This window comes from Camelus ferus, chromosome 9 (genome assembly GCF_009834535.1).
Source record: "Camelus ferus isolate YT-003-E chromosome 9, BCGSAC_Cfer_1.0, whole genome shotgun sequence".
NCBI lineage: Eukaryota > Metazoa > Chordata > Mammalia > Artiodactyla > Camelidae > Camelus > Camelus ferus.
In genome coordinates, this window is record NC_045704.1 from 54,090,092 (window position 1) to 54,302,781 (window position 212,690).

Here is a 212,690-nt window from a genome sequence, read left to right on the forward strand (position 1 = left end):
GACCTTAAATAAATAATTCAGGAATGCAAAAGACATGGAAAAAGGGCTGGTGATGAGCGTTGAATCTATTTAAAAAGAGAACCAACAGTAAACATGTTTTACTATGGTTACTAAGGGAAATATATTTATATGATTGCATATATAAATATATATATTTATACAACTGAATGTGAATGTTATAAGCTTGGAAAATTAAAAATAATCATAGTATAACTTTTAAAAATCGGGAAACAAAAGAAGGGATAGGACGAAATGCATAAATGTTAATGCTCTCATCTTTCTTGGCAAGGATTAATTATACTAGCTAAAAACTAAAACATTTAGCTTTTACAAATCTCCAACTGCTTAATTTACATTCCTTTTTTCTCTCTTTCCCTCTCTCTCTTTCTTTCCCCCTCCCTCCCTTCTTAAAGGAATATTTTATTATATCTCTTGTGGTTAAAACACATTTATTTAAAATTCAACAATTCTTTCCATTTCACTATAATTTCTTTTCGTGTATTGAACTCAAAAGTTAATTATTAAAGTGAATACTTTTTAATAAAATTAGTATTGTATTTTAATAAAATATTTATATCTATCCTCTATTCTATACACACGCAATACATAAAAATGTGCATATATACATCAAAATCTATCTGGAGCAGTGTTCACCAGGGTTATTTCCGAGTGGTGAGATTTGGCCTTTTTTCACGTGTGAACTTCTCTGCATCTTTGATCTCTTTAAAACAAGCACCTTATCTGTTTGAAAAGACAATAGGTGGGTGGTATTATTAAGTACTGATACCAGAAGTGTTAAAGGAGAGAGGAAGGAGAGGATGTCCGGTGGGGAGAGAGAGAACAGGGGCGAGAAGGGAGGGGGAAGGGGCAGAAAGAGGAGAGGGCAGGAGGGAGGGTTGAGAGACGGGGAACGGCAGGGAGAGGAGACCAGGCAGCAACGCAGAGGGAGGAAGAGCGGAGAGTGCAGAGAAGTCGGGAAAGGAAGGGAGAGCGCGGTGCGAGGGCGCCGGGGACAAGCAGGAAGTGCCGCCTGGCCGCACGCTGACCTACTTTTCTTGGGCCGAGGTGTTTGCAGCCAAAGCTACTGTTGAGACAGCCCGGTGCCTCGATGAGACACACAGACTCAGAGGAAGCCAAGCGGGATGCCTGCCACCCGCCACTGCCTCCTCCTTCGAAGCACAGAGATGTCAGTTTCTTCCACTCCGCTTCCCCAGAAAAGGGGGAATCCCTTCGCAGACCCCAGGGCCGGCCTTCTTGGAGAGGTCAGGGGAACCAGCCGGAGTCCCCTCGTGAGATCTCCAGCCAGAGAGCAGGCTACCTTCTCCCGGGACAAGACTACACCCTTGTGCTCTGGGACCCTCACCTCTCGGGCTGATGTCCCTTCCAAGACCCTCCAGAACGCAGGGACGCCCACGTGGGTCCAGCCAGTCGGGGACTTACAGACTGACAGGCTCTGGCTGTCAGCTCAGCTCTACCACTTTCCACCCCGCATCCTTGGGCAAGTCACTTGACTTTGGAGTCCCATCTTTCTTGTTTTTAACATGGAGAAAATGCCATCTACATCTCAGTGTCAGGGTGAGGATTAAATAAAAACATGTGTGGAAGTGCCCGGAGTGGCAGCCGGCACATGCTCTGTGCTCCTGGCACTTGGTAGGTGCTTAATATAAACGTTCGTTTATTTGAGAGGAGGCTGCCTCTGAGAGGGCAGGGGCTGCTGGCTCCAGCGCTGGGCGACTGGGCTTTATTCCACACCTGGTCAGGAATCATTTATGCCATCAGCGTTACCTAAGCCCTGAGACATGAAGTAACCAAGTGCGTGGGAAAATGCCTCCTTCCTAAAATACTTTGTGTGAAATAGTTTGGCCCCCATGCCCACGACCTACAGAACTATGTTTTGGATTATTGGTATTAAAAAGAAAAAAAAGCAATCGGTATGATGCAGGTGGAGGGTGCCAGAGCTTTAGGTGAAATTCCTCTTATCCTCTCACCAGCAACCACCAGGGGGAAAACTGAAACTTGAAATAAACAGTGGAGCAGTGAGAGGACATTTGTCATTTTGGGGTCACATGTAGGGTCCACGTCCCCTTTTTATGGTTTAATATCATCTTGATTTCTTCTGAGGAAATGACCTAGTCTGCACTGTGCCATTTTGGGTGACTGAAGACCGAAGTCTCCTACTCTCCTCAAGCCAAGGAGTGGGCCCATGACCCCACTGGCCAGCTGGATTCTCCCTCCCTCAGGACTTGGAATCATGAAGGGAACGTGCAAAGGCAGAAGGAAATAATCACACCAATAATAACAATAACAGTAACAGTGGTGGGGCTTTTTTCTTTCCAGTGGTGGCGCCCTATCTAGGTCATCACTGCTTCCATCGTCAGGACCACTTCCAGCCCACCAGCCTCCTATCTGTCCCTCCAGGCCCACCTCTTTCCAGAGCTCCAGACTCAGGAACCCAGCTGACACCTGGACAACCTGGTGTCCCAAAGGCGCTGATATGCTCAGGACTGAACTCCTCGTCCTCCCCTCACCCCTATACCTGCCCCTCTCCATGTTCCCTGTCTCAGAGCAGGTCCCCACTGTTCACCCAGTGGGGGAAACCTGGGAATTATCCTAGGCCCTTCCTTTTTCAGACCCCATCCATCAGGTCCATCAAGTCTGCCTCCTAAAGAGCTTGTAAACCCATACCTCTTTCATGGACCTCAGTTCTGCTGGCCGATGGCAATAGCTTCTCCAGGAAGATGCCTCCTGCCTCCAGGCCTCTCTCCTCGAGCCCAACTTCCACGTTATAGTCAGGGTGATCTTTCTGAAATCTTCCATCTGGTTACGTGATGGGCTTAAAATTCTTCAGTTCTCTGCCCCCTGTTCCTCAATAAAGCCTAGACTCCTTACCATGACAAACAAGGTCTCGTATCTCTTGTCTCTCTGTCCTGTGTCTTCTCACCTCTCAACACACCTACCCAAGCTCTCTTCTCTAGCTGTATGAAATTCATCACAGATTCCTGGACATTCTTTGCTTTGTTGAGCCTGCAAGCCTTTGCATGTGCTATTTCCCTCTGCTTAGAATGCCTTTCATGCTCCTCTCTACCTAGAAAACTCTTCCTTGTGCTTTACAATGAGCCTCAAACACCCGCTATTCAGGGAAGCCTTCTCTGAGTCTCACAGGCAGAATTTATCATTCCTTCTTCTGAATTCCCATTATACCTATTCCCCAATCTTACTATCGCACAGATTTTACTATCTTGCATTTACCCTACAAGTCACATGTCAATCTGTCCCCTCTGACCATCACACCACCTCAGACAGGAGGATGACTGAATGAGTACATTATGGCTAGAGGTGGGGAAAGGAGACAGACCGCCTTAGGTTTGCTTTTTTTCCCAGGGAGATCATAAAAAGCTGGTTTGAAATGGGTTTCTTTACATTTCTGAGAATGAATAAGATGTAAGCTTGAACCTGCTGGCAGCCATTCTGCCACTACAAGGTAAACACTGTCTGGGAATGGAGCCCAAACAAAGAAAGACAGAGTTAGTACATGAAATGAGAACAAGTTCTCATGATGACATCTGAGCCCTTAGATGCAGCTGTGCCTGAAGCAGACATGACTCAATTTTTTCACTTGGGTAAGCCATTCCCTCTGGTTGCCTGAGCCATTTTGAATGTGAATTTTCCTTCTTTTTCAAGTAAAAGAATCTTGATATCATTAAAAGACATTGAAATAAGAATACTCCTTGAGAGAAAACCTTTGAAATCCACAGGTCATGCATCAAAGTAGAAGTAGGGAATCAACTTGAAGAGATAGAATGGCCCTGAGGCTGCAATACTTGAATGCAACCTAACTGAACAAAGAATTATTGAAGGCATACATAATGCCTAGACTCCTAGGTTACCTGACCTAGAAGGGGTCCATGAGGAGGAGGGTTGGTCAGACATGGGTGCCTGGACAAAAGAGGGACACGGAGGAAGAGGTGGCAGTGCCCATCCAAGCACCATCCAGGTTAACAGGTATCAGAGTTTCCTTAGCAAGATTCCCTGTCTAGTGCAGGGGCTCTGAACCTGGGGTCCCATGGCTGGGCTTCCTGGAGTTTTGTGAATCTCCTGAAATTATATGTGCAATTGTGTATCTTTCAGAGAAGAGCATCCATAGCTTCAATCAGTCTCAAAGGGTTCATGACGTCAAGGAAGCAAAGAATTGAACTGCTAATGGAGCAAGCGAAAGTGTTTCAGGCATCCTAGTGGAGAAATTCTTCTGAAAACCACCCAAATTCTTTTGTATATTCCAGTCTCCTTCTCAGGACACTGCTCTCTGAGAATCAGCTTTCCCATGTGGCTTGCCTCCAGGGAGAGAAGGCAGTGAGCAGCTGATGGGGGCGCTTGCCTCCACGTGAGAGCTGTGTTACTCACTGCCAAGTAAGAAACGGGGACATCAGGAAAGGAGGGAGAGCATTATCCCAGGCAGCCCCAGGTGCAAGCAGAACAGAACCCAGGGAATAATAACCAGTGCTGGCTGAGCATGTGTTCCAGGCACTTTCGTACATTATCTTAGTTAATCACAACAAACCACGGAGACAGAAATAATTATCGTCATTTTTATATGAGGAAATCAAGGTTTATAGAGGTTTAAAAATTTCCTCAGGGTCACACAGCTGCCTGACTTCCAAGACCATGTGTTTTCAGTCTGCTGACAACAACCACAAACCACATCCAAGAGATGGTAATCACGTGCTGGTCTTTGTGGTAACTATGGTGATGGTGCTACTGTCTGGATCCCCCTTCCTCAGGTCTGGAGCAGTGGACCCTGCCTCCACCGCTGGCCACAGGTATGTGAGCCCAGGCATGGCTGTCTGGCTACCCTCCGGACAGAGAGTTTGACTGAGGGATGAAAACATGACCCATGTCAGGACCATCAGTTCTTGCCTGGATTGTGTAAACGGGGACAGCGCGGAAAGGCCCTTTGCCTCTCAGGTCTTGGAGAAAACTAATCTTCAAGAGGACAGAATAAAGTCAATCAGAAACCAGAAGAGATGAGAGATGGGCCACCAGACCAGCAGCTCTGGTCCTCCAGTCCCAGTTTGGAAAGTTGCCCCTTGCATTCTGTGAACTTCTCTCCTAATAGCCTGAACAGATGGAGTCAGCCAGTGGCGGAAGCGCAATGACTGTAAACTCCGTTGCTACCTTTCTCTGCGCTTACTCTTCACATCAGAACTCTAAGGTAAGAAGATAAATATCATATAATATCACTTATGTGTGGGATCTTAAAAAATGACACAAATGAACTTATTTACAAAACAGAAGTAGACTCACAGACATGGAAAACAAACTTATGGTTACCAAAGGGGAGGATAAATTAGGAGTTTGGGATTACATATACACACTACTATATATAAAATAGACAACCAACAAGGACCTACTGTCTAGCACAGGGAACTATGTTCAATATCTTGTAATAACCTATAATGGAAAAGAATCTTTAAAAAAAAGTATATGTATATGTTTGTGTGTGTGTATAACTGAATCAATATCCCAAATACCTGAAACTAACACAACATTGTAAATCAACTATACTTCAATTTAAAAAATTTTTCTTTAAACTCTAAGGTAAGTGCTATACTTTTTATCAAAAGGAGAAAAATAAGGAACAAAGTAGTTAAGCAAATTGCCCAGGGTCACACAGAGGTGAGTGGCAGAGCCGAACTCAGGAGTCAGGGCTCCGATTCAATTGCCTTGTTACATTGCTCTCCTTCAACATGATCAAAGTGCGTGCCAAAATCTGAATCCTACCAGTGAAGCAGAGTGATGTTATGCCTCCATTTGGGGAGGGAGCTGGAAGCAGTTTAGATACCTCCAATGAGGAAGGTTTGCCCCAGAAGATAGACTCCTCCTCGCTTACCTAGAGAACCAATGTATTAGTCAGTATTCTGCTGTAACAAACTACTCCAAAAATCTCAATGCCTTAACAACAGCAAGGTATATTTCTTGCACTCAGGTTCGTAGCTCAGCTGCAACTCTGCTCAGCTCTGCTCCATGTCTTCTCACTCCAGGACCCAGGCTGAAGGAGCAGCCAGCATTTGGGATGTGATGATCTGATTGCAGACCAGGGGGAAGGCGAGAGGCCAACCCAAACTATGCAAGACCATTGAAAGCTTCTGCTTGGACATGGTATAGGTCATGGCCTCTCACATGCCACTAGCCATGATGATAATACCTCCTACCTACTGGAATTATTCCTGGAAGAAATATTTTCCACTCTCTAGATTCACTCCTGGAAGTTATGTGGCAAAGGGTGTGGATGTATAACCCTAACCGTCATAGGGAGGAAGAAGATGGTTGCAAACAATAATGCAATCAGTTACACCAAGAAACAAGCATGTGCTGGAACAATAGAATATACGACAAAACTACCTTTCATCACACGGAGCCCTCCAGCAAGGCTGATGGGAAGAGATGCAAAGCTCCCAGGCATTTGACTTGAGCAAAGACAGAGCCTTAGTCACAGACAGGCCAGATTTCAGTAGCAGAAACAGAAATTCCTGAGAGCTAAGCTTTCGACATCTGGAGCCCAAACAGGCACCTCACAGAAGGCCAGAACACAATGGCCCGAGGGATGCCTGATGAGTGTGTCATAAGAATAATCATTGTCTCAAGGTACTGGGTTATGAGTAATTTCCCCTTCTGTTTTCTGTTGCGATGTTGTGCTTTCTTAATTATAAAAATAAGCATTTAAAAAAGACATATACCCTTGTTGACACCGAAAACAGCATGGGCAGGAGAAGAAGCAACTGCTCTTCCATGTTGAGGAAGGTTTGGACATCAGATGATGCACCGGGGGTGTATGATTTCAGTCCTGTGGGACAAATGGTCCTGCTGCCGACCGTGATGACAGGCAGATGGAAAGGTGGTGATCAGCATCATATTTTTCCTTGGGTTCCGTGTGTGTACAAATTAGATTTCACCACCAAAACCTAGACGTTCCAGGAATTTTCCCCTCAGATTCCATCTAAGGCTGAAGAAAGAGAAAGGCCACCTATTCTATAGGAGTTAGAGATCCTGGATTTCTTTCTGGTCCAAGAAGGGAGATGAGGCAACATGGGCTTAAAGATGTATTAGCTAGCACTAGTCAGCCCTGTGGCTGTGTAAGAGTTAAATGTGAGTTTAAACCAGTGTGAGCCCAATTTGATGCAATATGCACAGGAACTTCAGCCATAGGCTTCTGAGTTATAGAGACCTTTAAACCTTGGCCCTGGCCCTTGACAGATCTGTGACTGTGGACAAATAATTTGATTTCTCTGTGCCTTGATTTTCGTCTTGAAAAACAGGATAATAATAGCATCTCCCTCATTGAGATGTGTTTGTAGGATTAAACACACATATCTAAAGCTCCTATTAGCACTATAACTGACATATAGCAAGCAACAAATTTTGGTTATAAATACCAATAGGGACAAAAATGATTGATACATGTGTGTTCATAGCTTTTCCCCTTCTTCTCCTACTGAAGGAGAAAGCTGGTCTTACTTTGTCAGCATTTCCTCCTTCTGCCCCTTCTCTGCACTCTCATCCACTCTTGGGTCTTATTGGGGAAATATGGCTCATCAGTGGGAGAAGAACCAGAGAAATGGGGGTGAGAATTTGTAATGGAAAAAGGCTAAACAGAACAAAAGCAAAATCAAGCAAACAAAGGAGAGAGATGAATGGGAGAATTAGGCCTGAACAGTTAAGAGTATTGGTTAAAATTTTGAGAAGAGTGGAAAATAAGAAACAGGATGAGAGATTTTGGTGCTGTTGTATAGTGGGAGAGAGGTGGTAACTGAGATCCACCAAGGAAAGGGACTGAATTTGTTATCTATTGCTGCATAATTAATTATTCCAAAATTTGGCAGCTCAAGACAATAAAGATTTATCATCTCACTGTTTCTATGGGTCAGGAATTTGGGAGAGGCTTAGCTGGTCTATTCTGGCTCAAGGCCTCTCATGAGTATTAAAAATCTAAGACTGATACTTAATAGGTATCTTAATAGATATCAAACAAGGCTGAAGTCATCTGAAAGCTGGATGGACTGGAAGACCCTCTTTCAAGATGGCTCACTCATGTGGCTGTGGGCAGGAGGCCTCAGTTACTCACAAGGGCTCCCTGGGGGACTGCCTGAGTGTCTTCATAACATGGCAGCTGGCTTCCCCAGAGTGAGCAATCCAGGAGACAGAATAAAGAGGAAGCTGCAAAGCCCTTTTATGACCCAATCTTGGAAATCACTCACCATTACTCCCACCATAATCTATTCATTAGAAGTAAATCACTAAGTCCAGCCCACACTCAAGGGGAAAGGAATTGGCTTCCAATTTTAAAGGGGGTGAGTATCAAAGAATTTGCGGACATATTTTAAAAATCATCTAAAGGATTGAAGGTAGTGTTGCTGTGGATTGTGATATGAATTCCCTTAAGTATTAGTGGGGGACTGTATTTTTTTTTTTTTTTTTTTTTTTTTTTTTTTGCTTTGACTGCACAATTTTTGCTGTTATCGTTGCTTTAATATGACATGGTCCCTAGATTGGTTTATATATTTCAGTATCATTTCCTTTATGCCTGAATAATAAGCTTTAGCATTTCTTGTAATACAGGTCCCCTGGAGGTGAATTCTCTCAGCCTCCTTCTCCTTCTGGGACCCTAATTACACATAGATAAGATTATCTGATATTTTCCCACAAGTCTCTGAGGCTCAGTTCAGTTTTAAAAATCTCTTCACTCTCTGATCTTCAGACCTGAATCATTATTTCTCATCTACCTTCGAGTTTCCTGATCCTGTCTTCTGCTATCTGAAATCTGCTGCTAAATACATTCAGGTATGTTTTATTTCCGTTTTTACTTTCACTTTTAGAATTTCCATTTGTTCTTTTTTATGGTCTATATTTCCTTGCCAAGATTATCTGTTTACCCCTCTAATTTTCTGAATATATTTATAATAGCTGCTTTAAAACTTTCATTTTCTAAGTCTAATATCTGGGCTATCTTGGGTTTAATTTTTATGGCCTGTTTTTGTTTGTTTGCTTGTGTGTTTGTTTGACTAGAGATCACATTTTTTTTTCTGTTTTCTTGTATGTCTAGTGTTTCCTGATTAAAAATTGGACATTGTGATTAATACATAGTAGGGTGCATGTATATGTATATGTATATGTATATGTATATGTATATGTATATGTATATGTATATGTATATATGTGTATTTTGTTATCATCTCCTGAAAGGTATTGATTTCTCTGTTCAGTTACTGGCAAAACATCTTGAACTAGTACAGATTTGGCTTTATGATGTTACTGTGGATCTGTGGAAAGCCCAGTCCCTCCAACTTGGTAGGACTCAACTTCTAAACTCTGCCTCAGCTGCAGATCTTGTCATGACATTATTTTGGGTTTTGTTAGGGAAGGTACAAGTGAGGTATTTCCCTAGGGCAGTGTTCTCAATTAGGGTGATTCTGTCCCTCAGGGACACTTGGCAACGTCTGGAGACATTTTTGGTTGTCACAAGGTGGTGGAGCACTACTGGCATCTAGTGGGTGGAGGCCAGAGATGCACTAAGTTTCCTACAATGCACAGGACAGTCCCCTACAACAAATTACTCTCTTGTACAAAATGTCAATAATACCAAGGTTGAAAAACCCCGCTCTAAGACAGGTTGTACTCCTAAGTTGTGACCTTTCTAGCATCTCAGCTGGATGCCAGGGTATTAACAAGCCATTAATGACATCTCTCCACTCTGACAGGAGCAAAATTCCAACGAGCCCCAGCACTGCTCATCCTCTAGTACCTATATTCTTCTTTCAACCCTGTGGCTGCCACTCTCTGGTGAGCCTCAGGTGGTCTTCTTTGCACGTGTCTCTCAGTCACAGACTCAGAGGGGACCTCCACACACAGCTCCCTGTACAGTGCCCTCCTCTCTGACATCCTGCCCCAGGAATTCCAGCTTCTTCATTTGCCCTGAACTCTGATCTCTGCCTCCTTCAGTCAGTAGGACCATCGTGCTTTGCTCAAATTCCAGTTCTTTATGCCACAGTTAGAATACTGTCCCAAGGCAGGGTGCTGGACAATTATGGGACTCAACACTTGAGTTTCCCATTCTAGGGACCACAGTCTTGCTATACTTGTCCACTGTCTGACAACAGTTGCCCCACGTCATATATCCAGAGAGAACCTTAATTCAAAAAGATACATAACCCCAATGTTCATAGCAGCACTATTTACAATAGCCAAAACATGGAAACAAGCTAAATGTCCATCAGCAGATGACTGGATAAAGAAGTTGTGGTATGTTTATACAATGGAATACTACTTAGCCATAAAAAAGAATAAAATAATACCATTTGTAGCAACATGGGTGGACCTAGAGATTATCATTCTAAGGGAAATAAACCAGAAAAGGAAATATACTATATGATATCACTTATATGTGAAATCTAAAAAAAAAAAAGACAAACTTATTTACAAAACAGAAATAGACTCAACAGACAGAAAACAAACTATGGTTACCAGGGGCGAAGGGAGTGGAAAGGGATAAATTGGGAGTTCAAGATCTGCAGATACTAACTAATACTTACAAAACAGATACACAAGTTCATGCTGTATAGCAGAGGGAACTATATTTAATACCTTGTAGTAACTTATGGTGAAAAAGAATATAAAAATGAATATATATATGTTCATATATGACTGAAGCATTATGATGTACACCAGAAACTGACACTGTAAACTGACTATGCTTCTGTAAAAATAAATATATACCCAAAAAAATTTGCCCCATGTATTTTGTCAGGTTTATAGTTGTTCGTGGTAGGAGGGTTAAATCCATACTCCATCATAGCTAGAAACCGAAACCCCATGTGTTTATCTTGGCCTTTGTATTTCTAGTTGACATCTGGTAGAAATTGATGAATCTGAAGAACTATGATAACAAGCCTACGCTGTAGGTGTTCCCCGCCTGTCACTCATCAAAGACATTTCTAGCTCAGATTCTCATTCAACAGACACGTCCTGAGCCCCCACCACGGGCAAGTTTCTCTCACAGAGGACACATCAGTTTATCCTCATAACAACCCTGAGAAGTATGCGTTATCATCCTCATTTTTTATAAAATGAACTTGTGTCAGGAAGTGCAATTTTCCTAAGATTTAGGGGAGATAAAACAGATCCAGGGAGAGCACAGTACTTCCCCAAGATCATGTGGAAATATGTCAGAAACACGAATTAGGTCTATCTGATTCCAAGTCCAATGTCCTTTCTTTCCTTTCCAACAGCCACAGCTGTCTTTCTGGGATCTACTTACCACCTCTCGGAGGAGATCAAATGGTCTCAAAACGTGACTAGTTTTTCCTTTCTCACACCCATCTGCTCTCTGATAATTTTATTCATACTCTTCCTTTCTGGCTAACCTGTATTTGGTGTTGGGCCTCTTTGTCCACATTTGTCCTAGGATGTGTCTGAGGCTGAACACCATCTGTCTCCCCAGGAGCCAGGCACTTACACTGTCAAGAACACGCTGTCCAACATTTACATCACACAACTTCATTTCCTCTGTTAAAATTTTTAAGAAACTCTCAGACATGAACTTGAGCAGTTATCCAACATGGATGAGAGAAGACTTAATGCCTTCACTGGAGCACCAGTAAATACTGACCTATTTACTTATTCCTATTTTTATGCATTAGGAACCACTTTTTAGTTTGAAAATAGAACTGTGTTATCTGTTTACACTGTAAAATCACAACAAAGAGCAACTCTGTTGTAGTGGGTTGAATAATGGCACCGAAAAAAAAAAAAGTGTTACGTCCTAACTCCCAAAACCTGTGAATGTGACCTTAACTGGGAAATTGGTCTTTTGCAGATGTAATTAAGTTAAAGATCTTGAGATGGGACCATCCTGAATGTCCAGGTGACTCTAAATCCAATGACAAGTGTCCTTATAAGGAAGAGAAGAGGAGAGACACAGAGATAAGAAAGAGACTACGTGAGAGTGGAGGTAGAGACTGGAATGATGCCAACAGCCACCAGATGCTGGAAGGGTCAAGGAACAGAATCCTCCCCAGTGCCTTTAGAGGGAGCGCAGCCCTGCCAACATTTTTATTTCAGGTTTCTGGCCCCTGGATCTGTGAGAAAATACATTTTGCTGTTTTAAGACACCTAGCTTGCAGTAATTTGTTACAGCAGACGTAGGAAAGTAATACACGTGTTTTCAGAAAAAGACAACCACAGTGGACTCTTCAAGATCTTTTCCATTCATATTTGGTTTCCTTCTTGTTCATGGTTCCCTCAATGGCTAACCCTTGCTAGTACTACAAATGTTTATAGTACATATAGGAGAAAAGCTTAAAATTGAGTAAATTAAGAAACACTTAACTTTTCTGATTAGGAAACAATTGCTGTGTGCTTCCATAGCAACGTACGTGGTACAGGTAGAGTGCTTTCAGCTGCAAGACAATGAATGGAGAGACCAGAGCAAAGCAGCTTAAACTTCAACAACAGTTAACTGGCTTACATCCTGGAAGGGCAAGAGAGCCAGGGAGATACAGTCGACAGACTTAATCGTTTCTCCTCTCTGCCATTTACAGTGTTGCTTACTTTTTCAGGCTGTTCCCCTCACTGTTGGAGGAGGGCTGCCATGGCAAGCAGGGATATAAGCTTCCTCTTTTGGGTCCAGGAAAAGAGTCAGAGAGTGGGAGACAGCACAGAGGAGCTTCCTGTAGCTTTCTCCTTAGAGAAGATGCTTCCAAGAAGAGGTCAATAAAACTTGCCAGGTTTAATTGGCTGAAATTAGACCATATGCCCTTCTCTGAACCAACTGCTGCTTAGAATGATGGGTCCTTAATGAATGAATGCATGCACCCGAAACTTAGGGTGGGTCAGCTTCGCCAACGCGCCTATGGGATACATAAAGGGGGCACAGATACCTAAACAAAATAGAGATTCTGTCAGGAAGGACAGAGAGAAGCAGGTGATGGGTAGGCACTGAATATAAATGATAGTGAAACAAAACCCACCTTAAAATATAAAACACAGCCATGGCTGAAAATCCCTGCATAATTACCTCCTTTCTTCCTCCTTAAAGTTACCTGCCAGTTTAAATTTAGGGCTTATCATTCCCATGTATTTCATTCTGTTTTACTATATATGCTTGTATGCCTAGGCAATATGCTGCATTCTATTGTGTATTCTTAAACTTAATATAAATGGGATCACACAGTGCAGACTATTCTGCAATTTGTTTTTATTGTTCATGAACAGATTCATGAGAGCCACGGGCGTAGGTGAAGTTTCAGTTCACACATTTTCATAGACACCTTCCCATATATGAATGTATTCATTCATTCTTCTGTTCAACATTTAGGATGATGCTTTTTTTGTCTTTAACTACTACAGAGAAAGCTGCTGTGAACATTCTCAGCACCTGAGTCTCTGTATTCCTAGGAGAGTTTCTTTTGGACACAGGAATAGGAGTGTTATCTCTGAGTCATCATCTTTAGCTCTCATGTTCTCAGCAGAGGCTGGACTAACCTCGGTCTCCACCAGCTGTGCATGGGGATTCTGCCCCTCCACACTCTTGCCAACATAGGCCGAGTCCAACTTTGAAATTGGTTGGTCTTGTAAATCTTCTTTGAATGGTCTGTCGCTATTGCTGGTCTCCGAACACCACGGAGGCAAAGATTGTATTTACTTCTTTCACTCCCAGACTCCAGACAACACTCAGCACTTGGTAAGTTTCATGAAGGAGAGATGGGTCAGATGCTGAGTTTTTTGAGGGCAAGGTCCCAGCCTCATTCTTCTCTGTGTAAACCATTTGCTACGTTTTTAACAATAAGGAGGGAACAAGGGTACAGTCTGGTTCCTGGGGAAATCTTGCTGCGAGTGGAATCATCATGCACACGGGATCTAGAGGATGGGGAAAAGATGCCTTTACCTTTGCCCTCAAGTTGCAGATTAGTCCTCCTCCCCTTTCCTTCCCCTAAGGTGCCCTGTGTCACCTAGCCCCTCAAGCCCCTCACTACGCCCCTGGCCAGGGTCTCCCTCTGCCTCTGGCTCAGGCTCAGTTGTTTGGTCCATCTGGTTGACCCTTTGACGGAGCTGGGGCATAGGGAAGTGGGTGGGAGAACATAGAGAGGGGGATGGAGGAAGAGGAGGAAGGCAGACTTCCTGGCCCCGTCTCAGCAGGCAGCATCTAACAGACCAACTGCTTAGCACAGGAGGCTGATAAAGGTGTCTGGTTTTCCCTCTGCTTTTTAAATTCCTCCTTCTACTGTCCTAAGCATGGGCCAAGTTCCTAGAAAAAAAGCAAGTGTGCACCACACCCAAGACGGTGGGGACTGCATCCAAACCTTTTCTGTCTGTTCCAAATCCTTCGTCCCTGCAGTGGTTCTCAACCAGGGGCAGCAGCGCCCTCTGGAGGCACGTGGAAATGTGTGGTGGCACTTTCAGCCGGCTCTCTGCTTGGGAATTTAGTGGGTCAGGGCCAGAGATGCTGGACAGACTCACAGAGTGAGGAACTGTCTGGCCTAAAATGCCCACAGTGCACTCACTGAAAGCTCTGTGGACTCTGGGAGGCTGAGACCAAGGCCTGTCATGTTCACAAGTGTGTCCCCAACACCTGGCCTGGGACTGGCACATAGTGGGAGCACTGTAAATGCCTGTTAAGTGAAAGAAGGCATGTGTGAATGCAGTATATTCTAAGGCACCTGCCCACAGAATTCAAGTGCCCACTTATGAGCACCCTTTGAAAACCAGGGTATTAATTCATCAGTCGGAAACAGATAGGAATCTGTAGGAAATCTATCCTCCCTGTCGGGAAATAAATAGGATTTTCTTTAGATGTGGGGAAAAGATTTTGTTCTCTGTCCCTGAGAAGCTCTTGTATCGTGTCTCCTCTCCCATTTAGAAATGTGAGGGGGGCGGGAGTGAAGAGATACAGTCAGAGGGAAAAAAAAAAAAAAAAAAAAACCATAAATGCTCAGACTTAACAAAGCAGCCAAAACCTCACACACAGTAACCCTTCCCCTGAACCCCTCACCATGGCAGTGACCACAAATGAACATTGCAGGGCAGGGTTGCCAGATTTGTTACATGGGCTTTCATGAGAAAGTGAAGGGCATTCCCAAGTGCATCTAATCAGAGGAAAGAGCAAGTGACTAAGAGCTGGGCTGTAGATCAGAGGGTACTGGGCTCAAACCTCAGCTGTGACACCCTGTAGCTGTGAGCTGCCAAACTTCTCCAAGCCTTACTTTCCTCATCTATGAAATGGGGGGATAATGATACTTACCTTATAGGGCAATGTGAGAATTAAATGAGATAATGCAAGTAAAGTGCAGGGCCTGGCACTTAAGTAACACATCATCCTCATCATTACCGTTATTATTTGAAAAGCAACCGCAGATGAAGGGCCAGTAACAAAGTCACTCATCGCCTTGGGGGACAGAACAGACACTTGGCCATTTCTTTAACCCTAGTACTTGAGCAGACCCACAGAAGGTGGTGTTCTTAAGAGACACAAATGAAGTAATTTTATTCTGCCTCTAAGTCATTTTGTTCCTTGTTGAACAACACAATGCTGTGACTCACATTAAATGATAATTGTGTTTCTATATCTCTATGATGATATTTCCCTTTCAGGCCTCATTTGCAAAAATGAAGGTCTTCCAGCCAACTTATTCTTCATGCAAAGTTTGCAAATTTATTTTTATGCCCCTACCCTCCACCTTTCCCCCACCCTAGGCCATTGCTGGCATTTTTCTCTTCCAAGGAATAGATTTGTGTTTTATTCCAATAACTTTGAACATCGATAATAATGAAAATACTTAGCATCTGTTTTCTGTTGAAATGTGAAAGCTTCAGAGCAATATTTACAAAACCCACTTCCCCAACCACTGCTCTCAGATTTGATTAAGTAACAGTAAAACACGACGTTCCAAATCAGTTACAAGCTGTTCTTGGGCTGTGTCAGGGCCAAACCTTTATATTTTCAAATTTATGAGCCAGCCACTAGAGAAACATCACTTACCCAGCTGACTCAACAAATGCTCTCTCCTCTCACTCCCAGGCAATACAGTTTGGGATTCCTGGACTCCAATCCCAGTCAAAGCCCCCTTCCACACACACAGCACTTCTGGAGATGGCTGGTGATACAGGGAATATCCAGTATTGGCAGTATATGAATTGGGGCACATTCATGGGTTAATCAATCTTTTAGTGAAGATGCTCTAGTATAAATAAATCAAGGTAGGAGCAGGGAAGTGTTTTTTTGTTTTGTTTTGTTTTGTTTGTATCAAAGTCAAGTCCCCATTCAGAAAGCTAAGAAAATTCTCCCCAGGAGAGCACACGGGCAGGCAGCAACATTCACACATCCAGTTACACGGCCACAGTATTTGATGTGAAGCAAACCCATCATCAATAAATATTACTATGCATAGTGGGGTGAGTAATGGTCCCCAAAGATATTGAGTCCTAATCCCTGGAGCCCATAAATGTTACCTTATATGGAAAAGGGGTTATTGCAGATGTGATTAAATTAAAGATCTTGAGATAGGGAGATTATGCTGGATTAACTGGTGAGCCCTAAATGCCATCAGAAGTGTCCTAATAAGGAGGCAGAGGGAGATGAAACACAGAAGAGATGGACCTGTGGCCACAGAGGCAGAGACTGGAGTGATGGAGCCACCAGCCAAGAAACCTCCAGGGGAGCTTCCAGCAGGAATACAGTCCTGCCGACACCATGATTTGGGCCCAGTGCAACCGATTTTGGAATTCTGGCCTCTAAAAGTAAGCCACTATGTCCATGGCATTTTGTTACACTCATATACTATGCAAATAAAAGGCAAACCATAAGAGAGTCAAGAATTTAACACTGGGAAGAATGTAACCCAATCCTCTCTCTGATCCTGTTCTACAGATCAGGAAACGAAACAGACAGGCCAAGTGCCCTGACAAATCCACACATAGTGAAAGGCAGAGCTGAACCAGGTCTTCTGAGTTTCACAGCTCGTTCTTAAGAAGGGAGGTCTAGCCTTTGGCCTGCTCAGGTGTCCTTCTGACTTTCTCAAAATGTTTCCAGCACTGCACAATACTGTCCAATTCGTTAGCCACTAGCCACATGTGGCTGTCTAAATTCAAATTAATTAAAAGTAAATAAAATGTTAAGTTCAGTCTCTCAGTTACACAAGCCACATTTCAAAAGTCCTGTGCTCATAGGTGGCCAGTGGCTACTGAGTCGTACAGCACAGATACATAGACATTTCCATCACTACAGGATGTTCTGCTGGACAGTGCTGGACAGTGCTGGACCAGACACATGGCAGGCCCAGTGGACTTCTCAGTGAACTTACAAACTCCAAGTCTGTTTGTTCATGCTATGTTCCCAACACCTTGGAAACTGGCCAGCATGCCCTGGAGATCCCATAAAGACCTGTATGAAGGTGCAGAGTGACACCAGAGGCTGTGACTCCCATGCCTTCTCCTTGATGAGTGGGTATTTCCTGTGTGTTCTGAGGGAGGCTGCCATACAAGCCAAGGACCACATCCTGGAAAGCTTCCTTGTCTGGGCCCAGGAGCAGCACAGGGAGGCCAAGAACAAGACAATGGGGGCCAGACTTCCTTCAGACCCTCCCTAGACCCAACTCAAGCTCCAAGACAGTCTACAGAGCATTCAGGGGCCGCTCCCTGCTTGTTCTGATGCCTGCTGGGATGCCAAGGGATGTCTAACACACTCTCTTTAGGAAATATCAGTGAATACATGGCCCTGTATAGTTCAAAGGCAAAGCCACAGTCTCCTTTGATCCACACAACTGGTGAAGCAGAGAATTCCATTTTATAACAGAAAATTGGGGTTCAAAGACATAAGGAAAGATGATTTGCCAAACACATGCAAGGAAGCCAAGACTCCAATCAAAAATTCTGACCCTGAAATTTGCCTTTGACACCACCACCTCTTCTTCCTTCTTCACTGAAAACACAGAGACATGCTCCAGGCTTCCCTGAGGACACAGACTGGTCCTTCCTTGCTCATCTGTAGCTCAGGTACTGATATCTAGCAGTGCCTTCCTCAATCAATGAAATCAAATGGCCCTTAAGTCTGGTTTTCACATCTCACTCTCTTTCCCAGGGGGAAGTTAAGAAGACAATCAAGTCCAAAGGGAAATGAGACAAATACATGGAACTGCACTTCTGAGTTGTCAACTCCAGAAACAGGAATTTTCTACAAACTCACTTCAGAGGAATGAATTCCTTACGCTAACACAAGAAGTTACGTATTGCAATTGAGATGGGGTTTAAAGGCAGGTAAGAATCTGTCTCCATGTGGCCATGTTCTTAAGCTTCTAGCTTTCTAACACACACATACAAGCTTGGATTCTATGGACACTCACAGTATTTCAAGAATCTGATCATTTAAACCTCACCATGTGTGGAATGTGATCGTTTAATCCTCACCACAGCTCTGTGAAGTAGGTACTACAAATAGTCCCATTTCACAGTTGAGGAAACTGAGGTTCAGAGAGTTTAAGTAAATTTGCCCTCCATCATCACAGATCATAGGTGACAGAGCTGGGATTTAAATATACATTTATCTGATTTCAAACTTCTGACCATGGCACTCTTCTGACTCTCAGCAAAGTCTGAAATAGACATTTTGGATTTATGGGAATTTGTCCTGGAAAGTAAGGCCCTGGGGAGAAAAAAAGCCTTCAAAATAGTTATAAGTAGGTTTTTATGCAGCACATATACATCATATTTTGAACATATTCCTATCCCACTCCTAGCATTTCCATGATCAACATTTGTCTTTTTCGAAAGGCTGCTCTTTGTCTTTAGCAGAAAAATCTGGAAACCTTCAGAGGCAAAAGAAATTCAAAATAAATCTTGAGCATTTAGGAAAATAAGAACCAACAGTATTGAGTCTTTTTGTCAGAAAAGTACATATTTATGACAAGTTATATTCTTAGATGAAATTGCTTCTTGACTCTGACTCTTAAAAAAATTTTTTTTTATTATGGAAATTTTCGAGCATTCTGTAAAGAAGAGAGAAAAGTATAATAAACCCTTATGAATCTATCATTCAGTTTCAACAATTATAGACTCAAGGCCAATCTTTTTTTTTTTTTTTCAGGACTTGAAACTCTACAAAATTTTAATTTTGAAATGTTTTTCTCTGGAATTGTATCACAAAAGCAGGCCCTGACCAAAATTTATGAATCAGTGAGATATGTTCAGAGTCATGGCTCTCAAGGTGACCCTTCCCTGAGGGTCTGTAATTGGAGGGTCCATTTTCTTCCTTCCTTCCTTCCTTCCTTCCTTCCTTCCTTCCTTCCTTCCTTCCTTTCTTCCTTCCTTCCTTCCTTTCTTCCTTCCTTCCTTCCTAGCCACCACCAGGTCTCAGAAATCCCAAGCTGAAAACAAAGGCAGGTATCCCTTTGAATTAGAATAGTTGTCCCAGGTCTACATCACTCTGGGGCAACTAGTAGCTAAACTGAGACCTCTGGAAAGGAAAGAGTGGGTAAGTCCCCCTGGGCTCCCAGGGCTGCTGCCTTAGGTCCAAACCCATAGTACATGAGAGCCATTTGTAACTGCATGGTCTCCTTTTCCCTCCTTTACTCTGGAGCTCAGGACATCGTCATGACTGATGAACAGAAAAAGTACTACAATGCCATGAGACAGTCTTGTTTCATATAATCCCCCTACACTCACTTTGTTTGCTAGTATTTTAAAGTAAATCCCACACATCTATCACTCCCCTTTGAATACTTCCATAATGCATCTTCAACTGACAAGGACACCTTTTTAAACATAATCACATGCCCCTGTCACACTCGACAAAATTACAGTGATCTCCGAACATCATCTGAAACCGATTCGTACCCAAATTTCTCCAACTACCCTCCAAAATGTCCCATTAGACTCCAAACAAGATTCATACTTCACATTTGGTTCTTATGTTTCTTAACTCTTTTAATCTTACATCACTCATAAAAATGAACTCAAATGAATTAAAACCTTAAACATAAAACCTGAAACTGTAAACCTCCTAGAAATGAAAAAGAATAATATAATAAAGAAAAAGGTCCTCACACTGGTCTCAGCAACAATTTTTTTTATATATGGCACTAAAGAACAAGCAACAAAAGCAAAAATAAACAAGTGGGACTACATTGAACTAAAAATCTCTGAGCAGCAAAAGAATCAATCAACAAAATGAAAAGGCAATCAGAATGGGAAAAAATATTTGCAAACCATATATCTAATTAGAGGTTAATATTCAAAATATGTAAGAAACTCCTACAACTCAAGAGCTAAAAAACAACCAATTTAAAAATGGGCGAGGGAACTGAATAGACATTTTTCCAAAGAAGACATACAGATGGCCAACAGGTACATAAAAAGATGCTCAACGTCAGTAATCATCAAAGAAATGCAAAATCAAAAAAAAAAAACCACAATAAGGTATCACTTCATGCCTGTTAGAATGACTATCATCAAAAAGATAGGAGATAATAAGTGTTGAGGAGACTGTGGAGAAAAGGGAACCCTTGTACGCCGTTGGGATATTGGGAAATACGGGTCCTCCATGCTCAGAGCAAACACTCTAGAGAGAAAAGAGCCAGGTCTAAAGCTCTCTACACAGAATGCTCCACTTTCTCAGTTCTCTACCCTGCAGAGTTAAGCAGAAAGCAAATACCCTGACAATTTGATAATGGCTTTGCTCGGGAGTTAAGTAAGATTTTGCTGTGATAGTCAAGGTGACAATATGTCATATTAACACATCCTCGATAAAATATATCACCAATAGGAATGCTCTCAAAACCTCAGTACAAAAGCCGTTTCAGGGAAGTGCTTAAAAAATGCTTAAAAATTAACTGGAGAAAACGGACAAAGCCAGAGAAATAGTCAACAAGACTGGAGGAAGGTTTCTAACCTTAAAGTAGTAGTCACTTTATGGAAGGTAGTTACATCAGAAATAGTCTAAGTCAAATTTTTATGTGCATACAAATCACTTGGGGGGTTTTGTTAAAATGCAGGTTCTCAGTCAGGAGGTCTAGAATGGGGCCTGAGACTCTGCATTTCTAACAGAGCTCCCAGGTGATGCTGAAACTGCTGATCCACAGACCAGTTAAGTAGCGAGAGTCCAAATGTAGATGAAGGCACCAAGGGAGAGAACAGTCCCTTACAACTCCTCTTTGCTATGCCCTTCCCACCTCCCCCACCCTTCCAACCCTTTTCACTTTCCACTCACCCTCTAGGAATGAGGAGTTAGTCCTCTACCTGCTGAAAATACAACCATTCATAGTGAGCAAGTTAAAATTTTATGCATGGGACATGTTTCTGGTAATATGGCTGATTAGATCATCTAAAAACCTTCTTACTAAAAAGCTATTTTAAAATACTGGAGAATATATTTCAAATTAATTTCTTAAGGTATAGTTGAGCTCACAAGGAAAAAAAAAAACCCTCAGAATTTTTTTACCAGAAAGGTAAGAGCATCAGCAGATGCTGTGTATCCTGGACCAGAACCAGTAACCTAGAAATTCAGGTTTTTATTCACATACTGAAAAAAGATGGAAGACATTGGATCTCTATGAGGAGTAATACAGGAACTAAGAATACTACTTAGTGCCAGGACCACCAAAAGTTACCCTAAGAAAAGGTAACTAGAAAACATCCACTCACTAGCACAGGGAGACAGGAATGAATAAAACCTGACTCATCTTGGGCTCTGAGCTAAAAAAAAATTTCACCTAGAATTCATAACCTTGAGTCTTCCCTCATTTTAACTTAAGCAATTTTCATTACTCACGTGGTCCAGGAATTCCTAACCAGCAAAATTAGCATAAAATGTAGCTTTGAGTCAGTAATACCCCCAGGGTGCCTAGTAGAGGCAAATACAGGATCTCTCAGTAGAGATATATCCTCAAGTCACACTGAACAAAGTCCAATTAAATAAACCCTGCTAAAGACACACTAATAAAGAAATTAAAAACACACAAGGAAACAATCAACCATGAGGAAGAGACAGCAAACAAACAAACAGAAGCATTTGATACCAAAAACTCCAAATAGTAGAACTACTGGACAAAAATTATTAAAAAGAAACAATGTAATAATAAAACATAAAATAACTGAAAATATAAGAAACATCTTTATGAAAATAGAATGGGTAAATTTTGAAAAGGTACCAAATATAACTTCTGGAAAGGAAAAATTATAGTCACTGAAATACAAAACTCGATGGATTGTTTAAATAGCAGAAGAGACAAAGCACAAGAGATAATTAATAAACTGGAAAATAGATTTGAGAATACTACCAAGAAGGCAACACAGAGAGGCAAAGTGATAGAAAATTTGAAAAAGCTTAAGAGATACAGAAAAGAGAATAAGAAGGCCCAATATATGTACAACAGGGGCTCTACTAAAAGCAGACAATAGTGAGAATGGAAGAAACAAAAATGGTAGCTGAGAATTTTCAAAGAAAGGCATGAATCTGCATATTCAGAAAGACAAAATCCCAAGCAAGATTTTAAAAATCCACATCAAGACAAACTATAATGAAATTGAAGAGGACTGAATGAAGACAAAGAGATCTTAAAAGCAACAAAGAAAAGATAAAAGAGTTGCCTCGAAGAAGCAACTTAAAGACTGACTACTCAACAATATGCCAAAAGGCAATAAGAAAATTTCTTTAAAATGATGAGAGAAAAAGATAACCTAGAATTCTATAACCAGCCAAAATATCATACAAGGTGAGGACAAAATTAAATTCTTAGACAAACCCCAAAGGAGTTTACTAGTAGTAGACCTTGACTAAAAGAACTTCTAAATTATGTTTTTCAGAAACAAAGTAATTAAACCTAGGAGTGGGATATCAGATGGAATGATGACAACCTATGGCAAACATAACATACTGAACTTAAAACAAAACGATCACTACTCTAAGGGATAAAAATCAGAGACTTGTCTGAACACAAAATAACAATAAGGTGTAAGGAGTTAAAGTGCATTCTTCTCAGGAGGAGAGTGAAGACACTGATTAATTCTAGCCTCTGTTAAGTCATACATGTATGGTGGGTAATGGTGGGAAATTCTGGAAAGATGGTTGTGGCTGTGGAAGCAATTTTTTGGATCTTTCCAAATCCCCACATAAAAACAGAGAAACTAGATAAGAAAACCAAAAGAAACAAGCAAACTAACTAAAAAGCCCGTGGACAACGTTTAGGATGAAACTAGATAAAAAGGTAAGCCACAAAGTACAAGTGAGGACAAATCACTGAGAGCCACAAGAGCTGTAAGCATCTACTACATGAAAAGGACAGAGAAGTGATGGGGCACCTTAAGCACCTAAGTGCTAGAGAACCCAAAAGAGCCAGCAGATAGTCATGGCAAAGCCTGGCAGGCCAATCTGAGGGGGTGCAGCTAACACTGGGAGGGGTTCTGCTCACTTTAGTAGTGGGTGAGTAAGAGGGGTCCATGGAAGGCATGAAAAGGGCTGGGGCAGATCAGACTCTGTGAACTCTAAAAACCCCTCCTACAGGGTTCCCACCCAGGACAAGATCTCACCCTGGGGAGGAAATGCAGTAGGCAGAATAAAGGGTGAGCCAGGCAGGACTACAGAGGCAAGGGAAAGTGGAGGCCCAGATGAAAACAGAAGACGAAAACAAAGCCAAGGAATCTCAGAAAACAAGTTGCTCTATTTTTTTTAAATACTCAGTAAAAGTAATAAAAAACTTCACACTGCAAAGTTAGAAAAATGATCTGAATCAAGACTCCTACAAGTTCAGAAACTGTAAGGGTACAAATTGTTATCGTCATGCAAAAACCCAGGGGATATAGTCCCCATGAGACCTTCCTGAGGGATCTGCTGGGGAGGGCAAGCTTCAGACAACCAAAATGACCACAGAGAGATTAATATGAGTGGTGAGCATTAAATACACACTTGTAACTTATATGATAAAGTACATTAAAGGGGAAAGAATGTCATATGTAATGACAGAAAAGTATTTACTAGAAGGTATTAAATAACCTACTTAACTATTGGTGGGGCTGGGAGGCGATGAAGAAACTCAGGAACGATTCCCAAAGCCACACTGCAGAGCTGGATATATGTTGCTGACACAGTTAGGAAGCTGCCTGGTCAAGAAAACAGCTGCTGGCCCCATGACTGCTCCCTGTGTGCTAGGATCCAACCAGCAAAATGGACCCCTCACGTCCTGCCTCTCCCCTGGCTTCAGACAACTTCAAACTCAAGTGTTACTGGTGAATGGATACTAATTCCTATCTGAATGCCTTACTCTAAAGGAGTCTGAGAAAATGCAATGTTTAGTTTTCCCATTTTGGTAGTTTGCGGAGGCACGTGGAACTGAGGTGGAACAAATCCATCCACAGTATCTACCACAGAAAGACCTTAACAATGGACAGGTGTCTCCCAAAAACCTACTGCAAACATGTTACCAGTGAAATGTTAGTATTTAGTGTCAGTATCAAGAGAAGTCTGATGTTGCTATAAACAGGGTACCAGATGCCCTGAGTGCAATTAAAAATAAAAACAAGTATGAGCATTGGAAAGAAGCAATACTGTTAGCATTCACAAGTGACAGGATGGTTTACATGGAAATATCTAAGATAATCTATAAACTATCAGAATTAATGAGAAAATTCAGCAAGCTTTCTAGATATAAGATCAACATAAAGAAGTCAAGTGCATTCCTATTTACTACTAATAGTAAAATAAAGTGTCATTTTTGAAGTACCACTTAGGAACAAATCTAGCAAAAGATGCATAAGACTGTTATTTTAAAATAAAAAATTTATTTAAAAACAGAAAACACTCGAGTAAATTGAAATACTATATTCATAGATAGAAAAACTTAATGTCATTAGGATGTATTAATTATATGTCTGTAGCCATCTGAGGTGTAACTTAGAAACTTCTTGTAAAGTTGAGGATGCATACCCTACAGCTCAACAATCAAAATCCCAGGTTTATACCCAAGAGACTCTCACAGATGGCACAAGAAGACATGCAAGAATACCAATTAAAGCACTGTTTACAGCAGCAAAAAGTCGGTATGTAAATGATCATTCAGGAAAATGCATAACTGTGGTACAGTCATACAATGGAGTATTATACAGTCATTAAAATGAATAGACTTCATCTATCAGCATGCTTTGTGAAAAAAGCAAGTTACAGAAGGCCACATACATCATGACAACTTAAAATTAAAATGTTTAGACATGCAAAATACTATAGTTTGTGGATACTTAACTATCAATGAGAAGTATAAAGTCATACGTGGGAATGAACATAGCAAAGTCATAGTAGTTCTCTCTGACAAAGGAAGAAAAGGAATGCGATCAAGGTGAGATGCTCACCTAGGCAGCTTCACCCACATTTGTAATGTATTATCTCTTAAAAAAAAAAAAAAACTGGAAAAAACCCCAACCCTGAAACAAATACAGAGAGTATTAAATTTGATAAAGCTAGATAGTGGTACATGGGTGTTCAGTCTCTGTACTTTTCTGTAAATCCGAAGTGTTTTGTTTACAAAAAGAACAGTAACATTTGCAAAACAAAGGCCATTCCAGCAGGGATGCGGCAGCCTCCTCTGGCTCTGGGGTCAGAGGGGTACACAAGGAACTAGTTTCTTCTGTGAATGACAGCAGCTCAGCCAAATCGCTCTCTGGCTCTAACTCTACCATCAGTCTTGTTTTCAGCCTCCTGTCTGCCTATGTGACCAGCTGCCAAGGAGATCAGACTTGAGCTTAGAGTACAGAAACTATCCCAGCAGCCTCCAGCCTAGGCCACCTGCTCCATCTCTAATACCAGAGGAGGCAGGAGACCAGTAACAATGAAGCACCCTTCTGCTCTCCCCTGCACTCTCCACTATGGACACATCTCTTTCAGTGACCTCGCTGGGAGAGGCACGTGACTACAGATGAAGGCAGGATTTGGCCTATGTGAACCCCCAGATATAGTATCATTTAAAGGGAAGGATGGCAGTGGCTTTTTTAAATGTATTTTTTAATGGTGATAGAAGCCTAATAGGCTGGGGGTGGTGGGGGGAGATAGGGGTGGGGAGGAGCAGAGGTCCTATGTCCTCTTGCCTTTTTAAGCAGCTGGCACTGTGCTGGGTGCTGGTGATACAGTGATGAGCAAGCTGTCCTTCCCTTCAGAGCCAGGCCCTTTCAAATGTGCTTGAATGCTCCAGCTCCACCTGGGGTTCTACCCACCTCTCCCCACACAACACACTGCTCTAAGGTCACAGGTGACAGACGAACCAAATCAACTGGCACACAGCCCTTACTCTGACTCAGTGGAACGCCTTCCTCTGTAACTCCCTTGGCAATGTGCAGCACCTTCCACCTCAACACCTGCTCCTTCTCTGTACTCAAGGCTCCTCCTTCTGTCCTGAAATGTCTATGCAAATGCAGGGCAGACCCACCCAACTGTCAATTATAGATTCTTCTGGGGAGCCAAGTAATGCGGGGGTATAAAGGAGGATGCCAAACATCACTCTGTAAAACCTGTAAATCATTTGAATGTTCCATGAAACATACCACTTATGCAACTTTTAAAAAATTAAGTGACCCCAGAATTTCGTTCTGCTCTACAAAACAGCACTCACAGTCCACTCTCCACACTGGCCCACAGGGCAAGAGCTGCCATCTGCACTGCCATCTCCCAATTCCGTTCTGGTCCAGGCAACTCTGATGAGCTCCAGGTCTGAACACGCAGAAGCCTAAAGCCACCTCCACTCAGGCCTTCACACGTACTACAAACTCAGCACCTGCCACCACACCTCTGCTGTACTCCCTCCTGCTCAGGGCAGGGTACCATCAGCATGAAAATACAAGTCAAATGCCTGAGACCTCCTGGACTCTTAAGTCCTACACTTAGTCAGTCATGATGACTCTAGGTTCAAAGTCCCCTTAAAACTACTTACTCCTCTTGATCCCCAAGCCACTTCTTCAATTCAGGCCCTTGTTTCTCACTTACATTATGGCAAAAATCTAACTGGTTTCCCTGGGTGGGATCTCCCATCCCCCAGATCATAGCCAGAAAAATATTATAAAAGTACAAACTGAAAGACATAGTCCTTCCAATGAAGGCCCCTCCACAAATCCATAATCACCATTTTTAAATCCCCAACTGGTCACCACTGCACTGATGATAAAATTCCAACAAAATCCAAAGCCGTTAGTGGTCTTCCTCCACCAAGAGTTCTCACGTTCCAGTCATGCTAAACAACCTTAAGTTCCTGGGAATGTATTCCATTTTCACTCTGTTTGTCAAAGGTCACCTTTGCTACACAGCTTTCCTGGAATGGCTCCTTCTTCCTGAAGGCTGGGCATGGATGCCCTTTCTGTGTTTTCTATGACACCTACCTTATCATGGCACTCACTACACTACTATAATAGCTTGTCAGTTTACACAAGGTTCTAAAGGCAAAGGTCTCACTTCTGTACCTTGTACTACCTGACATTTGGGGGATGGGGGTTAGGGGGAAGGCTGACTGAATAAATATGCATACATCTCAGTCTTGAAAGGGACCTCAGAATTAATTCTGCTTCTTCCTCCACCCCTTCATCGATGTCTGTTATCCTGTGTAACCACCTTGCTAAATGAACGTCCAGCCTCTTGAACACCTCTTGTGCTGGGGAAATCACGTATTAAACACTGACACCCAACAAGGCCTCCTGCCGCCTGTGTACACATAGTTCACTACAAGGAGTTCACAGCCCACGGTCTGCTGACACTTTATCTGACAAGAAGACCAAGCCCCCGCTGTGGCCATGGCAGGAAGCTGACTTCCAGACTGTCACAGGTCTCAGACACACCCAGCAAAAGGAACACCAGCAGGATGGCTGCTGGAGATGAGTCTGGGAAGAGCCTCGCACCCAGCAGAGAGGAGGCAGGCTGGCGGAATGTCGATGCCCAGGAGTTAACTGGCCCTGGGGATGGGCACCTTCAACCAAACAGATAAGCTAAGTGTCCTCAGTCTTAAATCCTAGCCAGATGCAACTTTATCAGTGTTAAACATTGAACCTTTAAGACAATAGCTCTAAAAATAATAAAGTTGGAACATTTTCACAGACTTAACACAGCTGGGATCTCCCCACACTGCATTCCCTGGCTTGTGCCTTAGTGTTTAGGCCCCAGAACTGCCACACTGCCACAGTCAAGAAGTCCAGTAGTACCATTTCACCCTAATTCCAAGAGAGTCAAAGAAAACAGAGAAAATACGATTAGAACCAATTATTTTATTGAAGGAGATAAGTTACTTGAATGTTAAGCAGCCTAAGGCAAAGGGAAGAATCACGTGAGAAGGCACGTGCGCTGGCACAGGAGAGAGAGCGATCGGCTCTGCCATACGAACATGGCACCCCGGTTTCCGCATTTCTCCACTGCTCAGTTTTTCGCGGGTCACGTCCCATTCACAGGATCCTGGAGACCAAATGAGACAGGATTCTTTCGGCTGCCAACCAAGAGTCTTTGGGTCTTCTCTGAGCCGAGGCAGCCCGTGAAAACAGGATCTATTTTTCAGATTCCTCTGGAGGATTAAAAAGTCTCTTCCGCATCACGGTGCCACGCTCCCGGCTCTTGTTCCTCTTCTCCACGTACTGGAAAATAAAAGGGAGGGGGGAGCGGGAAGCGACAGCAGATTACGTCACCGTTTACATAAGTTAAATATTTAGGTATATTTTCAAAGTAAAAATAACATTCTTACTGACAAAATTCTTATTTGGCTCTTATTTCACTGAACCTGAGTTTGGAAACGGTGACCTTGGAGGCCGTCTAGTACGATTTCATTCAATACAGTACAGCACCTACATCTTAATAGGTGTAGAAATACTTGCTGAGTTAATTTCCTCCCAAAATATGAATTCAAGAAACATTGATGATGGATGAGTTTTGTCCCTGTTCTCAAGAAGCTCACTATCTCACGTTTTATCTAATCTCTGCTTGAACACTTGTAAAATTAGGAGGCTCACTGCCCTGAGAAGTAGCCTGTTTAATTGCTGGACACTTCTACCTGTTCCAAAGTTTCTTGTGTTGAACCAGAAAGTGTTTCTCTATAAATTCTCCTACTTCTCTCTATTTCTTCTTGCCTGCTATAACCTTGCAAATATCTTATTACAGATAACTCACTATCTCTTTTGCAGGCTGAATGTCACTGGTTTCTACAACTGCTTCCACAGAACATAGCTTCTGCCTTCTACTGGCTTACCTATTTTAAAGTGCCTTTGATACTATACTTTAATATGAATACCCCTTATTAAAAAATATCACAACCAGAATTAAATACTCTAGTGCTCTAGACACAGGCTGATAGATGTGGACCACAGTGGGCCTTCTAGTTCTTATGACCTAGACACATTATATTGCTATAAATATTATTTTAAGAGTAACTGGCTCTTAGTAACTGTATTATCCTAATGGTTCATATGGAAACTTACAGCCAGCTGAACTTCCCAAGATTTTTTCATCATAAGTATAGTCATCCAACCCAATTCTCCCCAAATCCAATTTCTGTAATCAGTTGGATCTAAAGGTAGTTTTCACCTTGGAATTTTTCAGCCTAGTATTCTGATCTGGCCAGTGGGTTATAAATAACAGGAAACCCAGAGCCTGACACTGAGAAAAAGCACTTGTTTAAAGCAGAGAAATTCAAATATAAGTGGGTTTATATGTGTATATTTACATGCTCATAATATACACCAGTACAGACATATTTTAAAGGTGCAAGAGGGATTCTTAGGCAGAGTGGAAAAAAGTAAAAGGAAACTCAAGTTGAAAAAACTGAGTATATGTGAATACTTGGACATCAAAATCTTTCAGCCACCAGAGATGTCACAGAAACAAAAGACTAATGACAGAACACTAACCAAAGACCTGACTGGCTCCCCTGCCCTGAGCTCTGAGATTCATGTCTTTGAGTTACTTCATCTTCTGGGCCAGTAATCTCAAATATAAGGAGGTGGGCTAAATAATATTTAGTAAGTTTTCTAGGTCTAAAGTTGTGACTGAGGAGTTCTAACATATCTTCTGGAATAGTAGTAGTTTTCACTTTCTTTTTTCCTCATCAAACAGCCACTTCAAATTACAGATGAAACACCAGGTCATTTTAACCAAAACATTCCTTTTATTTGTCATGCATTAATTTTCTTCATAAGATTGTTGCAGGGGGAAGGGAGTTTCATTGCTTTAAAAGGTTTGAAAAAAACAAAACAAAACACTATTCTAGAACATGGAGGGATACCTGCTCTGAAAAAAGTATATGATATCTATCTTAATCATATATACCAGATGGACTCCAGCAATCAGATTGGAAAGTGAGTCTTAAGGGTAAGTCTTCAGAAGACAATACTTCGTAGCAGGCCAATAAAATAAATCATAGAGCAAATTAAAATAGAGTCGATAGTAAAGTATGTTATAATATCTCCAAAGGGAGTCAAGATGGCCCATGAATAAAAGAAGGGGAAAAAAAGGACAAATATTATGTTATTCATAAAATGCCAATAAACAACACAGACAGAATGGATGGTCAATTAACCAAAAGCCAAACCAAACCAAACAAGTAAGAGGGACAAAAGAGGATGCCACAAAGCAGTATGAGTGATTATTTCAATAAAAAGAACAAAAGCAGTGATACAGCAGCAAAGAGAGTGTCAGAAAGAACCGGCCAAACCTTTTTTCTAGTTAAAAGCTTCAAAGAATGAAGTACTTAAATGACACATGAAAGGAATGGTAGGAGGAGAGCATTAGAAGCAATAAATGGTAAACTGGAAAGCATTAAAAGCAGAGAGGAAATAAATGTGCATAGGTTTGGAGAACTGAAGGATGAAAGAACAGGCAGAAAAACATCTATAAATCAGGTAATGAAGCAACATAAAAACCGAATAGAGGATTTAGAAAACAGTCAAGGAGAAAATCTGAAATTTATATGAAAACAAACTCAGACAAAATAAGGAAATATATCTATAACATTCTTCTACCAAATAGTTACTTAACAGCTCAGGACCATCTGGAAAAAAAAATTTCTTATGAAGACCTAAGCACCAAACCAATGGCAAAATCACCGAACTATAAGGACAAAAAAAAAATCTAAACTTAGGAAGAAAGCTATCTTATACTTTCTGAAAAGTATGTGATATACTTATACTTATACAGCTGAAAGCATGTGAGAAATTAACACCTAGAACAAAAAAAAAAACCAAAAAACAACAAAAAAAACCAGTATAGGCTTTATTTTTCCATAATCTTATTAAAATAGGAACACAGCCCTAGGTTTAGTTTCCATATAAACTAGCCTTTACATATGAAGAAAAAACACTTTTCAAAAATCAGTTTAAAATGGATATGTACACATGTACACATCTGTGCACACGAAGAAAATTATCAGAACTCCAGAAAGGTCTTCAAATAGTAAAGACACTGGAAAGAGATTTCAGGAAGGGAAGAAAAAAAAAAAAAGGCCCCAAAGTGGAAAATACAAAAAATAATTAAAGATAGATGCTGGATGCCTTCAAATATTGTATCTAATACCTTTCAATATGAGGTTCACTGGGGAAAAAAATTCAAAAGTACAGAAAATGAAATTGGGAAGGCAGATTTTTTAGTCGTTATGTATTTTTACAGATTCTGGACATAAAATATTTGATGTACAAAACAGAAATGGAATTAAATTTCTTTTCAAAGATTTAAAATGCACTCTGCTTGGCTTCTAGTACCTACAAAAAGACAATGAACTTTGGCTACTTGCCCAAGTCCAAGTCATAGCCTAAAACTGTGTTCAGGAAATGAGCCTTTCCAAACAAGTCAAACGAGATCCTAAGGCTTGTACATACTATAATTATTAAGAAATTCAAATTTTTAAAGCTGGAAAGAGCCTAAGTCTAGCTTCCACATGTTATATAAAGAAATTAAGGCCCAGAGAGTTCTAGTTACCTGCTGTAGCTAAAAGCAGATCGACAAGTCTTTCTGCTGAACACAGATTCAATTTCCCAAACTTTAAAACTCATCCAGAGAGTTATAGTGATTATTGTAACGTAGTTGTTTTCATTTACGTACATGCAAAAAAAAAAAAAAAAAAAACTAGCAATGTTCTAAAACTGTCCCCAGAAGACGCTTTCATTTCTTCTCTTGGTTTTAGGGGAAGACATACATATAAAGTCAATTTTTGGAGTTATACTAAAATTTGCAAAAAAAATTTAACAATGGCAGTAATATATAATATTATTCCAAAATGTTCTTTTCTACTGTTCAACTAGTTCCATCCTTTAACATTTTTCTTACCTCATTCTTCAAGCATTTTCTCATCTCCCGATCAAGATCATTGCAGTGACCAAAAAATTTCAGAATGCTGTGCTAAAAGGAAGAAAAGGAGTAAAATACTTCATCCCATAATATGCTAATGTCTCTGGCATGTAGAATTTAAATACTTATTCCTACAGAGATGGGTTTAATGTGTCACCTTGTCAATAAGCAAACAGTTAAATCACAAGTGTAAAAGACACAAACAGGCTTATCCTGGCATTCCTACAAACAGGAATAAAAGCTCTATGGGTAGAAATGAAGAATAAAAAGACTATTCTTTGATAAAAGAGTAGCCTATTAACCCTGCCAAAACCTCACAATGACCAAGTGTAAAGCATTTTATTATCTAATATCTCTTTTTTTAAGGGCACGTTAAAATCACAGCATAATCCATCCTCTATTGCGGAGAGTGACGTCAAAGCACAGTGTAGCCATACTGACAGACTAGTAACTTCCTTCACCTGCAAACACGCCTGTCCCACAGAAGGGTTACTTAAGGAATACTTGATGCCAGAGCCATTTTCTCATTTGCCTCCAATTGAAATGTCATCAAAATAAATTAGAAACACATAACACTATTATTAGATGGCCTAGATGGGACATATAAACAAGCCACTAATTCACAATATAACGAAATTGACGTCTGAACTTCAAAGTCTGCTTTGTTTGAAAAGCAAAAATAAAAATCTCCTAGTAGTTTTAAGTCCTATGACTACATATCATGGCAAAAAGTATAAATGCTCCAAAGGAGAGAAAGACAAAAGTCAAGGACCTGAATTTCAGCAGGGCCATAGTTAGTGTGTTTGCATGCCATGATTTTTAATGGTAGACTGAAGAGCACAGCGATCTCCTATAATGAGAGGCCATAAACGCTGAACTTGAACTTGTAACAATAATGCCATGACTTTTAATGGTAGACTGAAGAGCACAGCGATCTCCTATAATGAGAGGCCATAAACGCTGAACTTGAACTTGTAACAATAAGCACATCTTTTCCTTTTCTTTCTAATTAAGGCTTTCATGGAAACCAGACAACACATAATTAGTAAGTTATGCCTCATGCTATTTCTTTTTTTCCTGTTTTTTCACCACTTTAAATGTACTTTCTGGTCCACATTGAATAAATGCTCAGTTTTTCTGGCAAGCATTTAAGACAGCCTACTGGTTACCTAATGACCTTTTCAGAATAAATATTTCCTGTGTATAAACTACTTATTTGACAACAAGTAAATAGGGACAATGCATTTTTGCACACCTTCTGGCTAAGTAGAAATAACAGAAAGAATTAAACTTTTAGAATGTTTAAGGCAATACTTCATTGTTCAGTTTACATTTATTCATATTATCCCATTACCTACATCTTTTTAAAAAAATCCAAGACAAAAACTAATTTATATTTTCAGTTTAATCTCAACATTAAGCCCAAATGAGAATTATACTCTTGTGACATTATGTGAAAAACAAACCCAAGATGCCCCAGTGGGATTGGTAAAAGAGAAGCCCTTGGACTGCAATTCTGGTAAAAGAGAAGCCCTTGGACTGCAATTCTACTGCATACACATGGCATCAGCCCCTAGTGATCTCTGTCTATTTCTAGAGAACAAACTGGTGGAGCAACTGATCAAATAAGTGGATCAATCAATCAATCAATATCTGGAAGACAATGCCCCAGGCACTAGGGACACAGCAGGGAGCAAGGTGGACCTGAGGCCTGCGCTCACAGGTCAGAGTCAGAGGGAAGAGATAAATAATCAAGTGATCACTATGAAGCAGTGGTTCTCAAAGTGTAGTCCCAGGACTACCCAAGAGCTTTCCGGGGGTCTTGGAAAAACTGTCTTCCTAATAATTGAAGATGTTATTTGTTTTGTTCACTTTCATTCTCTCACAAGGGTACGGTGGATTTTCCAGCAGCTACATTAAGTACAATAGCACCACAGATTGAGTACAGAGGCAGATATAAGAATCCAGCTGCATTCTATTAACCCAAACATTAAAGAGAATTGCAAAAATGCAAAAACAATGTCACTCTTTTCACCCTCCCCCCTTTTTTTTGCTTTGGAAAATAAGGTCTTTTTCATGAAAAATAAAACTGTGTTAACATGTAATGGGTTTTATTACTGTAATTTTTAAATAAATTAGTATTTTTAGATTTCTCAGTTTTAATTTCTAATTCAGTAAATATTGTTAGATAGAGTGCACATAAACAAAAGTTCTTTGGGGTCCTCAATAACTTTTAAAAATGTAAAGGAGTCCTCAGACCAAAAAGTGTGAGAGTAACTGACATAAAGTAGGAAATGTACTATCTGCGGTGTTACTACAGTTCAGAGTGACCATATCAAGAGAACCCAGGCCAGGAAAGGCAAGAGGACAAGACGAATTAAGCAGGATAAAGCCTGGAGGGCAATAAACTTGAGCAAGCAGTGAGGAGTGGAGATAGTGAGGAAGACACTAAGTTAAGCAAAGGAAAAAGCAAGTACAAAGGCTTAGAAGCAAGAAACAATGCTTCAGTACAACTGCAGAGAGCAGGCAGGAAGGATGGGGAGAAGAGGGGTGTGGGAGAGCAGTGAGGACCAAGAGACAAGCAGGGGCTAGTCTGACGAAGGCCTTGGAACACAGAGAAACTTGGACTCTATTCTATAGGCAAAGGGAGCCATTAAAGGAGAAAATTATTAAACTTACGTTTGCAAGGTGACTCTAGATGCAGTGTGGAAAGTGAATTAGGATAAAAAAGAGGGCAAAACAGCCATGGGACAAGGTGGCCCCAGTAAGATAATGTTGGAATTAACTGGTGTTAAAAATAGACATATAAATCAGTGGAACAGACTAGACAGCCCAGAACTAGACCCACTCACACACGGTCAATTGATTTTTGACAAAGGCACCAAGGTTATTTAGTGGGAAAAGGAGTCTCTTCAACAAATGGCACTGAATTAACTGGCTATCCACAGGAAGAGAAATACACCTTGGCTCATACCTTACACTATACACAAAAATTAACTTGAATTGAAGGCCTCAATGTTAAAAGCAAAAACTCTAAAACTTTCAGAAGGAAAAATAGGAGAAAAATCTTTGTAACCAGGAAAAATACAAAGATCCTTAGAACACATCAAAAAACCAAAAAACAAATCAAAGAAAAAAACTGGTAAATTAGACTTCATCAAACTGTTCTCTGTAACACATCTTTAAGAAAATGAAAAAAAGGATGCCATAGATGGGGAGAAAATACACTTATCAAAGGATTTGTATGCCAAATGTTAAAAAGAATCCCTCCAACTCGATAATACACAACCCGATTTTTAAACATGGGCAAAAGAGTTTATACGAATGGCCAATAAGCACATGAAAAGATGCCTAAAGTCATCAGCCATAAGGGAAACAGAATTTAAAACCAAATAATATCCTATTACACAACCATAGCATGGCTAACGTTAAAAAGACTTACAAAATCAATTCTTGATCTAGACGTATGGTGGAAACAGTTTGCCTAAAGCATATTGTCATCAACAACATTCTTTGAATCAGTATAAATATCTGACTTCACAGGTCATTGGCATTATTTACTATCTTAACTTTAAGTATTAAAATTTTACTCATTTAAATGATATTTACTATTATTAGAATCTGATGTCTCTATTTTACAAATAACATGAGGGAAATGATGCATCATGCAAAGTTAAAGAAAAACACAAATGTTCCTGATAACTGTCTTATACATCAAATATATGAAAAAAGCTAAGTATCTGACATCTGTAAAAATATCAGATTAACTTAGTGCAGTCCAAAAAATGGGCTTATTTTCTATTTTGGTTTGAACCATGGAATTTTACTTCCATTCCACTAACAATTAAGTAATTCTGTCAAATTAGGCCAGTCAGAATTTAAATCCAGTTAACATTTAATTATACAAAGTTCCAACTTTCTTTAAACACAGAATGGTAGACATTGAGACACACGGATTCTATTACCTATCATTTCAGAAGCTCCCTAATAAACTATCCTGCTTGATTTCTACTAATCATAAAAGGAAGTGGCTCCTAAAGAAAATCACAAGCACCAACTGCTAATCTCTGCTAAACTAAGATCCATTACTAAGACATTATCATTCCCTTTCACTAATGGAGATAACATTTTACATCAGTGTGTTGTACCTAAGTTTCATTTTTGCTTTATGGTCATTTTTCTGAACTCTTACATTTTTGTGACATTCCTTAAGCAAGTTAATCAAGGCGTTGCATTCTTCAGTGTGCAAGTGTGGAGATAAGTCAGGATGCATCTTTAGGAGAAGGAGATGGAGCACAGCAGAGCAACCTGTGGATACAAGAGTGTCTTAAATATGTGTGACTGCATTTGTTAATGCGACCTAAAACTATTTTCAGTAAGAATCTGCAGTGATTTTTATCAGAAAAGAAAGCTGACCTTAGGCAAATTATTAAACCTGAGCCTCAGCTTCCTTTCCCAACGACTTAACAGATTTAGCAGGTTATCAAGAGTGAAGAACATGAATGTTCAGAAAAAAGCAGACTCCTCAAGAGACCCAATCCTGGACATAGATGCTCGAGCAGGAACAGCTTGCCTGTGTTAATAAGCTTGACTTCAGTGATTTTCCTCACATTCCTGAAATTGATTACAACTCATTTTGTTCAGATGAAATTCTACCAATTAAGAGAACTGGCTTATTAATCCTTTCTAAATGTATATTCCTCTGACAGGGCCAAAGGGCAACTAGTCAGTCTCACACCTAGTGTGAATTAATGTAGACTGCTTTCTTCCTAACCAATATCTGGCTGAGAAAATCTAACTAAACCAAGACACAGATGAAAATTTTTTTTCTAATTTAGAATATACATTCATAAAATGCAATTATTACAATGAAAACAGGAAACTAAAATCCCTGAAATTAAGTTTAATTGGTTTATTCATGAAGTAGAAAATCAGCAGACAATGTCCAAGAAAAAATATTATTTTGAGATGTTTGCTATAGTTGTGTAGCACTAGTCACCTATTTTTTTTTAAACCTAATCTTTTTAGTTCAGAAAAGATTACCAAAAGAAAGAACCAATTAACTGCCTTAGTCTTTTAAAAGTTCTAAAAAAGAAAATAGAAGAAAATCAAGATCGTAGGTTGGGCAACAATACATCAAAAGCACAATCCATAAAAGAAAAAAATTGGCAAAAACTCATCAAAATTAAAAACTTTCCATCTTCAAAATTAAGAGAATGAAAAGATAAACCACACTTTGGGTGACAGTGACGTGTCAACATAGGTCATCTACTGTAACAAACCTATTACTCTGGTGGAGGGTGTTGATGGCGAGGGAGGTGGTGCACATGTGAGGCTTAGAGGTGCATATGGGATCTCTCTACCTGCCACTCAATCTCCCTGTGAACCTGAAACTGCTCCAAAAACTAAAATCTACTACAAGCTACAGGCTAAAAGAAAACATTTGCAAATCATACATAACAAAGGATTTGTACCTAGAATATAAAAAGAATGCTTACAAACAATCCAATGTTTCAAATATAACCCCAAAATGGGCAAAAGATTTGGATAGATACTTCACCAAAGATGATACAGGAATGGTTAACTAAGCACATGAAAAGATGTTAACCCCATCAGTCATTAGGGAAATGAAAATTAAAACTACAGTGAGACACTACTACACATTCACCAGAACAACTATAATCGAGAAATCATGACACAACATTGTAAAATGACTATAACTCAATAAAAAGAAGTAAAAAAAAAAAAAGAAGTCAGACAATACCAAGCATTGGTTAGGATGTGGAGGAAATGGACCTTACTCAACTGTACAGACACTTCGGAAAACAATCTGGCGGTTTCTTAAGCTAAACACAAACTTACCATATGACTGGGAAATTGAACTCCTATGAAACCACCAAAGGGAAATGAAAACATATATCCCCTCAAGACATAAATGTGAATGTTCACAGCATTATTCATAACAGCCAGTACTGGAAACAATCCAAATGTCTAATAATCAAGTATTGGATAAACACATTGGGGTATCTATACAATGGGATACTATTTAGCAATTAAAAGGAATGAACTCATACATGTGCCAATATGGATGAATCTCAAAAGCACTAAACTAAATTTAAAAAGCCAGATTTAAAAGACTGTATGGATGATTCCATTTATATGCAATGTCTAAATAAGGCAAATCTGCAGAAACAAAAAGCTCATCAATGGTTGCCTACAGCGAAGGTGAGAGTGGGAACTAATTTGCAAACAGCACAAAGAAAACTTTGGGTGATGAAAATGTTCTAAAACAGGAATGTGCTAATGATTGCACAATTGTATAAGCTTACTAAAAATCACTGAATTCACTCAGAATGGGCGAATTTTATGGTATGTAAATTATACCTTAATAAAGCTGTTTAAAAAAAGTTTCAGGAAACCAAACTGCCCATCCACCTCCTACTCTCAGCAAATAAAATCCTTAAAAATGTCTGAACAAATAATTGCAAAGGATTATAATATACCTATCACTTCAGATTTCAATTCATAAAAATATCAGATCACTGTTCAGCTGAGTAACTACTAAACACACACACACACAAACATACCACAGCTAAAGATCACAAGTCAGACAATTACACCAAGCTAAGTATTTGAGTATTTGAAATGGAAACTGGAAATGTAGCCAAGTTCAAGTTTTGTTTGCCTGTCACTGACTACAAAGACTTTTTAATGATATAAACGTTTTGCCTCAGAAAAATGAGGTCTCAGAAAGTCCAATATGTCATCTAATATTGTACCAATATTATACACCTAAATCTATGCATAGCATTAGTCATCTGCCTTCTGTCTTGCTTATTTTTTCTGAAGGAAGATGTACACTGGTTTAGTTACCTAGAAAATGTCACTGACGTTTTATTTTGTAAATACATTTGACAAAATATTTTTGCATATTTTGATCAACCAGTCCTTAAATGTATGCTTTCATAGTTCAGAAACAAGCTTATGATGTACTGAAATGACCTCTCTATTGGCAAAGCAAACTTAGGAAGACACTTGGCTGCTGAGATAAATACACACATGCACAGTGCATATAAGCATAAATGCATATCATGATACATACTTTTCCTCCCTCCACAAAACTTTACTTCAAGTATGTATGCTACTATAGATCCAGCCACGGTGTCAATAAGGCGTCTTCCCTTCTCCCTACTTATCCTAGATGGTTATGTCAAACAAGAAAATGGTTTTATATAGTTTCCTTTTCCTATTCTTTTTGGTCAAAGTTACTACTTAACCTCAAGCTCTAAACACTTAACTTATCCCTTATCTAACAAATTCCTTGCTTGATCAATCCTTCCCTTCTTTCCTCCATCTTACGTTTTTAATTAGATATTCTCTTCTTCCCTTTTCCCTCTATCCACCCTCTACCCAAGTGCCCTTCCATCACCCTGTGCCACGTGGCTTTGCCTAACTGATGTGCACATGCAGCTGTACTGCTGTACTCCTGGGTGTAACATATAAAGCATAACTATAAAACAATGGCATTTCAATGAATGCTGATAACTTCCAGCAGTCATGTGTAAAAGCCTAGTCTAATAACACTATTACAACTGAAAGTAATATTCTATGAACTGAATAAAATCTAAATATATATTCCATATTCTTATTTAAAAATTTCTTCGAAGTCATAAGAATATATCTACATTATTAGAGTAAAAAATAATTTCTCCAACACATACCATGTGTAGGCACAAGTCTTAAAATCCTCCCAATAACCACAGGATCTTTTAAAATTCAGCTGAACTATAAGAAATTGCTTTTTTGTAGGTCAAAATATGCATTACTCATATTTTCACAGCAAAACTAAGCCCCAGGTCACACAGTAAGTGGTAGAGTTACTACTCAAAATCTCTCACCATGACAGATTTTTCCCACGTTCACAATAGGAAAGACATGCATTCCCAGCAGTTTGTGAATCAAATAAATTCAACTAGAAAAAAACTATTTCCCAAAGAACCTCTGGTTAGCTACAAGTTCAACAGGGACTAATTCTAGGCCAAAGCTCAAAGAAGTCAATGTAACATCCTGTATTATTAGAAATAGAGGGTCTGTCCGTATCAAGAAAAAGAACAGTATTGTGTTTGTCTTGATCAGCCATGTCTGGAATATTGACAATTTGAATATTCCTGGGGGGAATGCTCAGGATGGAGATGGCTCTAGGTTTAAAAGGAAGCCATCAGTGAAAATGGGAATATTTACGAAATTACGGAAACCCACAACAGAGGAGATAGACAAAAAGAACAGCCTGGTTAAGTGGGACAAGCAATGGTCTTGAAGGGAGAAGATGTGGGTTTGAAGACAAAAGTTGAGGACTCAGCTATTCACAAGTTGTATCATTGTAGTTACTTACTCTGAGACCCAAGTCTCTTCTTCCAAAAAATGGAATTAGCTCTTGACCTATATTGTGAGGTTTAAAGTAACATGTGAGATTGTCTGAAATAGTGAAGAATGAGTAGGACAGATGTAAAGTATTATCTGTATATCTGAAATGCTCTGTTACATGATGGGAAAGGCTGAACTCGATCAACTCTGAGGTGTTTCCAAGGACAGGACTGTACACCAAAGAGGCAGATGCCATCTTCCTGGAGCTGTCCAACAATGAAATAGGCTGCTGTGTGAAGTTCTCGGTTATCTGTTCTAAAGTGTCCAAAAGAGACTGGCTACGTCACTTAAGGAAACCACAAGGATGTATATTCTTGCACTGCATTAAGTTTCTTCTCAAATCTAAGTTCACAATTAAATTGAAGCCATTTCCAAAAGTAAAATTCACCCTCAGAAGATAAACACTTGTTACTACTAATAATACAGAAAACAATTTCAAAAGATATTGCCAAAGTAATTATGAACATCAGCCGCATCTTGAAATAAAGGTGTAGGGAACATCAGCCGCATCTTGTGATAAGACTTCCTGCATGGGTGTTTGCAGTGAGAACGAGAGGGATAAATTCCATTCGAACTGTTATTAAACACTTCAGTCCCATGTTTACACTAGCATTTAGAAAACATCAGAACGGGTAACTTGTCAAAATTACAAGTCCTCTCTTCCTATGCCAACCCCATCCACCTCCTCAAGTATGAACACATCGATACCAAAACACTCCCCTTAAACTTGTAAAAATGATCATCTATGACAATTTGATGTTTTGATCGCTGGCTGCAAAAAAATACCCAAAAATCCAGTAACATTTACTTAGGGGTAACCTGGGAGAGCTGAAGAAGTAGAGTACTCTCACTAAAAGATATAAAAATTACTGTCTTATTTCATCCACTCCTTTACCAGATTCTACCAAGACTCTGAGGTAAAATTTCCCCAATGAGTATTATATAATAGATAGAAGATTTCAACCACCAGGTGGCACAATTTTAGAAAGAAAAAAAAAGTAAGCAAAACATTAACTCTAGTGAAGAAAAGGAAGTAAGGATTCTAATAACACTGCAGTAGATCTATAATCACAAGGGGGAAACCCTATATTTTAATGCCACTTGGGTTTTCTTTAGAAAGATTATGCTATTGTGTGGCTGCACCAAAAAGAAATTTACACTACATTTACAATTTCTTTAATGTCATTTTAAAACAAGGCCAGAAAAGTCTCTTGTTCAGTCTGAAGAATCCGTTTTCCAGGAAAAACTGTAAAATAATACTTAATCCTTTGTAAAATGTATTTTTTTAAAGCCTACATTTCAGAAAGCACTTGGAATTAGTTAAATTAGTATTTCTCTATATCAAGCACCAGATCCATCAGAGGTAGCAGACATAGCAGGGGGCTACCTACCCTACACATTTATCAAAGCTGCAAAGTGACCAAATCTAAACAGATGCTACTGAGTGAGTGACAAGTGCTCCCAGAGTGCGGACCATGCCTCACTGCTACTGAGAACATCCCACAGAGTTTAAGTCATGGGCCCAGCTGTAGCTTTCCCTGAACTAATATTTATCAGCATTTACTTGGTGCTGAGCACTCTGACAAATCATGTAAAATTTCAGAGGAAAAAAACTAGTCCATACACCTCAATATACAGGCTAGTGAAGGATGGACTATTCTCCTAAATACATATAGTAAATGCCCAATAAACGTTTGCTGAATGTTGAATATAGGGTTAGCAAAAATTTGAGAACTGGTTCATATCTCGACATAGCTTAAAAAAAAAAAAAGCTGGAAATGAGGCTCATTTTAAACCAACCAAACAAGTGCGGAAGCCTCTATGTATAAGAAAGCAGATATAAGAGGTGCCCCATCAGAATTCCTTCACCAGCGCACGCTACTTTTACACATTTAAATCTTCAACTGAAGGTTTCCAAAACTCGGATTTACTTCAGACTCTTCACAAAGCACTTACTGTGACAGGACAAGCACAGTAATCTTTAAACCCAATAAAAGGGATTTGAATGTTACTTTCCTTGAAAAGCGTACGGATGGAGACCTTACTGGATTCTCCAAGATCCGCTCCCATCAAGCAAATTCTAAACGCCTAGATAGTCAATAGCAATAATCATCATACGAGGTACTTAGCGCTCACCGTGTCATACACGGCGTTAACGGCTTCCCTTCTCACAACGGATGCTTTGGGTAGTACCCATTTCACAGGCGAGGAAGCTGAGGCTCAGGGTGGGGAGGAGCCTGCCCAAGGTCACAGGCTCCAGAGCGGTCTACACCAAAGCCTGCTCTCAACTACCAGCGCGTCCTCAGCAACTGCCCGAGAGCGGAGAGCTCGGGACGCCCCTCCGCCGCCCTGACAACACCCCCAGCGCGGTGGTCCCAAAGATGAGGCGGGCGGGAAGTCCTGGCAGCACAGGACACAGCGGGGCGCGCCATGGGAGGACGTGGGGGGGTGACAAGTGGGTGTCCCGCGGCCTCCCCTGGCACGGCGGCCACTGAGAGAGCGCTCCTCGGAACGGCCCGGACCCCCGAGACTCACCCGACTCGCAGCTACACCGGAGGGCGGAGTATTCCTCAGCGAAGACTCTCTACCCAAAGGCCCGAGGCCTGGGCGCGGGAGCCGGGGAAGCTCCGTGTGGCGGAGCCCGCTGCCCTCCACTGCTGACCCAGCTCTGCCAACCCCTGCCGCTCGCGACCCGAGGCGCATGCGCCACCCGGCCTGGACGAGCCCATTTCCGGGGGGGAAGAGCGAGTCCACCGAGTCGCCGCAGAGCCTAAACCGAAGCCAAACCGACAAGCCAGATTTCGTGGCTGAGATTAGCTGCACTCCAACAATATTCTCTACTAAGGAGAGAGAGGCGGGGGCTCGGCGAGTTTCACTTCTGTCGCTCTCCCCATGCGGTCCCCTGTGCCGAGGGTACAGTCCAAAGTTTGAGCTCCGGTGGGCGGGGCTCGAGGGCGGCGGGAACTGCAATTGGTGGCTTTGAAGGTGCTGCCGGCGGGAATAGCTGATGAGAAGAGACCCGGCTGGCAATGTGGGACGGTAAGAGACCCCCGACGGCCTGGGATCGGGCCCCCGAGTGTGGCAGGATCCTCGAAAAAGCCACGTCCCAGGCCTCTGAGGTGACTCTTTCGCGCCGGCCGCACGTCCCAAGCTGCGGGATTGGGCCTTGGTCGCGGGGACGTCTCGGGGGACGACGGTTGGGCTGAGGTGAGGAGCGCGGGGAGGCTCGGTCGTGACGTCACATCCGTCCGTGGTGGGCGGGGCCTTACGTAGGCCAACGTCACACTGGAACCGCCCCCAGCTGTCCTGGGCTCCTGAACTCTCGCGTCCTGAGCTGCTGCTTTCTCTCGATTTTGGTGTTTTGATATTTGGTTAACTTTGGCGTCCGTCCTTTTTAACCTTTGCAACCTCTTGCATTACTCCTTTGGCTCCTTGTAGCAGCTCTTCGGCGGTGTAGACTTACAGGAAAGTTACTTAAAAGGGCCCTTTTTTGTCGCGCGTTCATTCAGCTCTTACATCTCGAGCGCCTGCTGTATGCCAGGCACTGTGCTAAGTGTTAGGAAATAAAAAGAAATTAGATAATCACAGGGAATCAGAAGAGTTTATTCAAGGGTTATCCAACTTTACTGATGACATTGCGTGCACTCTTTCTACCAGAACTCTTTAGAATGGCATTCCCAAACTGTAGCTAGAATTAAGAATCTTACTCAAAAATGCAAAAAATCTCAAGCCCTTCTCGGTCCCCCATACCCCCCGGTTTAAAATCGTTGAGGCCCAGGAATCTGCATTTTAACAACCACTCACCCCCGCACCCACCCCTGGCCACCACCACTAGTGTTTTCGATGGGAGACGTTCATTTGATATTTTCACTTGACTGTTGGACCCTAATCTTTCCCAGGTTGTTTACCTCCAGACACAGCTGCTAAGGGAGAGTAACACTACATTCCACAAGTATTTCCACTAGACAGTTCTTGGGCTGACTAGACTAACTGATGCTGTTCTAGATTCTAGGAATGCAGCTGTGAATAAGACAAACATAGTTCCTGCCCTAGTGGAGCTTAATGAAATATTGTAACGCTATAAGTAATCAATACACAATATAATTTCAGATAATTCTGTAAACCCAAGCAGTCGAAGGTGGGGAGATAACTAGATTGTGTGGTTAGAGTAGGTCTCTCTGCAAAGAAGCTTAGCTGAGACTTGAATTACAGCAAGAGCCAGGAGGGTAGGTGCAGGAAGAACCTTCTAGGGAGGGGTAACCTAGTGGCCCTTAGTTGGTGGGATCATTTTGTAATAGAGAAACTGAAAGGCCAATATAGCTGGAGCTCAGAAAGCCAAGGAGAGAGCAGTAGATGACAGGGAGGCAAGAATCAAACAAAGCAAGATCTAATAGACCATGGTGGGGATTTCAGTCTTGACATTAAGACAGGTTGGTCCTCTCTCTGGACAAGGAAACAAATCGGGCTCAATTTTCATGATCCTGATGCTGCTTCCACTCTTTTTTTTCCTGTGGGAGGAGGTAATTTGGTTTATTTATTTATTTATTCTTAGAGGAGGTACTGGGGATTGAACCCAGGACCTCACGCATGCTAAGCATGTGCTCTACCACTTTAGCTATACCCTCCCCCAATTCCCACATTCTTAATTCAGATATTTTCCTCTCTGTAAACAGCTCCTAATCTTTCCACTTTAACTATTGTTTTTGGTATCTTTAATACATCAACTACCCATATCTTTTCAGAATTGGGCAGTGGTAGTAAATTATATACTGTGTTCAGCAAACACTCAACTGGTAGAAGTAAGTCACAGCCAGGATTCTTTTAGAGGAATCTCCTTTTTCCTTGGAAATCCCATAGTCATGGTGGAAGCCTATGAGACTGACAGGCAGACTTCTGCTTCTTGTTGTAAACACGGAAACCAAGGTCCATGTGCCCTTTCCTAGAAGGTAGTCTTAAGAGAATTTAAAGTTTGCAGATATCCTGCTTAATCTTTGTTTAGAAATCATGCTTCCTTGTTTTTTATGCTCTATTTAAAAGAGAGAGAAAGATGCCTATCAGTGTCCCCAAATGAGGTAGCAGACTTGAGATCAGTTGTCACCCGTGGCCCACAGCCTTTGCCCTGAGGAAGGTAATAAGAGGGCTCAGAGACCCCTTCTCAGTGCCACAACTTTAAGACAGCGACTAGGTTTTGCTCCAGATCACTGCCCTTGTCTGTTGAGGGAGCCACACCACATTTAGGACTCAGGACCTTTTGGATAGTTGGAGAATCTCACCTTCAGCCATGGGGCAGGAAAAGCTAGGTAATAACTGTTAATTGGCAATGCCTTAAAGGAGAAAAAGACTACAGTCCTCTCCACCTCCAGCCTTTGTGTCCTGTAGGTTCATAAATCCGGCTGTTCATTCAGTATCTCCACTGGGAATCTAACAATTGACCTTAAAATTTACATGTTCAAAGTGGATTTCTTGAGCTTTCCTCTGCAGCCACCCTCAGTCTTCCCCACCTCAGGTAATAGCAACTCCCTTCTTTTGGTTACCTGGTAGAAACGTTGGCATCATCTTTGATTTCTCTGTTTTTCTCAAACCCCACATCTAACCCATCAGGAAATCCTGTGGACTCTCTCATGAAAGTATATCCAGAATCTGACCTCTTGTACCACGTCCACCTCAGCCCTCCATCATCTCTCACCTGCATTATTGCAGGAGCTCTACAGCTGGCCTCCGCTTCTGCCCTTCCTCCTAGACTGCATTCTCAGAACAGTAGCCAGGTTGATCCTGGCAGAAAACCTGAGCAAGAGCACATCCCGCCTCTTCTCAAGACCTTCCAGCAGCCACTTTCTGTCAGAGTAAAAGCCATCATCCTTGCATTGCCGCCTGGGCCCTCTGTGATCTCTGACCTCACCTCCTCTGTGCCTTTTCACTCTCCACTCTGGCTCCCTGGAGGCCTCCTCCCTATCCCTTGAAGGCCCCAAGGCTTTTGCACTTGCTGCTCCATCTGCCTGAGAAGCTTTTCACAAGCTAGCCACATGGCTTACTCTACCTCCTCCAAGGATTACCTCAAATGCCACCTTCCCTATGAGGCCTGCTCTCCATCCCCTCATCCCGCTTCCAGACTGCTCCGTTTTCAATACTACTGGCTTCCTAACACTGTTCCACTTTCTGCTCTGCACTTACCACTGCTAACACTCTGTGATTCTCCTGTTGCCTGTCTCTCCCAACTAGAATGGACGCTCCATACTGGCAGGGATTTTTATCTTTTATCCCCAGTGGCTAGAAAAATGCCTGGCACACACAGGGCCTCAGTAATTTGATACATGAATCAGTAAATGAGTGAATGATTCACGTATCATTTGCCATCGAAAGATCAAAATACTGTAACCAAGAAAAGAGAGAGGGCACTAATTTTTAAAAACTTTAAAACATATTTAAATATACACTTGAGGAGAAAATAATTAAATCTTCCTGTTGAAACACTCTTCACAGAGTGCCTGAAAAGTGGTAAATTTGGGTCTTTGACCTACAAATCAAAATTCCAGCTAAAAATATGAAGCTGAAAATTCACTAAGTTATACTTTTGTGTTTGGTTAATACTTTGTTGTGCTGTTTTTGTTTTTATTAAAGTGCCAAAGAGATGGATGAAACTGTTGCTGAGTTTTTCAGGAGGACCATCTTGAAAATCCCAATAACTGAAATGATGGCAGTCCTAAAAGCCTGGGATTTTTTGTCTGAAAATCATCTGCAGACTGTAAACTTCCGGCAGAGGAAGGAATCTCTTGTTCAGGACTTGGTTCTGCTTTGTGAGGTAACAGTGTTCAAAATGATTAACCTTGAACATCATGCTACCCTTTGGTTTTTGTTTTCTTTCCTTTCCTTAGTCCAGAAGAGACTTAAGCTATGAAGTGATGAAGGCTACCTACCTCTATAGTGAAAAAGGAACTAATTTTTAATTGGCTTTTTTGACTTGCAAAGAATACCTACCAGTGAGGAAAAGAAGTTACTACCAAGGGAGAAAAAGCAGACAGTCAATACAAGTTAAAATAATGAGCAGTACCCTTTTTTTAACCTATCAGATTGTCAAATGTAAAAAGTTAACAATACTCAAATAAGCTGGTCAAGTTGTGCAGAAAGAGACTCTCTTTCACATGTATTTATTTATTTGTTTGCTTTTTGTTTCAGAATGATTTCAGATTTTCAGAAAAGTTGCGAGTATAGTACAAAGAATTCCCATATCACAGTATACCCTTCCTGCATTCATCTTTAAATAAATAGACTTTATGACCCAGCAATTCCACTTCTGGAAATTTCCATATATGGAGAAAATAATAAAAAATAAGGAGGTGGAATGGAATATTACAACTGATAAACATTTATATGCCTAGTTATAGATATGTAAATATATATATATAAAGATGTCAACTAGCATTGTTTACACACAAAAAACTGGAAGCAGCGATACCTAGGAGATTAGATAAATAATGATACATCCACATAACAAAATATTGTTCAACCATTAAAAAGAATAGACTAGATCTTTCTGTATAACATTGGAAGAAACTATATGATATGCAAATATATAAATATGTATGTACAGAGCAGTGGTTATCAGCCAGCATGATTTTGTCTCCCAAAGGACACAATGTCTGGAGACATTTTTAGTTGTCAAAACCGTGAGAAGTGGGTAGAGGCCAGGACTGCTCCTTAACATCCTGGGACAGTTTCCAGAACACAGAATGACCTGACTCAAAATGTCACTGGTGCCCAGTTGAGAAACCCTGGTATAGTGGAAGTCTAGAAGGGTACAGTTGATTGAAAAATAAAACAAAAAATTTAAAGTGAGGGAGAGGTGCCAAGAATGGTGGAGTAGAGAGATTCACAGCTTGCCCTCTCCCACAAATATACCAAGAATTACATCTACAAACCCACTGAATCACACTGAACTCTGGCAGAGTGTCTCTCACTTTGAAATACAGGAGGATTGTCACAAAATATGATAAACAAGTTTCTACTGGATAGCACAGGGAACTCTATTCAATATCTTGTAACTTATGGTGAAAAAGAATATGAAAATAAATATATGTATGTTCATGTATGGCTGAAACATTGTGCTGTACACCAGAAATTGATGCAACATTATAAACTGACTATACTGCAATAAAAATATATATACACAAAAAATTTTTTAGAAGAAAGAAATGTACACACAGGAAAAAAAAGTTAAAAGTGATAAGGAGTAGATGGTGGGAGACCAGTTGTAAGAGCCTGTACTGAGACATGAATCAGACGGGGTATTTATTACTTAACAGGAAAGCACAGACTGGAGACAGATTGTCGGTAAGGTAGCAAGAGGGCCCTCATAGTCTGTTCTAAGCAGTCCTAAAATATGCTGTGAATGAGGTAGAACCAAACCTATCGCCATAATTACTAAATATTTTATTTTCTCTTTCAGGAAAAGCGTGCAAGTCTCAATGACGCAGCCCTTTTAGACATCATTTGTAAGTTTTGGAGATTTATATTTACCTTCGACCAGCCCAGTTTCATTTGAGGGCAGTTTGTATCTAACAGCTCAGATTCTAGTGTCAAGCTGACCTGGTTTCATATTTCAGCTCTGTCACTTACCAGTCTGGTGTCCTTTGCCAAGTCACAGCCCCTTTTCTAAGCCTCAGACTTGTCCTGAGTAAAACGGAGACAGTAACAGCGTCTGTGTCACAGGACTGTTGCGCAGGTTAAGTTAAGGTAAAACTTGAAAAGCACTTAGCACAGTAACTGGCACACAGTAAGCACAGAGTAAATGTTTGTTAGGCTTTGTATTATCATTAACAGAATTTGCAAATATATTTCCAAGAATTTGTTCCAATTACAGTGCAGGTTGTAAGGATTAAAACTGACTGGACTTCACGTGGTCAAGGGGGTACTGCGTGGGGGAAGCACGCATGGCTCCAGGGTCCACATGTGCAGCTAGAAGGAGAGCAGGCCCCTGGCTAGGACAGGGGTCACTAGAGGTGCACCAAGCTTGTCACAAAGAGCATGGATTAATTAGTCTAGGACTGTTCTGTTTGAGGAAATGTCTTCATTTGTATTTAAGTCCTTGCCATTTATTATGAACTTCGACATGGTGTTTAAAAGAATCATTAATGACAAAAAATTTTTAATTTCCATTATTCAGAGATCCTTATTCAAAGATCAATTAGCAGGCCATCTCAAATCTGAAATGCAGAACTAAGAAAGAAAGAAAATACCAGAAAGAAGCATAACCCCTTTGGATGCTGTCTGTTGGGCAGGCTTCATGTTATACCTGATTACACCTGTTTTAGACAAAACTAGATAATCATGAATTGTCAGGCCATCACCATAAATGGGATGAAATGGGGAGACAAGGATACCAAGGCACCAAAAAAGGGGGAAAAAAGACACAGGACAAGAAAAGTAATAAGACAAAAGCATAGCAAGTTGGTGTCCTTGAGTGTTCGGGCCAACATCCCCTCTTTATGGGGTACAGAGCACCTTGGTCCTTGATCCAAAGACACCAGGATGCAGACAGGTGAGCACAGAGACAGACTAAAACCAAGATGGGAATGTGGCGGGACTGAACTCACTAACTTCCTGGGTCATTTTTACTCCAAGATACTCTTACGTTCGTAACTCCTGAAGGGTGTCTTCTATATCATACTTTCATCCATTCATTCATCAAATATATGTGTTTACTGCCAACCAGTGGCCAGACACTGAGAATACAGCAGTGACAAAGACTAAGTCCTATATTCCACAGGTACAAGCAGCAGCATACAAACGAACATCTAAATATATGCTGTCATGTCAGGTAGTGGTAAGTGCTATGAGGGCAACTAAAGCAGGGCCAGAGGGGGTCAGCCTGGGCAGGATGTTCGCAGTAGGCCGTTCTGCATGGTGGCATTTTCGTAGAGACCAGAATGAGGAGCAAGAATGAAGCTTACCACAAGCTGGGAGAAGAGTGCTCTAAAGAAAGGAACAGCCAGTGGAAACGCCGGTTCCGGGAGCACAGCATCCCTGGACAGCTGGATAAATGTGCCATTCTGTGGAATAGACCTGTGTGGACAGAATAAGTGGCCTGACTAAGTAGGAATAAATGCTAAATCTCTAGTACACTGAGTAATTTTTTATGACTTGTTTTATTTTAATCCATATAAAATTTATTATTTTGATTAGAAATTTTGTAACCTACTTCGTAAATTACTACTTTCTCCACTTTCACATTATTAAAAAGATGGACTTATAAGCACATCATTAGAAAGTTCTCTGATAGGACAGTGACAAGCTCTTCCTCCCTCTCTCAGATACTCAATTTCATCGGCACCAGAAAGTGTGGGATGTCTTTCAGATGAGCAGAAGACCAGGTAATGCTTTCCATTTTAAACCAAACACTTGTATTTGATATTTTGGCAATTTAAAAATAAACAGCAGTTCCTCTTAAGCCTCTTTTCTTTCCAAATGAGGTGATTATTACTCATTTATAGAAAAGTGAGAAATATATTTGGTGATGCTGTGTCAGAGGTTCCAGTAGCATTTGTGTGATATGATTTTTGCCCTTTGAGGTTATACTAACTGCTTACCTTCAGGGTCTTTGCAAATGTATTGAAGACACTGTAGCTCCCTTGATTATTCTTGATTTTTTTTTTCACTCTGACAGGTGAAGACATTGACCTTTTTGATATGGAGCAATTCAAAAGTTCATTCAAGAAAATTCTTCAGAGAGCGTTAAAAAATGTAAGAATAAACTTTATCTGAATTTCTGTGAAATTCAGTTTCATAGCATCTGTGCATTTAAAATTTGCTGCCTTGTTTGTTGGGGGTTTTTTTTGTTACTGCCTTTTTTTCAGATTTGATTTTTCTTAATTGAAGTTTAGTTGATTTACAATATAACATTAGTTTCAAGTGTAAAGCAAAGTGACTTGGTTATACATATATATGTATATATCTTTTTTTTTATTCTTTTCCATTATAGTTTACTACAAGATATTGAATATAGTTCCCTGTGCTATACAGTAAATTCTTCCTGTTTATCTATTTTATATATAGTAGTGTGTATCTGTTAATCCCATACTCCTAATTTATCCCTCCTCCCCTTCCTCTTGGGTAACTACAAGTTTGTTTTCTATGTCTGTAAGTCTGTTTCTATTTTGTAAATAAGTTCATTTGTACACCTTGTTTCTCTAATTTGTGAGAGCTGCAATTAGTAACATTCCACACTATTCTATTCCATACCAAAGACAAACTCTACTTATTGTAAAAACTTCACTCTCCCCTTGACTCTCAATTCAGGGCAGATGCTCCTTTCTCAAGAGCAGCACTACCCAGCAGAACTCCGCGGTGATGGAAATATTCTAGATCAGTGTGGTCTAAATCAGTACACGAGCTGGCTGCTAAGCACTTGTAGTGGCTCATGTGACTGAGAAACTAAAACGTTAATCTTATTTAACTGTAATGAATGTAGTTAAGTAGCAGCAGTGGCGAGTTGGGGTGCTCGTGGCTCCCCTATTGGTCAGTGCAGCTCGAGAGCTGGGCAGTCTTCAGCTGCATTCCATTCCTACAGGCACACCGGGACACCTGATCACAGGTCGAGGCGATCACTTCCTGACAGCCTCCCCTACCTCATTATCTTTTCACCTTAGTCTGCGTTAGTCCTCCTGGCATATAAAGACATGCCAAAAAAAATCCATCACATTCACTATGCTATGGCCATCCTCTCTAGAATAGCGTTGTGCCCTCTTCCTTGATACTCAAACTTCTTGACCTGTCTTTCCACCTCCTTACCTCATCCTTTGTCTGTAACTTGTCATGCTTTCCACATATCCATTTATCACTGCAGGTTTATAAAACAAAACAAAATCTCCAGCATTTTGAGTGGGAGGTCCATTTAATTTATAAATTAATTCAAAAAAATTGTGAGCCAAAAGAAGGTGTGTGTCTCGTTTTTGTTTTTGTTTTTGTTTTTGTTTTTGTTTTTTAATTTTGTGAATAAGCAAGCACTTTTTTCTACCTTATTCCTAAACTGTTATTTTGGACCGTCTTATTTGAAAACTAGTCTTACCGTGAAATTATGAACTTTGCAAAGGTTAAAGGAGAGTCGTCTGGAAAGTAGGTGTGGTTACATACACGGCACTTTTTTTTTTTTAAACAAAGAGCCTCATTGGCACATCCCTGGCCAGCTCTCCAGTAGTGTTGTGGATATATGGTCTGAATGTTTCTGGAACCAGCCTTCTTTTGAAATTGAATGTGACCAGCTAACTCATTTTGAGAAATATTCACAGCCAACACTCCCACCCTACTTCACCCAAATCAAGAAACCTCGAGACGGTCTCTCAGCTCCAGTTTGGAGTTTATCTGCGTCTTCCTCTCAGCGCCCTTTCCTCACTTGATGGTCTCTCCTGTTAGAGACCAGAAACTTCTCTGAACCCCGTGCCACTACTGCCCCCGTGCGAGGAGAAAGAGTCTGAAACACTCACATTTCCTCCTACTTTAATGCCCACGTATTTCAGTTGTTAGATTTCTTCTCTTATTACTGCCATGTTTTAAAAGCTTTTGCCTCCTGAATGAATTTCAGGCACACTAGTACGGGGCTGAGGGGGTGGGTACAAAGGAGCTTTTTAATTAATCACATCTGTCCTGTTTGAAAGGCCAGTTAGAGAGTGATATGCTGTGTATCCTGCAGGTTTTAGATAATGAGGATGAACAGGTAAAGCCCCTGTGTCTTCTCTGTGTCCCCTGTCCCTCTACTCCGAGCTGGCCCACATGTTCTAACCCCTTTTCTCCATTGACCGAGGACTCCCAGCTTATCTTCACTTTCTTACTGGTAACTTAACTAGTGGCTGGATAACCCTACTTTCCCAAAGGCTGATGATGGTGATGTCATGCCATGTAGTATTTCCTGGTGCCCAGGAGTGAAGAGTGACTCACCTGCTGCTCTAGAACAGGCGCCTTAAGCTTTTTGTGCCAAGGACCCTTTGGCTGTTACTGGAGCTTATGGACTGCTTCTCAGAAAAGTGTTTTTAAATGCTGTAAATAAAATACCCAGAATCACAAGGGAAACCAATTATATTTACATACAGTTATTGTGGTATTAAAATGCCAAATTGTGTACAGTAATGCATGTGCTTCTTTATTAACACAATAAAGAATCTCATGATGAAACTAAAAACAGTTTCAAAATACTAATGAGTATAAATAATATTTTTGAGGAACGTGTAACAATTGTAATGTGATAAGAGTATTTGGGATTTCTATGGACAATAGAGTAACAGGTCCTTAAATTCCACTGTTTTGATGCCTACCTTCACAATTGATGGAGATGCTAAATTTTAGTTAGAAATTAGTTCCCATATAGATGGAATTTTTGCTCCACCAAGTCCATAGACACCTTGAATTCTAACTACGGACTTCAGGTTAACAACTCCTACCCTGAATCAATAGGGTAGAGAAGCTAGTGTGGGAGAACACAGGGAGCCCAACTGGGGAGTGGTGGGTGGAGCCTGTGTGTGTATGTGGGTGGGTGGGTGTGTGTGTGTGAGAGAGAGAGAGAGAGGATTAACTGCACATCTTACCAGGTGAAACTATTCATAGTACACAGTTCTTGGAAAATTTACAGAGAACAAACTAAAAAATGTTTCGCTTGTAAAAAGGTGGCAAATCTACTGTCCCTTTTTATGCCTGTGTATCACGTAGTATAGTAATGACGGTCTGTGTTAAATATGTTAATGTAGTTAAATATTTGGTGAGTCTGCATTGAAGGCTTCATTTGCTTCTCAGACTGAACATTTTCTAGTGTATGTTCAGTAGCTTGTGGGTCTTGGCCAGTTACTTAGAGTTAATAGCTACTGGAGGGTACCCTAGCCAGCAGAATAGTCCCAGGTTAGCCAAACCACTTAGCGCCCTTGCTGCACTAGTTCAAGCTTGAGCGATATTAATCTGAGCTCTCCTACGTGAAAATGCTTTACCCCAGGCATTGCTACATGATATTTATTGAGATAGTTTCTTGGGAAAATAATAAAGGTCTGTATTTGGGCCCTACTTCTTCAGGTATCTGAGCAATCTTATTTCTTTACTACAAGACTGTGAGATGGAACAACTGAAAGTCAGCAGGGCTATGATTATCCTGACTCTGTGGATGTCCTTTTCTCTGGGCCCGCTGATTTTTAACCTTTTTTGAATCATAGGCCCTTAGGAAAATTTTGATGAGTGGTACAACACCTCTCCAGAAAAGCATACATTTAGACTTGTATATACAACAGTGCATTCAATTCAGGAGGTCACAGACCTCTTTAAGTCCCTCCATGAACCCTCACTTAAGTTATCCTCATCCTAGACTAGAGAGACTACCTGACTATGTTGAATGCTACCACTTTTCTCCTAGTGAAAACGTGCCTTCTGTATACTACATTCAATCTTGATTTCACAAGCGTTTTTGCTTTTGTAATGTGATGCAAAGAGGCTATTTGGAATGAGACACTGTCCTCTTCCATCCAAGCTGGCAGAGGTCCACTGAGTGCCTGTTGTGGCCAAGGGCTGTGCTGCTCACCCAGGGGGCCAGACTGCTCTGCATCCTCCACGCCCCAGACTGGGAAGGATTCCTTGTCTGATCCACCAAGGAAATTTGGGGAAGCAGCCAGAGAAAGAGTGGGCAGAGTCAAAAATACAGTCGGTCCTCCATATATCCATGGGTTCTGCGTCTATGGATTCGACTAACCACAAACTGAAAATACTTGGGAAAAATATCCTGGGAAGTTTCAAAACGCAAAACTTGAATTGCTTTGTGCCAACACCTGTATACATAGCATTCACATTGGATTTATGATGATTTACATGGCATTTATATTGCATTAGGTATTATAAGTAATCTAGAAATGATTTGAAGTATGTGGGAGGATCTGTGTAGGTAGGTTATTTGCAGTTACTACACCATTTTACATAAGGGACTTGAGCATCCTCGGATTTTGGTATCGTGGTATCCGAGGGGGATCCTGTAACTGCCTTGTTTGCTACTGTCAGCAGCCATGTACCACCTGCTTTTCCTGGAATAAGATGCAAGAGGGAGGAAATAAAGGGATGTGGGCAAACCAAGTGCGCCTGTCCAAGTGCCTCCTCTCCAGGGTCTGAGGTTCAAGAGGGGCTAATAATCTAGGAGTAGGCTATTAAATTCCAGAGTAACTGGAAATCATTTAAAAGTTGAGAACAGTCTGTGTTTTATCCAGGAAATGGAAACCATGTAGAATTTCCTATATTCTGGCCATGTAACTTTGCTTTAGGGTAATTTTTAGTGTCTGAGCTAAATGGATAAAAGCATTAGGCTTAGTATTTTTTAAGCTCATTGCTACATAGAAATCTTACTATTAAACTTTACAGTGCAAGCTAGGTCTGTGCTTCATGCTAAAAATACTTCCCTATAAGGTATCTCTTTTGTAAGACTGCTTGACATCATAAACTCATGGTTTTTCAAGAGAAGCCCAAGAAATTACTGAAAATTGTGATGTGATACCCTTATTGTAGGATTAAATTTTTTTTATCTTTCCAAGAGACTTTGCAAGGCACCAGTGTGTCTTTACAAAATAACCACAAAATATTTTCCCAAAGATTTCCCAAAACACTGTAATGAAAAGCAGTTTGAGAAAAGACTGCCAGATCTCAGGCTGTGTGCAAGATTATAGTAACATCCTTCACCCCTAAAAAGCACCTGTTATTGGTGCCACAGTGAGATTTTAATTAGGAAACTTACATCCTTTTTTTTTCTAACAAGGTGACAGTCAGCTTCAGAGACACCGAGGAGAATGCAGTATGGATTCGAATTGCCTGGGGAACACAGTATAGAAAGCCAAACCAGTACAAACCTGTTTACGTGGTGTATTATTCCCAAACGCCATATGCCTTCGTTGCTTCCTCTCTGCTGAAGAGCAACCTACCCCTTCTGGGTCAGGTATGGAACCAATTACTGTCGGCTCTAATACTGTATTATCCTTATCCACGGTCTGTGTAGGTTTAAACTGCACCGTATCTATCATTTGATACAAAATACCACAGGTAATTTTTGATCTCCTAAAATAAGGAGCAGAAAGTGTTACTATTATGCTTGGGGGAGCATGGCATAAGCATTAGTTTAGAACTCTTCATTATTCTTGTCATCAAGAAGTAATGCACACTCAGTGTACAAATTCAGCCAACACAGAAGTCGAAAGATGAGGGAGAGGGTACGGCTCGGTGGTAGAGCACGTGTTTAAAACCTGCACAAGGTCCTAGGTTCAATCCCCAGCACCTCCACCAAAAGATAAATAAATAAACCTAATTCCACCCTTCCTTAAAAAAAAAGTAATAAAGTGGGAAAAAAAAAGAAAAAAAAAGTCTCTAAGGATAAACAGTCTTTTAAGACTATACCCTTTTTCCCAACTCCATTCACCCAAAATAACTACTTTAACAGTTTTACTATTTCCTTTCAGATGTTTTATTGCAAAAATCAGGGTGGTACATAGAGTGTGTATTTTGTTTTTTTTAACTTAACAGAACATTTCAGTGAGGTTACTTTTGCATGTACCTCACTGCTTTTTCATGACTGCTTCATTTGCTAGTTAGTGAACTCCACCCCACCCCCCCCATTTTGTAACCATTTTCCCCACATTCTGTACACAAGAAACCTGCTTTCACATAAGATGGTCCTCTGGTCAGAGCCTGCTTCTCTTTATGATTCTGCCTTTGGTATCACAGGCTTCCTAGCATCTTGCCCCCAAACAATTAATCCCTAATTAGCCTGGTGACTGCTGCTGTTTCTACTGTGTGTGAATAGTCGGCACTACGATGACGCCTCAGCTGGTCCCAGAGCTGACTGTAGGCTGCACCACCTCTAGTGCAACATGGAGCGCCAGCCCTCCAGGCGTGTGTCTGTTTCTCTTTTGGCACTTAGCTCTCCTTTACACTTGGAATCTCTACCTCCGTAGTAAATAGTGGTCATTCATCCACTGACAGCCAAGTGAGTCCACCCTGCCACAGCTAGATTAAACATTACCCCAAAAGCTTCTGTTCTTTTCTGTTGATTTCTACTGTCTAGTTTCAGGTAAATACCTTATTCTGTTAATTCTGTCTCATTCTTCTAACTTTTCTCCCTGGGTAATGGGAGGCTTTTATAAATTGCATTTAATATGTACTTTTTCTTCAATATTTGTCCTAAAACATACATACATGTTTGTATTTTTGTGTATTGGTATCATTGTAGTATTAAAGACTAGTAATCAGGAGGAGGGAAATAGCTCAGTGCAGAGCACATGTTTAGCATGCACAAAGTCCTGGGTTCAATCCCCAGCACCTCCGTTAAAAAAGGGGGGAAAAATGACTAGTAATCAAAAATGGTAACATTTGAGTATTCATTATTTATTCTTTTTTTTTTTTGAGTACAGGTAGATTTATTTAGAGAGATACATACTGCAGAGTGTAGGCTGTTTCAAAAGGTGAAAGGCCATGAGGTGTGGGGGTTGGGTGCTCAAGTTAAAGTAAAAATAGATACACATTCCATAGAGTGCAGGCCGTCTCTGAAGACAAGGGAGTGAGAGAGGCAGCCTTCATTGTTTATTCTTAACTCTGAACTGAATGTATTATAATTTCTAACTTTAAACAGGATCACTTTTCTAAAAATGTTACAGAAGACCTTGCATTTGTGAGCACTTTAATGCCATTAACCACTTTTTTTTTCAAGCTGAGTAACAGGCCATGAGATTGAATTTTCGTCGATTTCTTTTCACTTTTAAGTGGAAATTATTAACTGATTACAGCTCCTACATTTTTTTTTAACAAAGATTGTAAATACAGAGAGAAACACAGTAATCCTAATAGTTTTGCTAATTTTCGCTTCAAGGCACTGACAGTTGCTAGCAAACACCATCAGATTGTGAAAATGGACCTCAGAAGCCGATATCTGGACTCTCTTAAGGCTATTGTTTTCAAACAGTATAATCAGGTGAGCCCATCAGTGACTCTATTTAAAGTTAAGTCTCCATTTTCTCTCTCACATAATTTAGACGCTGAGCATGTGGGAAAGCCTGCCTCCACCAAAAGGAGATCATTTCAGATATTCCCAAAGTGGAGAAAGTTTTCAGTTAAACATGAAAGGAAACAAAATTCCTCACTATCATCTTTTTATAATTATATTGTGTTTTTTACTGCTCATTAGTCATTGGAGTCTGTGTGATAGATCCTAGTTTCCAAGTCAGCTTTTCCAATCGGAATTTTCTCTTTAGAGTAACTTGACATTGTATTTTGAAGCTGATTATATTATTCTGTTATGCAAGAGAGAAGCAGAATTTTTTGCCCCATCAGTCAAGTAGGTGATATAGGTTGTCAGAAGCAGAGGAGGAAGCATTGCTTTATTAAGTCCCACAATTTATTTATTTGTCAAAATTATTTGAATGCATTGTTTTGCTTTAATGATAAGAACGGATCTGGCCTTGGTCTCAGGCTCAGAGTTTTTTCCCTCTGTGTGGCATCTGTGTGCGCATATGTTCAGACTCTATTGGGTTGTTAAGGTTCTGTGTATATCTTCGAGCCCTTAAATATGTTATACTTAATGTATTTTCATCTGTTCTCAGTAGAAGGAAGTGATGGCTCTCTGCAAGCTACTCTTTAAGGGAAAAAAATCTAACATCAAGAAGTTAATGATTTTTCTCCCACAGCAGGTCCTCCCTCTTACCCACCACCCTCCTACCAAATTGCTATCAAGTGTCGCTGCTATGACAGTTCCATTTTAAAGAAAATTTATATTGTCCAACACTTAATTATAAAAACATTGGCTTCAGTGGGGGAAAGTGAGCAAAGGGGCTTGAGAGATTCATAGTTACAGAAGGAAAGTTATTTTTCCAAAAGGAACCAGTGAGTTTTTTTTACTGAGGTTGTGCTGTAAAGACATAGCTCTAAAGCTGAAACATCACACTGGAAATGCTGCCTTTGATTCCTCTAGCTTTTGCACTCATACCACCTCTGCTTCTTCCAGATCCATTTTTATGTTAACAAGGGACAAGCTCCTCAAACAGAACAGCCATGTGGCTGGCTCTGGTGGTCTCTGCCAGGGTCTGCTCTAGGAGAAATGCTCAACTCAGTCTGAATAGGGCCTCAAATCTCTTTTTGTTGGGAAGAACAAAAGATAAGATTTGCCACACTTTTATGCACTAAAACCAATTAGTATCTTTACTTTAAGGTGATAAAATTAGGAAAACATTCACTTTTTTCTTTTTTCTTTTTCCTAGACCTTTGAAACTCACAACTCTACCACACCTCTACAAGAAAGAAGCCTTGGGCTAGATATAAATAGTATGTGTGTTTTAAGATGAAAACTGAAATTTGGAAGGACATGCCTTTTCAGATTTCCATCACTCAGTAAAACATTTATATACTAAGATTGTGATTCAAAATTATTTACTGTTTTCAGAAAATTGAAAATTAAATTTCTGTTCAAGGGGGAAAGCTAAGCTACTATAGTTTCCTTTTAGAATTTCCTAGAATGGCATCTAATAATAGTAAAAACAACAAAAACAAAAATTAGCTAATAGTTGTTGAGCATTTCTTCTGTGCTAAGCACTATACTAAGGTGTTTATAGGTATCGTTTCCTGAATCCTCACGGCAGTCCCATGACCAAGCTCTTTTCCTCAGAAAGGTGTAATAACTTCTTAGGCAAAGTCACACAGCTCGGAATTGGCAAAGCCAGGAATGAAGTCCGAATCTGTCTGAGTCTGGAGCCCAGGCTCCTAACTCGTTGGATTAAACTGCTATTCAAGTCCTTTATTGCACTTCGCAGATGTTGCACTTTTTACAAATTGAAGGTCTGTGGCAACCCTGCATTGAGCTAATCTGTCGGCCCCATTTTTACAACAGCATTTACTCACTTTGTGTCTTTCTGTCACATTTTGGTAAATGTCACAATATTTTAAACTTTTTCATTAGTAGTATACTTGTTATGGTGCTCTGTGATCAGTGATCTTTGATGTTACTAATGCAAAAGATTACAACTTGCTGAAGGCTTGTATGATAGCATTTTTTAGCAATAAAGTATTTTTAATTAAGGTATATATGTTGTCTTTTTAGACATAATACTATTGCACACTTAATTGACTACTGTATTAATATAAACACAACTTTTATATGCACTGGGAAACCAAAAAAGTCATGTGACTTGCTTTACTGCAATATTCCCTTTATTGTAATGGTACATAACTAAACCCACTTATCTCTGAGGTCTGCCTGTAATTAGTATTGTAACTGTATCGCTACTCACAGGTAACATGAGTCCCTTCCTAGAGAACCCAAGAGAATAGGTGATGAAACTACCAATGTGAATCAGAAAGTTCAGAGAAGTGGTGGGGTAAAATATAGATTTAGAAAAGTGAAAATTTTCCTGTCTCTTGGCAGTGGTTTAGCAATAAAATGAAATGGTACAGCCATTGTGAACTAAACGTATTTATGAGGTATCCTTTCTTCTTAAACATCTTAAATTTTAATTGAAGAAAGCAGGATATAAAACTATGTATATTTTATAATCCCAGTTTAAAAAATACGTATCTTTTTATTCACTGAAAAAAGGATTAGACAAATAAATTCAAATGTTAACAGTACTTACCTCTATGTGGTAGAATTATGGGTGATTTTCATTTTCTTTTCTATTAGCCTGTACTTTCCAACTTTTCTACAGTAAGAAATTATTATAATCAAGAAGGAAACAGTAAACATTATTTTTAAATTATACAAGCAAGTTGCAAGGTTAAGAATGAAAGGATGATACTTTATGGATGAAATATATTTCTAACAGCTGTTTCTTTTGAAATCTTCCATCAGTAGTGGATTCAAGGATCATTCATGAAAACAGAGTAGAAAAAGAAAGAATCCAGAGAGTGACTCAAGAAATTTTTGGAGACTATCCTCAACCAAGACTAGAATTTGCACAATATAAGGTAGGACATTGCTATAAACTAACTACAGGTTATCAGTAGTTTTTAAAAAGAACAAAAGCTTTAAGTGGAAAATAATTCTAAGAAACTGTCTCTTATTCATTTGTCACTTTAATTTTGTGTAACAAATGTATGAGTTAAAATAGACTTCTTTATCAATTTTAGTAAGTTCCTCTATTGCAGAGGAGACCTCTGGAAATGTTGAATTTGCCTTTTCATTTCACCTTTCATATTAATTCAGTTACTTAGAACTGGCTATGATCTATATTTTTGAGAAAAAAACTTGCAGGTTTGTACCCATCCATACCTAGAACAGTACCTGTACATGGTCAGAGCTTATATACACTTGTTGAATGGAAGAGTGAATTAATAAGTCATTACTTAGCCCAGTTGGCATCGCATGGAGAAAAACCAGTAGCCTGTAAACCAAGCTCATTCCAGAAGTGATCCACTGGCCACTGGGAAGGCCAGGTCAGGGGCAAGCCCACTGCCACCATTACAAAACATCAAGGTTTATATCACCCTAATTTAATACTCATACCCCCAACACATTCCTCCCCCCAAACCTTCCAGTAAAATTCTTTCTGCTTGGCTGCCTACAGCTTTGGGCCACACTTTAAGTCTGCCATTGATCTGCTCACTCAGGCCTATTTGGTTTGATTTGTTTTTTAGTGAGAAAAGTTGACACCTTTCAGGTTGGGTTCCCTGAATGGCAGGTTTTAACCCAGTTCTTTTCAACGACTCATACTCTAAGACAGTTGTTCTCAAAGTGTGGTCCATGGACCAGCAGAATCAGCATCACCTGGGAATGGGTAAGAAATGGAAGTTCTTGGTCCCCCCCAGTCCTACTGCATTAGGAACTCAGGAAGTGGGGCCCAGCCATCTGTTTTTACAAGCCCTTAGCTGATTCTGCACAGAAAATGACTGATCTAGGATACATAAGATTTAATCCACAAAACCTCCTTTTATGTACATCTTAGAATGGCTCTATTCTGTTAAGTCAAGGCACACATTTATTCATACCTGCTACTAATTTTTCCCTACCTTTTCTATTTTGAAAATTGTCAAAAGCTCAGAAAACATGCAAGAATATTACAGTGAACATCCATTTCCCCATTGCTTCACAGTTCACTCATTGTTAACATTTTGCCACGTTTGCTTTCTTTCCTTTGCTTTATTCTGAACCATTTGAATTAGCTGCAGACATTACTCAGCCTCTAAATATTTCAGCATTCTGCCTCTAAATTTTCAGGATCATTTTAAGTAAAAAAAAAAAAAAAAAAAAAGGAATTCAAAGTTAGAATTGAAGAGCCAAGTACCTACTGAAGTAGCAGTACTTGGGTATTTGATGATATGAAGGAATTGTTATTAATTTTTTAGGTGTGGTAATGTTATGGGGTGAAGTTTTTGAAAAGAGTTCTCTTTAGGTCTCTTTTAGATACACATTGAAATATGTGCAGGTAGAATACTATGATGTCTTGCATTTGCTTTAAAATAATCCATAGAGGGTGGGCAGTAGGGATTGGAGGTCAGGTAACAGATGAAACAAGACTGGCCATGAATCGGTAATTATTGCAGCTGGATAATGTGCACATGGGGACTCATTATAATGTGCTCCTTACTTTTGTATATTTTTGAAATCTTCCATAATAAGAAGTTAAACTATGGTAGTGACTCAAAAGACATGACATTTTTACATTGAAAATGACAGATTACGAAAGATAGTGCTCATTTTCCATTAAGAATGCAATCTTTATGCTCAAGTAAAGGGCACCTGCAGGCAGGACTGACATGCAAGTTCTCCTGCATGTCAAGCATTGTGCACACTTGGCGTTTTGTGCGCAATATTGTGTGATAGACTGGTTGCCCTCAATGTCTGCAATTAGCAAATTAAATGGTTCCCACCCCCAATGATCCCTGTATTTCTTGATAACAATTAATGAAATACATGATCCTATTTCTTTCTATTTTGCCATTCCAACTGATATATTTAATAGTCATGTATAAATATATTTTTTGACAGCTTGAAACAAAATTCAAAAGTGACTTAAACGGGGGTATCTTGGCTGAGAGAGAGGAACCGCTCCGTTGCCTGGTAAAGTTCTCTAGCCCGCATCTTCTTGAAGCACTGAAATCCTTAGCACCAGCCGGTAAGTAGTCAGCTTATTTCATCAGCCAGAAGAATTAACAACATACTACATTTGACCCTCTTTGCTAACTAATTACCCCTGAGCTTCCTCATGGCCCTAGTCTGCTGTATTGCCCTGTTTTGCATATTCCATATCACCTAATGGGGGTTCATGATCTACCTTCTAATTTTGATCATTTTTAAACTAACTCAAATCTTTGCCCTTGTGATTATTTTCATTTTTTTTTAATTTCAGGTATTGCAGATGCACCACTTTCTCCATTGCTCACTTGCATACCCAATAAGGGAATGAATTATTTTAAAATCAGAGATAAATAAGATGTATGTGACTTTGCAAACACAGCATCCTTGACTGTATTGCATATGCATTTTAGTTAGCAGCTAGCTGGATAGCTTCTGTCCATAAACTTTGTTTTAGAAATTAATCCCTGATATTGACAATTTAGAAATGTTCAATATAATTCTTGGGATTGAGTCATTCCTCCTCCTGCAAAGCATAGCAGTTGTGGACCTTTAAGATGTGGCAGAATGTCTTTTTTCTCACTCCTGTCTCTCCTCGATCTTGGAGAGGTCTAGTTCCAATTGCTCGCTTCCATGGATTTTCTCTTAAGCCTTGGATCATGGAACAAAGCACCAGAAAACTAAATCCAACTCAGAACTTTCTAGGAGAATTGTAAAATTGGTCCATTCAAAGAATAAAGTTGGGTGCATTAAGTTATTATTGCAGGAGGCAGCATATCGCATCATTCAGCTATATAAAATAATTACTTCATTATAAAAATGACACTTCTCAATCTTTTTTATCATACATATGGCATCCAAACTGACCAATATTATACTGATTTGTGAATAAAGATATTTAAAAACTGGTACATTGATTACTTTTGATGAAAATCCTTCAGTGATCATCACTAAATAGTATAACATTTTAAAATCTAGTCCCTATCTTGTTCCATAAAGGATTTGGGATTATAAGAACACATGTACAATTATGATAAAATTAAAAGGTGAGAAAAATGGAGGTAAATGGGTAAATGGAGGACAGAAAAGGAATAGGAGGACAGAGTAAAACTAGAGGTAAGATTACCATGTAAGAACATACAGGTGGCCTCCTCAGCTGCTAGAGGAAAATGGAAAATTTGGACAAAGCAACCTAAATGTCCATCGAGAGATGACTGAATAAAGAAGTTGTGGTATATATATACAGTGGACTATTACTCAGCCATAAAAAAGAATGGAAATAATGTCATTTGCAGCAACGTGGATGGCCCTAGAGATTATCATACTAAGTGAAGTAAGTCAGACAGAGAAGGACAAATATTCTATGATATCACTTATTTGGAATCTAAAAAAATAATAATAACACAAATGAACTTATTTACAAAACAGAAACAGATTCACAGACACAGAAAACAAACTCATGGTTACCAAAGGGGAAAAGGAGGGAGGGATAAATTAGGAGTTTGGGATTAGCAGATATAAACTACTATATACAAAATAGATAAACAACAAGGTCCTACTGTATAGCACAGGGAACTATATTCAAAAGCTTGTAATAATGTATGATGAAAAAGAATATATATATATATATATATAAAAAACAATCATTATGTTGTACACCAGAAACTAACACAACATGTAAATCAACTATACTTCAATTTAAAAAATAAAATAAAATTTGGGTGGAGTTAGTGGCCAAAGCAGAGGAGAAAACACCAACTTGTGAAAGAAAATATTTAAAAATTGGTACATCAGTTGCTTCTGATGAAAATCAAAAAGAGGCTTAATATACAGATATATAAATACAATCAGAAAGAAGGGGCTAAATAATGCTTTGTAACATAATGATATTATCTATAGATTGTAGGTATCTTATGTGAAAAATATATTTTTAGATTTAATTAGCAAGTGGCATAGATACTTCAGTTATCTCGGAGTGAGGCACAGAATCTGTAGGGGCTATTTTAATAATGCTCATTTTTTTGTGGACCGTAGTATGGTTTTAAGCATCTGTCTCTATATGCACACACATGGTAGGCATTTCTGCTTGGTGCCTGAATGCCGGCATTAAGTCTGCACAGAGGCCCTCCAGGTTCCCGGGATGATTTCTCACTGGGTCATAGCCTTTCCTGGTGCTTTGCAGGAATATTCAATTACAGCCTGAACAAGAAAGATGCTATTCGTATTATCCAGCCAACAACAGAATCACTTCAGCCTGCACCCTGCAGCTCAACCATAGGCTCCTTCTTCAGGAAATGAGAACACATGGAACTCTTACCTGTTACATGCTTGAAAGTCCAGAAACACATACGGCATTCAAATGCAGTTGTGGGAACAGATAGAACAGTAAATGCAGATCCAAGGACCTCTACAGCCAAAGGAATTTACTGCACATTAGGTAGAGTCTCCAGAAATGAAAAATAGCTAATGTTTACTGAGCCCTTACTACGTGGCAGGCACTCTGCTAAGTATTTTATGTGTATTAGCTTATTTTCATAATAGTCCTATAAAGCAGGCAGCATCACTAGCCTTATTCTATTGAAGTGAATACCAAAAGCTTAGCACTTGCTAGTGAGTGACTGAGCCCACATTAACCCGAGGCAGTGGGACTCCAGTGCCTGCACTCTTAGACATCGTGCTGCAAGAAGTAATAGCCCACAGAGGCTGTCTCACACACATAGATGTGGGAGCATTTTTTGTTCAGGGTTTTGTTTTGTTTTTTCGGCCCACAGTATTTTTAAAATCAGAATTAGTTACTGTGGTGGGCAGAATAGTACAGTACCCCGCATCTCACAGATGTCTACATCCTAATCCGTCCTGGAATCTGTAAATACGTTACTTTACAAGGTAAAGGGACTTTGCAGATGGGGAGATTATCCTGGATTTCCTGGAGGAACCCAGTGTAATCACAAGGGTCCTCAGAAGTAGAAGGGGAACAAAGGGAGATGTGACTACTGAGGAAATGAGAGTGAAGTGACGAAGATTCAGCTCACCATTACTGCCTGAGTAAACTGGAAGAGGCAAGTGAACAGACTGTTCCATAGATTCTCCAGAAGAAATGCAGCCCTGCCAATACCTTGATCTTCCCCTAATAGACTCATTTTGGACTTCTGACTCCCAGAACTGTAAGATAACAAATCTGTGTTGTTTTAGGCCACCAGGTTTGTGGTAATTTGTTATTGGAACAATAGAAAACAAATAGAGCTGTTAATATATAAAAGTTGTAAGTTTTCACATAAAAATCTTGAAAAATAAATCCTGCATATCAATGATGAGTCAATATCAAAGCAGCTGTCCCTTTAAAGAAAGGATGTATCTCCCATTTCGTTGAAATCCTCATCCCTCCCTTTTGACTGCACCTGGCCTCCTTGCTCTTTTACATGACCTATCTAGTCCCTCTTCCAACTCGGGTTTTGGAACCCTGCGCTGAGCTACACTGTCTCCCAAACAGTAATCAGATTTCAGCAGTTAAAACATCGGCAAGTATATCTACCCTCCTTAAAATGATTCACTGTCAATTAGAACAATCTTTTTGTTTGTATAATGTGACCTCGGGCTAGTTACTTACTTCTTACAAATGGTGGGGAAACTTGTAGTACACACCTGCTCTGACTGTTTTGAGGACAAAATGAGATACTGAATGAAAAGTGTATTCCCCAGTTCTGGTAAACTCTTGTAATTAACGTACCCCTCCTGCCGTTGAACATTTGGGTTATTTTTAATCTTTGGGAAGTAAAGTCCGTGAATGCATTGCTTTTACTTCTGTCCAGTTGTTGCCCGAGGTCAGGTTTCTAGGAAAACGAATAATGGATCCGTGGGACCATTACACCTGTACGCTGGAATCCCTGTAAAATTTTGTAACTCTCCCACCTCACTTGGCGCAGGCTCCCCGCAGACGCGCCCTCCATCACCGGCAGGGGGCGCCTCGGCCGCCCAGGCCCCGCCGGATGCTAATAAGCCGGGAAGCCCCGCCCTCTGCCGGAAGTGGCGGGGGCGGGGCCTGCTACCCCGGCCGACTGCCGTGCGGGAGCCATGGCGGCCTCTGAGGCGGCGGCGGCGGGGCCCGCGGCTCTGGCCTTGGGCACCCCGGCCGTCTCGGCGGGCGCCAGGGGAGCCGCCGCCGCCTCGGGCCCGCGGGAGCCCCCTGGGCGGTTGAGGGGCTGCCGGCCGCGACTCGCAGCTGCGAGGCAGCAGCCGGCGGGTCCGGCGCCGCCGGCCCGGGAGCTCATCCAGCCATCGGTGAGCGAGCTGTCCCGGGCGGTGCGAACCAACATCCTGTGCACGGTGCGCGGCTGCGGCAAGATCCTGCCCAACAGCCCGGCGCTCAACATGCACCTGGTCAAGAGCCACCGCCTGCAGGTGAGCCCGCCGCGGGACGGCGCCTCCCGGGGCCTGGCGCGACCGAGCGCCTGAGGGCGGCGCTGGGGGCCGGGGGCTCGGGTCCGGCTCCCAGTGAGGCGCAGGCCGCGGGCGGGGATGCGCCGTGTGTCTGGCCAGCGTCGCAGGGGCTTCCGAGGCCCTGAAACGTGAGGGAGTCCGGAAAGGGAGACTGGGAGGGCGCAGGGAGGCGCGGCGATAGAAAACACTGTGTCATGTCCCCGGGCTGTCAGGCTCGGACCCGCAGGACGGGCGGCCTCTTACTGGGCGGCTCGGGCGTTTCACAGGTTTGTCTCGCCGGTTCTCATAGCACCTTCTTCTGTTGAGGAGAAACCGGTGACGCAGCCCGAGTCGTGCTGGGGTTTACACCCGGTCTCAGATTCTAAAGTCGGCGTTCTCTCCACCACTCCCGCAATACCTCCTTCAGGCGTTTAGGTCCTGCCCAATTGGTAAGGCTTAGAGCTCCGTCATTCCAAGTTTCAGTGTTGGTGAAATCAGCTTTGCTCAGTAATGAGAACTAAGCGAAATTTCTCCTGTGAATCGTCTTTAAGAGATGACACTGTATGTAATGACATGGCAATAGTCTGAACATCCCTTCCACCTTGTGTAGAATGGGACAGTGATTTTCAACCTTTAGTGCACCTCTGTGGAAAGCTTATAAAAAATTCAGATGTCCAGTCCCGCCCTGGACCTAGTAAATCCTAGTGTCTCAGTCATTACAATAGGAATTTTCCCTCCACCACTTATTCGAGTCTCTCTGTTCCAACAGTGACGTTATTCCAAAGCGTGTCACTGAAAGTTTTGTGAATAGGTAGCTTTTGATGGTCTGAATTGATTCAGGAGTAAGTTTAAATTACCTGGCGTATTGCACGTTCTGTCCGCCCTTCAGGTAAATCCACCTCGGAAATGTTTTTAGAATCAGGTTTCTGATAAGAATTTAACAGCAGAAGTTCGAAGTCTCTAGCAGAGCAGATGTGTTGCCCATGAAGGACAGTCCCCTTCTGGTGCCAACTTAATCAAGAGGCAACAACATTCTTATATGAAGTTTAGGGAGGCCAGTCCAGAAATCACCTTCCTTAGAGGTAAGCTGAAGGAGACCCTGCCCGTGAGGCTGCACTTCTCAGTAGTTTTGGGTTTCTTCCCTGGCACAAATTTTAATTAAATTCTTCTTTTCCTTATCCATATTTTAACTTAGTGGATGAACTATATATTTGTAAGAATTCTACAGCCTGACCCCTTGGTGCTCTTTAGTTCATATATATGTAACAGCCATCACCCTCCTTCAGTATCATCTCCTCTCTGGTAGACAGCTAAGGTAACATTACATCTCTAAGCACCAGGGGAGCTGCCTGTCTGACCAGGACCCTCTTTGTGTTGGCCTGCACACCACCCTAAGAAGCACTTTTTAACGGTTTATGTCATTCTTTTCTCTGGAATTGCTGTCACAAGCTTTGTATCTCTCAAGACCTTGTGAAGCATCTATAAGGCATAGAGATACCAGTTACATGTCAGGACCAGTTTGGTAATATACAATAGGTTTATTTCTAATTATGTTTTTAAAATATGTGAAGTTCAGGAATTCTAAAGATACCAACCCTGAGCATATAATAGGTCTAAGAAGGAGGAACATGAGGCAAATACAGATTTTGACAGTCACATCTTTACTTAGACTTTATTAGGCCAGAGTTATCAGTATCCTCCCTTGCTTAGAACCTCTGTGAAGCCATTCTTTGAGTTCTAGTCATTTTTCAAATTTCTCTTATCTGAAGACAGCATAGTGCTCTCAGGATCTCTTTCTGAGCTGAAAACACTGAAGAGAAAAAAAAAAAAAAGGACTCTCCTGAGTTTCCTTCCTTGGTCACTGAGGAGACCTTTTTTAGCAGGAATTAAAGAAGCCTTACTCTGAACCATCATTGTTTTCCTCTTGTCAAACAAGCCCACTTTCCTGCCTTGTTCTACCTCTAACCATGGTGCCTAGCAGTCCCTGAGCATCTGCTGTCTTGGTGGAAGCGGTTTTTTTCTTTAACAAAGGTGGCCTGTGTGACAAAACAGCCCTCTCTGTATGGTGTCACCCCAGTGTGGTGAATCTATACACTCAGTCGGGACCCCAAGTAGCAGGCTCTTGAGTTCAAACATTACTCTTGACATGTGGTGTCTCAAAGTATGGGAAGGAAGAGGGGAAAGAAAGAGGCCTAAGGACAAGAGCTGACTGGGAGGTCCCTGTGGTTTTGAAAGTGTTCTGTGTTTAGACAGAGACCACAAGCAGTCCAGTCAGTGTGTGCCTACTTTCTACCCTCAAGCTAGGCTGAGTATATCTACTTGGCAGATTTGCATAATAGTCGATGGAGATTTTCCCTTTGCGCTCCCTGTTATAGCTACTTACATAATTGTAGCTTCTTTCGTAGTTTTTTTTTTCTTCTAGATTATGATCTTTTATTCCCTTCCCCATTAGTTGCTGTAAGGTTCTTGTTTTATTCTTTCTTCAGAATATACCCTGCCCCCAATCAAATATTTCCTTCTTAATGAGTAATAAATCCTTCTGCAGAATGATGAATAAAAGTGGAGATTGAATTGTGAGAAGTAAGGTACATGCTGCCTTTTGGTTTTACGTGGTTTCTTAAGATACATGTCTCTATTCCATATTCTATAAAGAAATCTGGAAATATCCTAGTCCCAGCCTTGCCTACAGGAGGGATCCATGGAGAAATGAAAGCTGGTGATTCAGGGAAAAGAAGAGTAAGAATAAATGGACATTTCTTCGTTGCTAGAGATGTTTTATTCCTCGTGTTTAAAAACAGTAAAGGGGACAGAAGGACCCTTAAAGAAGCCAATCTGAAAAGGTGACATACTGTGTGTTTCCAACTATATGACATTCTGGAAAAGGCAAAACTTTAGAGACAGTAAAAAGATGAGTGGTTACCAGGGCTTTGAATGGGTGGAACACAGAGGCCTTTTTAGAGCAGTGAGTATACTCTATGTTATAACAATGGATACCTGTCATTATACGTTTGTGAAAACCTATAGAAAGTATGACAGCAGTAATGAACTCTAATAAGATCTATGGACTTTGGATGATAATGATGTGTCAGTATACTTTCATCAGTTCTAACAAATGTACCTCTCTGGTGAGGAATGTTAGTGGAACAGACTGTATGGCCCGAGGGGAAGGGATGGCAAGGTGGGGCATTCATTGTATGAGAACTCTTTGTGCTTTTGGTTCAGTTTTGCTGTGAATCTAATAAAACTTCTCTTTAAAAAAAAGTTTATTCATTTTTTGAAAAGTGAAGTTAGCAGGTATATGAGAACATGATAGGAAGTTTGAAAAGGGGTAGTAAAAGAATTGCTTAGCAAATTGAGGATATATTAGAAGTGAGCATGAATTTCTTGGTGAGCCTGTAGGCAGGGTTTTATAGAACAATAGAACATTTGACAGCCTAGAACACAGAAGGAGGCAGGGTAGAGAATTCAGGCTACAGCAGTCCATATTCCAGAACCTGTGGGTTTAACCTCGGCACCAGTGGTCCTTAAGCTAGGCTACACATTGGGATCATCAGGGGAGATTTTTAAACCAAATACCAAACCGAATTTTAAACCAAATACTAAACACACTCAAAACGAATTGCATGAATACCTGGGATTGGGACCAGGCATACATAGGTATTGTTTTTAGTGCTTCAAGTGACTTGTCACAGGTCACCAGGGTTGAGAGCCACTACCCTACACTGGACTGCCTTTCTAAAAGTGCTCTGCGTTTAGCAAGCAATTGCTCTCTTCTTTAAGCATGAAAACAGGTGTATAAAATAGTTTCTGTCCTTAAAAAATGTAGTTGGGGAGACAGGAACTCTAGAAGAAAATGATAGTATGCAAAGTGACTTCAGACAAGGAATAGATCTTTAGATCCCGGTGGTGAGCAGAACAAGGGAGTGCTGTTTATTGAGAATGTGACCTGGACTAGGCTCCTTGCTAATCCGGTACAAGATAATCCTGAGAGTTAACTAGTCTCTCTGGTTTAGAAATGAGTAAACTGGCTCAGAGAGGAAATACCCTGTCCAAGGTCATACCCCTAATCAGTGGTGGAAATACCCCCTAAGCAGTGCTGTGTGCTCTTCCCACCACTGAGTTCTGCCTGAAAGAGGTGGTCATACAAGAATGGCTGCAGGAGGTGAAACTGGAAGTGGGAAGAATGTTAGGCTGAGCAGGGTGGTGTATGAAAAGGGAACAGAAAAAGAGATGGTTATAATGGTGGATTAGAAGCATAATGAGGAGTTGGGGTTTTATGTAGCTTTTTAAAAAAATAGTATTAGGTATGATATATACAAATAATTTTTTGGAGTGTCAAATTTGTTATATTAGAAGAGGAAGGAAAATTATTTAGGAGACCATTTAAATAATCCAAATGAATATGAATATCTAGACACTGTAGTGCAGTAGGATTATAAAAGGGTGGACCAGTGTGGAAGACATGGAGAAGTAACTGACTAAATTTGACATCACTGAGAGATAAATTATGTTGCTTAAAAATAAAACAAGAACAGCTTCTTTTCCCCTCTAAAGGAGTGGACACAGACTCAACAAGATCAACCTGTTTCTCTTAAGATACATCATGAAAGCAAAGGGAAGGAGTCTTAGCCATGTGGTTATTAATTTCTTCTCTAGATAACACACTGACGATAGAGAAGGAGGTGGGCATGTTCCAAATGAATCCTTTCTCATCAGAACGCTTAAGGACTAAAACATCTAGATGCTGCTGCAGCAGCTGAGGCCTGAGCACATATCCCATTGTTTCCAGTGACCTATAAAGAGGTCCTTCATCACCAGCTGCACACACACACCTCCCTCCAGGGCCAGCAGGGGGTGGCCAGATAAGAATTATGCTGGAGGTCATAGGTGTCTCACACCTGAGATACGTGGGCTCCCCCAGGTTAACAAGAGCTCTTCAAGATAAATTAACTCACCAGTTATTTGAAACGGACTTTTACCCAAGTCAATCACATACTGAATAACAAAGGATTATTAGGATAAGTTAATAAATATAAAGTGCTTAGAATAGTGCCTGACACAGTAGTAAAAGCTGTATTAGTACTGGCCATTATAGTGATTATTAAAGTTCAAACAGAGCATGGTGCCTGTATTCAAGCATAGTATATAAAGTTTTGTCAGCTGGCTTTAGCTACTTTAGGAGGGCAGTGTGGTGATCAGAGAAAGTCACAGTGCTCTGTATCAGGAAGGCCTAGGTCATAGTGTCAGGGCCTCATACTAATTCACTGGGGGTGGAATGGGATAGAGGGGAAGAGAAGACTTAAGGATGATACCAAGTCTTGAGCCTGAGAAACTAAGTAAACCATTTAGAAATAGGGAAGCTAGCTTTAAGAGCAGAGATTTTTAAGTTTAGGAGGAGTATTATAGGAATGGATGGAAATTTTTTAAATAACATCATTTTTTGTTTTATTTTGTTTTGAAAATTTCTAACAGATTTCTTGAGCTATAGTTTACACACCATAAAATTTACCCATTTTAAATGAATGATTCAGTTATTTTTTTAGTAGATTTACAGTTATGTAAGCATCACCACAATTTCAATTTTAGAACATTTTCATCACCCTAAAAAGATCCCTTGTGCCCATCTTGAGTCATTCCTTGTTATTACTCCCAGCTCATTCTGTTGGTTTTTTTAAAATAATTATTTAAAGTAATTTTTCTTTTGCAGGATGGCATAGTGAATCCAACAATAAGAAAAGATTTGAAAACTGTACCGAAATTCTACTGTTGTCCAATTGAAGGATGCCCTCGAGGCCCTGACAGACCATTTTCTCAATTTTCTCTCGTAAAACAGGTATTTTAGTTGTCTTAGGTATACTTCTCTGAGAATGAAATGCAGATGGCATAAATCTAATGTGCATTCTCATTACTTACCAGTCATAACTAGAGAATGGAGCAGAAAGATGCTCTAAGGATAGTTGCCCTGGTGCCCCAGATGGGGTAAAAATGGGTAGGGTGTAAGTGAAAGAGACATGGCTTGTTCTGGAAGAGAGGACTTCTAGAAGTGAATTTGGAGAGAAAGAAGAGCAAGACAGCAAAGTATGATAAAGTGTGTCCTCCCACATCTCTGTTATGAATCTACATGCTTTCAAGGTCAGGAACAAATGCACAAAGGCAATGTTCTCCCAAGGAAGTAAGGAACTGCAGAATTCAGGAAGGAAGAATTTCAGAAACCGCTATCTTAGGAGGGAGGGGCACAGCAAGTGGGGAAAGAGGTGCTTCTGGACTGAAAAGATGGGAGGCTGAAATACTTCCCTGCAGATTTGCTGGAGGGGATCCTGAGAAAAGCTTGCAAAGACTTTTCCTGCCTGCAGCACTTACTTACAAATGAAAAGCTAAATATTGGGTACCTGGAATGTTTCCAAAACAGTCTCCTCCACTTTTCACAAAGCCAAAGTGACAGGGAGAAGCAGTGCGTGATAAACTGCAGTTTGCCTGCTTTTACACTCTTGATGTGCACTGCCATATTTTATCATGTAAAATCATTGTTAATATGGGTGTGTTGATGTCTTTTGAAATGTTTTGAGCAGTTGCAGTTTTTCATTTCAGAAAGCCCTTTTGTGTTCTGCCTAGCACTTTATGAAAATGCATGCTGAAAAGAAGCATAAATGCAGCAAGTGCAGCAACTCCTACGGCACTGAATGGGACTTGAGAAGACATGCGGAAGACTGTGGCAAGACCTTCCAGTGCACATGCGGCTGTCCCTATGCCAGCAGAACTGCACTGCAGTCCCACGTCTACCGAACTGGCCATGAGATCCCTGCAGAACACAGGTAAATGGGGGAAACTGGTGGCCCAAACGCCAGTAGCTGTGGGAAGACTTTCAGATGAAACTTCCTGGAGAGCCTTAGTGTAAGGAGAAAGGAGGAACAGTGAAGAAAAGGTGTGACACGGAAGAAGGGAATTTTCTGAAATGGCAGTGGTACTAGCAGATGATCCACATCTATTTGACCCAATTGTTCTTCCTAATTCTTTCACCAGCTCCTTTTGAGGGTCTCTTATTATTCCCAAATGAAAATCTGAGTTTTCAATTCTTCAGAAACTTCCAGCATTTTCTGCCAGAGGGGTACTAGATTGTTGAAGAGTTTTCAATCATGTAACTGTGCTTCATTTGAAAGGTCAGATTTATATTTGGACTAATAGCTTCCCACTTTAGAAATAGTAATAGTTGTATTATGTAATCTGTTAGCTTTCTGACGCTTACAGATCTAAGTTGAGTTCTAGTATTTGGAGCTTTCTCTCCCAAAAAGGCATGCTTCCTCCTTCCCTGTTTGCATGTTTCTGAACTTCCGTTTACCATGTAATAGGTCAGGTTACAAGAGAAGGGATTTCTCTTCACTGGGTTGAATCTCACCTTTGCTGTTTACATGGGAAATAGACTTTGTAAGTGTAGATACAGCACTAAGGTTGATAAGGAAAGTTGCCATTTAAAGTTATTTTTCTCTTTTTACTCTGTCATTGTTTCCAGGGATCCACCTAGTAAGAAAAGGAAAATGGAAAACTGCCTGCACAACCAGAAGTTGTCCAGTAAGACTGTCGAATCACTGAGCAACCAACAAACCCCAAGACCAGATACTCAAGAACTGGAAACTTCAGAAATAAAGCTGGTGGCTTCTTTTGAAGACTCTTGCAACTCTACTGCCAGAAAGCAGACTCTGACAACACCTCCAAGGTACCCTCAGAAGTTGCTTTTACCAAAGCCCAAAGTGGCTTTGGTTAAACTCCCCGTCATGCAGTTTTCTCCTGTGCCTGTCTTTGTGCCTACAGCCGACTCCTCAGCCCAGCCCGTGGTGTTGGGTGTCGATCACCAAGGCTCTGCCCCGGGAGCTGTGCACTTACTCCCCTTGTCCATAGGAACCCTGATCCTCGGCCTAGATTCAGAGGCTTGCTCTCTCAAGGAGAGCCTCCCTCTTTCAAAACTTGTAAATCCTGTTGCTGTTGAGCCAGTTAGCACAGGTGTTCAAGTGAACTTGGGTAAAAGTCCGTCTCACCCTTTACAAGAACTAGGGAACACATGTCAGAAGAACAGCATTTCTTCAATCAATGTACAGACAGATCTGTCTTATGCCACACAACACTTTATTCCTTCTGCACAGTGGGCTAGCCCTGATTCCTCTGTATCGTCTTGTTCTCAAACTGATTTGACATTTGGTTCTCAAGTTTGCCTTCCCATTAGTGTTCATACTCAAACTTTTTTGCCCAGTTCTAAGGTAACCTCATCTATTGCTGCTCAGACTGATGCGTTTATAGATGCCTGTTTCCAGTCAGGTGGGATCTCCAGAGAAACTCAAACCAGTGGGATGCGAAGTCCAACAGATGATCGAGTGCAGATGGACCAAGCTGTAATGTGTGGAGATATTTTTGAGAGTGTCCATTCATCATACGGCGTTTCTGCAGACAGTATTATAAGCAGCAGCTTGGTAACAGAGACTGTGACTCATGGTTTGTTACCTCAGAACCACCCTAAGACTTTACATCAAGATATTGAGAAATCTACACCAGTTATAAACTTCAGTGCACAGAATAGTCTGCTTCCTTCACAGAACATGACAGATAATCAGACCCAAACTATAGATTTATTAAGTGATCTAGAAAATATCTTGTCGAGTAATCTGCCTGGTCAGACACTGGACAATCGTAGTCTTTTGTCTGACACAAATTCTGGACCTGACAGCCAGCTCCCGTCTGGCCCAACCCAGAATCCCGCAATTGATTTTGATATTGAAGAGTTCTTTTCAGCCTCAAATATCCAGACTCAAACTGAAGAGAGTGAGCTTAGCACCATGACCACTGAGCCAGTCCTGGAATCACTGGACATAGAGACCCAAACTGACTTCTTACTTGCAGACACCTCTGCCCAGTCCTATGGTTATAGGGGAAATTCTAACTTCTTAGGCCTTGAAATGTTTGACACACAGACACAGACGGACTTAAACTTCTTTTTAGACAGTAGCCCTCATCTGCCTCTGGGAAGTATTCTGAAACACTCCAGCTTTTCCATGAGTACCGATTCCTCTGACACAGAGACCCAAACCGAAGGAATCTCCACTGCTAAAAACATACCTGCTTTAGAAAGCAAAGTTCAGTTGAACAGTACAGAAACACAGACCATGAATTCTGGCTTTGAAACTTTGGGGAGCTTGTTCTTCACCAGCAATGAAACTCAAACAGCAATGGACGACTTTCTTCTAGCTGACTTGGCCTGGAACACGATGGAATCTCAGTTCAGCTCTGTTGAAACCCAGACGTGTGCAGAACTACACACAGTGTCCAACTTCTAAAAGTGGAGTCCACATTGTGGGGTGGCATTTACAGTTCCCTTCTGGATTTAGAAAGTGGAGAGTGGGGACAACAGTATTAACTCTATTGAATGTAGTTGATGATACAGTTACTTCGATTCTTTGAGGTTCTTTGCCTTTTGTACTTGTAAACATGAAATTTGTGTAAAAATTTGTGAGTGTATCATAAAGTGTAAGATGTTGATCTAAAAATGATTGTTTTTGTGTTGCCTACATTTGCCCTTTCAGTGTAGTCTTCCCTTCTTAAAAAAAAAAATGTATTTCACACCTTTAAAACCCATCTAGCCATTTAGCTGCAGCCAAGCTCACCAGGACTAGGGTACAAACTTTTCAAATCTTCAAAACATTTTAGTCAAAGTATGACTTAAATTGCACCTAAAATATTTTTGACAGTGCTTGTTAGAAATTCCTGTTTCCTGATAATATCTAAAGAGATCTGATGCTGCGCCATCAGATTGAAACACCAACGCTTCGATGGTTTGACTCATGTTGCCTGCAGCTTCATCTGCTTTGTCATCTTACTCTTCCCTGATTTGAAGACACAAAGGAACACTACAGTTGTCTTTAGCTTTTGAGACAGTTTTCATATAGTCAATGCCATCCTTTCTGTACATGAACTATTATTGATACCGACGTAACTACAGTACTTCCTCACAAGCCATGTTGCTGTAAAATTATTGCTTCAAGAAGTAGCAGCCAGCACTTAGTGTAAATAGTGATCCTTCTCGTCTAAATGACAGTAAGTCCCCCCAGCTATGGAAATGCTGGGCTGTAGAATCACTCCTGTTGGCTCACACTGGAGTGTGTCCTACGAGCATCCCTCCTCCTCCTCCCTACAGCCAGGGTGGTGCTCCAGAGCCTCTCCCCAGAGTACTCCCACTAGCTGAATTTTGTCACTCTAAGTGTTAAATAAGTGAGTAAATAAATAAATAACATTAAGGGAAAAGGACATCCCTTCCTAAACATCATTGCATAAGCTGAAAAGGGCAAGAGTGCAATCAACAGTTATCTTAAGTGAATCTTCTTTTCATCCACCTCTCATTTTTCCCTTAAATGAGGAAACACATTGGCCTAGCAAGGATAGTATTTGTGCCTTGAGGATAGCAGTTATAGAATAGATCCATCTAAGATACGGTATTCTGCATTTTGTTGCTTTATTTATTTTTTTAGAGAGGGTAATACCAGTCTTCAAAGAAAATGAGGTGAAGACGATTGCTTCAGTAATCAATAACATCTATGTTTTGAGATGGGTGTGTAGTCAAGTGTGCTTTTAGGGTTTTCTGTATTTAGGAGATCCGGAATTCTTGATTTTTGGCCAACTTTCAGGCAAGTAAAAATCTGGGCAGCCTGTACATTTTTCTAAGTTTACCCAAAAAACTGCTCTGTTCCTTCTTTGGCACATGCTTATGCTGCTGGAGGCTAAATCCTCAAAATAAAACCTAAGGAGGAGAATAATAATTCATTAAAATAAATCAGTGGTGTTGCTACTAATTCCAATCCCATAGAAGAATTGTTGATATGGATAAATAGCGTATCCTGGGCAGATGAACTCAACCTGGTAGATGAAAGTATGCTTTGGTCACAGTTGCCTACGAATATGGGTTTCAAAGCAAACATAAAGCCTTAACTTAGAATTTCATTATGTTTTAGAATCATCACTGCCTTAATGTTCAAACATTTAATTTAAGTTCTCCTAGCAAAGGAGAAATGCATGTTTGTTTATGGCTTTTTGTAAATATATATGCAGTGATCTATGGCTTTACAAATTGTGTGTGTGTGTGTGTGTGTGTGTGTGTTTCTGTGACAACGTTTGTTAACCCAGCCAGTAGAGTTATTTACAGAAAAATGGAGCATGTAATAGTTCTTCATGTGTAAGTAAGAACTGTTTCCCCTCAAAACCTGAGTTACCTGAATTGTTCTATTATTTGTAAAAGCTGAAACTCAGTGATTAAAGAGAAGTGAGAATTCTACCTTTTTTGTGAATTCTTCAACATACTCATAATGTGACTTACTTTGTTGCCTAACTTTTTACAAACTCATCTTCTGAAGGTCACATGAGGAAATGACTGCCTAGTTATTTTCATTATTATATTGCCTTTGTTCATGAAAATTTGCTAACAGTTTTGCTAATAGAAAATGAAAAAGACATTCCATTACGAAAGCTTCTATTTTGATGTAGTTTTTATTTTGATAAAAATTATCCACTCTAGGATTTAAGTTTTGGGAAAATTTTTTCAAAGGAGACTACTCTGATTTTTTTTTTAATCCAGGTGTCACCATTTTATAATAGAGTGTCTTTTATCTTTGTTAGTAATGTGCTTCTGGCTTAAGAGCAAAAATGAGTGGTCCTCTGCTCAGTCACTAATTGCAGGAAAGCTAAATCCATGTGTTTGAGTCCCTTGAAATAAGGGAAATAAAAGTAGAAAAATTTTGTAGACTTACCTGAAAGATGCTAAGTAAATTCTGAAGCTACTTTTGATTGGAAAAAAAGGTATCAGTGTAAGTCTAGTTGAGAAGTTGTTCTGTTAATAGTGGCAAAAAACAAGAAGATATTTTCATGTAATCCTTTATGGTCTCAATTTTAGAATGTTTATCTTAGTTTCAGTCCAAACCTAATCTCATACTGACTCAGAAGAGCACTTCCTAGCTGGTATATTTAAAACATTGCTTCTCAAACTTGTCCTCGGAATACTCTTAAATAAAGAGGAGGAGGAACATGTCACTTTGGAAGATCTAGGAACGAAGCCTTTGAAATGTCGAGTGTTGTGCAGTTTTATTTTCCTTATATCTCATGGTGTGTGTGTGTGTTCTCATCTGAAGTGTGTTAAAGTGCCACTGATTAGATTTGACACCAGGAGAGGACACGTCAGTCTTTTGGCTTAATGCTTCCTCCCAATATGTAAAATACTGTTAAATGACGTGAATTTTAATCTTCTTCATCTTCTTCAGCAAGATGTTGGCTAGTCTCATGTTCCTATGGTCAAGAAGACAGTTGACTAAATACCTTTTTTATGCAATGTTTAAATCCCAACGGTTCTCTCAGTTGTGTGAACTGTATTTATTAGCAGATACACTGATACACTAATTTACATACCGAGAGAGGCAAGCTAAAGAGCAAATGGAAAGGATTATCAGGTTGTTGGTGTCCTCAAATTAACAAATTTGGGCACTGTATTTTAAAAAGTGCATGTTTGAAAAGAGCAAAATGCCCAAAGTATGTGAATGAATAAGAGCATTTCCATAATACTTACACTGGAGGAGTGTCAACATTAACTCAGTTCTTCCAACAAACTTTTGAAAACAAATTAAATTTCATATATTGCCTTACTAATAAATAACAAAATAAATACATTTGTAACTTTGTTCTAAACCCATAAAATCAGAAATAGTGAAGGTTGTCATAGGAAAAACTTGCTAAGGCCCTTCCGTTAACTTTTCTTACTTTATCATCAAGCAAGTTAATATTACAGAACATAAAGGCTAAAAACAGCAACAACAAAATTAAAACAAATAATACTCTCTTTTAGTGAAATATTTCACTTTTATCAGTGAAATAGTCAAACATTTCAGAAAGTGAAAACAGTCTTAAAAAAAAAATAAAATCTCCATAGCAACTTTGTTATTCTCAAAAGTATATATGTTACCTCAATGTAAACAAAGACTTTTTCTCTTTTTGGCCTAAAGGAGTGAGCTTATTAGCAGGGTGTGTGTCAATAAGACCTCATTCCAAGCTTGGCATCTTCTTACCGCTTCTGCTTGCAGCTTTTTACTCTTTGCTTTCTGGTGATCCAGTGCTTTTTCCATGTCCTGGGTGAAATATTTGGTTTTATGATTGCATCTCAAACATGTTGCTGCTTAAGACTAAATTTGAAACTGATCCCTCTCCTACTTTATCTTCTTTTTCCTGTGCTGTAACGAGAAATTTAGTGACTTCAGAAAATGTAGAGCTTGTGCTGCAATAAAAATTTGGCAGCAGTCAGTGCATCTGAATTAACTTATCACAAAAGGATATCTAACCTTAAAATACTCCTCAAAGAGTTTTCCCTATTTAAAAAGTGAGCCTTCAAAAATTAAGATTTTACGGTATACTTTTGAGAAACCATTCAAACTTTGGCAAACTATGGCTCAGAAACTGTTCATATTGTTTTAGTTCAGTTGGTGGTAATAGATTCTGTTTGGTTATATTTCAGGGTCTAACTCATTAATGAGTTGTAAGCTGGTATCAGTCCTTTTTTCTTTTTCACCTTTGTTTTGGTAAGATGTGGTGTAGTTTAAAATCATTTAAATCCCATTTCTCTAATGAGACATGTACCTAAGTAGTTAAGTGTTCAGATTTCAAGTTCTCTAATTAGCTACCATGTTTCCTCCCTGACGTTTCATTGTCTTGAAATTACATTAGAGAAGTCAGTCATGAGGATTCAGGTGAGTAGCTCCAAAACTAAGCCTTCGCAGAGTCATGAACAGTATCAGGACCAGCAGTTTTTTTCTCAATTAGTTAATTTCTATTTTTCTTCAAAGCACATGCAGATTTTAAAGCAAATGAAATTGCTAACAGTTCTTGAACATTTATAGGCTTAGTGAATAGTTATAACCCTCCTGTGGTGCTGGAAGTAAGACTAGTTTATGGTATGTTTTCAAGTTAGCAGTCCTCAAGTTTTAATAAGCAGAGAAATTGTTTCATTTTAAAAGATACATTGGGAAGAAAGGCTTGTTTGTATTTTGAGCTAAATGGGAGAAAAAACTCATTTTCACATGTACATGTGAAGCATCAATTTTCCACTAGTTACTGAGGAGAGTCATACATTGTGTTGGCTGCCTCTGAATAGTCACACCGATTTAGCACAAGCAGTGAATGTGAAGAGAGTATTGCTTAAAAAGTAGAGAATACTGAATAATGGCATTAAATGTAAATACATCCACTTAACATCTTAGAATTTTCTTGAAAACCTTGCCAAAACAGTAATGCACTTTCTCCTGAAGGAGGGATAGGAGAATGCCAACAGTGCTTCCTGGCGCCGGCAACTTATGAAATGCACAAATTGAAATCACTTTTTTTTTTTAAATTTCCCACTACAAAAGCCAGCATCAAGAGCAAAACTGGTAACAAATCTGTGATGGAAAGAACTGTTCACCATGTTGAGTCTCTAGTAATGTTTACCGGCAAGTTAACTGTACCAAAATGTTAGAGTTAGGAAGGACCCTAGGTATTAATCCCCTCATTTTATAGGGCAGAGACAACAATGCCCAGTGGCAAAGCTGGGATATCCAAAAACAAAAAGTATAGAGGGTGGGGAGGGATAAATTGTGAGTTCAGGATTTGCAGATACTGAATACAAACTAGATAAACAACAGGGTCTTATACAGGGAACTATATTCAATACCTTGTAACAGTCTATAATGAAAAAGAATATGAAAAGGAATATATATATATGTATAAATGAATCAGTATGCTGTACACCAGAAATTAACACATTACAAATCGACTATACACCAATAAAAGCCAATTTTCATTCTAAAAAAAAACGGTGTAGTTAGTTCTCAGCTCCTAGGAAAATGGGACAATGGTGCTAGTTTTACTTATTGCACTGGATACTGGAGTTATCCCAAGACTGTGTTCAGGAAGATACACGGTTGCTTTGATCTGGGAGATTATACTTGAAAACAAAATGTTTTGCTGTAACACCTCGGGATGACACAAAATCAGTATGAGGGGCATGGTATTAATCTGCAGAGCTACGGTGTTTAGACTGGTGCAGGGGTAATTCAAGCAAATCAGGATGAGGAAAAGGGCCAGGGAATGAAGATAGCCTATGGATTGGTTAACAGGCCCAGGCAAGGACCCTGAGTCGACAAGTTAGGAAGATGAGTTTTGAGGACTTGTAGAGAGTGAAGACCCATCAAACTCCAAATAACAGCTCTCCATGCCCACAGGAGTTCTAAACAATTTTGAATAGCCAGTCATTCATTAAAGGGAAACGATCCAGCTATTTGTATTTGATCTCATCAATATATTCAGGAAAACCACAAATCTCTGTTGGCATTTTATATACACTACCTCATCATCTTCACCACATCCTGTGTCTGAATTGTTCCCATCTTACAGGAAAAAATGACATTCTGAAGTCCTCCTTCCAGCCTTATGTGATACTTTCCACCCAGTGCTCCAGCTGCCCCTCACCTTGGAGATACTTTGGAGCCTTCACACACCCAAGACTGAACACAAGCTTTCTGTTGGATCAGATTTTCCTTGGGTCACAGGAGAAATGATCCCTGACCCTCACGCATTTGCTCAGGATAAAAAAAGAGATAATACCCAGAAGAGGCTTTGAACTCTTAGAACAATGCCTTGCAAATTCAAGTGGAATTACCGCATCATGTAGCTGGCTAGTGGAACTCGGGACAGAGTTCAGCCAGGGCATCAAGAGCACGGCACTGGACCTCTCCTGGCCCCAGTGCCCCAGTTAGCCCAGCAGACAGTGGGAGATATTCCCTGTGGTACCAGGGACCACCCTCATGTGCCCTCAGTCACAGCCACAGGAACAGCAGTTTCTTGCCCATCTTGCTTCTCAGTAGCCCCCCAACGGCAGCACCAAGGTTGCACTGGACTCAAGGCCAGACACCCCAAAAAGTCCCAGATGTGAGGACTCCAACTGTGAAGCTCAGCCTGCTCATCCAGCTGCAGGAGCCAAGAAAGGGATGGGCTAGGTCTCTTGCACTTAGGGAGGGGGAGAGAGGGAAAGCAAATTTGATTCTGGGTTCAAATCATTTTGTAGCATGGTCTTGGATGTACAGATAAATTTCACAGTAGTGGGCAAGGTCCAGAATAAAAGAATAAAGCTAAAAATCAGGGCAAGTCTCCCTGAGTAGCCAAAGCCCTATGTACTTGCCCAAATGTAGCCAGGTCTTCCTCGAATTTAGTCTTCCCCTTCCCCTTGTCCCTCATCGCTCTCTCAGATCCACACTCTATCTTTCCAAGGTTTCCAGCCCCTCCGGCCCTGCCCCTGGACAATAGCATCCCTGACCTCAGCCGGGCCTCACCCAGTAGGTGACCTCAGGATCTGCAGGAACCTCTGTCAGATGCTGCCACAGTTCCACTTGGTGATTTTTTTTTTTTAATTTCAAGAAAAAGAGGAGTTTGGAAAGTTTTACTAATGAGACATCCAAATATGATAGAGTGAAGGATGAAACAGAGAGCCCTCCGTGCTTGGCTTGAGGACTAGCAGAACCAAAACCTAACTGAGATCATCACCTTGAGGTAGGAAGAGGGACATTGGCACTGAATTATAACACGCTTAACTCCCAAAGATGGGAGGATTTCCCCTGAAAGTTTTGTTAATGACCTAGAACCCTAATGGTTCTAGCATTCTGGTAAACATTTAGCCTTTATTTAGTTTGGACATCCCGATTTAATCTGAATGGAAATTGGGACAAGGCCTAGAGTGACTTTATCCATGGAGAAACAAGCTAAGCCTTGGCTAACACAAATAAGATCCCAGAGGGACTTTATCAGATACTTGAATAAATGCCTAAAGAAAGATGCCAAATGCAAAACATTCTTATCTCTTCAAAGAGGAATCTTCTAGTCAATATTATGTTGACCAAATTATTTGCTCAAAAAATACACTACAAACATTTAAATTTGAGCCCTTCCTTTGTTCAAACTGGCTCTTCTCAATTCTAAATTATTATATGTTTATCCCAAAAGCTATAGAATTTATAAACTTTATCTTTAAAAAATGAATTTTTCTTAAGAAGAAAACATTCTGCTGTAACTTAGAGCAGTTCAAACTGATTCAATCTCTCAGTAGGTAAGTACATCTGGGCTGAGTAGGTGGGCTCTGTCCCTCACTCACACTGGTGGATACCTTTCCATCCCAATCAAACACTTCTGATTGTTTTAGAGTGAGCTTATTATTCTTCTGCTTATAGAAGGGGGCTTGAAAAACCACTGACTAACGTGGGCAGGCTGCCATAGCTGGAGGGTCCTCAAACAGTACTGAATCCAACAGCCCCACTGTCCAGACACAGTGGGAAATCAGGGCCTCTTCTTGGGGATGAATCCAGATGGTTTCTTCATTTAGAGAAAAACGGGTGAGTAGAACCTGGAAACTGCTTCTAGACTGTAAAGTGTCGAACCTCAATAGGCAAAATACACCTTTTAATGACTGTTGTATTGTAATCATTCCTGCATTTCTGGTGTTTTGTAAAGACAACCCGATAAATCAAGCAAAAAACCTATACTTAAACAGACAAGACATTACAAAGACCAATTATGGAAAGCAGTTGTTGACAAATACAGTCATATATTCTGTCTGCTCATCATTTAGAAGATGGAGAGTCTAGAGTTCAAGCACAACCTACCTTAAGCAAATGCAAACTGTGTAATTACGGAGTGGCTAAGTGGATATTCATGTTACAAAATGGTTTTTCAGTGCATTTCTCTACATAGCATTGTCACATCACATTTAAACTATAACTCATTTACAAACATTTAATTTATATACAACTTCAGGAAACGTGCACTGGGGTAAAATGAGCAGGGAGGAAAGCCAGGAGAAGGGAGAAAGTAACAGCCCCATTTCGTAAGTGTCTGTCTGGGCTTGTAGGGCTCCCAGATGTTAGGTGTAAGACAGGACTGGAAGAAGCATGTGGGCTGCAATAATCACAGTGACGTTCTTTTTCAAATAATCATTCTCAGTCTGCCTCCCAAGATAGGTTTTGTTGAACTACAGCTAAAACTTCCCAGATGGAGAGACTAGCATGAGGCTACAATATATGAAATCTGGGACATACAGGATATGGTGCATCCATGGATAAAACATAAGGATATGTCACCGGGGACACAAGGATATTCATTTGGATATAGGCTGGAATTTTCTCTATAAAAGCAGATCTTTGTTGTAAGAGAAAACGAGGCAACAGATACCTGCTAGGTTCAACAGATTAGGAAAAAATTTGGTCTAAACAAGCCCAGTACACTTGGCTTAAGGCACTGGGGTTGTTGGGGCAGAAAGAGCCTCTGCCAGTTGGCCTGGGGCTGACATAAGGGCATCACTGAGGGAGGCCCTTCAGATTCCCCGGCATCCATTTGTCTTCCAGTGGAGAGATAAGCCAGGCAGAGGCGGAGACTGGCATTACCAGTCTGCATTTTGTAAATGGCTAAGCACCAGAAGCGGGTAACACATGAATATGGGAGTTTGGAGAGTAAACCAAAACCTATACGATGAGGTTCAGTTTCCTCTGGTTCTGCTACAAAGAAGGAGGGGAGGAAGGAGGGAGAGAAGAGTGTGTGAGAAGAAGAGAAGGAGGAGGGAGAGGAGGAGGACAAAATAAGAGACCGGGGTGGGGGCAGGAGGGAGAGAGGGAAGAGAGAATGAATGACTTTCAGACAGTCTTGTTCCCAGGGAATTATATTGTGGCAACTCAGAGGAGTCTGTGAGTGGAAACGGGAATTACAATTCTGCTCACTGTGAGGGATGGCAAGAGAGGTCTTGACAACACTTTGGTCTCCAGCGTTTGGGGCCTGTTTTCCTGCTTAGACTCAGTGAGAACGTGCTTTGCGGTTTTCACGGGAGGTCTTGGCTCCCTAGCTTTGAATTTGGCTTTGTAGCTCTGCACTCCTTGTTTCTGCAAAAGCTGCAAGGCAGCAAGACAGTGAACACTTCTGGGGTGGGGAGGGCACACCAGGTTTTTCTCAGGCAGGAGGGACCAGCGCAAGCAGCACGGCTTGGGGTCAGCCAGCAGGGACGTCTGGGTCACCGGGGTCAGGAAGGGCTGCGTTTCCTTGACTTGATGGTGTATGGCTGGCTCAATGGGTCTCTTTTCACCTGTCCTGTCCACTGTTTTTAATCCATTTGCATAAGCCACACACTCATCCTTTTCCACACTAAGCACCTTCTCTTCTGGCTGCGAGAAAAAGTTCTTACTCTTCTTACCCAGAACATCCAAGCCATTTGGGGGTGAAGCCTTCAGGGGAGGTAGAACTAAAAAAGCCTTGGAAGTCAAGGAGTCTGAGAGGGAGGGACCTCTGTCAGTGCCTCCTCCAGGACTTCTGGGGTCCTTTCCCCTAACAGTCTCAGGGGCCACCCAGTCTTCCATGCACCAAATAAACTCCTTTATTTGCAGACTTTTTTTCTCTCCTTGACTGTAGGTGGGAAAGCAGATCTTGTTAACTTCCCTGGAGGCAGTGATGGGGCCTGGGGGGTGCCTTGGTGGTTGGGAGAGGCTGCCTCCATCCTTCTCTGGGCCTGCCTCAGCTGGAGCTGAAGACCCTGACTCCAACTTCCCAGCCTCCAGTTGAAGCCTGGCCTCCAGGCTCCCTTGTGAGAGACTGACACAGAGTAAGCAGCTGCTGGCACTTTCTCCCACCCTCTCCTTTTTAAGCTTCTTCCTGGGCCAGATGCAGGCAGTTGGAGAAGTCCTTCCCCAGCCTTGGACCTGCAAGTAAAGCAGCACGTTACTCTCAGGCGAGTGCCCAGTCTCTGGCTGCCTCCACTTTGGCCACATCTCCATTTTGGCTGTCCTCCTGTCAATATTTTTCTTAAAATTGCCTCATGTGTTTTGTTTTAATTTTTCACACCTAGTTTAGCCTCATGCTAAGCAATAGTATTGTAATATTTTTAAAAACTAAAATACGAGGGGATAGTATCTATAAATGGCGACATTGATGTGCTGACTATGTATTTGTTCAGATGCACGTTAAAATAAATTCAGAACTCCTAAAATAAAATCAAAACTGTTTGTACTTGTCCCCCGCCCCCGCCAGGCTTTTGTGTATTGAAGGCTGTGTTTACCACACCTAGAGCCTGCTGCGTGGACCGACTGGAGGAAGGGCAGGTGAGCAGAGGCAGGCCCTGGGGTCAGCGTGGCCCAGGCACAGCCATGCCCACAGCCACACCCGGAGTCCCCCAGCCCACCCTGCCGCAAGGTCACAGGTAAATATTGTTGCTAGATGAAAAGACAAGACCCTATTTGGGACATACTTATACTAAACAGATTAGGTGCTGTTTACTGAAATTCAAGTTTAACTGGCTGTCCTGTGTTTTCATTTGCTAAATCTGGCAACTGTTACATGCTAAAAAAAAAAAAAAAAAGCAAAAATAGCTCCCACGATTTTACTGGTTCCAGGCACTGGGCTGAGGATCTTTTAGCATTCATTCATTTAATCCTCATAACAGCACTACCATTTAACTATTCTGCCATCCAGGTTACAAAGGAGGAAACGGAGGCTCAAAATGTTGAGTAGGGCCAACAACAAGCTCTGGCACATTCAGAAGGTCTGTGCATTCCCACGTGAAGTGGGGCCAACCCTTGGTCCTGCACAAGAACATCCCTTTACCCTCATCCCCACACCTCACATGCTCAGCTCCCCAAATTCCTCAGTTAAAAATTATTAAGTGTCATGAGGTATCACTTTTTAGAAAGTCTAGTAAGTGTTTGGCACTGAATTAGGCATTCGTGTCCACCTGAAAGCTGGGGTAGAGCTGGGCGGGCATGGGTCGGAGGCTGAGCAGAGAGAGCAAAGAGTAGCAGGCAGCAGGTTGGAGGAAATGGTGCGTCAGGAGTGTCCCAGACAGTGTGAACAGCAAACATACACTAAGCATGGTGCGAGGGGAGAATTTTTCCAATTAAAATTCTTTCCCAATAGCCCTTGGATATATATTTCAAAGTAATTACCTTCAATATTAAACTGAACCTTCTAAATTTAGAAAGTTTTACATTCTTAAATAGAACTCTCTACCACCTTGACTTATCTGACATGGAGGGTGTGTATGGAAGGTCATAGAGGCTTAAGGAGGTGGGGGGGGCGGTACAGCAGAGAGAGCACTCCTAGAGGAGGCCTGAAGACAGGATTCTCGCAACTGTCAAGTGGACTTGGGTGAGTCATTCTGCCTTTTGGCCTCAGTTTCCACATTTATAAAATAAACAGCTCCAGGTTTCTCAATCTCGGCACCACCAACGTCTGGGGCTTTTTATGGGCTGCATGTTTGTGTCCCCCGCCCCAAAATTCCTATTTGAAACCCTAATCCCCAGTGTGATAGTATTTGGAGGTGGCTGTTCGGGATGTGTTAAGGTTAGGTGAGGTCAAGAGGGTGGGGTCTCAAGATTGGATTAGTGCCCTGATAGGAAGGAGAGAGAAGAGAACTTTCTCAATCTCTCTCTCTCCATCTCTCTCTCTTTCTCTCTGCTTGCATGCACCAAGGAAGGCCAACTGAGGATGTAACCAAAGAACAGGACCTTCAGCAAGAACCTGACCATGCTGGTACCCTTTGATCTTGGACTTTCCTCCCAAACTGTGAGAAATAAATGTCTGTTGCTTAAGCTAGCCAGTCTATGGTATGCTATTATAGCAGCCCAAGCTAAGACAGGGCCGGATCACTCCCTGTGGTGGGAGCCATCCTGGGCATTGTAGGATGTGGAGCAGCACCCTTGGCCTCCACCCAGTCAGTATATCCAGTAGTATCCCTACCCCCTCACCCCAGTTGTGACATTGCCAAGTGAGAATCACTGGACTAGACCAAATTCCCTTACAGTTCTAAATTTAGAATTGTATTTCTACTACTGATTCTCAGAATAGTTTAAGAATAATCCCATAAGGTTCTGAGTAGAACTACCAGGATAGAAATCTCGGGTCTCTTTGGGAGTTAAGCAGCTTGGGTTCTAGAGTCCAGAAGACTTAGGTTCAAGCCCTGCTTTGGTCACTGCACGGGTGAACTTTTGACACATTTCACCTTTCCGGTGCTTCAGTATCCTTGTCCTAAAAGGCTGTTCATAATACCTGCCTCACAGAGATACTAAGAGAGTGAATGAATTTGATGTACATGAATATTTAGTGCTGTTCTTGCCAATACTAAGTGGCCATAAATATTCAATAAAAAGTACTGCTGTTATCATCATTAATATTCTACCTCTGTTTCAAAAATTTCCATATTTCATTGTTTACACATTTTTTGGCAATAGTACTATTTTTGGAAAAAGTAAAAGACTTGCATCAAAACAGTCACATGCAAGAGACCTAACTCAAGAAAATACTCACTGCTTCTTCCCATCCAGTTCTGATGATAAACTCTTTGGCTTTTTCATCTTGTTCAAGTGTAATGTCACTGATATTGAGAAGACAACAAACATGATTCTTTTCACTTCTTTCATCGGGACAAGTACAGATTAATTCAGTATCTTCTGTGCTTTGAATTTCATTATTTTCGCAATTTTCTGATTCAGTTTCATTTTTCTGACAGAGATCCATTTCTGTGATGGTTGCTTAAAGTCTTTAACATCTTCTTCCTGTAGTTTGAATGCAAACGGGACATAGTTTTTAATATATTTTTTAAAAAGAAATCCAGTAACTCAGGTGAAATTTCTTCAAGACACATTCAGGGACAGAAGAAATATTATGAAACCATCCATTGCCAACTATTGACATTATAAAGATAAGGCTAATTTTATAGAATAATGGACTTAAAGACCAAAGTTGGGAGTGAAGAAAAGAGAACAGGAAGATGTTAGCAGAGAGCCTATCCCTCGTGATGGGGTGCAGAATGTGGTAAGGAATGTAAGGTTAAGCACCCCCACCCTCCACTCCAAAAACATCCAAATGATACTGCACTAACATCAAGAGAACCACTGTGGTATATGTGGCTTATGTACACCTTCCCAACAACCCTGGACATCGGCTTGGGGATCCTTTGGCTTCTGAGGAAGCTGGTGGAGCGTGTCGTCTAAGCTAAGTCAGCTGGCTCCCTCACCCACTCTATATGATGGTGTCCTTATAGAGAGGGGAAATGTGGACACACAGAGAAGGAAGACAATGTGAAGAGTCTCAGGGAGGAGACAGTCACCTACAAGTCAAAGAGGGAGGCCTGGAACACATCCCTCCCTCACAGCCTCAGAAGGAACCAACGTTGCCAACACCTTGATTTTGGGCTCCAACACTCTAGCTAGAACTGAGACAATAAATTCCTGTTGTTTAAGCCGCCCAGTCTATGGTGCCCCATTACAGCAGTCCTAAACTCAGTGAGCAGGTAGTAGTGGTGGTACTGGTGATGGTGATGGTGATGGTGCTGGTGATGATGCTATCTACCCAGAACTCATGTTTTTCCAGGTTGAAAAATGGGACTTGGCATTTATAATCCAGTTAAAGGTTTAGGAAAGTTACAATCCCAATCAGGAGCACAGATTTGGGTTCCAATCATCTGGATTCCAATCCTATTTCCTAGCTGTGTGTTTTGTTGGGCAAGTTACTTTTCTGGGTCTGTCTGCTCATCTATAAAACAGGCATGATTATAATACCTTCCCACATGCAGGTTCCTCCTGGGGACCCCACAAGCTGGGTAGATGAACTCTAATGCCCAAGCAGTGGCCACCAACATTACATCAGCACAATGAACACCAAAGAACAGCCAGGGCCTTCTCAAGGAAACCTTTGCTGGTAATGAGATAGAGGCAACTGGGACCACAAACCTTGCTTTCTCTCTCCCCAAAGTAACCCCTGCCAGAAACCTACATTTTTCATTTTCTGTTTAGGTAGAGATCAGCAACTTCTCTTAACAATATCTGTTAAATTACCATTTGGGCTTTTTCACATAAAGTGGCATTTGGATGGTAAGAAAGTTCCATTTACCTATGGAAGGTCAAATAGCTTTGGGCAACCTAAACTTTTACAATATGACATCAGAAGAAATGAATGAAAGCTGAAAGGAAAAAAATGATATTACAATTAACTAAAAACGAGAAGCGCTATTCTGTTCACAAACAGAAGCATGATTAAGGGCCAGACATATTGCACAAACCACCTGATTCTCTCATATTGTGAAATGTCACTTTAGTCGCTGCCCAGGCCAAAGAAGCTCCATAAGGACACTTAGACCTTGTCCTCTTCTGTATTACAAATACGTCTGTATCACAGAATCCATAGACTTAACAAGTGTACAGTTTGAAAGAACAAAAACCAGAAAATCAAAAACAAAGTCATTTCTTAATAAAATAAATTTGAACTTGAAGTTAATATAGAAAAGAAATACTGTTTAAAAGAGATTAACTATAGTTAGAATGTTCAAGTCGATAAGAAAAATGTTCTGTGCTTGAAGTATCTCCAGTGAAAAGGCGCTCACTACTTAAAGACACTGTTCCAATGGCAAAGTGCTCTAATTTTCTGATTCCCAAACTCGGCTGCACCTTGGAATCTTCTGCGGAGCTTTATAAAAAATAAAAATGCTCAGACCCCACCCACAGAAATTCTGACTATAGTTGGTCTGGGCACAGCCAGGCCATCAGAATTTTTAAAATCACCCTATGTGATTCTAAAATCCTGCAGAGTGGAGAACTCCTGCTCTGTTAGCAAGGTTCCCTTATATTGAGCCAGCACTGCTTGCCCTGCCCCATCAACATCCTCCACTCCATGGTCCCAGTTTTACCCTCCACAGCGAGGCTCTGGATGGGAAGCCTTCCCATCCTTGGATGGGTTTCTGGAGGTATGTGACACCTCTGAACATGCTCAATCATTTTTTCAGGGAAGGGCTTGCATCAGAGTTACAATGCAGTCTGTCACTACAAAGGGTTGAAGAATCATTGATCCAGAGACTTGCCATTGCCTCAGCCTCCCGACAGCCCTATGAAAATGTTCCACGTACTCTTCTCCCTTTCAGGTTAACCATCTCCAGCTCCTTCAACTATTTCTCACATGTCATGAAAATATGTAAACGCTGAGGGGAAGACTATATCACTAGCCCTATATCCAGAGAAAGGAACTACAGAGGCCAAAGACGTGATTTTGGGTAACCCCCTATTTCAGAGTCAGTAGAAGATGGACCTAGAGAGAGTGCCAGAAGAGGTTCCAGTCACATTATATTACCAAGTGCTGAAAGAAACCTAAGTAACAACAAGAATTTAATAATAAAACTTACTGTTACATAGCTCTTCCTATGTGCCAGGCATTGCTATAATATGCACTTTACATATTTATTATAAATACTACATTTTTATAAGTACTTTGCTCATTTAATGAGGGATCATGGGAACTACAGTGACTCCTTAGGACTGAAAACGAAGTTATCATCTTAGTCGGTAAATGCAGTATTCCTAGTCAAATGGTCAGATTACTGCACATCAGACTGCTGGGTGCTCCTCTGGACACTGCTGTTCTTAAAGCTGGGTCAAGATACTTCACTACTGAAACAGAATATTTGTGGTCTTTTCCTAATCAGAAAAAAAAATTCAGTTATTGGAAAGAATTGCCTTAATTTTAAGTTTTCCTCCTGTAAACATGCCCTCAAGATTTATTGCCCACGCTTGTCCTCCAGCTCATGTAAGATGAAAAAAATGTACAAGAAGCAATCACAAATTTCTTACATATTACATGCAGTTTTCCTTTTACGATGGAATACAGAAATCTGTATTGATACAACACTCCTATTTTCTGATAGTAAAAATTATCCCTGATTTACGGATTTGAAGTAAATCAGAGCGCATGCTCTTCCACTTCTTGACTTCCACGGAGCTTTACAACTTGATTTGGTTTGAGAATCACTGGTATAAAGCATATATCAAAGTCCATATGTTTTCCTAGAAAATCACATCAAGGAAATACAGACATCACAGTGAAAATGCTCCCACGGGAAAATGCATTTGCAGATGCAACTAGAAAACTGGATTTGGAGTACAAAGCAGGAACACACACAGATGTATGCCAGAAGGTATTCAATTCTATAACATACACTATTGAAGTGACTAGAAACTGAAATGTACAAAGAAGAAATGTTGACTGAGGTCCAAGCCCCCAAAGTACAGGTTTGGATAAACAAGAATAAACCCAAAGAAAAACTGATCCAAGGAAATTAAGATATTTGGAAATGAAATAAAGAAGATGAATGAGAGTCTAAGAAACAGAGCCTATGGAAATTCACTACAATACAGAAAATATCTTTTCTTGTAGCATTTAAAGTAAACAGAAATAAAATGGAAATGATCAGCAAAACACTGTAAAGTAGTTTATTATTTTTACCAATTAAATATAAGTCATTATGATTTGCTTCAAAATAATCCTGCAAGGCTGTGGTTAGACAGAGACTGAGGAAATAAAAGTAGCCACAAAACTGTTGTAGAAGGGTATGAAGTCATAAAGTTAACTGTACTATTTTCTACTTTTATGTCAATGTGAATTTTTCCATAATAAAAAAATTTTTTAAGCCACCATGTTATCAGAATGGTTCAAAAAACAGAATGTGGGATAATGGTGGAGTGAGCAAATAGTGAATTTTGACCTTAAGTAAACTGAAATAAAGGTATCAGAGAATAGATTACCCAGTCTGTATAATATTAAGTTGGAGTAAAGACCTTGAATGGGGACTAATTTAAACAGAACAGATCTACCACAGAGACATAAAAAAAAACAGAGAAAAAAGTTTATGAAGGTGATTTAAAGAAACTCCATAAATAATTGTCCAATCACTCTTCAGTTAAAATCATCAAGGCCTTCTCATTAAATTTATTGAACTACAAAAGAAAGGGTTGGAAATGCAGGGAGGGAAAAATAGACATTACCTTTCAGATCTGTGACACCACATTATGATGATGTAGTTTGTTAATGAACTGAGAAGTACAGAAACTACCAAATGCCTCTTTGTTATACATCTGGCAAAATCAATGTAGCGTTGACACCCTAACCAATCTGTAACTTAGAATACAAAGTGTCCTGCGCCTGAAATGAACAAAGACTTCCAGTAAGCTACCACTGGTCAGTGGTGGAGGCACACCAATATTACAGCCAAGTCCAGCAAAAGGACACATTTTCTGTTGCTACTCTCATGGATGTGTTGTATAATAGTGCAGGTGGGGTGGGAGGGGTTACAATTCTTGTAAACCAAGAACAGTGATCACATCTACTATTTGCAAATAAGTTAATGCTGCCTGAGGAGAAACCTACGTGACAAAAAGACATCACCTGACCAAGAACATAAAGAAATTTCCAAAAGGCAAGTAACTGAAGAGAAACTAAGAAAAGGGACAGCAGGAGACACAGGAAGAGACAGAGTATGCCATATTATTACAGGAAGAACCTCTATTTCTTTGGTAAAGAAGGGGATAATGTGGTTATTTTATCATTTTAATGAAAGTGAAGTTAGAAATGGATCTATTTAAAAAACCTCATAAAACTCTGAATTTTTGTTTCTTTTCTATTGTTTTGTGTTTGTTTGCCCCAGATCTGCCAGGTCCTTTCTGGAAAAGTTTGCTCTGGCAGACTTACCAGGAGACGCTTCAGCTGACACAGTCACTGCTTGTTAGCCTCAGCTACCTAGTGTTAGTCAAGATAGGCAAGGTTATGCTGCAATAATAGGAAATAATAGGAAATAGGTTATTTTCTTTCAGTGGTAAGAAACAACAAAAATTTATTTCTAACTCATGCTACATGTCCATCATATGATGTTGTGGAGTCTGCTCCACATTATCCTCACTCTGGAACTTGAACTGATGGAGGTGCTATCATGGGAAACCATAGCCAACTGTGATGACAGAATACAATGACAAATTTGGAGAATCACTCACCCTTAGATGCTTCTGCCTACAAGTAACTCATATGACTTCAGTCCCCATATCATTAGCTGGAACAAGTTACAAAGGTACTGCTTAATTCCAAGGAGAAGTGGAGATAATACTTCCTTCTGTATCTCCAAAAGGAAAAGGAAGCTGGATTTTAGTGACCAGTAGTCATATCTTGGTACCACACTGGTCTGGTATCATCAGAGGTGACATACAAAGCAAATGACCTTAATGTACTCTAAATGTCACTACCTAAAATGTGGGCATTTATGGTCCTTCAAAATAGAGTCCAGGGCCTCTGGGAATGGGAAGTCCTAGATATTAGGGAGATAAGACTATAACATTATAAATCTTTTCTTAAAGCTGTTTTTATTTTGGGGGGATTAAAAAATGTATATGAAAATACAAAGTTTGGGGAGGGTATAGCTCAAGTGGTAAAACGCATGCTTAGCACACACAAGGCCCTGGGCTCAATCCCCAGTACCTCCTCTAAAAATAAATAAATAAGTAAGCCTAGCTACCCCCCCAACCAATTTTTTTAATAAAATAAATTCAATTTATTATTAAATTTAATTAAATTTATTATTAAATAAACAAATAAAATTTTAAAAATACATAAAGGCCCAAGAAAAGATATGCAATCTCAAAGAAGTTGTTGGAGAACTAACGGTTGAATATCAAGATATGAATCTAAGCAGGATTTAATATAGATATTGACAAGCTGGTTTTAAAATTTATTAGAAAATGTAAAAACATAAAACTATAGGAATCAGTATGGTATTGGTGCATGGAGAGACATATAGATCAATGGGCCAAGATAGGGGGCTCAGAAATACACCCACATAAACATGGCCAATTGATTTTTGACAAAGATGAAAAAAATTAAATGCAGAAAGAAGTCTTTTCAACAAGAATGCTGCAACAATTCATCATTCATTTGCGAAATAATTAACTCAGAATGGATCTTAGATCTAAATATAAACCATAAAATTATGTAACTTTTAAAAGAAAATATAGAAAATTTTCATGACCTGGAGTTAGGCAAGGTGTTCTTAGACATGACACCAAAAGCATGATCCATAAAATTTAAAAAATTGATAAACTGGTGCTCATCAAAATTAAGAACTTTTGCTCTGCCAAAGGCTCTGTTGGAAAATGGAAAGAGACAAGCAATAGACTGGGAGAAAATATTTGCAAATCACTTATTTGATAAAGGACTTCTATCCAAAATATGTAAAGGACTCTGTAAACTCAACAGTAAGAAAACAAGAACACATAGAAAATTGAATAATTAATTTTGCAAAAAAAAAAAAAGTTGAACCGATACTTTGCCAAAGAAGATATAATAATCACACAAAAAGACATTCTACATAATTAGCCATTAGGGAAATGCAGATTAAAACCACATATTAAAATAGCTAAAATTAAAAATATTGACAATACCAACTGTTGGCAAGGACAGCAGCAACTAGAATTCTCATACATTGCTGGCAGAAATGCAGGATGGCAAAGCCCCTCCAGAAAATAATCTGGCAATTTCTTATAAAAGGAGACATACACTCACCGTACTACCCAGCAATTTTACTCTATGAAAAAAGGAGTAAAGAATCTGCAGATATGTTTAATCCTTCTCCCATAAAGAAATCTGCAGAGTGAGGATAATATTCCTGTAAGATAATGTGGTAAACAGAATTCTGCAAGGTTTCTCCTCCTAATCCCTGGGAATATGAATGTGATAAGACATAACATACATGAATAAGTTTATATTACATGGCTAAAGGGACTTTATAGATGTAGTTATGGTTGCTAATCAGTTGACCCGAAGATAGGGAAATAAATTTTAGATTATCTGGGTGGGCCTAATCTAATGATACCAGCCTTTTAAAAGTACAGAGTTTTCACTGGCTAGCAGCAGCCACAAAAGTCAGAGATTGAAAGCATGAGAGGAATTCAGAGCACGTTACTGGTTTTGAAGGGTGCTGCTACTCTTTGTTTTTGCCATAAGTTTGTCACATATTTGCCATCACCTGTCCATACAGTCAGACTACAGATGCTTTACCATCAGTTCCTACACCTGGTTGATACATTCTTAATCAATTAATGGCTAAGAGGGAATGTTGATGGGCCAGAACAGGGGAAAAGCCCAGGGTGTTTAAGGCTGCAATCCCTCAAAATTTACCATCTCCCTGGCTCTACACCATGCCCCCTACCTACCCCTCATCTTCCTAGAAGTTTTAGGTTGAAAAGAATCTTGAATCTGTGTCAGAATTTCAGCCAGGGAAAGATGAGTTTCCGGTAGCCTCACTTGGAATTCTGAATGGATATTCCTGTGGATCCTTATCAACACGTATTGAAAGAAGTCAAATAATACAAACACCATTAACTATGGTGGAAGTTTTTTCTTACTATAGAGCTAAATAAACTTAATGCATATTAACTGGTTAAATCCGTCTTGATTGGTCCGGGCATGCTGATCACTAATCAGTTTCTAAAGGAAAATGATACTGGATTCCAACCTAACTTAAAGTCTGGGGAACACAAATTTCCAGGCTGTTGAAACTTTGCCTCAGAGTTAAGCATATGCACGACTCAATTTGAACAATTTGTTCACATTTTCAGGAGTATAAATTTTATCTCCCTATGTTAATTATCTATTCTTTTTGCTTCTTATATGCCCGTAGAGCATAGCAGCTTTGATTCATAGAATGATTCCTAGAAGCTCAGTTTCTACAACCATCCTTCGCTATCAGAACATTTCTACTCCAATCCGTCTCCAACTCTTCTGTTTTTTCACTCACATTCATTAACTCACTAAGTGCCTATTAGATGCCTAGCACTGATAGCAAAATAGTAAAGCAACGCCCGTCTTCCCAGCTCTCACACAGTATACAACGTACACGGAAAGCACAAGTTTTCAAACACACATTCCACCTGTCCTCCTAAAGCCCAGGCACTTCACACCGGGCCCCGCCCTTTCTTCTAGTAGCCCCACCCCTTCCGCTCAGGCTCCTCCCCTGCTTTCTTTCTCATCTGGCTCCTTCCCTTCCTCTAGCAGTTCCTACCTTGCCACAAAAGATGCCTTCCCTTCGTTATAGGTATGCCCTGCAGCAAAGCGCCCCTACTTGCCCCACCAAGCCCCGCCCCTTCATCCATTGGCTCCTCCCACACAGGGATCCGCCCTTTCAATAGCCCCTCCCACTGCCCCACCCATTCCGCTCTGCTCCTCCCCAGGCCCGGCCCACTCTTATTCCGCCTGGTCCACACTACCTCTCGCTTTGGCCTCCCCGCCTCAGAAGGCAGCTTACTTTCGAACTCAGCGGGGCGTCTCTTTCTGCCACCCGTGGAGTGGTCTGGGGCCTCGCCCCGGAGGCGGGGAAGCGGCCGCAGCCGCTCACACCCTCCTGTGGAGCCAGCGGGGTGGAAGGCCCCCGGACAGCTTAGTCCCCGCCTGCGGGCGACAACGACAGTTGCCCTGGGTTACGGACGCGCTGGAGGCGGAGCAGTGGGCGGGCCCACGGGAGTGGGAATTCGCTGCGGAAGTGACGTATACCCGCCTCGCGCAACAAAGCTGAGCGCGGGAAGCGACACTTACTGACGGCTAGGGGTGCGTTCTCCCGGCAACCTCTGCGCGGTTGCGAACCTTCTAGCCGCGTGTGAAGAACTCCCGGCCGCCGCGAGCGCCGGAGGCCGCATTGCGAGGTACCGTGTAGCCTTAACCACGGGTTAGGGACAACCGACCGAAGGGCTGCGTGCCTGCCAGACCCTGGAGTTAGAAAGCGAGGGTTTGGGGACCCAGGGCCTCTCTCCCTCCTCACTGTTACAGTTGGTGCGAGTGGTTTCACGGTGAGGGGTGCCTGGCAGCATCCCTGGCCTCCATCCACTCGATGCCAGACGACCAAAAATGCCCCCAGACTCTGCCAGCTGCTCCCTAATCCCTCCCTCCCCTGTAAGGATTGTGCTGGGGTGGTGCCAGCCGGAAATTTACAGTAGGTCTTTAAGCCGCTCGCTTGACTGGGCGCTACTAGTTTGAATCCACTCGTATAGGGGTCACAGTCCGGTCAGGTGGCCATTGGCATCTTTCATATAGATGTAGAAAAGGAGCCCCACGTCGTTAAGTCACTCGTTGAAGACAATGAAGGACCACCCCCTCCGTCTGTCCGCGCTTTGGTGCTGGAACTTTCGAACACCCCGAGGTTTGAAACCTAAGCCCAGAGCCAGGCGTTAGGGGCAAAACCCAACTCTGGTTCCAAAGCCTTTCTGCTTTTTAGTTTTAAAAGTGTGAATGTTTCTGCTGGAGAAATATTAGAATCTAAGTCTAATACCACTGTGATTAAATGCCATTTGGGACGGGGTATAGCTCAAGTGGTAGAGTGCATGCCTAGCTTGCACGAGGTCCTGGGTTCAATTCCCAGTACCCCCCTCTAAATATAAACAAATAAATGAACCTAATTACCTCCCCCTCATAAAACAAAAACAAAAGCCATTTGGAAAGATGTGTGTATTACTGTTTTTTTACAGAAAGTATTTATTAAAAAGCCCATCAAGTCTATGGAAAGACCATTTTATATGACGTGTATATTGTTATTCTAAGACGTTAGAACAAAGTATTTCGCTAGAATACGACTACTTTTTAAGGTATTCTTTACCTAAAATACACATTTTTAAACCTTTCGTATTTCACAGCCTGGAATTAATAGTTCTAAAAAGAACTGTACAAAACTGCATACCTTATTCTACTTTTTCTGTGTTAAAGCATAAAATTTTAATAGTAGCAAAGGATGTAACATCCAGATTATCATAAATGTTGGCATGTTTTTGTGTTAGGTAAATTTTAGTAATGATACATTTCGAGATCTTTCCATTTTGAAGCTTCTAATGTTGGTATTTAGAAATGTTACATCACTCTTTTAAAAGTATTGAGATAAATTTAAATTAAATAGCAATTTGATAGCCATAAACATGTATTTTAAAATACATGAATAAACTGAAAATGGAAATTTTTCTTTTGCTTTTTCTCCTTAAATCCATAATTGTATTTTTAATAAATTTATTTCTTGCCCTTTTTTAAAAATTTTGGGGGGAGGGGTAGGAATTAGGTGTCTTTGTTAATTGAGGTATTGGGGATTGAATTTAGGACCTCCTGCATGCTAGATATGCACTCTACCTCTAGAGCTATACCCTCCCCCTCATAATTGTCTTTTTATTCTATTTTCTCCACAGAATTTTATTCTAACATATATTTATGGTCAAATATTTTATTAAGTAGTCTTTTTTTGTGCAACACTATAATTTGAAAATGAAATTTAAAATTTCTTAAGACCATAAAGCTAAAACAGCTACATTTCCCTCCCTCAGATTTAGAATTACCTTTATTCCTACTCAATTGGCAAACAATAGGAATATATTCCATGTGTTGATAAACCGTGAGAATGTTACTGGAAGTATGTAGAATTAAAGAGGTGAGGGTGTTCCTCTCTTCTCGCCCGTTGATGTTTCTATGGGTAAATATTACATATTGCCAGATTGAGATTCAGCCCAGAGTTTATTCGGGTTTTTTTCCATAGATGTAAGGCTTGTTCATATGAAGATGCCCATGAAAGGGATTTTGTTACTGCATTGTCTCTTAACTTTAAATGCCTTCCCACACGAGAAATCACATAGTAAGCAACAACAAAAAATCTAATTATCAGCTGACAGTTTGGTTAGGAAGGATCTTCAGTTCTTTTGAAAACAAAATCTGAGACCACCTGACTAGGAGGACTTGGTATCTAGTCATTAGAAAGCTGTGTTCTGTTTCTGGGAAGTATAACAAGTCTTAGTTAAGATTTACTGAATGACTAATTACAATTCTTTACTGAAAGCACTTTCTCCTAAGTACATGTGAAGTTGGAAGATCTGGTAATTGATTTCCTTCACGCTAATCGTGCCTGCATACCCTTTTAAAATGGGCTTGTAATCACTGTTGAAGCTTAGTGGGTAAAAGCATGGCTGAGCAGAAACATTAAGGGAGTGTGTTTGGCTAGTCATGTTTATAAACAGCCAATATAGAGATTGAATCAAGATACTAAAGCTCTAGTAGAATTAAATCTCAGATTTGGCAAAGGGCTGTTTCAAAAACACCAAGATGGGGGCAGGAGGTATATAGAAACTACTTTCTGCTCAATTTTGAACCTAAATCTACTCTTAAAAAAAAAAGTCTGTTTAAAAGGAAAACAGAAAAAGACCGATGGGGATAGGTGGTCAATAGTAAAGTCATGTTGCTGGGAGGAAAAAAGAATTTAATCTCTGTGTAAAGTGAGGGCCCCCACTGAGAAAGGCAAATGCATGGTTAGGTTTGAAATAATACAGTAATTGTTGAGAAGTAATGATGGCAGTGATAGTTAGTATAAGTTTTAAAACTGAAGGTAGGTGGTAATGTGACATTTTACCAGCCCCAGAAAAACTGTACAAATTTAGAAAAATTCAGAAATTGACTTGCTGAGAGTTGATCTGAAATACCAGCCTTTTTCATAGTAGCATGCCTATACAAGAGCCCTCTAGTGTTTTTTTCCTCTAGTGGTTTTTTAACTTAAAATTTAATCAACACCTGTTATTATAACAGAAATGAGGGTTGAATCGGCTCTATTCTCTCTCTATATAGAGAAAGTTGTCATAGTTCTGTTCTTTGATAAAACTCAGAGTGGGAGTAACAAGTATGCATGTGTGTCTTTGGGAAAGGATGGGAGAAAAACACCTGCCCACCCCTTTCAGACTATAATCACTGATGTACTTTCCTCTAGAATGGCCATTTCTGCTTCCTACCTATAGAACATTCATCCTCCCCCAACCCCCAGATTTCACTTTGTAAGTATTTTTTTTTTTTTTTTTTTGCAGTAACTTACATTTGCTTAAGGAACTGGTGAATAGTGGGCCAGGAAATGTGAAAATCCTAACCATGACTACCCAGCTCTTTAACCATCTTACCTATCTGTAAAATGGTAGTAGTTGTGGATATGCCCTACCTAGCTCTGGCTATTGTTGTGAAGATCAAAGGAGGTAATATATGAGAGTACCTTTAAAACAGAAGATTGTATCTAGGAATTATTACTCATCCCTTTCTATTTCCAAAGCAGACAGTAAAATTAATTAACCTGATTAATAATCACAGCTTAGCAGTGACACAGCCATTGGCACAGTCCTGGAAAGAATGAATTCTTTCTGCAGATAAATAGTAAAGATTTGTATGTTATTTACCTACCTACTTACTCTGGGTTCTCATATTTGCTTTTTATTTACCATAAGATAATAGTGTCTAAATAATTCCCATTTTCCGGTAGTAACTAGAAAAATGATAGAGGAGTTTGCTCTTTCCTGTGTGTATGCACCTATATTTATGTGTCTGTGTAATACCCCCCTCAAAATATTAGCATACTACAGTTACCTTAATTAGAGTATGCCATGTTAGCCCATAAAAGTTTCACTGTGTCCATTTATTTTCCAATTACTTAAGTAGAAACCTTATGCGAATATAGTTTAGCTTTCTTAAGTAAGCCATGTGCTATGCTGCTCAAAATTTCACCTTTCTTCCTTTTTACTCCTCTCTTCCAACTTATTATAGAAAAACGCAGTCAGTGATTTCTTTTTCATTATATTAAAGATGATCAAAAAATAGTACATAATGCTGTCAGGCAATTAGATCTTTGCTTAAGAAGAACCAGATTTGTGACTAAAAGGAAACATTTTTTGGAACCTTTCATTGTTACAGCTTAAATTTCCTTTTTAAAAAATAACTTTCCATAAGTTAAAGTTAGCATATGTACAAATACTAGCAAAGTCATTAAATGAAATATTAACAGCAAAAAAAAAAACATAATTAAGAAGTTGAATATTTTATTAAACTGTTTCTTATTTTCCTGCAAGGCTGTTGCTTCATTGTATAAAAATAGCACCAGCAAACACAGAATATTGCAAAATTAAGATAGTACTGTTTGTTCTTCATCTGACACTGTACAACTAACAAAAACTTTTCTCTATTGCCAGTTATTTCCAGTGGGAAGATCATTAAGTATTTTCACCCCAAATCCAGGGATGTATGTAAGCAAGTTACAATATTATATAAGGCTTAAGACGACAATGTTACCCTTCAATTACATACTTTTTATAACTATAACTAGTTTTTACCACAGATAATTTCAGAAATTCTGAATGTTATAACTAGAGCCTAGCCTAAAAATCACAGGGTGCTTTGAAAAAGATGCACAGTATTTATTTGATGCTGTTAGTTAAGGGGTATTTTCTGGTAACATTGTTGCAAGTAGTTTCTTTTACTAAAAGCTGCTTTTTAAAAATCTTCTATCCACCACTAATTTAAGACAACTATCTAGATTAAGTTGTTTCAAACTAGTTTATTTAAGGGTTCCATTTTCACTCTTCAATAGATTTTATGTATTTCTCATATGCTTCTTCACTCATTAGTTCATCTAGTTCTGAAGGATTACTGAGTGTCATCTTGATCAGCCAACCTGCAACCCAAAAAAAAAAGTATCTTACATTCCGAATCACCTTTTTAAAGAGAAAGTCAAATTCATTCAAAATGTAAATTTTCAGTGCCTCAAAATTAATCTAGTACTCTACATAAGTCACTGAACATCATTATTTATTCAGAGTTTAAACCTTAGCCTTAAGAATATACAAGGCCAGCTGTATCTTTAACAAAAGGAACACCAACACTGTAACTACTGAGGTTAATGCCATTAGAAAACAGTAGTAGAGTTAGAAGAGCTAGGTGATAGGAAACAGAACTACAACCTAATCCTAATTTTGCCATATTGTCTGTGTGACCTTAACAAACAAATCTGTTGGGGCCTCAATTCATCTACAGAATGAAAAAAAATTGCTGCTAGCTTACCTTACTAGGTTATTATGAAAATGAAAATAAGAGAAAACCAAAAATTAATGCAATAAATATTATTCCCTACCACCTACATCACACAATATGATTGGATACTTTATGACTGAAAAGGTGAATACTTTAACAGATCTCAAACATAACCTTATATAGTCAGCTAATCTGTTTTCCTTTTTTTAAGCAGAATATGTCTAGTACCAAGGAGTGCAAAAATAACCCACAATTAGCTAAACCTTGCTTTTAACTCTAGATTAAATGCAGCAAATAATCCTTTAAAGAATTTCTAGCAACAACTTACCATCTTCATAACAAGATTTGTTGACAAGTCCTGGATTTTCTGCTAGAGCTTCATTAATTTCAGTAACTTCTCCAGATAGAGGAGAATAGAGTTCACTAGCAGCTTTCACACTTTCCAAAGCACCAAACTCCTCTAAATGGAAAAAATTAAACAAAATATTAAATGTCAAGTTAGTGACCCAGAAATACAAAATATGGAGAAGTGATCACCTCTAATACGGTCATAATAAAAAGTTCTAAATATCTTTATTAAAAATAAAACCATAAAGTCTGTCATACTTATATCACCCTGTGAGAAGGGTATAAATATCCTCAAAGTGGACCTAGCCATTCTAGATACAGTGAGTAAATAGTGATGTATCTGAATACCAGAGTTAAAACTCAACTTTCTTTCAATTTACTCTGGCTCAGGAAAAAAAAATGAAAATTTTAGGAGATTCCAGTAATGGTGAAGTACCTCATATCAGACCAACATTCCTGCAGATAATAATTATCAACTCTAAACATTCAAAGAAAAACAAACAAACAAAAAACAAAAACAAAAAAACCCCAATTATATGAAGACTCTGTATAATGACCAAAAGAGGAGTCAGTCCTCCAAAGAAGGGACCCAAACTGGGTGAGACCTTCATTGACAGTTTGTAGCTTCACAACATTGCCACATCCAAAGAGCACAGTGTAACTAGAACACCAGTCTCATTTGCTTAAGAGGTCAGAGGATGAAGTGTGGTGCTGCCAACATGGATGGAAGTGAGGGCTGAAGTTCTAGAAAAGAGCCATAATGAAGAGAAGTCAATATAAAGATCTCAAAATGACCCACAAACCCACATGTTAGAATTAGCAGAAAACCTTAAAATAGCTATTTTAAATATGTTCAAAGACTGAAAAAAAGATCATCACAATTAGTGAATATATGGGAGAGTACTTGGAAAGAAATGGGAATTTTAAAAATGGACATTCTAGAACTAAAAAGTATAGTATCTAAAAAATTCACTAGATGGCATTAACAGCAGACTGGATACTGCAAAAGGATCAGTGAACACGAAGATCATCTGAAATTAACCAATCTGAAGAACAGAGTTTAAAAAAAAAGAAAAAAGACTATGAAATTAACAGAACCCTAGTCACCTACAGGACAATACCAAGCAACGTGAACTGAATGAGAATACAACATACCAAAGTTTGTGGGGTAGAGCTAAGGTAGTGCTTATGGGGAAACAGTATCTTTAGGTTAAAAGAACATCTTAAAGTCAATGACCCAGCTTCTAAAGACCCTAGAAAATGAACAAAAGCAACCAGTTTATAGAGAGGAGGAATGATACCAGTGATTTTTTAAATGACTTTTAGCCTTAGGGAAAGATACTGATCTGTGCCATGTGAAGAAGCCAAAATTCTGAGAGAAAACTTGTTTTACTGGCTTAAAGGACTAGAAGACAAGAGTTTGGGGCCACCGTAGCTGCTGGAAAATCTCAGTAAGGAGAGACTAAAAGAAGAGTCCTAAATTCTATGTATAAATTCTGCGCAAGGATTAATGATGATCTGAGTGATCCCGGAACCATGTGTGCACAGGGCAGACTCCTCCAAGTGTCCCAGACAAGCCTAAATAAAAGAATCATATTAAGGTTTTAGCTGCCACCCCATCACAAGTGAGACAGTGTTTTACAGTATGGATGAAAAAGTCAAATAAAAACTTTGTGAAAGTCAACAGAACCCCAAGTTTCCACCTTAGGAAGCTAGAAAAAGAGCAAATCAAATCTAAGTAAGTTTGAGGAATAAAAGATATGAAGGAAAAAATGAAATGAAAACAAAGAAAATTAGAAACTTGGTTCTTTCAAAAGATTATCTTTGTGTGAATAGGACAACATGAAATGGAAAAATTCCTCAAAAAACTTCACTAATGAAACCAATGCTAGATAACAAAATCTGAGTATCTATTAAAGAAATTAAATTTGTATCAAAAACCTTCCCACAAAATAGGCTATACATTCTTTTCAAGGGCACATGGAACATTTTCTAGGATTGATCATATACTTGGGCACAAAAGAAACCTCAACAATTTTAAGAAGATAGAAATTATCTCAAGCATCTTTACTGACCACAATGCCATGAAAGTAGAAATCAACTACAGAGAAACAAAGGAGAAAAAAGGAAAGCATAGAGATCAAACAATACGCTATCAAAAAACCAGTGGGTCAATGACGAAATCAAAGTTGAAATGAAATGACACAAATGAAAATGAAAATACAACCACACAAAATTTATGGGATGCAGCAAAGACAGTGCTAAGAGGGAAGTTTATATTGATACAGGCCTTCCTCAAAAAAGAACAATCTCAAACAATCTAACCCACCAGCTAAAATAATTAGAAAAAGAAGAGCAAAACCACCCAAAAGTCAGCAGAAGGAAGGAAATAATAAAGATCAGGGAGGAAATAAATAAAACAGAGATTTAAAAAATGATAGAAGAAAATCAATCAAACCAAGAAGCTGGCTTTTTTGAAAAAGTAAATAAAATCGACAAACCTCTGGCTAAACTCACAAAGAAGGGGGGGAAAAGAGCACAAATAAGCAAAATAAGAAAGGAAAATGGAGAAATTATAATAACATAGAAATACAAAATATCATATGAGAATATTATGAAAAACTATATGGAACCAAAATGGATAACCTAGAGGAGATGGACAAGTTTCTGGAAACATACAGTCCACCAAGACTGAATCAAGAAGAAACTGACCACTTGAACAAACCTATCACTAGGAATGAAATTGAATTAGCAATAAAAAACCTCCCTACAAATAAAAGTCCAGGACCAGACGGCTTCACTGGAGAATTCTACCAAACATACAAAGAAGAACTCATACCAGTCCTCAAACTCTTCCGGAAGACTGAAAAGGAGGGAATACTACCAAACTCATTCTATGAAGCCACCATCACCCTAATACCAAAACCAGGCAAAGACACCACCAAAAAAGAGAATTACAGACCAATATCACTGATGAACATACATGCAAAAATCCTCACCAAAATATTAGCAAATAGAATCCAACAGCACATGAAAAAGATTATACATCATGATCAAGTGAGGTTCATTTCAGGGACACAAGGGTGGTTCAACATATGCAAATCAATCAATATAATACATCACATCAACAAGAGAAAGGACAAAAACCACATGATCATCTCAATAGATGCAGAAAAAACATTTGATAAAATTCAACACCCATTTATGATAAAAACTCTCACCAAAGTGGGTATAGAGAGAACATATCTCAACATAATAAAAGCTATATATGACAAACCTACAGCCAGCATAGTACTCAACGGTGAAAAACTCAAAAGCTTCCCACTAAAATCTGGGACAAGACAAGGCTGCCCACTATCACCACTCCTATTCAACATAATCTTGGAAGTCCTAGCCACAGCAATCAGGCAAGAGAGAGAAATAAAAGGGATCTAAATTGGAAAAGAAGAGGTAAAAGTGTCACTATGCCAATGACATGATACTATATATAGAAAACCCTAAAAGGTCTACATAAAAACTACTAGAAATAATCAAAGAATTCAGCAAGGTAGCAGGTTACAAGATTAACATTCAAAAATCAGTTGCATTTCTGTACACTAAAGATGAATCAACAGAAAAAAAGTAAAGAAACAATCCCCTTTAAAATAGCACCCAAAGTAATAAAATACCTAGGAATAAATCTAACCAAGGAGGTGAAAGACTTATACATGGAAAACTATAAAACACTGATCAAGGAAATTGAAGAAGACTTAAAAAAATGGAAAGATATCCCATGCTCCTGCATTGGAAGAATCAATATTGTTAAAATGGTCATACTGCCCAAGGTAATCTACAGATTTAATGCAATCCCTGTCAAGTTACCCAGGACATATTTCACAGAACTAGAACAAATCATGATAAAATATATATGGAACCATAAAAGAACTAAAATTGCCAAAGCATTACTGAAGCAAAAGAAAGAGGCTGGAGGAATAACTCTCCCAGACTTCAGACAATACTATAGAGCTACAGTAATCAAAACAGCATGGTATTGGTACAAAAAGACATATGGACCAATGGAATAGAATAGAGAGCCCAGAAATGAACCCACAAACTTTTGGTCAACTAATCTTCGACAAAGGAGGCAAGAATATACAATGGAATAAAGGCAGTCTCTTCAGCAAATGGTGATGGGAAACTTGGACAGCAGCATGTAAATCAATTAAGCTTGAACACTCCCTTACACCATACACAAAAATAAACTCAAAATGGATCAAAGACTTAAACCTAAGACAAGATACAACAAACCTAGAAGAAAATATAGGCAAAACATTATCTCACAAGAATAAACAAATGGGACCTAATTAAACTTACAAGCTTCTGCACAGCAAAGGAAACCATAAGTAAAACAAAATGACAACCTACGGAATGGGAGAAGATTTTTGCAAACAATGAAACCGACAAAGGCTTGATCTCAAGAATATGTAAGCAGCTCATATGACTTAATAAGAAAAAAACAAACAACACAATCCAAAATGGGCAGAAGACCTAAACAAGCAATTCTCCAAGGAAGACATACAAATGATCAATAGGCAGATGAAAAAATGCTCAATATCATAAATTATCAGAGAAATGCAAATCAAAACTACAATGAGGTATCACCTCACAACAGTCAGAATGGCCATCATTCAAAAGTGCACAAATGACAAATGCTGGAGAGGCTGTGGAGAAAAGGGAACCCTCCTACACTGCTGGTGGGAAAGCAGTTTGGTGCAGCCACTGTGGAAAACAGTATGGAGAGTCCTCAAAAGACTAGGAATAGACTTACCATATGACCCAGGAATCCCGCTCCTGGGCATATATCCAGAAGGAACCCTACTTCAAAAAGATACCTGCACCCCAATGTTCATAGCAGCACTATTTACAATAGCCAAGACATGTAAACAGCCTAAATGTCCCTCAACAGATGACTGGATAAAGAAGATGTGGTATATTTATACAATGGAATACTATTCAGCCATAAAAACTGACAACATAACGCCATTTGCAGCAACATGGATGTTCCTGGAGAGTGTCATTCTAAATGAAGTAAGCCAGAAAGAGAAAGAAAAATACCATATGAGATCGCTCATATGTGGAATCTAAAAAAAACAAAACAAAACAAAACAAAACAAAAACATAAATACCAAACAGAAACAGACTCATAGACGTAGAATACAAACTTGTGGTTGCCAAGGGGGTGGGGGATGGGAAGGGACAGAATGGGATTTCAAAATTCATAAGATACTGACAGGCATATGTAGAACAGATAAAACAAGATTATCCTGTATAGCACAGGGAAATATATACAAGATCTTGTGGTAGCTCACAGTGGAAAATAAAAAGTGATAATGAATATATGTATGTTCGTGTATAACTGAAAAATTGTGCTCTACACTGGAATTTGACACAACGCTGTAAAATGACCATAACTCAATAAAAAAAGTTTAAATGCAAACAAAACAAACAAAAAAACCTTCCCACAAAGAAATCTGGCTCATATTCCATTGGTTAATTCTAGCAAACATTTAAAGAAGAAAATACTAACGTTGCACATTGTTTCAGAAAAAGAAAAGAGGTGGGAAAATTTCTAAACTTATTCTATGAGGCCAATATAACAGATTTCAAAATCTGACAAAGTCATTGTAATAAAAGACCACTATCTCTCATGAACAAAAGGTAAAAATTAACTAGCACAAATCAAACAATGTTTAAAAAAAATTTTTTTTAATCATGATTACCAGCAATACAAGGATGGCTAAACATTCGAAACTGAATCATCATTCATCACATTAAGAAGAAAACTTCTCTGTGGCAATAGATGGAGAAAATGAAATCTGACAAAAATTCAACATCCATGGATGATAATTCTCAGCAGACTAGAAGCAGAAAGGAACCTGTCATCTGATAATGGGCATCTATGAAAAACCCCACAGCTAAATATCGTACCTAATAGAAATGTTAAATGCTTTCTCCTAAGAGCAGGAACAAGGCAATGAGTCTACTCCTACCACTTCTATTCAACATTATTCTGAGGGGCCTGGCCAGTCAATAGGCAAGGAGAAGAAATAAAATGCATAAAGATTCAAAGTTAGAAATATAACACTTTTATATTATTACATAAATAGAAGATCCAAAGGAATCTACAAAGCTATGAGAATCAGTGAATAAAGCTGAACATGAAAGCTAAAACTATATGAAGTTTCAAGAAAACATGGAGAGTATCTTTGCAAACCTTGCTCACTTCCTCAGTGCATAGTGCCCTTAGGGTCTCAGAAAGGTTCTATGATGACCCCTAGACCAAAACAAATACCTAACATTTCAATTAAGAGGTCAGGCCCAAACTACTTAGTCAGTTTTTACATCCTAACAATTGAGTAGGCTGTTTGCAAAATTAATGCACGTAAATTGAACTAAAAAAAAATTTTAATTCTTAACTATAATTTACAGATACATGTATAAGTTCTCCATCAGGGAATCAGGTCACACCAACCACTGTCCTACCTAATGTTCCACAGATTGTGCAGTACTTGGCTTCAAAGATACATTACCCAAAGTAATATAGTTAAGATCTAATATTGAAATTGTTATTAACTCAACTGAATCTTAGTTTGTGCTGTCAATCAGATGTTAAAAATTACTCTACAGCACCTCATGGCACTGGGGTATATAGTCCAGGAACCACAGAGATAGACAAAGATTTCTTAGAGAAAACACAAAGTTCTGTACATGATTAAAAACATTAATAACTTGGACTTGTTAAAAATTAAAAGGTTCTCATCAAACAACACTGTTAAGAAAATGAAAAGGCAAAACCAAACTATGACAAAATACATATCTGAAAAAGGATTTGTATCTAGAATTTATAAAGGATGCCTAAAAATCAATAGTAAAAAGATAACCCAAATAAAAAATTAGAGACGTCACAAAAAAAGATGTTTGGCCAAAAGCACATGGAAAAGTGTTCAACAGTAATCTGTCATTAAGGAAATACAAGTTAAAACCACAACAAGATACACATCACCTGGAACTCTAGTGTTGTTGAGAATGTAAAATGGTCTACCACAGCAAACTGGTTGGGAGTTTCTTATAAAGTTAAATGTATACCTACACTATAAACCAGAAATTCCACTCCTACGTATACTTATCCAAGAGAAAGGAAGACAAAGACTTTACCACTAAAATCCATCAACGGGAGAAAGGATAAAAATGTGTTCTATTCATGCAATGGGATACTTTCCAGCAATAAAAAAATAAACTACTTGTCATTCAATGTGAATATCAAAATCATCATATTAGACAAAAAGCCAGACATAATACGTATTGTGTGATTCCTTTTAAATGAAGTTAAATAGGCAAAACTAATCTATGGTAACAGAAATCAGAGAAGAAAAGGGCTTTGATTGGGAAGGTTTACAGTTTGTCAAAACTCTTTGGATTATATAATTAAGAAACATGCATTTTCACTGTATGTGATTTTTACATCAGTTTAAAAAAACACCTTTAGCAAAAAGTTTAAAGAAGGAATTTTAGCTTAGGAATATTACACAACATAATTATATTAACTGAATTTTTTAAAGCACAAAAAGCAGGTCCGGGGGGAGGGTATAGCTCAAGTGGTAGAGTGCACACTTAGCATATACAAGGTCCTGGGTTCAATCCCCATTACCTCTAAAAATAAATAAATAAATAAATAAATAAATAAATAAATAAATAAATAAATAAATAAATAAATAAAAAACCCCTAATTATCTCCTCCCACAAAAAAATAATAAAATTTAAAAAAAAATTTTAAAGGCAGGTTCATACTCCTCACTTGCTATAAACAGATAATCAGAAACTTCTGATCTGCTTGAGAGCAGCAGAGTGGGTACCCAGTAAATAAAACATGATTAAAGAAAACAACTGATGTACAGGAAAAAAAATAAACATACAGACTGTCAATCACAACAAGGGTCTTATTACATGAGAAGATTTCTAGGATGTACTGAGAGATTTCTGGTTGAGATGTTTTTCCCAATAAAGAGATAAGAGAGCCTTTCTCTTCCTGTTTTTGGATATTGTCATTTGAAAATGTGATGCTTGAAGATTCTGCTGCCATTTTGTGACCTCTGACATGCTAAGGCAGATAAAGTACCAAAGAGGTCATGTCTGTGATAACCTTCACTGAGCCACTGAGTCAATCCTGTATCCACCTATTTCCAAGACTGCTTGTATGAGATAGAATAAACCCCTGCTGGTTAATCTACTCTTATTTAAGTTTTCTGTTACTTCAGGAAAAAGCACTCTAAATGATCCTCGGTGCAAATAAGTTATTAGTCAAGGTAAAGAAAATTCATGGCATGAATCATGATATACCAAAATGAGAAAAACACTCACCTTGTTTGTTCAATTTTGTCCCAACTTCAGGCAGACTACAGTAAACAACATCTCCTAAAGCTTCCTTTAAAAAAAAAAATCAAGTAACAAACCTCTAAGAAATCAAAGTAAACCTAGTAAATAGGAACAAGCTAAACACTGAATCCCTTTAATTCAGACAGTACATATTTTACACTTGAGGGGCCAAATAATTTGCTTTTTCTTAGAACTCTTTAAAAATGCAAAACTATTCTTAGCTCAGGACCTGCAAGAAAACAGGCCATCAGCTGGATTTCCCACAGGCAGCAGTGACCCTTGTCCACAAACCATATGCCCTCCAAAATATTACTAGCTTCTCTGAGGACAAACATACTTTATGCTTTTTCACCTCTGCGGTTTTACTGAGGCCATTTCCCCTACTGCATTTGCTGAAATCCTACCCACTGGTTCTGTATATCAGTCCTCGTGCCCTGACTCTAGTAAGAAGTGTTCTCCCCATCAGGTGAATGGGTTCCAACCCCTTGTACCACTCAGTCATCCATCAGATGTCTTATATGTCATTTTCCATGTAGGTGATTTCCCCTCATAGATAAACTCTAGGTGAGGTCAAACACACAGTATTTCACAAAGCATCCTGTATTGGGCCTCAGTAGGCACACAGATATGCCAATGAAGATATAGCTGTCACTGAGTCTCCGTACCCAAGATTCCAACCTTTCTGAAGAATATTACATACTCCCATCAGTTAACACCCCCCAGCCCCTCTCCCCACCCCACACGCAGATCCAGTTGAAAATCACTGACCTATTCTCCTAGTTGACTTCTCATTTTCTTTTACACATCTCAATAAGGGATCAGTGGCAACGGGAATTAGCAGAGACAGAGTCTAAATAAAAGGTTTACCTTTGTGTAATCTGTGCTAATCTAGGTTTTCCCTCTTCAAAACCCCAAGTCTTGGGCGTATCACTGTTATCCACAAAACACTGCCAACACTCCACACTTTTGCTTGCTCTGCTTCTTTCCCTAACTGCCCCAATGTGAAACTAGTATACTTCTTTGTTTCCTGCTTCTAAGTGTTAACCTTTTAGGATCTCTTAAAACACTATATACTGCCCTAACTAAATTATATTTTACTTTTTCCACCTATGACTGATGGTCTTCAGAGGACCTTTAAAGGACCCAAAATATTAAGGGACAGAATAAACATTTTTTAAAAGGTAAAGATAATCCAACTTAGGCAAGAGCAAACTGTTTTCAGTATTTCAAGGCAATCCAATACCTGTGCAAAATTGCTGATTCCCACTGTTCCAACACCGTTTTCTGTCGTTATCCATTCATGTTTGTCTGTGAATTTACGCACTAAAAATAGAAGACCAATACTTCACAAAACCAGTGGCATCACTTCTTAAAAAGCATTTTTTCATCTCAGTGTTCTCAAAAGGCAAGACATTCTCAGTATTTGTGTTTGACTTATTGGCACGGCCTTTCACCAGTACACTGCCCAGGACAAAACAAACCATGTGAAAAGACACACCTCCTCAACAGTGGTATCATTTAGACAGAGATGGCTTGATATGAACACCTTTGCAACTTTGGAGATTTATTTGCTCCTAACATTTACTCAGTCTAACACACACACACACACACACACACACACACACACACAGTTTGCAGCACATTTCTGCTGTATCCTTATCTATTATTGGTCTGTCTTAGAGAAAGGTCTGTCCCTCTGAAGACAGAATGATGAGGTTTACTTCAAATTACTAAATGCTTCAAGTCAATATGATGTTCTGTAAGAAAGGTTAAGGTTTGTACTTAATGTTCTGACTGCAACACTTTCCCCATCCCCTTTTCTCAACTAAGCTCTTCCTGGCATAGGGGTGTAGCTCAGTGGTAGAGTGGGTGCTTGGCATGCACGAGGTCCTAGGTTCAATCCCCAGTGCCTCTATTTAAGGGGGGTGGGGGGCAGCTCTTCCTGCCAGAAGCCTTATCTAGCCCTCCAAGCCTGGGTTCCTGGGCCATCCAACCTGCTGCCTCAGAACTCGGCACCACTCTCCTGAGGCCCCAACACACTCATAGCACTTAACATACTACAGATAAGAGCCCATTTGTCAGTTTCCCTCAAGGCAGTAAACTAAGTACCAAGCAAGAAAGAGCAGGGTTTATCTCATTTGTGTTCCCAGTTCTAAACACAGTGCTTGGCATATAGTAAATACTCAAAAGTTGAAGTAATTTTTTTTAAAGTTTAAGGGGATTCTCGCAAAACATCTAGTATATATAGTTATTTGGCTACTACACTCAATTCTCCATAACATTCTGTTACAACTCTAGAACTGGCAGTTTAAATCTAATATACCTCTTTTGGCTCTCCCTTGCTTTCTGAGATGACCTGCACTCTATGGAGTGTGTTATCTACTTTTACTTTAAACACCCCACACCTCTGGGCTTCTCTCCCTCTCACCTTTCTGAGATGGCCCATATTCTGCCTATGGGTTGTATTCTCTCCTAAGCCATTTTCCGTTTTCCCTTCTGAGTGAAATGGAGTCTATTCTCTGTGAGGTTATCTCTCTAAATAAACTTACTTTTACTTTAAAAAAATAAATAAATCTAATATGCCTTTTTAAAGTAAATGCTGGACAACTACATAGGACTTCTCTGAGATTATTGTCCTGATTTTGGCCTTGTCATCTTGCCTAACTGTAAAGACAATCTTAGGAATAAGAGTGCTCTCACATTTAATTAAGCAACTGAGCAACCACAAGTTTAGAGGAAAAGGGAGCAACATTGCTAAGCTAAATGCATCTAGGTCCACTGGACTTCAAAGGCCTTTATGTCTTTGCACTAGGCCACACAAGTTATGCTAAAGAATTAGTACAGTTCTCCTTTAACCCTTGGTCCAACAGGAAATCAGTGGACAGAAGATTAGGTAAATAATTACTTTCTTCTAAGCCTTGGAAGAACATGGGTTTTCGCCCCAGAAAATTAGGTGTTTTGTGTTATTTAGAAAAAGTCTGCGTTTTACTTTTTTCAAAGTCACTAAGTCAGATAAAATATATTAACATTTGGTCAATTTCTGCTATTTATTTGATTCTATACACCAGTATTTAGTAACAACATTTATTGAGTATGTGCTATGCATCAGGTTATAAGTACAGCAGTTACATTATTTCATTTCATCCAACAACTCTAAGGTAGGGATATCATTTCCACTTTTTGATAAGGAAAACAAACTCAGAGAAGTTAAGTGACTCTGCCAAAGATCACATAGCTCTTAAGAGGAACCAAAATTGGAACTCTGTCTCCTTGGTATTAAAAACCTAGGTGTTCAGCCAGATCATGAGTATTGATATCTTGGGCAATATTTAACTAGGTAACAGGAAAATGCAAAAAGCTAGTGACAGTGTAACACTGAATAACCAAAAAACATAGGCTTGAAATTCAGTTCTTATGAGATGCTTTTCCCTTGTATTCAACAGAGCTGAGGGATTACTAGGGGGGAGGGGGGCGCAACGAAGCATCATTATGTTTGACTGGAATAGAATTTTCAACTCTTTCAGTCCCAAATAGGTTTCTAAAACGAATTTATTAAGACAACAGGCACCACAGACCTATGCTCCGTAAATAAGAAGCCTGAGTTCTCGGAGGTGCAGTTAAGTGTCTCCAAGTATTGGTGCATGAAGTAAGAACAGCTTTTCCGCTGCGATAACTTGTGCTAAGGTAGCACAGATGGCCAAGACGTCTATGGGCAGATCTCCCAGTTACTTCAGATCCGTTTAAGGCCTCATTTCAACCCAAGACGCATTCATGACAAAATATAGACTTTGGCAGAACGTCTTCTGTAGAATCCAGTTTATCTCACTGCTTCAGGAAATAGCTGTCCTCAAAGTTATGCTAGCTTTGGCTTCTAGAAATCTAGATCCAAGGCTTTAAATCTCAGTAAGTGCTTTGCTTTCATTTTACTTCAGAATTCTCAGTAGCGATCAGTGTAGCAAAGTAAAGTATTATTCGTCTCCACTCTTAGGGTCCATGATGCGCACAAATGCCAGAAACCTAAGGTCTTGGAGGACCTCAGCGACCCGAACCAGCTGGGTCACGGAGGCCGCCTGTGGGCTCCAGGCCTCCCTGCCCCCCACCTCCCCCGGCTCCCAACCTGCAGGACAAAGGCTGCAGAGTCGTCCAAGCCACTCAAGGAGGGCAAGCAGCGGCACGCAACAAGGGATCCCAGAAATAAAAAGAAGCACCTGCAGGGGCGCCTCGCTTGACCCGGGACGGCCACCAGTGGGGACCCGAGGTAAGGATCGAGGCCCCAGCCCCTTCCCCCAGGCAGCCCGGCTCGCCCCACGTGCCCGCCCGCACTTACCGGAGAGCAGAGCCGGGCCGGTGCGCAGCGTCCGGACGGCGCCCGCCCGCAGCCCCCAAGGCCGCGGCAGGCAGGGTGCGGCGGGCGCAGAGACGGCGCGCAGGCTGCAGACTGCGGCCCGCACGCTCCGCGCCGCTAGCAGCGCCATGTTCGCAGGGGTGCGGAGGGTCGCGGCGCAGAACCTTGGGTACCCCGGCTTTGCGGGGGCGGGACGGGGGTGGCCCCGGGCCGGAGCTAGCCGGAGAGAGCTGGCTGGACCGGGATGGGGGCGGGGCCCCGGGTGGGGCGGAGCTTGATAGGGCGGTGCGCGGGAGGGGCGTGGGCACGGGGGAATGGGCCTGTGGCCCGGAAGGGGCGGGGATAAGGGCGGAGACTAGTGTGGCGGGGTGGGCCACCTAGTTGGGGACTAGGGGCATGAGCACAGGGGAACGGGCCTGTGGCCCGGGAGGGGCGGAGCCACGCCTCCGGGCGTTGCTTTGGGGCAATTGAAAGTGCTAGATCAGCATCTCCAGCCTCCGCGACCCACCCTGGCGGTTAGAAGGGCTCCAGGCAGCGTTGGTTCTGCTGGACCAGCGCATTCCAGTGCCCTTGGGCCCTGGCGTCCCAGAGAAGGCTGGATACTCCCAGTCGTGCTGAAAGATCCAGTCCCACCCTTCTCCGGAGGATCAAGGTCACCCAGAGCAGGACTCATAGCAGGTCCAGTCATTCTAGCCAAAGATGGTTGTTGTGCATTTGCTAAAGGTGCGCTGACACAAATGCAGTTTCTCTTTGACTTTTTGAAATACTGAAAGCAGTTCAGGAACCTACTATCCCAAAAGCCAAATAGGGGACAGACAGAATTATGAAGCTCATAGAGGGGCAAGGATTTGTTCAAGGGTCAGGAGTGGCTTCTTGGTGGAGTCTGGACTGAAGCCCGTCAGCTAAAGAAGGAGCAATCAAAATGCGGAAAGTTGACACCCAGCATGGTCAGCTCCTCACTTAAGCAGCCCTGAGACCAACACCTTGCAAGAAAAGCAGAAGACATGTCCCACCCAATCCAAGGAGAAAGAAAATAAGTTCTGGGAAAGATCTCGCCTTTAACACAGATTTTATGAAGTGGGCATGATCAGCAGAGACTTGAGTGAAAAACACCTCATTCTCCACACCTTCAGTGTTACAGGGTGGGCGCCTTGAAGTGTGTGTATGTGAGTATATGTGTGAGTATGTGTGTCGTGGATTTGGAAGGCCCAAGTGTTGTTGCACTGAGATTCTGCCTCACTTATAAAATTGGGGCTGTCAGCACATCTGTGCACTGGCTTGCAAGGGATGTCATGCTCCATTTTCCTCTGAGTAAATAGTAGCCATTTATTGAGCCCTTGCTATGTGTTTGGGAAACATTATCTTTTTAATCCTCTCCAAACCTCTTCTAGTAGGTATTGTACTCATTTTATGGGCTGAAGGCTCAGAATGGTTAACTAACTTGCCCAGGAGTGGAATGGGGAAGGCATTTTATGGCTAAAGCAACTACTTAGGTGGCAGTAGCAGAACTTGACCTCTAGACTGATTTGCAGTCAATTGCTCTTACGCTCTATTCTACTTGCCTCCATTTGGGATGCTGACTGGCTCACAGTGGTCTACTGTAAACTCCAGATCTTGGCTAGTTTTCATAATGTCAGTGTTCTGTTTTTATTGGTTTGTTACAAGCCAGTGCAGCATAATGCAAGCCATGCCCTAAAATATTTATTCCCAGCTCCACTAACTCATTTGATGCAAAGAACAAGATGATATATCAATGTGTGGGCTATGTCACAGACCCTTATGACAAAGCAATAGGAAATGTCTTTTTCTTTAAAAAAATATTTTTAAACAAGTACTGAGGATTAAAAATTTTTTTCAGGTGGTTATCTTTGTAACATCCATGGCTTGAGATTTGAAAGGTCATCTCATGGCACCTGAAAATGCAGATGGTCGTTTCTTTTTGTTTTCTCAGAGGAGCTTGCTCATCTCTTTGAGTGGATATATTTTTTTCTCTTATAACAATGCAATTGAAGGAGTTTCCAGTTTGATATTTATAGTCAATAGAGAAGTAGCAAGTAGATGGGAAAGATGATAAAGAGGAATGAATTTACAACTTCTCCATATCTTAGAACTTTTCCCATTTAGAACAGACTGTGTGTTCAGGTAGATTTGTATACCAGCCTTTCGGGAGACGTGTACACTTTGCTGTGAGTTATTTGAAGAGTATCTGCATATATAGCTCATGATCATACCTGACACAATAAAAAGGGATGATGGGTGGATAGAAGATGATGAAATCCTCAAGGTTTTATGTGTATTGGCATGTTATGTGTCTGTTTGCTTATAAAGGATCCTGTCTTTTGATTATCAGGGTAATAGAATGGGATCCTGGTTCAACCTTCTAAAAAGGACATTTATGCTCTCATCAGATAAAAGGCTGGCAGTAGTTCAGCTGCAGGGTTAAGCTAGTTGTTTAAAGACTTCAAGTATGTTCCTCTCATCTTTCTGCTCTGCCATCTTCAGATTGTTCCCCATGGCTTCAAGATAGCTGTCAAAGTTCCAGCAGTCTTAGTCAGTCCAGACAGTGTCCAGCAGTACTGGAGCCCATTTCTTTTTATTAGCAAGCAAACCTTTCCCACAAGTATCCTGGAGACCTCTCCTCATTTTTGTTGGCCAGATTGAGTCATGTGGCCTCCCTAAACACCTCATTGTCAGTGGCTATGATTACTATTACTAAGACAAGTCAAGGTTTACTTTGAGGTGGTTCCATGATCACCTTACCATGAGTCATGTTGGGGAGGGATACTGGCTGCCTGAACAAAATCAGGATTCTGATATCCAGGAGGAAAGCATGGAATGGATTTGGGGCAGGCAACCTAAAGTATCTGCTACAATGGGTGTGTGAGAAGGAGAGGGACAAGACAGGGTGAATTGGAGAGGATTCGTGAGGTGCTTCCTTTGCCTAGAAGTGGGGAAATATGCACTTATCCACACAGACACCTGGAAGACTTTTATTATCTAGATCTGTGGTCCTCAGAATTTAAAGCACGTTTATCAAGTCTGACTGCATATTGGAGTCACCTGAGTGGCTTAAACAATATTGATGTCTGGGACCCAGACTAGAGGTTATGGTATATTGGGATGAAGTTGGGGGTTTCTAGTGTGCAGCCAAGATCGAAAACCACCAGTGTAGATCAGTAATTCTCTGGGGTATCCCCTAAGGAACACTAGCCCTGTTTGAGGTGTTGCAATATCAGATGCCTTGGTCACAGTGTTTGGAATCATTACACACTTTATCTCTCACACTCATCTTATCCCTGGAGACTCAACAGTGCACATTTAGCTGATTAAAAGCTCTAACAGTTTCCATGCTAAAGAACTTGTGTGTCCAGTGCTCCCCCCATTTGCTCTAGAAACATTTTGGGGAGGACGACACCTGTTATGAGTTGAATTGTGTCCCCTAAAGAGATAGGTTGAAATCCTAGCCCTCTCACTGGAGGAAAGGCCATGTGACGAGAGAGGCAGAGGTTAGAATGATGTATCTACAAGCCAACTAATGCCAAGGATTGCTGGCAAACGCTAGAGGCTAGAAAAAAGGATTCCTTTGTAGAGCCTTTCAAAGGAACAGGCCCTGTTGACACCTTGATTTTGAACTTCTCTCCTCCAGAACTGTGGGACAATACATTTCTGTTGTTTTACATTACCCAGTTTGTGGTACTTTGTTCTGGCAGCCCTAGCAAGTTAATATGACACCCATTAGCATCCCTTGGACACAGTTTGAGAAATCCTGAACTAGAATCATTCAAAGGCAACTTCTGACCGACAAAGAAGATGAAATAATTAGTCTGTAGAGATTTTTTTTCCCCTGAACTCCAGACAATATTTGTTTTATTTCTAGGAGGAAATATATTTGAATAGTATATCACAGTAGTGACGATTGTATGTACATATGGAGGGGTTTTTTTTCTTTTTTTTTTTACTTGCCGGGCTTGGTAAGTCTTCTATGGACATAGTAAAATATTGACCTGGAGAGATTATAGAATCATTGGTCAGCACAGGCCCAAGGCAATGGCCTTCCCCTGCTCTGCAGATGATCATGCGTGGACCAACAGCTTAAACTTGTACCCTTAAATTGGGGGTACAGCTGATACAGGTTGAGGGGGCAGGGCCTCTGACAGCAACTCGGGCTGCTCATTGCTGCTTCCAGGCTCCTGTCTTTTACATTTAACGCCCAGGAAACTGAGAATCTTCATCAGTAGCAAGTCAACGATCTCTCCTTCTTCCGAAAGCTGCAGAGGAAGAAAGAACCATGCAACTTACGTAGAACTGTTCTCTTTGGGGGCTTTTCTTTATCAGGGGAAACTATGGTTTCATCGTCCAGTTTGGTCCCTGCCCAAGTCACTTTGCTGTTTAGAGCTGCTTTTGTGTTGAAATTGACCTCCTTCTGGGAACCTCAAGGGTGTTTGCTCCTGCCTTTATCCCCGGAGGGTTCCTTCTTCCCCTGCGCTGAGAATGACAAAATGCCCTCCAAACCCCCTGCAGAAGCTGTTAGGAATTTTTGTTCAAAGACTCTCACACATTTATGACATCGTGATGTAAATTAGGCCCAAGATGGAGTTGCTCCTGCCCAGGATGCCCATCAAACCGAAACGTGTATGACTTCATCTCTGTAAAGGCTCTCCTTGGCGAGATGTGCAGGATACCCAGTCAGCCAGTCCCCAGATAGCAGGCCAACTCTGGGTTCTATACTTATTTCCTCTTCCTTCTCCCCACAAGCAAAGTGGACTCTGTGGCCCCAGCCAATCAGATATGTTCTATTTTTCTCTTCCTTGTTCTTTATGTATCCTTTAAAATCTTTCTGCGTTCCACCCCATTTTGCAGTTCTCCGAATGGAGACTGTCCACTTCATGAATTGTTAAAATTTGTCATCACCTAAATTGTCTTCCTTAGTCATTTTTCCAGTAGATTCTTAACCTTGGCTGTGTATGCAAACCACATGGGGAGATTTCAAGAATACCAGAGCTGGGATCCTTCTCCCAGGGATTCTGTTTCTGTTGGTCTCAGGTTTAGCAGCAGCAATTTCCAGAAGCTCCCAGGTGATTCTAATGTACAATCAGAGCTGGGAATCACTGGTGTGATGAACAGAGTCCCACGTGGGAAACAGGAGACCTGATTCTAGTCTGCTCTTCATTGCCCGTGATCTTGAGGAGTTAATTTCCTCCTTCTGGGCCTCAGTTTCCCCTCCCATGAAACGAACGCCTTGAGCTACAGTGGCCCCTCAAGCCCCCCTAATATCTGCTGCCGCTCAACCAACCTCTTCCTAGTTGAAAGATAATGACTTTTGAAGACTAGGTCAAAGGGACTCACCTGAGAGTGTTTTTGCTCCTCGTTGAAGGCCACCAGGATGACAGAGATAAATAGATTCAGCACCACAAATGTCATGAAAATGATGCAGGACCCAATTAGGAAGGAGCCGAGCACTGGGCTGTAGTCCAGGACCTGTCAGGAAGAAAACCAGAGTCATCCCCGGGGGTCCTATGTCCTAGTGGCCCCCCAAGACTGGGCACCCTCAAAGGGAAAATTGGACCTAGGAAGATCCTGGAGCCAGGACGTTTCCCTTCTGCCTGGGGGCTGAGCATATGGGCAGTGCTCTTGAGCTCCCAGGAGAGGGATGGGCACCATTTCTGGCTAGGGCCAGGAGCATCTCCCCCCAGCACAGCCCTCCCCTGAGTAGCCAGTGCCTGATGTTCTTCTGTAAGCAAGGTTCCCCAGGGTGAGCTGTAGGCCCTAGCATGGGACTGTCTGCCTGGAGGAGGGGGAGCCTTTTTATTTGTCCAGAGTTACCCTGTGCTTGCCAGGCCATGGACCCAAGGGGTGACATCTACTGGGGAGGCATTTGAGGGGGGTGATTTTCCTAATTTTCATAAAGGCTTCATGTCAATGGCGATGTTCATATACCCCCCGCTCCGCCCCATTACCTCCTCATAGTTGAAGATTCCTAGCTGAAGGCTGATGATCGTTTCTGCCGCATCAAAGAGGGTTTTGTAGGAACGGAGTTTCCAACCAAATATTAAGTTTGACTGTTATGGAAAGAATCCTCATGAACAAGGAAAGAAACCGTGCAACCACACCCCCCCCCAGGCCTGTTGTTTGACAGTAGAGTTGGTCTGGGTCAGCTGCATCCTTGGCCCTGTACCCATAGGGGCCTGCAAGTGGGTGCATGGACACATCCAGTTCTGTAGGGGATGCATGTGCACGCCTGGGGCTCAGGCACCAACTGCTAGGCCACTACTGTGGTCTCCCTGATGGCCGCTCTAAGGCTCGGTAACAAAACTGAGCTCTCTGAGGCCCCAGCCTCTTTGCTCTGAGAGAGTTGGGTTAGATGAATGACAGGCTGCTTCTGCCTGGTGGAACAGGAGAGACTGGGTGGGGCCAGGGTCAGAAATAGGAAAGGAGTTGGAGTGGGAAGTGGGTCAGGACTGGCTGAAGGGTCATAGAGGAGTGGGAGCTTGTGTTAGGATGTTGGAATCATGGACTTGGAGAGGATGGGGCGGGGCATGTTCTGACAGAGATTAGGATGTGGCAAAGGGTCTTTTTTTCTTACATTACTTTATGATAAAAGAGAGTTGATAGTTCAAAAATTTTTTCAGTCACAAAAGAGATGTGATTGTCAAAATGTTCTTGGTGTTAGGGGGCTGAATGAAATGGTTTTGGCCCTACCAAGTTCATGCCTCATGTGTAGAGAGAGCATTAAGCATCAACATGGCCTGCAAACATGTCCCCCATCTCTGCCCCAACTCAAGGACAGGGATTGCCCAATTCATCTCTGCATCCCCTGACACAGAGGCAGTGCTCTGTGCAGGTCTGAGTAATTGGGATGTCAGGAGAACTGGCACATTCAGGCGGAGACTGTGTAGAGAAAGGACTCCTTCACTGGGAGACAGTTGGTCCTTTCAGTCTTAGAGACTGTACCTCCTCGCTCTTACCCAACTGAGGTCTCTAGCCTCTGCCATTTGGGATGACCAGTTCATGAGCTCCCAGCTAAAAGGCCCCAGTCTCAGAAGATCCATCATCTCTCTCAGGTTCCCAGGGTCTTTCTTCCTAAAGCCTAATCCCCCAACCCTCCAACACTGAGAAGTCTTTGCTTCTGAGGAGACCGGCCCGGAAAGTTTTCCCTAAGGAGCCACTCACTGCGATGGAGTAAGCCAGGAGCATGATAAGGATGATGATGATAAAGCCCGAAATGTCCCCCCAGGCACGACGCAGGGCTGATGTGATCATGTTCATTTTGGGATTCAACCTGAGCAGATGCCAAAGCTTCACTGTGGACAGGAGTACCAGGAAGGCAATGATGTACCCAAGGGCAGCATCGGCCGCTGCTGTCTCACTGAAACTGATCCCCCTATGGGACCAAATGGGGAGACAGAGTCTCAGAGCCATGACCAGCTCAGCCAGAGCTCATCTGGGCTCACTTCAGCCCAGAAGCAATGACTTATCATCATCTCAGAGGCTGTCACTCCTGCAACAGTTCTGAGAGATAGAGCTGTCCCAGTTCCCCCAGCTAGGATATGATGAGATGGGAGATGGTGGCCATGGTGAAGGTGAAGATACTGGATATGAGGGGTGATGATGATGGTGATGGTGGTCATGGGGCCATTACCTAGTATTCTTGGTTAATGGCTGCAGAGCTACAGAAGAATGGCAATGGGGGAAGAATGAGAGTTGGAAAACCAGGTATGTCTCATTCCAAAGTCCAAATTCTTCCCACCATCCTACCCTGCCTTCATTCCCCTCTTGTGCCTTACTTTGCATGTTTTATTCAGTCTTAATGTTGGCATGTTATTAAGTATGACATAGACCCATATCTGTTAACATGGATGGACAACAGATTATGGAACAAAAGTATATGATCTCAAGTTTGTAAAAGCATCTGATATACTTGTATAATGCCTGAGTAAAAGCCATCCTTCTACCTAATTTCCTGCCTTCCAGAATCTTCCCTTTTAACAGAACAGGGCTGCCAATATGTATGATGGTTTCCTTCTTTGGCTCCTGGAGCACCTTTCTCGTGCCTCTTTTAAAACCTAACCCTCTCTTTAATTGCTCATATATATGGAAATAATAACCATGTAAGCCCTCCTTTATGGTGGCAATTGGCTCTAATTAAAGCACAGTTCTCAACCTTGGCTACATGTGAGAATAACCAGGGGAACATTAAAAATACTGGTGCTGGGGCCCCACCCCTGACATCCTGATTTAGTAGGTCTGGGATGTGGCCTGGATGATTCTGTTGAGGAGCCAGCCTGAGACCCACTGGATTAAAGGGGGGCTCTTCGAAGCAAATAATTTAGTCTTAAAAAGTACTTTCAGAATTCAAGCTCTGGCTTTAAATGGCTTATCTATTCCTACAAGGAAACAAAATTTACGAGTTTTTGAAATAAACACAAACCAAGTTAATTTGGTTAATTGAATAATCAAATTCAACTGAAGGTTTTATGTAATACTAAACTAGGCTCAGGTTTCTATCAAAAGTGGCAGATCTCTGACTCTAAGTGTGAAAAGAGAACTCTCTTGCTTTAAAACTGTTTTACAGCCCATCTGAGCAAGAAGCCTATCTGTTTGGGTGTCAAGAATTAATCATGTTTGAGGTCATTGTAAGGAATCATAAGGTCTGGCTAGTGTGGAGATAGCTGTCAGGGATCTCAGTCATGTAGGACCTAAAACAAACTCACTGTTCTTAACTTTTAGAACTTTAGGCTTTGTTCTCTAAGCAGGAGTTGACGGAGTTTTTATGTAAAGGGCCAGATGGCATATATTTGAGACTTTGTGGCCACACAGTTTCTGTCCCAATGACTCAACTCAACTCTACAGCTGTAGCAGAAAAGCAGCTATAGTTTGTAAAGGAATGAGTGAGTTAGGTGGTGTTCCAATTAAACTTTACAAAAATAAGTGGTAAACTGGATTTGGCCTCCGGGGACATCTTTTAGAAGATCCCTTCAAGAGCTAAAATGTCTTTACATTTTTAAAATAACTGTTCTGCATAAGGTTTATAATGAACTTTCAGTAAAAACAGAAGTTCTGATAATTTCTGAACTCAAAGAACTTGATTGATACTGACACATTTTTATGGAAGAAAGCCTCTAGGGAAGGTGAAGTTTTGTCATGTATTTGGCAAGTGAATGTGGCACAAAGAAGAGCTCAGTGCTGGTTTGTTAAATGAATGAGACAGTCTAGGGTGGAGTGCTGAGTTCAAATTCTAGGCCCTGTATTTCCTTGCTGTGTGACCTTGCACAGACAGCTTAACCTCTCTGAGTCTCAACTGCCTCAGTAAAAAAGGAATGATATATAATAGCCAAGCCATGGAAGCAACCTAAATGTCCATCAACAGACGATTAGATAAAGAAATTGTGATATATGTGTGTATATATATATATATATATATACACAATGGAATACCACTCAGTCATAAAAAAGAATGAAATAATGCCATTTGATGCAACATAGATGAGCATAGAGATTATCATACAAGTGAAGTAAGTCAGAAAGATAGAGACAAATATATGATATCACTTATATGTGGAATCTAAGAAAAGGACACAAATGAACTTATTTACAAAACAGACAGACTCACAGACATAGAAGACAAACTTACAGTTACCAGCGGGGAAAGAGGGGTGAGAAGGGATAAATTGGGAGTTTGGGATTTCCTGATACTAACTACTATATATAAAATAAACAACAAAGTCCTGCTATATAGCACAGGGAACAATATTCAATACCTTGTAGTAACCTATAATGGAAAATAATATAAAAAGAATAACTGAATCACTATGCTGTACACCAGAAACTAACACAAAATTGTAAATCAACTATACATCAATTAAAAAAGGGATAATATCTCTTAGAAGCTTCGAGGAGATTAAAGTAGATGAGATACTGCTTTTAAAGTGCTGTTTTTATGACCGTGTATGGCATCCAACAATAATTCAATAAAAGTTAGCTAGATCTATATAAAATCAGTGAACAGTGGTTCAAAATAAGGACTAGAATTCCAGAGACACACAAACTAGGTTTAAATGATTTTTCTGCTACTTTTTAGCTGTGTGGCCTTGGGGAAGTCGCATTACCTCTCTAATTTCTTGTTTTGTAAAATGGGGTAATGATAACATTTACCTCCGTTGGTTCTCATGGGGATGGGTTAGTGCATCCTGCATAGCACAGAGTGAACAGTTGGTAAATAGTAGCAGAGTTGGGTTGACTGGGCACTAATATTTGTCAAAGACCCTGCCCAAAAGGTTGGGAGGGACCTTAACAAGGTGTCATATGTTTCTATGCTTTGCAAAAGATAATTGTTCTGTTTTGTCTTAAAGAGTTCTCAGGCCCCAAAGCTGAATCTAACTGCTATAATTATTTTTTAAAGAGTGACCCTTGATCCTCTGAGGGTCAGCAAAATTTCAAAAGCCCCCCTGGGCCACACAGAGCTGGAGGAAGCTGGCATCAGTGGTAGGAGCTGGACTGAGGCAGAGCCACTTACTCCTCCCTGTGTTTCCGGTAGCGCTGGATGTCACGCTCTGCCAGGATGGCCCTCTTTACAAACACTGCCAGGGTGCTCCAGCTGGCCAGGATGATGGCCAACTCCAGAAGATTCCACTTGCTGCGGAAATAGCACCATTTCTGCTTCCTCATGAGCTTGCCCTGGGAAAGGAGCCAGAGGTTCTACCAATGGCTGTGGCCAGAACCGCCCCCACGGTATCCCCACCACCACCCAGGATGAACCCTCTGGGAGGGGCTTACCGGATCCTTGGAGGTTTCTCAAAGCCCTGGCACCATGTGCCTAGAGCACCAGTGGCCTCTCCCAAACCTTGTGCTTGGAACCTACCTGGTCTCATCATCAGTCGGGGCTGCAGGATTTGGGGGTATGTGAAAGTAAATACAGTACCTAATAGGAAAACCATTTAATCTCTGATGCCAAAGAAGTAGAGGGGTAGGGAAGGGGAAAGATCCCCCTTGCCTGTAGAGCATTTATTTGTTTTATTTATTTTACTCAAGAATATATTTATTTTCAGCTCTACAGAGCTCATAGGAAGATCTTATTACTGGAGAAAACTGTGAAGGAAAGAAATGACAGAAGTATCAGAAGTATCTAATAGACAATAGATATTTTGAGTAAGAACAAAGTTTGGAGAAACTTCTCCAAATCAAAAGTTGATTGTGGTTAGAGCATTTATGTTAGAAAACTCGTAATTGTGAATTCTTTCTCTGCTTCTTTGAGATATATGTAATATTTTTAAAAGCTAAACAAGCCTCTTGTCAGTTTTATAGCTCAGGAATTTTTTTCTCAAGGACGAGGGAGCCACCTCTTTGAATGTATGCAAGGAAGATGGCATGCCAATCTCCCAGTTTCCCTGGGAGGGTAAAAGCCAAACCGCAGGACATCTGGCTCCACACTGCAAGACTTCCTCCTGTTGTACACATAGAAGTCTGTTTTTTCATTTGGTAAAAGCAGTTAGCAAACTCAGGTGGCCACCCCAATTACCAGGTGAATTTAGGATGGGCTAGTGGGACAAATGGTGCTGTAAGTCCTGTTAAGTATTCCTTAATGTTTATCTTAGGAATGTGTATGTAATGGGTTGTATCTTTCTGGAGATATTCAAGGGTGAGATTTTTTTCCTTTGCAACCTCTTTATCGGATTGCCTGAGATGAGCACCGTATTCTGGTTTAATGCTTATTCAATTATATAAGTTGTTGTCTTAAGGGGAGTGGGAAGTTATTGTTGAATGTGAACAGTTGCATCTTTGCAATAGGAGAAAAGTTCTGGAGATGGATGATTGTGGTGGTTGTACAATGATGTGAATGTACTTTATATCGCTGAACTGTTCATTTAAAGATGGTTAAAATGGTAAATTTTATGTTAAATATATTTACCATGATTAAAAATAATTTTATTTAAGTAGGTTTTTCTTCTATTTTTGTGAAGAGATTTTCTGGATTGGCAGAGGCTGTTTTTAATTCTCTTTCCCAACAGATGTCACAGTAGGAAACAATTTTCCTGTGCATGTTTTGGGCCTCCCTCCCCTCCTTTTCCCTTCCACTCAAGAGAATCTTCTGAGTCTGCTCCACTTCCCTCCTCCTACCCATTCTTACAGAAAAAGGACTGGTGTTTCACTGGTAAGAGGCTAAGCTCACCTCCATTATAAAGGGGTGGAACGAGGGGAAGATTCTTTAAACACTTAAGCAGCATTCTGAGAAAGATTTAAGGGCTTCAGAGAAAGTCTTTCTGAAGCAGCTGCAGGCAGAGTGTGAGGGCAGTGGAGAGGAGAGGAAGAAGCTCAGAGATGGGTGGTGGATGGCCTCCTTTGATGTTCTTAGAGAAATGCAGGTACTTAAGTTGCTATTAGATCACTGCTGGCTGGTGGGTTTGAATTGATGATGCTTAGAGACCTGTGGGATCCAGGTTGGTGGCTGTTGTGGTATAGGGGTTGAGTGTCAAGGTCAGGAGTCAGACCCTGGATAAATGACTTAACATCTCTGGACTTCGGCTCTGTGAAATGGAGCTAATAGAACATTTCTCCTGGTGTGAAAAGAGAAAATCCACGTAAGGTTCGTAGAACATTGCCTGCCTTGTAGCAGCACTCAAAGTATCATCCTTGCTTTAAAGTGATTGTTGAGCAGGGAATGGGGCCTAAGATGCCCCTTAAGGTGTCTGATTGGCATTTGATGGGAGGGACAGGGCTTATAACACACTTTAGATGAGTTCCCAGCATCCTCAAGCCATTCTCATTATCAATATCTGCTCCTTCATTGTGTAACATGGTGGTACAGATGGCAAAGGGGATTTTTCCTAATTCCCAGGGATCACCCAGGAAGGACTGTCCTCAGAGTCTCAGTTCCTGAGAGGTGCCTGAGCTGGATCAGCCCTCAGGACCAGCAGGGGACATGAAAGGTTGCCATGGCATACAGGTGAGTAGAACCCTTTCATCTCCCTTTTTCAGGCCCCCTTCAAGGAAAAGGGAAGGGGTGGGAGAGGGAACTGGCACATGACCACCTCCCTCCTTTGCGCATGAAGCCACAAGTCTACCCCTCACCTGCACAATCATGTAATAGAGGAGGAACAGGAAGTAGACGACCTCTGCTGCTACCACGAAGGGATGCCAGCCATCGGTGAAGGGGTACAGACGCAGGCTCTGCAGGTGCGCGTGTGCAAAGAAGATTCCTGCAAAGCAGAGCATGTTCTGCTCACCCACAGCCACTGCTCAGAGCCACCTCTTCTGACTGTAAGTCATCAGTCAGATGAAGCAAAATCAAGCCCTTCTGAGGGCTGGCTGGGGGCAGGAGCGAAGATAAAGGCCCTTCACACCCAAGTGACTGAACAGAGACACAAGGTGGAGGCTGGAAACAGTGGACGCATCTAATGGGACAAAGGGAGCTGCTATGGAAGACCCTCCTCCTGCCCTCTGCTTTTGGTGTTGGCCCTTGGGCACTCAGTCACCTCCAGCCACAGCACACCCACCTCCTTAACATCCATTTATTTACTCCAAGCTGGCTCAGTGAAAGCCATTTCATCTAAAGAGATCAACCTTCTTTTGAATTATCTTTTATCCGTTTGTGTCTTTTCCTTTTTTACTGTTTTTGGTATTGTCATAATTTTTTAGTAATGATTTTTTAAAAACCAATTTGATAGTAAGGCTAACGTGTACAGAGACAAAGCCAATCTGAAGAACAGCGGAATGGGGAGATGCAGACAACCCGAGTCCTTGCTAATGTCAGCAGGCTGCTGAATCAAGCAGACCAGAAACCCACGCCGCACTTCTCATTTGTAGAAATAAATAATTTAAACAGATGTGTTTTGAGGCAGTTGTTTAAGAGGACCTTAAACAGCCAAGAAGATAGCAGAAAGAAATAGGATATCACAAGAAATACAAATAAATCCTCCAAAAAGGATTTGAAAGAAACTTTTGACAGTGGGGAATGATAATGGAACTTGAAGCCCTTTTACTTTACACAGTTCTGAAATTTTTTAAAAAACTACAAATATTGCTTTTATAAAAAATGTAATTTAATATTTAAAAAGTTTTATTTTTAAAGAAGAGGTGGTTGAGTTTTAGGAAGATTCATTATTAGCTGAAGAGTCAGTGTTTTCAATAGATTGTGATTAGCACTAAAAGAGGGTGGAAGGCAGGGAGTGGGGAGAAAGAATAGAACACAAAATAGAGTTAAGGGAATTATTTTTGAAGCTTTTGTCTCAGTTATTTATACGTGTGTGTGTGTGTGTGTGTGTGTGTGTGTGTGTGTGTGTGTGTGTGTGTTGGAATATGATATAAAATGAACTTTGCAGTGTAGACTAAGGTACTGCAAGTTGTAAAATATTGTTTTAGGTGAAGCTGTTACCAGGTCACCCCTTCCCCTGCCCTTCACTGCCAGCCCCCCACCCTCACCCCCAGTAGAGTGGGAAACTCAAGACTGTGAGCTGCCTCCAGACCCCAACTAGGTCCCCTTAGGACGATTTGTGAGACAGGCCAGTGAGAAGTGCAGGCAGCCAGGAATGAGGCTGGAGCAGCCCTGAAGCCTTGCCTTCAGGGAGCACCAAGACCCATCCCTGAATTTCCCAAACAACCATTTGCCCTGGGGCTCTGGCCTGGGGGTGGCCCAGCCTAGCTGTGTCAGGAGCCCTAGCCCTCCCTAGCCCAGAGGGAGGATTGTCTGGGGTCTGGAACATGCAGATGGATTCACAGGCAAGCCTGCTCACCTAGGGCGCTAGTCTCCAGGGTCAGAGTGACGATGCAGAACAGGTTGACATTGGCGTTGTAGACTGTGAACTCCACAAACACGGCTCTGGTCAGGGTGTCCAGCCAGGTGTTGTCAAAGAGATACTGGAGAGTTCTGTGCGAAGAAGGGCATTTAGGGGCATCTCCATAGGTAGGGGCTCCCTGGCCCTCAGCCCAGGGAGGAGACCAGGGCTTCCTGTCAAAACTCCCCCTGCCTCTGTTCTACGCCCAGGACCACAGGGCTTTAGGGCTTCTCCTGGGAGTGGCCAGTTTCCCATCCTACGGTGCAATGTTTTGGCACCTATGGTCTCCTGGCCGTTCAACCAGAGGTTCTCAAAGTGTTATCCCCAGACCAGTGGCATTGGCATCACCTAGGAACTTGTTAGAGATGCAGATTCTCAGTCTATACGTCAGATCTCCAGTGAGAAACTCTGGGGATGGGACCTGGGGATCTGTGCTTTGATGAGTGCTCCAAAGGATTATGATATGATTTTCTGGATTTGTTTTAAACATAATCTGTTTATTAATTTGATTTATTTATTATTGAAGTATAGTTGATTTACAGTATTAATTTCAGGTGTACAGCATAGTAATTCAGTATTTTTCTAGATTCTATTCCATTGAAATTATTACAAAATAATGGCGATAATTCCCTGCACTGTACAGTACATCCTTGCTGCTTATCTACTTTATACATAGTAGTTTGTATGTGATGCGTTTTCATGTCTGAGGACCACAGTGTTGGAGGAGCTGCACAGAACATCAGGGAGTTAGGCAGGCAGCAGCTGTCAAGGTCCCTCTTGGGCTGGCAGTTCACATGAGACCAGTTCCTGGAGATCTGCTCACGGGTGTCGTGAACAGAGCGTGTGCCAGAGTGACATCCTGGGTTCTAATCCTGGCTGCCTCAAGGAGAAGCTGATAACTTCTCCACGCCTCAGTTTCCCCATCTACAATGGTGTTAACATGGGTGCCTTGGGATCATTGTGAAAAGAAAATGGAAATACATGTGTAGTGATACCAGCTGTTATTACTTAGAGCAGTAATGATGGCCCTGTTTTAAAATATGCCCTGTCTCTGGTGGGTCTGTGTCCTGCTTGACACATAGAAGGAGAGAGAGAGTCAGTTGTTCCAAGTAGCAGGAAGATACCTCTTACGTGGAAATAGACTATTCCTGGCCTGTCCTTAATCCCAGGGGACCCCTGCCAGTTGTTCTCCCTTGGGGTTTGTTATTATCTGTGTTCCTCCGTGTCATAATAATGCAGTGGAGGAGACTGAGGTTCACATGGGTTCACTAACTCCCTTGGGGCTACAAAACTAACAGGAGCAGTGCTAGGGTTTCAAACCTAGGGCTCTCTGACTCCAGAACATGCTGGGAGAGGCAGTCTGCATGGGCCCTGAGTGTCCCTGCACATTCGTGCTGAGTGTTCCAGTAATGCAAGGCCCTGGCCAGGCTTTACCCAGGCCACGTCTCAGGGCCTAGTCTGCAGTGAACAACCTCGAGGAGGAGGTGATGTCTTCCTTCAGACAAAGAGTACTCTTTGCTTCTGCTGCTATAGAAACTGAATGCTCCAAGCTTTCCTCTGTGATACTGTAACTGACCACATAGGCAAGCATCTGTCTTGACCCTTCTGGAATACTGACTCCAACCACTGTGAAGCTCTGTGAGTAATAAAATACTTTGTCTCTGATCCAAGAGTCTTGTGTCTTCTGCCAGAACTTATGAAACAGTAACAGGCTAGTGTGTCGGCTTATGAGTAGGGTAAAACCTTAGACCCTGCGTAATTCTTGATTAAGGTTAAGAGCCTTCCTGCTTGCCTGGTGGTGGACGCTTTGTGTGGTACTCAGTTCCCCATCCCTGTACTGGCTCTAGTAGAGGCCTACCAGGCTGAGAATGCTGGAGCAGGACTCCCTTTCCAACTCTGAGGTTGTACAGTTTCCCGGGACCTGAAAATATGACCTGAATGCTTCTGAATCTCCCCGCCGCTCCCCGCAATGACATGAGTGAGCTTGGCTCAGTCCTGTTTTGAAGGCTGCACCCGCCAATCAGACCTGGACTCAAGCAAATGTCTTTCCTCGACTGCATATAAATCATGTGAACTTACCTTGATGCACTTTGGTGATCAGTCCCCAAGGGGACCACGTAACCTCCTCCTCGGTACACAGTGAGTTTGCCCCAGATGGGATACCCTCTGTGCTGGCTCTGGCTCTGGTACTGCCAAGCCTGGGAAAAGTCATTGCTGCTATTGAGGTTGGAGGCATTCCAGCCTTCCCCATAGTCTGACAGGTCTTCAACATCCAGGGAATATGGTGCACGGCATCCATCAAGAGAAGCCTGCAGCTGCAGGGCAAGAGGGCAAGAGCTTTCCTGGACCCTCACTTGACGAAACTGGGCACTGCCAACCAGCTTGGAGTTCCCGTCAGTGATAAAGCCTGGAGATGAAAAACAGTTGGGTAAATCCAGCCAGCAAAATCATCGTAATGCATCCCAAGCTCCCTGGCCTGGATGCTAACACGAACTTCAGTGTACCTGTTATAGAGACAGCCAAGAGTCATGACCAACCACAGACTACATTCAGCCATTCATCACCACCTTCCCACCTTGGACCTGGTGTACTTCTTGCATAACTTCTTTTAAGGAATGGTACCCCCACTACCCAGTCATGGAGACCATTTATGCCCTTTCCCTCAATGCCCAATCCTAATGGTCAGCAAGGCCCATTAATAATACCTCTTCAATGTTGTCTACACCCATCCCCATCTCCATCACCCACTACACCAGCCCCATCATTTCTCCCCAGCATCCTAACCTACCTACCCTTTACTCCAACTTGCACATGTTTCCAGAGTGACCTTCCTTTTACCACAGATTTGATTATGTTACTCCCTCACGGAGAAGCTGTCAATGGCTCCTCAGTTCCTTAAGCATAAACTATGGACCTCCAAAGCCTTCTGATCTGGTCCCCTTTCCTCTCTCCTACTTTGCTTCTCACAGGTCCTCCGCTCATAACCCTACACTGCAGCCACACTTGACACTCAGTAGTTCTAGGAGGTACAGTGTCTCAGTGTTTCAGGCTTGCCTTTTCTCATGTGGTCCCTTCTGCCCGGCCAGTTCATGCTCAGTTATCTAAGAAGGAGGGTCTCCACTTTGCATTCGGGGAGGGCTAGGGGCCCTCAGAAGATCTCTCCTTCAAAGCATAAGGTTCTGTGGTAATTTGTTCTCTAGAAGGCTGATGTTGACAGTGACCCACACCTGTTCCCAGAAAGGAGTATGCACAAGGGGTCTGACACAGGTCCTGGGTTGGGGGGACAGTACCTGGGTGGTGGCTATACAGGTTGCTCACGAGGGTGGTGTTGGCCCATGTGAAGAACTCCCGGAAGCCCAGCACAGCTGAAAAGCCTCGAGTGAAGCTGTGCTCCAGGTGTCTGTTGAAGTGGTATGCGCTGGGGTCCCTCTGCCCATAGGCCACCAGCAGTAGCATCCACAGGAAGCCCAGGTATGCTGAGGAGAGAGGCACAGTCAGGCAGAGTCCCCAGCTCCCAGAAAGCCCAGGGCAGGAAGTGGAATGGTGTATGGCTCAGAATGGTTGAAGTCTTGTAGACTAGCCACTTGCCCTTCTGGTGACCAAGGGAACTAATCCTTATAGAGACAGCAGAAAGGAGTAAAGCCCACAGACCATTAGCCTTCTAGCTGGGTTCAGATCCTGGCTCTGTCACTTCCTATCTGTGTGACTTCATGAGTGACTTAACCCCTCTGTGCCTCCCTCTCTTATGTGAGTGAGGTGGGATAATTCTATTACACAGGTTTGTGATGAGGGAGTCAACAAAGTAAAGCACTTAAAATAGCTTAGAGTTCATGCTATATGAATATTTCTTAAATAGAGTTTTTGAAAAATGGGACTGTGCCACGTTGCAGTGCTGGGGAGAGAGCGGTGAAGATGACGGACATGTTCCCTGCCATCATGGAGCTCAACTGTAGGTAGGTGAGTGTGACCTAAGGGCCCGTTCATTAGGTACAAAGATTTAGTTTAGGAGGCTCTAAGGTTAAAATCCCATGGGGACACAGGACCTTACTAAATCAGAATCTCTGGGTCCAGGGCCTGTGAAGATGCATTCCAGCAACCCCCACCCCCCATCCCCCACCACAAGATTACTTGTTGGGGTTCTGCTCACACCCTTCTTGCTCTTCATTCTGTAAATGCAACTCCTACACAAACTCCCCCACTCTCTGCTTAACCACATGTGCTTGGTCAGTTGGAGAGCAGACCGGGGCTGCTGCATGGTCAGCACCCTCCTCAGAAGTGACCCTCATCAGTCACCTGGTGGGTGGCAACTCAGGGGTCTGTACTACATGCCCCCCAAAAGGTCTCAGCAAGACTCAGCCCTGGTTGCCCACATGGAGCCCTCTCATCAACCACCTTCTATCGGCTTCCTTCTCTCTCCCTGCACTTTTTCCCACCAGTGCTTCCCAGGATCACCTCCCAAACCAACTACTTGTACCCAGATCTGCTGAGGGGGAACCCAGACTGAGATACACAGTGAGGGTTGAAAGCTCCTGGTCAGCGGGACAGGGGAGCATGTCTGATGACAAAGCATTTGGGGCTGAGAATCAAAGAACAGGAGGAATTAGCCAGAGGAAAAGGTAGGGAGCAGGGTGATCACATTCTAGTCAGACTAAATGCCACAGGAGCTGCATCAGGAGCTGAAAACTCAGTCACTGGAGCTTACGGCACAAGGGGCAGAGAGAGGTGACCGGGGTGGGTGGAGCCACAGCAGAGAGTTTGGACTTTATCCTAAGGGCCGTGAGGGGCCAGGGAAGGATTTTAAGTGTAGGGGAGAAGCTGAGGTGAGTTCATATTTAGGACAACAGGCCCAGAAGTGGTGTGGGTCTGTCAAAGATTGCACCACGTCTGCTCAAGTCTGTGTTGAGAACCAGCAAGAGGGAAGGTTGCTCATGGGTAATGTTGGCTGCCTACCCAAGATTTCTCTGATTAAGGCAAATGCTTTCTGTTCCTTGAGGTGGGTGGTTTTCATCTTCTCAATGTCAGAGGCCAGAGGCGGCTTGTAGGTGTCCTTTCTGCTGTTCCTTCGTGCTCGGAACAAGGCAGAGGGGTCTGTGAAAACAAGGGCATAAGGACGGTCCCCTAAATGAACAGTGAGCCAAGTTGTGCATCTGCAACCAAAAGACTCCCCCGACCAGATACAATCCACCATTCCTCCTCCCTGGGGGCAGTTTCCCAACACTGCCCTCCATGCCTCCACCTGTGCTATCCCAGTGCCCAGATTTCCATTCCTTCTGCTCCAGCTGGAGAATTCTCCTTGCACAGAAAGCACAGGTGTCTTCCCTTCCCTGAAGTCTTACTGATTCCTCGATGCTGTCTTCCTGTACTCTTGAACTCCAGGTGGATCCCAGTGCTCCCAAAACTTTGAAGGATGGAAGGAAGAGGGTATCTCATGTTTCAAAGTCCTATCATGTCTAATTCCAAGTATCTTCTTTTGCAAATCACTTTGTTGAGCTGTACTTTTCATAAATTCACCCACTGGAAGCCTACAATTCAGTGATTTTAATAAATCTATAGAGTTGTGCCACCATCACCCCAACCCAGTTTTAGAACATTCTATCACCCCTAAAGGTTCCTTCATGTCCCTGAAGTTGGTCTCTATTCCCACTCTATCCCCACCCTCTGCCTCATTAATTTGCTCTCTGTCTCCATAAATTTTCTTTTCTGGATTTTTCATATAAACAGAATCATTGAATCAATGAATTTCTTGTGTCTGGCATCTTTCACTTAGCATAGTAGTTTTGAGTTCATCCATGTTGTGTATATTAGTAGTTAGTTTCTTTTTATTGCTGAGTAGTAGTCCATTATATGGACATACTACCTTTTGTTTATCCATTCACCTATTGACAGGCATTTGGATTATTGCTAGTTTGGGATGCTATGAATAATGCTGCTCTGAATGTTTATATACAGGTGTTTGTGTAGACACATATTTTCGTTTCTCTTGGGAGATTCCTAGGAGTGGCTAAATATCTTTTGGCTATTACAAATGAAGCTGCTATGAACATTTGTGCACAAGTTCCTGTATGAAAATAAGTCTTCATTTCTCAGGGATAAACGCCCAAGAGTGCAATTGCTGGGGCAAATGGTAAGTCCATTTTTAGTTTTGGAAGGAACTGCCAAACTGTTTTCCAGAGTGGCTGTACCATTGCACATTCCTACCAGCACCATACAAATGCTCTAGTTTTTCTGCACTCTTGTCAGCATTTGATGTTATCTCTGTTTTCAGCCACTTTGATAGAGTGCACGGACCCAAGTATCTTTTGGACCCACGCCCCTCTGTCCACCCCCACTGCCAGTGCATGTCACCTCTCGTCTGGACCATTTCAGTAGTTCTTCCTGCTGACCTCCCCGCTTCTACTTTTGACCTCATACTTCTTTCTGGTCTCCAAGAGCAGCCAGTGTAATCTTCCTAAAATCACAAATCAGATCATGCTGCTCTCCTATTTAAAACACTCCAGGAGGAAGATTAGAGCTCAGTGGTAGAGTGTGTGCTTAGCATGCACGGGGCTCTGGATTCAATCCCCTGGGTTTACCTCCACTAAAAATCAATCAATCAATCAATCAATCAAATTACTACCCCTCAACAAATAAATTTTTTTTTAAAACTCCAAAATGCCAACATTGCTCCAGGCCCTACAGGGTCCTGCACGACCTGCTGCCCCCACCCCCCGCCTTGGTCCTCATCTTGAACCATCCCCTCCACGCATAGACAGCTCACCATGCTCTGGCCACACTGTCAGTAACTACTATAAAATGACAAGCTCCTGTCCCACCTCAGCCTCTTAGCACATGCCCCGTGTTCAGCCCCTCCCTTCTCCCATCCTCCGGGAGCCAGCGTAGGTACCAATTCAGCAGAGAGGCCTGCACCCTCTTACTCTTCCCCCGTCATTCTCATCATAGTCCACACTTACAAGTCATCTGGTGCATTTACTTGTTCAATGTGTCTCCCTAAATGGGCTATTCCATCCAGTCTGTGCTGCCAGAGCTGAGGGTGGGGATGGGGATTGACTTCAAATGGGCACACAATCTGAACTGTGGTGAGAGTTGCACAACTCTATAAATTTAGTAAAATCAATGAATTATATATTTACAATAAGTGGATTTTATGTAAATCTTGTTCCCAAGCCATTGTACTGCCTAGCACACAGCAAGAACTCCCTGAATAATTGCCAAAGGAATGACTGAATGAAAGTTTAATTGATTTGGAGGCTGGCATCTCTTTGGAGAAAAATTACTCTTTTGTTTTGTGAAAATGGTTTTAATGGACTTTTTGGATCTGCAAAGACAAAACCGTATTACAGGGCTAAAGAATACTGGCCCATGAGGAGGTAACTGCACTGCATTACAGTGTAGGGACATGGGTTTTTGTTTGTTCCTGTTTTATTTTCCCTGAAAGTGGAAATCTCCACGTAGACTGTCAGAGTGTTGATTCTATCCTGCTTGTTTTTTCTGTAATTCTCTTGTTGTCAGCACCCTCAGGAGTTTTGGTTGGGAAGTGAGAAATCAGGTTGGGGAAGAAGGCAGTCAGCGGGTTCTGGAGCCGGGAGTCAGCATGACTGTGTTCCAGTAAAACTTTGTTTACAAAAACAGCGCTGGGCTAGATTTGGCCCCCAGGCTGTTGTTTGCAGACCCTTGTCTTAGAACCCTAATTACAGCTCCCCCACCTCCCATCCCCCTGCCCAAGCTTGTTCTTTTTTGGTTTTCATTCCAATGACGAGCCTTGGAGAAGAAAGCTGCTTGCTTGGGATTATTACATAGAGAATGATGGCCAGTGCAGAGCATGGACCCCATGGTGCCTCTTCATTCTCCAGTGTCACAGAGAAAGGCCCAGATGGGGAAGGAAGGTTGCTCAAAAGACAACAAGGGAGTCAGTTGTCTCTGGATGGTTTGGGGATGCTTCATCAATCGGGGTGAAGGCTGACAGGGAGCAAAGGTCTGAGGCCAGGACCACCCCAGCATCCTCTTCAGGTTCCAGGCCCCTGCCTGTACTTGGACACTGTTACCTGGGCTGGAGAGACATCCCGGGACCAGATCCACAAGCTCCTCCTCATCTTCCACTCTCTTCAAAATGAGCGCGAAGAAAGCAGCGAACCCTAGCACCTGGAAAACAGCCTTTGTGAACCCCAAGCCTGTGTTGGATACTCTCTATCACCTCCTGGTCTGAGCAGGGGTGGAATGGGGGCCACATCTGTGTCTATGTTCTGGGGAAGCCGAGTGGGAACCAGCCCATCCTCTGCAGAGAGGTGATGTGGTCACGAAAGGGTGAGGGCCAGGGCTTGCGTGCACCTGGCCATCAACCAGACCGAGAAGCAGGCAAATCCTTGAGCTCACCCTGCTTCCATCATTCCCTGAGCCTTGCCGCCTGCTGCTCTCTGTTGTTTGGCCTTTCTCTTACCTCGCAGCCCAGTGACTTACACTCCCTTTGTACCTCTAGCCTGGTGAGTTCCTTCCTCTAACCCTCCCTCCCTTTCTTCCTGTATTAAGTATTTCCTTCCACTACATTATCTCTGTACCTACAGTGCACAAACATATTAGGATTCTGTGGTTTGGTTGGGGAACAGAAAGTCTCAGGACTCTGTTCTTAATATTCTCAGACTAGATTGGGGGAGTTAAGTCAAGAGTTAAGTCTTCTGATAAAGGCTATTCAGGGCAGAATGAGGGTGGGAGATTTTGCAGTGTCTCATAGGCAGAAAGAGTCTCTCCAAATGTTTCCTCACTTCTGCAGCTTTCCCCAACCCCATACAGTATTCCTACCACCTGACTCCTTCCAGGCAGGGCTCAGTATCTCTTTGACACTGCCTGCTCTCTTGCATAATTTTACATCTTTAGAAATAGGAGCCTATTTCCAGTTCATGCACACATTTAATGACTTGGTGGTTTTCTTCGGAAGGTGAAATTCCTGTAAGTTGCTGGCCCATCTCACAATCAAAAGCATCTTAGAACTGAGGAAATATGGTATCATTCCTATTTATACTTGTAACCTAGGGCAAGATTTTTTGTGACCTTATCATCTTAACTTCAGATTTTCTCATCTATAAAATGGAGGTGAGGACCTTCCTAAGGGTGACTGGGATGATAAGATGTCAGCATCTGGCCCTCAGGGAACTTGGGTTACCATGACAATTCCCTTCATGCCCTAGGACCCACCCAGAGGTTTGTTGAATGAGCAGATGAAGACATTGCAGAAGCCTAAGGAGAGGGCAGCTGGCTGAAGGGAAAGTGTGGGTGGAGGGGAACCTGACCTTCAGTGGCTGGGTAACAAACACGCTCTCCACGAAGGAGATGGCCATGGAGATGAGCCACTTGAGAGAGGTGGCCCGCCCGTAGTGCAGACCATAGAGCATGGTGAAGAAGGCTGCCACTCCGCTGGTGGCCACCACCAGGAGCCAGCCCACCAGGACACACCACCAGGGCAGGCCTCGAAGGGGCTTGCTCGCCTGTAGGGAGCTGCAACAAAGGGTGAATATAATCAGGGTAGTACCATTTGGGCTCACGTTCAAATCCCATTCTACTGCCACCAGCCTGCATGAACTTGGCCAAGATCCTTAACCTCCTAGACCATCAGTTTTCTCCTCTGTTCTATTCTGTATTCTATCCAGTATACATTCAGAGATTCTATTGAGGTCACATTTATTCAGTGCTTCCTAGGAGCCAGTCCCCATGCAAACTGTTTTACATAGATTTGCTGTTATTCTTCATGGCAAGCCTAGAAGGCTGGTACCATAGAATTTTAAATTTTTATTATGAAAATTCCCCATCATAAACAATCAGTGAGCACAATGAACCCCCATGAACTACTTTCAACAACTATCACCTCCTTGTCAAACTTATTTCATCTATCCCCACTGCTTCTTTTCCTGTGTGGGTGAAAAGCTAATCAATTTAGGGAAGAAGTGGAAGATTTTATTTGAGCCAAATTTGAGGATGATAACCCAGGAGGAACATCTCAGAAAGTTCTGAGAACTGTTCTGCCGGTTAGAAATCAAAGCACAGTTTTATAAGTTTTTTGAGACAGAGGGCTGTACAGCAAATGATGTATTGTTGATAGTTTACATAATCCAGATCTAAGTGTGATCCTGGTGGGACACGTGACCCCTTATAAGATCAGTAAGGAATGTTATCTTTTAAGGAGCTGTCTTGTTGATCCTAGGAGAATGTTGCTCTTTATGGGTGAGGTATTCCTGCTGATGGGGGAGGTTTGGTCAATGCGTAATGCAGATACACAATGCATAGTGCTGAGAGAGGAGGCCAAAAGGCAGAGAATAATTTTTTATCTTTAAATTTTTCTTGTCTTGCCATAAAATATTAATTTTATTTCACACCTGGAATATTTAAAAATAAATTCCATACATAATATAAAATTATCACCAGTTATTTTAAAATACATCTCAAAAGTGGTCATTTTCCTACAGAATTATGTGTGCTGTTGTTGGAGAAGAAAAAAAATTTCCTCTCCCCTTTCTAGATTCTTTTGGCTGGTCTAAGAATGAAATTGACATGTGATAGATTAACAGGAGAAAAACCAAGTTTAATTACAGATGTAAAGGGGCTTCAGAAGAATATAAGGCCCAAGGACAAGTTAGTCAGTTAAGGGTTTATGGCATCTGAGAGAAGGATAAAAGTGAATAGGCATTTGGGACCTTAAAGGGAAGGGAGGAAATTCACATGGTGATGGAAGCAAATGTTTGGGCAGAGATAGTGGGACACAGAGAGGACTTTGGTCTCCAGACCCTACCACACCCAGCCCATGTTCTTTGTAGATATCCTTGGTCTTAGTGCTCTTCAGGGACCAGGCCCTTTTAAATTCTCTTTCCAGTTTGAACCAGGAGATGGGCATTATCATTCCCATTTTTACAGATGAGGAAGGGGCTCAAAGAGGTTGAGGTGGTTGTCCAAGGGCATACAGCTAGGACACCCACATGAAAATGGTTATAAACTGTAAAATGCAGTACAAAGGGCTCTGAGTTCTGGCAATATAACCCTGTTCAAAGCCCTCTTCCCTGTATTTGTGCAGGAGTCCCAGATCGCTGCTTCTTGGGGATATTGGGTGAATAACCTCCCGAGGTAGACTGGAATGCCCTCTTTCTGCAGGCTTCAGGCTGTGAGCACACAGGGAAGTGGATTACCTGAAGTGTGCTGGGGGCAGGGTTCCAAGCTGTCCCCTCAGGCAGCCCTTCAGGGCGTGCAGCTGCCTCAGCGCCCGGGTGTGGCTCTGGCACTGGGGAAAGCCCTGGGGCCCCACCAGCTGCAGCTCTTGCTCCACGTGCTCCAGCTGAAGGTAGAGACACTGCCTGTAGGCCCTGTCCTTCTGAAGGTCACCTGGGCCCTCCTCAGGTGCAAGTTGTTGCATTTTTCCTAAAAGACAGAGGAGAGAAAGAGCATCAGCTGGTGCTGAGTGACAGAGTAGGCTGCCTGCAGTAAAGACAGTAATGTTAGTAACAGCTTTCTTGTACCAAGCACTTACTGTGTGCCAAGCCGTGAGAAATCTGACGTTCAGAAAGATGGGGTACTGGGCTTATATCCAGCCAGTTAGGATTTGAATGTTCCTCTTTTAGCCTTTTATAGAGGGCATTTTCAAAATTTCCTTGAGCATAGTGGAGATGAGAGTAATATACCTGTTGCCCTCCTGCGGCAGTTACGAACATTTTGCCAATCTTGACTTGTCTTTGCCCCCAAACTGTTTTTTTCTGGAGTACCTTAAAGCAAATCCTAGACCTAGTTTTCTCATCAGCAAGTATTTTATTACATACGAGATTTGCATTTGAACCCAGGTTTGGTGCCAAAGATAGTGGTAGTCGTAATCTTTTGTTTATAACATTTTTTATTATGAAAAATTTTAAATTAAAAAAGTAAAGAGAATGAGGAGATGAACCTGCACCCTTTGCTCAAAATTATCAAAATTATCAACTCATGGCCAGTCGTGTTTCATATGCACCCCACCCACTCTCTCCAAGTGGATTATTTTGACATAAATTCCAAGCTCCAAGTCCTAAATCTTTTAATATGCTTCTGGAGAAGAAAAGGACTCTAACAAAACCATGATGTTATTGTCATCTTTAAAAAATAATTAATAATGATCTCCAAATAGCATGAAATGTCTGGGTGGTGGTTGAGTTTTCCCCGTTATCTCTTGATGTTTTTTTGCAGTTGGTTTGTTCAAGTTTCAGTTTCCTAAAAAGTTTTTTAAGAAACAACAGTGTTTTCTGTTTTCAATTACAGAGGTAATACATATTCATTGCAAGAAAAAAAGCAAATCTGAACATTTCCACTATGCCCTGTGCCTACTAAGGGAAGCTTGGCCTCTTCAGGTGGAACCAGGCCTGGGTGCCTGGGGCCTGAGCTGGGAGGCTGGTGCCGAGAGGCACATTCTGCTGGACAAGAAGAGCCCAGGTCTGGACCAGTGTTCATCTTCACGGGGGTGTATGAAAAAGGATATAGGAGATGACAAGATGGAGCACTCCAACCCCAGGACCCCTCTCTAGTCACCAGTGAGAAGTGAATGAGAAAATACCAAGTGATGTGGAGAAGGCTGTGGCTCAGACCAGATGTAGGTAAAGGCTTGGTAACATGGACTCTGCCTCCCTCTGACTCAACCCTCCTCCCTCCCCTCCTTCCTGGGTCTCCCTCACTGAAGCCCCAGCTAAAGGTTCCAGCGTCAGCAGCCTTCGTGTTGCAAGCATTCTGGCAATGTTTCTGGAGGATATCGTTACTCCCAGTCATAACCACTTATTGAATCCCTGCTTTGTGTTAGACTGGGGTCTAAGCACTTCACATGTCCTATGATCTCATTCAGTCCTCAGAACAAGCCAAGAAGCTGAGTGGATCAAGGCTTCCATTTTATAGGGGAGGAAACAGTCTCAGAGAGGTTGAGCAACTGTCCAAAGATGCACAGCTGCTCTTGTAGCTAGGAGAGCCCAGCTCCAGAGCCCATGTTTTAAGATCCATACTATGCATGCCAAAGCCCCCAAACTCAGGGCTAAATGTCATCAGCAGAGCTCCTGTAGGGATGACCTTCACGGGCAGCCCAAGCCCGGCCCTCTGGGGCTAATCCTCCAGGGTGGCTGGATCACAGGTCAGGGTGGGACTGATGATGTGGTCAGCGCGGGCCTGGCCAGAAGGGCTTTGAGTGCTACCGTAAGGAGTTGGGACTTTGTCTTGAGGGCAGTGGCTCTCAACATTCAGTTTGCATAGCAGTCACCAAAGGGACTGCTTAAAAATGCAGGTTCCTGGCCTTTCCCCAGATTTAATTCACTGTATTAGAGGTGGGGCCAAGAGTTATAAATTCAAACTCCACAATCTATAAACCCCATTTTTTATTCTAAACAAGGTTCAGACAGTGGCCATCCTTGTGTGTTAAAAATGGCAGCATTCTTAACCCACACCACCCAATACGGCAGCCACTCGCCACATGTGGCTGTCTAAATTAAAAATAAAGTTTAGAATTTAGTTCCTCAGTCACAGTAGCCACAAGTCGAGTGCTCAGTAGCTACATGTGACCAGTGGCTGCCACACTGCAGTACAGATATAGGATATTTCCATCACTGTGGGAAGTTCTATTGGACAACCTGGTCTAAACACTGGCAGCAGTGATCTGGGTGGAAGATGGACAGGAAAGGGGCAAGAGGGGAGTCAGAGAGACTAGTTCCAACCAGCATAATGTGCCATACATAGTGTTTAATAAAAATGAAACAATATTACTAAATTTTAGCTGGATATTCTTTCCCAAGTTTCTGAATTTGAGGCCTGCTCTCTCTCTGCCAGATTATCAAGTGTTAAAGAGGTGTTAAAGACAGTAGTGCCACACTGAGACTTTCCCCTTAATTAGAAGGCTTGGAAGAGAATGGAGAAGGACTAACTTTTTTGCTCTGCAATTCAATATTCTTTAATGCTTTCAACTGCCCTGTCCATCATCTTGTGTCCAGTCCCATACATTGGGAGATGGATCTGGCTTGACTTTGCATCCCCTGACACTTTACAGAAAAAGAGATGGAGGCACAGAGAACTGGAGTAACCTGTCCAAGGTCACACAGCCCGTCAGTAGCAGAGCTGGTACCCAGAGATGGTTCTGAATGGCTCAAGTTATCAGGCTGGCCAATGCTCTTCCTACTCATATGGAAGAAGAACATGCCTTTTTGCTTTTTGTGTTCCATAATGACCTCCTCGGCTGAGGTCATCCCATGCATGTTTGTCAAATGCTTTCTATGTGTTGTCTGGGGCCAGCCACTGGGAAAACAGCAGAGCAAGGTGGTCAGATAGGTCCCACCACACAGAGCTCACGTTCTGGGAAGGACGGTGCAGATTTTACACAACTCGTCACACAATTCATGATTTGGCAACAAGCAGTGTGAAGGGGGCACAAGAGACGCTTGGGGGCCAAAGAGCACGTGGCTGGAGACCCTGTTGTGGGCCAGGGGCCACTTCAGTCAAGAATGAAGGCTGAGTAGGCACTGGCCAAGTGAAGAGAGGAGAAAGAACACGCAGATCAGAGGCCCGGCGTGTGAGCAGACCTTCAGTGGGAAGGCAGCTTGGTGTTGTGAGGAGAGCATGATGCCTGCAGTGCAGAGGGGGAGGCGGGGGGTCGAGTGGAGGCAGGTGAGGGAGACCCTGGTAGGACTTCTTGATCCCCTAGTAGTACAGACATGGCCCTCAGTCTGCCTCCACCTGGCTCCAACATGCCCCCTTTAGGCACAGAAAGGTCACGGCTCACCTTTGACTTGTACAGACCCCAGAGTGAGGGTTAAAGGGCCCCCTGTCTCTCTGGCTTCCTCCCAGGATGCTTGCTCTGCCTTGTTCTGCAGACAGATGGCGTCTTCTACCAAGGCCAGCAGTTGGTTGATGTCCATCGAGTTCACTGAGTCCCAGCCTGAGGCAGTGGGTGGCACCTTCAGAGCTTTGAACAGGGAGCTGACAAGTCTCCACATATCCTGCAAGTCAGAGCAGAAAAGAGGATGTGAGCTACAGGTGAGGGGCAGCATTGTGGTCACAGGCACTCGCCCTGGAGCTGGAGTCTGGGTCTGAACCCCAGCTCTGACTGCTGGGACGTGACCGACCACCCTGAGCTTCCATTTTGTCACCCATTTAAAATCCCCCTTCTAGGATTTCAATAGACACATTCCAGGCTATATTCTTCAACGTGTGGCACCCAGTAGGTGCTCAGTAAATACTTATTGAATGCATGAATGCAGCGGGAGTCCCTTCTGTGGGCTTTCAGCTTGCGATCTATAATGAAAGTATAATATTTTGTACATAGTAGGTACCCAAAAAGTGTGTGTGTGCCTGTGTTTGTATATGTAGCTGTTTGTGTGTGCTTGTCTATGTGTGCATGTGTGTACGCATGTATAAACATGTGTGATGTGTGTGTACGCGTGTGCATGTGTTGTGAGTACATGTGCATTATGTAGCTGTGTGTGCACATGTGTGTGCATTCATGTAAAGGTATGTGTTGTACATATGCTCACTGTGCAGATGTATACATATGTGTGTTTGCACGTGTATGTGTGTACATGTTTATAGGTGTGTGCACATGTGTGTGTATGTGTGTGTATGCAGTTGACAAATCTTGGTGACTGATGCTGTCAGACAACATGGGTTGCAAGCCCCAAACCCCAGTCCCCACCCCCACTTCTGCCCAACCTAGAGCACCCCCACACTGCCGAGGTTGAGGACCTGCCTTGGTCACTGCTTCAGGCGTCAGAAGGCCGTCCTCCACGGGCTGTGGAGAGGGGGCCAGGCTGAGGGGTCTTGCATCCCATTTCCCATTGTTCTGCTCCCTGGTTATCCGAGGATGGGTGTTCCGAAATATCTGAACAATCAGGAGGTTGATGGGGAACATAAGGAGAGAGCTCTCCAGCCCAATCATCACTTCCTGCCAGGTGAATTCGATTTTACCTGGGAGAGGGAGGAGTGGGGTCAGAGGGAGAGTCCCCTCCACCCCTTCCAGAAGGTGGCTGTGCAGTAAGGATTAGCCTTGCCCAAAGAGAGGTCTGGCCCTTGAGTGGCTTCTGGGAGGTGACCACTAAGTCCTTGGAATGTCCTGCCTTTGTTTACCTGGGCTCTTGGGCCACACTGTATAGTCTTTGCTAGCAGTGTGATTGATTCATGGTGGGGGCCTTGGCTGCACGGTATCACCTCAACCTCTACAGGCGCTGGGGGCTAAGGTTAGCCATGCTGGGGGGCAGCCATGTTGAGGAGACTGTGCCCCAGTAAAATGTCCGGACACTAGGGCTTGGGTGAGTGTCCCTGGTTGGCAGTACTCTGTGCACATCGTCAGGAGGAGTGAGCACTGTCCAGACTCCCCTGGGAGAACTCCCCATGCATCCTGCCCCACGTCTCTTCCTCTTTCTGATTTTGATCTGTATCCTTTCTCTGTAATAATGTTGAGTACAGTGGCATTTCTGACTTCTGTGAGTCCTAGTGAATTACTGAACCTGAGGGTGGTCTTGGGACCTCTGGAATTGCGTGGCACTTCTGGGCCACTGATGGCTTTTATCCACCAGCCACTAGCCCTGACCGCCATGACACTGGGGATTACCCAAGTCCATCTTTTGCTCAGCTGGGTCCTTGGGGACACCCCAGAACATGATGCTGGTCAGCATGGTGCAGAGGAGCAGGGAGAAGCAGCAGGACACCCTCTGGACACGGGTGAAGTTGCTCCGAGCTGAGCTGCTGAAGATGGAATACCAGATGTGGCCATCCTGGAAGCCCGTGGAGGTCTTCATGAAAAACAGGTGGCTGTGGACAAGCCGGGAGAGAGGGACAGGTATTTAGGGAGTTGAGAATGTGGGGAAAACTGGGCTCTTTGGAGCACTCCTGGGATGAGAGGGAGGGAGTTGTTTCTAAAAGGCATCTATTTTTTCAGTTATAGAAAATACGGCGTCATAATAGCATCACTTTGAGTTAATGATGGGGACTCTGGACAGAGTGGTTGGAATCCTGCACTGCCCTCTTACTGCTGTGTGACCTCAGGCAAGTTACTTTACTTTTTGCCCCTCAGTTTACTCACCTGTAAAACTGGAGTAGTTACAGAACCTGCCTCATTGGATTGCCATTTCCAGGCACTAGTACCATTTACCTCAGTCTCTGCTCTTCTACATATGACTGGCACTCAATAAAAATTTACAAGACATACAAAAAGTCAAGAGATTAAAAAAAAAACCCAATCCATTATCCAAAAATAAAGAAATCAACAGAACCAGACTCACAAATAACACAGATGTTGGAAAATGCAGAGAAATTTAAAATTAGTTAAATTTTTAAAAAGGATTAAAAGTAATTATTTTTGTAAAGCATTTGGCAAAGTAGCTGGCACATGAGTGTTAGCAATTATTTTTGTTATAATTTTAATATAACTGATATTATTTATTTTGTTATAATTAAGAGCATTAGAAGGTAGTAGTTAAAAATTCCAGGCTCTGGGTTCAGACTCAGTTTGAGAGAATAAAAATTGTGAGACAGGGTTTTTGAAAATGGCACCACGTTCTCCTAGAGAATCAGTTTCCCTATGAGTAGAATGTAGTTTAACCACAGGAGCTATTCAAGAGCCCAGATTCTGCTATAAGTGTCCAGATCAGATATTCTCAGCTGGGCTGCCACCTGTTCTAATTGGTCAGTGCACCCTCCAAGGTTGCACAGTACTTTGACCATCACCTGGGGATGTGTGGGTGGCATGAACTCAGAGTAAAGGTGCAGAAAGAGAGAGGTCAGTTGCCAACAACAGTGATTTTCCACGTTACTGTTCTCATTCAGCAAACATCTGTTGAGCCTGGTGCGGTGTCCCAGGTGCTCTGCTGGGCACCAGGGATTCACGGGAGGAATGAGGAGCTCCCGCCTTCAGAGAGCTCCTTGACTAGTTTCTGGGCATCACCTGTGTTGATGCAGTTGGAGATAATATCTGCTCCTGGAACTGAGCACTTAGTCTGAGCCGCACCGTGTGCCACGCATGTTATCCACACTGTTTCGTGGGACCTGTACAGGTCCCCTTTGGGGTAGGCCCACTGAGCAAGTCATTTTTCAGATGTGGAAGCTGAGACCTGGAAAGGTGCGGTGACTTATGCAGGGTCATGCGACAAGTCAACAGCATGTGGGACTTTGTGGTCCATGCGCATGTCTCTGTTATACCTTTGTTGAGGTCCAGGTCTCTCTGAGTCAGACTTTTCCTGCCTTGGAGGCTGAGCTGCTGGGAGGAAAAGCTACCTTTCAGTAAATGTGCTAGAAGCAGACTGAATACCCACCTACAGGAGAATGGTTGAGTTTGTTGTGGGACATCCATTCTGTGGAATATTATGTAGCCAGTAAGGAAAATTTTGACCCAAACATACTCTTCTGGAAAGATGTGCATGATATATTGTTAAAGAAAAAAGGCAACATATTTAGAGTAACATGCCATTTTAAAAGATATAAAATAAAGAACAGTCTGTGCTGTTGTGTATGTGTGCTTGTGCGTGTGTGTACTTTTGTATCTGCTTATATATGTTTGGGGACAGAGGTGGAGGGATGCACAACAGGAGAGGGTAAAGCAAGTGAGTAAAGCAAGTGGGAACATGCTGAAATGCATCTAGGGTTAAAAGCGTGAGGAGGAAGCTCCAGATGGCCAGATGTCGAGTCGCCATTCAAATCAGTGTGTTCACTCATATCAAAATGTTATTCTGTGACATTCATAAGGAAGTATGGGTAACCGTTTTCACCAACTGAAGGTAATTCTGTCTTAGAGGATCCATATCCCCCCAGGGCCTTTCAGGCACAACAAGGAAACCTGATTGATCATTAATGTCACACACTCAGAGCCACCCAGGCCCCTAGCCAAAATGTGCTTTTATTTGGCGGCGACTGGATTGTGATGCAACTTCCTTAGAGAGGAGAGAACAAAGTAAAGAGCATTTGCTTCAAAAGAAAAAAAAATCATACCTGAATTGTTTCCTGTCCTGCTCTGTGGCCACTGGAAATACCTTGTCGAGGACACAGTCTCCAACATCGATGGACAGCCACGAGTTACAAAGGAAGTACCACTTCCGGTCCATCGCCAGGTCATGCACCAGCACCCGGCTCACGTACCTGAGAAGGGACCCACACTTCTGAGGATAACATGGAGGGGACGAGACTTTTTTGGGCACGACGAAGGTTAACACATTGCAAACCTGGGCCCGAGAATAAGAGTGAGCTCCTAGAAGGAGACTTTGTATTTCACTTCATTGCTCTTGGTGCCTTGGTCAAAATGCCCCAATTAGTGGGTGAATTTGGCCTCATGTGGGGCACTCAGCCAGTACAGAGAGCCAGCTTGGAGGCTGCCATGTTTTTCACACATATGCTGCAAAAGAGTGCATTCTGAAACTGAACTCTTGACACAGGGCAGCAAGCCTGGGGCCACCGTCCTGATACAAGTGGGGAAAGCTGTCTAGATTGCGTGAGTTCAGGGAGGTGCAGACTTGAGCACACAAAACCTCGTCCTCCGGTGGGCTTCTGCCCAGCAAGGGACCCTACCATCCATCTCGGACTCAGGATTTCGTGGGGATCATCTAACCTGATTTAGATCTTTGAGGCCCAGAGAAGAAATGCTGCAGAAGTATTAAGGGAGGGGCTAGCACTATGTGTGGCCTGTGGACTGGTGGGCCTCTCTGACCTTTGGTTTCCTTATCTGGGAAATGGGGATCCATTCTGTGTGTCTTGCAGAGGTTTCTGAGAATCTGCAAAGTGGCAAAGTCACAGCGCCCAACGGCCTCGGGCCTGGTGCTAAGTAAGTCCTCGTGGTTTGTCCACCCCTCACTTACCAGGATGGCCGGTCCCCTGAGTTGTCATGCCACAGCCGCAGGTTCCTTAAATCCCCCAGGGGAAACAGGGTGGAGAGTAAGAAGACATCCACTCCTCCTCGCTCAAAAACCGGGATGTCGGGGTCTGACAGGTGGTGGGGCTCACTCTCTCCATCCAGGCCATATAGGGTGACAGTCACCTGAAATCCAGAGACCAGGAGTGGCCAACTCCACATAGTAACTGAGCCCCACTGGCTATGTTTCACTGGAAGCGTCCAAGAACCAATGAAACCCAACAAAGCATGACCCTTTCACCTGCTCCTCTCCTCCCATTTTGGGCCTGCCTGCATTACTTTTCAGTTGTATGAAGATTTGGGATGACTATCTGCATTCACATCTTCAAGATGAGTTATATTCGTAAAATGCTTCCTGGTGACCTTTTCATACTTCCCATGTATTTATTTGAAAGGGCCAAAGGGCAAGAGCTGGTTTTTCTCCCTAACAGTTGTTTTCCCAGTGCCTCCCAGAGTGCCTGGCACTGAGGCAGGAATGAATGAGTGCCCAATAGTTTGAAAATGCATGTTCTCAGGTCCAGCTACAGACCTACCCAGACTACTGGGGACAGGGCCCAGGAAATCTGTATCTTCCTGAAGCCATCCTGGTGATGCTGGTGGCCATGCCTGATTTCCTGAGCCAAAAACAGCTGTAGCCGACACCACCTCTGCTCCACCGACATCCCTCAGCCTCACCACTGAGGTGTTCCCTGCACCCACGTCCAACTGCCAGCAGCTGTGTCTCTTTCCCTGGGTGTTTCTTTGGCTGTTAGAGCAGGTCAGGTACCAGAGAATTAATGCTCTGCAAGCCACCCTCCACCAATGACTGGGATTGGTGGGTAAATAAACCAGTTCCCTCATCCCTCATTGCTTGGGATGACTTTTGAGGCCCACACTCCTTACAGTTTACCAGAGTGCCCCAGGGGGATCAGGCTGCAGGTGCCCACAGGGGTAATGGGTTTGATGATGCTCCCTTTATTCACTCCTTCCCTGCCCTGTCTGACTTCCCACTCCCCTGCAGGATGTCCTGGGATCCCTTCTCAAATCAACTACTTGTGCTTGAATCCTTGTTTCAGAGTCTGCTTCTATAGCAGAGGCTATGCTGTAGACCTTCTCAGTCAGGTAATTCCTTGCTCTGGGGCTTTCCTGTGCACTGTAGGATGTTAAGCACCATCCCTGGCCTTTACTCACTAGGTGCCAAGAGCATCTCTCCCTCTCCCGAGTTGTGACAACCAAAACCACTTCCCATTTTGCCAGCCATCCTGAGGGCCAGCCAGTTGAGAACCACTGTTCTAGGAGAACCGAACTAAGACAATATCAACTGAAATTTGACTACAACTCTCCATGAAGAGAAATGCTTTCACTTTCTTTCCTGGTAAGGTCACCTCTTCAGTGTCAGATGGAAGTAAGATGAATGTTTCATGAGGAGGTTGAAAGTGATTTCTGAATTTATTCAACAAATAGTCACTGAGCACTTACTCCGTGTTAGACAGCTGGCGGAAGCCCTAAGACACAGCAATAAATAAAAATTTTTTATTTAAATAAAAATAATATATACAGAAATTTTAAAATAATGAGATTTAAATAATAAGACTTTAAAAGTAAAAAGTAAAAAGTAAATGGACAAATACCCTGCTCTCATGGAGTCTAATACCATTTTTGAAAAAAACAATGATGCTTTCTCCAGGACAGTTCACACAGTGAAGCTCCATGGAGCACAGTTTCAGTAAAGGAACCTTGGAGGCCACTGCAAGAGGTGAATCATTCTAATGAGGGATGTGGTGCTGGCCAGACTTAGATGTTGAGACAGGACAGAAGCAACCTGCTGTATGTTCCACAGCTAAACTTAAGGATTTCAGAGATTCCAAAAACAACTGAAATTGTTTCTTCACTACCTGTAGTCGGCCTTCTCAAGGACAGACAGCTCAGCCCAACCTCTTGGCTGGATACCAGCTAATCAGTTTTCCTAAAGAATGTAATTCAAAGCTTGTTTTTAAATGATTGTCATTGGTTTTTTTTCTTTCCTTTCTCCCTTTTCTCTTGTAAATTCTGTTTTCCCTTTATTCATTGATGATAGTCTGCTGACTGTTCTTCGTATGTGAGCACATTTGCCTGTAGGTATCCAGCTAACTGAGTTATTCTTTGATAGAGACAAATGAGGTTACTGGTGGGTGCAGTGCTAGACCTCAACTCTCCCTTAACCCACTCCTCCTTTATCTTTTTAAATATGGGGGTTCAGGGTGTTATTTTGTGTGGCAAAAAGATACTTTCCTCCAAAAATCAAGAAGCAAAAGAGGAAAACCCCTGTAACAAAACCCACTGGGCTACAGTAACTCGACAATAGACTGGCAAGCACTTTTTCTGGGTGGGACGTACTGATTGACCAAGTGGTCTTACACAGTCAGGTACCTTTGAGGAAGTGGCTGCCCCTCTCCGGTGTCCGGTGTAGACTGTCACCAGGTAGTGGTACTGGGCAAAGGGATCATTGTCCTCCAGCACTGTGACCTTCACCTGGACAGAAGGATAGCATTAGGAGGGCCCTGCTTTGTGGGTTCATCTACCACACAAAGAGCCAAGAGTAAGTTAGGCATTCATGACAAGTAAAGGCCGAAAGCAAAACTATTCGTGCTATTGGTTCATTCCAAAGAACAGGTGAGAACTGTTCTTTATAGAAGCAGGGTTTCAAATGAGAATGTTTTAAAATAAAAAAGGACATTTATTATTAAATATGACCCAAAGTTATCAAATTGGAAATGAACTTAGTATTAAGCTGAGAACGTTTGATGCTTGTGCTAATGAATGATACAAACTCTGTTCATATAATTTCTAACAACATTGGTAACTAGATAGTGCCCCTAAGAGAAGTGAAAAGGAACGTTTAAGGTGTTATAGCAAAAAGTAAATAGCTGGTGTTGGTCAGAGGCTGCAGAGGGCTCTGTGATGAGTCAGCAGATCTCCTGTCAGTGGAGGGCTGCTTTCCCAGTTGCTGAGGTGTTACTGTCAGAGGTGCAAGAGTCACCTCTGTCAGGGTCATGAACCCTGCTGGGGAGGCTGACATCCAATGACATATTGATGCACTGCCTGAGTGTGATCAAGAGCTGGGTGCAATCAAGATCTTGGCATCTCAACCCAACTTGGGACAGTTCCAGAGCTCCCCACGTGGTTGGCCAGCTGTCAGTGGCCTGCATCCCAGTTCAACTTCTTCCCCTGTTCATCCTGTCCCCTTCCCTCCCTGCCCAGGGACTGATCTCAGGCACTCCTTGATAAACACCTTGCATACTCAACTCCATCTCAGAGTTTGCTTCCCAGGAACCAACCTACAGCTGAGGGGCTTGAAGTATTAATGTTTAATCCCTTGGGCAAATCAAAGACAGCAATATAAATGGGGCAACTATTATCTTTTTACGCTTCATGCCATCTTAACATCCTGAGAGGTGCTGCTGTGGGAAGGTAGGGAATGCTGAAAGTTTCAGAGCTTTGTGACAATGCATCTTTGCGTTCATTTACATGCCCACTGAGACACAAGTGTTTATTGAAGGCTCATTATGTGTCAGACATGATGCACATATCAAAACTTTGTAATCGGAACTTTGTTGTTGCAGTTGGTTGCACAATTGGTTATTATTTGAGCTTGTTTCTATCCTCAGACCTGACTTATGGTCAGGAAGATCTGGGGTTGAATTCTTGCTCCTGGAAAGCGGTTTTGGACTAGTTAATTGCCTCTCCAATCCTCATTTGCCTCCTCTGTAAAATGGTAGAGGTATTGTGCAATAAGGGGTGAATTCAGTAGGCTTGGGTTGTCCAAACCCCACACATTCCAAAGAAAGGATTGGCTTTAGCCACCTCCTGGAAAATAACCTCTAAGTCCTTGAAATATCCTGCATGATAGAATGTCTGACTATATGGGGCTTTGGGCCATCCCAAATAGTCTGTGCTAACAATGTGATTTATGGTGAGGCCTTTGGGCCATGCTGTGTCAGTCTGACCTGGGCAGGAATGGAGGGGTGTGGGCAGTGGTTGCTGGAGACTGAGTAAAGTCAGTCATGCAGGCACTCCGTACCTGTGGTACTGACTCCCAATAAAACCCTGGATATTGAGGCTCAGGGGAGCTTCCCTGGTTGGCAGTACTTCATATGTGCTGTCATACATCTTTGCAAGGAGAATTAATCTATGCATATGACTCCACTGGGAGAGGACAGTTGGACGCTCTCACCTGATCTCTCCTGGACCCTTCCCTTTGCTGATCTTAATCTTCATCTTTTTATTGTAATAAACCATAATCACGAGGATAGTAGATTTTTAAGTTCGGTGAGTCCTTCTAGCAAATCATTGAACTTGAGGGTGGTCTTGGGGACTCTCAGCATAGTACCTTCCCCTTCCCCAGTTGTGAGAATTAAATGGGAATAATGCCTGGCTCATAGTAAATCCTCAATAAGCAGTCAGTGTCACAAGCCTCCTGATAATTTGATGACATTTTACAGGTAAAGAGGCTGAGGGGGCTGGCTTGCCTGAGATGACTCCAGGGGTCAAGGCCTGGATTTGCAGCTGGCCTCTCGGCTCCCCACCTGGGGTCCACCCCTTGCAGCCCCTGTAAGGGGACGCATCTGCTCCTCCCTTCTGTTCCCAGGGACCATGCAACCTCACCTTGGCCTGATCCTGAGCATCCTTCCTCCTCGCCCAGATCACCACCAGCACGTAGGCCACACAGAGGCAGCTCACGGTGGTCACAACCACAGGGTTGTCCTCAAAGGTGACAAAGAGCTCGGCAGTCTGGCGGACATCAATGGCATTGGGCATCACCAGGAACGTACTTCCAAAGAAGGTGAGGTGGTTGCAGAAGCAGTGTGTCTGGGAGTGGGTGGTCCATGGCCCCACCTGCAACCCCAAAGAAGCCTTGGTGGAAATACTTGGGGAGTAAATCCCTGGCTCACTTGAGCCACAGAAGCAGAATGGTGAGGGGTGGACACTGTCCTGGGAGGGGCTGGGGAGTCTGCTGGGAGACCAGCTTCATGATTCCCTTTGGGTTTAAAATGCAGAGAGTAATACCGATTACAAGCATTTTTGCACCTGTCTTTCTCAACGGGCAAATGTGTCCCTCTTGCAAGTCTGCTTTGCCTTCTTTAGATAAGAAGCTCTGCGGGTAAATTTGAAGTCCCCTGTGCCCCCCACCCTCCATAAGCAGCTGTTATCACACAGTTTGTGTGCGTCCTTCCAGTACATTCTCCCACCTGGTGCTCATTCACTGGGCAGGTTATCTGTTGAGTGCTGCTTCTAGGCCAGGCAATGGACGAAGTGCTGAGAGGACATTCAGGGTGACTAACTCATCTCAGTTTGCCAGGGGCTTTCCTGCTTCTTAAAACTGAAAGTCTTAAATCCTGGGAGGCCCCCCACCCCTAGTCCTGGGCAAACTGGGACAGTTGGTCATCTTACACTGAAGAGCAAAAAAAGACAGAGATCGGGGGAAACCATGTGAGAAAAAGGGAAGAATAAATTTTTAAATCCTAAGCTGGTGTCTCAGCACCAGGATATTTTACCTTCCTTAGATCTAGGCACCTGGGGCCCCCATCCTGGGCTCATGCTTTGAAGGGTCCCTCTAGACGTCCTTGGGCTGTACCCTTCTGCACAGGTTGAGGGGTCAAGGGGCCGAGGGGACATGCCTACTGCAGCACATAGCACCCAGCCAGGACTAGGGCGAGGTCTTTGGTGACTCTAAGAAAGAGCCCCTCCTTCAATTTGCACTCTGGATGCCTCACTTGCCTTACCTAGTCCCTGGCCTGGGATTCCCACTTTTAGACTGTGGTTTGGGGACCTGAACCTCAGAGTTCCCTGCTTCAGGGCCTGCACAGATTTATTCCTCAGGATCATCCTTCCATGGAGGACTGGCTACTGGTGTGGCCATCCCTGGGCACGAGTGGGGCAAGACATGGGGAGCAGGGCGTGTAGATGGACCTTGGGTATGGGGTCCCTTGTGGTGTGGGGAATGGGGGTGGGAGAGGGAGGAGATAGGAAAGAGGCAGGGTATAGACCCCCACCTGACTCTTAATTCATACTCTACACTTAGGAGCAGACTTTCCCTCACATCCTCTGCTGGCTTGCAATCCTCCAGGGCCATTTGGTGGGTAAAGAAGATTTAATTCAAACCCACAACCTAGCACCACCTTTTCATTCCAGGGTCCACCACGAGATGGTAAGGTAGGAGGCAGCAGAAAGTTCTGGCCACTGGCATGTGGAAAGTTCTCTGCCCAACACCTGGTGGGGAAGAACCCGAGGCAGCCCACACATGCCCTGGCAGGTAACTCTTATCTTTTACCCTTAATGAGCCACCCAGCAAGGCTGGCCTCTCCAATGGCCACAGTGTCAACCGTTTTATTGACAGGTTTCACGTGGGTCTCAGCTCCATGTTTGCTCAGTGTTTCCCAGTCCTGGCCAGCATTTGGCACGCAGCTGTGGGGCTCATGGGAACACCTGGCACACCCAGGTTGGATGGAGCGACTGTCAGAGAAGAGCCCCAGGCAGGTGCCAGTGACAAGACCATCTCAGCTGGGAGCTCAGGGACCAGACCTGATTTATGCCTAACATCTTGGGCCTCCTAAGTTTTTACAAAGACCCGTAGGGCAGTGGCTTTCCCAACCTTTTCCAGAATGAGAATCCTTTTGAAAACCAGAAATTAATCTAGAAAGACTGGGAAATTATCATGAGATCCCTTCATGACAGTAGATGCACCTTTAGTATCCTTTGAGAAAATGTGTAAGTCAGAATACAGTTCTCAGACCCCTTGCAATAATTCTGCCTTACCTTACCCCCAATAAGGTCTGCAGTTCACGGTTTGGAACTTTCTTTAGTTATTTAGAGAATAGAGTGGTGGTTTTCCATCTAAACTTGATGATTCCATTTACTTGTTTACGGCTCCTTAATGATCTGTGTATATGTGTATATCTGTATCAGTACCTGCATCTGTATCTAGTACACAACATTGGATTAATATAATTTTGGTGCTATGACACACTCCCACATATGACCTTTGTTCATCCTACATTCGTGTGTGTGTTCATTAGTAGCTGTATACCTTTAATAGCATAATAAGCACCTGGGAACCCATGAGCCTACTTGAAAGCTAGGAACTTTCCACTCACTTACGTTTAGCTAAGTGTCCTCTCCCAGGCCGTCCCCATGCTTCCCCCAACCCCACCAGCGTGCTGAATCCCATGTCCATTGTTTCCTCGATTTCCATTTTATGTCCAGTTTTGTCTTCTCTATGTTCAGAGTGTCTAACACAGCAATCGCTTTTATCTGTGGAGCACCTACTCTGTGCCAGGCGCCACACTAAGTACTTTACACCCCTAACCTCGTCTAGGTCCCACCCTATGGTAAGTGACCACCACCTTCTATCCCCATTTCCAGATTGGAGAGCTCAGAGAGGCGGGGTGCTTTGTCCAAGGCCACCTTGGCCTGCAGTGGGCATTCAGTGCCAGCGATGTGGGGATCAGACAAGCTTCCAGGAGTGAGGACTCTAGATGGTTACAAGACACCCTGGGTCTTGTTCATGAGGGACAAAGGCCTGTGCCGTAGGTGTGGGGAACCCTCTGTCTCTTGGACATCTCAGTGCACCCTCACTTCTTCCTGGTGCTTTGGGGAACTCCCTGCGCATGGCATCGAACGCCAGGGCAGGAGCTGACAAGGGAGCTGAAGCTGCCTCAGAAACAAACCCAGGAAGAGCTCCTCCCTGAGCCCCTTTCTGCGGCTCTGCTAGGGCTGGCTTCTTACACTGCTTGTGACTGTTGTCATTTGACATGTGTGCCACTGGCTTCTTGTCTGGTCCTCTGCTAGGCTGGAAGCTCACTGGTATTTCTCACCATTGTATCCCCACCAGTTGGCCTGCACCTGGTGAATATTTGCAGGATGGATAAAAGAAGGTATAGGGTCTAGGGGAGGGAGACAGATGTACAACAACTTTCAACTAGATGTGGAGGTTGCTGTTCTTGGGGAGGGTATGGGAGTTCAAAAGAGCGAGACTCCAGACATCTGGGGGCTCCCCAAGAAGGTGGCATTGGAGTGAGAGATCAAAGGGTGAAGAGGAGTTTTCCAGGCAGGGTAGATAAAAGGGGCATTCTGGGAGGGAGAACAGCATATGCAAAGGCATGGGGGAGGGAAGGGGGACACTGATACTCCAGAAATGGCTTCTGATGGCCTCCAAGACAATGTCTGCTACCAGGACACTGTCATGGGTCTTGGCTCCTTGGGGACAGAGCTGAGCTGCCCTGAGACAGGGATTTGATTGCAATGAATAGAGCCATGTGCCATCCAGGGCTTCCCGAGACTGGGCTGGGCTCTGGAGAGGCAGTGCCTCCTGCCTCTCTGATGGCTTGTACTCTGGAGACAGACCTGGGTTCAAGTCCCAGCTCTTCCACCTACTGGTGAGGATTTTGGGGAAAGTTAGTTGAGTTTCTTGAGCCTTTATTGTGCCACCCATGAACTGTGAATACCAACTATCTTAGAGAGTTATTGTGAAGATCTGATGAGATGGTGCTAGTAAAGCAAGGAACCAGCACCTAGCAGAGGTTAAAGGACTCAGCTGTGAGCTCAGTTCCTTGGAAATGACACCCTGGCCTCCCTCAGCAACCCAGAGTCAGCAGGGCTTCCCAGCCATCTGTCTGTTCATTCATTTGTCATTTGTCCCCAAGGGTGAGTGAAGCACACTGTTCCTGTCTCACGTGGCTCCTGGTGCACCAAAGGAACCGACATCTTTCAGAGGTCTCCTAAGTAGATGTTAGATAATCACTCCGCTTAGTGCTGTGGAGGAGGGCATTTGTGATCAGAGGTTTACCATAGGAAATCTGACCTAGCAGGGGGTTAATAAGAACAGTTTCCGTCGGGATCTGAAGGAGGCTTTAATTAGAGTGGGAGGATGGGTCAGGGGAGAGGCATTCCAGGCACAAGGAGCAGCATATACAGAGGCTCTGTGGAAAGGGTGGGGCTCAAGGCAGTGCACCAGAGGCACTGAAAAGGGACCCTAAATGAGCTGGACACACCCAACCAAGCTACTCTATCTTCTTTGCTTTCCTCTTCTTACCTGGCAACCAGAGTTGTCCCAAGTCTCCTGGATCTCATCCCAGAACACACAATGGGACAGGAAGGTGGTGATGCCGACTGTGAGGTCCCTGCCAGGGGCTGGCTCCAAGTCAGACTCGGGGATCACAGTCAGATAGTAGACACCTTCTCCAAAATGCAGGTCCTCTGGGCTCAGGATCCATGTGGACAGCCCATCTGTGGGAAGGGGGCCTCTAGGTCAGCCTGATATCCTAGGAGTACCCTCTCCTCCTAATACCAGGAGCATAGAGGAAGAGGCACTTCCAGGTCAGAGTGCAGAGCACGGCTGCCAAGTCAGACAGACAAGGGCTCAAACTCTGACTCTGTCCCTTCTTGGCTGTGTGACTTTGGACCAGTTACTTAACCTCTCTGTTTTTATCTAAAAAGTGAACATTTCAATAGTCTTCATCCACAAGGGTTGTCATGAGGATTGCAATGAGGTCAGTTCTGTAAGGGCTTGTCAGCTTCCTCAGGGCATATAGTAAGTGCTCAGCTAATATTGCATAATAATAATAATAGTAATTATCATCATCATCATAATACCAACAATAAAAATAAGCACTGAATGTATTGAGTGTTTTTTTCCCTTTTTTCTTTTTCCCTGTGTCTTCTGATTCTAAAGTTTTAAGCTCGTCACACCTCCAGGAAGCAGCTTAAGAAACTGGCCCAGTGGTGACACTACCTGGAGCAGCCATTGGTGGCAGGTGGACTTGGGCATCGTAGCTGGTCTCGTTGGGGTGGTAGCCATAGCCCAGGCTGAGCGTGAGTGGGATGTCAGGTCTCCAGTGCAGCTGGATCCCCAGAGCTGCTCCTCCTGAAGTCAGGTTCACCCACAAAGCTTCAGGACTGGTCAGGTTCAGAATGGTTGGCTCGCTGTGTCCTTCTGGAACCCGAGGCAGCAGAATCTGTCATCAGAAAGAATCAAATCAAGGGTGTGCCAGGCCAGGATGCGGTAAATGTCAGGGCTGCTGGGCCCGGGACCACCTGGGGAACTGAAATCCACTCTGTGCTCTGCTGTTTCCATTAGTGTCCTGGGGCAGCTGTAACAAATGACTACGAACTTGGTGGCTTAAAACAACACAAATTTATTCTCTTACAGTTCTGGAAGCCAGAAGCACCAAATTGGGTTCACAGGGCTATAGTCAGCAGGGCTATTTCCTTCTGGAGGCTCCAGTGGAGAATCCACTTCTTTGCCTTTTTCCAGCTTCTGAAGGTGCCAGCAGTCGTTGGCTCATGGCCCCTCCTTGCGTCACCCAACCTCTTGCTTCTGTCATCAAATCATCTTTTTCTTTTCTGGTGTCAACTCCCCCTCTGCCTGCCTCTTATAAGGACCTCGTGATGACACTGGGCTCACTCAGATAATCCAGGATCATGTCTCTATTTTAGGATCTTTAACTTAAATCACATCTGCAAAGTCTCTATTGTCATGTCAGGTGACATATTCACAGCTCAAGGATGAGGACATGGACATGTTGGGGCCCTTTATTCAGTTCATGCTCATCAAGCTGTGCACCCTGGCTCGGAGCTGCATCTGCACAGAAAGATGCACAGAGGTGCCATGTGAACTAGTGATGTTGATGATGAAAGTGTGGAGCAAGTAAAAGTAAGTTGGGAGCACCAGCTGCAGAGGCAGAGAGACCTCTGTTTGATCTTGGCTCTGCTCTCTGTTAGCTCTGAGACCTCTGGCCAGTTCACAAACCACTTTGAACATCAGTTTCTAGTCATCAGTAGAATTCATAGACTCATTGAGATTGTCAAAAATGTTATCATGTACAAAATAGCCAAGTGCCAGATACACAGCAGCACCCAACAATGAATTGCTGCTATTGCTCTGCTTTTAGTCTTAAATTAGACGTTCTCCTAACCACTCACCATTTAATCAGCTCTCCAGATTAACTGATGCCCTCCGTCCCCTTTTTAAAACAGAATGGTTGAGGCCCACCGTCACTTTTTGTTTGCTCCTGGTGGCCCTCTATGGTAGGCCTGGGAATATGCCACCCAGCTCTCCCTTCTAGGAAGGACCTGCTGCCCTGTTATTGGGAGTATAGTCAGCAGGCAGTCTCTAGCTCTCAGCTCCTTCAGGGTCTGTCCTGAAGAATTTACTAGTTATATTTCCTGAGTTATATTTCCACGCCACACAGGGCCCCAGGGGAAGCAACTGGTCAGGTTGCAGAAGCAGGGGTGGCGGAAAGCCTGGGCCATGGCTTTTGTTGGGGTTTCTACAGGAAAGGCAAGGCAGGGCAGAGCACACAGCTGGGATTGGCCAGTTTGAATCATTCTGGCAGGCTTTGGCCCTAAGAATGGTCTCTAGTTGGTACCTGGTCCTGGGATGATCTCAGGCCGGGCTCGAATAATTGGCCAGTGTGTGAGGGTGAGATAAAGGGGCTGGTTGGGGTATAGGCTCAGGACTGGTTGTTTTGCACGTGCAAGGGTGCCCTGGCAGAGCCCTTGCTCTCTCTGATGATTGGCCAGCCCTGGGAAGGGCAGTTTCTTTCCCAGCAGCAAAATTTTTAAGATATCAAAACATCATAAGACTTAGAAAACTGCACACTTGATTGATAGAACGCTGGTGGCAGAGCCCCACTCTGGGCTGACTGAGACTTTGTGGGGTCTGATTGCAGTCTGACTCCTGCCCAGCCCTGTCTTCTTTCTTCACTCTTCACAGGTATGGATCTCTAGCAAACATCTTGGACCACTACCTCCTTCTCAGCGCCAGCCTCTGGGGAACCCAACCTATGACATCTCCTCTCTAGTAACCCTGGCAGCTCCCTCCTGCCAGTTGGGTGGGATGCTCACCAGTAGGCAGTTGTGTCTGACCCCAGGCCCACTTATATCCATTGTACTCATGATGGTGAAGGTCAACTTTGATGCTATCTCTCACAGAGAGATGTAACGCGATAAAGGAGGCGTGTGAAAAGAATTCTTTGCATTAAAAACGTAAGTTGAAGGCTTTGAAAAGACTCAATGTGAGTTCTGAAAAATTGTTATTGGATTAGTCATTGATGAGAAAGCTGTAGAAGATTAGAAAAAAGCCATTAAAATCTCAAAAGAATCTGAACTCGTATTGCACCAGTATGCCTATGTTTTTTACTCACTTTAAAGAAAATCTAACCATGTTAAGAGGGTGATTTATGTAATGAAGATGATTAAAATTCCAGTCAAAAGATTTAAAGAATCTTTCAGTTATATACCTAAAGATTGATAATGATGTACATTTATAGTTTTAAGTTAAAATACAATGTTTAAGGTACGGTAAGGATTGTTTTTAATAATTCTCTGCTTTAATCTTTCTTTTTTTCCCCCATAACTGATGAACTTTTGGTTCCAACCCAGTCAAAGAAGACAGAAGGACCACCTGACTTCTGAGAGCACCCCCAGCATCTACCTCGATGTTCTCTGACAGATTCTTCACAGGTATGAGCCGTCCACTAGGGCTGGTCAGAGAGAGGCCACCAACAGTTCCGCTGACATCAAAGTGACTTCCAGTTGGGAAGGGGCTCTTTGGGAAACTTATCATCTGAAACCAAGAACAGAGAGTGTCAGCCAAGGCCCTGAAGGTCCCTATGTGAAAGATGAGGTTTCCTGAGATGAGATGGTAAGCGGCCCTTGCCCTGTGGGGTGAATGCGGAGCCCTGCCTTTAGTTGCTGCTGGCTTTCCTGGTGGGAGTCTGCCCTTCAGGGCTGTGGCCTCAGAAAGCTGGGCCTAGACATCAAGTCAGACCTGCTACAGCCGAGCAGTACTGGACTGCAAACAGTCTGAGCCTTTCCTCTGACAAAGCCAGCAAGTCTCTAAGAGGAAGAAGTCTGTCTGCTTTCTCTGAGGCTCAAAGAGCAGAGAGTCATATGTGCCCTAATTTAGCGATGGAAAGAGCCCTGAGCTTACCGTTTCCTAGTCGTGGAACAAAGTCCGAAGAGCTTCATTTTCAATGACTCATTGAACCCAGGCTAATGGAGAAATTCCACCACAGAGTGGGAAGAGGATGGATGGGGGAGTCAGAGGCCTGGGTCTGAATCCCAGCTGTGCCACTTTGCTTGTGGCCTTGGGCCAGTCACTGAACCTCATCTGTAAAATGGATGTAATAATACTGCATAATGGACAGGGCTGTTATGAACATAAATGAGCAAACATATGTGCAAGTCCTTTGCAAACCGTAAAGGGCTGTTCTCATGGAGATTCTTTCTGTTGTTACCCTTATGTCCACAGGCTCCTGACTGTCCTCTGTGGAGCCAAAGGATGGGACAGCAGGAAGGGTGAAGGTCACAGAGCTGGCAGCAGCAACATGCACAGAGGAACCTCGCCAATTCCAGGGCTGTATTCTGTCCGCAAGGTGAGAACAGAGGTGCCAGAGAGAGAGAGGAGAAGGTCAGTGTCAGGGGAAGCTCTGCCTGCCTCTTGCACTACAGGGAGCCCGGCTTTAGCATCAGAGTGGGCAGCTCTATTTTGATTCCTTAGATGGTTCTGCATGTTTGTGCCAGTAGGAGCAGCATAACAGGCTGGGCTAGAGGCTCCATGAGGACAGGGCTTTGGCTCCTGCGGCACCCCAATGCCTAGGGCGGTGCCTGGCACATGACGGTGGTGAATACATATTTTGTTGAATGAATAAACGAGCTTGGATGTAGACATTTCTTCAGACTTATCTCCCCTACCTACTTGACCCATAATGTCGTGGGCTCCCATGAAACCATCTTCATTGGCCTTTGACCTTGTCCCATCTGAGTAGACTGGGGACCTGGTTTCAGATGCTCATCCTGATCAGGTTGCTGCCCCTGGGATCCAAGAGGACAACCCTGGCAGGAGGAACCAAGGGAGGGTGCTCAGTGCAGGGGGTCCCAGCGATGCCTACAGTGTCATCCAGCCCCTGATTGGCAGGTGGAGGAACGGAAGTGGCGGGGGCATCCCCAGGTACTGAAGGGCTCATGAGAGGTAGGCAGGCACTCCATGGAGAAACTCTCAAGGCAAGTGCATCTTGAGTCCCCACAGGTCCGTGGAGCAGTGGGCTTGCCAGACATACCCTGGGTGAGGTTAAAAGTGAGCTGGTCCCCTTCCTTCAGGGCCTTCACCTGCACAGCCCAACATGACCCATCTCTGAGGACACGTGGGTGGCTCTGACACTGGCGTGGCACTCACCACCTCCATTCCTATGCTGTACAGATACCCAACACGAGGACCTCCTCTTGGTGGAAAGCTCTTCCCACTTCTTGGTCCCATCACTTCCCCCACCTGCAAGGGGGGTCTTCTGGGCTCTGCCTGTCACAGGGTCTTGGTATATGGGTGTGGAATGAGCTGGGTCAGGGGATGAGCTTTCTTGGACCCACAGTACAGCTGGTTACCTGTTTGTGTACACAGAGATGGAGGGGGTGGCCAGAGTGGCTGGAAGGCCCCCAGGCAGTCTTCCCAGCAGGAGGGCAGCCTGCACGTGCTCCACGGCTCTGAGCACCTGGGACACTGTGGCTGTCTGGAAAAGGAAGCAGGGGATACTGCTGAGGACCGGTCTCCATATACCACCTCTGGTTACCATCCCCAGGTGAGTGTGGGACCTGCAGCAGGAACTGGGAGAGGGCAGAGGAGCGAGGCGGAGACCATGATTGAATGCCTTTCACCAAGCGCCAGGCACTGCAGGGAACAAGGAGTAAGCACTTAGGAGCTTCCAGTGTTGGATTTATGTGAACTCTTGTCATCCTCAGACAGCTCTGTGAGCAGGTGCTTTTACCATCCCCATTTGGCAGACAGGGAGACAGAGGCACAGAGAGGATGAGTGACCTGTGGGGGTCATGTGTGGATCAGAGGAAGCACCCAGATCATGGTAAGGCGTCTGCATCTGGGCTGAGCCATCACACTATGTGCCTCTCTGTGCTGCTCCCCTGACATCCACCCACAGCCCAGGTCTTATTCTTGGGGAAATGGAAAGCCACAGGCACAGCCATTCCTCGGGTCACCCGGGCTCAGAATCAGCTCCACACCTGACCCAAACCCCTGGATGAAGATGTGGCCTCACTGAAGCCAAGGCAGGTGTGAGGACCCCGGGAGGGCTGGATGGTTGCACAGAGTTCTTATCAGGGCACAGATGGTGCGTTCATGTGAGTGGATGTGAGTGTGTATATGTGTGTGGAGGGGATGTGTGAATACGTGTTTGAGTGTGTATATGTGAGTAGAAGTGTGGCTGTGTGTGAATGTGTGTCTCTGTGAATGCGGTTTGAGAGTGTGTGTGAGTGTAAGCAAGCATGAGTGAGTGTGCGTATGTGGCTTTGTGTGGTTCGTGGGTGTGACTGTAACCACGTGGGAGAATCTGTGTGTGACTGTGTGACCATGTGTGAAGATATGAGTGTAATTGTGCATCTGTGTGAGTATGTGCTGCAGTGTGTGCTTAGGGGTGTGTGTGAGAGTATAAGTGAGTGCCTAGAATTGTGTGTGTGAGAGTGTGATTGAATGTGTGTATGACTGTTAGTATTTGTGGTTGTGTGGGTATAAGCATTTTTGTCTTTGTGGCCCTGTGTGAGCATATGAGTTTGTGTGTGTGTGTGTGTGTGAGAGAGAGAGAGAGAGAGAGCTCTTCCTCAGTAGAGTGATGGCCCCATGTGGTAAAGGACTGTGGAGCAGCGGGAAATGGGTTTTGTGGCTCCGTCATGATGACGTCCTGGGAGGCCTTGCCCCTTATGCCCTCTCTGGGTGCTGGGGCTGCATGAGAACGTGCTGCATCTGTCCTTTCTCTGGGGGCTGCCTCTCCTCTAAAAATGTTCTGTGGCTAAGCAAACCAGGAGTTGAATTCAAATTTGCAAGGGTGGACCTACGATCTCTCTAGCTGGTGGCTTTTCCAGGATGGGGCAGAACTCGTCCACCCACAGAGGAGAAGATGAGGCTGCAGGAAGTTATGTAACTTGCCTAAGTCACCAGGCTTATAAGTAGCAGGGCAGGATTCGAACTCAGGCTGCTTCCTTTGGAGCCTGTGCTTGGCCTGCTATACCACACTGCCTCCCAGAAGCTCAGGTTATTGGAATCTTTCCTCTAGCTCCTAGAAGGGACTTTAACCTCTGCGTCTCAGTTTCCTCATCTGTACAATGTGGAGAAAGATCCACCTAGAAATGCTGGTGTGAGCTGAGCACGTGGATAGTGTGAGGTCTGCACTGGGGCTGGGACACTTACTTGGCTGCCTTTGGCTTCTGCAGGTGCTTCTGCTCTGTCCCTCAGAGATGCTTCCAGCACGCTGCCCACAGCCTGGAACAGGTCCCTGGTGGCCGCCTGGTGCCTCCAGTCCTCAGGATGGGCCTTGGCACTCACTACCAACAGGGCCTCGCTGGCACGCTGCAGAGCCCAGCTGGCCTCCCACTGGGCTCACCCAAAGGAGAAGGAAGAACAGCATGAGCCCCTGCGTGGGACAGACCATCCCTGGCACCATTCAAGAGGCCCGTGCTGCAGTGGAGGGGAGCAAGGTGTGGATTCAAGCCAGGGAAAATCCAGCCAGGCCCGTCACACAAGCTGCCTGTATTGCTGACTTGAGGGCAGGTAGGTGTTCCTTCCCTATAATGTGCTAAGTTCCTTAAGGACAGTAGCCTAGTCCATCTCTGAATCTTTCCCAGGGTGACTTGCACAATGCTCTGCATAGCAGGCATTCAATAAACCCCAACTGGGGGTGGCTGGCTGGATGAATGGACATAGCAGTTATTACAATTTTGTAATTATATATGTATTTGTGAAATGACTTTTTTAGTGTCTGGCTGCCCCCATGGTCTCAAAGTGCCATGAGGGTAGAGGCCATGTCTGAGATTTGCTGCTGAATTTTCACTGAAAAGGTCCCAGGCAAAGAAAGATAGGAGCTGGCAGCTGGACATCAGTGTACTCAAGTGGAGGACATGGGCGGGTCAGTAGCAGCATCTGGACACACACTTGACCACCCAATGATTAGTTAGATTCAGGTCCTCACTGGCTGGTCGGGGAGTGAGGTGTGTGAGCACACAGTCCATCACATCCAGAGTGAGACACAGGGCTGCAGGAGGGGACTGTTCCCTCCCTTGGCACCACCCATGCATGACCCTTGGAAACAAGATGGCAGTCTTGGTGGCCCTGTGACTGAGGGACCTTTGACTTGGGCTTTGTAAGTTGTTAGCCACTCACCATGGAGGTACATGTCCTATGGCCTGGCTCAGCAGGTAGGAACTACTCACCTGGGACAAAGGAGTGAGCTCCTCACTGCGGTGGGTCACCTCTTTCAGCACCTCGGCCAGCCCCTGCACCCTCTGCATGTCCTCCAAGGTGGCATTCATTGCAGACAATGACCCCAGGATATGCTCTCTGACCTTGGCACAGAGGGAGGAAGGTGGGGAGAGGAAACGTCATTCCAGTGGCTTAATGAAGCTATTTCAGGAAGATCTGGGGTCAGAGCAAGTGACCAGGCTCATCTGGGGTTCTTCCAAGCCAGGAGACCTCTGTTTGTCCTCAAGGATGTGTGTTGGGCAGAATCATAGTCTCCGAAAGATAGCCACATCCAAATCCCTGAAACCTGAGAATGTGTTATCTCACATGGCAGCAGGCACTTTGGCAGAATCTCTTTGGAGATTTGATTTAAGTTAAGGATTCTGAGATGGGAAGAGTAGCCTGTGTTAACTAGGTGGGACCAATGCAATCACAGGGGTCTATAGAAGAGGGAGGTAAGAGGGTCAGAGTCAGAGAAGGAGATGTGATGATGGAAGCAGAGGTGGTGGAGAGGGACAGGGAGATGGGGAGGAGGGAGGGAGGGAGAGGACAGGGGTGGGGAGGGGAAGACAGTGGAGGGAGGAGGGAGAGGGGTGGGGTTTTGAAGACGCTAGTGTCGAAGATGGAGCAGGGAATGTGGACAGCTTCTAGAAGCTGGTAAAGCTGAGGGATGAATTCTCCCCTAGAGCCTCCAGACAGTCCACAGCCCTGCCAACACCCTGAGTGAGACTTATTTCAAACTTCCGACCTCTAGAACTGTGAGATAATAAGTTTGTGTTGTTTTAAGTCATTAAGTTTATGGTCATTGTTATAACAGCAAGAGGAAACTAATACAGACTGTCTTAAGCTTTCTCCAAATGTTCAAATCAAATCTGTAAAATCTGGCGCTATTTAAATGCAAATCATGTCTCAGGGTGTACCTGTGACTAGAATGGCATGACATTCAGAAATCAGATGACTTTGTTGGCTCAGTGTGGATGGGAGAGCTTGTTGCAGGCTTGGGTCCCTGGATGCCTTTGGGGCAATGGGGACAAGGATCCCTTCAGCCATTTCCCAACTCCTGCCTTAAGCCTCCAGCCCATGGATTCACTCAGTGGGAGGTGAGAGGACAGGAGGATAGAGACCTGGAAGCTATTCTGCCGGCACCCTCCCTGCAGGGTTGCCTGCCTCACTCTGCAAAAGCCACTGCTCCTACCAGGGGGCCCTCCACATGCAGCTGCCCCTTGTGGATTCTGGTCACTTCAGGCTGAGCCCTTGGGGTCCTGTGTTCTCTCTCATTTGTTTCCAAAATCTTGTCCCCACTTTTCTCAACAGAGCCCTTAAAACCTTCTGCATTGCCCAGTTAGAGCTTGACATCTGTTTCCTGCCAGGACCCTGGCATTTCATGGGAAGACCTTGGGACAGGCTGTGCAGGACAGGACCACAAGATACCCAAAGGAAAGTTTGCCGTAAGTGATGCTCGGGGTGAATGAGAACCAGCTGGAGTGTGTGTGTCGGGGCAGGGGGGACTAATGTGAAGAAAAGGGCTGGGATGAGAGAGCTGGATGTGGACGGAGGAGGAGCTAACCTGGGTTTGAACCCGGCTTCACCACCTACTGGAAATGTCGACCCAGGAAAGCTACTCACATTCTCTGAACCATGCTAAGTACTTTCGTAGAAATCCTTCAGGGACCAGAGAAGTCTGTCTTCCATTCTCCATGCCCAGCAGCTGTGTGATGCTGTGTGCAGTGCACGCAGGTAGCATGCCTCAGGGTGCTTATTCATATTTGTGTAGCATGCACTGGGAGTGGAAGTAGTCATACGTTCTGCCATAGTTGTTTATGAGACTAGGTTGTAGCACATGGAATGGCCATTCTTGTGGATTAAAACTGGCTGAATGTTAGCAAGTTCATATAGTTTGACCTACAGCTACAGTACACATAATTCCAATTTAACTCTCACCACAACTTTAGAAGGAAACTGAGGCTTAAAGAGATTTAGTCAGGGGCCTGTGACAATAGAGACGGTAAGTGACAGAGCTGGAACAACATCAAACCATTAACCACATGACTAAGACAGGGTCATTTTTCTCCTCTGGGCCTTGGTTTCATCCTCTTTAATAGGAAGAGCCTGGAGTGGTACCGTCTCAATTCCCTCCTGCCCTAGAAACCTGTGACTCCATGAGGCCAAGCACAGAAAGCAGGTTGTCTTCACTGTGTATCATTCACTGAAAGGACCAGAAGAGGGAGGTGACATCAGCAACTTGGAAAACACCAAAGGCTTCTCTATGGACTTGTGGACCCCACTCCCCACCCCGAATGGCTATGTACAGACCCTGGGGCCCCAGCACAAAGGACAAATGAGCCCATCTGCAGTACCTTCTGTCTGGTGTCCACTCTCAATGGCCCCCCGGAGTCTGGCCCCTGGCACTGCTGGTTCAGCATGGATGACACGGACTTGGCCAGCTGGAAGAGCCGCTCAGGGCCACACCCTCGCTGCAGAATGGCAGTGACATTCTGCCACACTGCGGCCTGGAATGCCTCATCCTCCACATGGATGTCACCATGTCCCACCTGATGGGGAGACCAGAGATGTGCTCAGAGCAGGAGGATCTCAACTTACCAGTTTTTTTTTTTTTCTTGAGAACCTGGAGCCTGAAGTCATGGGTCTGCATGTGGTAAAGCAGAACAGGGCTGGAAGGCTTTGCACCTGGCATAGGGACTCTCCCGAGGCTTGAGGGCAGAGGACCCACTCTTACTAGCAATCAACAGCCACCAAAAGCAAGTCTCAGGCAGGTCATTCCTTCACCCCTCACTTCCCTCCTCGTCATACTCTTGGGGCTCTTCTGACCCTTGAAATTCACTGCCTTGGCTGATCTTGGTCCTCCTTCCTCCAGACTTGGAAGGCACTAGCCTAATGCATCCCTGAGTCCTTCTACTCCCAACCCTCCAAGGTCCCCTACCCCAAGTCCTTCCCCTATACTGGCCACTTGTCATAAGATCTACAAAGGTAGAGACCATGTCTGTTTTGTCTATGGCTGTATCCCCTGAACCAGAGCCGAAGGAGATGCTCTGTAAATACATGTTGAAGAAATGAGTGAATCAACCACTGGCGGTGCGCTTGGCTCCCTTCAACCCTTGGTGAGGTTCAGATTGGTCAAGAAGTTGTCTCAGTAGAAAAACAGTGGCTGCCACCCACCTTAACCACTGTGTGGGTCTGCTGTCTGTCCCCCGCATGATTGGAGACAGAAATGACCACTGTCAGCATGAAGTCATTGTTTTCTTTTCCAAGTGGCAGGTAAACTGAAGGGAGAGCAGGTTCAGGGCCACAGTGTAGACAGGAACCTGGAAAATGGACACTGAACAATTAGGGGGGCATCTCCAGGCCTCAGGGAGACTGCAGACCCACCAAGGTTGAGCCTGATGACAAGGACATAAAAGCCACAGCCCAAGAAGTCACTCGGGGACTCCTTCCTTTGAGGGAGAAGACAGCCATTTATGCTGATCCACTGTCCTCTGTAGGTAACTGCATGCTGCTGTGACTTTGGAATAATTGTATTAAAATCCATGAAAGATTTCAGGAAAATGATTGCCCATGTACAAGTTTCTTTCTTTCTTTCTTTCTTTTTTTTTTTTTGTACAATTTGGAGACTATAGCTAAGAATATTTTATACAGTCATCCCTCAGTATACATGGGGGATTGGTTCAAGGTACAAGTTTCTTTTTAATTCAAGGTGGTAAACCAAATTACTAAAAGAAGGAGAAAGAGGGGGAAGAGGATAAGAAGATCTTAACAATTAGTTCAAAATATATTCAAGCCCTGTCAAATGTCACTTCTCATACAAAGGCCTTCCCAGATGGCTCAATCTAAAACAGCACTCCCTGTCATGTGTCTTTGTCTACCAGCTGTCTCCACCGCTAACTGTAAGTACACTGAGGTCAGAGATTTCCTCTGTTTTATTCATTGCTGTGTATCTAGCACCCAGAACAGAACCTGACATTCAATACATGTTTGTGGTAAAAATGAATGAATGAATGAATATCTTTTAAAAGGGGACTGCCCATCACTGGAATCACTTTTCATTGTAGTATGTAGACAATCAGGAAGTTATTGAATTGCAATTGACAAGTCATCTTTATATAGTCACTCTTCCCTGAACTTTTTCTCCCCTGTGTGAGGCAGAGGGAGGGGCTACAGTGCAATAACCAGTCGGAACTGGAGCAGCTAGCCTGGCGTCTCCATTTAGGGGGATGCAGGTTTGAAATGATCTACTTATCTTCTTTAAATTGTTTCCCTCCAGGCTCAGACCCAGTCACAGCCCTCTGAACAGCTCTGCATTCCACACCTATTTGACGGGCACCCCATAAAAACCACACTCCCTTGGGTCTGAGAATAGCTTCCCTCCACCTTCACCTAGTCAAGGTGTTCAGTTTAGGTCATCATAGTGTTTGATGCTGGATATTGGGGAGCACTCCAGCAACACTCCTGCAGCCTAGGTTTGGAGGAAGGCCCCAATCTGACTAGAACATTTTCAGAGCTCACGGGAGGGTCACAAAATGCCAAAGCCCATTGGAAGGAGGAAAGTACTCAGATGAGCCCTCCAAGGACCAACCACCCCAAACTGGGAGAACAGAGACAATGTGGGTGCTCGCCCCGTCTCTCCTGCTGCTGCCCTGCTGCTGTCCTGGGGGTGGGTTGTGGGGACGGGACACTGGACCAGGCATTGCAATGAAGATGGTGTCTGCATGCTCCGTGTCCTGTAAAACTTTGCAAACTTGTCTCCCTTTAGCTCAGCGCACTCTGTGACATTGCCCATTCCTTGCTGCCTCCCACAAAGCTGGGTCAATAAAATCCTTGATGATTCTGTGAACCAGACCCATCTCTGTCCTGAATAACTACAGACTTCCAAGGGGTCAGGGCTACTCTGAATGTGTGCTGGGGGATGATGTCCTGGTGGTGGCCCCAAGTGCTCACACTTCTGCATATCTTTGTCCATATCTTTAATCCTCTCCACATCCCTCATGCCAGGAAAGAGGTCATTTTGGCCTCCAGAGTTGCAGAGGAGATACTGATGGGACCTGCTTCTCATCTCGCTGAGGTGTGTGGCAGGTCAGTGTGCCTGGGAGTCGGGGTTAAAGTTTAGGGGAGTGTTCAGCCTTCACACCTCTCTCACACATGGAACATGTTCTTTGCAGCTGCCAGAGAGAGGCAGGCACCTGTTCTTGCAGAAGATGAGCCCAGGAGCTAAGGGGAGAGCATAGTCCTGAGCAGTACCTGATTCCAGACAGAAGCAGTACTCCAGGGGGCCTGGGGCGGCTGAGGCGTTGCAGAAGATGGCGAAGCTTGTCAGAACAGTGCCCTCATCTGGGGCAGTGATGCAGGTGGGCACCTCGGGGGGAGACAGGGAGCTGATCACATAGGTGTCCTCCCCGTAGGCGTGCCTGGTCACTGCTGGAGAGTGAAGGCAGCGTGCTTAGGGGGCTTGTGGGTCACACAATTCCACCATGCCAAGGAGCTTGTCAGACGTGCGGATTCCCAGGCCCCTCTCTGGAGCCTCAGGCCTCTCTGGAGATCCCGGGGCAGGGCCCAGAAATCTACATCTCTGACAGCCCCCACTCCCAAAACGTGGGGCCGCCCAGGGTCTCACTTTGAGAAACTGAGCAGAGATAGAATCCCAGCTTTGTCATTTACTAGCCATGTGACCTGGCCTCCACCTTTTTGAGAATCAGTTCCTCATCTGTAAAATGGGGCTAATAATAATTGCTTCCTCACGGAGCTTGGTGAAGAGGGAGCATATTGGGAAACAATGCCTTGCTCAAGAGACCGAGCTAGGAAGGGCTACAGCCAGGATCTGGAAACAGGCAGATCCCACCCAAAACTATGGCCCCCCAGCACCATGGAGAGCCCCCAGCTAACCTGTACCTAAACCCCGTGCCACTTGTTATAATCACCTGGATTTTGAAAGAGTACATGCCTGGAAGAGCTGAGCATAAAGATAATCACAATCAGTTAAAACAAATTCTTTGGCTGAGACTTAATTCAGGAGGTTTGGGATGAACCCAGGAGTGTGCATTTTAAACTAGTACCCCAGGTTGTCCTGGATGGGTAATCTATGGGCCACTTTGAGAAATACTGAATCAAAGGAATCTATCAAAAAAGAACAGTCACCCCAATATTTTATCTTTTTGAGAGTCAGCATTTCCCACTGCTCTGGGCTCATTTTAAGTGAGAAGCCCCGAGTCGTCCTGGCAGTGACCTGCTTTGTACCAATGGTGTTGTCTCATCCTCCCTGCATCATACAATCCAGAGGCGGGAGTTTTTCTTGTGCAGTTTGCACATGGGGAAACTGAGGCACAGAGAGCTTGAGTCCATTGCCTAAAGTCTCCCAGCTTGAAAGTGGCAGTGGTGGGATTCACAGCAAAGCCTGTGTGTGGCCCCGACCCTGCACTGATGTCCCCTATTTCAGCGCTTCTGGGTTCGTCTTGGTTCAGTCTCTGCAGGAGATGGGTTGCTGACCAGAGATCAGAGGGAGCCTACCCACCTGTGACTCTGATTCGGGCGGCCTGGCTGTGGGTCCTCAGGAACGTGGTGTTCAGCAGCAGGGTGGAGGTGTTGCTCTGAAGGAGGCTTAGAGAACGTGGCCAGAATCCTCGGAGTCTGCAGGCCGCCGGGAGGGGCTCAGCCTGAAAAAGAGCACAGCCCAGGGCCCCTAAAGCCGCAGCCAGGCCACAGGACTCAGCAGGGTAGTGGCTTCTGACCCCCGGGAGGCCTTTCAGAGTTGTTTCTGATGGAGGGACAGCAGGCATTGCCTGCTTCCCCAAAGTCAGCCCAATTAACCCATCTCCAGCTTTGTTAAGGTGTTTGTCCTCTGTCAGGTTCCCTGGAAGCAGAGCCTGGGACGAGGAATTGACACAGGTCATTTATGAGGAAGGGCTCCCGGGGAACACCAGGAGGGGAGGGAGGGAAGCAGCATTGGGTAGAGAATGAAACGAGGCAAAGAAATGGTTTCAGGAGGCATCCAGCTTCATTTAGCCGGTCCCACAGGGAGCTCTGGAGCAAAAAATTGTCTCATTCAGAGGCAAAGGGGCTGGGCTGTTGGGCCACACAGTTACTGGCCAGTGGCCACTGCATAGCAGCGAGGGGCTGGCACATCAGCCTGATAAGAGGTGTGGCTGGGGCACCAACAGCATCTGCTGCGGTGTTTCACCATTGTTTTTGCTACCTTGTGTCCATCCTCTCTTCTGACCAGTGCCCTGGTTTTCCTGTGGGGAATGCCCCCCAGCCCCCAACTCCCACTCCATGGGCTCTGAGTGGCATTGCCCCACCCCCAGCTCAGTCCCAGGCACGTGACACAGGTCTGGTAATCAGCGCAGGGAGATGTTTCTCTTTTTGAGTGGTTGCCAGTGTCCTCACCTTCTCCAGTGGGGTGTTGTCTAAGTACCAGCTGAACATGGCCGCTGCAGACTTGTCCCCCATGGTGACCTTGAGCATAACATCTCCACTGGCATTCACTGGCCTGCAGTTCTTCTCACAGCTGAAAGGGAGACAGATTATGGAGCAAGGAAGCTCCCTCAGTCACTGTGGCCACCTGCTGGCCTTTTGTCTAGCTCCCAAGTCCTTTGAGAAGGTGGGAAATAGCCTTTTTTCAAGTGAGAGATGGAATAAAAGCAAACCCTGCCCCAAGCAAAACCAGGACGTAGCTATGGTCATGAAGATGGAGTGATTCATGCCTGCCTGAATTCCCATTTCATTCACTGCACAGGATAACAAAGTGGAAAGTGCACGAGGCTGAGACAGGACCTTAGGCCCAAATCCCATCCCTGCCACTTATGAATGGCCACCTTGCACAAGTCACGTAAACACTCTGAGCCTCAATTTCCTCACCTGCAAAGTGAGGGGATAAGAGCAGTCAATTTCTGTAATTCTTTCTAGTTCTAATAATAATAATGAATGAATGCTGTGATTTTACAGCATGCATGCCAGATTGCAAGTGACTTCCCTTATTACTGGCTTATCTAATGCTTATCACAACCCTGTGAGAGTCCCCATGTCGCAGACAAGCAAACCAAGCTCAGAGAGTTTATGTGATTTGTCCCAGTGACACAGCTCCTGAGTGGGGGATGGAACATGGGCCAACACATCTTGATTTGAGTCTTGGGCCTTCTCTAGAATGTCACACCCTCCCTTGAGCCAGTGAGAGGTTACTTTGGCTCCTGCTGTGTACCCAACCCATCCCCAGTCCTTTCAGTTTTAGCTTCATCATAGCTCTCGAATCTCCCTACTTCTGTCTTCATGTCTACTCCAGTACAAGTGTGCCAGACAGTCTCCATTTGCCCCTGAAGACTGTGTTCCATCTACTCCTTGTGGCTCTGTGTGCCAGGAGACTGATCTCCATAGACGGTGTCACCCGGTCTCCCACACCCTCTTGCTTCTGATTGGGCCCAGTCAATGGGGAGCATTGAGAGGAGAGAGGTTGGGATAGTTGGTATTTTCCCTGCTCCTTACCAGATGGGCTGCAGTTAGCAGAGCTGTGATCCTCTGGCCAAGGCCACAGCTCCTGCTGGGGGCCCCTCTCCCATAGCTGCAGCTCCCAGGAGGTTCCAGTAATGCCACCCCCTCCTCCTCTTACCCCTGCAGTCCTAAGAGGGTTAACGGCCTCCTCCAGTTGTGGTCCTGCACTGTCATCCCTGGTTTGTCTCCTTATCCCTGCCCACAAGTGTAAATAGACCCTTTATCCAACTCTCATCAGTTCCCAGTTTGAGTGAGCCATCTGCTTTCTTCGGGGGCCCAGCTAATAGACCAAGCAACCTGGAACTCTCATCTTAATTCCTGCAGAAGCCCAAGCAGTCTCCCTGAGCCCTCTTTCACCCCGCTCCAGCCACTTCCCCACCCTGCTACCAGAGCATTTTGAAGCAAAATTGTGATCACATTCCCAACCTGCTTAAGACTCTTTCTAGAATTCTTAGGAAAAAGACCCAAATCATGTGTTTGACATAACATCAAGGCCCTGCTGGAGCCAGGCCCTGCCTGCTCTCCCAGTTTCTCCCTGTCCCTCTCTCTTCCTCTGTGCTCACGCCACACCAGCCTCTTTCCCTTCTAGATGATTCTATGCTCCCTCCCTTTGCTGTTTTGTTCTCTCTCCAGCCGCTTTTTCCTGGCCCAGTTAATTCCTCTTCCACCTTCACATCTCTGCCGAGGGAAGACTTGACCACGATTCAGGGAGATTGTCATAGAGTTATGCTCTGTGCTTCCATCACTGACCACCAGGAGGTTCCCTGGTGAAAACAGAGATTGGGTCTGGTTTTGCCCAACACTGTGTGCCCTGCCCCAAGTCAGTGCCACTGGAGTTGGTGCTTAGCATGTGCTGACCAAATGGCAAGCTTGCAGGAGTCTGCTCCTGGGCCCCCACCTGACTCGTGGCTGCAGTTCCCGGGGGGCAGACACATAGAGGCACTGCTCCTGCAGGTTCTCCAACTCCTGGCCTCTCCAGACTGCCAGGCGCAGGGTAATGGCAGAGTCAGGTGGTGGCAGGCAGGACAGTGGAACCACCAGCTCCCGCTGGTCTGTGCGGAGCTGCTGCCTCTCAATACAGTCGCTCCACTGAGCCCAGCATCGCCCTGAGAAAGAGGGGTGGGCAAACACTGTTATTCATTCAGGAACCCTGAACTCAACATATGTGCCTACCTTCTGGTTTGGGGCTTTTAGAAGAAATGAATCATGGATAAGAAAATTGTTTCCAAATAGAGATTTTGATTTTATTTTAAAAATTCACTTTGAGGTTGCAGGAATGATGCTACAGGGGGATGTTTCTGGGAAAGTGACCCCTGCTTCACCCAGAACCTTGCACCCAGACACTTGCATTTGGTGATCAGGCCAGCATATAGCAGGAGAGGCATCAGGGGGACACAGAGTGCCACCTGGGAGAACATCCAAGGCAGCTTCTTGTCCCTGGTGTAGGTGATTGTCCCAGCTGTTTGTCTTTGCGGGGTACACTGGGGACCTGGGAGGCTGCATGTCATCTCCTGCTTTATACCAACTCAGTAAGTTTCTCTATCCTTTGCCCTTCAATTCTGTTGATTAATGTTTAACCACTATCCTAGCTACCCCCGATATGTAGTCATTCAACCTACAGGTCAGGTAATCAGCTCAGTCACCTAAACTCTACACTGTATCCTCTATTAATTCAGATAACAAGAACTGATATGCAGAAGGATGTCCTGAGCACTTACCAATTAGTATCGAAAGCCTTCAAATGTTACATGACTTTTGACCAAGTTATTCCGCTACTAGGAATTTGTTTATGAAAGTAACCACAGATGCAAATAAAGATTGAACCCTAAGGATGTTCATTACAGCATTGTTTTAAGGGCAAATAATTTGAAACAACTTCAATGCCCAAAAAGAGAGCACTGGTAAATGAATGACCGTACATCAACTTGACAGTCTATTATGCAGTTATTATGAAAACCAAGATGGAGAAGATACCAAAACATGACAATATGCCAGATATTTTAAAAAGGGGTAACAAAAGCACTATGTACAATGTGAATGGCATTCATTTTTTTCGAAGTGTGTGTACATGGCTATGGTGTATCCCTATAAAAAGGAGGACAACTGTTTCTTAAAAATAAGTGGTAGTACTACCGCCTTGGTTTGTCAGAAAAAGTCTCATCACTTCCTCTTCTAAACTATCTTCCCAGTGGCATACCAAGGGTATGGAGGGGAAAGAAAGGGTCCATCCAAGAGGGGGGGAGCATTTTATCACTGATACTGTTTGTGATGGAAAAAAAAAAAAGCAGACTGATTTTATTTGTGCTTTTAGATTTTGCTCTTTCTTTCTTTTTTTAAAAATTATAGTTGATTTACAATGTGTCAGATGTACAGCAAGCTGATTCAGTTATATATGTATATATATATATCCTTTTTCAGATTCTTTCCACTATAGGCTATTACAACATATTGAATATAGTTCCCTGTGCTATACAATAGGTCTTTGTTCTTTATCTGTTTTATATATAGTAGTGTGTATCTGTTAATCCCAAATTTCAAATTTATCCCTTCTCCATCTTTCCCCTTTGGTAACCATAAGTTTCCTTTCTATGTCTGTGAATGTATTTCTGTTTTATAAGTAAGCTCATATGCATCATTTTTTAAAATTCCATATAAAGTGATATCATATGTTATTTGTTTTTCTCTGTCTGCTTTGCTTAGTATGATAATCTCTAGGTCCATCCATGTTGCCCCAAATGGCATTATTTCATTCTTTTTTATGGCTGGGTAATATTCCATTGTGTATATACAGCACATCTTCTTCATCCAGTCATCTGTCGATGGACATTTAGGTTGTTTCCATGACAGAATGACTTTTAAGGTTCAATTATTGTTCCTGAATTCTCTATGATAATATCTCTACTGGTTGACTGCCTTCAGGGTCACTCCCACCTTGGTTTGCCACTGCTTCCCCTCACCTCCCATTTTTGTGGAATTTACAATCTCTGGCACATACAAGGTACACAAAATGTCAGGCATGAGTAATGCTGGCGTGAAGGTAAGAAAAAGAACAGCAAAAGCTGACCGCTATCCATCACTTCATAGTGAGATAGGACAGTTCCACAGCTCTAAGTTCACCTACCGCATGACCACTGGAAGTGTAAGTCCTTGTCCCTGTCCGGCCAGCCCAGAGTCACTGTCATGAAAGGATCCAAGTATCGACCAGGTTCCACATACACCTCCACATCTCCTTTCTCTTTCTGCAGAAGAAGCAGCTGGCTGATGAAACATCCTTTGCAAGTGGTGCCCCCTGCTTCCACCCCAGAGCAATCTGTGCCAGGGGTGGCCAAGTGTAAGGTGTGGAATGGAGACAGACCCTTCTTATCCCCCTGCACGTCAGGGGATGGATCACCGGGTAAGTGTGGGCTCAGGGCTAAGGGTTCACCATACATTGAACTGTGTTAACAGAGGCTACTCTCAGCCAGGCCTTGTGCTTGATGCCTAAAGATACAGGATTAGAGCCCCAGCCCCTGCCCTTATGTCTCGTTAGGCAGGCAGACAAGGAAACCAGTCTCTGCTGCAGTAAAGGAAGACTCAGGGCATCATGAGGGAGGCAGTAAGTTAAGACTGTCTGTTCCCCCGAGGGTCTGATGTGGATTAAATGAGAAAAATTAGTGACGTGCTTCCTCTTGTGTCCGGAGCAGAGGTGGGCACAGAACTGTTACCTCTCCACAGCAGACAGCTGGTGTCAGGGCAAGCTTCCAAGAGGACAGGACCCCAGAGCATCGGGAAGGAGGAGGAGTGAGTTTGAGCTGGGCAACAACGGAGATCATGTGGATTCTAGGAAGGGGTTGGTGGGCATGTGGTGTGCTCTGGCCCAGAGGGCTTGGCCTGGAATAGCAGGAGGCTATGGCAGAACTCAACCCCAGGTCTCCCTGGCCTGAGAATAAAACCCATACCCCTTTACCTTGGCACCTAGGACCCTATATGATTTGGCCTCTGTCCATCTCTGTAATCTCCTATATCCTCCTCTTCTGCAATGAATGGTCTCAGGGCCTTCTCATCTATGCATCCAGAAAGCTCTCGTTCTGCTTCACAGGATGGCTGACTGTCCTGTTTTCAGGTCTCCACTCACATGTCATCTCTCAAGAGGTCATGTCTGATCACATTTTCTAGTCCACCCTCTGTTACTGTACCCTATTGGTTCTAGTTAGACACATAACAATTCTTAATTATATGCTAATTTGTTAGTCAGTCTCAACTGCTAAGCTTCATGAAGGCAGTGACCACATCTGTTTATTCACCATTGTATTCTCAGTCCCTAATACCAATCCTTGAACATTGTAGACACACAGTAAGTCTTTGTTAACAAACAAATGTGTGCATGAACAATGTCAACAGTAAGAAATTGAAGACTTCCTATAAAAACTAAATAACCTTGGGCCTTTTTTCCAATATAAATATTAAAAGCCATAAATTTCCCTCTGAGCACTACCTTAGCTGCATCCCATAAATTTGAATAGGCTGTATCATCATTAACACTTAGAAATATTTTTAAATATCTTTGTGATTTTTTTTTCTTTGGCCCATTGATCTTTTTAAAATAAGTGTGCTATTTAATTTCCAAGATGTCTAAGAGATATCTACATATCCTAGATAACTTATTATTTTTTTTAACATTTTTTTATTGATTTATAATCATTTTACAATGTTGTGTCAAATTCCAGTGTTCAGCACAATTTTTCAGTCATTCATGGACATATACACACTCATTGTCACATTTTTTTCTCTGTGAGTTATCATAACATTTTGTGTATATTTCCCTGTGCTATACAGTGTAATCTTGTTTATCTATTCTACAATTTTGAAATCCCAGTCTATCCCTTCCCACCCTCCACCCCCCTGGTAACCACAAGTCTGTATTCTCTGTCTGTGAGTCTATTTCTGTCCTGTATTTACGCTTTGTTTTTGTTTGTTTGTTTTTGTTTTTTAGATTCCACATATAAGCGATCTCATATGGTATTTTTCTTTCTCTTTCTGGCTTACTTCACTTAGAATGACATTCTCCAGGAGCATCCATGTTGCTGCAAATGGCATTATGTTGTCGGTTTTTAGATAACTTATTATTGACTTATAACATAATGCTGTTGTGGTTAGAGAGCATGCTTTGTTTGAGTTCAGTCCTTCTGGGTTTCTTTTTAAACAGAAGAAAACTTGGTGCTTCCTAGTGCTCTGACTATTGACACCCAAAAGCCCAAACCCCAAACTAAAACAGAGTGCTCAGACATCTTTTTCTTGCGAGGTTAATTGTTTAAAAAAAAATACTCACATTCTTTTCTTCAGCCTTCGTTCCAGATGGTTCTTGGAGACTGGGAGGAGCTGTGAACACATTGGGGATGGGTGTCAAATGTCAGTGATATTTAAGAGGTTGCCAAAGGGCAAAGGCAGAGGGTTTGCTGAGGATGCCCTAGGAGTATCCAGTTGTCTTTGGAAATGATTTAGGGACACACGGTGAACATTCAGGTCATAGGAAGTGCGTCAAAAGCAAAACCATCATGTTCACCACTGGGTTCAAGACACCTCTTTGGCAGGTTAGAAAGAGGCAGGCAGCTGCCAATGCAGATAGAACATAAGACTGAGAGTCAGACATGCAGCTGTTCACCATCAATGACTACCTACAGTTGAGGGGTGAGGCTGGGGAACCCTGGTTTGTAGTGTTCACTAATTTCCGGGGTGCAGATGTTCTCACCGAGGCAGATTTCAAGACACCAAATTGACCTCACTGAATGCAGCGTTGGAAGAGTGGGCACAACCAGCTCTGGCAGGCTGGGAGGAGCCAGCCTCAGCTCACCACGGGGTGTTTCTGGACCCTTTCATTGGCTCTTACTGGCCGTGAGAACCTAGGAAGGTTTGTTACTCTTTCTGAGTCTTAGGTTCCTCATCTATGAAGAAGGCTGAAGGCAATCCCTATTTCTCAAGGCTCCAGGAGGACTGAATGCTGTGCTATATATATTATTGCTTTGTAATCTATTCATCTACGAAGAATGTTAGTGTGTCAAGTTAAAAAAAATGGAAAAGGTATTCTCAACTGATACACTCTAAAGATACTGAAATATGAAGATAGTTACTCTCTGAAGTGTAGTGATTAAGCTAAGAATCGAGGGTTATTCCATGTGATTCACTAGGCCCTGGTGACGTGGGTATTTTAAGATCAGGGTACTACTGATCTTTAAAAAGTTTTCTCCCAGTGAATTCTCATTCTCGTGACTCTAAAGATCTGTAAAGTTATTCAAAGCAAAGCTAAACTGCTAGACACAGAGGCCTTTCTTAACCTTAAGAAGGAAGATGGTCCAATAACCCTGAATGAAGAAATCAAGAGAAATAGTTGCTACCCCTGATCCTGCCATGAATTAGCTGAATGATTTTTGCAAAGTCAAATAACCTCTCTGGACCTCAAACCCCTTACATGGAAAAGGAGGGCTGTAGACAGAATGGACATCTTATGTTTTTTACCCCTGGTCTAGGCATCCATGGACCCTTCTTTTGATAACAACACCTATAGGTGATATTTTTCCCTCCCATACCTCCCCACTCTCAGTCCTTTGGGTGAATCTGATCCTACATCATGTTCCAGGGTTGACATGTGCTCCTGATCTGTGAGTACCACTTCCCCTGGTCTCAGCAGCAGGTCCAGGAGGGACCATGAACCAAGCTTGGACCAGTGATTGGTAGCCTCAGGATTTCTGCTGGAAATATCAACAAAGAGGTGCTCTTTCTCCTCTGGGGTTAAGAACCAAACCCTGGGGCTGTCTTGTTACTGCTTGAGAAGAGGGAATCAGACTGAAGCCAACACAGAACCAAGAAATAGAGGCAGTTCTAAAGACACTGAGTGGCTGGATCCACCTGTGCCTAAACCCTGGACTTACATTTTCTGAGTTGATAAAATTTCCTTTTGACTCGAGCTAGGCTGAACTGCTCTTCTGTCCCTTGCTACTCAGAGTGCTGGCAAACACATTTAAGGCATACTTTAAGACAGTGACATCTACTGTTGGCTGTCTACCAATAGCCAATACCCTGCCCTTCCTCTTGGCTGTCAGAATCCACTTTCTCCCACAGAGCCTGAAAAATACTAGATACCTGCTTCCCAGCATCTCCCAGCTAGGCACATGACCCTATCTTGGCCAACGGTATCTGAAAGGAAGATTGTTGGAGATTAGTGGGAAAGATGTTTTCCCTAAAGAAAAAGACACACACAGGGGAAAATGGGTTCTTCTGCTGCTGAATAATGCTATGTTGACATGTGATGTCTGGAATGGCAGCAGCCATTTGATTGCATGAGACAGAAGCCTGAGGACAAAGCAAAAGCTCTGAGGATGGTGAAGCAGAATGACAGACTGAGCCTGGGTCCTTGATGGTGACACTGAGCCATTGAACCCTGGAACTACTTACCTTCTAACTTTAGTATGTGAGATAATAAGACTAGAAGATAAAGCCACTCATGTCAGTTTTCTGTTACTTGCAGCCTAAAGCTTCCTAACTAATACAGACTTGGATGTTTTAGAATTTTGTATCAATGGTTGGATGTTTTACTGCTTACATTATTGCCTTTTGGAGTAACCAGAGAATTCTTAATATCTATAGAACAAGATGAACATTCAGAGCCCTGTTCTGAGGAGCCCCTAACTGGATCCTGAGTAAGTGCAATACCCTAAACTCCTGGTCACAAGTTTTATATCCCCTTGCAGAAACTGCTTGCCTGTGACAGTGATGCTTCCGATATCCAAACTCAAGTTCGAGAAGGCGTTCCTCACCAGCACGGTGACTAGAAAGATGCCTGCAATGCAGAGAGTAGAGAATTATGGGCTTTGTAATAACTTGCACCAAGACAGTTCTCCCAGCCTGTGCTTCTCCAGGCCACTGAGGGCAGCATCTGACTCTTTCATCATTGAAGCATTTAACCAATCCCTTTAGTATGGCAGGCATGGTGCAAGGCTCTGGAGACACAGAGATGAATGAAATATGGTCCTTGTCCTCAGGGTTGTATGGTCTAGTGGGCATGTAGGACACTCCAGGGTAGGAATGCGCATGAGGGGCAGGGTGGGCATGGGGTGGGTGTTGCTTCCACCTTGGAGGAGAAATGGTTTATGGGATGAGGCAGAGGCTGGGGCTGAAGTTCAAAGGACAAGTAGGAGATTCCATCAGAGAGAAGACATGACAGGGTTTTTAAAGGTTCGAGAGAGTGGAGAGGGGAGAGAAGGGTTTGTAAGAGAATTTGGAGAGAGCTGCCACTACGTGGGTATCCCACAAACTGCCCCTCATGGGGAAGGGTGGTGGGTGCTACCTTCTCTTCTCAAGTCTGGAGAGAATGTCTTCAGAGAGGGCCCTTGGACAGCTGGGTATGTGTGTTTGTGGCTGGGCACCCCCAAGACAATTTCTGTACTCATACGCTTGCAGAAACAGTCTATGACGGGAAGGGGAGAGAGGCAAGGGCAGCATTTCTGCATTTGGGAAATAATTGCAGTCGTCTGGCAGCAGTCCAGGACTGGGTGAGAACTTTCTATGGGCCAGATGTTTGCCTCAGAGAGAGCGGTGCCAGAGAGGGTAAAGAGAATAAGGAGAACAGAGGGAGGGACCCTGCTGGTGACAGGAGAAGCATCAGCTGGGCGAACATAGCCCGGAAGGAGAGGCATCACTCCCACCCGGGAGCTGTGGTCCGAGGAGCCTTGCAGGGGGCCTCCTACAAGAGGCGGCTGCACACATCTGCTGGGCCAGCACCGCCTAGTGGGAGCCTTCCTGTCCTACCCCGTTCCCTTCCCTTCCTCCTCGCCCTCTTCATCCCTGGAGGCATCCAGTGTTTTTCTCGTGAGGGGGAGAGGACTGCGTATCATCTAAGAGTGAGCCAAAAAGTCACAGGGCGTATGGAGATTTTACATCTTATCCCCTACTGAGTCACTTTTATAGGAGACAAAAGTTAATTTGTATTTGAACTATAGCCTGTGTATTGTGAATATTTTCCATTGTCATTCCATTTCATTTTTGGATTCTTCTTGTTCCAAACTGGACCCTTGGTACCTGGCAAAACTGCAGTGTTTTTCTTCTTGCATCTATCATTCCTTCTGCTATCTCTTTTGCCAGATCCCTTGCTGAGGCCCTGGTGGCCTCACACCTGCAAGCATTACTCCATTTCATACACACGTCTGAGGTCCAGGGCAGGGGACCTGGGTGGGCTGGAGACTCTGCGACCTTCACCACATTCCTGCCTGCTGACCTCACCACACTGCCCTCAAAGACGCTCTGTTCTCTCCAGATTAAATGCACGTCGGCTGTGGCCTTCTGCCCTGGCTGGTGCCAGCCAGTCTGTCACCTCATCGCTGTGCCAGCCAGCATCCTGACACTTCCTTTCTTGTCCCTCTCTCTCCCATCTTTCAGTTTTTATATATCTCTCCCCACAGGGTGTGGACTATAGTTTCCCAAAACACACTCCCCTCTGGAAGTCATGGAAGGAATCCAAGTAAGTACTCTTGCTCTCCTCCGTGGTTCTCAGTGGGGCTGATTTTGCTTCCCACAGTGCAGTTGGCAATGTCGGGAGACAGATGTGGTGGTCGTGACTTGGGGGGCTAGTGCTACGGGCATCTAGTGGGTAGAGGCTAGGGATGCTGCTCAACACCCTACAGTGCACAGGACGGCCCCACAACAAAGAATTATCTGGTCCCAAATGTCAGAAGTGCCAAAGCTGAGAATCCCTATGACTTTAAGCTCCACAAGTGCAGATAATATCTGTCTCTTTCTTATTTGTGACCCAGGCTGAATGCTGTGAACCGTTTGTGTCCAGGACATCCTGAAAAAATGGCTGGCAGGACCCTCGATACCAAGGCAGGAAGGGAAGAGGAAGGAGGTTTGGAAGGGGAGCCACCAACCCCACGTACCTTCGAGAGGAACTGCCACGTGGTAAGTCCCAAATGGCCCCCTGAGGCTCTCTTCCTCATAGGAGAAGGTTGCATTGAGTCCTGCCACCTCAAAAGTCAGCCCCTCTGGGATGCCATGAGCCACCGAGACATTGACCAATAGGTCCTGTCCAAGTTCCAAGTGGTCAGAAGCCCAGGAGGCCTGCAGCCCCGACAGAGGCTCCACCAAGTGGACGGTGATGTTTCTGGAGGGGGCAGAGGTGGTGGTGGTGCTTGTGGCTTGGATCTCCAGGTGGTGCATCCCTGGGCCCATCTGTTGCTGGACTGCTCTGTCCAGGGTCAGATTGTGTGGAAGTGGGCCCCTCTGGGTGGTGGATGCAGCCAGGGATGTGTTACCTGACAGCACAGTGTACGTCACCCCTGTTCCTAGGTGGAGTAAGAAACATTTAAGAATGTCAGTAGCAACCATGCACACATACATCACAGTATAGTAGTTCAGACTCAAGCTGTAAAGTCAGATTCCACAAATAGACATAGATGTGGATATAAAGACATACATAAGGATATACCCTCCCTACCCATATATTAACACTGATTATCTTTGAGTTTTAGGTTCATGAGTGATTTTTCTTTTAGGGTCTTCTCTGCTCCTCTTCATATTCTAATTATTTATACTATGCATGTATTATCCATACACTTAAAAGTTTATAATAAAAAAATTAGAACGTTTTGTTGACTGGGATACTATTGAGGGGAGGAGGGCTGAAAAGGGAGCATCTCTGAAGGGTGCAGCTGATTTTAAAGCATGAGAATTAGTCTTAAGTCTTGTTTTAAGCAGAAGCAGTGAAGCCCTTTCCATCTCCACGACTGATTGCCTGAAACCCTGCCCAATGGGAGGACTCAGCCTGTTCACAATAAGAGGGGGCTCCCTTACAGTCTGGGGCTAGATGCTAAATATTGCAGTTGACTTTTAAAATATGATTTAAACCACTAAATTAAGACTCTTTCCAATAGAAAACAAGCTAGTGTATTTCTTGTTTGAGTGACAGTGGTGATGATGACATCATGGTGATGATGAGAATGATGAGAATGAAGTAACCCCTCTGAGAACAGGAACCCTGACTCTCGTGTTTATTGCTGCCTCCCGCTACCTCCCCGTACTTGGCAAAGAGTAGTCACTTACTTATATTTGTAGCCTGAAAAAGGATTATCTCAAGTTTTCCCAGGTGCACCTAGCAGCCATCTTCAGCACACCAAAACAGAAAGGAGCCTCAAGCATTGTGTTTAAAGCCCCAATATAGCTCCGTTAAGTTACTGTTCTGATTGAGGCTCCAGGTGGTGTGAGGCTGGACTGAGTCATGTCCTCACCTCCACAGCTCAGTTTATACCGACAGGCCTCTGTCCAGGTCTCAACCTGGACCTGTGCCTTGTAGAAAGATGCTGCCTTGGGTGAGGATGGGTTTTAGTTGGGAGCATCTCCATTGAGAAAAGGGGTAATAATCAAAATATTTAACAGCTGAAACTAAATAGATACCAACTAAGTAAAATGATGTTCTGATAAATCAGAATGGACACTGTGACCAATCTGAGTGGATGCTGTGATCAATTAGAATGGACATTGTGACCAATGAGAAATATTGTTATGACCAATCAGAATGGATACCCTGACCAATCAAAATGGACATGAGGACCAATCAGAATAGCCTCTATGACCAATCAGAAAAGACACTGTGAGCAATCAGAAGGAATACCAACCATAACTGGCTGGACCACTGTGTGCAGCTGGATATTAGCCCTGACTGGGGGCAACGTGACTGTGCCCAGCTGGTGGCACTTGCACTCCTACTCACATGCCCCCAGCAGAGAGTGACTTGGAAGTCCATTTCTTATGATGGGACCACAGGCATGCACAGAAGGGTCTTTGGAAGGCTAGGATCTCTCACTAGCTTACGAGCCTTGTGACTTTGGCCAAATTTCTAAGCATTTCTTCCATTTCTTCCTCTGTAAAATGTATTGGATGGGCCGGTGTATATAAAGCACTTAAACCAGTTCCTGGTATACTCTAAGTGCTAAATAAATGAATGACTAAAGAACTAACTCCATAAGTGATTGCTGTTAGTATTTATTAAAGCCTGGGAGCTGGATGGACAGATTTGGGGTAATCAAATTTCCCTTGACCTTGACTGTTCCTGCATGCTCACCTCTATCAAGCTCCACCTGAATCCACAGAGGGTCCCCAAAGACTGCCTGGCAGATAGGGCTGGCTCCAGACTTGGACAGGCCAGAGCACCCAGTCACACGGAGCCCCTCCATCTCCTCTCGCATTGTCACTTGCTTCTGAGCTGTCACGTGCCACTCACTGGTTGTACACTCGGCAAACACGGTGAACTTCCCGGGGGCTGTGAACTGGTGGACCACGTTACTGGATAAACTGCCAACAACAATCAGAAACGTTACCCGTATTGGGACATACAAACACACGCCCTCACCCACCGCACATCTCCTGTTCTCTGCAAAGATAAAAAGAGCGAAGAAAAAGATGCTACACGACCAAGCCAGGCTCTCGGTGTTCATGGAGGTAACACTGAGACGTCTTGGAGCAGGTGAGAAGTGGAAGAAACAGCACTGACTAACCAGGGAGTCAAATATTTGTCTGCAAGTCCATTTTCTGCCGTTTACTCCCCCTGTGGCTCACATCCACCCACTCTCTGGGCCTTCTTTCTTCATCTTTAAAGAAAACTATGGCCCAGCCTACCTTTCTGAGACTTGTTTTCCCCACCTGTAAAATGGGATCAGAGTTCAAACATATCAGAAATTATGGGTATATTTTGCTCCTCATTCTCCTGAGGGGACTAATCTCAAATCTCTAGCATGGCACCCAGAGCTCGACATGACCTCCCCTCCTGTCCTCCCCCTCCCCTCCTGCCCCTTCCCTTCTCTTGACTATCCTGGTAATGCAGACCTCTTTCCAGGTCCTAGAACATGCCACCTCTTGCCTACCCCAGGGCCAGGAAGTGTGCTGCCCTGTGCTGGGAAGGCTTTTGCCCATCTCTTTACTCATACTCTGTTCTTTCTTCAGTTCTCAGCTTAAGTATCACCTCCTCAGGGAAGTCTTCTTAGATTCCCTTTATAACTGCTGTAACTTCACTGCTTCTCCTGGGTGACACTCATCCCTTTTTATGCTCGTTTTTTCACTGTCACTCTTCCCTGTGAGGCTGTCAGCGCAGACAGTGTCTAATTCTCCCTTATATACCTGGCACCTAGCACAGTGAGTGCTTGAGAAATAGTTTACAAATGGACACAGTTGTAGAAAAGCTTAGAGAAGAGTAACCTGATTTGTGGTGCCGGCCAAGATGGAGTTAGCCCACTACAGTCTATTGCTTCCATTAATTACAACAAAATACCTGGACCAAATACAAAAGGAAGCTACCTAAAGACTCTGAAAAATAAACAGCAGGCAGATTGGGGAGGAAAGGCAAAATTTAAGAATCATCCATAAAGATGGGAATTTCCTGTTTTCTTTCTGGTTTTTTGAAAAAAAATCTCCTTCGTCTCTTGACTTTGTCCCAAGGGTAGCCTGAGTCATGTTACTGCGCAGTGAGTAATGAAGACAAAAACCCCAAGAGAGATCCCCTCTGTTTAGCCAGGGAACCAGAAAAAGGGACCCAATGAGTCTGAGAATACAGAGCAAATATCCGTTTTTGTTTTGTGTTGTTTCTCTTTTTTCTCTCCTCTATCTACCCTAGGCTATCCTCTCTCCTGGAGCTGCACTGACTATGTGGGGTGCAGACACCCTAAGAGAAAATCCTAAGAGAAAACCCATTTTTCCTTCTAGAGGAACCATGAAAAGGGGCCTATGAGAGCTGGAGACTGTGGGGAAAGTGCTAAAAAGGAGAGAGGTAGAGGAGAGGATTCCCTGATTCCGTGCATGACCCAGCATGAATCATGAGCTCACCCAAAAACTACACATGAGCAGAACAGACCCAAAGAAACAGAGCAAAGTCCCCGTGAACATAAAATAGCCCCCAGAGTGGCACATGAGTGGGACAGACCCTGACAGCCTGGGCACTGAATTAGCATGGGAACCACTGCTTACAGAAGGCAAGTGAGAACATGTAGTCTGAACCTAAATGAGTTGGTTGGTTGGTTGCTAAAATAAAACAAATAATAATCAACATTTTCCAGAGGATTTTTTAAATGACCCAGAGTCTCAGAACGTACTACCCCAAATGTCCAGAATACAATCCATAATTGCCTGATACACAAAGAGCTAAGAGACTGTGACCAAATTTCAAGAGAAAATATAATCAATAGATGTCAGCCCTGAGATGACTTAGATGTTGAAATTATCAAAGACTTTATAACGATTATAAAGCGATTATAACCATGCTCCATGAAGTAAAAGGAAACCCTCTCAAAATGAATGGAAAGATAGACATTTTCAGCAGAGAAATAGAAACTATTAAAGAAGAACCAAATGGAAATTTTAGAAATGAAAAAACACAATCTCCAAAATAAAAGATTCATTGGATGGATGCAATAACAGAATAGAGATGGCAGAGGAAAAAGCCAGTGAACTTGAAGGTAGAGCAAAAGAAATTATCCAATCTGAAGAACACAGAGAGAAAAATACTAAAATTTTTTAAATGAGCAGAATGTCAGCAATCTGTTTAACAATATCTACAGGTAAAATATTTGTGTTATTGGAGCACCAGAGATAAAAAGATATTGCTGTAGAAAAATATATTTGAGGAAATAATGGCTGAAAACTTTCCAGATTTGGCAAAACCACATGAATTTAAAGATTCAAGAAGCTCCATGAAACCCCAAATGAAAAAAAAATCTTAAAACCATGCCCACACATAAACTACTGAAAATCAAAGATTAAAAAAAAATCTTGATATCAGCCTGTAAAAAATGACACATTACATATGGAGAAAACAGTGATTGAATGACTGTAGATTTCTTTGGAAACCATGGAGGTATAGAAGATAGAGAATGACATCTTTGAAGTGTTGAAAGAAAAGGGCTGTCAACACGTAACTCTACAGCCAGCAAAAATATCTTCCAGGAATTAAAGCAAAGTAAAGACATTCTCAGGAATGAGGAAATCTCTAAGAGACTTTGTTGCTAGTAAATCTACTTTGAAAGAAATACTGAAGGAAGTTTTTCCAGCTGAAGGGAAATGATATAGAGGGAAACTCAGAACTTCAGGAAGGAAGGGAAAGCACAAGAAAAGCTAACTATCTTGGTAAATGTAGACTATCTTTCTCAAGTTCTTTAATATAGGTAGGACTGCTGAAAGGGCCTTTTCAGTGTATATAAATGTCCTACAATTGACAATTATAAAAGATGGCAGGCAAAGGAAACTATATGGTAGTAAAGCCTCAACATTTTAACTTTAAATAGACTGTGAAAGGTTAGACAGGTATCTTGTAATCCCCAAAGCAACTACTTAAAAAGTAATACAAAAAGATCACCCAAAAAGCCAATAGATAAGCTAAAATGGAATGCTGAAAATATTCAAATAATCCAAAAGAAGGCAAGAAAGGAGAGGAACGGGATAAAATAAACAAAGGATGCAAACAGAAAACAACAAAATTGTAGACCTGAATCTAATTATATCGATCAGTATATTAATCATAAATAGTCTAAACACACTGATTATTGTGCCAGACGGGATTTTAAAAAACCAAGACTCAGCCATATGCTGTCTACAGATAGGTTCAAAGTAAAAGGATGAAAGAAAAATGTAACATCAAGCGCCAATCAAAAGAATGCTGGAGTGGCCATTAGCTATGTCAAGCAACGTAGATTTCAGAACAAGAAAACTCACTCTTTATGGAAATACAAAAGATGGTTTTGAATCCAGCTTGTTTTTCAGTGATCTGTCTGGAAGAAGCGATTTATTCATTCTCTAAACACTGGTGCCAACTGAAATTGCCTAGGACTAAAAAGTAAAGAAATGGATTTTTCCTGACTTCTCTCCCAGGGATCTCCCCAAGGGAGAAGAATGCAAAGTAGTTTTAGTAACTGCTGCCAACAAAGAAAAGCTATGCTCAGAGTACAAAGCCATGGAGACAATAAATTAAAAATTTGTTTTATGGTCCTATGATCCAGTGATTCCACTCCTGGGTATAAACACACCAGAAATGTGTACATATGTGTACGGAAAAACATGGACTAGAATGTTCACAGCTGCACAATTTTATTAGTCCAAATGGGAAACGACCCCAATGTGTATCAACACTAGGATGGATGAGTAACTGAGGAATATTTATACAACAGAATGTATAGCAGTGAGAAAAAAGAAATCCAGTTATACACAGCAATATAGATAAATCTCAAAAATATACTTATTGAGCAGAAGTAAGACACAAGAGAAAATATACTTTATGATTCTATTTAATGTTCGAACACAGGTCACAGTAATCGATGATGTTAGAAATCAGTATCCTTGGGGGGGCCTGTGGGGGATTTCTGGGGGATGAGTCATGTTTTGTTTCTTGATCTGGATGCTGGTTACATGGGTATATTTTTATTTTGTAAAAATTAATTGAGCTGTAACTTTGTGTACTTTTCTGTACATAACTTATGCCTCAATAAAAAGTTCAAAAATTAGTTCAAGACTCTGTCACTTACCGATTTGTATACGCTGCTTTTATATTTGACATGAATAGAATACAACTTAGTGGGAAGGGAAGGTCCCCCTCCAGACTCAGCTGTGTCCAGCGGTGACACAATAAAGACCCAAGAATGATGGCAATCCCAGGATCTGTCAGTAGATGGCGCTGATGTACCCAACGCTGGACTTGGACAGATTTCACCTTATGCAAATTGTTCCTTAAGGCACGTAATAAAATTTCAGAAATGTAGAAAATTTCTCATGACAAACAGAGAAGCAAAACAGCTTGCTATGCAAAACAACACAAGACACGGAGAGCGCAAGGTGAGATGGAGCTTCTAAAGGAGAAATCGTTTGACTTAATGCTGTTTCTATTAGAGGTCAGATTCTATCTGTTAGCTCATGTCATTTATCTAGGATGGAGATGGAGGATCTGATTTGAAAATGTCCACCTCTTGGCCTAATGAGGAGTTAAGCAAAAGCAGAAGTCTGCACAAACACGTTTTTAAAAGCATAGTGATGTTCACACACAGTTTGTGACTTCTGTGTGCTTAAAATTCATGCCATTATTCATATTGTAAATTGAGTGCTCAGGCTGCCGGTGCTGATAAGAAAGCATCAGAAATATATCTCCCAATGTTAAAAAAAAATGATAGAAGAAGGTGAGTGGGTAGTTTCCAGGTCAAAAAAATCTTTGAAGTAGACAAAAGTGATGCTTTAGGTGGGGTGATGATGGAGGGTGTCACCATGTATATATTTTGAAAGAGAGGGGGAAAAATGCCAGTAGCTTTCAATTACACTGAATACCCAAAGGGATTGCAAATGTAAAGCATTGCTTACTGCTGTTTCTCTTAGATTATGAAAAAGTTAATCACACAGAGAATTCCAGAGAGTAATATGATAAACACCTTTGAACTCTGCATCTAGAGTGGACAAGTATTTGCATTTTGTCCCATTTGCTCCAGTTTTTAACTGTGTTTGCTTATTACTGGAATGTCCTTGTGTAACTAAAGAACTTAGCAGTGCTACAGTCAGTTTTGAATTATGCCAAAGGCAAATTGTATGATTTGGGGGCTGAAAGATAGTGTAACTTGGTATTTCTCATTTTGTTAAAATGGCAGCAAATGGGGAGAAACCCACAGAACAATGCTATGGGTATTTATATCACTTAAACTTTTCTTTTTCCCCAAAGCATCTTCATATATAATTTCTTACTTCACTACGTGAAACAATGAAGATCACCATCAATATAAATGTGATAGGGAATGAAATGGGTTTCCACAATGCCAGAGACCCCAGAGGACTGCTGAGTTTGAGACATCATTCACTGGATAAGGTTGGGGTGTGGACAGCGCTGGTCCTCTGCCCCACCCACCCAGGGTTTCCAGGAATGCCAGGCATCCACAGGGCTGGATTCAGAACCTTTAGCCTCCAGTAGAACTGGATATGTTTTGGGGCTAGGTGAGGGGCTTACATACCTCCATGACTTTCCTGGAGATCCATGTTGAACTGGGTCTTCCGTAAGAAGTCAGAACCCAGTGAGGGTCTGGAACCATTTGGGGCACCCCTCCAGCCAGGGCACCCAGCAGAGCAGGAAGGAGCTGACCCCAGCCCCAGGTAGGACTTTGAAATGTTGTGAATTGTGTTCAGCTGCCATCAGGTTGGGGCATCCCTGGAGGATGCGGTGTACAATGCCCTCAGGCCCCGATGCTACATGCTGTGTTCTCCACCGGGGCCTGAGAGTCTAGCTTGGATTCCAGGCAGTCCCGGCTTGCCTGCCTGTGCTGCCACTCACTAGCCGCGTGGCTTGGGCAATGACACTGGACCTCTCTAAGCCTCAACAGCTTTGTCTGTAAAACAGGATGATCACAGTCTAGCTCAGCACCGATGGACAGAAACAGTACAAGCCATATATGTAACTGTAAACGTTCTAATGGGCACACTGAGAAATGTGAGTAGGAATGGGTGAAATTAATTTTAATTATTTATTTCCTTAAACCCAATAGATCCAAAATACTATCATTTCAATGTGTGATCAATACCAAAAAATCATTTAGTAAGATATTTTACATTTTTTGGTGGGGAGGAGGCTAAGTCTTCAACATCCTATGTGGATTTACATTTATAGCACATCTCAATTGAGAGCAGCTACATCCCAAGTACCCAGGAATGCATATGGTGAGTGGTTATTATATTGGTCAGCATGGCTGTAGCTCATGGTGTTGTTGTAAGGATTGAGATAATACGTGAAAGCTGCTTGGCTGGACTATTATTAATGTTGCTACTATTATTTTTATTATCCTTACCAACAAAAAACACTCCCACACTTAGGTGAGCATCCTTTTCACCCCATTACCGACCCAGGGGCGATTCCACCCAGAGCCAAGCCAGGAGGACTCAGCTCTCCATGGTTGTTCAAGTGACTATCTCCACTGTGAGTACCACTTCCTTCCGTTCCTGGATGTATGCCCCTTTGTACTGTGGCTCTGCCACTCATTCCGTCAGCAGGTGGAGGCTGTGTCTTCACCTGTTCAATCTGGGCTTGGCCATGGAGCTTGCCTTGGCCAATGGGACATTAGGAAATGTGATACAAGTAGTGATTTGAAAAATGCTTGCACATTGGGCCTTGCTTTCACTTGCTGCTAAAAACTCTTCTGGAGCTGTGCAGATGAGCCTAGGCTAGCCCGCTGGGTGATGAGTGACACCTGCCACTAGCCGACATCCAGCTAACTGACAGACATATGAGTGAGGCCTTCCTAGGCTGTCCAGCTGAGCCAGTCCAGGCAAGAAAAGCCACCTAGCTGATCCAAAGAACCATGAGATATAATAACTATTATTGTAAGTCACTAAGTTTTGGGATGTTTTGCTATGTAGCAAAAACCAACTGATACATCCTGACTCAAGGCTCAGAGATTCTTACCTGGGGGGGTAGTAGGGATCAAAAGTGTGGCCATCTCCTGTGTTAATTAGACAGGACAGGTTTCCAACGTAGGGAGAGAGGAGCCATGTAAGGGAGATGGTGACATTGTGAAAGATGAAACTCTCATTAGACACCGTCAGCTGCAGGCCTGCAGATCAAAACACAAAATATCATTTGCCAGTACAAAGCAAAATTGCATGTTTCTGTTTAAAACTTCCTTTCTTCTATCTACCTGTCCTTTATCTTTAGTGAGGCTTTTAAAGTTTTTACAATTTTATTTTTACTTTTTAAAGTTCTTTTGAATTTTATTTTCCATTCATAGGTAATACATAACCAAGACACAGAATTTGAAATATAGAAAAGGGTCTATAGTGAAAAGAAAGCCCCCCACCACTGCTACCCTCAGCAACCACTGTCACTGGTCTCTAGAGGCTTCCAGAGACACCTACACACTCACAAGCACGTACATAGTTTGCCATTTATACAAATGGTGCTCCATTCACTATTTGGCATCTTCTGTTTTTTTCACTTAGTATATCTTGGAGATTGTTCTGTATGAATTCAGTTAGAGCTGACTTGTACCCTTTAATAGCTGCACAATGTACCCTAATTTATTTAACCAGAATCCATTGATTGTCTAAATTTATCTTTTAATGTTTAAAAAGACAAAAGGCAAAGCACCTTTAAGAAAATCTACTTGGCTCAGGGCGTATAAATCACTGTTAGCCATTTAGTGCACTTAAATCTTACAAATCCTTGAGCTTCGCAAGTTGGCCTGGAGGATGGGGTGAGGGGTAGATTTTGCTGGAGGTTCATCCTGCCCTGGGCTAATTTGTGCAGCACCAGCTTTTGATTTCTGACACAAATGAGAAAGGGAAAGATATAAGAAGCTGAATGCAAATGAAAAGGACTTTCTTGAGCTTGTCGGAAAGCCATCGTGGTCCTGAATTATTGGTCCTGATTCACAACCATCTGAGGAGACTCAGGATGAGCCAGGCCCTTCTGGGCACAGAGGTGGAGGGAGGTGGAGGAGGGTGTCAGTGGGTAGGGGAAGAGGGGCTGATGGGTAAAGTCTCTTCTTGTCAGAAATCAGAAACTGACGGATCAGAACACACTGATTCACAAGGAGACAGGATATTTGAAATCAAAATCTAGCCCCTGTGGTCTCCAGACCCAACTTACCCCCTGTCCTAAGCCAAGCATCTGCCTGATGACAGCAACACTGCCCAGGCAGATCTCCAAAGGGCACCCTTTGTCCATGAGCAAAACCACTAAATGGAAACACTGCCAGACCACGTGGCCTCTCTTCCCAGAAAATAGAGCGAGACTCCCCACTCATTCTTATTCCACCGAAGTGTGTTCCATGTACTTAACACCACCCTCCCCTTCCTGCACCCCCTCCTCCGTGCCGCCCTCCTTTTCCTGTACTGATGCACCCAGCTCTCCTGGATGGCCTGTGGGGACTTCGACCTCCCCTGACTCATCTTTTCCCCTCAGAGCTCCTTGCACCATTACTCATGCCCTCAGTAGAATTTGCTGTTCTGACCCGATTAATTGGTTAGACAATGGCGAAATGTGGTGTCACAGCCTGAGGGGAAATTGGCACTTATTTCACTGTTAGTAGGAATGAAATCGATACAGCCATTGTGGAGGGCAATTTGGCAATATCTATTAACATTTAAAATACACATACCCTGTGACCCAGTATTTCCACTACAAGTGATCTGTCCTCTAAAAATAATCCCAGCGCCTATGGCGATACATACACAAGAATGCTCCGGGGAGCCCTGCAGAGTGATATGTGACAATGAGAAACCAGAAGCCACCAAATGTCCATCAGTAGGGGGACTGGTTAAATAAATTTTGACATAATCTTATGATGGGATACTGGGCAGTCATTAATAGGATAAGGTAGTGACTTTGAGAGATGTCCAGGGTATATTATTAAGTGAAAAAAAAATTGAGTTGTAGACTAATATATTTAACTTGTTTATATTTTTATAAAAATATACATCTATACATTCATACACAGGCCTGTCTACAAAGACACTTTAAAAAGCAAGGAAGAATTTATTCTGAACGGCTAACAGTAGTTTCTTTATGGGGAATAGGATTGTAGAATTGAAGAGAGGGATTTTCTTCCTGTTTTATAAAACTTTTATAAATTGTGGTAATATAGGTTACTTTTATGGTTTTCACGATTTGCAGAAGTCCTGTGCTTTCTACAATGGCAGTCTGTGGGAAAGTGGCATGTGGGACTCCTTCCAATCAAGTCATCTTGGTTTGGTTGGTTGTGTTTATTGGGTCACCAAATTTAATTTGAAGGGTCCTAGGGTTAAAAAATTTTTTTTTTAATTTTCTGGCTAGATGGCTCATTTTTTTTGCAATTGGACCTCAAATGCTTTACCTTGAGGCTAATCCGGTGGGGAGGGCAGGCTGCAGGGCAGCAGTTTTGGGTGAGAAAGTCTCTTAGCACACAGTGGCTCCGCCCCCATGGACGGCTGCCCCCTGTTTCCTGGGGGACTGGACAGACATAGTGTGGAAATAAGGGAATTCCCGTGCCCAGGCAAGTTGGGGACTCACCTTCCTGGCACCAGTACTGCACCCACAGGTAGCTGCCCCGGGGGGGACACAGGTCTCCAAAGTAAGCCCGATCTGCTGCCACCTGGCACGCCTGCAGCCCCTGGCACTGGCCTGAGGGGCGCCCACATCCCAGTGGAAGACAAACCATGTGAAGGACATAAAGGGAGAGGTTCAGACAGGGATAAATGACCCCACATTCATTCCTTTACCCACCATCCGCCCAACAAGGACCTGTTGCTGTCTACTGAAGACCGTACCCTGAGCCTGGGGCTAGGGAAGAGAGAAGTAGGGTTCCTGCCATCAGGGAGCTCAGGGTCCAGCACAATGTTTCTCAGACTTCAGAAGGCACCAGAATCCCCTGGGGAGCTTGTCAAGATCCAGATTTCCAGACCCCAATTCTGATTCAGTAGATGTAGAAGGCAGCTTGAGAATTTGCTTTTCTGACAAGCTTCCAGGTGATGTCAGTGCTGCTGACCCAGGGACCCCACTTTGAGAACCACTGGTTAGTGGCATTTAGTCAACGGCCTAAAGTAGAACCTACACCCTGAAAACTGGCAAAGAAGGGACAAGATTAGGAATCCTGTGTCTGCCAGGGGCACCAGGTGTCTATAGAGGGAGGAGTGTGCAGAGCCCAGGCCAGAAAATTCAGGGTCATAATAGATGCCTACAGGGAGGCCTGGAGAAGGGCCAGGCAGGCACTGGGGCCCTGGTTTCCCTCTTGGCTCGAAAGCATCCTATGGCTTTGCCCTGCCTTGCCTTCCTGGTTCTCTTTCACCTCTTAGAAATGCATGCTTGCTCCAGGCTTCAGCATATCTAAATGCTCTTTGCATGTCCGGTTGTTTCGCCAACCAAGCCCCACCCCGTCCTCAGATGCTCTCCTGGCCCTCTTTCCTCCTTTGGTGTCCCGGTTTCCTGCCCTACCCCTACCCCATTATTAGCTATGGGCTGACAACTCCCTGATCCCCATTTCTTGTTTAGCTATCGCTCGTGTTCCTATCCTGTACGTCCAATTGTCTACACAGCATCTCCACTTGGATGTCACAGGGTACCCCAGGCTTCTTATATCCTGAAATAAAGTCTTGATCTCTGATTTGGGTTGGAATGTGTCCCCACAAAAGGAACATTGAAGTCCTAACCCCTCGTGCCTGTGAATGTGCCTTTATTTGGAAATAGGGTCTTTGCAAATGTAATCAAATTAAGATGAGGTCATTTAAGTGAGCCTGTAATCCAGTGTGACTGGTGTCCTTTGGCCGCAGAGACGTGACACGTGAAGATGGGAGCAGAGATTGAGTGATGCAGCTGCAGTCATTTGTGGCTGAGTTTTGTCCACAAGGAAAGGCTCTCCTCTACAGCTTTCAGAGATAGGGATGTCCTGCTGACACCTTGATTTTGAACTGAGTCTCCAGACTGCCAGAGAATGCATTTGTTGTTTTAAGCCACTCAGTTTGTGGTACTTGGTTAAGGCAGCCGTACGACACTAATGCCATGTCCCTCCCCTACCTTCCCCACCAGCTGCTCCTCCTCTGGCCTCTCCTCTCAATGCCAGGGTCATCCTGGACTCTCATCATGGACAGGCCCTGTCAGTGCTTCCTTCTGTCTCTGGAATCCATCCATTTCTCTCCATCTGCATTGTCCTCGTCTGTGCCTCCAGCGTCTCTCACCTGGGTTTCTGGCATCAGCCTCCCTTATGTTCCAGCCCCGGCATCAGTCTGGATTCACAGCAGCCAAAGGGCAGCTTTAAAACACACCTGGCCAGGTCCCTCCCCTGCTCAGAACCCTCCAGTGCTTCCCCAATGTCCTGGGGATGGAGCCTGGGTTTCTCAGGTGCTGGTGCCCCCATATATCTATGTAGGAGTCATGCTGAGCGCTTTTCAGTTCCCTGCACCTACTACGATCTTTCTCGCCCCCAGGACTTGCAGGGGCTCTTCCCTCTCCCCAGAACACCCTTCCTCATTCACCCAACTGTCACCCAACCCTGCATGACTCCTGCCAGACCTTCAAGTCTCAGCTTAGATCTCACCTCCTCTAGGAAGCTGGCCAGTCCTTTGACCATTGGCCCATGGATTCACTCTCACCCTGCTCAGTTCCAAAATGCAGGAAACTACATTCCCAAACTCCCCTGTGCACTGGCTTCCAAGTACTCCTAGCCACTGGCAGGCACTTGTGGAAAACTGGAGGCACTATATTAGCTTCCAATGGCTGCTGTGACAAATTACCCAAAACTTAGTGGAGTAAAACTGCGCACATTTGTTATCTCACAGTTCTGGAAGTCAGAGGGCTGGATCAGCTCAGCTGGGCTCTCCTCAGTGTATCACAGGGCTGAAATCAAGGTGTCACAAAGGCTCTGGGGAACAATCTACTTCCAATCTCATTCTTGTTGTTAACTGAACTCAGTTCCTTGGGCCTGCAGGACTGAGGCCCCATTTCCTTGCTGACTGTCAGCTGGGACCACCCTAAGCTCCTAGAGGCCTGTCTCCAGTCATTCCATGTGGCCACCTGTATCTCAGAGCTGGCAATGATGCATCAGATCTGTCTCACACTTGAATCTCCAACTTCTCCATCTGCCACATCTCTTCTGCTTCTACAAAGTTCTCTGCTTTGAGGAGCTTGTGTAATTAGATTATGCCTGCTTGGATTATCCAGGATAATCTCCCTATTTTAAGATTAGCAGGGAGAAGGTATAGCTCAGTGATAGAGTGCATGCTTAGCATTCACAAGGTCCTGGGTTCAAGCCCCAGTACCTCCATTTAAAAAAATGTAAACAAATAAACCTAATTAACCCCCTCCCAATTTTTTTTTAATTAGCTACTGTGATTACATCTGCAAAGACCCATTTAAGTTAACGTGTTTATGGGCATGGCATCTCATCACACCCAAAGTTCCAGGAGTTAGGGTGGGAAATTTAGGGTTCATAATTCTGCCTGTCTCAGAGGTAAGAGGTAAGAGGGTAGGGTGCTTCTCACCCTCTCTCTCACTGTAGCTCCTCTGTAGCTCCAGTTCCCTCTGGCCAGGCCCTCCCTCCATGGTCCCTGCTCCCAGAGGGCAGCCTTCATCGTGCTTCTAGCACCTGCTGGGTGGCCCTGACCCTGGCTTTGGTAAGACATCTCCTGTGGTTATTCCTCCAGCCCTTCAAGGTGGTAGCAGCTTTCTGCTGCTGCTAACCTTGGGGTTGCATCCTCATCCCCTTCTTGGCTTCTTGACACTTCCATGATTTGGGTAACCAATTCCCCACATCAAATTCCCTCTGTTGAAAGACCTAGTATGATTTCTGTTTTCCTGAGGGGACCCAGTTTGCTACATCCCTCAGCGTGAGTTCTGTACTTTACTATGGCATTTGCAGCACTAGACTCCAATCTCTAAGAGAGAGGGACTGTTTCATTTTGCTTTGTTTTCGTTCCCTGCTCTGTCTCTAGCAGACAGAACAGTACCTGATATGTAGCAGGTACAAAATGAGTTTTGCATGCGTAAACAGCACCTTTGCTCCCCTCTGTGTGACACTGAGCACACTGCTAGGTGATTGCCTGTGTTTCTATCTGTCTCCCCATTAGATTGCGAGCTCTTTGAAGAACAGATTGTGTTTAATTCTTCCCTGCATCCACAGAGCCCAAGAGTGTGTGTGTCACAATGTTGATGCTCAGTAAATGTTTACTGGCAAAGTGATCAGATGAATGAGTGATTGTGGCACTTAGATAAAAAGGGATCACACCCCTGCCCCACCTAGATCTTCTCTTCCAACCATCCCCAAAAGGACACAGGGCTCTCCCCGTGCCGAGGGTGCTCTCTGGGTGTGGCTACAAGGTTTGGAAACTTGCATCTAGGTCTTTGAATAAATTGCCCACTGAACTCCATCAGCACCTCTGTGAGGTGGGCACGTCCATCAGCCCATCCAGCCCGGGCTTTTCCTCCGGGGAGGGGCGGCACTGCCTTGGGAATGCTGGGGCGACAAGGCCAGTTGCAGAGAATCAACTAGCTGGTTTCAGCATTTCCTTCCCCCACACCAGCTCTAAGGGGAGCAGGGACAATGTGGGTCAGACATGGGGGGAGAGGAGCAAGTTGCTTTCCAAGGGAAAATCCTGGTCACCAGACAAACCTGGCTCAGAGGGAGACTTAATCTGATTTAGAAAAACAAAGCCCTAGAGAAACTCTCCCCCATAAAGGAGAGATACCACCAGGAATGTTTGTTTCAGGACTATTCACAATAGCAGGGATTAAGAAACAACCCATTCATCTCTCAACAGAGGAAGAGAAAAACTAAAGGTATAGTTATACAGTAGATGAAACGAATAAACTAGTACAACATGTGTCAAGATGGATGACACATACGAAGTACTGTATACAAAATAGATTACAACAAGGACCTCCTGTACACCACAGGGATCTATGTTCAATACCTTGTAATAACCTATAATGAAAAAGAAATGAAAGGAATATGTATATATGTGTGTATAACTGAATCACTATGCTGCATACCAGAAACTAACAGGACATTGTAAATCAACTATACTTCAATTTAAAAAAAAAAGATAAAAAGATGGATGATATGTGATGCAATGTTGTATTCATTTCTATAATGAGAGAATCTTAATCAAATATGGCATAACATTAAGATTTGACAAAGGTGGGTAGTGGGTCCATAGGAGTTCACTGAAATATTTTTTAATCTTGTCTATACTTTTGAAGCATTTTGAAATTTAAAAAGTTTAAGTTAAAAAAAGAAAGCAATGTTTCTTGCAGCCAGTTGTAATGAGGAGCCACATGCCCACTTGACGCACTGGGATAGGTCTGATGTCAGGTGAAGGGTGAGCCCCACCCCACCTTGCTCCCCTACTCAGTGCTGTGGGCAGAGACTGGCCAGTTTTCCCCTGTGATGGAGCCCCAGGATCAGATATGAAGGTTGTTTAATCCTTCCAGACCCCTTTGCTGGGCACAGGACACCAGGAAGTGCCCTGCACTTGCAGCCAGAGCTCCAGAGCCCTTGGCCCCTACCTGCCACTTCATCCTTGACGCTGACCCAGCTGCATTCCTCCTCCAGGTCTGAGGAGCGCCCGGTGTCCTGGGTGCAATAATGGGGAGTCTGGCGCCCATAGAAAGCATCCTGGATCTGGATGACCTCCCCCGAGCCACAGTGCATGGTGGCGTTGAGGCCCTCGCAGGCCAGACTCTGGCCGACACCTGTGGCAAAGGTAAGGTGACACCTCAGGAGGGCTCATGGTGCTTGGTGGATGGGAAGCAGAGGGGTCTCAGGGGTCAGGAGTGTGAGATGCAGGGACACAGTGGGAACTGACTCAGAAGGGCTGAGAAATACAACGTGGTGGGTGTGAGCATGGCCCTGGAGCCAGACTGCCTGGGGTCAGAGTCAGCCCCGCCACGCACTGGCTGTGTGGCCTTCTGCAAGTTACATAGCTTCTCTGTGCCTCCTCTGCATGGGGGGAGTCAATGTCACATCCCACAGTACTGTTAGGAGGAATGAATGAGTCTGTACATGTAGAGTAAGGGCTCTAAAAGTGGCAACATTACTCCACCTATTTTGAGTACCTTCCCTGAGCCTAATCTGAGAATGATGTCTGGCACATAATAGATGCTCAACAAGCATCTGTTGAATGAGTGAGTGATTTCACTGCATCTTCATCCAATCCCATGAGCTGTACTATTACCCTCCCCATTAGCATCACCAGGCTATGCAGGATCACTGTGCTGAGCCCCTGTTCTAGCTCAGCTCCTGGCATGTAGTCCACGCCCAGTAAACATGTGCTGGAAAAGAATGACCTGGCTCAGGTATGCACAACAGAAAGTGGAAATGTGAGCTTCAAACTCAGGCCTGTCTACCTGGTAGGGGCGCCACAGGGGTGGGGTTGCATCCAAATCTGTGTTCATTCCCTATGGTTGCTGGAACAGAAGACCTCAAACTTAGTGGCTTAAACAGCACAAATGTATCTTCTTGTGATTATGGTCAGAAATGTTTTTTAATCTTGTCTATACTTTTGAAACATTTTGAAATTTTAAAAATTTAAATTAAAAAAAGAAAGCAATGTTTCTTGCACCCAGTTGTAATGAGTCTCACTGGGCTAATCTCAAAGTGTGGGCAGGGCTGGTTTCTTCTGGAGCCTCTAGGGGAGAATCTATTCCCTTGCCTTTTCCAGCTGCCAGAGACACCCGTGTTCCTTGGGTGGTGGCCCCTTCCTCCATCTTCAAAGCCAGCAGCATGGCATCTTCTAGTCTCTCTTTGACCATCAGCAAACCTGGGTCAAATCTCGTCTCTGTCACTTCTCAGCTGTGTGGCCTTGGGCAAGGAACATACCCTTTCTGAACCTTGCTTTTCTTACTTTAGAATGGGCCTGCGATAGAATAGTGGAGGTCCTTGTATTGGGTGGTAAATAAATGCCCACAGGAGTGCACAGCTCAGCACCTGGAACTCCTGCTTGATGCTTGTTAGTTGTTCAGAATGTGACCTCATGCCAGGGCTGCAAGACCCTGGGGGCTGACAGTTCTGAGACAGGTTTGCAGTTGGGGTGGGGGAGAGAGTAGAGTCTTGGGGGTCTGTGACAAGAAGAGAGGGAAATTGCATAACTCATTGGTCCCCAAAGCTTCCGAGTTTTCATAATCATCCAGGCAGTGGAGTTAAGCTTACCTGGCACCTGTTTAAAGCTGAGCAGGGGAAATAGAGCAGGGGCCCCTGTAAGTGTCCAAACCCGAAATAGGGCCTGGGAGCCGGGACTTTCCAATGAGGTGCTTAGATCCAGGGAGAGGACTGGACCAGGGAAGCCTAGAAGCTTCTGTCAAGCCTGGCTTGAGGATCAGGGGACCACATGGCAGGTGGTACCCAATGTGAGGCCACAGGCTGCTCCCATGGGGACTGGTATACACAGTCCCCAGGAAAGGGTTCCCAGGACCTGCAAAGATGGTCAACTACAGGCAGCTCTGGAAAGGGCACAAGAATAGAGCATGGGGGATTTGGGGAGTAGGGGTGGGATGTGGGGATGAGGGGCTCAAAGCCAGGCTGGCCAGGGAGCAGGAGTCAGGATGAGTGAGAACAGCTCACTGGGACCATATCTCCCTTCCTAGAAAGACTGGGGAAGGAGAGGAAATAGGGCTGACGTTTCCCTCAAATGCAGATGTACGAGAGGGAAAGACAGAGAGAGACAAGTGAGACTAGTGGGCAGAAAGAGAGACAGTGAGACACAGAGACACAAAGCATCACACAGACTGAGACCGCTGGGCATTTAGAGAGAGGGAGATAGAGACAGACAGACAGACAGACAGACAGAGACAGAGACAGAGAGACAGAAGGAGACACAGAGACAGACAGACAGAAAGAGAGAGAGAGAGAAGACAGGAGACACAGAGACAGAGACAATGAGAGAGGGACAGAAAAATACAGAAGGAGGGAGACCCCACAGCAGAGGCCAGCTTACCAAACTCGCAGATAAAGGCGAGCTCCTGCGTGCAGTTGTCCGAGGCCACCCATGCAAAGGAAGGGTCTCTCCTGATGTAGCCGCAGGTGTTGGGAGCAGAAGCATCCTGCCCTCGGTGCCAGTGGCTGTAGTTCACAGTTGAGGTGTCCAGCCAGACTCTGGACCCTGGGTTGGGAACACAGGGCTTGGAAGCTCCCTCCTGGTCCCTGCCCCAACCCCGACTCGTTGAGAGCAGTGGGTGCTCAGTCAGTGCCGACAGGCCTAAGGCCCCTGCTTTCATTACCTTCCAACACCCAAACAGAAGAACTTGACCTACAAACCAGGGTGCCAAGCCGGAGAGCCCAGACAAGGTGGTTTGACTAAATAAATGATGCTTCCAGCAATGTCTAACCACAGTCTAAAATAGGCACAGAGTTGTGCCTTGGGGTGGTGAAAGGTGTTCCAGAGAGAAGCAGGGCCCCTTGTCAAAAACATCTGGGCAGCGCTGAGTTAATGTAGAAGCAGTTTTCATCACTTCAGTACTCTTCAGAGCCGCGAATACACTGATGTGACTCTTGAAGTGTGTATCTGTGTGTGTGTGTGTGTGTGTGTGTGTGTGTGTGTGTGTGTATGTGTGTGTGTAATGCAGAGGTGTTTCAAGGACACTAGAGATCTAGAAAACACTGGTTTTAAAATATTTACTGTGAACACTGAAAAATGTATTTATTCATTTTTAAAAAGAAATCCATACGTATGTTTCAAAGAATTCAAAAAGTGCAAAAGGTGTGAGTGAAAACATCTTCCCTCTTCCGATCTATGGACCACTCCCATTATTGTTATGTTTCTTGCAAATTGTTCCAGGCTGAACTTTATCCATATATGAGCATTCTTGAATGCCTGAAGTCTAGTTACACAAATGCCACCACATTGCACACAGCCAGGACTGTCCCTTGCTTCTTAAATAACATTGAATATTGGAGGCTGGGACACATCAGCCTACTCAGATAGACCCCATTTTCCATACCGGCCATGTCGTATTCCTTGGAGATTTTAAATAGACCCACTCCTTTACCTGCACGTGAACAGGGAGTTCACTATGCAGAATCCACAATTCCTATGTCTACAACCCAAGAAACCATTCGATAGATGTTGCCTGAAGATGCATTTTGGAATTTGAATCTCTTGGCTGTTTCCTGAAATGAACTTCTCCGGCTGCTCCTTTATTAAAGCTTTTCCATCCATGCTGGTACCTTTCTACAGGTGCTCAGCCCAGACCAAACTACTTATTTCTAAAACCCAGCAGCCTCTATAGGGCGATGTGCGGTGGCGGGACACCACGTCATTCTCTGGACTTACGTTCCTCATCCATATGATAAGAGTAGCAATGCCTGCCTTGTGGGACAGGTGTAAGGGTTAAACATGAACATCTATTCTTTGTTGTGTATGGACACCAGGAAATAAAAATGGCCAGAATGTGGTTCCTTCCTTGAAGAGTTCATAATCAGAGAGGGAGTGGTGGGGGGATGGGGTAGGAGGGGGACACCTTAAAACTTAAGTCCTACCAAAAGCACTCTCCTACAGGTGTGGACAAGTTTCTGCGGGTACCAGAGAAGGACTCACCTGAATGTGCTGGGGTTGGAGGAAGGAGCCCTTACTGAGTAAAAGATAAGGAAGGCTTTCTAGGAGGACCGTTAAAATGAGACTGTCTAATGTGAATTGAGCTTTCCTAAACACTTAACCCACTTTAGACTCATAACAAGTGGGGAAAGGCCTGTGAAAGTGCTTTGAAAGTAGCTTAGTATTTCCTGAGTCACAGTTTTCTCATCTGTAAAGTAGGGACAACAATAATAACTTTCTCATCAGTTATGATAAGGATTCAGCGTGAAAATGGACATAAAACTCTCAGGACAATGCCCAGCCCTCTTCTAGCAAGAACTGAAGAAGCCGTAGCTAGTTTTAGGCACATGCAAAGAAATGGGCATTTCTTGAGCCTCAGCTACATTCGGGACTCTGTGCTAGGTCCTGCATGATAATTTTTTTATTTGATCTCCAAGATGATCAAAAAGGAGGGTAGCCCTACCATGAGAATTGGGACATATTCATTCTTTCCATGAAGTTCCAGGTAAGAAGCTACAGTGAGAATCACAGCCACAGGTTCCCCGTAAAGCACAGCACCTACCTCCTGTGGTCCCATTCTGAGCCGAGTTCCCTGTGAGTCCAATCCACCATTCTCTGTCCTGAGAGATGTGCTTCTGCAGAAATTGCTGGGTGCCTTCATCACGAATAAAGACCAAATGGCCTCCTTGCCTCTCACACCAGCTCTGGGCACCATAGAAGGTGCGGCCAAGAGGTACAAATTCATAGCAAGCATTTCTGAAAGCCACTTGGCTTTTAGAGCAAAAGCTGCCATCCTCTGGTACAGCAGCACTGGCCCTAACCCCCAGAACAAGCCCCAAGAGTACCAAGGCCGAGGCGCTCATCCTTGGACCACCGCTGGAGCATCTGGGTGGAGCTGGTTCTCAGGTCCTTCATATGCTAGTGCCTTCACAGCAGACTGCCATCCATCTTTTCTTCATCTTTTGTATCACGTAATAGCGACTGAACTCTTATTTAAGAGACAAAAGACTCAGAACGAATGTGTCTGCATTTTTGTTTCCCCCAGCTCTTTGTTCAATGCCAGTTCCAAATCCAATCATTCTGCAAAACAGTCTTCTAGAAAAAGATAAAGCTGCTGTAGCACCTGTCTGCTTGTCATCTGGTCAGCTGTTAGCTTCTGATAAAAACTCCTTGTTACTGGTTTTATGTCGTGATCCTTCAGGGCTAAATGTTTCCTGAGAAGCCATCAGCTTGTGGGAAGTATGTAATAAAAGAAAAATGGCAGGAAAGCTAGAGTTATGGGGTGGTAAAAAGCCAAGTTGTGCTCATATTACAATCCCATTGTCTGGACTGGCCGCCGTGCCCAGATGATAATCACATTCTCCTGGCATGGCTTGTATCCTAATGGAGATCTTTTCTACTCTCTGACTCATCACAATATCACTCATGCTTGTTTGAGAATAAAAATTTCCTACAAAATTTGTTTGATGTCATCATGAGAATAAGCTATTAAACTTCAAATCTGTCCCTCCTCCCCACTGCTAAAACCCTCCAACAGGTGTCTGTGGTCAGTGGGTCAAGTTCAAGCCTCTTGGCTTTGTATTCAAGGCCCTGTATGAACTGGTCCCTGACAACATTTCCAAACATACCCCCCAAAATGTGGGGAAACAGGCTATCTCACCCACTGCGGATGGACATGTAAATTGGTACAACCTCTATTGTAGTCAATGATAGATATTTCTATCAAAATTTAAAAAGCAAAAACTCTATAATGTTGCAATTCCTCTTTGAGGAATTTCATCTACAGATAAATTCATATATATATATATATAGTTATTTTGTAAGAAGGAAAGAATGGAAACAATCTAAATGCCCATCAATAGAAAACTGGCTAATAAAATGTGGTACCTCCTACACACCCACTAAAAGATGAACACATTCTTTGTATACAAATTCGGAAGGATCTCTAAGATTTTTGCTAATATTAAAAACAAAGTATGAGACATCATTGATGGTCCAATCCCATTTACGCAAAATACATATGAATACTTATTTGTATATGTGTGGTATATCTCTTTAAGGACACACCAGAGACTGGCAATAGTGATTGCCTGGTACAGGGAGTGGGGACTAGGTGAGTGGGAGTCAGAGGCAGGAGCGAGATTTTTGTTTCATTGGCCACCTTTTTGAGACTTTTCTATTTTGTACCGTGTGGCTGTATTACCTGTTCAAAAATTATAAATTATTTTTTAAAAAATCTCAGGAGCCCATCATTCCCCTACAAGCTCAAAGTCACAGCACATCCTAAATACTGTAATTCATTGCCGGTGACTTTCCTTCATATCTCTACATTTGCCTGTGCTGGTCAGGAATGCTTTTCTCCCTAGTTCTTCCATGATTACTGTCAAGCTGATCCGTGATCAGCTCAAACAGTACTTCTTAATGAACCTTGTAGAACTTGCCTCATATAATATGCCTCTCTCCTCAGTTTGTTTTTTATAATAAAAACGTTGAGAAATAATTCACATATCATACAGTTCACCCATTTAAAACATCCATCAACAGTTTTTAGTATGTTCACAAGGTTGTGCAACCATTAGCACAATCAAGTTTAGAATATTTTCATCACCCCCAAAGAAACCCTATACTCTTTCACATTCACACCCCATTCCCCTCTCCCACCAGCCCTGACAACCACTAATCTACTTCCTGTCTCTAGGGATTTGCCTGTTCTGGATATTTCACATAAACGGAATCATACACTGTGTGGCCTTTTGGAACAGGCTTCTTTCACTTCAGCATAGTCTTCAAGGTCATCTATCTTATAGCAGGTAATAATGTTTCATTTCTTTTGGGGGAGGCATGCAATAAAAGTTTATACAATAAATGTTCAATGAAGAGTTTTTCAGAACGAATGTATCCCCACCTTAGCTCTTTGTTTGCCTTCCTAAGTAATGTTTGTTGTTCATGATAACTTTCACAATTAATTAAATTTGCCAAAATTACTATGTTAGTTTAGTGATGGGAAAAATTGTTTTAACTGCTAACACCAGAGTTCCTCATGGGAACTTTTCCTTTAGGAAAATATCTACCTAAGCGATTTGGATTGCAATAGGGGAGACACTATTACAACAAAACATAGCACTGGATGACACGGTCTGCATAGGAAGTTAGTAACTTGAGGTTGGAGAAAGGAGCCATGCGACTTGGTGGGACTCTGGAACCTTCAAAAAAAAAGGTGCCTTATAAATGGTTTCTCATGGCAGCGTGGCCAAAA

The 212,690-nt window shown here is 43.1% G+C and overlaps 6 protein-coding genes and 2 long non-coding RNA genes across 20 annotated transcripts; 4 read left to right on the forward strand and 4 right to left on the reverse strand.

The window, feature by feature from the left end:
* Window positions 1-28,246: 28,246 nt before the first annotated feature.
* CMC2 (C-X9-C motif containing 2) lies at window positions 28,247-43,419 on the reverse strand. The gene is made up of 4 exons (XM_006183942.3): window positions 43,283-43,419; window positions 36,516-36,631; window positions 32,303-32,374; window positions 28,247-28,626 (listed from the first exon to the last, which is right to left on the reverse strand). The coding sequence occupies exons 2-4, from the start codon at window positions 36,594-36,596 to the stop codon at window positions 28,540-28,542; spliced, it is 240 nt and encodes a 79-aa protein (XP_006184004.1). The 5' UTR covers window positions 36,597-36,631; window positions 43,283-43,419; the 3' UTR covers window positions 28,247-28,539.
* A 251-nt stretch (window positions 43,420-43,670) lies between these two features.
* Window positions 43,671-64,708, forward strand: CENPN (centromere protein N). 3 transcript variants are annotated; one of them, XM_014558609.2, is made up of 11 exons: window positions 43,671-43,786; window positions 47,366-47,546; window positions 49,191-49,236; window positions 51,055-51,114; window positions 51,408-51,484; window positions 56,508-56,684; window positions 58,608-58,709; window positions 59,992-60,055; window positions 61,575-61,690; window positions 63,711-63,837; window positions 64,072-64,708. In XM_014558609.2, exons 1-11 carry the CDS (start codon window positions 43,755-43,757, stop codon window positions 64,152-64,154), a joined length of 1,065 nt encoding a protein of 354 aa, XP_014414095.2. In that variant the 5' UTR covers window positions 43,671-43,754; the 3' UTR covers window positions 64,155-64,708. The 3 variants fall into 3 exon arrangements, with proteins under 3 accessions (XP_014414095.2, XP_032342724.1, XP_032342725.1); XM_032486833.1 differs by having other exon boundaries at window positions 61,578-61,690; XM_032486834.1 differs by lacking the exon at window positions 43,671-43,786 and adding an exon at window positions 43,825-43,954.
* A 3,129-nt stretch (window positions 64,709-67,837) lies between these two features.
* Window positions 67,838-79,521, forward strand: ATMIN (ATM interactor). Of its 2 annotated transcripts, XM_032486836.1 has the most exons (5): window positions 67,838-68,195; window positions 73,921-74,046; window positions 74,826-75,025; window positions 75,721-75,924; window positions 76,456-79,521. In XM_032486836.1, exons 1-5 carry the CDS (start codon window positions 67,869-67,871, stop codon window positions 77,531-77,533), a joined length of 1,935 nt encoding a protein of 644 aa, XP_032342727.1. In that variant the 5' UTR covers window positions 67,838-67,868; the 3' UTR covers window positions 77,534-79,521. The 2 variants fall into 2 exon arrangements, with proteins under 2 accessions (XP_032342727.1, XP_032342726.1); XM_032486835.1 differs by having other exon boundaries at window positions 75,721-79,521.
* Window positions 79,522-85,471: 5,950 nt separating this feature from the next.
* Window positions 85,472-103,787, reverse strand: C9H16orf46 (chromosome 9 C16orf46 homolog). Of its 3 annotated transcripts, none has more exons than XM_032486838.1 (3): window positions 103,216-103,787; window positions 90,588-90,835; window positions 85,472-87,988 (listed from the first exon to the last, which is right to left on the reverse strand). In XM_032486838.1, exons 2-3 carry the CDS (start codon window positions 90,795-90,797, stop codon window positions 86,975-86,977), a joined length of 1,224 nt encoding a protein of 407 aa, XP_032342729.1. In that variant the 5' UTR covers window positions 90,798-90,835; window positions 103,216-103,787; the 3' UTR covers window positions 85,472-86,974. The 3 variants fall into 3 exon arrangements, with proteins under 3 accessions (XP_032342729.1, XP_006184010.2, XP_032342728.1); XM_006183948.3 differs by lacking the exon at window positions 103,216-103,787 and adding an exon at window positions 99,391-99,577; XM_032486837.1 differs by lacking the exon at window positions 103,216-103,787 and adding an exon at window positions 99,148-99,203.
* Window positions 99,588-212,369, forward strand: LOC116665834. 8 transcript variants are annotated; one of them, XR_004322560.1, is made up of 21 exons: window positions 99,588-99,784; window positions 102,865-102,928; window positions 117,691-117,960; window positions 130,053-130,195; window positions 130,880-130,987; window positions 157,277-157,471; window positions 158,821-158,941; window positions 164,402-164,673; window positions 165,070-166,064; window positions 167,084-167,261; window positions 168,901-169,237; window positions 171,239-171,372; window positions 174,932-175,012; window positions 175,099-175,284; window positions 181,660-181,808; window positions 186,035-186,087; window positions 187,846-187,904; window positions 188,197-188,341; window positions 197,255-197,357; window positions 205,459-205,609; window positions 212,133-212,369. It is a non-coding gene; the product is annotated as an uncharacterized LOC116665834 (long non-coding RNA). The 8 variants fall into 8 exon arrangements; XR_004322557.1 differs by lacking the exon at window positions 102,865-102,928 and adding an exon at window positions 162,359-162,440; XR_004322558.1 differs by lacking the exon at window positions 102,865-102,928 and having other exon boundaries at window positions 99,592-99,784; window positions 165,070-165,331; window positions 165,941-166,064.
* GCSH (glycine cleavage system protein H) lies at window positions 103,938-118,314 on the reverse strand. The gene is made up of 5 exons (XM_032486839.1): window positions 118,030-118,314; window positions 114,946-115,025; window positions 113,688-113,751; window positions 105,271-105,402; window positions 103,938-104,586 (listed from the first exon to the last, which is right to left on the reverse strand). Exons 1-5 carry the CDS (start codon window positions 118,175-118,177, stop codon window positions 104,489-104,491), a joined length of 522 nt encoding a protein of 173 aa, XP_032342730.1. The 5' UTR covers window positions 118,178-118,314; the 3' UTR covers window positions 103,938-104,488.
* Window positions 121,868-210,372, reverse strand: PKD1L2 (polycystin 1 like 2). Its single transcript, XM_006183970.2, has 43 exons — window positions 209,997-210,372; window positions 207,839-208,003; window positions 205,413-205,598; window positions 200,427-200,537; window positions 197,844-197,991; window positions 190,500-190,729; window positions 188,320-188,724; window positions 186,150-186,227; window positions 183,723-183,772; window positions 181,536-181,653; window positions 179,313-179,520; window positions 177,317-177,437; window positions 176,445-176,586; window positions 175,178-175,354; window positions 173,102-173,247; window positions 172,282-172,476; window positions 169,897-170,028; window positions 168,878-169,060; window positions 167,068-167,192; window positions 165,927-166,053; window positions 165,122-165,253; window positions 162,419-162,641; window positions 161,720-161,913; window positions 157,294-157,524; window positions 155,059-155,160; window positions 152,618-152,796; window positions 151,758-151,904; window positions 149,386-149,585; window positions 148,525-148,742; window positions 147,562-147,778; window positions 143,981-144,209; window positions 142,097-142,301; window positions 140,858-140,954; window positions 137,766-137,903; window positions 136,106-136,291; window positions 134,895-135,222; window positions 132,774-132,907; window positions 131,113-131,240; window positions 128,561-128,721; window positions 125,218-125,428; window positions 124,005-124,106; window positions 123,394-123,525; window positions 121,868-122,315 (listed from the first exon to the last, which is right to left on the reverse strand). The coding sequence occupies exons 1-43, from the start codon at window positions 210,295-210,297 to the stop codon at window positions 122,154-122,156; spliced, it is 7,404 nt and encodes a 2,467-aa protein (XP_006184032.2). The 5' UTR covers window positions 210,298-210,372; the 3' UTR covers window positions 121,868-122,153.
* Window positions 147,723-149,950, forward strand: LOC116665837. Its single transcript, XR_004322564.1, has 3 exons — window positions 147,723-147,815; window positions 149,407-149,613; window positions 149,713-149,950. It is a non-coding gene; the product is annotated as an uncharacterized LOC116665837 (long non-coding RNA).
* Window positions 212,370-212,690: the final 321 nt, after the last annotated feature.

Coding starts and splice junctions, on each gene's coding strand:
- CMC2 (XM_006183942.3), bottom strand. CDS start 36,596: ATGCATCCTGACTTATCTCCACACTTGCACACTGAAGAATGCAACGCC. Junction 32,375..36,515: donor TTAAGGAATGTCACAAAAAT/GTAAGAGTTCAG, acceptor TCTTCCTTTTAG/CACAGCATTCTGAAATTTTT. Junction 28,627..32,302: donor GAAAATGCTTGAAGAATGAG/GTAAGAAAAATG, acceptor TTTATTTTCCAG/TACGTGGAGAAGAGGAACAA.
- CENPN (XM_014558609.2), top strand. CDS start 43,755: ATGAGAAGAGACCCGGCTGGCAATGTGGGACG. Junction 47,547..49,190: donor ACTTGGTTCTGCTTTGTGAG/GTAACAGTGTTC, acceptor TTTCTCTTTCAG/GAAAAGCGTGCAAGTCTCAA. Junction 49,237..51,054: donor AGCCCTTTTAGACATCATTT/GTAAGTTTTGGA, acceptor TCCCTCTCTCAG/ATACTCAATTTCATCGGCAC.
- ATMIN (XM_032486835.1), top strand. CDS start 67,869: ATGGCGGCCTCTGAGGCGGCGGCGGCGGGGCCCGCGGCTCTGGCCTTG. Junction 68,196..73,920: donor TCAAGAGCCACCGCCTGCAG/GTGAGCCCGCCG, acceptor TTTCTTTTGCAG/GATGGCATAGTGAATCCAAC. Junction 75,026..75,720: donor GAGATCCCTGCAGAACACAG/GTAAATGGGGGA, acceptor CATTGTTTCCAG/GGATCCACCTAGTAAGAAAA.
- C9H16orf46 (XM_032486838.1), bottom strand. CDS start 90,797: ATGGATCTCTGTCAGAAAAATGAAACTGAATCAGAAAATTGCGAAAAT. Junction 87,989..90,587: donor GAACTGGATGGGAAGAAGCA/GTGAGTATTTTC, acceptor CTTTACTTGCAG/GTCCAAGGCTGGGGAAGGAC.
- GCSH (XM_032486839.1), bottom strand. CDS start 118,177: ATGGCGCTGCTAGCGGCGCGGAGCGTGCGGGCCGCAGTCTGCAGCCTG. Junction 115,026..118,029: donor CGGCCCGGCTCTGCTCTCCG/GTAAGTGCGGGC, acceptor TTCTATTTTTAG/TGCGTAAATTCACAGACAAA. Junction 104,587..105,270: donor CAAATCTTGTTATGAAGATG/GTAAGTTGTTGC, acceptor TTTGGGTTGCAG/GTTGGCTGATCAAGATGACA.
- PKD1L2 (XM_006183970.2), bottom strand. CDS start 210,297: ATGAGCGCCTCGGCCTTGGTACTCTTGGGGCTTGTTCTGGGGGTTAGG. Junction 175,355..176,444: donor CGCCCGAATCAGAGTCACAG/GTGGGTAGGCTC, acceptor TTCACTCTCCAG/CAGTGACCAGGCACGCCTAC. Junction 169,061..169,896: donor AGCTCACTCCTTTGTCCCAG/GTGAGTAGTTCC, acceptor GGGTGAGCCCAG/TGGGAGGCCAGCTGGGCTCT.